The sequence below is a fragment of the Gorilla gorilla genome, chromosome X (assembly GCF_029281585.2).
Source record: "Gorilla gorilla gorilla isolate KB3781 chromosome X, NHGRI_mGorGor1-v2.1_pri, whole genome shotgun sequence".
NCBI lineage: Eukaryota > Metazoa > Chordata > Mammalia > Primates > Hominidae > Gorilla > Gorilla gorilla.
Window position 1 is genome coordinate 30,598,952 of NC_073247.2, and position 288,358 is coordinate 30,887,309.

General features: G+C 39.1%; 2 protein-coding genes and 2 non-coding genes across 11 annotated transcripts; all 4 read right to left on the reverse strand.

Annotated features, from left to right (window-relative positions):
• Positions 1 to 8,447: 8,447 nt before the first annotated feature.
• Positions 8,448 to 23,986, reverse strand: EIF1AX (eukaryotic translation initiation factor 1A X-linked). The gene is made up of 7 exons (XM_004063900.5): positions 23,648 to 23,986; positions 19,909 to 19,992; positions 17,102 to 17,205; positions 15,313 to 15,363; positions 13,543 to 13,624; positions 11,877 to 11,968; positions 8,448 to 9,700 (listed from the first exon to the last, which is right to left on the reverse strand). Exons 1-7 carry the CDS (start codon positions 23,661 to 23,663, stop codon positions 9,695 to 9,697), a joined length of 435 nt encoding a protein of 144 aa, XP_004063948.1. The 5' UTR covers positions 23,664 to 23,986; the 3' UTR covers positions 8,448 to 9,694.
• On the reverse strand, positions 17,430 to 17,499 carry LOC115932543 (small nucleolar RNA U2-30). The gene has a single exon (XR_004068810.1). It is a non-coding gene; the product is annotated as a small nucleolar RNA U2-30 (small nucleolar RNA).
• On the reverse strand, positions 17,670 to 17,749 carry LOC115932544 (small nucleolar RNA U2-19). The gene has a single exon (XR_004068811.1). It is a non-coding gene; the product is annotated as a small nucleolar RNA U2-19 (small nucleolar RNA).
• A 12,642-nt stretch (positions 23,987 to 36,628) lies between the features above and the next one.
• On the reverse strand, positions 36,629 to 149,322 carry RPS6KA3 (ribosomal protein S6 kinase A3). Of its 8 annotated transcripts, none has more exons than XM_055376749.2 (24): positions 148,803 to 148,889; positions 123,814 to 123,907; positions 122,791 to 122,827; positions 116,975 to 117,031; positions 91,569 to 91,685; positions 86,297 to 86,378; positions 77,344 to 77,424; positions 76,467 to 76,546; positions 75,765 to 75,871; positions 70,779 to 70,816; positions 70,111 to 70,253; positions 68,583 to 68,653; positions 59,288 to 59,376; positions 58,729 to 58,793; positions 58,545 to 58,647; positions 57,459 to 57,583; positions 55,042 to 55,167; positions 51,707 to 51,796; positions 49,890 to 50,048; positions 47,200 to 47,361; positions 45,255 to 45,331; positions 43,972 to 44,089; positions 38,434 to 38,574; positions 36,629 to 37,845 (listed from the first exon to the last, which is right to left on the reverse strand). In XM_055376749.2, the coding sequence occupies exons 4-24, from the start codon at positions 117,014 to 117,016 to the stop codon at positions 37,723 to 37,725; spliced, it is 2,139 nt and encodes a 712-aa protein (XP_055232724.1). In that variant the 5' UTR covers positions 117,017 to 117,031; positions 122,791 to 122,827; positions 123,814 to 123,907; positions 148,803 to 148,889; the 3' UTR covers positions 36,629 to 37,722. The 8 variants fall into 8 exon arrangements, with proteins under 8 accessions (XP_055232724.1, XP_055232725.1, XP_055232723.1 ...); XM_055376750.2 differs by having other exon boundaries at positions 122,791 to 122,891; XM_055376748.2 differs by lacking the exons at positions 122,791 to 122,827; positions 123,814 to 123,907; positions 148,803 to 148,889 and adding an exon at positions 149,263 to 149,322.
• Between the last annotated feature and the right edge of the window lie 139,036 nt (positions 149,323 to 288,358).

Consider the following 288,358-nt stretch of genomic DNA (forward strand, 5'->3'; position numbering starts at 1 on the left):
TCTCAGGAATGGGCACCTGTACTCTTGGCCAAAGCTGGGAAAGTCCCTTTGTGGCACAAAAAATGTTTGTGATGAACGTGTTCCTGACACGCCCAAAGGTGTGCCGGGAGTAGGGTTCGAGTGTGGTGAGAAAGCCAGGAAGTTTAAACATAAATGAGTAGGAAAGTGAGCAGGTTGGGGCTGGTACCCTGAGCTGTAATGAAAACTCGAACACATTGAGATTAAGCCAAATTAAGAGCGTGGGAGCTGTCACTTTCTCCTCCCTTATCTTAGGGACCTTTGGTGAGTTCAATTCATCCAACTCTTGAGCTCATGGACATGTGTGTGTAGCATCCGTCTCTACTTTTATTCTATTTTTGGGGTCCTTTTACTTTCCATTCCTCTCCCTAATTATAAACACCTCCTCTGATATCTTTGCAGCTGCAATTTTGAAATACTGTTTTGAAGATACGCATGTATTTTAATTGTATATAAATGACACTGCATAAAAGCTATCATTCTATTTGTTTTTCCTCTCTTGGCATTGTTCTCAATCTATACAAAATGATTAGCCATTCTATCTGGTTTACCCTTCTGTAAATTCCCTGTTCAATCCTTGCCCACCTTTCCACTGGGCTACTCTGGTTGATTTCCAGGAGTTTCTTGTATTCTAGATAATTTCTGGTTTAAATGTTGCAAATATTTCATCCTAGCCAACTAAGCTTTTTAAGATTGGTAAAAATTTTCCTTAATTTTTATGACAAAATCCTATTAACATGTTTACTCCATTTACAATATTGCCCTATTTTTTTATCAACTGTTTTTGAGAGTAAGTTACATTACAAATACTTCCATGTGTATTTCCTAAGATTATGAATGTTCTGTTACACATACTAGAGTTGATTACCAACTTAAGTTTCACATGGATACAGTAATTTTCTCTCCATTGGCTGTTCCTCCACCTTAGAGGTAGTTTTCCTCTTGCAAAATGCACTGTGGTGAGGCACCTTAAGGCTATGCAGGTACTTACTCTTCGTCAAAAATTCTCTCTAGATTTAGCATCCATTGATGGTTCTTGCTTGATCTGATCGCATGATGATTACGAAGTGATAAAATCCATAAATTTTTCACCTTATGGTTTGCATTTTAAGAAGTCTTAATACGAACTTCCCTAGTCCCAAGATACTCCCCATTGCCCTCATGCTTATAGTAAAAAATGTAAAAAAAAAAAAAAAAAAAAAAAAAAAAGTAAAAAATGCTTTACTCTTAAGCAATTTTTCTGTATAGGGTGAGGTAAAGAGCCAAATCCACTTTTCTCTCCGAAGTGTAGTTTGGTCAGCACTACCTGCTTACCTATCCTTTCCCCAGTAATTTTTGAAGCCACTTTTAAAAAAATCAAGTACCTAATTTCCATAGTAGGTGAGCTAGATTCTGAGCTATCTATTCTGATCTTCCTGTTACTGCATCTATTATTCACTACTATGGCTTAGGGTGCAACTTATTTGTTGAATTCCCTCTTAGCAGTGTTTCTAGAATTCTTTGAAATTCAGTATTTCCACACGAATATATTTTAGGATGTTTTTGCAATCTCCCACCAAGGCCTGCTGTAATACTAAATGTAATTATATTGAAGTCAGAGGTTAATTTGGAGAAAATTGACATTTTCAACATTATGACAGAATATCCAATAGTGTAATTTCTATTTAAGCTTTAAAAAAAAAAATGACTTTCGAGTTTTCCGTGCTTTTCCCACTACACTAACTTCCTATAAAAATCTATAGTGTGGCCGGGCGCAGTGGCTCACCCCTGTAGTCCCAGCACTTTGAGAGGCTGAGGCGGCCAGATCACCTGTGGTCGGGAGTTGAGACCAGCCTGACCAATATGGGGAAACCCCATCTCTACTAAAGATACAAAATTAGCCGGGTGTGCTGGCGCATGCCTATAATCACAGCTACTCAGGAGGCTGAGGCAGGAGAATCACTTGAATCCAGGAGGCCAAGGTTGCGGTGAGCCAAGATCGCGCCATTGCACTCCAGCCTGGGCAACAAGAGCAAAACCCTGTCTCAAAAAAGAGGTTTTTGGCCGGGCATAGTGTCTTACACCTGTAATATCAGCACTTTGGGAGGCCAAGGTGGGAGGAGCACTTGCATCCAGGTGTTAGAGACCAGCCTGGACAAAATTGTGAGACCCCCATCTCTAAAAAATAAAAACAAAACATTCGGGCTTGGTGGTGCACCTGTAGTCCCCACTACCTGGGAGGCTGAGGTGGGAGGATCACTTGAGCCAGGGAGGTTGATGCTGTAGTAAGCTGTGATATGGCGTCACTGCACTCACCCTGGGCAACAGAGCAAGATCCTGTCTCTAAATAAATAAATAAATGAATGAATAAATAAATGGCTGAGTGCAGTAGCTTACATCTGTAATCCCAACACTTTGGGAGGTGGAGGCGAGTAGATCACTTGAGGTCAGGAGTTCCAGACCGGCCTAGCCAACATGGTGAAACCATACTAAAAATATAAAAATTGGCCAGGTGTGGTGGCACATGCCTGTAATCCCAGCTACTTGGGAAGCTGAGACATGAGAATCGCTTGAACCCGGGAGGCAGAGGTCAGTGAGCTGAGATTGCACCATTGCACTCCAGCCTGGCCAACGGAGACTCCATCTCAAAAAAAAAGTTAGTGTCTCTGACAACGCAATAAAAATTTATTAACCTGAAGAGATTAATCTCATACACTGGTACATCCTAACCTTTGAGTACACATCTTTTCAATATTTCATGTGACAAAGTGGGGAATACTACACAAAGCTCTTCTGCATACCAATGTACGGCAGTTGTCTCAAGGAAAAGCATTTGTGATAATTTGTATTCCAAACAACTGGACACTTTCATGAAATTATCATTTTTACTTGAAAGAAAAGCTGATAAGCTGGTAATTCAAACTTGGATTTGTGTTCAACATTTTTGCAAAAATGAATAAAATTAGCCTGACACTTCAAGGGAAACAAGTGACCATATTTGTTGGTGGTGATAAAATTTGGGCTTTCTAGCATGAAAAAAGTTTTACAAAACTAGTATCTGCTACCATTAGCTTGACAACTTCACTAAAGAACTTTTCTGAAGAGATGGTGACATTAATGAAATGTGGCATCTTAATACTGTAGAATGAAAAGGGTCAACATATGGAAGATCATACCTCTGTCAGTTTTTTCCAAGTTTTCCAGGTGTGTGAAGTTACAAAGTCCATTCATAGTTCAAAATAGACCAATGAATTATAATGTAACAGTATGAAACGTTTGTTGATTTGGTGTTAGATTCCACAGTGCAACTTAAGAAATCACCTCTTGTCAAGATTGTGTGTAGTATCAAAGAACATACAAGTATCTGAAAAGACTATTAAAATCTTCCTTTTCCAACTACATACCTCTGAGGCCAGATTTTCTTCATATGCTTTAACCAAAACTTACTAGGACACATTGAATACAAAAGCAGATATGAGACTGTCTTCTATTAAGCTGGTCAAGATTTGCAAAAATGTGCAACAATGCCATCTCAAATTTTTGTTTCTGTTACTCCTTATTGTTTATGCTAGGCCGGGCGCGGTGGCTCATGCCTGTAGTCCCAGCACTTTGGGAGGCTGAGGCGGGCGGATCATGAGTTCAAGAGATCGAGACCATCCTGGCCAACATGGTGAAGCCCCGTCTCTACTAAAAATACAAAAATTAGCTAGGTGTGGTGGCGTGCATCTATAGTCCCAGCTACTTGGGAGGCTGAGGCAGGAGAATCACTTGAACCCGGGAGGCAGAGGTTGCAGTGAGCTGAGATCGCACCACTGCACTCCAGCCTGGTGAAAGAGTGAGACTTCGTCTTAAAAAAAAAAAAAAAGTTTATGCTAATGCATTGGGTTTATTCTTGAATTAACATTTTTACAAAATCTATTAATACAGTCAACATTGACAGACAACTCACAAGCAATGTTGCCATTTCAAGGAAAATTGACAGTATTTATTGCCAGTGCTACATTTATACTTTCAAGTAAAAATTAGAGTTTTAGAAATTTGATCTACCAACATTAGCCAGATAGAAGAGCTCTGTGATTCTTCATTTTTAAGTATAAAGTAGGAGTTGGCAAACCCCTTTCTACAAAGGACCAGATAGTAAATACCTTGGGTCTTTGCAGGCCATCTGATCTGTTAGAACTCAGTTCTGCAATCGTAGTGCAAAAATAGCCATAGACAACACACACAAATGAGTGTGGCTATATTCCAATAAAACCTTATTAACAGAAATAGGTAGTGGGACGTACTTGACCTATCTACTGTAGTTTGTTGCCCCTTGATGTAAAGGGCTTGAGACCAGATAATTTGAGACCTGCACTAGACTAACAACTAAGTGGTATAGTAGATTTTAAGGTACTATTCACCCATACTAGAGCTTTTTTTCTTTTTTTAGACGGAGTTTCGCTCTTGTTGTCCCGGCTGGAGTGCAATGGTGCAATCTCGGCTCACTGCAACCTCCGCCTCCCAAGTACAAGCTCTTCTCCCGTCTCAGCCTCCCAAGCAGCTCAGATTACAGGCATGTGCCACCACGCCTGGCTAATTTTTTTGTATTTAGTAGCAACGGGGTTTCACCATGTTAGTCAGGCTGATCTTGAACTCCTGACCCTCAGGTGATCCACCTGCCACCTGCCTTGGCCTCCCAAAGTGCTGGGATTACAGGAGTGTGCCACCGCGCCTGTCCAGTGTTTTTTTTTTTTGAGACAGAGTCTCGCTCTGTTGCCCAGGCTAGAGTGCACTGGCACGACGTCAACTCACTGCAACCTCCACCTCCCAGGTTCAAGTGATCTCCTGCTTCAGTCTCCCAAGTAGCTGGAATTACAGGCGCCCGCCACCACGCTTGGCTAATTTTTGTATTTTTAGTAGAGACAGGGTTTCACTATGTTGGCCAGGCTGGTCATGAACTCCCGACCTCAGGTGATCCGCCCACCTTGGCCTCCCAAAGTGATGGGATTACAGGTGTGAGCCACTGCACCCCGGCCCCAAAAACCTTTTTTTAATTGCAAGTTTATTTCTATGTTTGCCTTTGGTAGATAACCTAAGAAAATTCCCAACCGGGCATGGTAGCTCACGCCTGTAATCTCAGCACTTTGAAGGCTGAGGCGGGCGGATCATTTGAGGTCAGGAATTCGAGACCAGCCTGGCCAACATGGTGAAACCCCATCTCTACTAAAAATACAAAAATCAGCTGGGCGTGGTGAGGCGCGCCTGTAATCCCAGTTACTTGGGAGGCTGAGGCAGGAGGATTGCTTGAACCTGGTAGGCAGAGGCTGCAGTGAGTGAGCTGAGACTGCACCACTGCACTCCAGCCTGGGCGACAGAGTGAGACTCTGTCTCAAGAAAAAAACAAAAAAAAAATCCCATTGTTAGATTCCTAAGACAGGTTTAAAATTGTAAATATGTATTAAACATTATCAAATCTGCGAAGTCCAACTAATTTTGTATCTGACAGCACAGAAATCAGCAATGGGACTTGATTCAGACTTTGTCCCTACTTTCTGATCTACCAACATCAAGTTGTGAACTGAACAAAACAATGGATTGGAATGGCAGTACAGACTGGGCTTTTCAAAGGGGGCAAGTTGGCCAGAAGTGTAAGTATTTACTTCACCTATAGGTCTCTGCATCGTATAAAGTAAGGTCTGTTGAATGTGACTTTGCAATCTGAAGTCACTCTGCTGAAGTGACTTACCATTAGAAAATGCCTTCTTCAGCACAGATTTGTGACAAATTCACTTGCTGAGAAAATGCAACCCCATATCTGGAATATGGCTAAATGGATTCATTCAGATCAAACAACCAAAAACAGACAAAAATAAAAACAAGGTATACCTTTTCCTTATATATCACAATTAAGTTTTAAAAACAGCAAATTTTTGGAAAAGAATCATATGAATAAATAGTTTAAAATGTTATAAACAGAAAAGAATCAATTGTATACATTGTTGAAAGTTGTTCATATTTTATTTTCTAATTGCAGTAGTTTGTATCTGATTTCTTTACATCATTCCATATGATGGGAAAGGAAACCTCTAAATCAGTCAGTACTAATTAGCTGTCATGAATCTATAGTAAAAGGAATCACTGAAGATTTAAGAATAAAATATTATCAGAGGTATCAATATTAATAACTATAATCTTTTTCTAAAGAAATATAGAACAGTTGGTATTTTGTAAAATATCTTCAAGCAAATGAGAGACTTCATCTGTTAGTCTTATGCCAAATTAAATGAGTTTGGTAGCAATTTTAAATACTGTGTTGACATGAATGTACAAATATACATTCTACGTGTTCCTTCTATTGTACGAATCAAAGACTGCACACAAAAGAAATGGGAAATACAGAATACAGAAGACATGCATCTTCTATCTTACATAGTACTGGATATCAAATGAAAAGAGCAGACACTGATCTAAGTACATGTATAAACATCTAAATTATCAATCCTCCCAACAATTCTGCATGACAGGTACTCTTTTCATCATCCCCATCTTAGAGGTGAAGAACCTGAAGCTGAGACAAGCAGGAGAATGTGCCAGTGGTCACCTGCAGGTAGAGGGCCAAGTAAGGGTGGGGGCAAAGGCCCTTTAACCCCAGGATCCATGCTCTCCCCTCTCCAGTACATTGCCTCACAAGTACCTAGCAACTTGCAGGGCTAGGAGGGGGGAATAAGAGAGGACAAAGTCCAATACATTCTCCAGATTGCTCAGTTCATTCTATACCTGAGAGTCTTGTGTCTTTTCACATTTTGCTCTTTTCTGAATAGGAAGAAAAAAAGCAAAGATAAAAAGGATGGTAGTTTAGGGTAAACCAAAAACACAAAGCAGTGTGCAAAAGTTCATGGGAGTCCAAAGAGTATAAATAAAACTTACCCTAAGTAGAATAAAGATAAGCATTTCATACCAATACAAATCATTTTCATCTTTATGACAGTCAGGTAACATTAAAAAAACCTTGCTTTCATTCTGATACTTTAACTGTCAATCCAGTCAATACCGGTTGTTGTTAAGTCTGTATACAAGTAAAGTATAAATCTAGCTATTTTACTCAAAACATGCTTTTACCTATTTGATTACTCAGAGTTACTCTGAAATCAATAATGACAGCAGTTTATACCTATGAAAGATGTTACTGATCATAATCTAATATTTATATTAGATGAGATTAAGTTAAATTACAAGTCACAAAGAGTTTGTAAGCAAACATTTATAGCTATGATTCCACAGATGTGGTGAGTAAACCAACAGCCATTCCTAAATAAAATACAAGAATTTCCATCATGCATAGTTTACAGGCTTGGTAAGAAGCGGTCTCTTTAGGGGCTAGATGCTTAAGAAATATTCAACAAACAATGAAATCTTGGCTTTTTTTTTTTTTTTTACACAAATGTTTGGTTATTTAGCCACATTAGTGATAAAACATATTCATATTCTAACTGCAAGTGGAATAAACATTGCAACAAAAATGCAACCCAATCAAAATCATTAGTAATAACTATTACTCCCTCTTAGCAGTAAGAACCATTATTCTTGGATTTCAAACATTTTATTTTCTGTGCATAGCTTATAGCACTGTATTATAGGAATCAGAGTGTATAAGCAAAAAAATGAAAAATAAAACTTCTTGAAGACCATTTCCATTATTTATGATTAAATCAATGAAACTATACAATTTCCACATTAAATACTAGTAAAAGAATTCCTCCAAGTAGTATTGCATATAAGCTACAACTTTACCCCAACTATTTTAATCACTATGATACGAGATTTCCTAGGATTTAACAGCCCAAGATTGGGCTGTTACTACCTCAGCAAGAACAATCACCAGTAAATACATGAACTGGGGTTATAGCTGAATTTTTAGAAACTCTCCAGACAAACCACGTGTTAGAGGAGGTAAGCAGAAAAACTAATATTTGAGCTGTGCTATTCCTACCAGGAACTGTATCAAGTATGCAAAGTTCAAACATTCTTAGTAAAATAATATGAAAGGATCTATATATACTGTAAATTTAGCAAAAACACTTTTATGTACAGAAGCCTAAATATCTTAGGAGGTTTAGAATACCAATGAAGAGAATTGTTAATTCTTCAAGGCTGGTTTCTTATGAGGATTAAAAACCAGCCCTTAGTCTCAGATGCATTCCACCTAGATGTGTTCACGAACTCCATAGAATAAGAAATATAAACCATGAATATGTACTCTTAATTTCTATTCTTCAACTTAATGTTCTATAGTACCTCAGATTTTTAAATCCAGAGTTTGGTGTACACTTAGGAAATTATAGTAAGAGTAGATTAGAGAAGATTTGCTTGTTTTCCTTTTGAAGCCATGTGAAGGTTTATTACCCTGTGTATTTTCATTACTGAAAAGTTCCCCGGTGACTAATAAAACAAAAGTGTCACAAGCTACATGATGGATCTCTTCTTTTAATGTTGCATACAGTTTCAGTTTGGCTAGTGAGGGCTAACTAGCTCAGCCCTAGTTTCATTTTATTAGAGTTGACCACTAAAAACTAAAACAAAAAACAAAACCAAAACCATTCACATAATAAAATGTATCCTTAACACAAAATAAGGGTATAACATATTCTGCAGCATGACATTTTATTTTATTTCTCAGCTGTAGCTTTTTCATTCAGAAATTGGACACCATCTTTTCATTGAGTTGTTATTCCTTCCTCTTCCCTTAGCTTAGGGATATGTTGAAAAAGGCTTTTCAACAAGTATTTTATTTTTTACAAGTTGCTATGAAATTAAAATTTATATATATCTTAAGTGTTTATAAAGCACTCAAAATTGTAGCTTACATGTATATGACTTCTGAAAATAAAAATCACACTTCTAACATAATCTTTCTGCTCTGCAAAAATATTCTACATACATGCATATGATCAAAACAATCTTTTCATGTTTGGGGTATTTCTTACACATAGTAAAAGAAAAGTCAACAATTAAATCAGTACTTCCCCTGTTAAGATAACTGAGGGCCACCTAGTGTTCAATTTCTGCAACTACTAAGCTTACAAATTCAATACTGCTATTAAAACCCAGGTTCTGAAAACTGCATTTTGGAAATTTTTTTTTTTTATGTTTACGGTGGCAAAATACGACTATGAAAAGAACACGATATCAAAATCAGTATAAAAATAGCCACAGGCTACTTAAATATGACAAACAAACTTATTTTTTTTCTTCAAATGCAGATTTCTGCCTCCCTCAAATTGTATCAAAATCTCAAGGGAATATCTAGGTAACTGGAATATACACAATGACTCCATACAATCAAGAGGCCAAGGCTTAATCAGATTCCGTGAGGACAAGGCAAATGATTTCTTCAAAACACCCATTTTCTTACTGGAAGTGGTAGGAAAAGCAGCAATGCATTTTTTTTTTTTTTTTTTTTTTTGTAATTAGTAGACATGGTCTTCTACCCATAAGCTCCATTACATTAAAACAACAAAGTGGGCTTAACATCTCACTTAAGATAATTTAGCATTATTATCAGTTTTAAAAAAACCAAAAATATCTTAGAAACAAATCAGTCTGCTTTAACAAATTGCATTCATGCTAATGAAATTTTAATCTTCTTTGTCATGGTCAAAATCCAAATTGTAGGACAATCTTCAGAAAAGATGGAATGTAAAATGTTGAGTTCAATTTAGATCTGGAAGGGAAAAGAACATCAGATGAAAGGAAAAAGAATTCTTATATTCCAACAGCCTACTCCATATATAAGGGAGACTTTCACCTCCTTAGGCTATGTGAGAAACAAATCCAGTTTGAAGAAGAAATTCCTATAATTCTGGCCTGCTATAAGTAAATCGTGATGATCTCCTTTGTAATGTTACATGTTATGCAAAATATTCTTAATAAAATTTACTGTCTCCTTCCTTTAATGCTTGTAATTTGAGATTTTTGTATCTCATGGATGGGAGCAGACACGGGAAGCATGATATGATTGATCCCGTTCAGTGTGATACTGACCTAATTCTCCTGAGTCAATCTGGTTATAGTTAAAACATCTATAAACCACCTGGAGAAATGTCTCAAAGAGTAGGGTTCTCAGGTGACAGAGCCAACTTTTACAAAATGTTCAAGAGAACTCCTTTAATAATCACTGTCTTTACCATCCCTTTTCCAGCCAGCCAGCTGGGTCCAGTTCTGAGGAGGCGTGGGCCCAGATCCAGAAATTTTTACTGAGAAAATCTTGACCATGCCTAGATTCTCAACCCATTATCTTGGTGCATGCGGCTTCATATCCATGCATGTTCTCTGGTTAGGTTCCTTAATTTATTTTTTTTAAAGAGGCCTTCTACCCCGGCTCAGATGTCAAAACGTTTGGGTTGGCACTTAATCCATATGTCAGCTGCAAGCTCTTATTTACCAAAGAATAGAATTGTTAATTCTATTGTCAAAATATTAGTAACAGTTTAGTCATAAGACTCCTCTTGGCTCAGGGTCTCCAAAATTAAGAAAATAACAGAACAATATGTTTATTTCCCACTTCCTATTTTTGTGTACATGTTAAAATGTCTATAATATTAGTAATTTAACTCACAGTGTGAGTATTCTTGGTCAGGAACAACTGCTCTAGGTATTCCGAAATTCCATCTTTGCATCAAATTTAACGTTATTATGTTATTTATTTAGAGACAAAGTCTGGCTATGTTACCCAGGCTGGTCTTGAACTCCTGGGCTCAGGTGATCCTCCCCTATCAGTCTCCTGAGTAGCTGGGACTATGGGTGCATACCGCCACATCTGACTTATTATTGTTTTTGGGTTGAAATACACAGGTGGTTTCTGAACTACTTTTTAGTTAAAAGAGGTTTGAAAAGAAAAGCCCAAAACAGATTTAAGAGTAACACCCCAATCGCTAAATAAATTTATACTGCCAAAAGATTAAGTTTGAATTTCATTCAATTACAGTAACAGCAGAAGTGCAGTAAAGCATTTACACTTACGGGCATTACTACTTTATTATTAGGAAAGACAATCCATTTTCCTCAAAATAAACATACCAACTGCAAACCAAGAGTTTGCCGACAGTACACACCCAACAGCTAAAAATACCATAACTGGCAACAGGCTTCCATTTTGACAAGGCTTTCAGTGTATGTTGTAATTCCAATGCTTCATATCAAACTGGTTCAAACAAGATTCTTTCAACACACTAATATTTCAATTAAAAAGGCATGTTCCTTTGATAAGATCTATTTTTCAACTGTCCACTAAATTTCTTAATGGCTATCTCTTTAGAGACTCTTAATTAAACAAGTTATGATTAGAGTGGCTGGCGTTAATATTGCCAATGCAAACACTGACCTTTTCAGGAAGAGAAATTGAAGAGGGTTATAAGAATTCTCAAAATAGGGCCGGGCATGGTGGCTCACGCCTGTAACCCCAGCACTTCGGGAGGCCGAGGAGGGCAGATCACCTGAGGTCAGGAGTTCGAGACCAGCCTGGCCAACGTGGTGAAACCTCATCTCTACTAAAAATACAAAAATTAGCCAGGCGTGGTGGCACGCGCCTGTAGTCCCAGCTATTCGGGAGGCTGAGGCAAGAGAATCACTTAAACCCAGGAGGCAGAGATTGCAGTGAGCTGAGATTGTACCTGGGTGACAGAACAAAACTCCATCTCAAAAAAAAAAAAAAAAAGAATTCTCAAAATATAAACAGTTTGACCAGGTGTCTTCTAAATAATATTATTTAATTCAGACAATTCTCAAAATATAACCTTATTTAAGTGTCCCATGTTCTTAAAATTAATGGATGTTAGGGGAAAGTTGGTTTCTCCATGGATAATAACAAAAATTGGAAAACACAAGGTACATCTACTTACGTCATCAATATCTTCATCATCATCTCCAATGTCATCAAACTGAATTTCATCATCATCTCCAGGACCAAATGTATCAGTTTCATTGATTTTAGCTAAGGACACAGTAAGAAATACTCGTAAGTCAGCATTGTAATTTAATCAAAGTTTCATCATTAGAAGAGCATTCCTTTTATATAAGACAATTACTATAAAGAATATTTTATGAAAAAAAATTCCTGCAGTGTCACTGCTATGTCAAGATGGGAGTATTTGTGTTACCATTTTCTTTTGTTTGCAAAGGTATTTTTAGTAAGGAAGGCCCTAATTACACTAATTCTGAAGCTATCATAACTTTCAGGTATACTTCTCAACATACAAGGAAATATGGTAACAACATATTTCCTTAAGAATAGCTGGTTCACTAATCATCAGATAGACTCATCAATCAGAAAGATCTGGTCAAATCATGATTACCCCTAAGCAATGAAAATGAACCAGGAAGCGCTAGTCCTATTCCTATATACATTAACATTTCTTAGATCAGAAATGCTAAGTAATTTCAGCAGGACTTTCATGCTTAAGTAAAATATAACAAAATTATGTTTTTTCTTAAGATACAACAGAGCCAAAAATAGTAACTGCCAAGTGAAAATGCAGGCCTACAGAACAGTATGTCAAGTACATTTCCCCTTTGATGAGGTTATAAGGGACTTATTTTTAGGCTTTCTGTGTTAAGAATTCATTACTTTTGTATTTGGAAGGGTGAAAACCAAGAAATGTTGCTTTTAAAAAATCCTATGGGATACTATTATACAACGATAAAATGGAAATATAACTTTTTAATAAAAATCAGTAATGAGGCCGGGCATGGTGGTTCACCTGAAATCCCAGCACTTTGGTAGACAGAGGTGGGTGGATCATCTGAGGTCAGGAGTTTGAGACTAGCCTGACCAACGTGGTGAAACCCCGTCTCTACTAAAAATACAAAATTAGCCGGGCATGGTGGTGCATGCCTGTAATCTCAGCTGCTTTGGAGGCTGAGAATCGCTTGAACCTGGGAGGCAGAGGTTGCAGTGAGCCAAGACTGCACCACTGCACTCCAGCCTGGGCAAAAGAGTGAGACTCCATTTCAAAACAAACAAACAAAATCAGTAACGGTACCTAATTACTTGCCCTTGCTTCATGGTTTTTTTTTTTTTTTTTTTTAATTTTTTTTGAGACAAGGTCTCACTTTGTCACTCAGGCTCGAGTATAGTGGCATGATCATAGGTCACTGCATCCTTGAACTCTTGGACTCAAGCAATCCTCCCGTCTTGGCCTCCCAAGTAGCTGAGACTACAGGCGTGTGCCACCATGCCCGGCTGACTTGCACTTCGTGTTTAACCCATATGCGCACTGACAGTCTCTCGAGGAAGGAATTTTAATAGATACTATAACAAAATTATTCCTTTAGTTAGCATTATATGGAAGTCCAAAGCTTACAGAACTCCTCACCATATTTATTAGGAACAGAATTCCAGTAATTTCTTTCTTATAGTATCTAGTATTATGAAGCATAGGCAGGCATACTTAAAACTAAAAATGTAAGCACTAAAGTAAATAAGCAAAATCCATAGTTCCTTCACCTAAACAGCAACAGATAACCTAAATACCATATGACAAGTTAATATAGTAACTCAGACATTACCATGCTCTGGAAGCTCGCCATATGCCTTCAGACTTCTAGCTTCGTCTGCATTGTATTTTAAAATTACATCAGCTTTGTTATCCTTAAATAGAGACAAATAACTTTAAAAAACTGATCATAATAAAATATTATCAGTTATTTCATAAATTCTCATATTCAATAAACAATCAAATCTCACCGTTTTACTATAAATCTTTCTCCTTTTAAATTTTAAAGCTTTCTCATACCCTCTGAAAAAGATCCTTGGGTTTAACCCAAGAGGAAGCTTATGTACATGCCTGAATGATTAACAAGCTTGGGAAATATAAAGATCTCACTTTAATAAGAGCAGAACTGTGCATACCCCATATTTTAGATTATTTAATATTACCCTTTGATCAGAAGTCTTTTGAAGTACAAAAGTTCCCTGGGACAATAATTTGCAGGGTGATCAAACACTGCAATTCCAAAACTGAGACTGAACTGAGACTGGTATAATGACCTAAGGAAATTATACCTTTCTGTATTATCTGTGCTTCTTTGCCTAGGTATCAATCACAATCTCCTGTGGAGCTTTTATATCTTCTGAAGATAGATTAGTAGATGTGAAGAGAAGCCCAAGAATTAGTATTGTGAGAAGTTCTTTAGGTATTTCTGATGCAAAAGTCCCATTGAGAAATACTGCCTTAGAATGTTTCTACTTCCCTATTTGAAAATAATTTAACTCAGTTAAGGGAGAAAATTGATTGCTTCAACTTCAAGGACAGTGTGATTCAGACCAGTACTTCTTAAAATGTAAAGTGTATAGAAGCCTATGGAGATCTTATTAAAATGCATGTTCTGACTGAAGAGTCAAAGAACCTGTATTTCTAACAAGCTTCCAGAAGATGCTATTGAGCCACTGACCACCCTGTAAGTAGGAGGGGCACGGAAAGATCACGAATAATTTCAAATCAGAAGTTGGTCCTGGCTGTCACTTTACAGTCAAAATGTTACTCATTTCGGACCCTAGGTTTCCTTATCTATCGAACAGGAAATTACTTATTCTTCCTATTTCTGGGGTTATTGTTAGATCATAAGAAAAAAATGGACATTAAAATGGTATGAATTTAAAGCAAGCTTTCTCACCTCAGCGCTATGGATTATTGTGAGGCGGACCATTCTCTGTTATGGGATGCTGTCCTGTGTCCACCCCAGCCTCTATCTACTACATGCTAGCAGCACTGCACCCATCCCCCAGTTGTGACAACCAGAAAAGTCTCCAGACACTGCCAATGTCCCTTGGAGGGCAAAACTGCCCACAGTTGATAAACAATGGTTTAAAGTGAAGATTTAAATTATTTATTCTGGATTTTTTTTTTAAATCAAAGTATGATCGAGGCTATACAAATAGAGATAGTATCATAGAGGGATGATTTCCAATAGGTGGATGTCAAATGGATCTCACAGACCCACAATGAGTCTACAGAGTCAAGGGTTACGATCACGAAAGGCAACCACCACTTTCTTTCTTTCCCAAGTGCTCCTTTAGATTTATAGCACATACCTATGTCGTGATGTGTATTGTAATTACTTGTGTGCTTAACTCTCTCCACTACCAGGCTATGAGCCTTTTGTGGGATGGGCACTTAACTCATTCAGCTGTATCCCCTAGAATAATGGCTCCCAGATTTTGATTTAAACATAATCCCTGGGATACCTAGCACAATGCCTAAAACAAAACTGGCTCTTAAGAAATGGCTCATCAAATTCAAGCCAGTAAAATAGGAAAAATTTACATGTAAATTTTACCTGGTAGTCTCGGAGACCAACCAATATAATGTCCGAGGTATTTATCCAAACCTACAAAAGAAAAGTCACTGCCCGTCATATTTAAAATAACGAAGAATCAAGGAATTCCAGAGTAACAATCAATTAGTTTAGAAATTAAGAGATTTTAGGCCAGGAGCGGTGGCTCATGCCTGTAATCCCAGCACTCTGGGAGGCCAAGGTGGGCGGATCACCTGAGGTCAGGAGTTCGAGACCATCCTGGCCAACATGGCAAAAACCCGTCTCTACTAAAAAATACAAAAATTAGCTGGGCGTGGTGGCATGCCCTTGTAGTCCCAGCTACTCGGGAGGCTGAGGCTGGAGAATCACTTGAACCTGGGAGACAGAGGTTGCAGTGAGCCAAGACTGCGCTACTGCACTCCAGCCTGGGCAACAGAGTGAGACTCCGTCTCAAAAAAACAAATAAATAAACGTCTTTAAAAGAAAAAAAAAAGAAAAGAAATTAAGAGATTTTAGTTTGGGCTGGCATTGTGGCTCACGCCTATAATCCCAGCACTTTGGGAGGCCGAGGCCGGCGGATCACTTGAGGTCAGGAGTTCAAGACCAGCCTGGCCAAAATGGTAAAACCTTGTCTTTACTAAAAATACAAAAATTAGCAAGACGTGGTGGCGCATGCCTATAATCCCAGCTACTCAGGAGGCTGAGGCTGGAGAAACACTTGAATCTGGGAGGCGGAGATTGCACTGAGCCAAGATTGTGCCACTGCACTCCAGCCTGGATGACAGAGTGAGACTCTGTCTCAAAAAAAAAAAAAGAAAGAAAAAGAAAAAAAGATTTTAGTTTGGGAATAGAAGGATTAACATACCAAATTTAAAAAAATAAATACAAAATCAGAGTTGGGACTTTTAGTCAACCTGATTAATAAATCTGCCTGAATAACTACTGTGATGGTGAATTAATCATTACTTTCCAAGGCAGTCCATTCACGATGACATTCAAGAGATGCAACATTAATACAATGCTTATATAACTCATATTCAAATTTTCTGAATATACACTTTACAGCTACATGTCCAATTCCTAAATCAGAATCCAAACAAGGGCAACCTACTCCATTTAACTGTCAGGTCTCTTTAAGTTTCCTTGCAACTAAAATAGTACCCCAGCTTTTTTTTTTTTTTTTTTTTTTTTTTGAAACTTTCATGACAGTAACATTGCATTAAGAGCTCGGCCATCTGGCTGGGTACAGTGGCTCATGCCTATAATCCCAGCATTTTGAGAGGCCAAGGTGGGCTGACTGCTTGAGCTCAGGATTCGAAACCAGCCTAAGCAACACGAAGAAACCCCATCTCTACAAAAAATACAGAAATTAGCCAGGCATGGTGGCACAGGCCTGTAGTCCCTGCTACACGGGAGGCTGAAGTGGGAGGATCACTTGAACCAATGAGGGTGAGGTTACAGTGAGCCCAGATCATGCCACTACACTACAGGCTGGGTGATAAGAGTGAGACCTTGTATCAAAAAAAAGACAAGGAAAAAAAAAACCGGGCCGTTTGTTTTTGCAGAATGTCTCTCAATTTGGACTTTTTGGGCAGGAATACAATATAAGTGATACAAATGCTTCTTTAACATTAGAACCTGTATAAAATTACCATTACAGACCTTGCTATTTTACTTATAGGTAAATCACTGTTTACCAAGGTAAGTCTTTTGGGAATTTCCAAAAATGAAGTCCATGGACAGTTAAAAACTGTAGAGGGATTTTCCCCCTTAACCAATTTTATATTAAAGTAAAACAAATCACACCTACCTTTTTTCTCAATTTTCCTCTGATGTGACATAACCTCTTTACACCATCGAAACACATTGCTTCTAGCCGTCCGTTTCCCAACATTTTGATTACCTGAGCATACTCTAGCGGGGAGAAAGGAAAAGGGTATGGGATATTGTTCAACTTTTGATAACAGCAACTTAAAGTCCACATAAAACTGTCAAGAGAATAAAGGTGCACCAGTTGGGAATAAATACATACAGTAAAAATATAAACAAACATAAGGGAGTGATAAACATCAAGTTAGTTAATGGCAGAGCTAGAACTAAGACTCTATGATGCCATTTCTTTCTTTCTTTCTTTTTTCTGAGCTCAGGTCAAGTGTAGAAACCTTCATAGTTACAAAGGTCAGTCGTAAAACCTTTACATCATTGCCCAGAAATGATTAGGCTTTCATAGACATACATACGCACCCCCTCACCCCCAGTCTCATTCATTCCTACAACTGCTACCTTTATAAACACATGTGGGTGCACACACACACACACACCCCACACACACACCAGACATATCCCCTTATTGTTTTACATTGTTTTATAGTTTTGCTTCTCAGAACTGTAGAGATCATGCATCAGGTAGACTGGAAAGCCTTCTGATGCTCAGATTTGGCTAGTTTCATCATTGATCCACTTCAGTAAAAGCAGATCTCAGAGAATGTAATGCCATTTCTATAATATACTGTCTCTGCTATTAGACATGTTTAAATTATCGACTCATTCTGAATAAGTAGATTGACTACCCCACTTTTGGCTCTCCTTTACCTCAGTACCTTTAGGTGCAAATCTCATATAATTTTTAGTTCATTTAGCAAACAAAAACAAACTTCAAACAATGTCTTTGTTGAATTAGAATATGACTAATCCCCAGAGAGGATGTCCATTAATTTGTAAATACACTGAGACTTCATTTTGAAAGGCTCAACAGTGGGGATGACTTGTGGAAGTCAATTACTCAGACTACAGTGAGTTTAGCACCCACCTACCACCTCAACATGGTTGGTCAACTCAAAGGCAGCCTTTCTTCTGAAGTGAGGGAAAAAGTAATAATAAAACAGTGTCTGCCCAAGTCAAGTCAGCTGCTATTTTAGAGGCAAGGATGACCAAGGCTAAGAAACCAAAGGACTTTTAGCCAGAAAACGTATCTCATGTTTACTGGTTTATATGTATGGCATAATAAATCCACCCAAAGTTCTATTAAAAGCTAAAGTACTGGAATACCTGAGGAAATATGAATTTGGAGTATATACTAGATATTATATCAATATCAAATTACCTGAGTGTGATAATTCTCTTCTAGTTATATAAGAAAATATACTTGCACTTAGAAGATACATGATCAGGTAAGGGAAAAGTAACATGATGTCTCTAAATTTCAAATGGTCCTCAAGAAATCCTACATATGGGGCTGGGTGCGGTGGCTCACGCCTGTAATCCCAGCACTTTCGGAGGCCGAGACAGGCGGATCATGAGGTTAGGAGATCGAGACCCATCCTGGCTAACACAGTGAAACCCCATCTCTATTAAAAATACAAAAAAAATACCCAGGTATGGTGGCGGGCACCTGTAGTCCCAGCTACTTGGGAGGCTGAGGCAGGAGAATGGCGTGAACCCGGGAGGCGGAGCTTGTAGTGAGCCAAGATCACGCCACTGCACTCCAGCCTGGGCGACAGAGCAAGACTCCATCTCAAAAAAAAATTAAAAAATCCTACATATATATTTCTTTATATGTGTGTGTACAGATGAAGGATTTAAGGGAGTTTGTTGCACTAATACTGCAACTTTCTGTAGGTTTGAAATGACTCGAAATAAAAGTAACAGGAAAGGGCAAATGATCCAGTTAGGATTGACTAGTGCTATGTATCTTGGTCTGGCCCTTACAATATTCTTCAGTCTAATAAAATCAGTTAACTGTTCAGTTTCATTTTATTGTAGTTTACGAAGTTATATGCTAATGGCACTGGAGAATGGAGAGGTCTATAAGGGCCTCAGGCTCATCCTTCAAATGTCCATGGTCTACTCAACATATTATATGTACCATTCACTATCAGAAATGCTAATCATAGAACTGCCTACTAAATCATAGAACTGTCAACCATAGCTTTTGAGGCTCAATTCCCTCTGAACTATACGACACATTCTTAGTTCCCAGTACTTTGGGAGGTCATGGTGGGAGAATCACTTGAGCCCAGGAGTTCGAGAACAGCCGGGGCAACATATGAAGACCTCATCTCTATACAGTGTTTTTTTTTTGTTTTTTTTTTTTTGTTTTTTGAGACAGAGTCTCCCTCTGTCACCCAGGCTGGAATGCAGTAGTGTGATCTCAGCTCACTGCAACCTCCGCCTCCCAGGTTCAAACAATTCTCCTGCCTCAGCCTCCTGAGTAGCTGGGATTACAGGCACGTGCCACCACGCCCAGCTAATTTTTGTAATTTTAGTAGAGACAGGGTTTCATCATGTTGGTCAGGCTGGTCTCGAACTCCTGACCTCGTGATCCGCCCGCCTTGGCCTCCCAAAGTGCTGGGATTACAGACGTGAGCCACTGCGCCCAGCCTAAAAAATTTTTTAAAATTAGCCAGACGTGGTGGTGTGTGCCTGTAGTCCCAAATACTCGGGAGGCTGAAGTGGAAGGACTGCTTCAGCCCAGGAGGTCATGGCTGCAGTGGGCTGTAATCGTGCCACCACACTTCACCCTGGGCAACGGGCAAGACGCTGTCTCAAAAAAATAAAGTCCCCAGCTAAAAAAGAAAGGATGTTATTTTAAAAAGCGTAATTTATGAAAACACTTACCCTGACCATCCTCTTTGAATACCAGTTCTCTTTTTTCAGATTCATTCTCATTCTTACCTCTGCGTCTATTTTTACCTCCTTTACCTGATGGTTTAAAAAAAAGAAAAGGAGGTAAATGACATTAATTATCTGTAAAACAGTATGAAATAAAATGAAATTAAGGCTTATAAAACCATTTTTTAAAAGATGACTTAAATTAAAAAATTCATCTATTTTAGCTACTCAATCATATTACATTTACAATCTCCAATCCCAACATTAACACATTATCACCTCCCTACCCTTCTTGGAATTTCCTTTGGGGATTTTTCTGACATAAAATACACATAAATAGCAGATGTTATGTTAAAAAATATAGAAAAACATTTCACTTTAGCATCCATCCTTTTGAAATAAAAATGCAATTCTATACATATTCTTCTAAGCGGAAATCTTGGGTGTCTTCTAAAGCCAGGCCCTATGCAAGGAACTCGATACTTTCAAAATTAAGTGAAGACAGTGTCTGGACAGAGAACTGTGGTTTTCAAACTTTTGGTAGCAGAGTACCATAAATATTGAAATCTCACTGGGTGCAGTGGTGTGCACCTAGGGTCTCAGCTACTCAGGAGGCTCAGGTGGGAGGATCACTTGAGCAAGCCCAGGAGGTTCCAGGCTAGCCTGGGCAACATAGCGAGACGCTGTCTCTTAAAAAATAAAAAAGATCTGTTCGGTACCCAATTTACTTTCTTTTATAATGCTGGTCCCTACTCAACATCCCTGTTTCTATTATATGACCCCAGTGACGATGCTCTTAACCACTATGCAATAATTCTGCCCATTTACTTGTCACAATCACCCCATGAGGTCATAACATTCATTTATTCCCAGTTTACCCATGAGTTCCCTGAAGCTCAGAGAAGTTAAGTAAGTCGCTTAGCTTCAGTGAGTAAATCAGTTCACTGATTACAGTCAGTAAGCTGGGGTGACCAAAGTCACAATGTTTTTTTTGCCCCTAGCCCCCACATAAGCTTACCTCTCCACAGCATTTTGCTCCCATTCCAGAAAGGAAACCACATTGGCAGCCATTTCCAAAAGGCAGGAAAAAGGCTGTAAGTGGTAATGACCCTAAGAGACTCATGGGAAGAGCTTGGAAGCAGCAAAAAGTTCATAACCCAAATAGAATCATGAATGTGCACCTGATCAATGCAAAGACAGACATCTAACTTCTTGAATCAAGTCCACTTACTATCTCCTGGGGCAGTCTCACATTGCTCTGTGCTATTTTAGGGGGGCCTCTACAATTTCCTGACCCACCTAGAGTCCTTAGAATTCAGTATCTGAGGCATTCTTAGGGAACACTGAAACTAATTCCTAGAAAGAGAAAAGTATCAAGCCATTAATCATGCCAGATCTGCACAACAGAGTGCAAGCTCCTTTAGGGCAAGATCATACCTGCTCTGTTTATTGAGTTATATACCTGAGTTCACTAATTCTTCAAATGAATCTGTCAAGAATAGTCCATATATTGCTAACGGAGTGGTGAGTTAAAAATCATAGGCAGTAACTTCTTCAAAGTGTGGGAGCACTATACCCTAAATGCTTATGAGTGGGCCAAATGATACCCCTTTTCCTGATTTGAGGATGGGTTTCTAAGAATTTCTAGAATAAGCTGATATGAATCAATCCAAAGCAAAAGTCACTTAACACATAGTATGTGGCAAATTTTACCCTTACTTGTGTAACCACAGCTTATATTCACAGGGCTTCTGGAATTTTCCAATGAAGAAAAACAACAATAAACGACTTTATTTCTACATTAGTAAATCCCATCTCATAAAATTCAGGTGTCATGAAAAGTACCATTCCTCTAAGTAAGATAACTAAGAACTGATTGGTTTCAGACAGTACAGGAATGATAAACACCAAACTCAGCCTGGTGATTACCTCCAAAAAGAGAGTAAAAGGTGATTAGGGCTTTATCTCAATCTGCATTGTAACTCTTAAATTCAGAGTAATGGGTTCCCAGGTACATCATGTTAGCTGTATTTTTTGTATGCCTCAAATGTTATTTAAGAAAAGATTAATTACTTGTCAATTTACCAGAATTAACCATACCCTGATCATTCCCCTTTGTATTTCATTGCCATGTAATGGGATGTTCTTTAAATTCTCTGTTGAATGAATGAGACTAGGTCTGAGTGTACAACAATTAAAGTGACATCAACATTCTTTAAACCAGAGTTGTTTTGGAGAAATTCCCAGAGAGGCTTTCTTAAGACATGAGGCTAGGGAACTAGATGTGATTTAGTATAGAAGTCCTATCCCCTTGGAACCAAAGCAGAACCTATTATTCACCTAAGGGTGGAGTCGACAGGAGGTAGGTGACTTAAACCAACAAATATTTATTGAGCATCTACTAATTGTCAAGTGCTAGCAATCCAATGAGATTAAGACAGATACTATTCCTGCCTTGTAGAGCTTACAGCCTGGTGGAAGAATTGGAAATCTTATTACTAGAAATAAAGGTGAGAATAAGATGGAAGTGATCCCCTTACCACCTCAGAGAGAATAAAGGATTATACAGAAGAAAACCGTGAGACTTTAAAATTTTTTGTTTATAACTCCATCTTTTCCAAAATAATCAGCAGTGACTGCACCAACTTGTGCACAGAACACCTCGACCAAGTACCCTAAGGGATAAAGTAATAAGTGACAGCTACAAAGAGGAAATGTGGTAGAATCCCTGGAGCCAGCTGTCAAGTAGAAAAGAGAGCAGAAGTAGGCCTGTGTCAGGGGAGGGTTTCCTCTAGAATGAATAATCAAAGGAGACTACTTACGGATCTATGAAGTATGCTCCTCTCCTGTAGGAAAATACAGTATTTTCCCTATATTTACTTGCACAATTTTCTTCAAGTTATATGGCTATTAAAAATGACAGGAAAATTGTAAATCTATAAAAGTAATTTCTTTAGGAGTGTTCTGCTTTTTTTTTTTTTTTTTTTTAAGATTAGGCCTTCCTTTTTGGAAATCCCAAATAAAGTTATCCTCAAGTCTGATCATTTGTGAACGCTTAGCCTCAGAATGGAGGACACTTAAATTAGGTCTTTATTCTCACAACATATGCATCATCTGAAGCAAAAGTAGAAAACTTGGCTCAATATGGAATAAGTCTTCAGCAAACAAACATAAGCTATATCCTGTAAAGGGATGGAGAGAGTAAATCTCTAGAGGTGAGCCTTAGAAATGCATCAAGGTTTCACCCACTGTTCACAATGGACAGCGAGTAGCCTCAACAATACTGAACTGTCCATAAAGAAACCCATGCAGGAGTATCCGGTGCTCACGAATGCAGACAGCACTCTGAAAGTTCAGAACGGCTTCCAGGGATTAACCCCTCATGCCCGGGAAGGCCAAATGGGCCTATCTATTAAGCCTAGGCCGCCCCGGGGAAGGTTCCCGCCACCGTCCCCACCGAGCAGCGGTCAGTCTGGCGCGAATCAGGAGCAAAAGCCCACATTCTCCCGCAGGAGGCCCTACAAAAATGGCGCCGGCTCCACCCCAATGTGACCAAACTGGGCAACAGGAGTTAACTTCCCAGCTCCTCTCCCGAGCTCAGAGTCGCCTGTGGGGCGCCCAGCCGCGGGCAGGCAGGGCGGGAAGGAAAAAGGGTCACTGCGGCCTGGGTGACCTGCAATCTACGGGCAGGACCTGGGAGACCCGGCCGAGCAGAGCCGTGGTCCGGGGGTCCGGGCGGCATTACCTTTATTCTTGGGCATGGCGGTGGCGGCGACCTCGCGGCGTCTCTGACTTCTTTCCGGGTAGCGGCGACCGCGGCGGCTGCTGCTCCGAGGGACGACACGAGGGAGCGCGCGGGACCAAGTAGGTGCTGGAGGCCAGGCAACGTGCGCGGGAGAGGCTGGCGACCAAGCTCTTCAGAGATCCGCCTGCGTCCACGCTCGGCGGCAGCAAATGGCGTCGCGACTCTTTGCGTCGCTTTTCCCCGCCTCCCGTGGCCGGCTGGGCCCGCCCCCAGGCTTTACGGCGCAGGCGTGGCCGACTGACTCCTATTGTTAGAGCCGAGGGAGACGCGTTGTGGGAGGGTGCGCAGCAAGCCAGAGAGGACGCGAGGGGCAGGGCCTCAAGCAGAGAAAAGGCGGAGTCAGGGAGGGAGGGGGAGAGACTCTGCGTCATAGAAAAGGGCGGGTTGAGGTGGCGCTTGCTTCTGGTTAAGACCAGACCTCTGCTGCTTTGTAGCAAACGCGCGTCTCCCGGTTTGACAAGTGGCTGACTCGTTAACCTCGTGGTTAGCTCAGTTTTTAAAAAATATATATATTTTTATTTTTATTTTATTTTTTGAGACGGAGTCTTGCTCTAGAGTCGCCCAGGCTGGAGTGCAGTGGCGCGATCTCGGCTCACTGCAACCTCTGCCGCCCGGGTTCAAGCGATTCTCCTGCCTCGGCCTCCGGAGTAGCTGGGATTACAGGCACGTGCCACCACGCCCGTCTAATTTTTGTGTTTTTAGTAGAGACGGGGTTTCAGCATCTTGGCTAGGCTGGTCTTGAACTCCTGACCACGTGATCCACCCGTCTCGGCCTCCCAAAGTGCTGGGATTACAGGCGTGAGCCACCGCGCCCGGCCAATATTTTAATTTTTTTATTAAGACGGAGTCTCGCTCTATCGCCCAGGCTGGAGTGCAGTGGCGCGATCACGGCTCACTGCAACCTCCGCCTCCCGGGCTCAAGCGATTCTCCTGCCTCAGCCTACCGAGTAGCTGGGATTACAGGCATGTGCCACCATGCCCAGGTAATTTTAGTACTTTTAGTTGAGACGGGGTTTCACCATGTTGGCCAGGCTGGTCTCGAACTCGTGACCTCAACTCGCGCCCGCCTCGGCCTCCCAAAGTGCTGGGATTACAGGCGTGAGCCACCGTGCCCAGCCGGTTAGCTCATAACGCAGTCCTTTCACTTGCCCAGCCGGGTTGGGAGCCTGATGGGAAGGGCAAGGCTTTCCTGGCATCCATTACCAAAGCATAATATTTGCATGGCACTTGTTATTACTCTTTAAGTCTGTCTGTCCTACCTCACTGTAAACCTTACCGGGCAGAGACCATGTTTGTTGCTTACCATTACCCCCACTTAGCTGAATGTCTGGCACATAATAGGTGTTCAATACACACAGAAAGGAAGGGAGGGAGGGGAGAAAAGACTTAAGCTCAATGTTAATGGGCTGAATTGTGTCCCCCCCAAAATTCGTATGTTCACATTCTAATCCCCAGTAACTCAATGTGACTGTATTTGGACATAAGTTCTTCAAAGACGTGATTAAATTGAAATGAGGTCATTAGTGTGGACCCTTATCTGACTGGTGTCCTTACAAGAAGATATTATTAGGCCACAGGCATAGAGGGAGAACACCACGTGAACAAGAAGGTAGCCATCTATAAGCCCAGGAGAGAGGCCAACCCTGTTGACGCTTGATTTTAGACTTTTAGTCTCCAGAACAATGAGAAAATAAATTTCTGTTGTTTAAGCCACTCAGTACGTGGTACTTTGTTATGACAGTCCTAGCAAACTAATACAGCTGGCTAATGCTGGGCTGTACTCTACAAGATTTATTTCTAAGTAAACTTATTTTGACTAAACCAAGTAAACTTATTTTAAGTAAATCACCTTTTCACAAACACCAGGGGTTGCACATACTTAGAAGACAGAAATAAAGTATCATCATCTAATATAGTGGTTCTTTTCTGTGCACATTTGGCAGCGTCAACCAGAAATGTTTCTGGTTGTCATAACTTGAGGAGGGGGGCAGTGATGCTGGCATCTAGTGGGCAGAGGCCAGGGATGCGGCTAAACATCCTACAGTGCACAGTACAATCTCCCCTCCCCCATACAAGCAAACAATTATCCAGCCCAAAACATCAGCAGAGCTGATATTGAGAAACCCAATGACAGATGCACTTCTTAGAGTGAAATTGAAAGATAATGGGGGACTCAAAGTTCTGGGTTTCTCTTTCTATCTGCAATATTTTTCAATTTACATAATTGAGGATGAAAGGGTTTTTTATGAAATTTATTTAAATTTTGCTCCAAGGTCAAATAATTATGAACTTGAGCTTTGGAGTTAGAGAGACTTGGGTTCAAATTCAAGCTCTGCAGTAACTTATTACTCTATTTCTTGGGCAAGTTTTAATCTCTTTACAAGCCTCTATTTTCTCATCTGTAAATTGGATGTAGGAATAGTACTAACCGGCCAGGCGCAGTGGCTCACACCTATAATCCCAGCACTTTGGGAGGCCGAAGTGGGCGAATCACCTGAGGTCAGGAGTTCGAGACCAGCCTGGCCAAAATGGTGAAACCCCATCTCTACTCAAAAATTCAAAGATTAGCCGGATATGGTGGCAGGCGCCTATAGTCCCAGCCACTTGGGAGACTGAGGCAGGAGAATCACTTGAACCCAGGAGGCGGAGGTTGCAGTGAGCCAAGATCGTGCCACTGCACTCCAGCCTGGGCAACAAGAGTGAAACTCCATCTCCAACAAACAAACGAACAAACAAACAAAAAAAAACAGAATAGTACTTACATTAGGTTGTTGCAGGAATTAAATTGATATAATGCATTCAATTAGCAATTGTGCCTAGTACATGGTAAGTAGTTAGACTCTAAGAGTCTGGAACTCTAAATGTTTAAAAATAAAAAGTTTCTGTCAATTACCCAGTATAAAACCTCAAAGAGGAAAAAAATATCAGGCTTCATTTCTCTACTGTAGGATGGTTCCCCCATCTGACTGATCATCTTAATCACTTGGAAGGAAGTGAGTCAGGTGGACATCTGGGGGAAATGTGTTCTAGGCAGAGAGAACAGCAAGGGCAAAGGCCCTGAGTGGAAGCATGCTTGGTATATTCAGGAAACAGCAAGAAGCCAGGTGCAGTGGCTTCCACCTGTAATCCCAGTGACTCAGGAGGCTGAGATGGGAAGATCGAGCTTGAGGCCAGTAGTTCGAGACCAGCCCAGGCAACATAGCAACCCCCCATCTCTAAAATAATAAACACACGACAGTAAAAAAAGCCAGGCATGGTAGCTCACATCTGTAGTCCCAGCTACTTGGGAGGCTGAGGCAGGAGGATCCTTAGAGCCCAGGAGTTTGAGGATGCAATGAGCTGTGATCGTGCCACTGCATTTCAGCCTGGGCAACAGAGTGAGACCCCATGAAAGAAAGAAGGAAAGGAGGAAGGAGGGAAGGACATAAATGAAGGAAAGGAAAGAAGGAAGGAAGGAAGAAAAGAAAGAAGGTCAGTGTGGCTAGAATGCATTGAGCCAAGGGAAGAATTTGGAGAGATGAGATTGGAGAAGTAAGGAGGCCAGATCACTTGTAATCTTCAGTAGGTTTTTTTTTTTTTTTTTTTTTTGAGACGGAGTCTCGCTCTGTCGCCCAGGCTGGAGTGCAGTGGCGCGATCTTGGCTCACTGCAACCTCCGCCCCCTAGGTTCAAGTGATTCACCTGCCTCAGCCTCCCTAAGTAGCTGGGATTACAGGTGTGCGCTACCATGCCTGGCTAATTTTTGTATTTTCAGTAGAGACGGGGTTTCGCCATGTTGGCCAGGCTGTTCTCGAACTGCTGACCTCAAGTGATCCACCCGCTTTGGCCTCCCAAAGGGCTGGGATTACAGGCATGAGCCACTGCGCCCGGCCTTTCAGTAGGTTTTTAAATAGATCATTTTGGTTTCTGTGTTAAGAACAGACTGTAGGGGGCAAGGGTGGAAATGGAAACCACACAGGAGGCTACTGTAATAGTCCGAACGAAAGACAGTTGTGGCTTGGACTAGGGTATAAAGTTTCTTTTTAGGATGGTGAGAATGTTCTAAAATTACATTATAATAATGGTTGCACAACTCTGTAAATACTATACTAAAAGACATTAAATTGCTGGGTGCGGTGGCTCACACCTGTAATCCCAGCACTTTGGGAGGCCGAGGCGGGCGGATCACAAGGTCAGGAGTTCGAGACCAGCCTGGCCAATATGGTGAAACCCCGTCTCTACTAAAAAATACAAAAATTAGCCGGGCGTGGTGGCGGGCACCTGTAGTCCCAGCTACTTGGGAGGCTGAGGCAGGAGAATCACTGGAACCCATGAGCTGAGATCGTGCCACTGCATTCCAGGCTGGGCAAGAGTGAGACACTGTCTCAAAAAAAAAAAAACAAAACAAAACAGTAAATTGTACACTTTTTTTTTTGAGACAGAGTTTCAGTCTTGTCTCCTAGGCTAGAGTGCAATGGCGTAATCTCAGCTCACTGCAACCCCTGCCTCCCAGATTCAAGTGATTCTCCTGCATCAGCCTCATGAGTAGGTGGGATTATAGGCTCCTGCCACCATGCCCGGCTAATTTTTGTATTTTTAGTAGAGACGGGGTTTCGCCATGTTGGCCGGGCTGGTCTTGAACTCGTGACCTCAGGTGATCCACCTGCCTCGGCCTCCCAAAGTGCTGGGATTACAGGCATGAGCCACCATGCCCGGCCTAGATTGTACACTTTTTTTTTTTGAGGCGGAGTCTCGCTCTGTCGCCCAGGCTGGAGTGCAGTGGCGCGATCTCGGCTCACTGCAAGCTCCGCCTCCTGGGTTCATGCCATTCTCCTGCCTCAGCCTCCCGAGTAGCTGGGACTACAGGCGCCCGCCACCACGCCCGGCTAATTTTTAGTATTTTTAGTAGAGACGGGGTTTCACCGTGTTAGCCAGGATGGTCTCGATCTCCTGACCTCGTGATCCACCCGCCTCGGCCTCCCAAAGTGCTGGGATTACAGGCGTGAGCCACCGCGCCCGGCCGATTGTACACTTTAAATGGTGAACTGTATGGCGTGTAAACTATATCTCAATAAAACTGTTAAAGAAATAGGAGATGGATCAAATGACAAATGGTACTGAGGGTTTAGCTGAGGTTAGAAAATATAAATTTGCAGTGGTATCAGTTTGCATAATTATATGGTTTTCGAAACCACCATTGCAAAATTGTAACTGAGACAATGAGATCTGACCTAACCAACTCCAACTCCATCTTGTTTCTTTTTTTTTTTTTTTTTTGAGACGGAGTCTCACTCTGTCGCCCAGGCTGGAGCGCAGTGGTGAGATCTCGGCTCACTGCAAGCTCCGCCTCCCGGGTTCACGCCATTCTCCTGCCTCAGCCTCCTGAGTAGCTGGGACTACAGGTGCCCGCCACCATGCCCGGCTAATTTTTTGTATTTTTAGTAGAGACGAGGTTTCACCATGTTAGCCAGGATGGTCTGTGATTTCCTGACCTCGTGATCCGCCCACCTCGGCCTCCCAAAGTGCTGGGATTACAGGCGTGAGCCACCGTGCCTGGCCAACTCCATCTTGTTTCTAACCTCCAAGCTGTCCTTGTTCATTCCTGGGTGTAGGCTGGACTAACTTTAGGAGAAATTTAGTTTACAGTTTAAAACAAAAATGATAACAGCCCTTTCCCAAAATGAATCCCCTTCTTGCCTGGGGACTAGACTGCCTTTGTGGGACTAACAAATTAGCCAAAAGATTAGAAATTATGGTTTAGGAGTCATGCAGCTGGAGGCTACAAGATTCTGACTCTCCCCAAATTGCTCCTGGGGATAACATCGCTATCATAAAGCCTAAGATCAGTGCTTGATATATTTTGCAGACCCTGCACTTGATGGATCAGTTGGCACCACCCAGATCAATAAACTGGCTAATATGAGCTTGTGGCCCCCACCCAGGAACTGACTCATTGCAAGAGGACAGCTTCAATCCCCTATGATTTCATCTCTGACCTGGCCAATCAGCACTCTTGACTCACCGCCCCCCCCACCCCCCACCAAATTATCCTTTAAAACTCTGATTCCTGAATGCTTAGGGAGACTGATTTGAGTAATAATAAAACTCCAGTCTCCTATACAGCTGGCTCTGCATGAATTACTCTTTCTCTATCGCAATTCTCCTGTCTTGATAAATTGGCTCTGTCTACACAGAGCAAGGTGAATCCACTGGGTGGTTACATTTCTTCCATACAATAGCTGACTGCATACAATCATTAACCAAAATGATCCAGGATTGGAGTTTTTTTTTTTTTTTTTTTTTTTTTTTTTTTTTTTTTTTTGCTCAGTGGGTGCAGAATAAGGGAAAAATATAAGGAAGTTGCGGGTGCTTCTAAGAGAGAAGTTCAGATTATCAACTATGGGGCCATGAGGTTCAGTCTGGATAAAAAAGGAAACAAAGACTGGGGACTGTGGGGGAAAACCCCAAAGGTATAAAATTCAAATTCCTTAATATGATTTATTATGCCTTTGATGATCTGGCTCCTGCTTATCTCTTGAGCCTCACATATTTCTTCTTCTCTTACTTTTTAAGTTCTAGTCATACAGAACTTTTGAGTGCCTCTAATTCCGAATTTCTATACATTCTATTCTACCCTTCTCCCTTGCCCTTTTAGGTCTCAGATTAATAATTGTTTCCTTAGAAGGTCTGCTCTAATCCCTAGGCAACCGTGCTACATATTCCTACAGCATCCTGCACTTCCTTTACCTAGCTTTTTTTTAGTGTGTCAATTTTATGAATTCAGGGTACATTAATATAAAGCTGCAGAAGCCTGACCATGGCCAATACTGCTACTCTGTGTCAGTCTGTCTGAGAAGCCAGGTGTTTCTATAATCATGGTAGGCAGACTAATGAACTTCAAAGATGTCCATGTCCAAATCCCTGGAATCTGTGAATATGTTATCTCACATGGCAACAGGGAATAAAAGTTGCAGATGCAATTAATGTTGCTAATCTGTTGACCTTGAGATGGAGAGATTATCCTAGATTACGTGCGTAGGTGAAATCTAATCACATGAGTCCTTAAAAGTGGAAGAGGCAGAAGAGGAGGGGCAAAAAGATGCATATGGAGAGGACTTGACCCACTGTTGCTGGTTTTGAAGATGAAGGAATGGGCCATAAGTCAAGGAATGGAGGCAGCCTTTAGAAACTGGAAGAGGCAAGGAAAAAATTCTTCCCTAGGGCCTCTGGAAAGGAACGTAGCAGCCTTGCTGACACCTTGATTTTAGCTCAGTGAGACCTGTATTGGACTTCTGATCTCCAGAAGTGTAAGATAACAAATTTGTGTTGTTTTAAGCCACTAAATTGTAGTAATTTGTTACAAAAATGGTAGAAAGCAAATACAGTTAACATTCCTACCTTGCCTCAGCATAATGCCAAGTAGACCTTGAAGGTCGCCATCTTATCTCGAGTACCTAAATCCAAGTGGATAGCCCCTGAACCAGCTGTTATGGGCTGAATTGTTACCTTCCCCAAATCCTTATGTTGAAGTCCCAACCCCCAGTACCTGAGAATGTAACAGTATTTGAAGATAAAGTCTTTAAAGAGGTGATTGAATTAAAATGAGGCTGTTAGAGTGGGGCTCTAATGCAACGTGACTGGTGTCCTTATAAAAAAAGGAACACCAAGGCTGCACACGCACAGAGGATGAACCATGTGAAGAGGCAGCAAGAGGGCAGCCAACTGTAAGCCAAAGAGAGAGGTCTCTGAAGAACCCAACCCTACAAGCACCCTGGTCTTGGACTTCCAGCCTCCAGAACTGTGAGAAAATAAATTCTGATTAAGTCACTCAATGTGTGGTATTTCATAATATGGAACTACTAAGAAATGTCAGCTGGGCAAGAAAAGGCTAACTTCAGGCCTATATAACCCATTCCCTCTCTACTAGGAATCAATGAACTCAATCAAATTTCCTCTAAAATGTGCTGATATTACCAGAGAGAAAATGTAAAGTCCTAATCTCTAAAATGCTTTTAGCAAGATATACTTGGTCTTTATAGATGGTTTATTGTAAAACTTGGGATTTGTGGATTCATGAGGCATGACTGGCTGGAGAATGAGGGCTCATTTAAACTGCATAATGAAGTATAAAAAGGAGATGTTGCAAAATCAAATGACTCCCTTTGTTTGAACAAGGTCTCCACATACAACGCTCAGAAAGAAACTTGTCCTTTTTGAATCCAAAGTGCACCGAGAGAGAAAAGGGCCATTTTTGGAGCTGGACTCTCTAACATTTTGGACTTCTCTAAAAAAAGAATATTTCATCTGTGTCTGGTGATCATCCCATATCCTTTGATTCATTAAAAGTTTGGTATTGGGTAAGATCTATGATTTATGTGTTTGACTTGACAAACCCTTTGAATGAAACAAGATTATGCATGGAAAAATTATTTTGCACTTCTTAAATATTCCTGTTTTATGTTCTATCAATCTAGTTTCAAAAATATACTTTGGATAGAATTTTACATTATAAAGGATTACATGATCAAAATAATCTGATAAAAGGGACAAACATGCATTGATTTGAAACTTTATTATATAAATTTTCATTTCTTTTAAAGATTACAAAACCTGTTCTATGACAGGAATACAAGCAATATTGTTCCAGGATTATTCATGGATACATCTGAAGAGCTTAGATTACACATTAATAGTATGATTTGAAAACTTCCCAGATTAGACTCTTAAGTAAAACAATTTAAAGTATTTAGTGATATTTGATCCTTTACAAGCATTTTATAATTATGGCAGCAATGCCAAGCATCTGATGCGATTTAACCACCAACAAAAGGTACAATATGTAAGAATTCATGATATGGTATCTTGGGCTTCTGGCATGCCTTACTAGAGAGAAACTAGTATAAAGGAAGATCATATATAACAGTAGAAAAATATTTCTGATTTTTTTCTTTTTTAAAAACTATTTAAGTAGGCACCCACCCCATTCCCACCCATGACCAAAAATGCAAAATAAGTACATCCCTTAGGTGTATACCTTCCCTTTTGCTTAGGGCAACAGTTAAGATAAACTAATACACGTATATGATTTTAAGAGTTAAAAACTCATCACCCATAATCAATAAGGATGCTAAGGAATGGCAATACCTTGAAGCTTTTTTTAAAATTAAAAACCAAAGCTTTAGATGGTAAACTACACTTACAGAAACACAAACCAAAATCTTTATGCCCTTGCTTTGTACGTGAAAGTTCTATTTTAAATACTTGTTTGAAAAACTCATTATACAGTTCATTCAGTACTATGGTGATAATAGGAGTAAAGATGTTCACTTCCATTAGACAATGAACTAATCTACTTAGAGAGGACTATTATAGTGACTCTCTTCTCATATACGTTTACATATACTCTACTCATGGTATGTGCTCTAAGGAGGTTTTATTGAGGTTTGTACCTCTGAACTTAAATCTCTACATTTTCCTTTCCACTAATCTCTATTCAAAATGTCATATACTTTGCTAGTTGCTCTGGGAGAAGTCATGGACATTTAAACAGCTTATCATGCAGTTCAAGATTATATGGCAAAATAATGAGGAAAGTGCCTTAAGAGGTAGGAAGTAGGCTCTCATCCCAACCCTCGGTATGCCCTGTTATGAACAGTTAAAAAACTAGAATCAAAGTGGTAAATGTGAGGCCGATAGTAATACCAGGCTTAAGAAAATTAAGTTGACTTAGTTACTAGAATTCTTTGAGAACACTCAGTCACATTGGAACCAGCTGCAAATCACTTGATCACACAGAATACAGCAGTGTCAAAAACACATAAAGCACACTGTAGATACAAATTCTTCTTGGCCATCCATATTTGGGCATTATCATTCTGGAGATTCTTCATTGGAAAAAGTGGTTAAGTGTGGCTCTGTTGAATACCACAGTCCCAATAAAGTGAATTTCATTCCTTCATTAATTGGTCTCCACCAATGGTCACTTGGGGAGACCAGCAAAATGTAAGCAACCTGGGGTTGAAAAGAGGACTGTTTTCATTAATTGAAATAAAAATACTGAGTTAAGTCAACTTATCTGTGAATTAAGTAAGGCTCAAAGTATATATCCAGTTTAAAGTTAGTTACATGGCATTGGGCCTTTCAGAGGGACACAACTCTAGGACTAGATTGAAACCTCCTGGTTTAAGCACCAAGGTCAGCCATGGAATCCATCATATTTGTTAATCTGAGAAAACAGACCTTTTCTGAACCTTTACATTCCTGAGCTATCTATCCTAATGCCTTCATAAGTCTCAATGCTCAGTCAACCATAAGATAGAATTTTCTTTATAAAATATAGTAAAGCAAACTGAAAAATTATAGGTCATTTTTAAAGGCCAGGAAGTAGAGAATATCAAAGCCATGTTGAGATGGGTATTGCTGGCCTCCATGGTGACTAAGCGCATCCATAGCAAGGCCTGCAAATCTTGAATGCTTTTCTGCTCTCATCCCAGGCTGGGCTTACCTGAGTCCCTTTTCTGCCGAATACATTCCGCCCTCTCTTGAAGCCTTTGCTCTGTTCAAATCTTTCCTGGGCTGAAGGTGCAGGGCACAGCTAACTGGACAGCCCCACCTCCCATGATGTCCCCTGGCCCCAACAGCAGTCACTTCTTAAAAAGAGGTGGGAAATGGTTGACCCAAACCCGCTTTTTGGAGTACACTGCATGTGAAATGTGGAAACTCTACAGCATACACACCACAGCTTCTCTCCAGACAATCATAACTGACTTTTCACACACACAAGCTTCATAGCATCTCAACTTTGGGCCTTGTCAAAATTATTACATTTTTGGACTTTGGGGGTTGCTTGTGAATAAATGCATCCATATCAAATCTGTTAAAGTTGGGGGTCTGTTGCATTAGAAATAAGACACCTCTATAAACCAGAAAAAGCTGAAATGATTTATAAAAAACAAAAATTAAAAAAGGATGAAAAACTTACCTTCATTTAACATCATCACTTGAAAGGGAAGATACAAAACACATGGTAGTGTAATTCATACTTTCCAGTATGTGCTTGACAAGCTTAAATTCAATCTCTCATTTTGTAAAAGAGGCCTGATAGTTTAGTTTCTTCTTTCACAATGAAATATCTTTAAGATTTACTGATACCTTTTGGGAGAAGCCTCAGTAACTGGCAGCACTAATTGGTGAAAGGCAGAAGCCTTTAGGGGCCTCAATACCACAACTGTAGGGGCCTGAAGAATTGATGTTGAGAAATTAATGGAAAAGTTAACCCAACACAAGCACTATATTTAGAGCGCATTGTTGGCCAAGTTTTTCCACTGTATGTCAAAAGCAATGGAAGAGAATAAGAGGACCACAGATGAAATAAATTTAGGTAAAAAGCCTTCCATTTTGTGAACATATAACTTGCTTTTGGCCAATAAAATTGGCTGCTTGGCTAGGCAAAGAAGGCAATTATCTTCGAAAGAAATAAAAGTTGGCATCACATACCAGTAGAGGACTGCCCAAGAAATATGTGGTTTTTGAACTCAGCTACTGGTTGGTGATCATATGAGGGAAAGGCAGCATGGTGTTATGAGGGGGAAAAAAACAAAATGGGGAGAAGTTAAGGATTCTGGACTTTGATACATGTCTCAGGTTCTCTACATGCAATATGAGAAAGTTGGATCGGGTAATTTATAAGGATTTATGTGTTTACTTCTAGTTCTAAAATACTATGATGGACAATACTCCTAAGCAATTATGGAGTAGCATCAGTGTAAAAAATCTGAAAATATATCTATTTCTGCTCAGAATGACATTAACATTTTAAAAGTGACAATAATTTGAGATGACCATAGTTTGAAACACTGAATAGAGGAGGGAAAAAAGCTCTCTTTCCAGGCAATGGAAAGCAGCTTTTAATAGCATCCATATATTCAAGAATTTGAAAATACTTTCTCTATCTAGACATTCTGATATCCCTCCTATATATTATTTCATTTAGAAGCTAAACTTACATTTGATTTCTATGCAGTAATCATTTTTGTGTCACTTGGGCAAAAGAAATGTTATAGATTTCCCCTTTCTCTTTAATTGCATAGAGGAGAAATTAAGGAATGACAAGTGGATTTCAGGACATTTAGATAAACCACACTCTCTTGGCTTTGTACTCTTAGGGGAAAATTTAAAGCTTCTGTGGCAGGAAAAAAGGTTTCTGATATAAATGGCTTATTACATGATGACTAACAAAAATCTGTATGAGTACATTCTTTTTTTTTTTTTCCTTCTTGAGACAGAGTCTCACTCTGTCACCCAGGCTGGAGTGCAATGGTGTGATCTTGGCTCACTGCAACCACCACCTCCCAGGTTCAAGCGATTCTCCTGCCTCAGCCTCCTGAGTAGCTAGGATTACAGGCGCACGCCACCATGCCCAGCTAATTTTTGTATTTTTTAGTAGAGACGGGGTTTCACCATGTTGGCCAGGCTGGTCTCAAACTCCTGACCTCAGGTGATCCACCTGCCTCGGCCTCCCAAAATGCTGGGATTACAGGCGTGAGCCACTGCGCCCGGCCCGTATGGGCACATTCTTGATGAGGTAAGTTAAATCACTTTTTTCTTGCTCATATGTCTTTTACATTACATACTGATGTATGCTAGGCAGCTTGGCAAAGACACAGGTAATAATGGGGACTGAAGTTTCTTTCATCAAATACGATTGTGGAAACTACCAAATTAGATGCAGATAATGAATACTGCAATCTAAGCAGGCCAAGTGGCCATTATGAAAACTGATCATTCCTGAAGTCAAAGGAAGCAGTATGTGGCTATAAATTATCATGAGGGATTCAGAAAATACTCAATGCTGTTCACTTAGCCTGCCCTACCTATAATTTTAGGTTAGAACAGATACTGTTTGATCAATAATGTTTTATTCCCTAAAATAAGAAAGTTTAAATCCAATTTCATACAGAGGCCTTTGGCCTTTATTACATTTAAATTAGTGTTTAATATAGAATATCTATTTAAACATGAAATATCCAATGGGACTTCAATTACCTGTTGCTAAATTTTCCTTCACCAATCTCCTTACCATGACTCTTAAAGGGCTTTGACGTATATTGGCAAAATCCCAGATGATATGCCAAATTCTAAGTATGGATGCTATGTAAGATTAGAAGTGCAAGGACTACTTCCTTAATTAAGGAAAAAAGTACTCTAAGGAGTTGCAAAGTATATGGACTAACTTCATAGGTGTATTCTTGATTTCATGCCACACACATATGATAACTTTCCCTACCATAACAGCTCTCTAGGTTAGTCTGACAGAGCACCTGACTTTAAGAAACAAACAAATGAACGAACCAGTGAAACAAACATGGGGAAAGATATGTACATTTTGGAAGTATTACATTCAACAGCTGTTCCACAATCTGGCCATTTTTAGGGCTGTCCAACAATACTGTTAATCCAGGTGAACTATTTAACCAGATTTAATAGTCAATTGATTAATAATAATAGATTCCAAGTTAAACAAGGCATGTATACATTAAAGAAAGCAGTACAGAAATGTACTGTATATGAACTGTTTACAAAAACATACAAAATGTTGGATGGCACAAGGGAAACAGTGCTAATATAAACGGATTGTTTAAGCTAAGTGCTTAACATAAACTGTCCATCCCTATAACTAACAAAGAATATTTAAGGGACATGAAATATTTCCTATAAAAATAATGCTATATGGTGTACTTTATTCAGTGTATTTTTAGGTGGTATTCATATGTTCATTATTTTTCTCATTGATTCAGTGACTATATCTTCATCATGTTTCCATTTTCATTTCTTCCGAAGCTCCAGGAAAATCTAACTTGCTAACAATCATTTAAAGCGAGAAGAGACGAAAGCAGGAGCAGCAGCAGGAACAGCAGCATTATGGGTACCAGCTGGGACAGTGTGTGCTTGCAGGTGTCTCTCAGATACGTGCTACCTGTCGCCAGAACTTGTGCTATCAGCTTACACCATGGTACCAAATATCTCACTGAGGTCACTTCACAGGGCTGTTGAGGTGATTTTTTTAATACCTCTCCGCTGAGCAAGAGTAGAGCGGCCTACTGGTTCCAAAACTGGTGACTGATTACGGTTCAAAGCAGAATATGTAGCTGCCATGGCACCCTGAACAAAGGAAATAAAGGTAGTAACAAAAGTGACAATGGATAGTCACACGTACACAAATACAAAATGAAGAGTTTCTTCATATGCAAATGTATATAGATTTTATTTGGTTCATAATGAAAATAACCACACCGGTCAAATCCACTGACTTAACCAAAACTGTAGAGGCCAACATGGAGGTTAAAATTATGTATGAGAGAGAACAAAGATAGGCTCATAACAGGCAGTCCTCACTTTTCTCAGGACTATTCAACATTTTTTCCCTTTGCATTCCTTTAATGCATAAAGGCACTAAAGAGACAGGAAGGCATGCTCTTTAAGTTGGGAAATCCATAAGCTTAATCTGTCCTTATTGATAGTGAATACCTACTTATGTAGACTGAGAGGAATTCAAAAGTCGCTCTTAAACTAGTTTTATTACTAATATATTGATATGCCTTGAGCTTTACAAAGTCACCCACTGTAAGAGAATCCCACAACAGAACTGGATGCAGGATGAAAGAGAAAGGTGCTGGGGGCATGGACAGGGCTTCTTGAAGTCTCTCCTGGAGGACACGTGGAAAACAGTGACTGTATGGGGCTGCTCACCTTTACTAGATGTGGTGCATCCTGTCTGTTTAGTTGGTATTGCGGCAGTTGGTCCCAGTGGACGATCCAAGGATGTCTGAGCACAAGAGCAGCAGTCAGTCTCTGATGAGGGTCTACATGAAGCATCTTTGACACCAGGTCCTGTAATGGGAATAATAAAACAAGCTTAAACCTTTTGTTTTGCTTTTCTATGGCTCTTGATACTAATGAACATTCTTCCTTAGCTTCTATGATACTGCTTTTTCTGGTAGCAGCCCTTTGGTCAACATGGTAATTTGGGGGAAAAAAATCAGTCTCCGTTTTTTTCCCTGCTAAATAACAGTAATTTGGTGCATCACAAGGGGTCAATTTAGCACATTTTATATATCTTTAAGTACTCTGGCTCTTTTTTCCTTCAGATTTTCTGAGTTTCCTACATTTTTGTAGGTTTATTTATTTATTTATTGAAACAGGGTCTCATTCTGTCGCCCAGGCTGGAGTGCAGTGGCATGATCTTGGCTCACTGCAACCTCTGTCTCCTGGCCTCAAGTGATCCTCCCACCTCAGCCTCCCAAAGAGCTGGGACTACAGGTGTGCGCCACCATGCCTGGCTAACTTTTATGTTTTTAGTAGAGATGGGGTTTCATCATGTTGCCCAGGCTGGTCTCCAACTCCTGGATGCAAGTGTTACTCCCGCTTCAGCCTCTCAAGGTGCTAGGATTACAGATGTGAACCACTGTGCTTGGCCAGTTCATTTTTAAGTAATATTCAGTTACTTAAGACTTTTTTTGTGCTGCTGGTAACACTGAAAAAAAACATGAATGTCCAATCACAGGAATTTAATTGGGGGGCTCTAAATGCCCCCTGAAAAGATTATAGTATTTTTTTTCCTACTTCAAAAGCAACTCATGGGCATTAGAGAATAATCAGAAAATACTGGAAAGTGAAAGCACATGAGGAATAGTTCCATAATCCCACTCTTCCAGAGACAGTCACTGTTAGCACTGCATATCTATCTAAATGCCATTCCTATGCATGCAATGTAGATGCATATAATCGCTACACGGTTTTACACTCTTCAAAATAACACCACTGTCATTTATAAAAGCCAACATTTTTTAAATTTTTCATTCAAAATACATTTGTTAAGTATCCAGTAAAGGCCAGGCATTCTGCTAGGCACTGGGTAGTTAGCAATGAACACAGAAATGAAGTCTAGGCAACATTGTGAGGTCCTGTCTCTACAATTTTTTTTTTTAAAGCTGAGTGTGGTGGCATATGCCTGAGGTCCCAGCTATTTGGGAGGCTGAGGCAGAGGATCATTTGAGCCCAGGAGGTCAAGGCTGCAGTGAGCCGTGATTGAACCACTGTACTCTAGTCTGAGCAACAGAGCGAGACCCTGTCTCAAAAAAAAAAAAAAAAAAAAAAAAAGACAAAATGAACTCTGACTTCATGAAGTTTTCAGTTCAGTGAAGGAGAGATAAAGAATCAATAATCACAAAGCAAGTAAGTTCTTTGACAGGATGAACAAACACCAGGTGCAGCTAGAGGGACACAGAGATACCTGACTGTACTGTGCGAGGTGGCTTAAAAGGGACTTTTTAAGAGGAAGATAAGACCTGTAGGATAAGCAGGAGCTAGACTAGAGAAAGGAAGGGGGAAACACTGCCTCAGGTAGAGTAGAGAGAATGGAGAGTGAGTTTGGAGGAACGCTCTCAGGTGGGAGAGAAGACGTCACAGTTAAGGAACTGGCAGCAGTACAATGCGGCTACAGCATAAATTTACCGTGAAGGAGAATGTGGCAGTGGATAAAGTGGGAGAGATGAGAAGGGACCAGATCAGGAAAGTCCCTGTAAGCCATATTTGCAAATGTGGACTTATTTGATGGTAATATAAAGTGTTTAAAGTTAGGGAGTGATGTGGTTAAGTAAAAAGATCACATTCACTGAGTGTGGAGGAAAATGGACTGGTGAAAGATGACAGCTTCAGGGAGGTGTATGTAATGGAGAAAATTGGGCTGGGCGTGGTGGCTCATGCCTGTAATCCCAGCACTTTGGGAGGCCAAAGTGGGAGGATCACTTGACCCCAGGAGTTCGAGACCAGCCTGGGCAACGTAGTGGGACTCCATGTCTACAAAAAAATTTAAAAATTAGCTGGGAGTGGTGGTGCATGCCTGTAGTCCCGGCTGTTCAGGAGGCTGAGGTGGGAGGATAGCTAGAGTCCAGAAGTTGGAGGTTGCAGTGAGCTGTGATTGTACCACTGCAACTCTAGCCTGGGCAACACACTAAGACTCTATCTCAAAAAAAAAAAAAAAAAAAAGAGAGAGAGAGAGAAATGAAGGTATTTAGGATAAAGAACTGACAGAATCTGGTGGTTAACTAGATCTTGGGAATTAGGGTGATGTTGTCCCAGGTACTCCTCTGCTATGAGACATTTATGGTTTCTTACTTTTAGTTATTAACAGCTAAGAACAGGGATACGCAATTGAACAGAGCTGGAAATAAAAATAAAAAAAATTATTTTGCAATTCTGAAAGTAGGCAAAAGTGCTTAAAATTGCATAAAAGGTTGCAAAACTGTCCAGGGGTACAACAAAACTCAATTATAATTTTAATCAAATCTATACGTTAATGAGCTTTTGGTGAACTCACTTCAAACTACTTCTCTTACTACAGCCCCTTTAATGGCTACTCCTCCTAAGCTTTCTCTTTAAGTGGTGCTCTCCAGAATTCTTTCCTTGGCTCTCTTACACTCTGCTCAGATAATCTCATTCAAATTCATGGCTTTAGCTACTATGGATGATGACAACTCTTAACTTTTAAGTGTCACCCCAGACTTCTAAGACCTATAACCATATAGACAGTTGCCTGATGGACATACATCTCTTAATTTATAATGTCCAAATCTGCAACCACCACTCCTCTCAAAACTACTTCTTTTGTATTCTACAAATCAGTGAAGGATACCACCCCTCATCCATCTGCCCAAGGTAGAAATGGGGACAACATACATTATAACTGCTTTTCTCTCATTTCTTATGTATAATAAACCATCAAGTCTATTTTGCCTCCTCAATTTCTCTTCCATTTGGCTCAAATTCCATCACAACTGCTCTAATATAGGTCCTCATCATTCATGACCTGAAATATTGCAAAACCTTACAAGTACTGTCCCTAATATTAGGTCAGTGAGGACTGAATGAAACAACATAGGTAAAAGTGTTAGCACAGTCCTTGGTACATAAATGCTCAGTAAATGCCAGGTCTAGTCTTCCTGCTCTGAAAGCCACATATGGCCCACATGACTGACAACATTCACATATGCAACTTGCTCTTGAGGGGATACACCCAGATTGATAGAGCCCTCCCTTCTATCTTGTGGCTAATCATGGAATTATATCATGCTTGTAATCACAAGTCTTAACTGTACATATTAGCAACAGTTACTAGTAATAACATGGAATCTATAAGATAGGCTGTGAGTTGGATGTAATTTTTTATGCTCTGTGTCTCCATTCTTACCTGCCCTTCCTCTCTTACCAAAAAAGCATACCAGGATGTAAGTGAATGAAGAAAATCACAGTGATAACCTCAACTTGCTTTAACTTATTAAAAAATCAATTAATGTGTAAGCCCTGATATTTTATTATTGGTAACATATACTTAATATACCTCACAACCTATCATGACAAAGTTTGTGGTGGACTCCATAGCTAAGAATTACTGCTCCACAGAATGCACTTTAAAAAGGAAAATCTGATCACTGCACTCCTTAATATGTGTTTTAACAGCTCCACAATACCCAGAGTTAAGCCCACAATCCTCAGCACGAGCCACAAAGCCTTTCACAATCTGGGTTCATCAGCTATCCTCTCCCATGCAACCCTGCACTAGTCACATGGAATGACCAGCCTGGAGGCATTCTGCTATTCTCATGCTATCATCACCACCTATCTGCATGTGCTGATCCCTCAGCTTAGGACTACATCTTTCAGCTCCCCAAATCTGCCTGGCAAACTCCTTCACTGCTTCTGGAAAGCTTTCCTTAAAATCCTTCTGACTAAGCATCGTCTGTGTACTTCTTTAGCACAGAAACTGTACCACTGTTACAGCACATGTGACACTGTACCGTATATTTTTGGCTGTCTCCCAACTAGACTGTGAGCAACCTGGGATTGGGAATTCTATCTTTGTCACATCTTTTATCTCTAAGGCCTTCATTTATTAAGCACATTGTAGGCACTCAATAAGGGAACTACAAAGGAAACAAGTACCCAGAGAAATGAATTATCTGGTTTAAGACATTGTTAGAAAAAGGTAAAGGCTAACATTTCATTTTATTTATTTATTTTTATTTATTTTTTTGAGACAGTCTTGCTCTGTCACCCAGGCTGGAGTGCAGGGGTGCACTCTTGGGTCACTGCAACCTCCGCCTCCCTAGCTCAAGCAATTTTCCTGCCTCAGCCTCCCGAGTAGCTGGGATTACAGGCACCTGCTACCACACCTGGCTAATTTTTTTTGTATTTTCAGTAGAGTTGGGGTTTCACCATGTCAGCCAGGCTGGTTCTGAACTTCTGACCTCAAGTGATCCGCCCACCTTGGCCTCCCAAAGTGTTAGGATTACAGGTGTGAGCCACTGCGCCCGGCCAACATTTCATTTTAAATGCAGTTATAAAACCAAATATTATCTATACAGACATTAAATTGGTCAACTGAGGCTTCAGGCCCTATGCCAATAGAATCTATATACACTTTTGATGTGTTCTATTTACTTATATGACCACCTCAACTCAAGCTTTCACCCCTAAGAAAAAAGAATATGCACTTTCACCAATATGTATCCTCTTTATCTACTCTGTTTTTATTTTGAAGTAAAAAACTTCATTTTTTTTAAAGAATTCTCTATGAAAAAAGTGAAAATAGAACAGAGTTGGAAAGCAAGTCAGTGCTATTCAGGGGATGGCAGATCTTCCAGTGAGAAGGGCTCTTCAAACGATTTCATGCAGATGCTATGAAACTATATATCTGTTTATCGTGAAAAAACCGAAACCCCTTTCTTCATAATCTGAATTAAAAATAGAACATGGTATAATTATTCTAGGGAATGAGGGCTGTGGAATCATATTTAGTTTGAAGCACCCATGTTTACCTGGTATGTAACACAGACAAGTTCAAACTAACATTCTGGGCTCTGGTTTCCTTCTGTGAAATGGGGATACTGCCACCTATTTCACAGGGTGTTATGAGGATTACATGACATAATTTAGGTAAAGTGGCATGTGAGGCACACAATAGACAGACAAATCATGAAGACTACCACGGTTATTATTTATCACGTTCTTCAGTGAGAAACAGTTTTAAAAGTATAAATAATAAGGCCAAACCAATGTCAGCTGGGGAAGAAACAAAATAACGGGTCCATTTTCGAGTTCAAATTATTTGTTAACATCAGTTTAACATACTAATTTATAAACAAAGGTTTCTAACTGGTAGTATTTCTTCTCACTATGGATCATAAAAAGTTATTTTCTCAAAATCTTATAATAGGAAGTGATACTTACCTTTGCTGTGTCTGAAACAGAATTCCAGTAACCACCACTGAGTGAGAATTTTCCGCTACCTATTCGTGCCAATATTTCCTCTGGTGTATCATCAGGACCATTTGCAAATGGAGTGTAACTAATTTATAATAAAATTAAAATATTAATGAATAAAATTTATTACTTGGTTGGTAATCTCAAAAGTACTCTAATTCAGTTAATGTAATATTTTATTAAAATCTACCAAAGTGAAAAAAATCAACAAAATGAAGCTCCATAAGGCACCAGGTAAAGTATAGGTTATAAAATATTAATTGTATTTAATATACAATAATATAAATATTTTAAGACCTGACACATTATAGAATAAAACATTAAGAAATAGTGTAGGCCAGGCACGGTGGCTCATGCCTGTAATCCCAGCACTTTGGGAGGCCGAGGTGGGCGGATCACGAGGTCAGGAGTTTGAGACCAGCCTGGCCAACATGATGAAACATTGTCTCAACTAAAAATACAAAAATTAGCCGGGAGTGATAGTGCGTGCCTGTAGTCCCAGCTATTCGGGAGGCTGAGGCAGGAGAATTGCTTGAACCTGGGAGGTGGAGGTTGCAGTGAGCCGAGATCGTGCTACTGCACTCCAGCCTGGGTGATAGAGCAAGACTCCGTCTCAAAAAAAAAAAAAAAAAAAAAAAGTCTATGTTTCTGACATGACAAGAGTACAAAAAAGTATGGAAAAAATCAATTTAGGACCTCGAGACATTAATAAATAGCACATTATAAAAAATCAGTAATGATATAGCCATAAATGTGGAATTGTTACAGAATTGTATATATTAGATAACACGAGAAAACATGGAAAGATATGACAACATCTGAATTAAAAAAAAAAAAACCTACATAGGCCAGGTACAGTGGCTCATGCCTGTAATCTCAGCACTTTGGGAGGCCAAGACAGGAGGATCACTTGAGCCCAGGAGTTTGAAACCAGCCTGGGCAGCACAGCAAGACCCTGTTTCTACAAAAATATTAAGAAATTAGGCAGGTGTGGTGGTGCACTCCTGTAGTCCTAGCTACTCCTATTCGGGAGGCTGAGGTGACAGGATTCCTTGAGCCCAGGAGTTTGGGGCTGTAGTGAACTATGGCTGTGTCACTGTACTCCAGCCTGGGCAACAGAGTGAGACCCTGTCTCTAAAGAAAACAAACAAACAAACAAAAAACCCCAAACAAAACAAAAACCTAGATAACTTAAGCAAAACATTGATGAACAAATGCTTAGGTGCTTAGAACATATGGTATACACTCACCCGGTAAGCATTGTATAGAGTAGGACACCAAGACTCCATATATCACAAGCAGCATCATAGCCTTGTCTTTTTAAAACCTAGAAAAAGTGCAAAATTAGTATTACCATACCACCATTTTGTATATATATTTGTAAGGCTATGAGTTGAATTATATATTCCAAATCAACACCTATAAGGAAAATTTCAACAGAACATGGTTACCAAATAAGACAATACGTTAATCCGATTCTAGAACATTCTACTACTAATAATTCATATATAAATTTAATTTTGGTATTCAAATTAATATTTATTGAGTGCTGTAGGTACACAGGAATATAAAACAAACTGAAGATAACTTTCTTATTTTAATGAATTTATATTTCGTTTGGGGCTACAGAAATATTTACAAAAAACAATGCTTTTAAGAACACATACACACACGCACACAAAGAACACACATAACCTAGCACAAAAATCACCAACTTTTATCAGGTATGAACTATGAGAAATACAAAAAACCCCTGATTTCCCCCCTCAAAAAAATCTGATGGGAAATAAACATATAAATAGTTAACGACTCAACCTGATAAATATTATAATAAAATCAAGTCTGGGTAGGGTATGGTGGCTCATGCCTGCAGTCCAGCACTTTGGGAGGCCAAGGTGGGAGGATCACTTGAAGCCAGGAGTTTGAGACCAACCTGGGCAACATAGCAAGACCTCTTTATTATTATTATTATTATTATTATTGAGACAGGGTCTCACTCTGTCGCCCAGGCTGGAGTGCAGTGGCGCGATCTTGGCTCACTGCAGCCTCTGCCTCCCGGGTTCAAGCAATTCTCCTGCCTCAGGCTCCCGAGCAGCTGGGATTACAGGCATGTGCCATCACGCTTGGCTTATTTTTATATTTTTAGTAGAGACGGGGTTTCGCCATGTTGCCCAGGCTAATCTCAAACCCCTGAGTTCAAGCAATCTGCCTGCCTTGGCCTCCCAAAGTGCTGGGATTACAGGCGTGAACCATGGCATCTGGCCAAGATCTCATCTTTAAAAAATAAAAATAAAAAAGAAGCCAGGCACGGTGGTGTTCTCCTGTAGTCCCAGCTACCTGGAAGGCTGAGGCAGGAGGATTGCTTGAGCTGAGGAGTTCAAAGCTGCAGTGAGCTATGATTGCACCACTGTATTCTGGCCTAGGCAACAGAAGGAGACCCTGTCCCTAAACAAACAAACAAAAACCCCAAATTATGTCTTAAATGTTATAGGTATGAAGATGAGGAAGCAATTTATTCCTGACATGGGGAGAGGAGGAAGGCTAGTGGGTGGCCTGCTTATATTGGACCTATAAGTAAGAGAGCAGAGCAGGCTTAGTGATAGGCCAGAAGTCCAGTGTGTCTAGAACTTCAGGTAGGGAATACCGGAGCAGGTAGGGAATACCAGAGAGACTGAAGGGTTTTTTTTTTTTTTTTTTTTTTGAGAGGGGTTCTTGCTTTGTGACCCAGGCTGGAGTGCAGTGGTGTGATCTTGGGTCACTGCAACCTCAAACTCTTGGGGTCAAGTGATCCTCCTACCTCAGCCTCCTGAGTAGCTGAGACTACAGGCATGTCACCATGCCCAGCTAATTTTAAATTTTTTTGTAGAGATGGGGTCTCACTATGTTGCCCAGGCTGGTCTCAAACTCCTGGCGTCAAACAGTCCTCCTGCCTTGGCCTCCCAAAGTGCTCGGATTACAGGCATGAGCCACCATGCCCTGCCTCAAGGGCTTTTATAATATGTTAAGAAATTTAGATTCTTCTGTAGGCAATCAGATGTCATTGAAACATTAAACAGGGAAATGAAAAGCTGGCATTTTATCCTAATTATTTCTTCAGTAAGTCTTCAATTAAATTATTATTAATAATTCGGTATTAAACATAGTGAATGAGTTTTAAAATATACTAATACTGCAAGCAAACTCTCTCACAATTACCTCTGGTGCAACAAAATTTGCAGTGTAACAAGGAGTCATGAGAAGACCATTTTCCGCTCTCAGCTGTTTTGCAAAGCCAAAATCACAAATTCGAATAGATTCCGGATTACCAGATTCATCCACATAAAGAATGTTGCTAGGTTTCAAGTCTCTATGAACCACCTAATTGAAATACAAATTAAAGAGTTATGTTAACAATATATTTCCATTACTGAAAGTTCTTTATTCACAAACTGTCAAGCAATGCACTTAACAAGATGATGAGTGCTGACCTTTAAATTAGCCTAACATTATAAAATACTGATAATGTAAAGCATAACTCTCTAACATAGACCTGGGGCAAGGAGGAGGAGGAAGAAAGAATAGTACTTACCTCCCTCCTCTTTGTCCAACTGAGTAATTGGGTTAAGGAAAATTGCAAACAGCAATAATATATCTACCTCCAGGTTGATCACTCATTTAATATTGAGTGTCTATCATGTACCAGGGTATTATATAAGCTGCTGTAGATACCATGGTGAACAAGACCCATGAGATCCTGGCCTTTCCATGCTAGGAGCTTACACAGTTCTGGGGGAAGCAGAGAATAGGTTGAGAGATGGGACATAACTAGGGAGGTCACTTTAAATAGGGCAGTCAGGGAGGGTCTCTAGATTAGGCAACATCTGATCCAATAGCTGAAGAACAGAATGAATGAGCCATAAGAACAGTAAGGGAGAGTCATTCTAACTAGAAGGAACAGCACGTACAAGATACATACACAACAAATATATTCTGATAGACTATATGGAATAGACAGGGCATTGAGGAGTAAAAAGGAAAAAACCAAAACAAATCTGGACTTTATTTTTGGTATTGCCTATTTGATATACAAGGTGTTACACATGCAAGAAACCTCTCTTTAGAGTTCTGTATTATTTTCCTCTTTTAATGATCTACCTGAGTACAGTAGTCCCCCCTTATCCGTGGCGTACATGTTTCAAGACCCCCAGTGGATTCCTGAAATTGAGGATAATACCAAAGTCTCTCTATATTTTTTCCTAGATATATATATATACCTATGATATAGTTTAATTTATAAATTAGGCACAGTAAGAGATTAACAATGACTAATAATAAATTAGAACACTTGTAACAATATACTGTAATAAAAGTTATGTGAATGTGGTCTCTCAAAATACTGTAATATTTTTGACAATGGTTGACTGTGGATAACTGAAACCACAGAAAGCAAACTTGCAGATTAGTGGGGGACTACTGTACTTTTTTATCATAAGCTTCTCTGACATTCCTTTTTAGACTTAAGTGTGCCTTCTGTCACCAAATTCTGAGTCTGTGTTCCAATCAATCAAATTAGATTTAGTTCCTCACATCCAGGACATCACTTCTCCAGACTATTTTAATAACGAATTACTGATGAGGCATTGGGAAAAGAACACAGAAGACTTTGATGACTGCAAGGTCATAAGTTCCTCAGTGACTACTGAGTTCTACTAATTTCAAGTTACAATACTAGGCAAATCTTGATAAGTTAGAAGTCAGGAAGCTCCAGAATTAACACATTCTACTTGGCTTTCGGGGCAAAGACAAAACAAGAAGAATGTATTGAAACTGAACTCCTTAAGAAGTAATCTTTTATATATGCATGTATCAAAACATCATGTTGTATACCATGAATATATATAATTGTCAACTAAAAAATTTTTTAAAAATTGTTTATTCTCCCCTTGCTTTCTGTTCCTCTGCTTCACTCCTCTGCTGTTCTCCTTTCCTCCCTCCCTCCCCTCATTTTCTCCTTTCCTCCCAGACTTCCCTTCTTTTTTTTTTTTTTTTTTTTGAGATGGAGTCTCACTCTGTTGCCCAGGCTGGAGTGCAGTGGTGCAATTTCAACTCACTGCAACCTCCGCCTCCCGGGTTCAAGCAATTCTCCTGCCTCAGCCTTCTGAGTAGCTGGGATTACAGGCATGCGCCATGACGCCCGGCTAATTTTTGTACTTTGAACAGAGACAGGGTTTTGCCATGTTGGCCAGGCTGGTCTCAAACTCCTGACCTCAGGTGATCCACCCACCTTGGCCTCCCAAAGTGCTGGGATTACAGGCGTGAGTCACTGCACCCAGCCGCCTTGCTTTAAAAATACGATTTTCTCGAACTCCTGACCTCAAGTGATCTGCCTGCCTCGGCCTCCCAAAATGCTGGGATTACAGGCATAAGCCACCGTGCCCAGCCTAGAAATACAATTTTCTTTTGCTGTTTACTAAAAATCTGCATACAAGAAGAACGAAGAGCATATCCACCAGCCGAAGCATGTGACTCCTTGGCCTCATTGTTTTAAGGATTTCCTTTTATACATGAATACAAACCAGGATTCCTTGGTTCTGCTTCTAACCTGAAGTGGGCCTGGTTTTCATGAGTACAGAGTGACCTAGCAGAAACAATGCTATGTTTTCCAGGTCAGAAGAGATCACTTACTTTTTCTTGGAAGCACAAGAGTTTAACATAAACAAGCTAGGATATCAAAGGTACACTTCAATCTCAATAATAAAAGTTTATATAGAGGAAGATCAGTAGGATAATTCAGCTAATAGCAGTTATTTTCCATTTCAGGCATAAAGTAATTTCTATCTAATTCTAGCTCAAACATAAAGGAAAAAAGTGTGTGTATGTACATATAGAGTGTTAAAAAGACTTACCCCTTGTGCGTGAAGATATTCAACGGTTTTAGTTATAGTGAACAGGACAGCACTGGCCTCTCGTTCAGAGAAAAATTTTTGTCTAAGAATTTTATCCAGCAATTCACCTCCTTTCATAAGTTCTGTTACTACATACACATATTTTCCATCATCATATACCTATAAATTTCAACATCAAAATGTAAATATTATTTGGAACTATATGTGCCCAAAACAAAGTTTAAAATATAAAAGAAAAATTAAACTCACTTCATATTCAAGAAAAATTTTATTTATTTATTTATTTTGAGACAGACACTCGCTCTGTCGCCCAGGAGTGCACTAGCACAATCTTGGCTCACTGCAATATCCACTTCCTGGGCTCCAGCGATCCTCCCACTTCAGCCTCTCAAGTAGCTGGGACTATAGGCGCATGCCACCACACCTGGCTAATTTTTGCATTTTTTGTAGAGACGAGGTTTTGCTGTGTCTCCATGAGCAGTGATAATCTGAGGAAATTTGAGTTTTGACAACCCCCAGATAAGGCCTTTGGGCCTATTGAGCATCATTAGCAAGAGAAGACTTAACACTACCTGGGGAGTTCACACTGTTTGCCAACACTTTGTTATAATAAAAGTCAAGAGAGACATAGGCAACAGGGTTATCATGACAGTCCAGGGAAAGATACTTTACTTGTCCTGGGGGTGGCAATGGGCAGGGCAGGCTTCCTGGAAGAAGCAGTGCCTTAGCAAAATCTTATATGTGTGGTAGTTAGCCAGGTAAAGAAAATAGATGGTGTTAGCAACTGAGGGAACTATAAATTCAGACAGAGCAGCATGGAAAATGAGGCATGCGCAAGAAATTTACATACTAGAACACAGAGCATCAGGTGTATGAGAAAGGGTGTGTGAGAAGTCTGAAAACTACAGAGGAAGGCAGGGTCTTAAGCGGCTGGGGACTTTAGACTGTAGGCAGGGAAGTTAAATGGGTAGTTATGAGTGTTAGATCTCTTTTCTAGTAATGTGGAAGATACTTTGGGGTAGTCTGGAGAGTGAGACTAGTCAATATTGAATATGAACTAATAGTAATATTAACACTGAACATTTAGGTAAGTGTTCAAGTAAGTGCAGATATTAAAAACAATAATATCGTAAGTACTTTTCTTCTTAAAGCAAAAGTAGAAAAAAATAACTGTACAAACCTATCTTTATTGATAAATGAAATTATGCCATATACACATATAAATTGTTCTCAAATCTACTTTTTAAACTTACCATGTTGAATTTTGTTTTGTTTTGTTTTTGTTTTTGAGACAGGCTCTCGCTCTGCTGCGCTGGCTGGAGTGCAGTGGTGCGATAACTGCTCACTGAGGTCTTGACCTGCCGGGCTGAAGCAATCCTCCCACCTCAGCCTCCAGAGTAGCTGCGACTATAGGCATGAGCCACCATGTCAGGCTAATTTTTAAATATTCTTTAGAGACAGGGTCTCCTATGTTGCCCAGGCTGGTCTTGAACTCCTGGGCTCAAGCAATCCTCCTGCCTCAGCCTCCCAAAGTACTGGGATTACAGGTGTGAGCCACTGTGCTCGGCCCGGCTAATTAAAAAAAATTTTTTTTTGTAGAGATGGAGATCTCACTGTGTTGACCTGGCTGGTCTTGAACTCCTGGCCTCAAGTGATCCTCCTGCCTTGGCCTCCCAAACTGCTGGGATTATAGGCGTGGGCCACTGTGCCCAGCCTATGATGAGTTCTTTGTCTACCACATGATTTTCGAAAATATACTACTTTCAATGTGAGTTAGACAACTGATTCAAATGATCCATATTAAAGAATCTACTTACATCCTTTAGAGTGATGATGTTTGGATGCTGTCCATAACGAAGAAGAATTTCAATTTCTTCTGTTGGGTCTCTCTTGCTTTTATCAATAATCTAAAAGGCAAATGTTTATCACAAAACCTCATCAACTATACAGTTATAAACATTAATTGTTTATAGCTACAGACCTTGGGTATTACCTCATGTAAATAGTGTATAAATAAGCCATTTATCAATCAGTTTTATTCAACTACCTGGCCAGATTGTTTAATCAGAAAGCCAGTCTTGATATAGATGGCAAGGCTGTAAATTCTAACTCATGAGTCGCATCCCCACCATGCCTCTCCAATCTAAGTTTGTAAGTTTGTAGTAAGTTTAGGACTTAACCAAAAACTCAAAAAGCCTCGAGAAAAGGTACCAAGAACACAGTTAACATATCTTTTCTTCTATCCTTGAGGCCTTTAACATTTGGGAACTCAGTCAACTTCTAACCCCCCCATCAATACAGATAATTAAGAGCTAGATATATCTATAACACCACCACTAGCATCTGCTTATTGAATTAAGTTTACATCCTTTAATAAAATGCTTCAATTGAATATCCTATTAGCTGTAAGCTACTTATAAAAGCTAATTATCTGCTAAGTAGAACAATCTTGTTTTTGAAGTTAGGCAGAAAGCTACATAGAAAATCATACCTAGCATTTTATTTGGTTAGAATTTGGTTTAATTATTATAATAAAGCCCTTTAAAATAGTAATGTAGCTTTCTAACCCTTTTATATTGGCTGCTCCTTAAAAATATTTTTCTTAATGTTTTAATCTGCTCAACTAATATTATATAAAAAAGACAAATTTTGCTTTCTATTCATTCAAAGGGTAGTCTGAAACAAATTAGGTGGCCTTTGTATGTTCAATTTTAAACAGCTTAGTAATTAAGTATGCACTAAATACCCAGACATTCCAGCAACCTAGGAAAGAGGTTACAACTCTCAGCATGGGTCCAGTCTTCTATCTGAAATGGATTTATAGTTGACCCTTGAACAACACAGGTTTGAACTATGAGGGAGCAATTACACGTGGATTTTCTTCTGCTTCTGCCACCCCTGAGACACCAAGACCAACTCCTTCTCTTCTTCCTCCCTCCTCAGCCTACTTAAGGTGAAAATGATGAGGAAAAAGACCTTTATTATGATCCACTTCCATTTAATGAATAGTAAATGTATTTTCTCTTCCTTATATATATTTTTTCTTTTTTTGAGACAGGGTCTTGCTCTGTTGCCCAGGGTGGAGTGTACTGGCACAATCACGGCTCACTGCAACCTCAAACTCCTGGGCCCAAGTGATCCTCCCACCTCTACCTCCTGAGTAGCTGGGACCACAGGCACACACCACTACACTCAGATAATTTTAAAAATTATTTGTAGAGATGAGGTCTGGCTATGTTGCCAAGGCTAGAGTACAGTGGCACATAGCTCACTGCAGCCTGAACCTCCTGAGCTCAAGCAATCCTTCCGTCTCAGCCTCCTGAGTAGCTGGGACTACAGGCACATGTAGCCACACCTGGCTAATTTTTAAACAATTTTTCTGTAGAGATAGGGTCTTGCTATGTTGCCCAGGCTTGTCTCAAAACTCCTGGCCTCAAGCAATCCTCCCACCTCGGCCTCCCAAAGTGCTAGGATTACAAACGTGAGACACTATGCCTGGCATGATTTTCTTAATAACACTTTCTTTTCTCTAATACAGTACATAATACATATAACATACAACATAATCGACTATATATGCTATCAGTAAGGCTTCTGGTCAACAGTAGGCTATGAGTAGTTAAGTTTTGGGGAGTCAAGTTATACGTGGATTTTCAACTGCTTGGGGATCAGCACTCCCAAGTCCTGTGTTATTCAAGGGTAGACTGTACTTGTATAACAGTTCTGTATTTGGAGAACAGGGAAGATAAACATACAGGTACCCACTGTAATCAACTGCAAATGATAGTGTGGAATTAGGCAAATGGGTGATTAAGAGGAGAGGTATATGGAATAGACATGCTAATTTAAGAGATGACCTGGGACTAGTCTTTTGAAAACCAGAACACACTGGGAGGGGTTGTTTTTGGCATGGATCTGCTAATCTGAGCCCAGTTTGCATTAGATCTATACTTGTGCTTGTGGACCTCAAATATGTGGTAATTTCAGTAGAATCCAGTTGTGTTGGGATTGGTTTTATGAATCATTTAAGTTACAAAAATCCACAAATAGCTTGGAGATATTTTCAAGGTTTTAGGCATAGTCCTCAAGGTTTCTGTAATTCAAAGGGGCCTCAGGACATTTCTGCTTTTTATGATGTATTTATGGAGGCAAGACACATCCTTAAACTGCCTACCAAATACATTATTAGTCTTTTCTCCTTTCATGTAAGCAATTTGAAAACTTCTATGTATCTTAGATTTCAGTAAGAGCAATGAATAGGAAAATAGAAAATTAAATGTATTTCTTTTAAGAATTTCCTTCTTTAAAATTAGCTTTATTGTCCTTCCAATGAAGCAAATTAAATGTATTTTTATGGTTCATCCTTCTATCTGACAGAAAGCCCTATAAACACTGACGACTTTAAAGCAGTTACATCCAAGTTTAGAAGAGTGATAACAACTAATGTCACTATCTCTTTAAACATGAGCTATGTATATTTATAAACCAGTCCTAAGGTTCAAACAAGTTGAAAGCTTTAGACATTGTTTGAATTGCTTGAGACTGGAAAGCAGAGGTTACTATTCCAAGAAGTGAAAAGAGACTTGAACATAGTGTTTGTTCACTTACGACTAAAGGTTTGAAATTCAAACTTTATCGCAGAGCTAGGTTCCTTGGTTTTTGGCTTAGAAAATTCTGTCTTAGGATACTTGATGAAATTAAAACAGCCAATGATAACGAATTTTATGATAGTGGTTTTTATTCATTAGTTCCCAGATCCTTTTAGATGCAAAGAAAGGTATGAACTTTTTGCCAGAGAAGATGTAAACATACAAAATTTTGCACACAATTTTGAGGAATTTGCTGACACCCTGAGCATAAAATGGGGACTTCTCAGAGTAAAAAGATACTTTAAAAATCACTTGAGGTAAAAAAAGAAAAAAAAAATCACTTGAGGTGTAAACTGCTACTGCTCTGGGCAAACTAGATATATAACCACCTTACCTTTAGCTCACAGGGTTCTAGATTAAGATCTCTGAAGATCACTAGCCAGATATTTAACTTTTTTATAACAAAAGGCACTTTTAACAACAAGAGGAGTGTAATTTTTAACTGGTACTGACATGCATGAACAAGAACTGTATGAATTGCATTTTAAATAAAAAAAATTTACCTTCACTGCAAACTCCATGTTTGTAGCTTTATGTATACATCTCTTGCAAACAGAGTAGGAGCCAACTCCAATATCTTCTTTTACTTCATATCCATCAGTAAACTGAATACTGTTCCTGTGTAACTGCTACAAAAAATTATAAATTGGTGAAGAGTCCCATAATGCCTTTAGTGCATTTTATAATAGGGAAGTATGTTACTCAGCATGCATTGTTGATGCCCTACATATAAATGAATAAGAATAAAAATACATCTTTATAGTACTTATTATTCTACAAACAAGTGATTTTGAAAGTGTTTACAATGAAGTGTACAGCAAGAAATATGACTTAAAAAAGCTTATGTTACAAACAAAAATTGAATTTGCACAACAGAAAAAGCAGAGCTACTTGATATGGGGCCTATATCTTTGTCTGTGATTCAGCCTTATTCCAGTCCCCAATCGGCTATAGGTTTTCAAGTACCTTTGCAAATGAGAAGTTTGAAACCTATGGTATAGAAGGAAAGGATTTAGGAGGATTCAGAATTAGAATATCTGAATTCTTGTCTCAGGTACACCACTTACAGGCTATGTAACTTTGAGCCTGTATTTTCTCAGAGGGTAATGGTGAAGATTAAATAAAAATAATGTATTTGCGAGTAATACCTGTTATCGCCATTTTGGACTTTCAGTAGCCACTCCCTCCTTTCTTCACCCTGAAGTCATAGCCTTACACAACTTATGCTAAAGAAGCTCGTCATGGGTTAGGGACTAATAACACACAGTAGATGATGAACAGCAACTTACTGATTCCATAAACAGGCTGAGGAAAGTTGTGCTGCCCTTGGCTATACTGATATGAGACATCCATGCCTATGAGCTTTGTATATGTTAAAACTTGAATTTTGTAGGATATACAAGTTTGTGGTTTCTATGTTAGGTACAGAATTTATAATTTAAAAACTTGCCATACATTCATGTGCTTGCATAGTAAATGGCACAGACTATTTCAACATGAGCTCTGCTTAAAAACCAGTGTTTTAATTGTTTTTCTACAAAATGGAAAACAGGATAACTGACTCATGAAAAAACTTTAGAGCAAAAGCAACTTAATCATCAAGCAAATCCAAGTACAAATGATATCCTAAAAAGAATCCAATGCTTCAAAAGATATATCGAGTTCCCTTTGATTAGAAAGATGACTTAAGATTTGAGTTCATTTTTATTTCTTGTATCTTTTCTAAGGCAAAGGTTGACAAACTATGGCCAGTGAGCCAAATCTGATTCACTGCCTGTGTGTGTAAATAAAGTTTTATTGGCGCACAGCCATGCCCACTTGTTTATGTATTGTCTGTGGTTGTTTTGTGCTACATAGCAGAGTTGAGCAGTTGTGACACAGCCCATATAGCCCACAAAGCCTCAAGTATTATCTGACCCTTCACAGAGAAAGTCTGCCGACTCCTGTTCTAAGGCATCAAAGAACCAGAAGACCTCAATTCATCATAGCTGACCTGAAGGAGGCAGAGGGTGAAACAAACTCGGCATGAAAAACATTTTGAGGCACAGGAGAGGATATAGACAACATCGTCATGTTTATCTCAACTCTTTTAAAATTCTACTTTTTTTTTTTTTTTTTTTTTCCGAGACAGAGTCTAGCTCTGTCGCCCAGGCTGGAGTACAGTGGTGGATCTCGGCTCACTGCAAACTCTGCTTCCCGGGTTCAAGTGATTCTCTTGCCTCGGCCTCCTAAGTAGCTGGGATTACAGGCATGCGCCACCACGCCCAGCTAATTTTTGTATTTTTGGTAGAGACGGGGTTTCACTGTGTTGGACAGGCTGGTCTCGAACTCCTGACCTTGTGATCTGCCCGCCTCGGCCTCCCAAAGTGCTGGGATTACAAGCGTGAGCCACCGCACCTGGCCTAAAACTCTACTTTCAAGTCACATAGGTATCTAGGATTTTGGTTCTTGCAACCTTTTCGATGACATATGAAAAAAATTCCTAAGAGTAAAGTTAATGATATAAAATGTATTTTATTTTATTTTTTGAGACAGAGTTTCAACTCTGTCACACAGGCTGGAGTGCAGTGGTGCGATCTCCGCTCACTGCAACCTCTGCCTCAGAATCAAGTGATTCTTGTGCCTCAGCCTCCTGAGTACCTGGAATTACAGGCACGTGCCACTATGCCCAACTCATTTTTGTATTTTTAGTAGAGATAGGGGTTTCACCATGTTGGCCAGGCTGGTCTTGAACTTCTGACCTCAAGTGATCCAACTGCCTTGGCCTCCCAAAGTGCTGGGATTACGGGTGTGAGCCACTATGCCCAGTCTAAAATGTATTTTAAATTGCTCACTTGAAGTCAGTAGAAAAAGATCTATTCACAGAATGAACTATATCTTACAACATTCCAAATCTAAAATTATTTAGACATCCACTCACCTGAACAATTGAATGTACACCAACTGTCTGCATAGCTTGGCTTTCATCATCTGAGGTAATAGCGACAAAACTAAACCCCCGAAAAAGCTGATGTGCATTAGCACTAGGTGGAATGCCAGGTGAATCTGAAAAGAGTAAGAAGTGACAAAGAAGATTTATTTGAAAGGAAATTAAGGGAAAAACTGTTGACACTATGACCTTTTTCACTTATTCTGGAATTCTATTTCTCAGGTACACAGTATATACCTCTTGCTTTCCAGGATACCTGTGAGGCACTGTATCAGATCTGTTCTGACTGTGTATTGCCATTACAACACCAACATCCTAGTCCCTTGGAGCCTAGAAAATAGCTAATTCATTTGAAGACTATAATACATCGATGAATTATAGGGTTAATTGTATTCAAAATTAATGCTGTCCCATGGAATTTTCTGAAATGATGGAAATTTTCTTTAACTTTACAGTCTGATAGCCACTAGCTACATGCAGCTTTTCGACATTTGAAACGTGCCTAGCGTGACTGAGAAACTACACTTCAAATTTTAATTAATTTAAATTTAATTAGCCACATGTGGCTACTGGCTACCATATTAGAAACTGCAGCCCTCAATAATAACCTAGTTGGGGTGGAACGGGGGAGATACAAGGTTGATCTACAGCAAATTTAGGAGATTTGAAGATAGCTTAGGGAGTTATCCAGGAAAAGATTTTCTTTTTTTCTTTTTGAGACAGAGTGTCGCTCTGTCACCCAGGCTGGAGTGCAGTGGTGCAATTTTGATGCACTGCAACCTCCACCTCCCAGGTTCAAGCGATTCTCGTGCCTCAGCCACCCAAGTAGCTGGGATTACAGGCACATGCCACCAAACCTGGCTAATTTTGGTATTTTTAGTAGAGACAGGGTTTCACTATGTTGGCCAAGCTGGTCTCCAACTCCTGGCCTCAAGCGATCTGCTCGCCTCAGCCTCCCAAAGTGCTGGGATTACAAGTGTGAGCCACCGCGCCCAGAGTCTGGAAAAGATTTTCTGATGAAACAAGAAAAAAACATATTTGTTGTCTTATATTTGGGTTTTCACATTTTCTCCTTACCTTTGGGAGTTTTTGCAGTAAACTCAGGATCAAAATAGAATGTATCTTCAGGCCTGCCCGTTGCAGGTTTAAATGGCGGATGAATTTCTCTTCTATACAGTTTCTGGAGGGGAAAAAAAAAAGAGACTTAGACATATTTTAATTATAAAGAAATATTTCAAGCAAGTTTTCATTCTATACTTACATTCCAGTCTATCGTTGAGAAAAATGAATGTCTTTTAATTTCTTCAACTCCATCTGGTCCTGCACCTATCAAAAATGGATTCACTGGTAATTTTATTTCAAGGAGAAATATACATATTGTTCAGCCTTTGTTTTCAATACTTGTCTAATTAATTAATTAATTAATTAATTTTGAGACAACGGCTTGCTCTGTCACCCAGGCTGGAGTGCAGTGGTGTGATCTCAGTTCACTGCAGCCTCAACCTCTCAGGCTCAAGTGATCCTCCTAACCTCAACTTCCTGAGTAGCTGGGACTACAGGCACGCACCACCATGCCTGGCTAATTTTTGTATTTTTTGTAAAGATCAGGTTTTGCCATTTTTCCCAGGCTGGTCTTGAACTCCTGGACTCAAGTAATTCTCCCGCCTTGGTCTCCCAAAGTGCTGGGATTACAGGCGTGAGCCACCAGGCCTAGCCTTGTCTAAATAGTTAATAATTCCACCACAAAACAAATATCTACTCCCCGCTAAAAACAAACACCAACAAACATACAACATAAACAAATTAGTTAAAATTTTTACCTAATCTGTTTGCAGGATTTCGCTTGAAAAGCATTCGTAAAAGACTCTGGGCTTCAGGACTCAAAAACTGTGGCATTCCAAGTTTGGCTCTAAATAATAAATCCACATAATATTTTATTTTTTGGAGGCATCTGTATTTTTATTTTTAAAAATTCTTAAATTAAACTTTTTGAGATACTTGTAGATTCACACTCAGTTGTAAGAAATAATACAGAGAGATCCCCTGTGCCCTTTACCCAGTTTCCCCCAATGGTAACATCTTACAAAACTACAGTACAATATCACATCCAGGATATTGACATGGAGACAATCCAATGATCTCATTCACATGGCACTGGTTTTATTTGCACTTATTTGTGTGTGTGTTTAGTTCTATGCCATTTTATTACATGTATAGCTTCTGTATGAATATGTCACAGTTTGTTTATCCATTATCTGTTGAAGGACATTTGGGTTGTGCCCAGTTTGGGGCTAATATGAATAAAGCTACAGTGAACATTTATTTACAGGTTTTCATGTGAACACATAACTGAATTTTAGTTCATAATCTAATAAGCTTTTTCATTTTTCAAAATTTTGCAAAGAGCACTGTGAAAGTAAGATCATTTGAATCCTAGTTCTGGCTCTGTTACTAAGAACTTTGTGACAGTGGGAAAGCCAATTATTCTGGGCCTGTTATCATTTCTTCATAAGCAAAGCGATTGGTCTCCAGACCAATAGCTCCCAAAGTATAGCCTCGGAACTCCTCCTCAAAGGGAATTTAAGAAACCTAACATTTAAAGCTGCTAAGAGAACATGTGTTTCATATGCCACTTTTTCCTTTCTATTCCCTTTAACGGCCCCTGAAGGGAAGGGGAACTGTGGGAAAGAGGATTGTGAAATATTGAAGATACACAGTCTAAAAACTGCTGGCCTAGATGAACTTGAAGGTCTGTTTCAGCTCTAATTTTAATTCTTTTTCCAAACCTACAAATTAAAGAAACCAATGATCCTGTAAGTATGACAATAATAATTGAGCTGGGGAAAATTCCTATTTCAGAAACAGATCCATTTATTATTCAGTGGGTTGTTATTGAGCTATTACATGCCAGACACTGTTTAGTGCTGAGGATACAGAGACAAAGAGAGCCCATGAAACTCATGGTCCATGGTGAAGATGGATACAGATAATGCTAGTACATTAAGAGACAAATGCAGAAGAACATATGCAAAGAGTGACAAGGGAACAGTAGGGGATATTTAATTTAACATGGGAGATTATGAAAGGTCTTGAAGGCAATCTAAAGGCTAACAATTTATTCATTTGGCTAGTGTTTCCCCAAATTTTACTGAATAACATTAATCCCTCTAGATAGTTAGCAACAATAAAAAAATTCATGACCCAATGAGCTTGTAGAATGCTATCTATTATATCCCCCTATTAGACACACAGAATTAAAATACACTGCATATAAAAAGGCTGAGAAATCTAGAGCAAACAAATCTTTTTTTTTTTTTTTTTTTTTTAAGACAGAGTATCCAGGCTGGAGTGCAGTGGCACAATCTCAGCTCACTGCAATCTCTGCCTTCTGGGTTCAAGGGATTCTTGTGACTCAGCCTCCCAAGTAGTTGGGATTACAGGTGTGTGCTACCACACCTGGCTTTTTTTTTTTTTTGTAGAGATGGAGTTTTGCCATGTTGGCTAGGCTGGTTTTGAACTCCTAGCCTCAAGTGATCCTCCCACTTCAGCCTCTCAAAGTGCTGGGATTATGGGTGAAATCAGTATTTTCTAAGTATTTATTTCCAGCACCTCTTTTTCAAAGAATACCTATTAATATCTTGTGGAATTAATATTCTCTTGGACAAATCTGGGGAAACACTATTGTATTAGGTAACAGGGATGCAGCAGAGGTCCTGAAACTGGACTAACATGACTAGACTTATTTTCAAGAAGGTAACTCCAAGGGTAATAGAGAACAATTTGGAGTGGGAAGAGGTCATAAGTGGTAGGCAATCAACTTAGGAATGTGGTCAGATAGTGTGGGTAAGAGGTCACTGTTTTCTGAATACTTCAAGCAGTTTAATTCAGAGGAAAGGCTGGAACAGTGAAATAATTCTGAGATCGAATTTGGAGAATACCTAATTATGCAAAAGAGAGAAGGAATAAAAAATGATTTCCAGGTTTCTGGCTTGGAAGAGGGTACATGAAAATGCTGATAACTGGGAGTATAAGAAAAGAACAGCAAATAAAGATACATTTAGTTCAAAGATGTGAAGTCATGCATGTAATATGTTTTGGGAGGGCCAGGCAGGTGAGTAAATGGAAACACAGGTCTAATGCCTGGTAAATTCATGTAAGAAAGAGTGATTTGGGAGTAATTAAAATGTGGAGGGTAGTTATAGGAAAGACTGAAGTCAGTCAGGAAAGAGTGCAGAGGGGGAAGAAAAGCATATCATAGACGGATCCTGGGGGATAAGACCATTTAAAAGGTAGTCAGAAAAAGAACAATTAGGGCATTAAAAATAATGACTGCAATTGGCTGAATCACACTGATTATTAAATCCCATGAGTTTATTATGTAAAGTAAGAAAAAGCAAAGTCAAAATACAAAAACTCGACTCACTGGATACTACCCCCACTAGGAAGTAACTAGGGCTCTGACATTAGAAACAATTAAGAAAAGAATTAAGTATTTATTCTCTTTTTCTTGGATGAGCGTTATTTCAAGTAATTAAATCATCATAGTTGATGAGGGAAAGTTCGTTGAGAAAATACCAGCTAATAAATGAGGAAGGAATAATAATAATAGAAAATCATGGCTGGTGCATAGTGGCTCATGCCTGTAATCCCAACACTTTGGGAGGCGGAGGTGGGAGGATCACTTGAGCCCAGGAGTTTGAGACCAGCCTGGCAACATAGCAAGATACCATCTGTACAAAAGATTAAAGAACTTGGCTGGGCATGGTGGTGCACCTGTAGTCCTAGCTACTCGAGATGCTGAGGCAGGAGGATCGTTTGAGCCCAGGAGTTTGATGTTGCAGTGAGCTGTAATCATGCCACTGCATTCGAGTCTGGGCAACAGAGCAAGACCTCATCTCTAAAAAACCTTTTTTTTCTTTTTTTAAAAGAAAAGCAATTCATCCCTTTTGAATTCCTTATAAAATAACCGTTTCAAGTAATGATTATTAATGGATAGAACCATTAGTTAAAAGCATGACAGGGAACTTTACAACGGAAGAATCAGCTGCAACCACTGAAGCCCATCACTTAAAGTGGGGGCAACCAGGTATTGTAAGCCTCCTGATGTAATAGGGACCACACAGTATTAGCTGTGAAATAATCTTGCTAAAACAGTTTAACCAAAAACAGAATAGAGGATCAAGCTAATAACACTAAGGGAATAAAAAAAATTTCCATACTCCTAGGAAAAGACTAATTGTTATGTAACCATGGTAACAAGAGAACCACCAGAACTGGTTTTAAATCCTTTCAGTTGGTTTAAAATCCATTGAATTGATCAATGACAACTTGCCTGGTGAATACCTGCAAAGATGAGTAACTGCTCTTTGTCTCTGAAAATTAGCCAAACAGGAATGGACTCACTCCAATAAACACACCTGAGTGCCCACTGATCAACAACAGTCCCACCCAAATAATCACATTCTTACAGATAATGTCAACCCACTTATAGACATGAAACTCTGCCACTTCTTGAGCTCCACCCTTCCTCAAAACCCTATATAAGATTAGTGGTCTACTATGTTTGGGGAGACTCTAGCCTTACCATAGCAAAGAATAAAATAAACTTTATGCTTTTTGTTTCAGATATTGAGAGGGGGTCTCATTCTTTGACAAGATAAATCCAGAAAGCAGAGTTCTATAAAACAACTGACTAGGTTTCTACGAATAAACAGCAGGAGAAAAACAGGGATAGATAACAGAAGTTTAAGAAGTACAACCAAATGGAATGTGCAGACTTGATTTGGATCCAACTGTAAAGACACAGTTTTGAAGAAAATCTGAAAAACTTAGTTAAGGACTGATGATACCTAAGCATTATTGCTAGTTTTATGTGGATGTGTAAGAAAACATCCATATTTTTAGCAAGGCAAACTGAATTAAGTAGATATGTCTGGAATGCTTATAATACTTCAGTAAAGAAAAGAAAAAAAGAATAGATAAAGCGAAATGGCCAAATCTTGATAAATGTCGAATCTGGGTAACAGGTATATGTGTTCACTGAATTATTCTATTTTTGATAATTCATATGTGAAAATTTTTATAATTAAAAAAGGAAAAACAGGAAGAGAAGAAATCATGTAAAGGAGACCAAAAGGGGAATGGTTAGAGAGGTGGAAGAAGTAGATCAAAGTAGGAAAAACTATGGAGGGAGGGAGTGGCCACCAGTGTCAAATACTCAGAGATGCCTTTCTTGAGTGTCCCATCTAATATGGCTCCTGCTTTCTGCTCCTTCCCTCACACAGTAAGGAGTCACTATTATGAGTACAGAATTCCGATTTATTATCCTTATATCTCCTATTACTATCTGAAATTGTTTAGATATTCCTTGTCTCCCCCACTAAAATATAAGCTCTGAAGACCACCAAAGACCTTTTCAGTCTTGTTAACACTACATCTCAAGTATGAGTAGCAAGAACTGAAACATCTGTTAAATGAATTGTGTGAATGAATGGTAGAGTCATCCTTTTGACAACCTGCCACTGGTTTTAGCAACCAGAAGATCACTGATAGCCACAGTGAGAGCAGTTTCAGTAGAGTGGTGGGGATGAATGACAAATAGGCTGTGGAATAAAAGAAGCCAAAAAAGTAGTAACAGAAAGCACAGACTACTTTTTAAAGAGGCTTTGTGTTGAAAGGATGCAGGAAGATGGTACAGTAACTTGAAAGGAAGGCCAAGTCAAAGAAGGATTTAGTTTCTTCAACACGAGAGTGTTTGTTCGCTGAAAGGGAGGGATCAAAGTAGATGAAGTGATAAAGGTTCAGTGATGAAAGTTCAGTGAACATTCATTTATGTAGCACATCTTTTTAGACCTTTTATATTGTGTAGAATAATATAAAATGCCCCAAAAAACCCCGAACAAAAACACCCGAAGTACACAGCTCAATTATTTACCACAAACTGAATAGTTATCTGGCCAAGACACATAACATTGCCAGAACCCCTCATCCAGTGTAACCACTTCCCTTATTTTGCCTCAGGCTTTTAACCATCTAAATATGAACCCTAAAAACTATGCTTTAGTTTTGCCTGCTTTGTAAACTTTACAAATAGAATCATATAGTACTTTTTCTTTTGTGTCTGTACTTCCTTAGCTCCACATTCTTGTGAGATTTATCTAAGTTGTTGCATGTAACTGTGGTTTGTTCATTTTCTTTGTTGTATGGCATACTACACCCATGGGCCAAGGCTTCAGCCTGTTTTTGAATGGCTCTCAAGAATTGTTTTATATTTTTACAGGGTTGGAAAAAAAATACAAAGAATATGTGACAGAGACTGTGTGTGGCCCACAGAGCCTAAAATACATATAGTAAATACAACAACTTCTATTGTATTCAACTGTATGAATATACCATCATTTATTAATTGATTCTTCTGTTAATAATCAGGTTTCCACTTTTTGGCTATTACAAATAATGTTGCTATGAACGGCTTTGTACTTGTTTTTTGATGTGTGAGTAACTAGATTCTTTTAACATGGGTGCATGTCTAGGAGTGGGAATTACTGGATGAGGGTATACATATATTTGTCTTTAGAAGATAAGGACAAAAACTGCTTTCCAAAGTGGTTATATGAGTATTGATATTCCTTCCAGCTATGTATAAAAGTTGCCACTGCTTCACATCCCACCATTTTGTACTGTCAGTCTTTTTATTTTTATTTATTTTTATTTTTTAAAATTTTTGTATAGGGCAGCAGTCTGGGCCAAAAATGGTTCAGAATGCTCCTGTCAATCTTTTTAATTTTAGCCATTCTGGTGAGTATGCAGTGATATTTCCTTGTGATTTTTAATTTGCATTTTCTGATTAACGAGGTTGAGTATCTTTTCTTAAGTTTTTTGGCCATTGAATATCCTCTTCTGTCAGATCCCTAAGTCTCTTGCCCATGTTTTTATTGGGTTGGCTTTTTCTTATTGATTGGGGTTCTAGATAGATTGGTAATGATTTTTATGTATGGTGGAAGGTAGGAATTTTTTAAAAAATTTTTAATTCTTTTAAAGCAAATTTTTTTTGAGACACGATCTTGCTCTATTACCCAGGCTGGAGTGCAGTGGCATGATCATGGCTCACTGCATCCTTGACCTCCTGGGCTCAAGCGATTCTCCCACCTCAGCCTCCCAAGTAGCTAGGACTACAGGTGTGCACTAACACACCTGGATAATTTTTATATTCTTTAACTCATGGCCTCAAGTGACCCTCCCACCTCAGCCTCCCAAAGTGTTTGGATTACAGGTGTGAGCCACCACTCCCTGCCTATTTTTTATACGAATATTTAACTTTTCCAGCATGATTTATTAAGAAAAGGCTATTCTTTCCCTACTGCTCTGAAATTCCCAATGGTCGCAAATTAAGTGTCCACATATATAGATCTGTTTCTGGGTTCTTTATTCTTTTGCATAGATCTACTTTCCACACTTGTTTCAATGCTGTATTATCTTAGTTACTGTTATAATAAGACTTAATACCTGGTAAAGCAAGTCTTCCTATCTTGGTCTTCGAGAGTATTTTAGCTACTCTTTGTCCTTTGTATTATCATATTCGAATCAGTTTATCAAGATTCACATTAAAAAGTTGTTAGGATTTTAATTTTATTTGCATTGAAACTATAGTTTTGTCATCCATTATAGTAGCCACTAGCTACATATGGCTACTGAGCACCTGAAATGTGCCAATCTACATTGTAAGTGTAAAATACACATTGAATTTCAAATGAGTATGAAAAAATTAGTTTACAACAAATACCTCAATCAATTTTTAACATTGGTTACATGCTGAAATAACATCTTTGGTACACTGGGTTAAATAAAATATTACAATTAACTTTCCTTTTACTTTTTAATTTTTTTTATTTTTTGAGATGAGTTTCATTCATCACCCAGGCTGGAGTGCAGTGGCATGATCTTAGCTCACTGCAACCTCCACCTCCCGGGTTCAAGTGATTCTCCTGCCTCAGCTTCCCAAGTAGCTGGGATTACAGGTGTGTGCCACCACGCCCAGCTAATTTTTGTATTTTCAGTAGAGACAGGGTTTTGCCATGTTGGCCAGGCTGGTCTCGAACTCCTGACCTCAGGTGATCCACCCACTTTGGCCTCCCAAAGTGCTCGGATTACCTGCCTCTTTTTACTTTTTTAAATGTAGGTACTAGAAAACTTAAAATTACGTATGTGGTTCGCATTACTTTTCTTTTCTTTTTTTTTTTTTTTTTGAGACAGGGTCTCGCTCTTCACTCTGTTGCTCAGGTTGGAGTGTAGTGGTGTGATCAGGGCTCACCGCAGTCTTGACCTCCCAGGCTCAAGTGATCCTCTCACCTCCGCCTCCCAAGTGGCTGGGACTACTGGCACGTGCCACCACATCTGGCTAATTTTTTTATTTTTTATTTTTGTAGAGATGGGGTTTTGCCATGTTGCCCAAGCTGGTCTCAAACTCCTGGGCTCAAGCAATCTGCCCACTTCGGCCTCCCAAAGTGGTGGGATTATAGGCATGAGCCACCATGCCTGGCTGGTTCACATTATATTTCTAGTGGATAACAATGATCTATAGAAATGTTATCTTTACAACACTGGGTCTGTCATAACATGAACATGGTATATCCTTTCAAGTTATTTTGGTCTTTTAAAATTTCTTTAAATAAAATTTTCTGGTTTTTTTGCACAGAGGTCTTACACAACTTCTGCTAGATTTATCACTAGGTATCTGAGAATTTTTACATTGTTGTAAACACTGTCCTCTTTGAAAATTCCATTTTTTTTTTTTTGAGATGGAATTTCACTCTTATTGCCCAGGCTGGAGTGCAGTGGCATGATCTTGGCTCACTGCAATCTCCGCCTCCCGGGTTCAAGTGATTCTCCTGCCTCAGCCTCCCGAGTAGTTGGGATTACAGGCACCTGCTACCATGCCCGAATAATTTTTTCTATTTTTAGTAGAGACAGGGTTTCGCCATGTTGGCCAGGCTGGTCTCGAACTCTGGACCTCAGGTGATCTGCCTGCCTCAGCCTGCCAAAGTGCTGGGATTACAGGTGTGAGCCACTGTGCCTGGATAAAAATTCCATTTTCTATTCCTAGTATAGAGACATAGAATAGATTTTTGTTTATTGACCTTGTATCCAGTAACTTTGCTAAACTCTTATTAATTCTAAGAATTTATATGATCACTGGATTTTCTTTTCTTTTTTGAGACAGGGTTTTGCTCTGTCACCCAGGCTGGGGTGCAGTAGAACCATCTCAGCTCACTGTAGCCTCAAGCTCCTGGGCTCAAATGATTCTCCTGTCTTAGCCCCCATCCGCCACCCCACAAAGTAGCTGGGACTACAGGTGCTTACCAACATGCCTGGCTAATTTTTGCATTTTTTTGTAGAGATGGGGTTTTGCTATGTTGTGCAGGCTGATGACTGGGTCTTCTATGGATACAGTCATGTTATCTAAATAATGATAATTTTATTTCTTCTTTTTAAACCTTATACTTTACTTTTTTGCTTGACTTACCATATTGGCTAGGACTTCCAGGACAATGTGGACAGAAGTGAAATAATGGGCATCCTTGCCATATTACAAATCCCAAAAGTAAAGCTTTCAGTATTTCACTATTAACATGAAGATAATATGAGTACTCTAAATCTACGCAGTCTGTTCATATTCAAACCACGTAATATTGATGAATTTCTTAGTTATTTCTTATACTACAGCCAACACCCTAAAATCTCATTTTTTAGTGTGAAACATTTATTTTATTTTACTTTTTTGAGATAGAGTCTCACTCTGTTGCCCAGGATGGAGTGCAGTGGTGTGATATCAGCTCACTGCAACCTCCACCTCTCGGGTTCAAGGGATTCTCCCGCCTCAGCCTCCTGAGTAGCTGAGACTACAGGTGTGTACCACCATGCCCGGCTAAGTTTTGTATTTTTAGTAGAGATGGGGTTTCACCATGTTGGCCAGGCTGGTCTCAAACTCCTGACCTCAAGTGATCCGTCTGCCTTGCCCTCCCAAAGTGCTGGGATTACAGGCATGAGCCACAGTGCCCAGCCTGAAGCATTTATTTTAAAATCTCATCAAAACATCTACATTAAGGGAGTACTTACTTAAGAATCATAGTCATTGTTTCTTTTCGATCTTTTCCTTGGAAAGGTAGTGTACCAGTAAGCATTTCAAACTACAGAAAGGCAAAATAATCAGAAGTATTAGTCAATAAATATAAAATCTGAAGGCCAGAAGGTAAAAAAAAAAAAAAGCATCATTTTAATTATAACCAAATATTCTACAATTGCTACATAACAAGTGTTTTCTATTTCTACCATATTCGTTACTGAAGTTCTTGATAATTCCTAAAACAACTGAGCTATACAGTTTTTTTTTTTTTGTAGAAATCAATCACATTTTTATTTTATTTTTTTTTTGAGACACGGCCTGGCTCTGTTGCCCAGGCTGGAGCACAGTGGTGCAATCTCGGCTCACTGAAGCTTCCATCTCCTGGGCTCAAGCAATTCTCCCACCTCAGCCTCTCAAAGTGCTGGGATTAGAGGCATGGGCCACCATGCTCAGCTTCACCAATCACATTTCAAATGGCAATTTTAAAGTGTAGATATGTGAACAATTTGATAGATATGCCAATTTCATATGAACTTATTTTTTTTGAGATGGAGTCTTACTCTGTCACCCAGGCTGGAGTGCAGTGGCACGATCTTCACTCACTGCAATCTCCATCTCCTGGGTTCAAGTGATTCTCCTGCCTTTGCCTCCCAAGTAGCTGGGATTACAGGTGTGTGCCACCATGCCTGGCTAATTTTTTGTAGTTGTAGTAGAGACAGGGTTTCACCATGTTGTCCAGGCTGGTCTTACAGGCATGAGCCACCACGCCCAGCCTAATTTTTGTATTTTTAGTAGAAAGGGGTTTCACCATGTTGGCCAGGCTGGTTTCGAACTCCTGACTTTAAGTGATCCACCTGCCTCGGCCTCCCAAAGTGCTGGGATTACAGGCGTGAGCCACCGCGCCCGGCAGAACTTATTATATATTTTTTGAGACAGAGTCTCGCTCTGTTGCCCAGGCTGGAGTGCAATGGCATGATCTTGGCTCACTGCAACCTCTGCCTCCCAGGTTCTAGCGATTCTCCAGCCTCAGCCTCCTGAGGTGTGTGCCATCCTGCTCGGCTACTTTTTGTATTTTTAGTGGAGATGGGGTTTTTGCCATGTTGGCCATGCTGGTCTTGAACTCCTGACGTCAGGTGATCTACCCGCCTCAGCCACCCAAAGTGCTAGGATTACAGGTGTGAGCCACTGCACTCGGCCAAACGAACTTATTTTAAGGGTCACTTACTAACAGATTTCTGGACCAGTTTCTCCAAAAGACCAAACACCATTAATGCTTTAGATTGTTACTATTAGCAGGAAATCTATGGTAATATTTTTTTTTGCCTTTTCAAATTAGGATGAGACAGACGCAGCTAACAGATTTCATAGTCCTTCTATACTGCATGCAATAATGTTTCTTGGTTATTTATTACATATGGCATAAAATAAAGAAAATAAAAACAACAGTTTCTTTAACATTCACTGCTGATCCTCACTTAACAATCTCCTTCCCCCCTAAAAAATCCCAAATTCAAACCTTACCATTAACACACCAAAAGACCACCAGTCAGCACTCTGAGTATGACCTCGACGATTAACTACTTCTGGAGCCATATACTCCACAGTTCCACAAAAAGAATATGCCTTCTTTTCATGGTCAATAGACTCTTTACTTAGGCCGAAATCTGCCAAAACAAATATCATAAATATCCTACATAAATTTGCACATGTAAATTTTAAACTTTGAGTTCTGACATTAATCATTTAAAATTTCTAATACAAGTTTTTTTTTTTGTTTGTTTGTTTTTTGGGACGGAGTCTCGCTCTGTCACCCAGGCTGGAGTACAGTGATGCCATCTTGGCTCACTGTAACCTCTGCCTCCCGGGTTCAAGTGATTCTCCTGCCTCAGCCTCCCAAGTAACTGGGATTACAGGCGTGCACCACCATGCCCAGCTCATTTTTTTGTATTTTTAGTAGAAACAGGGTTTCACCATGTTAGCCAGGCTAGTCTTGAATTCCCGACCTCAAGTGATCCACCTGCCTCGGCCTCCCAGAATGCTGGGATTACAGGAGGGAGCCACTACGCCTGGCCCTAATACAAGTTTTTAATTTTAATACAGTGTATTACTCAATATTTGTACCACAACCTTAAAGGAAAGTATATATTGTAGGAGAAAATATTTTAATAAAACGAGGATTTTTTTTTTACCTGTTAACTTGATGTGACCTTCTTCATCAAGAAGTATACTGAAAAAAACAAAGAAAATCTTTTAAGAACACTAAATAGAGATTTATAGAAGCTAAGACTGAAATTACATCCTTAAGCATCAGATCACCACATTTACTCTAAAACATTGCTTTAGACTGTGAATAAGATGGCAAAGGCAAAGGAGGAACAAATTATTTTTTGGACACACATTTATAACAAAGCCCAAAGGCAATGCCATAAACTTGTATTAATATGCCAGGGGCACTTGAAAATTATTAGGAAAAGAATCAAATCACCTGTACTCTTCCCAGCTGCTCTTTCTAATGCCTTTCTGCAGACGTAGTTTGGACTAAACCCCCTAGTGCCTGCATTAATAGACAGAGGGTCCACACATTTAATTCAAAAACATCAGACATGTCATTCTCTTGGTTATTTTATTTTGCCTTTTTTCCCTTTTTGTGGAGAATAGGGTCTCACTATGTTGCCCAGGCAGGTCTTGAACTGCTGGGCTCAAGCTATCTTCTTGCTTCTGCCTCCCTAAGTGCTGGGATTACTCCCTAAGGTGTGAGCCACTGCGTGCCCAGCTCTCTTGGTCATTTTAAAGGTATCTGACTCAATCACTGTTTCCCTATTTTTTTTTTCCTGACACGACCTACACAATCCTCTTCTCCTTCCCCATACCCCTTGTTTTTCATTGACCCCTCCCTTCACTATACATATTCTCCAGGGTTTTCTCTCTTCCCCAATAAACTGTGAGCTCCTAGAAGGTATGACCTTATTCATCTTTATAGCTCAGTGTCTGGCAGTGTACAGTACAAACAAGAAATGTTGAATGAATAAGGCCTGTTTGCAAAGGGCCTACAGGGCACTCGAAATAGTTTGGGCTTCTTGTCAAGGACAAGGGAGACCATAAATGGTGTACATTCATGGAGGGTAGAGAAATTTACAGAGAAAATAAAGGGCATTTAGTGAGCTCACTGGGTCATGATAAAGAACAACTGGAGAATGACACTCAGGTTTCTGGCTTGAGCAGATACTTGAGTGGAGAGTAATGCTATTAATCAAGGAGCTACAGAAAGGAGAGAGTACTAAGCTGTAAGCCAGTAATTGTGTTAAGTTGGTGCGGAAGTAATTAAAAGTAATTGCAAAAACTGCAATTGCTTTTGCACCAACCTAATATTTCTGGATAGGTATGGGATCAAGCAATAAACTGTTTCACTTATATTTAAAGCTATCCCACAATATAGGCATTTCCTTACTTTTATTTTAACTAAAAATGTGCAAGTCAAACTTTGTTATAAAATTTTACTATAACAAAAATATTACCAATCTTTCTATTTCATAAATGCAAACATAATTACAACAAAGTTTACCACTGAAGGTAATTCAGTAGGGACATATTTTTCAAGTTTCTTTTATCACAAGCACCTGTTATGAAAAATATTAATATTGATTATGCTTGATTATGAAGAGATCAACACATTTAGAGAGTATAAAGGGCATTATTAGGTACTGTAGAAATCATCCTCCCTTCTAATGAATACACGAAAAACAGTTCTAAAAACAAAACTTCAAGTCATTCTCGGTAATTCTGAAAGAAAAAAGGATAATATGGCTGAAAGGGCATTAGTTACGCCTTCTGTAGTAAATGCATTCTTCTAAGATAACCATGCTTATACTGTATCTTTGAAAGAAAAAGTCAACTGTATCACTCTCAATAAACAACATTCCTTTTCAATGGTTACTAATTATTTTTAGTCGTATTTATTACAACAGAGTTCTAGTTTAAAAGAATCTGAAACACCCTTAACAGTTCATAAAATATTTGGCCTAAAAATTTAAATTTCTCCCAAGTTCTGTATGATGGTATTTACTTGTATAATTCACCAAGTAAGTGTTATTTCTAATTAACAGCATCATCTAGACATGTATGTTTAAGATCTTAATATAAGCAATCTTATTTACATCTGATCTTATTAAAGCCTTGAGACAGGGCTCATACTTTAATGTAACTTCATGACCAATGCCAATACAATGGTCTATGGTAAATATATTCAATTAAATAGTATAAAACACACATTTTTATGAATGTTTAATCTTATGTTTATAGTAATTTTTCTAAGGACTATATGCTTGAATATTCATTCTCACCAATAATTATATTTTGTGTCACAATAGTTATAAGTTGGGAAAATAATCAGGAAAACTCAGCAGTTATTTGGGGAATAAAAACAAAACCATATGAAACTGATCCAAAAACAATAAAAAAAAACGTAAAATATAAAAGCATAACAATTTCTAAATGATCACTTAGAAGAGTTCCAGATGAGCATTTCCTCTCTTCCTGTGTTAATATAGAATTTAAATTTTGTACTAACTTTTTTTTTTTTATTATGCTTTAGGTTCTAGGATACATGTGCAGAACGTGCAGGTTTGTTACATAGGTATACACATGCCATGGTGGTTTGCTGCACCCATTAACCCGTCATTTACATTAGGCATTTCTCCTAATGCTATCCCTCCCCTAGCCCCCTAACTCCTGACAGGCCCCGGTGTGTGATGTTCCCCTCCCTGTGTCCATGTGTTCTCATTGTTCAACTCCCACTTATGAGTGAGAACATGCAGTGTTTGATTTTCTGTTCCTGTGTTAGTTCGCTGAGAATGATGGTTTCCAGCTTCATCCATGTCCCTGCAAAGGACATGAACTCAGCCTTTTTTATGGCTGCACAGTATTCCATGGTGTATATGTGCCACATTTTCTTTATCCAGTCTATCATTGATGGGCATTTGGGTTGGTTCCAAGTCTTTGCTATTGTGAATAGTGCTGCAATAAACATAGATGTGCATGTGTCTTTATAGTAGAATGATTTATAATCGTTTGGGTATATACACGGTAATGGGATTGCTGGGTCAAACGGTATTTCTGGTTCTAGATCCTTGAGGAATCGCCACACTGTCTTCCACAATGGTTGAACTAATTAACACTCCCACCAACAGTGTAAAAGCGGTACTATTTCTCCACATCCTCTCCAGCATCTGTTGTTTCCTGACTTTTTAATGATCGCCATTCTAACTGGCGTGAGATGGTATCTCACTGTGGTTTTGATTTGCATTTCTCTAACGACCAGGGATGATGAGCTTTTCTTTCATATGTTTGTTTGCCACATAAATGTCTTCTTTTGAGAAGGGTCTGTTCATATCCGAGAGAAATATTCAAAATTCTTAATATGATGGTTGTACAACTCTGTGAATATACTAAAAATCAATGAATTATACACTTTTTTTTTTTTGAGACTGAGTTTCGCTCGTCACCCAGCCTGGAGTGCAATGGCGCGATCTCGGCTCACTGCAACCTCCACCTCCCGGATTCAAGCGATTCTCCTGCCTCAGTCTCTCAAGTAGCTGGGATTACAGGTGTGCGCCTCCACGCCTGGCCAAGTTTTGTATTTTTAATAGAGATGGGGTTTCACCATGTTGGCCGGGCTGGTCTCAAACTCCTGACCTCAAGTGATCTGCCTGCCTTGGCCTCCCGAAGTGCTGGGATTACAGGTGTGATCCACTGCACCCAGGCAATGACTTGTATAATATATGAATTACAACTCAATAAAGCTGTTTAAAAATATTCCTGGTAGAGCAAGGCTCGTGCTTATATGCTTATAAAAGGAAAAAAAAAACTTTCTTACTCAGTGGTAGATAAACATCAACAAATTAAAATGGAAGTGTGTACAATTTAAATAATATCCGCTTCTTGATGACTGTTACTATCAAACCTGTGGGAAATTTGCTCAATTCACACTTAAAATTTGAAATTACATGGAGAAGAAAATTTTCAATAAATGGTATTTGGGGGAAAGAAAGGATTAGCTTTATACCATCCCTCCTGCCAAAAAATTTCTAAACAATGGAGCTAAAAGAAAAAAAAAAAAGAAACTATAAAATTAGAAGGAAAATATCTGATCATAGAACTGGGGAAAGCCTAAAAATGAGAGTCAGAATAAATCACAAAAGAAGATTGGTAGATCTGCCTGAAGAAAAAAACGTGCATAAATTAAACAACATAAAGTTAAAATTGAAAGACTGGAAAAAATGTAAATTTTCTTTTTTTTTTTTTTTTTGAGACAGTGTCTCACTCTGTTGCCCAGGCTGGAGATGCAACGGAGCGATCTTGGCTCACTGCAGCCTCGATGCCCCAAGCTCAAGCAATCCTCCTGCCTCAGCCTCCTGAGTAGTCGGGACTACAGGCCGTGTGCCACCATGCCCAGCTAATTTTTTGTAGAGATGGGGTTTTGCCATGTTGCCCACACTGGTCTACAACTCCTGGGCTCATGCAATTCAGCCTCCCAAAGTGCTCGGGTTACAGGTGTGAGCCACCATGCCAGACCAAAAATAACAATTCTGAAAGAAAAATGAACAAAGGCCATGAGCAGAAAATTCACACAAAAATACAAATTGCCAATGAATGCAGATTTCAACCTCATTAAAAAATCAAAGAATGGGATGGCTGTGGTGGCTCACGCCTGTAATCCCAATACTTTGGGAGGCTGAGGCAGGTGGATCACCTGAGGTCAGGTGTTCGAGACCAGCCTGGCCAACATGGTGAAACCCTGTTTCTACTAAAAATACAAAAATTAGCTGGGTGTGTTGGCAGGCGCCCGTAATCCCAGCTACTCGGGAGGCTAAGGCAGGAGAATTGCTTGAATCTGGGAGGTGGAGATTGCAGTGAGCTAAGATTGCGCCACTGCACTCCAGCCTGGGCAACAAGAGCAAAACTCCATCTTTAAAAAAAAAAAATCAAAGAATGCACACAAAAACAGTATTTTTTGATTAACTGAGATTTTTAAAGTATGAAACTACAGTGTTAGCAGAGATGTGAAGCACAGGCACGCTAGTGCAATACTGTGGGAGTTTCATGAAGCCACTTGATTTTTTATAATCTCCTAAACAATCATATTACATTGTATTCAACTTAGTAGCATGATTCCTTACTTTTCTGGTTTTAAGTCTCTATAAATTATTCCCAGGCTATGTAGATGGTCTAAAGCAAGTGCAAGTTCAGCCAAGTAGAATTTGACATCTTCTTCTGTGAACATCACCTAAAATAAAACAATAATTTTTCTAAATTTATTTTCTTTTTGTGTCTGTAATTTTTAAAGTTCCACTCTAGAGTTTAAATATCCTAAAAATTTTATAAATATGATAATTATACATAGCTTTGTTTACAATTTACTCGTGAAAGGAATAGCAAAATTATCTAATCAGTCAACCAATCACTTACTAAATACTAACTATGCACTATGGGAGAAATAATTTTACATTTTATTGTTAAGTATATTCAGGGTGTGCCACTGTTGCCCCATGACAGTAACATTTTAGAAATGAAAAGTGATCTTTAAAATGCATGCTTAATTTCTAGTACTAATTGTTTAAGGATATCTTGTTGATACATTATTGCTTCTGGAAAAAACTATAAAAGAAGCAGGGTTAAGACAAAGACTGTTTATTTGTCAGTTTAAAGTCCTGCTTTCAGAATAAATTCAAAAGGTAGGAAAAGAACTCTTTTTGGGTCTGATTCTTCCAGAATCTTGTGCCACTAGAGAAAATACAGTAAGCATAATACTGAAACATAACAAAGCTTTAGTTCAAACAGGATGCATGTAAATAGACTAAAAATAGAGATTAATTATATACCTCTTTGGATAAACGTGTAAACAAATCTCCTCCCCTGAGAAAATCCAAAATAAGATACAACTTCCCTTCAGTTTGAAAAGCTGAATGAAGAAATGAAAATTTTCATTTAGTCCAACATAATTTTTTTAGGTTTACATTAGTTCATTCATAAATGAATATTTTAACAAATTAATTATATCAAATGTCCAAACTTACTTTTACTTAGAAGAAAACCACTGATTTATCTTAGTTTCCATGTGGAAATGTTAAATACAGTGTTTCTTATTATGGAATCACTAGATTTTCAACAGGCAAGTCACTCAGGAATACAATAGTTCTAAACCCATGATACATAAGAAAAACTCCTAAAAAAAAAAAGACTTACTTAACTACGAAATAACATACAAAAACCATGCCACTAGCTACAGAAAAAAATATGGGTTGGTTAGGTTTAATTACACATAGTAAGAATCACCACACCTTTACCCACTGAGAAAAAGCGTATGGCTTTGGGGAAAAGAACAGCAGTGACAATGGTTTTAGGATGTTGACATTAGGGATCTCTTTGGCCTTTAGGGTTGGCTAACACATATGGGCTATAAAAGGCTAGCATATTATTATTCATTATTATTATAATAAAAAAGCAATAATTATCATTACCTGTTCCTATGGCTACCACTCAGAAACTAACTTTATAATATTTAAAAAAACATAAACTAAACAATAAAAGCTTCTAAAGTTTGTCTAAGAAATAATGGCTTAATTTTCATGACTTATTACTATATAGATCTGCTAACCACATACAAATATATATTTATTTGTATTAGTTTATCTGAATGTCCTCAGGGATTTTGAGGGATGAGGTCAAGGGATGATGTGGGAGACGGCTCATACTTACCATAATGCAACTTGACAATAAAAGGATGATTAACCTCTACCAAGATATCACGTTCCATTTTTGTCCGAACTCGGTCTCGAACTATAAAAGATTGTATGTATGCTACATTGTAATATCTTTCACAGATAATCTTCAAAACAAATTCTTTTTGGTGCCCATGTTAAATAAAATTTTGCTTATGTGTATTAAAATGTGAATGCTTTATCATTCTTGAATTTATAAAATCAATAATGATGTCTTTTACTACATTACATAACCAAAGGAAGTTGCATATATTTATAAAATCCATGCTTTTAAGTTGGAAAAAATATAGAGAAAATATTAGATATTGGCTTTAACATCAAATGCACAAGTATTTTAATCACAGCTGTGGAAAATGGCAAAAAAGCATGCAACTTTTAAAAAACAAGGCTTCCTAATGAAATAGTAAAACATAAAAAATGAATAGGTTTCAACATTCCATCAGTCCTATCAATTAAACTCAACAAACATTCATTAAGCATACCTAAAATGAGGCAGACATGGGGTAAAGGACAGTTATATCCAAAGAGGTCTATTTTGAGGGAAGAAGAAAGGAAGCAAGAGGGAGAGAGAGAACATACTGTGGTATAGCTGAAAGAGCAAATGTTTTTTGGAGTTTAGACAGAAAGATATGAATTCAGATCTGTGTAATCTTTTTTTTGAAAAAAACTTAAGCATCACAAGATCTGTACAATCACGAGCCAAGATACTTATTTAAATTCTTTGAGACTCAGTTACCTTTCGGCTACACAATGGGGATAACACTACTGTAGCTTTGAGGAGCATATGACCATTTGAGATAAGGTATGTACCTAGAGCCTGGTATGTATGAGATATTCAATTAAATGGTAGCTATTGTTATTATATGCAAAGTAGCACCATGAATATGATTAAGGGATAAAACAATTTACTACCAGCAATGAGTACTGCAGGATTCAGTGAAGGGCAAGATCAGTCTTACTTGCATAGGAAGGCTAGAAGAAAGATGTAGGGTCAGCGAGCAAGCTTTAAGACTTTTGGAGTGGCATTTAGATGGGTAGGAAGGATAGGCCTTAGAAAACAAGAGTCCAAGCATGGAGTACCCAGTGCAAGCACAGATGTGAAGGCATGAATGACAAACAGGAAGGAACCAAATGAGATTTACTACTGCGCCAAGGCGAAATGGGGAGGATCCAGATTCTTGAGAAGTTGGAATGCCAAGATGAATTTATATTTGACCCTGTGAGCAAAGCTCTTTTTCAGCAACCAAATATTTCCTGAGCAAAGTGTATGTGCAATGCACTAGGGATATACATACAAATAAGATAATCTTAAAGAAGCTCATGATCTAGTGGGAAGGACAGACAGGTAGATAAATGATTATAATACATTCTAAGTACTCAGAATGGTTATATGAAACATGAAAATGGAAAGAATAGGATAATCTTTGGAGGAGGGAGAAAGTTGAGTTGGTTTTATTTTCAGTTTAGGGTGACTGCAGATACTTAAAATATAGAAATAAGACCTCTGGGGAAAATAAACAAAGCAGCTAAAAAATGCCCTATTTTTTCCATTCTACCAGTTTTCTATCCCCAACTGGGAGATTTTCATACCACTGACTGAAAATGGGCAAATCAGAAATAGGAATCAATTGCTCTTGATGTCTACGCAGCTCTTTTAACTGACCTGTCCAGTTAGTATATCAAATTCAATAGCAATCTCTGATTTCATTACCTTGCCCGATCGCTACAACTCTGGTATTTTCCTTGTTATATCTGATATGCCCCCTTTTTTTTGAGATGGGGTATCACTGTTGCCCTGGCTGGAGTGCAGTGGTGTGACCTCGGCTCACTGCAACCACCCCCCTCCAGGGTTCAAGTGATTCTTCTGCCTCAGCTTCCCGAGCAGCTGGGATTACAGGCTTGTGCTACCATACCTGGCTAATTTTTGTATTTGTAGTAGAGACGGGGTTTCACCATGTTGGCCAGGCTGGTCTCAAACTCCTGACCTCAGGTGATCCGCCTGCCTTGGCCTCCCCAAGTGCTGGGATTACAGGCATGGGCCACCACGCCCAGCCTGATATGCCCTTTGTACTTTTTATGTGAGTGAAGTTCATCACCAATACCTGCTGATATTTCTATTCTAGTCTAGCCTAAATCTGTCCTTTTCTCATTATTACCATACAATTTTGGATCAGTTCCTATCACCTTAAAGGTGGATTCCAAAGTCCTACCTCTTTCAATAAGTATACAAGGCTTATCACTTAAAAATACCTCCTCTGCTCAGTAAGCATCAAAAATATCCACCAATAAATGCACTGTATATCCCTCTTGTCTTATTTTACCACAATGAAAAGAACCATTATTTGGGAGTCAAGAACTACAGTTTAGTGGCTATACTAATAACTAGATGAACTCATAACTACCTTGGTCAAATCATTTCATTGCTCAGGGATTTCCTGTTTCCTCCTCTATAAAATGAAGGATTAGAACCAAGATGATTTTTTTGTGAGATAGTTTTCTCTTCAACATTTCCTTATATGTAACATTGATGAGACCTTGTTTAACTGAAAATGAGCAGTGAGAGTCCTTCTCTAAAGAATTCCTTCATTTTGTCTGAGGTAGGCCTGTGTCATAATTCTAATCTCGCTTCTTTTGCTTATGTAAAGACCTAGTGACAATTCTAAATCATCCTATCATGAGGAATTTTAATTAGTATATACTAATTCAGAAGAAGGCATGTTTTATATAGGCCAACTTCTAATCCCAACATAGAATTGGTTAATACTGACTCATGCTGGCAAAGCAACTAGATTCCTCTGAAATATTTTTTCTTCTAGAGTAGTTATTAGATTTAAGCCCTACTTGACTGAACCTGAGAATGAAGAAATGTTGTTTATGTTCCTAGGACTATGCATTAAGAAACCTTTTTAAGCAGTTTACAGAACCTTTTAGACAAACAGACCACTTTAATAGGACAGAAGTCCCCATTAACTTTATCTAATGTTATTGACTTCTATTTGACCCCATTTATCGTATTAATAGGAACTTTAAAATGGGAAGAGACTTCTGGTTAAACATGGATATTTTACTCTCTACATTCTTCCAAAACCCCATGGAAATGACAATAATGGAAAAACTGCATAAACTCACAAGGACAGGAAGCAATAGTAGAAGATGTGCAAGTGGTAACTAACAAAGCAGACCAGAGAAAGCTAAAAATCTAAGCCTAAGGAAAGGAAGCCAATGAAAAATAAGCAAATTCTTGTCATTGAAGTCTTTCCAATCAGCTTTCTAGCACCTGACTCTTAAAGAAAAGATAGCAAAAGACCCCCAGGCATTTGGAGAAAGGCTCTGAACATGAAAAACATCAAAATAAACAGAAAAATGGAATAAAGGGAAACAGAGACAATGTGAGGAACAGAAGATAACTTAAACACCACACAACACAACTCAATCTTGTAATTTATGTCCACTGAGGGAGCAAAGATAATATGGCACCTCACCCTTTTTAAAGCTTCTTGTTCTTGTTTAAAAAGGGTGGTGGGGTGGAGGAAGGAACAAGTATCCTCAACAAATAAACTACAAGGAAAAGATAAGAAATGAAGAAAGAGTTCATAGATGAAAAGACTTAAAAACATTATCAACCAATTGCAAAGTTGAGACCTTATATGTATGAATCCTAATTTAAACAGACTGCATAAAGAAACATAAATTTTAATAGTAGGGACAACTAGCAATTTGAACAAAGACTGGATATCTTTATGCTCATTTTTAAGGTATGATAATACAGTTGAATTATCTCTTTTAGGAGTCTATCTTTTTTTTCAGATGGAGTCTTGCCCCATCGCCCAGGCTGGAGTGCATTGATGTAATCTTGACTCACTGCAACCTCCGCCTCCTGGGTTCAAACGATTCTCCTGTCTCAGCCTCCTGAGTAGCTGAGATTACAGGTGCCCGCCACCACGCCCAGCTAATTTTTGTATTTTTAGTAGAGACGGGGTTTCACCATGTTGGCCAGGCTGGTCTCAAACTCCTGACCTCATGATCCACCCGCCTCGGCCTCCCAAAGTGCTGGGATTACAGGCGTGAGCCACTGTACCCAGCCAGGAGTCTATCTTTTAGAGATATATACTAAAATATTTATGAAAGAAATTCTATAGTGTCTGGGATTTCATTCAAAATATCAAGAGAAGAAGGAGAACACTGATGAAAAAAGGTTGGCCATGAGTTGATAAATGTTGAAGCAGGGAGAAGGGTACAGGGGGTTCACTATATTCTTCTGTCTCTTTCTTAAATGTTTGACACTTTCCATAATTGAAAAATGTTTTAACGAAATAATCAGAGAACAAGAAAATCTAGGAAATGAAAAGCGATGGCAGAAACAAAAAGGTCAATAGAAGAGTTGGAAGATGGTTGAAGAAATTTCACAGAAAATAGAAAAAATGGAAAATAAAAGATGGAAAAATAAAGAAAATTAAGGAACAATTCAGGAGGTTTAACTAACATATTCCAAAGAGTAGCACTTACAAATGTAGAATAAATGACAAAAACTTTCCCAAGACTGAAGAAAGGAGTTTTTAGGTTGAAAGAGACCACACCTCATATATGGTATGATATAGTTTTAGAAACCCACACTCAAGAATACCACTATATAAATTTCAGAACACCAGGAATAAAGAGTAGATTCTAAAGACTTCCAAAGAGGAAAAGCAGCTTACACACAAAGGACTGGGAGTGAGACCAGCAATTAACTTCATCACTGTAACACAGGAAACTAGAAGACAATGGAAGCAATACCTTCAAATATCTGGTGGAAAATTCTTTCTGACCTAGAATTTTATACTCAGCCAAATTATAAACTAAGTGACAGGCGGTAGAATAAAGCCATTTCCAGACATGGAGGGTCACAAAAAATTTAGTATCCATTTACTCATTCTGAGGTAGCTATGAGAAGATGAGTCCCATCAAAACTAAAAAGTAAACTGAGAAAAAGGTAGGCACAGAATTTATGAAAAGAGACTGAATACAGAAAAGAAGTGAAGGAAATGTGACTGTAGTACACTATTTCGTTCAGCTAGGAACAATTCTTATAAAGCTGTAACAATGAAAACATTATTGGGAAGATGTGAAAAGGGAAACTGTGAGTGGGTGGCAGCATGAGAGAACTGAATCTTAGTCTTCCATGTTAGAAAGGCAATAGATTATGTCTCCAAATGAAAACAAACAATTGCAATATAAAAGTGTTGAATATAAATGTAAATGGCAGCAGCTAAAGAGATGAAAGTCATTGTCTCTGGGGTTCAAGAATTAGGATAGGCAGAAGGGTAGGCAAAGCATAGCTATGTTATATGATAAGACTCTACAGATATTCTTTTGATAAACATAAAAATTTAAGAACACATTCACAATTATTCAGCAGTTTAAAATTCCAATAAGTCAAATATTTTCACTTTTCTATCATCTCTTTTATAGCTAATATCTATACAATTTTACATACTTGTAGCTCAATTTGTTCTAATTTTCACTACATTCATTTTTGTAATTTTATTTAAGATACTTTATTTTAATAATATCCTATTAAGTGGTAAACCATAATTTTATAACATTTCTGTATTTTTCCTTATTAAAAAAATTTTTTTTTAGGGACAGGATCTCCCTCTACCCAGGGTGGAGTACAGTGGTGCAATCAAAGCTCACTGTAACCTTGAAGACTCAAGCATTCCTCCCGCTTTAGCCCCCCCAGTCAGCTGGGACTACAGGCACACGCCACCAGGCCTGGCTAATTATTCTATTTTTTGTAGAGATGAGGTCTCACTATGCTGCCCAGGCTGGTCTTGAACTCCTGGGCTCAGGCAATCCTCCCACCTCAGCCTCCCAAAGTGCTGAAATTATAGGAATGAGCCACTATGCCTGGTCACAATTCCTCTAGTTTTCCAGTGTGTATGTGATTTCTAACTTCTTGCTATTATAAATAATGTTGCAACAAGAATTTTCAAGCCTATGAATCCTTTTTTTTGAAGCTATTTCCGCAGGTTAATGTAGCAGCAATAATGGCTTTCCAATTTATGCTGCCATCATATGAAATAACATGCATTCATCTCACTCTGTCACCCAGGCTGGAGTACAGTGGTGTGATCACAGCTCACTGCAACCTCAAACTCCTGGGCTCAAGAGATACTCTTGCCTCAGCCTCCAGAGTAGCTAGAATCACAGGCTTGCACCACTACAACCATCTGATTTTATTTTTATTTTTTGTAGAGACAGGGTCTTGCTATATTGCCCTAGCTAGTCTTGAACTCCTGTCCTTAAGCCATCCTCCCGCCTCAGCCTCCCAAAGTGCTAGGATTACAAGTGTGAGCCACTGTGCCCAGCAAACTTTATCATTTTAATATGCATCTTTGACTTTCACCAAAACTGAACATTTCCCCAAAGATTATTTATCTCCTTGTGTAAACTTTATTCAAAATCCTCCAGATGGAGGATACAATGGTATTTCTTATCAATTCCTAACTCCTTCATTCTTTTTACGTTTATTAGTTGGAATTATATTGCAAGAAAGAGTTTTCCCTTTTCCCCCATTAAGTAACTTATGAATTAACCTATGGCTTCTTATTTTATTCAACTGGGTTGTAATCTATCACTAACATTTATTATTGCAACGTTTAAGTTGCCCCAGATTTGGCCAGTAGAAGCCCCTTAGCCAACTCCTTATATTAATATATTTTCCTGTCTTCCTATTTATACTATTTTTCATTGTATGAAATGTTAACAATTTTTGTATTACTAATTTGTTTGTAATTTGCTCAATATTTCCTCACAAGTTTCCTAGATGTGTTAAGTTGTAAAATTCAGTTAGGGTGGAGTTTGTTATGGCGTTATTTTCCAGCTTGCTCAGGGGTATTTCTTTTTTCTTTTTTTTTTTTTTTTGAGACGGAGTTCTGCTCTTGTCGCCTAGGCTGGAGTACAGTGGTGCGATCCCGGCTCACTGCAACCTCCGCCCCCCATGTTTAAGCGATATTCCTGCCTTAGCCTCATGAGCAGCTGGGATTACAGACACCCACCACCATGCCCGGCTAATTTTTTTTGTATTTTTAGTAGAGACGGGGTTTTGCCATGTTGGGCATGCTGGTCTCGAACTCCTGACCTCAGGTGATCTGCCTGCCTCGGCCTCCCAAAGTGCTGGGATTACAGGTGCGAGCCACTGTGCCCGGCTGAGCTCAGGGGTATCATTACTTAATTTCCCATTGTTCTGTATGCCTGTTTTGTCACACAGCATGGCAGGTACTCAATATTTTTGTAACAAATACACTAAAATTTGATATATATATGTTGTACTATTTTGTTCCACTGATTCTATGCCTGTATTACTCCCCCCAATAACACACTAAGTTAGTGCTGCTTGAAGCATTAGGATCTGAGAGAGCTTGTTCCCTTATTCTTCTTCTTTTCCAAAATATTCTGGATTCGGAAATAAAGTTCTGAATTATTTTGTTAAGTTTTAAGGAAAATGCAGCTGGAATCTTAATGATATTGAGGTAACTCAATGGCTAGAGGAGTAGTGAGATTCTTAACAGTTGGCCTTCTCTAATAGGGATTGGACATTTATTTCCTTTCCTGGTAACTTTTAGGTTTCTTAGAGTTTTGTAGTTTCCTTTACATACGCTATGCACAATACAAATCCTGTTAAATACATAAAATCAAACTACTTTTGTTGCTTTTGTGAATGAACTCTCTGAGTCTCATCTATGCAGCTTTGTAACATGGGACTCATGAGTATAAAGTCACAAATGCAGTGACAGAAAGGCAGGGGATTGAGGATATAATTTAATTCCCTGGTCCTAGCAGGAATCAAGTAAGTGGTAATGCCATGGGGTAGGACTGAATAGGAAAGAAAATATGTTCAGGAAGGGAGTAACAGAATGGAAGCAAACGACAGTGTTTACAGAGAGAAGTGAAATTTCTTGGGATGTCCATGGTGGGTAGCTAATTGGGAATAACAGAAATAATAAATGATCATTGCAAATATTAGAGAATATTTTCAAAGCTTTATAAATTACATGTAAATTGAAGAGGAAAAAATGGACTTTTAGTAATCAATACACAAAACATCTAGAGGTTATGAGGTTAAAATAAGTGATACCACTAAATTAAAGGAAGAGTTAAGTATTTTTAAATCTATATTTCTTCTTAACTACTTTTTTTTTTTTTTTTTGAGACAGAGTTTCACTCTTGTTGCCCAGGCTGGAGTGCAATGCCACGATCTCGGCTCACCGCAACCTCCGCCTCCCGGGTTCAAGCGATTCTCTTGCCTCAGCCTCTGAGTAGCTGGAATTACAGGTATGTGCCACCATGCCCAGCTAATTTTTTGTATTTTTAGTAGAGATGGGGTTTCTCCATGTTGGTCAGGCTGATCTCAAACTTCTAACCTCAGGTGATCTGCCTGCCTCGGCCTCCCAAAGTGCTGGGATTACAGGTGTGAGCCACCACGGCCTCTTCTTAACTACTTTTTACCTATGAGAGCCAAATCCTGCATTAGGGTTTTCAAATCACAGGCTCAGAATAAAAACTTACTTGGAGACCAGAAGTCATAAAGTCCTTTAGAAGAAAAGCTATTTTGCATCCAGTAAATCAGTATGTTTTTAAAAAACATTAAAATAAATATATAAATTTGAAGATGAATCAAACTCAGTTTTAATCTTCTAAATGTTTACTTGTATAAAACTCAATATGAATTTATAATACTTCTTTTATAACGTGGCAACTCTGGTTCTCACTAGTTATATGATTCCTAGCCTAGCAGGAAAAATTCACTAAAAGTCAGCCTAAATTTAAAGCTGGTAACAGGAACCTATTCAGAATGTAAATAACATGCCAAGGAGTCCCATGAGCTCTGTTGAGACCTTTCAGTTTGTTTAGACTACATGAACATTACAAGTAGCAGCAACACTTACCTTTCAGTGTGGCCTTCTTCAATACCTTCATGGCATAAAGCTGCCTAGCATCAGAGCCTGAGATTTTTTTAACTAAGAAAACCTGCATTTAAGTAAGAGAAAATAAATATTACAAAGTAGTATAAACTATATCCTTGTTAAAATAAGACCCTGCTATAATACAGTTTATTATTATAATATAGATTCAGATATACTGTAGATTATTTCCCCTAAAATGTATCAATTATAAATACTAGTTATAAACATTTGTTATAACTTGGGGTGTCAATATAAGGGAATACATTTTTTTCATTTTGTTGTTTGCCAGTTCCCAAAGAGCATGTAACACATTAAGACAGAAAAAAAACCTTTAAACTACATATGTATGAATTAGATGGAAAAAATCCCAAAATGTTTAAAGTATAACACAGGTGGTATGATGTCCTGCTTTTAACAAAACAGAATTCTACTGAGCCCGTCAAAATTGTTATACAGCGGTTCCTTCTTGACCACAATTTCCTGTTGATACAAGTATTCACTGATGGAGGGTCTTTTCTGTATACAAAAGCTGCATATAAATCTCACTGCTCAGCGGAACAATTTAAAACACTTACATTGGGCTGGGAGCGGTGGCACACCCCTATAATCCCAGCACTTTGGGAGGCCAAGGTGGGTGGATCACCTCAGGTCAGGAGTTCGAGACCAGCCTGACCAACATGGTGAAACCCCATGTCTACTAAAAATATAAAATTAGCCAGATGTGGTAGCTGGCACCTGTAATCCCAGCTACTTGGGAGGCTGAGGCAGGAGAATCACTTGAACCCGGGAGGTGGAGGTTGCAGTGAGCCGAGATCGCACCATTGCACTCCAGCCTGGGCAACAAGAGCCAGACTCCATTTCAAAACAACAACAACAACAAAATGAAAAGCAAAAACAAAAACAAACAAACAAACAAAAAAAACTTACATTGAAGAATCCTGTGCACAAATATTTAATGTGACTTAAGTTAGAACCCACCTCCCCACCTTTTTATGGTCAAATTATCACATACACCTAAATATGAAGAACACAATTCTCAGGTATGTTATTGGGCATCCTGACTTTCCAAATATTTGCGCAAAATGAATAAAGCCTGTTCTAAATAACTCATGGTCATTCTATAACATGGCTAATACAAGACTACCAATACATCTCTTCTACTCATTTTGACCATTAGGTTCATGATCATTTCCATTGAACCTTTAAATAGATATGCCAAATAGATTTGAATTTCAACTCCACTTCCCTATCCATTCTTTTGTAGCAGCGTTCTTATGCTTCCACAGGTGGGAAGAAGAGAAGCAATCACAATCAAGAATTAAGTTTAGGATCAGCTTTCATTCATCTCAATTAGCACATCAGGCTATTAGCACAAAATTAAAAAATGATTCATTCAACTGATTCTAGGACAAGGCAGAGTTTCTCACTTTGAGAAATTGTGCCAAGTCAATGGGCAAGATCCCAAATCAAGTGAAGAGCACCACAACTCGCAGAGAAACCCTGATACTGGGTGTGTTGCTCTCCAATAATCACCACCCCCTTTCACCATGCCCCACGCTTTAGCTCCTTTCAGCCAGTTAGTGGGGAGCCAACCTAGGGAGAGAAAAGCATCCTTAATCAGGGTGGATGTAAGCTCTGGAATGATGTTTAAGTATTAAAGGTAATCAGAGATTATTAATATTTTTGATGGAAATAAAATCTGATTAGGTAGAGATAATTAGGATTTATTTGATATTTAATCTTCCTTAAGATTCCCTAACCATTCTGCAAGAAAAATTCTCCTGGTGAATTCCAAACTTTCAACTGTTCTTTGAATGCATCTTCTTAACACTCCAGCACTTCTTAGTTTGCAAAGTACTTTCACAACCATTTGTAATAAATCATCGTGTCAATTTTGGGAGGCAGACCTACTAGGCAATGCCTATTTTATAGCTGTCCAATCTAGGGCTTAGGGGGTTAAGTAATTTGCCCAGTGTCACAGTGGAGGTACTGGGACAGAGTCCGTGTCAGTCACCCAGTATTCTGCTTCTGCTCAGGGTGCTGTTTATCTGTTCCCTTTGGCCAGTAACCAGGCAAGCCCAGCAGGAGCAGCAGCGGTCCCAGCTGCCATCTCTTCCTCCACCAGAGCATTTCTGACCTTTTCTCACTCCCCCATGAAGCTATTCTAGTCTCTGACAGGTCATCCCTGTTTCCTTGGCTTACTGTGGCCTTTCAGAATGAGTAAGAAAGGAGACAACCTATTTTGAATGTTTGGTATTTATAGTATGATATTTAAATTACTTTTAAAGACGTAAAGGGAGAAGCATGCTAATTCCAACAACTTAAATATTGTGTTCCCTGAAAATCTAATGTATAAAAATTACCCATCTATTTGGGTTTGAGTGGTGTGATAATTTAATTTAATACCAGATATTATGTGCTTGGCCTTTTATCATTTAATTCTCACTACTCTCCTATGGAGTCAGAACTATTACACACTCATTAATTCTTTCCAGAATTATATGCCAGGCACTGTGCTACTGGTTCAATGCTGAGACTTGATACAAGGCATGACCCTTCCTTCACTCATGGAACATTTAGTCTAGTGGGGGAGACAGCCACTAAACAAATAATTAAACAAATGAAAAACTGCAATTGTGGCAAGTGCCATGAAGATGAGGTATGTAATGTTCTGAGAGGGTATAACCAGGGAACATAACCTAGGAAGGATGCAGGGAAAGCTTCCTTGACATCACAGGTGCAAGAGGAGCTAACCAGCTGAGGAAGAGGCAGGGGTAGAGCAGAGTGTTTCAGGCAGAAGGAATAAAATATGGAAAGGCTTTCTAGCAGGATGGAGCTTAAGGACTTGGTCCTGCTTAAGGACCAACAAAGGCAGCCAATGTGACCAGAACACAGAGAGTGAAAAGTATGTAAACTGATGCTGGAGAGGTAGCTAGAGACCAGACTGAGGGGCTCCTCAGCCATCTTAAGAATTCATCTTTATTGTAAAAGCAAAGAGAGGCCACTGAAAGGTTATGGAGGGGTAGAGTAAAAGATTAGTTCATGCTGGCTATCATGTAAATAATGGATCAAGGCAAGAATACATTTGGAAAGACCCAGTTAGGAGACTCCTTCAATAGACCAGGAAGAAAGGTGGTAGCATATTCTCAAGGGGTGGCAGGCAGGCTTTGAGAAATCTTTACTGAATCTACAGTACTTGGTGACAGATAAGATTGGCCAGGTCAGAGTGGGATAGGGGAGGTAGGGACTAGAAATATACATCAAGAATGCTTCCCAAGTTTCTAAATTGCTTAATGAGAGAAAAATGAAATAGAACAGTTTGAGGCTTAGGGAAAGATCATGAGTTTGGTCTCAGACATGTTGACATTAAAGTGCTTTTAAGACATAGAAAAAGAGTAAGCAGCTGTGCATAAGAATTCAGAGCTTGGAGGAGCAATCTAGATTGGAGATATAAATCTGTTATGTTAGCTGTATGTGAGTTACAATTAAGATAGCAGGCACAGAGAAAATCAATTAGGAGAGTATTAGTAACAGAGAAGAAGGCAGCCTAGAATGGAACCTTGAAGAACTTCAATATTTAATGACTGGCTAGAGGAAGGAAATGGGGATCCAAGAGGTTAAGTAACTTGCTCAAGCACACACAGTGAATAAATAGAAGAAAAAAAATTGAATCGAAGTCTGGCTGACCTAGAGCCCAAACTTACAACCATTACGCTCTGATGGCTACTTACTCTATATTTGGATTAAAAGCATCCTTTTGGGGTCAAAAGAGGTTAACAACTGTAACAAATTACCTATGTTAGCCAAGAATTGCTAAATACCCCCACTAAAATACACAAGAGAGCTAAACTGGTGCTGTTCTGAAACTTGCAAAGCATGATATATTCAAATATTTCCTTACAGAGAAGTGGTAAGGAATCACTGCATTGTGAAAGTTGAATACAATCTCCAAATTTTCCTCTTGCCAAGAAACAATCTAGACCAGTGATCCCCAACCTTTTTTAGCACCAGGGACTGGTTTCATGGAAGATAGTTTTTTCACAGACTGGCGCGGTGGGAGGGGGAGATGATTTTGGGATGAAACTGTTCCACCTCAGATCATCAGGCATTAGATTCTCATAAGGAGTGCACAACCTAGATCCCTCCCATGTGCAGTTCACATCAGGGTTCGTGCTCCTATGAGAATTGAATGCTGCCACTGATCTGACAGGAGGTGGTGCTCAAACGGCAATGCTCGCCCGGGGGTTGGGGACCCCTGGTCTAAACAGATCAAGCAGTAGTAATTATGATGCTGTACTTCTCAAAATGGAGTACAGAAGTGCCCCTGAGGTGTGCAGTGTGTATGTATGTGGTGGGAGACAAGCGCTACATGAAAAACACTGATAAAGATGTTGCATCTTCGGCCGGGCGTGGTTGCTCACGCCTGTAATCCCAGCATTTTGGGAGGCCGAGGCAAGTGGATCGCTTTGAGCTCAAGAGTTTGAGACCAGCCTGAGAAACATGGCGAAACCCCATCTCTACAAAAAAACCACAAAAATTAGCTGGGCGTGGTGGTGTGTGCCTTGGTCCCAGCTACTCAGGAGGCTGAGGCTGGAGAATTGCTTGAACCTGGGAGGCAGAGGTTGTAGTGAGCCGAGATCATGCCACTGTACTCCAGCCTGGGTGACAGAGGCAGACCCTGCCTTCTGGAGGAATTTTACTTGGTGGCTTTGGGAAACCTTTTTTGATATTAAAAACAAACACGATGTTACTGGATAAAATGCAAACTTTGCATTCATTTTAAAGACAAGCCAGGAGTCAAGAAAACTTCAAAATTGTAGCGGTAGCCCCCAACCCTACTTCTTTGGGAGCGTCACTCACTTTATGCTGGTATTAGAGTACGCTGGAAGGGAGGCTGAGATGCGCTGTATTGCAAGATCACCTTCCAACCTTACCCAAGGACTCAAAAAGAGGCCAGTGTATCAAGGGAGTATCTTGTGATTTTTAACCATTTAAGAATCACAACTGGAGAGGTCATGTGGTCTTGAAGATAAAGTAGGAAGCAAATACTACCAATTTACTGAAGTCTCCAACGTACTTTTGAACAACTTTATTCACTTTCCCACACTTACTGATAGTGAGAAATGTAAAAAAACAGAAAACATTGCTGGTAGGAAGACTGGTAGCATTTCATAAAATATTTGTTTCCTCATGTATATGAAATACATATGAATTGAAAAGACAACTCTTAAAAAAGCACACACTCATGACTTACCTTTCCAAATGATCCCTGCCCTAATACTTTTAAAAGTTCAAACTGGGAAGGATCTGCCTTTTCATGTCCTTCCTTTACATGATGTGTGATTGCAATTTCTTTGATACTGACTTCTTCCTGTTGAGATAAACGTAAGAGGAGCAAACAGGGTTAGCCAGAGCTATTTTCTCCCGCTAAAAATCAGACAATATTAATTTAATCTTACTAGAAATTAATTAGAAATCAATCTAATTTCTAAACATATTAGAAATCCCAAATTAACATACAAAAACCACATTTTACCAACCCATCAAGTGAATATGCCACACACATATACTTTCAGGTTAAATGTCAGAGATAGTTATTATACCAGCCTACTACATAGGCCAATTTAACCTCTACATGACATTTAGTACTAAGTATTTCCAAGTCTTCATTCTCTCTACTGGAGATAATTAGAATAGTTTTATTGGGTGGGGGCAGAGGGTGTAAAGAAGTCTGAAAATAACAGATTGGAATAATCTGCTGTGCTCTGGTGTATGGTTATGCTACGCAGAACTAATGCTATTTAAAAAAAGTGTTTATTGAGGAGAGGGGTTGAAAAATATTCCAGGGTAAACATGGAGATTTCTAACCTCAATGTGGCTGTTTAAGGACACTGAAGTTTTATTCCTTTGAAATGTCTAAGTTACTTTCTGTTTCTAGAATAATCTGGGATCTGAGAGGGGAGAAAGGAGTAACTCTAAAACACAAAAGGAGAAAAGATTTAACATTTGGATGGATAATCAGACACGGAAAAAAATGACTATTCAGCATGATGGAACAGTGAGAAGTATCTGGGTTAAGAGAAGGATTTTAAAAGACAGTGAACATTTTAATATATTTGAGGAAAAGTGTCAGAACAAAGAGAAAATGTATGAAATACACACAGGATTTCAATTACTTATGTGAGATCAGCAGATTAGGTTATCTTATTTAATCAAGACACATACTGTATGTTATAGTCAAAAATTACAACAAAACAAAACCTGACAAAATTAAAAACATAAGCCTGTCAAATAAAGACTAGCATTTCTATTTTGTTGACTATAATGTTATTTTTTTCTAGGTGCATAAGTACTGTTAGTAGAATCTCAATATGTTATGTAAACATAACTAATCCATTGTTTTTGTTATTATCATATCCCATACAAACATTTGCATTCAATTAACATTTTCTGAGATGTCCTTAGAATGCTGGCAATATAAGGAATTACAAAGATTTCTCAAAAGGACATACCAGAATACCCTAACATGGTAGCTTTTGAAAATGAGTAGTAAAAGGAAAAAAGCTCCCAGAAGAGGAGAAAAAGGAATCCAGGCCCACTACTTTATTTTGAAGACAGAGGCTGTAATTTGTAGGTTATCCTACTACTTAGGCAGTTCAATCATATTGGACTCTCCTGGGACTTCGGAAACAATAATCAAATCATTTCCTAACATCAGTTTAGCTCTTTATTTCACAATTTCCCATGCATTATCTCCTTTAATTCTCACAACGATCCTGTGCAGTAGATATTAGCGTAGAACCAAGCATTAGCTGACTCTTAAAACGCTACCTCTTTCCTCTAAATAAGACCAAGGTACAAGGGTTTCAGACACCCTTTTCTCCAAATGAGACCAAGGGCTTCAGAGTGATAGCTGTTAGTAGCCATTAGTACAACAGGGAAGGCAGGAAGCAAATTACCAAATTTAAAAAAAAAAAAAAACCTTTCAAAGAACAAAGTATATGTGGGATTAAGATTTAGATAGAAATCCAGCAAATACTATTATTGAGCACCTACTACATATCAACCCTGTGTTAGGTGTTTTTTCATGTTTTATATTCATGCTTCACAACAAATCTCTGACCACATATTTAATGTTAGAGAGGACTGATACAACATAAACGAATTACCTTAGAACAAGCATAAACATTTCAGAGTTTTCTATGTACTCTCCCATTTACCACTAGAAATTTGACACACACTCTAAAAACAAACTGGTTTGAATATTCTATAGTCTGAAATTTAAAGAGATTAATTGAAGGCTTAAGATCACAAGCCAGTAAGTGGTAGACTTAGGGCTCAATTCTAGGTCTCCTGACTTTGAAAACAAGGCCCTTACCATTACACCACACTGAGATCAATGACAGGAAACCTATAGGCTTATGACCCTGCTACTTTTTGGTAGCACATCCTTAGCAGGAAAAAAAACAAAAAAAAAAAAACCAAAACAACAAACAAAACAAAACAAAACAAAACCTACATACACAATATTTGTATGCTTAAAATTATATACACGTAAAGAAGTTCTCTTCTTTTCTTTTTCTATACCCCAAAGTGCTGTCACATCACACTCTGAAGACTAACCAAGTTAATGGGCTGGATTCCAGCATGTGTCAGTTAGCCTCGTATTAAAAAACAAAAAAAACCAAACCAAAACAACAACAACAACAACAAAACAAAAAAACTATCTGTTCAAGAGCCTAATTGGAATCTAGCAGCCATTTATGCCTTTAAATCAGGAGGTCATGAAGAACTCTATTTTGTAATGTTATATATTTTTTACATTTTTCTTTTTTAGGTAAGTGGGATGTGATTTATCAGGTTACAGTATTTTTTCACCTTACATTTCATAGCAAATCCTACAAAAACTGATGGTCACAAATAAAGATGCAACACAAGCAGGGAAGAATAATCACTGAATTATAAACACATTCCATTTTGTAGCAGGCACACAGGATCAACCCTTACCCTTAAATAGTGTGAGCTACAATCAGGCCATGAATTTCAAAATAAACAACAATTACTACTCTCATCTTTGATGACTACCCTTCCTTTCATCTCATGTCAAATAAGTTACTAAAAAATGCAGAGTCTGGCTGGACACGGTGGCTCATGCCTGTAATCCCAGCACTTTGGGAGGCTGAGGTGGGTGGATCACTTGAGGTCAGGAGTTCGAGACTAGCCTGGCCAACAGGGTGAAATGCTGTCTGTAGTAAAAATACAAAAATTAGCTGGGCGTGGTGGTGGGTGCCTGTAATCCCAGCTACTTGGGAGGTTGAGGCAGGAGAATCACTTGAACCCAGGAGGCAGAGGTTGCAGTGAGCCAAGATCATGTCACTGCACTCCAGCCTCCTGGGTGATGAGAGCAAGACACCATCTCAAAACAACAACAACAAAAAGTAGAGTCTAGCCTGGGCAATATAGTGAGACTTTGTCTCTACCAAAAAAATTTACAAAATTAGCCAAGTGTGGTGGTTGGTGCGAGCCTGTAGTCCCAGCTACTCAGGAAGCTGAGATGTGAGGATCGCTTGAGCCCAGGAGGTCGAGGCTACAGTGAGCCATGATCATGCCACTGTACTCCAGCCTGGGCAACAGAGCAAGACCCTGTCTCAAAAGAAAAAAAAAAGTAGTGTCTCCCTTTGGTCCCTTCAGTATAACAACCACATACCGAAATACTTACTATGTATCAAGCACAGTGTTGAGAACACTTTTCATTCTTTCTTTTTCTATTTCCAGTGGTATCATCAAGGTATAAGCCTTCATTACCTTTCAGCTAGAAAACTGAAACTAGATTGGTTACTCATAATATCCCTTTCTGCCTGCATCCACTCCAATTCATCTTTTTGACAAATTCATTTTCTGAAATTATACAGCTCCAGTCATATGACCAGGCTGTTCAAAAACTCCAAGTTTTCTCAAATTAAATGCACTGCTTCACCTTGGCATTCGAGGTCCTCTACAATATGGCCTCAACCTACTTTTGTGATATTATCTCCTAACATTCTCTTACACATAGCCTTTTGTCAACCCAGGTTACTTCTTATTCCCTAAACTTTTTGTTTTTAAAATCAAAGTAATACATGCACATTGGTAATAAACAGTGGCAGAATAGCTTATGGTGAAAAGCAAGTCTCTTCTCACCCTCACGCCTAGACTTGAAAAAAAATTAGTTCTGCATCTACTTTGATAATTTCTTAATTTATTAACCTTAAGACAATGTCTACTGACTTAAGAAAGGTGAGGGACTTACTTACACTATGCCCCTTCACTTCATCATCTTCCTCTCTATTGTTTGGTAATTATATTACCTTTACATACACTTCTTATCTTTTCTCTGCTTTGGACAGAATCCTAACTCTTCCCTTTGCAAAAGGAGGCTAATAGTGCCCATATATTCTTCCTCTTAAACTTCTTCCCATTTGCTGCTAGCTGTATGTAATTTTATTAATATTAAAGCTATGAATTTTAAGAAAATTAACATTTCCTGAGTTAATGGGCGCAGCACACCAACATGGCACATGTATACATATGTAACAAACCTGCACATTGTGCACATGTACCCTAAAACTTAAAGTATAATAATAATAGAATAAAATAAAATAAAGAAAAGAAAAAGAAAATTAACATTTCCTCCTGCAACCACAACCAAATCCTTCATGCTGTCTCTACAGCCTGATTCTAAAGTTGAAAGCCTATAGACAACAGCATCCACATTATCATGACAATATATGGTTCAAATGAAGGCTAGGTAATATATTAAATTTCCTTTTATATGGGCCCATAACAACGACTCCCAGGCCAATCTGAGGGGACTTAAAAAAAAAAAACTTCATTAAATGTTTAAATTCATGATAAATTTTACTTTGATTCCCATTTGGATCATGAATTTATCATGCACTTTTCTATTTTTTCCTATTTTTAACAGCCTTCCACCATTCTTGGGGAAAGGGAAAAGTAATTTGACCACTATTCTTAATGTTTTCTTAGCCCTTAGCAATATTTTCCTTTCTTCTGAGAGCTCCTTTCTATCCTGGAGACCTCTCTTACCCTCCTATCGGGATTGGTGGTTCTGTAGGCCCGCTGCACAGCTATCATCTTGGGATAGCTCTTCAGTGATTTTCTGGTTGAATTCACTGTTTTCAGTTTTCTATGTCTCTTTCTTAGATTACCCCCTTGTAACTTCCAAAGAAAGGTGATGTGGAAGAAAACTTTCTGAACCTCACACATCTGTAAATGTTGTTATTTTGTCTTCCCATTTGTATAGTTTGGCTTAGTACCAAATTCCAGAAGAAAAATAATCTTGCCTCAGAACTTTGACACCATAGATCCATTGCCTTCTAGCATCCAGTTCTGCTGATGAGATGGGTGATGCTAGTCTAGTCACACTTTTTGGTAGGTCTGGTTTTTCTTTCTGGAAGCTTTAAAGATTTTCTCTATCCTTGTGTTTCTGAAATTCCCCAATAGTGAGATAAATAGGGTCTTCTTTCCTTCAGAATGCCAGATGCTTGGTGAACCTTTATAATCTAAAGACCTGAATTCTTTAACTTTGTGGGAAATTCTAACATATCTTTGATAATTTCCTTCCACCCATTTTTCAGGGCTTCTCTTTTTGTGATTCTTCTACTAGTTGAATATTGTACGTCTGAAATGGAATCCTTTATGTCATTTTTTTCTCCTATTTTCTGTTTCCACATTTTTTTCTTTTTTTTTTTTTTAGACAGGGTCTCACTCTGTCACCCATGCTGGAGTGCAATGGTGCGATCTCAGCTCACTGCAGCCTCAACCTCCTGGGCTCCAGTGATCCTCCCACCTCAGCCTCCCCAGTAGCTGGAACTACAGGCATGTGCCACAACACCTGGCTAATTTTTTGATATGTTTGTAGAGACAGGGTCTCAACATGTTGGCCGGGCTGGTATGAAACTCCTGAGCTCAAGCAATCCGCCTGCCTTGGCCTCCCAAAGTGCTGGGATTACGGGAATGAGCCATCATGTCCAGCACTGTCTCTACTTTCTAAGAGACTTTCTTGACTTTATCTTCCCACTTTCATACTAAATTTTTTATCCTGGCAAATCTTAAAGTAAATTTTCAAGTGTTCCTTTTCTTAGTGTGTGTGTGTGTGTGTATGTGTGTTTTAAAAAGCATCTTCCTCCACTCCCTACTCTCTTCCCCCCAAAACAGATGCAATCATTTCAAACCTCTTTAGGGATACAAACAGGGATTTATAAAATATTTTTCTAAATCAGGACTCAGAGAGTACGGAAAATACTCTTGAGGGTAGAGAGAAAAGATCAATTCCTGTGGCAAGTTTGACATTGGCTCAAGTTTCAAAAACCTGCCACTGTTTTATCCTGAACACGCTTTTCTGTTCCTTCTAAGTTTAAATTTCATAAGACTTAAATTTTTACTAATCACACCAGCAAACTATTTTCTATCTACTTTATATATATGCAAAATTACAGTAGTATAATAGGCAAAATATCCTGGGTTGAGATCTCAATGCCCAGATTGTACTTAATGTCACCAGGTCATGGGACCATGACTATTTTAGAAATGAATCTAAGGTTCAACCAGGACATAATACTAATGCTTGGGCAATCTTGGACAACAGGTAGGAAAGCAACAATGTACTTTTCTAGCTCATACTTGGAATCTAATGAGATGGATGCAGAAAGGAATATCAGATTTCCAAGGGCAGTGATAAGCCAAGAACAGACTGACATGTGCATGTGACAAACATATCTTATGTCACTAAAGCACCTGTTACTGAAATAAATCTGTCACATGAAAACATAAAATTATAGTTTGACTTGACATTTTGTAAAACTGTATTTTTGCCTATAAGTACATGGTAAAGCAGCTATATTAATAGTTTTATGAAAAAATACTATGTTAACAAACTGGAACATAGATATAAATTATATACATTCTAATTATTCTGTGAGGCTCACATATTTTTACATTCTCTGGCACAACTGTTTTTTAAATGATAAATGGATATCTGTCCATTCATTACCACAAAAAACTTACTTTGTGCATTTAAGTACAGTAATAATAAATTCCATGCTATTATTTTTACAAAGACTGTTGATTTGATAAGCAAAAGTCTGACTGTGGGCAAAATTTTGAGGATGGCAGCAGATCTACATCACGTCCTCTTTCATTCTTCCTACATTTCCACCCCTTTCAGACATTTGCCACCTCCCTCAGCCTATGTGTTCAATACCCTTAAGCTACGTACGGGAATTCACTAATTCATTCATCCATCCATTTAAACATTTATTTTTGAGTACCTGATACATGCTAGGTACTCTTCTAGGCGCTGGGATATACAATAAGTCAAATGGACCAAAAACTTTGCCGTTTTGACAACAGACCAAATAATAATAATAGGTAAATAAAGGTTAAATACATGATAAATACTATGAAGAAAAGATATTGAGTTGAGTAAAGAGATGAGAATAGCAGATATGGAAAGGGGGGGATTGTAATTTTCAATAAAGAAGTCAGGGCAGGCTTTATTAAGAAGATGCTATTTGAGAAAGACCTGAGGGAGGTGAGAAAGTCAAGCACCTGGGGGAAAAGCATTCCTGGGAGAGGGACAAGCCAGTACAAAGGCCACAGCGGGAGCACACCTGGACACTAGAGTTTAAATCAGAGAGTATGAAAGAGAGGTAGAGAAGAATGAGGTCAAGAGAGAACTAAAATTCAGGTGGCTCTCCTGCTTTTGCTTTTTCCTGAATGCCTGGTCCCAGTGAAAATGTTTCTGATCTATGACATACTCTGTTAGGACCATTCCTTTTTGTTGGAAGGCCATTCAAATTATGGGCCAGGTATTGTACTAGGTGTTAGAGATACTAAGACTATTTACCTGGATCTCAAAGATTTATTATTAGATAAATATCTGTTGAGATATGACCCCTGATGGATAAAACAAAGTCAGTTCAGTTGAAACATATACTTTTAGAAATTCTGTAAAGAGTGTCATTTTGGACATCATGGAAAAATGAAGAGAAAATTTACGGGCAGGTGGATCTTTTGGTGTCCCTCAGTCACACAAAAAGCCACCCAGTTTATTTCCCAGGACCAACAAAACGTCTTTAGGTTTATACCTCAATGGTCTTTAAGGTCCACTCTTTAGTGGGGAAAAAATAATCTAACGTTTCCTTTTCAAGTTGTGAGAGAAAAATATCATTTTGATCTTAAAATGTAAAAAGGATTAAAGAAAAGAAACTGAAATTAATGTTGTCTATTTGAATTATCGAAAACCTAATATTGTAACATGCTAACTAAGAAAACAAACTGAGAGACATTAACTGATTTCAAAGAATGATTCAACATTTGGCATTATGCCCTGCCTTGTATACATAATTTCCTTTTTCCTCCCCTCCCCTGAGTCAGGAAGTGTGTTCTTGAGGCATTTGTATTTTCTAAATTGTTTTGAATGCCAGAAAATATTATTGAAGCTTGAAGTAAAATATTTAAATGTTCCTTGGTAAAAGTCAATAAGTACTTTCTAACTATGGATGTGTAACCATTTTTTGTTGTACCATAAAAAAGACCTTACAAATGAAAAATGCATACTTTATTTGCCCCTTAAATGTCATTCTAAATTAAACTATCACCCTTTATATAGATACCTATAGTTCTATAACATGTAGTTTTATTTTAAAAAGATATGTTAACCTCTTTGTAGATGATCAAGACACATAAAAATTATTTTGCTGTGACACAAAATTAGGCTGGTTATTCAAGCCATGGTGTGAAACTACGTATTAATATATTCTAGATTACAATCTGACTGAATTCAATTTACTTCATTTGCTGATGGAATGATAAATAAGCTCAACATTTTTCATTTAACCAAATTCTTTAAGAGAGCTTTAAGCTCTTATAAGTCAGCTCTTTTTATCTATGTTTGAGAAAACAGCAAGCTGGTTTTCCAGATTAACATTTCTAATCACCGCCACAAAGAGCAGAGTTTTCTCCCAATCTGGAATCCCGATCAGCAAATTTAATTCTCTTTAAAAAGCTGCTGGATAGCACAATTCTCATGGCAAAATATCAAGTTGATTTTGGCAGGATTGTAGATTAAATATATTGCAAATTAACATCCACTAAGCCCATTTTAACAGAATAATTCTTTGAAAATTGTTCCTACTCTAAGTCAGATAAAATTACTTGCTTAAAGTTACTTAAATATGGAGTTGCTTAAAAACTTCCAAGTTTTTACAGGAACCAATTTCCACCAAAATGTGATTTTAAGTTATTGACTGCTTAAAATAACATACTCTCCTACCCACTAAAGTTGTTTTCATTATAGTAATCTCATAAATATTAGCAATTTTGCAATTCTGTTTATGCCTGGTTTAATTTTGAGAGTTACAGTCATTTGTCTTACTATACAAAATTACAAACACTAGCAAGATAAAAATTACTCTAGCACTAAAAAAAAAACAAAAACAAAAAAACAACGTAAAAGTCAGTTGACAAAATATACAGAGTTGAAATGTATAATACACATAAGTAGCTTTTAGTAAACAGAGCTATTACCCTTTAAAAGTTCTATCAAAACTGGTTTTGAATTTTGAAAAGCTGCTTTAAAAAACATATAAAACGAAATAACTAATTACTATAATTATAGTTAGCTCCAACTAAAACATTTTATTCTATAAAAGAAGCTGAACAGAGCTTACCTGTATAGAGCGAACACGAAAAGACAAAAATTTAAACATGGCTACGAAACCATGATGGTGATAAAAGAATTTCTGACGGTAAAACTTAGAAAGGGAAGGCCAAGCCCCTGCAAAGTTTTCTCCTACCAGCTGTTCCGGCAATTAGAAAATTTCCTGTCAGGCGGGTCCTGAAAATGCTAGAAAAAGAGGCCGGACAATTTTCCTGCGGTAAAAGAAAGAAGAAACCTGCCGGCAGGGGCACTAATGTAGCTGGATAGGTAGGGAGGCCAGAATAGGAAACCAAAACAGATTTGCTGATAGCCAAATCCTGTTGAAATGTTCTTTTCTCCTAGTTCCCAGCAATCCGGACAATTTTCACAACCAGTGAAACAAACGTTATTATTTTAGAATCCTGAGAAATGCCAGAATTTCTTAACTATATGACCCTTTAAAACAACTGAAACTAGTTGCCACTACTAAAAGTTGCTAAACTGATGCACAAGTGGAATTTGACCCTTTGCAGTGTGTTTATACACACACTCAAGCCGTGGTCTCAAGATAATTTTAAGGTTATACACAGGCATGTCATGGGTGTTCCCTGCCAATGAGGAAGAGTTTCATAACTATAGGTAGAAAATGAAGACCACAGGCAAGAAACTTTTAAAATTGTGATGTAAGGACAAATGCTACCTGTCTTAAATGAAAGTAAATTACTTTTGAATTTATGTTAGTCATAAGCATTAATTATCAACCAGGTTAAAGACTTAAAGGCCCATAGTTAAAAACTCACATTCCTAGTTGATAAAATATAAGTTAAAAAAAAAGAAGTCCAATCCTTGGGTTATTAGCAAAATGGAACACTTAAGAAGCCATGTTGGAAAAGAAGGAGGGGTCAAGCTACCATATAATCCCTTACTCCATTTCATTTCATCCTCTAATACGTTACAGAAGTTTTTCTAAGGTATTTTTACTTTGGAAAATGACAAGTATGCCAATATTCAGAACATAATCGCTGTAATAGTGGCATTTAAAACAACCAAAGGACAACAGCTTCAAGAGTTGTGGGATAAGGCTCTGCTTAATGAACACTTAATCTATGTGGAACCAACAAAAACCTCAAGTGTTAATCTGCACAGCCTGTAAGAATTTAATAAAAGCATGGAATTTTCAAAATCTAAAGACACTCTAGAAAATACCAAGAATAATCAGCTCACTTTCTGGATGAAGAAACTGTGGTCAAGGTAGGCCCATATTTGGTGATAGAGCTATCTATAATGGGAGTTCAGTTTAGTACCCATTTATTGAGCAAACATTAGAGAGACCATTTTGTGCTACAGATTCTACATGAAAAGCCAGGGCTCTTCCTCCTCTATCAAATTTTTATGAAAATGTTCTATAAATGACCTAATGGAAGTTGAAGAGTAACTAAAAAAAAAACCTTGCTCAATTTAAAAAATTATCTTATACAATCAAATACATTAGCAGCAACAGGGACCCAAATAAATATCTAAGATAGAACTTTGAATTTCGCCCGGAAAACTGTGCACTCCTCTTGTTTAAAAACGCATGCTTCAGTTTTTCAGCAAGGCAGACACTTAGGAACTCTCCCATCTCCCAAAAGGAATTACTTAAGACTCCTTACAATGGAGCTCCAAAAGGGCAGCAAGGCTAGGACAACCGCCTAACACAGAATGGCAGTCTGAACATGAGGTGGCTCTTGAGACTAGGTCAGGAAAAAGCATCATCTTTACTGCACAACTCATGAAGTAGGATATCCCTGTTAAGTAGCAGTCATTGACTTTATTCAAGTAATATTTTTAAACATGAGCAACCAAATACCCTTTTTTAAACTTAAAGGATTAGTGAAAATTGGCTTTAATTACTACCAGTGCTCAGGTTAATAATTCACATTTTGCGTGTGTTACGGTTTTTACTAATTAGCACTAAAATGAAGCAATATTTCAGACACCAAAATCTGAAATAAGTCTCCAAGTTGAAATGATACCTTAATTAAAACAGTGTGGTACTGCTGTAAAACACAAATAGAGTGACAGAAAAGAATGTGGCACTATACATCAGAGGGAGATGTTAGGATATATGGCTACCTGTTTGGAGAATGCAGACACCATAAGGGAAAGTATTAATACAGATTTGATTATAAAATTTTAAAAGGTCTTTACATCAAAAGGCACCAAAGTTAAAAGACTAGCTCATGTGATTGGAATTCCTTATAATCGCATTACAACTCATCAATGAGCAATTGCTTTATTCAGGTGTTATCGATCTCCTAACCAGAATGTGAGCTCTTGAAGTCCTTTGGTACATCTCTTATGGTATTTATTACTGTTTAAGCACATCCCATTGCCAGATTAATCTTGAGATTAATACCAAATATCACACATAAGACCTCAAATAAATGGCCGCCTTAATAAATATATGCTGAAATCTGAAATGGATGCTACTTGTGTGGTTGTGCACATGAAACTAGATACTGTTCTTTTTTTCCATCTCTAAAATTTCTTAAAATTTATCTCACTACAGTTTTGTTTTAAACATTTTATTGATTTAATCATTTACCTTATTATTTAAAAAGTAACTACTATTATAAAAATAATGGATGCCCATTATAGAAAACTTAGATAATAAACAAAAAGGGAAAAAATTTTTAAAAATCACTATTTTGGTGATTTTCTTTCCAGTCTTTTCTATGCACATATATGGACCATACTACACATAGTATCACTTTTTCTGTAAAGGGACAGATAGTAAATATTTTCAGCTTTGCAGGACATACGGTTTCTGTCAACTCTGCCAGTGCAGTGAGAAAATGAATGGGTAAGGCTGCGTTCCAATAAAACATCTTTTACAGAAACAGGTGACAGGCCCATGAGTGCAGTTTGCTGACCCCTGTTCTCTAATCTTCAATGCATTATTAATAACTGTTGAAAATTCTATTATACAAATCTCCTATTGTTGGGTCTTTGCTCTACACGATGGTCTGTCCCATCCTTTGTACACATTCACATTTAGAAATAATTTCTAGAAGTAGAACTGTACATTCAAGAGTATGCAGCATTAAGGTTTTTGATCCTAACTTAATTTGGCACGTTGTCCTCCAGGAAGAACCTGAATAATAAGGAAGGAACCACATCAAGACCTTGGGCAGGGATAAACTACAGCCAGGCCTGGCCAGCCTAAGGGCCAAATCTGCCCATGTCCATCTCTGTTTAAATATTATCTTCAACTGTGTTTGCCCACAATGGCTACCGCTGAGTTGAGTATTTGCAAGAGAGATCATGGCCTACAAAGTCTAAGATATTTATTTACTATCTGGCCCGTTATAGACAAAGTTTGCTGACTCATGGGGTAGAGTCCTCAAACAGAATGAACAGCAAATGCCAAAGCACAGAGATAGGAATTAGCTTAATGAATTCAAGACACAAAGGAAAGGCCACAGTGGCTAAAATGCAATGAACATCAAGGAAAGAGGAAGGAAATGAAGAGGTAGCTTAGGGCCATATTAAGTGAGGCCTTAGACCCAAGAAATTTGGGTGTGGATTTTATTTCAAGTGTAATGGGAAACTAATCTTGCTCATTTTAGGCAATGACATTATTACCTATCTCAAAAACCTATGAGTCCTTTTTGGTCTTTCCTTTCTTATCTAATTTCCTTCCTTTCATATTTAACCCCTCAATAAATTCTACTAATTTTATCTCAAAAATAAACCTAAAATCTGTCTATTTCTATTTCCTCTGCCATTCCCAGTACAAACTATCATCTATTGCCATAAAACTGGTTTCTCTGCTTCTAAATTTTCCCTGTGCAATCCTTTATCTTCATAGCAGCCAGAATAATCTTTTTTTTGGTCAGAAATTTTTATTTATTTAAAGAAATAACATTGGTTATTGACTAGACATATATAATTATGGTTTAGGGTATGAGATATAGTGTCCAATGCGGTATCATTAGTTTAATAACAGCAGCCAGAATAATCTTAAAACAGAAATCAGACTAATTTATGCCCCTACCTCAAATTCTTCAATGGCTTCCCATCACAGAACAAACTCCAAACTTCCCATCGTCTACAGAGCTTAAAGTAAGCAGTAATAAATGCTATCTTGATCCTGACTTGGAGATATACTCACTAATTCATTCAGACATAATGTGAATATTTGGTTTTAGATATATAATGTTAAAGTCTATTTCCTCTTTACTAAAAGAGGAATGAGTGCTAAGTTTTGTGTAATGTCTTTTTATCTATTAATATTGTCACTTAATTTTTCTTCCTTTGATCTACTGATAACTTAGACAAATAAATTTCTTAATATTGACCTATGCTTGTATTTCTGGGAAAAATCCATTGTTTTAGTATAATTCTATACTTAATTTGTAAATATTTTATTTAGGATTTTTGCATTTATATTCATAAATTAAACTGGCACATGGTTTCCTTTTCTATGCTAACTCATTTTCAGGACTATGCTAATTCTATAAAACAAACTAGAAGGCAAGGCAGATTTTTTCCTATGTTTTGGGACAACTTAAAGACCACAGAGTGATCTATTTCTTGAAAGTTTAGAAGATTTTTCTCTTAAGAAATCACTGAACTTGGCATTATAATGGTGGACGGAAAGTGTGGTAGTGCTAATTTTTTAAGATTTCAACTTCTCCCAAGGCTATTGGTATACTGTTTCTCTCTCCCTTCCCAAATTTAGAATTTCCTAAAAAAGCATACATTTCACCAACTTTCATATTGGTATACTGTTACACTTAGTATTCTATTAAGTTTTTGAAATTAAACCTAAGGAAAATTTCAACCATATGCAAAAGTAGACAGAATAGTATAACCTTCATGTGCTCATCACCTAAGTTTAATAATCTTCAACTCACAGCCAATCTTGTTTCATATGCTCACTTCCCCAACTCCTGTAGTTAATTATTTTGAAGCAAATCTCAGACATTATATCATTTTATCTGTAAATATTTGGGTTGTTATGATGTTTTAATCTCCTTCCTATCTGTGCTTATATCCTGTTTTGCTTTCCTAATGTTGTGGACTTGCTTTTGTGTGTTTTCCCTTGTTTTCTAATTCGCTGATTTTTGAAATTATATTTAATTCCTTCCTCTTGCTTTTTATAGGTTTACTTTGTAGTTCTTTTTTTCTAGTTTCCTTCACTGAGTCCTTAGTTGCTTTGAGTTCTCTTATTTATTAATAAAGTTTTCTTTCAAGTATAACAATAACATTTAAGATACTACTATATTCTAGGCACTGTGCTTTACATGAAATTATCTCAGCTGATTCTCACCAATGAGGTAGGAACCATTATCCACACTGGATGAACAGACTAAGGCTTAAAGAGAAGTTAAATAATCTGCTGCCCAAGTTCTTATAGTTTGGATGTGGAAGTGGTCATGATGTTGGTGGACGCATAACCAGGTAATTTGGTTTGGGGAAGGAGAGTGCACATGAATGGTTGGTGACTGATTTAGCTAAAAAAACAGGAGGTGCTGAACCTTTTCATCAGACCCCAAAGGAAGAGGGCTGAGTATGGGGACTGTGACAGAGTTCCTGAAAACTTTTCTACACCATACATAACACCTGTCTGGCAAAACCCCAACCATGATAAAACCCAATTATTAACCATCCTCATGACCCCACGATGACTGAACCCTGTTGAAAAAAAAATCGACCCATATGACAAAAACTTAAAATTAACATGTTCTTAATTGATTCCACTGGATACTTTTTTGTGTGTGGATCATTCCTTTTTTCAGACACTAAAAGATTTAATTTATAAGGATTTCCATCTAAGTGCAGGACAGTTAATTTTTTTAAGCACACATCCATCAATAGACAGTGTTATAAAGTGGTAAAAGCCTAAGGTTTTAAACCAGAAATGGGAAATAAGTTTCATGAAGATGATCAACTTGAAACAAATGGTAGTGTCTTCCTAGAGCACTAAGCGGGATTTCCTAGAGCACTTTCAAAGTCCTGTCTAAATGGAAAGCATACTATGTTTCACTCACAGAATCTCCCGTGGGCATGAAGAGAGGGTGAGAGGCAGCAGCACCATAGCCCCAGGTCTGAATTTTGCAGTAAGTCACAATATACCCTAGGTGGTATCACTTCTCTTCCTGTCCACACATTTTTTTTCTTGCTTAGCCTGAAGTTCTTTTTACTTAGTCATGCTTGTCTAAAATAGTTAAATTAAAATACTCATTTAGGTAAAGGGGTTACAACTTTCCATATACCAGTATTTCAGGTTGACTCAACCAACCAACCATTCATACTTGAACATAATTAAGTCACTTTGCTTTCTTTCAAAATATGGATGAGATCACTGAAATTGAAGGAATGGGTATTGTGATGAATATACTAGAACAGAAGAGAAGCAATTTTGGGTCAGAGGCACCATAGGAGGGAGGTAAGCCATGATAAAAAGGGGAGGTTTTTTTTTTTTTTTTAAGCTCTTAGGGGTGGAGGAACAGGACACTAGGAAGTGAAAAAATAGCCCTGAAAGACAGCCAAAAATGTAGCAAAGGGAAACCTTTGCCTGTGCTTGGAAATTTTCCTGGTGTATACACCCTATTTAATTCCACCATGCAGTACTAATTATACTGCTATTTATCTCAGAAATATTTTCCTAAGTGGTATATACTTAAATCTACTAGTGTATTTTCCCCCAAGCTCTGAGTGCTCAAATACACTCTCAACCAATGAGAGTTAGAACGGCAGACAATAAACAGTCAATAAGTGTTATTAATATACCATGGTACAAATTTTCCCTGCCAATGAACACTCTATTGTGTTTTCCTGTGTTGAGTGAGTAATTCACTGCCTATTGTCTACTCTGCTAGGGCTTCTCTTTCCACAGTTTGTTGTTTGAACCATGATGGCTGTAATAGGTGTGCAATGGTATGCTGTTAACATGGCTGTTAAGGATCATTTTGGATGCTCAAATGCAAGTTTTAAGGCAACTTTGTGTGAAGTAAAAGTTTTTACTTCAGTTAAGTAAAGACAGGAAAAGGCTGAACCTTTAGAAAGCCAGAAGAAAGGATAACAGCATTAAAATGCCAGAAGATGGAAAAGAAGTGGGGCCGAGTATGGTGGCTCATGCTTGTAATCCCAGCACTTTGGGAGGCTGAGGCAGGTGGATTACTTGAGGTCAAGAGTTTGAGACCAGCCTGACCAACACAGTAAAACCCCATCTCTAAAATACAAAAATTAGCTGAGTGTGGTGGCATGTGCCTGTGATCCCAGCTACTCGGGAGGCTGAGGCAGGAGAACTGCTTGAACCTGGGAGGCGGAGGTTGCAGTGAGCCACTGCACTCCAGCCTGGGTGACAGAGTGAGACCCTGTTTCCAAAATAAATAAATAAATACATAAATAAGAAGTAGATCTAAGATACGGGAGACAGGCAGATAGCAGGGCAAAGAACAAAGGGCAAAAGAAGAGATTAAGTGTGTGAAGAACAGAAAAATCCAGCCAGAACAGAATAGCTCTATCACAAACAGAAACCAAGGGGATATGTTCAAGAGACATCACAGGATTAACTCCATACACTAAGAAGGTCTGAGTGACGGTATTTAATGTTCAGGAGAAATCAGGCTCTCCTTTATGACTATCCTTTTAGTCAAACTGATTTAGCTATCTCCAACACATCTCACTTTTCCTCCCTTTGACTTTTGTTTACACCATTTTCCCATAAAAGTGCATTTACCCAAATGTTGACATTTACTTCTCAAAAATCCTGTACCTATTTTTTAAGAATCAGGTTAAATTTCATGCCTTCTGTGAATTTTTGCCTGATCATACCAGTTACAACTACTTTTTAAATTTCACTTGAATTTTTATCAAAGGCTTTATAAAGGGTCAAAAAGCATTTCAAGGCTTGTAATGAGAAAGCAGCAATACTCTATGCTCTTGGTACCCTTTCAGTTCTTTTCATTGTTCCCTCTGGTATTTGCCTTTATGTGATAAATAATAACCTTATAATACTTTCTCTTGATTCATCAATTTCAGATATTACCTTTAGACACCCTATTACAGATGACTTGGCACTCATATCACAGATTTTGGTTAAATCAATATTTAGTCTTTACAATTATTATGACTACGTAAACACTGCTCACTGCCGAGGTAAAGAATATACTTTAGTTACATCTCTTGTGTACAATTTTTGTTTTTCCTTAAGTTTACAGTTGCTTTGTTTTTTAATTTGCTTTTATTTTCTTTGTACCTATTTCAAATTCTTCCTACTCTGCAACAGCCTCTCAAGTGAATTTTCAATACCCAAGTCTATTTAGGTTCATCACTTCTATTCCCCCACCTCTTCCCCCAATCCTATTCCTGGAGGCAGCATTCTTGAAATTATCTGTCTACTTCAATCTGGACTGAGTACTCTCTAAGCTTACTGAATGAACTAGTCTTCTGAAGCTTCCTTTAATCATCATAATGGGAAAAAACTTTCATCATGCTTGTAGTACTGGATCTTTTGTTGCCGAATCCCATGTCTCTCTTACTTAATTAATAACCCTCTAGTGATGGCAGAGCCCATTTTCCAGCAACTTCCTAAAATAGGTCCATATCTGAAAATATCTTGGCTGAAAATCATTTTCACTAAGCATTTTCAAGGCGTTGCTCCTAGTTTTCTAACTTTCGATGCTGAAAAGTCTAATATTCTTCTATCCAATCTTTTATATAGGATTAAAAAAGTCTCTAAAAGCTTTTAGGGTCTTCCCTTTATCACTAGTGTTTTGATATTTCAGAGATGAGCCTTCTTGAGAGTAGGGCTTTTTAAAATTTCTCTCATTAATAGGCTTTCAGAGGGATGTTGTAATCTGGAGACTCATGGTCCTCATTTTGGAAAATTGCTTTTTTTTTAAAATTTAGTATTTTAGTATTCCACTTAATCTAAAAGCATGATTATCACTATACCATTATGAAAGAAAAGATGCTGTCAATTAATATATGTCATAGTATGGATTATAATAACCATTCTGATTTCAGAGATATTACAACGTAAAAAAAAATGTTTCTTATGGTATTTCTTTCCTGCTTTCTTCCCCTTCATTTCCTCTATTGTCTCTTTCTGGAATTCCTATTAGTTAGATGTTAGATTGCTCTTCTTTCTTTTTCTCTCCTACTTTCTACCTCTTATTGTTCTACTTTTTGAGAGCTTTCCTCAATTTTAGTTTGTAAATGTTCTACTAAAATACAAAACATTCCTATTATATTTTTAACTTCTAAGAGTTTCTTCTTTTATGATTTCTTTTTTATGGCAAGTTACTTTTTCTTGGGGAATCAATTTTGTCTCAACACTCAGAGGACACTAATTAAACTTGCTTTTTCCCTGCACTGTTTGTTCCTCCAAGATCTCATTCTTTTATACTGGAAGACTTCCTCAAATAACTGGTGATATTTGGCTTTCCATAAATATTTGAGTGAGGCATTAAGAAGTGGCCTGGAAGTTATTGGCTTGTCAACTGGGAGGCTTTCTTATAGGTTAACTAGCCAACTAGGCAGCCTTTACACTAAAGGTCTCCCAAAGGACAGTATCTGACATATCTTCAGTCACAACGCTCATCCTCCTTCCTGGAGGATATGGTCCCTAGTGGCTGGAATGGGACCAGGTCACCATTCAGTAACCGGTTTTCACTTGACCTCCCTGTTTCCAGCCCAGTGCCTTACCCTACTTCTTCCTGTGTCCAAGGTGCCCAAGTATACAGCTTCTCTGGTTTTCTCTGTGAAATACCTTCTGTCTCCAGAGGAGAGAGGATCTAGAAACTCTTTATATCAATATTCAACCAATCTCTGTTTTCAGCCCCATGCCATACGTCCATGTTCCACAGTACCTGGCGACCCCATTTTTGAGCTCTTCTGAGGCTCTGGGGGCCTTGAATAAGACTTGCTCACCATTAGGATATTCCTCTAAAATCGCTTATGTTCTATTAATTTCATCTTGTTACCACTCTTCTATCTGCTTTTCATATTTATATCTTGTGGTTCAAGTTACAGATATCTTCTGATTTCAAAGACCAAAGTTCTGATTTCTTATTCTCCTTGTTGTTTTGGGTGGTAATTTCCCAGAGAAGAAGAGGACAAAAACAACTTTATTTTGCCATTTTTAAAGCTGCAAGTTTCCCTTATGTGCTTCTGTAACAACGAATGTAGCAGAGTACTTGGCACCTAATAGACATTCATTAACTACTTTGTTAGTGAATGACTAGATGTAGTTAGAATATGGACTAAGCTACTATAAGAAAAAGATCCCCAAATGCGACAACTCAAACAAAAAGTAAGTGCCTTTTTTTTTTTTCCCTTCACAGAGCAGTCCATAGGTTAAGAGCATACTTTTGGGTGAAGAGGTGTCACTAGACCATTAGGTCATTAAGGGACCCAGATTTCTTCTCTTATTATCCACCTTCTCTACTGTCTTGTCCTAGTCAAAAGTGGCTTATCATTACATTCTGCATTCTAGCCCACGGAAAAGGGGCCAATGAACTGGCAAGAAAGCCTACCAGCTGACGACCTCCATGCATAAATTTATTATCTCACAGTTTTGGTGGACCAGGAATCTGGGCCAGCAACCATGTGAGCTTAGAAGCAGATCCTTCCCTAGTCAAGTTTCAGATGAAACTCTACCCCTGGTCCACACCTTAATTTCAAGTCTGAGAGAGCCTCTGAACCAAAAGATGCAGCTAAGCTCTGCCCAAATTGCTGGTCCACAGAAACTGGGAGATAATAAATGTGTGTAGTTCTAAGCCACTAAGTTTGGAGTAATTTGTAACACATCAAATAGATAATACAACATCTCAACATTCCCTATGTAAATTATTAGTTGACAAAAGGAAAACTTTTAATTATATATAAAAGGCAAATACAATTTTAAATTATAAGGTTAATAAATATTTTGACAATCTTTTGTATTTAATATCATTAAATAAATATTAAATACCAGGCTTTTATCTGACACCTAAGCCTAATTTGTATAATCTGGAATGATCTGCTCAACAGTCTCATCCACATTGCTGGTAGTATCTTAGTCCTGCATCTTTCTGACCTGTCTCTAGAATGCAGGTTCTTGCAGATGTAAATGCTACTAAAGCCATGAGTAGGAGAAAGTACAAACCATTTAACATCACAATGGAAAATGCTTTTAGACTACAGAGAATAAAAAATTTGGAGGTTTCCCTTCTGATTGTTTTTACATTAGCTTACATGTAAATATATATACTACAGACTAATGAAGTAAACTGCCTCAAATGGTTTTGGAGAGGGTAGGAATCTGAAGGTAGCTCAGGGCACTAGGCCCCATGCCTGGGTCCCTATGCTAGCTAAAACTTAATCCATTCATTCATTTAATTAACAAATACTTATTGAACACCAACTGGGTACTGGGCACAGACATAAAACAAGGAATAAGTCAGACTTGGTCACTGCCTCATTCAACTCACAGTTTAGTAGGGAATACAGACCAAGTAAATAAGCAATGGAATCTGGTATGGTGTTGCCATTTAAGGTATGCATAGGCTCCTGTGGCAGCAAAAAGGAAAAACACTTAACTCAAGGTCAAAGTGGAAGTGGTAGTTGTAAAGGGAAGACATCTCAGTTGAAATGACATCTAAACAGATCTGAAAGATGACCAGGAATTAAGTAGTGGGGATGGCGGTAAGGGAAAAGAATTCTGGGAGAAGGAACATTGCCTTTGAAAGCCCATAAGCAAAAGAGAAGCTGATACATTTGAGTGACTGGACTTTCAGTAGAAGGTAGAGGTGTGCGGCTAGAGAGGATGTGGAGAGAAGTATGCAAAGCCTTATTATGCAGGGCCGGGTAGGTCATGTTATGGAGGTTGGGTTTTTATTTAAAGGAACCATAAAACTATGGAGGTGTTTTAAGCAGAAGGTTAAACTGATCTTATTCTTCCACAACTGACATAACGTTCATGACAATTTGTTTGATTTCTGAAAAGTTAACACTCCTAAGATGCTAAAAAACAGATAGAAACACCTAACATTTTAAATATATATATGCAATAACCAGATGGAAAACATAGCAGAAAAAAAATCCCACTTACGACATAACAAAGACTATAAAACTATAAAATACCCATAACTTGTCTTAACAAATGCACAAGAACTGTATGTAAAAAACTATAACTTTTTTTTTTTCAGACAGGGTCTCACTCTGTTGCCCAGGCTGGAGTGCAGTGGCATGATCATAGCTCACTGCAGCCTCAAACTTCTGGGTTCAAGTGATTCTCTGCCTCAGCCTCCCAAGTAGCTGGGACCACAGCATATGCCACCATGCTTGGCTTATTTTTAAACCTGTAGTAGAGACAGGGACTTACTATGCTGCCCAGGGTGGTCTCGAACTCCTGGGTTCAAGCGAACCTCTTGCCTCAGCCTCCCAAAGTGCTGGGATTACAGGCATAAGCCAACATGCCCAGCCAAGAAACCATAAAATTTTGATAAAGAACGTAAAAGAAAATCAGAAAGAATGAATGTTCCTGAATGTGAAGACTCAATATTGTTAAAATAATTTTTCATGTTAATCTGTAAATTTAAGGCAATTCTCATAAAAATCCCAATAAATTTTTCAGAAGTACTTGATGAACTGATTGTAAAGTTTATCTGGAAGATTAAATGTGTAGGACTACATTTATAAGACTACATATAAGACTTTTTACAAAAGTAAAAAGGTGGGAAGGCTTGCTTTACCACATTTAAAAAAAAATAATAAAATGACAGTAATTGAAAAAGTATGTAAAGTCAAAATATTCAGGGAGATTGTGGGTTGAATTGTGCCCTCCAAAAAGGTATGTTCAAGTAATCCCCGGTAACGGTGAATGTGACCTTATTTGAAACCAGTGTCTTTGCAGATGTAATTAAGATGAAGTCATATTGGAGTGGGATGGTCCCAATCCAATGACTAGTGCTCTCATGAGAAGAGGGAAATTTAGACACAGACACAAACAGAGAGATCATCTGATGCCCGAGGCAGAGAGTGGAATGATGTGTCTACAAGCCATGGAATGCCAAGGATTGCTGGCAAACACCAGAAGCTGGAATAGGCAACAAAGGAACCTCCCCGAGAGCCATCTGTTGTTTTAAACCACCCAGTTTGTGGTAATTTGTTACGGCAAGGCAGGAAACTGATACAAGGGGTATAAGGCAATTTTATATATGATAAAAGAGGTATCTCAAATGAGTAGGGAAATAATAGATTTTATTTATTCAATAAATAGAGGTTAGGATAACAGGCTATCTATTTGGAAAGAAAAGTTAGATTTCTACCTCATACCAGGTACTAAATTCCAAGTGGATCACAGATCTAAATGTAAAACAAAACAAAAAACACCAAAAAACTATAAAAGATCAAAATGTAAAAGGATTATTTTTATAACCTTAGTGTAGGGAAGGATTTTCTAACCAAAGCATGAAACCCAGAAGCCAGATGTGACCATTTAAAAATGAAAACTTCTGGCCAGGCGCAGTGGCTCACGCCTGTAATCCCAGCACTTTGGGAGGCCGAGGCGAGCAGATCACAAGATCAGGAGTTTGCGACCAGCCTGACCAATATGGTGAAACCCGGTCTCTACCACAAATACAAAAATTAGCCAGGCGTGGTGGCGCGTGCCTGTATCCCAGCTACTCAGGAGGCTGAGGCAGGAGAATCGCTTGAACCCGGGAGGCAGAGGCTGCAGTGAGCCGAGGTAGTGCCACTGTACTCCAGCCTGGATGACAGAGCAAGACTCCGTCTCAAAAAACAAACAAACAAACAAACAAACAAAAAACAAACAAAAAAAACTTCCGTACATACTACAATGAAAGGCACATAATTAATGTTTAAAAAAACATATTACAAGATACATAATAGACATGGAGTTAATATCCAGAATATATACAGAAATTGTACAGACCAATAAGGAGACAACAAGTAACCCCAAAGAAAACTGAGCAAAACATAAAATAACAAATGCCAATAATGATGGATACTCAACCTCACTAGTAAGCAAATGAGATGCAAATTAAAATGGGAAAGTCAGCCAGGCATGGTGGCTCACGCCTGTAATCCCAGCACTTTGGGAGGCGAAGATGGGTGGATCACTTGAGGTCAGGAGTTCGAGGCCAGCTTGGCCAACATTGTGCAACCCCATCTCTACTAAAATTGCAAAAATCAGTCAGGCGTGGTGACGGTTGCCTGTAATCCCAGCTACTCGGGAGGCTGAGGCAGGAGAATGGCTTGAACCTGGGAGTCGGAAGTTGCAGTGAGCTGAGATCACACCACTGCACTCCAGCCTGAGCAGCAGAGCGAGACTCTGTCTCAAAAAAGAAAAAAAGAAAAAGACAAAAAGGGAAAGTATTATTTATCTAGAGTCACTCAAATTAAAAATATTTTCTGATAATACCTAGTGTTGAGTAGGCAATACTCAAACAGGTATTCTCATATACTGAAATTTTGACGGGAAATTTGACAAATGTCTATTGATTTAAATGTTTATGCCCTTGGTTTCAGTACATCCTTTTCTAAGACTATATCCTACTGAAACACAAATTCACAAAAACGGGAAAATTACATTAAATATAGGATATTCATAAAATAGAATACTGTAACTGTGTAACCACTTAAAAAAGAGGTAGATCTGGCTGGGCATGGCGGCTAACACCTGTAATCCCAATGCTTTGGGAGGATGAGGCAGGAGGATTGCCTGAGGCCAGGAATTCAAGACCAGCCTGGGCAACATAGCAAGACCCCATCTGTACAAAAAACACAAACATTAAAAAAAAATTAGCTGGGTGTCGTGGTATGTGCCTGTAGTACTAGCTACTAAGAAGGCTGAGGTGGGAGGGTTGCTTGAGCCCAGGAGTTTGACGTTACAGTGAGTCATGACTCTACCACTGCACTCTAGCCTGGGTGACAGGGAGAGAGACCTTGTCTCAAAAACCCCCCAAAACAAAAAAACAAAACAAAGAAGAGGTAGTTCTATATGTACTGTCATACAAAGATGTTCAAGACATGTTAAGTAAAAAGAACAAGTTGCAGAATATGTATTTTGTAAACGTAAATAATAATTATCTTATGTACAAAATATCAAGATGACTATAACTTAGCTGCTGACAATGGTTATTCTGTGTGTGGTGGTAGGGAACAATTTATTAATTCATTTATGTAATATTTAATGAGTGTCCATTATGTGCCAGGCACATTGGTTTAGTTACTGGGGATTCAGGAGTGAACAACAACAAAAAAACCAGATGAGGAAATGGTGAATGTCCACTTTCTATGTCAAACGTATCTGTAAAGTATGACCTTTATATTTTTGTCTTTAACAAATTTACGTTCAATTTGGTTATTTAAAAACATAAGCTTCAGGCTAGGCGCAGTGGCTCACGCCTGCAATCACAGCACTTTGGGAGGCTGAGGTGGGCAGATCACCTGAGGTCAGGAGTTTGAGACCAGCCTGGCCAACTTGGTGAAACCCCGTCTCTACTAAAATTACAAAAATTCAAAAATTAGCCAGGTGTGGTGGTGAGCGCCTGTAATCCCAGCTACTCAGGAGGCTGAGGCAGGAGAATCCTGTGAACCCAGGAGGCTGAGGTTGCAGTGAGCCAAGATCGCGCCACTGCACTCCAGCCTGGGCGACAAGAACAAAACTCCATCTCAAAAAAATCCCCAAGAAACAAAAAAATATAAGCTTTAGACACTAATGAAAAACTTTCAACAATATAAAGCAATTTGTTTTATCATTCTCTTAAAATCACTTTTATCAAACAGTTTTTAGAAAGGTCCCTGGCATACTCAATAATGTAGTCTGGTAAAGTTAATGTGAAAGGATCGACAAGTTTCTAATACTGTAAAATGATTACTCTGCTCTGTTGAAAAATAATAATAACTTTACAGTATTTCATTTATCTATACCCTTTGTGATAAAATATTTTACTTACAGTTTGTGGGTTAATCTCCTCCTCTCCCATAGGTTCATCCATAATTTGCTGTCCATTCTGTGAAAAGCACAGCAAGCAGGAAGTTACCAAAACAGACCTCACATCAGTTAAAGTTAAATGAAGGCAGACAAAAAAAAAAAAAAATTGAGGAAGATTTTCACCCCTAAATGGCTCTAATGAAGTAGAACCACCATATGAGTATGCAGTTGCTAAATTTGCAACAGGATGTGCTTCAAAAGTTAATTATTTGAAACTATAAAAACATTTTTTCATGGAAATCATATAATAAATGATTATTACCTTTCCACGTGAACCCTTGAGTTTAATAGTTAAATGCATTACAAATGGTCTCATTTAAGCCTCACCAAACATCATTACAACAGCGTATGGCAAAACACACTCTAAATTCCAACTCCATTCATAATTAATCAAGGGAACTGATTAATTATTTCAGAGAAAATTAAGCCCAATCTCTACATCAAAATAAATTCCAGATGGATTAAACATTTAGATGTGAAAAAATAAAATTGTACAAGTATTAGAATACAGGTGAACAATACTCATGGGGTAAGGAGGGTTGAAATCATAAAGAAAAAAATGACATTTGAATCTATAAAAGTTTAAAACTTCTGCCAGACACAAAAAAAGATAAAAGACAAACTGATTACAAAAAAAAAAGGCAACATATAACAAAGGGTTGGTATCCTCAATACATAAAGAGCTTTGTTTTACAAACCTGTAAGAAAAAACGATGAACCTCAACAGAAATGAGCAATAAGGGAAAAAAGAGTTCAGCCTTAGTACTCATCAAAGAAATGCATTTAACCCAAAGACACCTTTTGCCTTTCAAATTGGTAATGATTTACAAAACAAAAACAAAAACAAAAACAAAAAACCATTCAGTATTAACGAGGGTACGGGGGAGAGAGCACTCTGGACATACTGCTGGAGAAAGTGTGAATCAGCACAAACTTTCAGGAAGGCAATCCGAGTCCATATTTTAAAAAAACCAAAATACCACACATAAAATTTTGAAATGTCTCATCGATTCTACTTCTTTTTTAAAAAAAGTAGACAAGTGTACAAAGATGTACATACAAGAATGCTCACCATAACTTTTATTCCAAAAAGAACTTCAAATTGGAAACCTAAATTCCTAACAATAGAGAACTAGTTAAATATATTATGGTACATCCTTATAATGGAATACTATGCAGTCATTAAAATGATGATAAAGGTGTAAATTCATTGACATAGAAAGACAGTCACATGTAAGAAGTGAAAAAGCAGTCTACAAAACAATATGGATTGTAATGATCCCATTCTAAATAAATATATACATATTCCAATGTATATATTTTTATGGGAAAAACTCTGGAAGGATTTACACCAAAATGTTAACAGTGGTTATCTCTGGGTGGTAGAATTTTAGACAATTTAAATTGTTTATTTTCGCTTATTTGAATATTCTAATGTGTCTACAATGTCTACAATGAATACGTATTATCTGTGTAATTTTTAAAAACCACAAAAACGGAAGTCAGGAACACATAGTTTCTTCTCTCATTCCCTTACTGGAAAAAGGAGTAGTCCCGACTATTAATTCAACAAGTATACAAGGATCTAAGCTAACCATCTTTGGAGCATTATCACCTGGGAAATAAAAGGCAGCCCACCTATCACCTCATACTTCACATGAGGCAGCCGCTCTAAATATGAACTCCCCTCTTTGTTTTTCTCATCCCTATTTACCATCCATCCATTCATTCATTTCATTTCATTCAAGCTATGTTCTAGGCACTGAGCTGGAGACAGAAGTTAATAAAACATAGCCCCCATCTTAGAAGGTCTACTGACCTTATACAAAGGGCACCTTTCATTTTCACCACTCATAGAAGATGTTCCTAGATTAGGGAATGCCTATATAATACTATGAAGCACAGAAACAGTGCCAAAATTCAGGAAAAGGTAGGGAGGCAAGTATAAAATCTTTATTTTCCTAAGGTATGTTCAAAGGCTATAACACTGCCCATTTCTTTGGTATAAAGATACTCATGTATCTCCAGAATATTTCTTTTTCCTCAAAGTGACAACCATTTATTCAACTGATTGACTACTGGTTGTTCTTATCCAAATGTCCCAAAGAACTAGCTCCTAACAACTGTGGCTCTGTTGTCAGACATAGAGATTCAAATTCCTATCTTACCCTATTAATTATGAAGTCTTGGACAGGTTCTTTCAACAATCTAAGCTTTTCAGTTTCTTCATATGGAAAATGAAGATTGAAAAGTCTTATCTTCAGAGGGTTGTAGTAAAGACTAAATGAGTTAAATGATATAAAACCCTAACCATAGTGTCTGGCACTTAGTAAACAATCAATGTCAGTTAGTTTTCTTACGTCCAAAATTCAATTACCTCACCTCTGGCCCACCAATCTGCTCCCTCTCCTATATTTGTCATCTTAATGAATGGCACCATCATTCATCTAGCAGCCCAAACCAGATTTTTTCATTAATTGTAAACAGTTATCTTTCTGTAACACAGACTTGCCCCCATGACTCCCCATTGTTTGGCGTTTAGAACCCTCAGTCTAACTTGAGCTACACGTACGTTTTTCATAGGAATAAAATTTAAGAACCATCTGTTCCTTGCAATTTTTAATGTATGCAAAGCAAGTGTCACAACTTATAACTTACTTTTAAAGAAAACTGGTACAGGAGAAACAGCACTAAACTTGGAATTCGCAGACCAAGGATAGAGCCCTAGGCTGCTGCTTATAAGCTTTATGATTTGAGGCAATTCAGACTTTCTCTTAGCCTATTACTTTACCTGTTCAAAATAAGGATACTTGTCCTATCTACCCAAAGGATTATTACCAGGCTCAAAAATGAGATAATTCAGAAGAAAGAACTTTATAAATGTTAAAGAGCTGTACCAATGCACATTATTTACTAAGGTGAGGTAGCTTCATGAGGATAAAATACTCTGTAAAGTCCTTTTGATCTTGGAATTTAAAAAATCTTTGAATTGATAAGGCATCTCAAAAGTCTTCTGTTCCTACTACACATAATATGTTTCAACTCTTTCTACTCCATTCTTACTTACGCTTAAATACTACCAGGACAAGAATGTACTACCTCACTAGGCACTATAATATCTCTGAGAAAGTACTGCCTGCTACATGAAATTTTTCATTATATAGCAACTTTCCTCAGCTGTGAATTCTCTTTAAGAGGATTACTAATAAATGATGACTAACTTGCCTGTACTCTATCTGCAAAGTCACAGGAAGTAAATCTACATCTATGACTCTAATCCACCCTGAATCTTATCTTTTCTAGATAACTTAAGTTCCTTCAAACATTTCTTTAAGACAGATAAGACTCATCACCATCTTCTTCTCTGAACACACTCCAAATCATCTTAAAGGGTGGTATATGGAATTGCATGTAATTAACATTTCAACCCTCAAATGACCAATGCAGAGTAAAGGTCATATTATCTCCCTTGTCCTAGAAAATAAACTTATGTTAATGCAGTTCACATATGCATTATTTTTGGAATGCCCTCAACACAATGCTGACATATCAAGTTTTCTGATTAAATCCTTGTCTTGCACTGCAACCACACCCTGCATCCTCTATCCATACCTGTTGTTACTCTTAGTTCCATGAATAAAACTTTACTTAAAATTTTTGATTCATCTTTTTCCAGCTCTCATCCATTGCTACAGTCTCTATATATTAGATTCCAAATCTGTCAATCAGCCTCTTCACTATTTTCAGCTTCACGTCATCTCAAATTTTACAATAAACTTTCTTTTCTCAAATACTCACCCAGCTAATAGTATAGTATATACTAACAAAGCAACCTAAGAAAAAAATTGAGTGAAACATAATCTGAAGGGTATTTTATGCTCTACTTTTTGTAAAAATAGCTTCCTCCTGAGTTTGGCAAAAATTTAAAATGTTGAACAATTTAATTTTTAAAGCAGCGAGCCAACATTATCCTACATACCAGTGAAGCTTTACAAAGCTTTTTCTACCAAAAAAAGCACATTTAAATGAAACTTTTCTATCACTTCATCAAAACAAGGATTCAAATGTTATCTATTAGAAATGAGCATAGAGTTACTTCTACAGTTAAGTTTCCCATTTGGAAAATGACGGTTGGTTTTATTAGAGATTAGGTTACATGGATTATGAGTCTTACTCAGTATTTTACTTTCTATTGTTTCCTAAGTTTAAGGAATAGTACTTGTTAAAAAAGAAAATATATTTCTCTAATTTTAAAAAACAAGTGGGAAAAAATGTGTTCTAAAGCTGGTCAGTACCACGTTTAAACCCCAATTCTGTCACTTACTGGTGTAGTTACCTGAACTTGGGTAAGTTATTTAACATTTTGAGCCTCAGTTTCTTCACTCACAAGATGCACATAATATCTACCTCACAGGGATGTTGTAATTAAAAAGATCCACCAAGAGACAGTCTATGTTCAGTAAATGTTACTTCTTTTCCTCTCTTTTGCCTCAATTGACTGTGTAACATTACATTTCTACAGGTAACTTCTAAAGATGTAATGCAATGAAGAAGTATAGGAGAGTGTTGAAACACCTGTTCCATCATTCACTACAGTCAATTTTCCACTAAGCAGGGTGGAAGAGATCATTTATGTATGTGCTATATTTTTATACAATGTAGCTAGAGAATGAGTATGGACAAAAAATAGTTTAAAAGTGAGGCAAATGTATTTATCCTCTCTCATCCCACCATAATGCCTTCCAGCCAAAAAATTTCAGAGCCTGGCAGATTGTATATATGCAAATGTGATGTGAAATACTGGAAAAGGTTAGGAAATGCTAATCATGCTTCACTTTTGTTAGCCTGAAATGTGTATAAAGTCACACATTAGATAACCTACAATATGGGTCTCATCAGAACAAATCAGATAAAGGAGACTGTTCCCTTGACTTTCAGCAGGAATTGTTTTCAATGTTGTAAAAAATTATCACCTAAGATCATCTTCCAGGCTTAAAGAGGAAGAACAATTCCAATCAGTATTTCTGAATCAAGGTTTCAGGAACTCTAGAGTATTCCTAACTATTTTATGGAAAATTCTGAGGTTAAAAATATTTTGTTAATTTAAAAACTTTCATTTTAAGCAACTTTATTAAGCAGATTGCTTTGTTGTAATGGCATGATACAACAATGTACTTTTCCAGGCTGCTGTTTGATACCTCTGAAAATATATAATTAGTTAAAAAATACTTTGATTTCAGCAGGAGATCATCATGTATAAGTATGCTAGGACCAAAAGATGATCTGTGACTGATAAAATGCTACCTTGAACTCAGCAGGGTATATCATCTACTGACATTCTCCTACCTAGAAATGAAATGGACGTACGGACATTAAGAGAAGAATCTTCAGAGAGAGTAACAGTCTGAAATAACAGGAAGGGAAGAGGAAAAGAAAAGATCCAGAGCCCTAGTATATTAATATGGAGACCCAGGCTGTAGGAATGAACAAGGACCATACTTTTTTTTTTTTTTTTTTTTTTTTACCACCCTCAGGTTTCCACAAGTATATCTACTTTCCAAACTCCCTGGTATCAGCAGTGGTTTTCCTGTCCAAAAGCTTACACAATAGGAATTCCATCATGAAGGTGCTGAGCATGAGGCATTAGAAACCTCTCTCAAACTTTGGTTAAGATACCACCAAATTGTTCAGAATCCAAAGAATCTTCTATGCAATCACAATGAAACAATAAGAAACAAGCACTTTATATTCTTAATAAGGAATGTATATAATCCTTACCAATGTGACAGGATTAAGAATCAGCTCCTCATTTATCCTAAGGAAATATCAGAGATGTGCATAAAGACTTATGTACAGTGATATTCATCATACTCATTATACTGAAAAATAGAAAACAATCTAAATGACCAACAAGGGACTGGTTAAATAAATCATAACACATCTATTCATATGTAGGAATACTATGCAATGGTTAAAATCAGGGCCTCAAAGAAAATTTAATGATGCAAAAAATATGCTTGCAATATATTACATTAAAAAGGATACAAAACTATATAGTATGACCCAATTTTGCATCCCCTCCTCCCAACATGTGTGCATGTAGCTGGCAAAACATATATAAAATCTTATCAGTCGTTACCTGGGTCATAGGATTTTCTTCTTTGTAATGTATTTTCAAAGTTATATGCACTTATTATGTATTAATTTTATAAAGAGAAAAACAATACATGTAATTAGAAAAATCAGTTTATTTCTAGTTAAGGTGCCCTTATGCCTGCTTTACTATTCCTCTAGCTACTTAAGGTCTGTTAGTACCCAACATTGTTCTATTTTCTAGATGAGGGTAGGAATGACCTCTGGTTATATTTACATTTTTATGTTTAAGAGGACCCTTTCAGAAACTTTTTTTTTTCCTGGTCCTGTGGTTGTGGCCAAGTTTCAGGCCGGGATCCACCTCATGTTTTTTGAAGTGTTACCGTCTAAGGGGGATTCTGCTTATGAAACAAGAGTATGTTGAGATAAGAATAAAGAAATGAAAACATAGTAGCCAAAATTAAATCTGCATTGTGAATAGCAAGTATTAGAATTGACACTACAGAAAACGGAATCCATGCCACAGAGGACAAACTTGAGTAAATGAAAAAAAAAAAAAAGAAAGAAAGAAAGAAAAGATTTAAAGAAACTATGGAAGACAGACATAGAAATAATCTATGAATAACAGATGTTCCTAAAGAAAAAAAAAACAGGCAGTTTAATCAATCAAAAGTATAAGAAAACTTTCCAGTTCTGAAAAAAAAATACCTGAGACTGGAGACTGAGAAGGTTCAACAGAGATCATCAACACCAAGACATGTCCTGGCAAATGTTTTTAAATTTCAAGGATAAAGATATAATCCTACAAGCATACAAGCAGAAAAAAATAGGTTATTTCAAAGGAACTGAAATCAGACTGACCTCAGATTTCTCCTCTGCAACAATAAAATGCCAGAAGACAATGAAGTAATCACTTACAGAGAATTGAAAAGGAAAAGTTATGATCTAAGAATGTTATACCTCATTCTAGTTTTTCGTGTTCAAAGGTCACAGGAAATTATTCTTAGATCTGCAAAGTCAAATTTTCACCATCCTGGTAGTTTTTTTAAAAAATAAATTGTTCAAAGGTACATCCTAGACCATCAAAAGAGAATAAGAGATAAAGAATATTGAGGTAGGAAAGAACTGGTGAAGTATACTGACACCAACCTAATATCTAGAAATAACTGAGTAAAACAGTTAATCCCACTAAAAGAAAAGGGTTCAATAGTGAAGAATAATTGATATAAGTATATAAACAATATAAAAGAAAAAACACTTCAGAAAGTTCAAAGTAGGATTTGTAACATCAGGTTAAATTAATGTGAACTCAAAATAAAAGAGGTAGTGGGAGAAGCCAAGATTCTAAATTCTCTTTCCTAGAAGGATATTTTAAAACCATTAGTTTTAGTAGTTATCCAGTAAATACAAATTTTGGAATGTTTTGAAAAACCATACAGTAACCAAGAATAGATATTACAGTTCGAATCACTAAAGATAATAACTGGCAGAGACTATTAATAATACTTTATGCAGGCATCACATTCAACCCTAAGAACATGAGTCAGGTATAATTATTCCTATTTTATAGTTGAGGAAACCAAGGCTCAGCAAAGTTAATTACTGAATGGCAGAAGCAGGATTCAAACCCAGATCTTTTTAGCTCCGTAATTCATTCTTCTATATTTCACAAGCTCCTCAAACAAAACAATTTATATGGAAGAAGAAAAAAACCTCACAAGAATAAAAAATGTAAAATAATATGACGGAAACCATTCCAAAAGTAATAATGTAAGAAATGTAAAGTTTAAAGTGTTTAATTATACAAGGAAGTGGCTTGCTGGATATTAGATGTCATTAAAGAATTACTGATGTTTTATGAGTGATGATAGTAAGGTCCTTATGAATTTTAAAAGTCTATCTTTTAAGAAGTATAAATGCAAATGTTTATCGGAGGGTGGTTAGGGGAATGAGAAGAGGAAACAGAAATGGAACAAGATTGGCCATGAGTTTGATAATCCTTGAGGCTGGGTTATGGGAATATGTTGGTTCATTACACTACTCTCTCCAGTCTGGTATGTGTTTGAAATGTTTGATAATCATAACTTCAATAATCAGGTTATATTTTTTAAAAAGTAAACCAACAACTATTTACTACTTTAAAGAGAAACCCAAACCAAACAGATAAGTATAAAAAAAAAATAAAACAAGCGTTTATAACATTAATACCAAAAATAAAATGTAAGGCAAAAACCTTAAGCTGAGTTAAAAAAGTCATTTTATTTGGATTAAAGATATAATCAATATTGAATACACACAGTAAAAATGATTGCTATCATTTACTGAGCTCCACATACCAGGCAAATGCTAAGGACTGTTATCTTTGATGCTTCTTAACCACTCTGTGAGGTATCATCACCAGTCTACAAATGAGGAAATTAAGCCAAGATAGGTATGTCAAACTTTCTAAGCACTGGATCCCTAGTCCCCTAGCAAAATGCCTGGCACACACAGTAGGTGTTCAATAAATATTTGTTGAATACATGAGAAAGTCTAATATACTGCCTAAGGCTAATAAGTAGAGCCGAAATTCAAACCCAAATCTAATTCTAAAACCCCTACTCTTTTGTTTTTTGTTTTGAGATGGAATCTGGATCTGTCACCCAGGTTGGAGTGCAGTGGCACAATCTTGGCTCACTGCAACCTCTGCCTCCTGGGTTCAAGGGATTCTCCTGTCTCAATCTCCTGAGTAACTGGGACTACTGGTGCGTACCACCACATCCAGCTAATTTTTGTATTTTTTTTTTTTTTTAGTAGAGACTGGGTTTCACCATGTTGGTCAGGCTGGTCTCGAACTCCTGACCTCAAGTGATCCACCCGTCTCAGCCTCCCAAAGCGTTGGGATTACAAGCGTGAGCCACCACGGCTGGCCCTAAAACCCCTACTCTTAATCACATAAAAATCTTTTAATAATATTCCATAGTAAGAGTGCAGAGGTTTATTTCCTTCTATGTATTTTCTACAATTAGCATGTATCACTTTTTAAGCAAAAAAGTCATTAAAAACAGTAAATGCATAACAGTATTGAACATTTAACCATGACTAAACCAACCACAAAACACAAGAACAGATGCCTTGGAGAATATAACATAAACTAAATGGAAAGAAAATGGATGGGAAAATTTTAGTGCACTAATATCAACTAGCATAATAAATAAGGACAAAGCATTTGAAATAATTTATATTAGAACAGGTAGATACTGAATTTTATAATGTAAAAAGAATATGGGTTGTTTTCAACTTTTAAGTTTCTATGAAAAGTTATAAAAACTGACCATGTCACCTAGGATGGAGTGCAGTGGTGCAATCTTGGCTCACCGCAGCTTCAAACTCCTGGCCTCACGTAATCCTCCCACCTCAGCCTCCGAAAGTGCTAGGATTACAGGCCAGTTTAAAATTCTTAAAGGCAGGAATTACACAGGTCACATTTTCTGATTGCAATAAAATATTGAATAAGGAAATAAAACACTCACTCAGAAATTAATATTCTTCTAAATAACTACTGGGTCAAGGAAATAAGTAACAGCTATCATTTATTCATTGCCTATTTTGTTCAAACTACAGTGCTACCTGTGTTACACATATTCTCTCACTGAATCCCAATTAATAATTAAAAATCATCCATGAGGTAAGTTATTACGTATAGTAGAGAAGAAAAAAAGTTAGGTTGAGATTTTAATAACTTGTCCAAGATCATAGAGCTATTAAATTTGCAGATCAGATAATTAAATTCAAGTTCAAATACAAAGCTCCTACTACTTACATAGAAATGCTGTTATACTGCTGTTAGAATTCACGTACAAGCATCTAGCTATGCTCATTTTTCTCCATTCATAAAATAGTTTTGTAATAAAAGTGGAGAAAACTAGAGTTCTTCAGCACATGTTCTGAAAGTATTTATTTGTTAAATACACTATTCTAGGAAGGTTATGGTTCATTTTTCTATCATTGATCAGATAAAATACTTCAAATTACATAATCTCCTAAAAGGGATTTCTTTAAATATATTCATTTTTATTAGGACAATGAAAAATGAAAGAAAACATAAAAATTAGGTAAACAAAATAGGGAATATAAGGAAAACATGACTTGCCACTACATTTATTTCTAAAAACTGGTGTATCCTTGGAAAAGTTGCATTTTTCTGGTATTTATCTGTAATCCATGAGTTCTATGGAATCTTGGCCAGCATGGATTTGAAAGTCTGCCACTAACTGTGGGCAAGCCCCCAAGCCTCTCTAAGTTGTGGTTGCTTCATCCATAAATATGTGACTATCCAGGAGCTCTCCCAGCTTGAAAGTTTTACGATCTTCTATAAAACTTTAAGGATTAAAGTTTTAGATTAAAGTTATTTAAAATTTTGGGGGGTTTTCATACCCAAGGAAGTTACTGATTCTATGTTTAAAGCTGTTTTTAACGTTACTTCTAAGTATAACTTTTTCTTCCACTTCTGCATTTAGAATAGTTTTATCTATACCTGTCAATGGTGCTTTTGTTCCCCAATGTAAACATAGATAATGCCAAAGAACTCAGTGTACGAATGTTGTCAAATAAAAGAAAAAAATACAATATTGGTTTTTGTGCAGATTAAGGGAACTTAAAGCAATTTTATAATTTCCACAATCTGATCTATTATTTTACTAGAGAAAATTAGTAAAGTATCAATTAAAAAAATTGGGATCTACTCCTAATTCTATTCCTGCTTCTCCAATACCTTCAAACCCTCTTAGTACACAATGGCATTGGTAATATTTTCCAATCTGCCTGATGATCAAAATTACCTATGGTTCCTGTTAAAGATATATTACCTGGACCTATCTCAGCCCAACACTGAATCAGAATTCCCAGAAGCCCCATTGTTAAGTATATTATTTTTTAAACAGGCACCTTAGAGGATGCCTGTGATTACACAAGACTGGGAGGCCAGGCGCGGTGGCTCACACCTGTAATCCCAGCACCTTGGGAGGCCGAGGCAGGAGGATCATGAGGTCAGGAGTTCAAGACCAGCCTGGCCAACATGGTGAAACCCCGTCTCTACTAAAAACACAAAAATTAGCCAGGCGTGCTGGTGCATGCTTGTAATCCCAGCTACTCAGGAGGCTGAGGCAGAAGAATCACTTTAACCTGGGAGGCGGAGGCTGCAGTGAGCCGAGATCGCGTCATTGCAATCCAGCATGGGCAACGGCATGACTCCATCTTGGAAAAAAAAAAAAAAAAAAAAAAAAAAAAAAGGGAAATCCCAGTGTAAAGATCATGAGCTCTGGAGCCTGATACATCAAGTTTCAAAGCCTGGCTTTGTTCTTTATTATAGGTGTGACTTTGGGTAAGTGACTTAACATGAATCTCAGTTTTCTAATCCATAAAACTTGGATCCTAATTATGCTGGAGGTTGTGGTACAGTTCAGTATGCCCAGCCACACTGGGTGTTTAGGAGGTGTCAGCTTCTCTTTCCTCCTGCTCATCTTGTCAGGGGAAACGACAATTACTGTTATTTGAGGGGATTTTGAAGAGCCCTTTGCCCTAATGGGTCCACTTCCATTTCTAGGGCTAAAAATCTGAGTTCTGGATAACCCTTTAATATATTACTTGGGTTGGCTAATTCAGGGGTCCTACAAACAAGTTAAATGATTTATTCTGGTTTCCAGAGGTTTAATGAAGCCCTCCTACCCAAAATAGATACACCATTATGCTGGGCTTCAAAGTCCAAGCTTTTATTTGCTGTGACCGTGGCAAAAATCATTTAAACCTCTGTTTCCCCATCTGTAAGACAAGTGATGCTAAATGTCTACTGAACTAATAAACATTATTGATAACATAACTATTAATTAACACTTAAACATATATATTCTTACAAACATCTTTATGTACAAAAAGATAGCATTAATAAGTTACAAGGAAAACGATACAATGGTACTTGCTCAAATACACAATAAATCAGAACCTGTTTAACAGAATTCTTGTTTGTGTAACATCAACTGTATCTCAATACAAAGTGTTTTAGGCATGTTTTTAGGTGAACTGACTTAGGAAGAAACAATCCAAATGATCCACTCTAATTAAAATATGTATATATATATAAAACTCACCCTAGGTTTAAACATAACCTAGTAACAAAGCCATCAAAACTAATTTCTGAAAAGATAACCACAAATGTAGTTTCTAATTAGAGTTCCATGATTAATTCTACATGCATATTTATTAAGCATAAATAAAGAGTATTAATAGGAATGCTTTACTAGGCTGGGCGCAGTGGCTCACGCCTGAAATCCCAGCACTTTGGATAGGTGGATTGCTTGAGGCCAGGAGTTCAAGACCAGCCTGGCCAACATGGTGAAACTCTGTCTCTACCAAAAAATACAAAAATGAGCTGGGCGTGGTGGCACATGTACTCGAGTAGTCCCAGGTACTCAAAGGATTAGGCAGGAAAATCACTTGAGCCCGGGAGGCAGAGGTTGCAGTGAGCTGAGATCGTGCCTCTATCTCAAAAAAAACAAAAAAGAACACTTTACTAAACATTGTTAAGTTTTAACTGCTCACATAAGCTATAACTTAGAGAAACCTAAGGAAATTTTTAAAAACGAAAAATCTGAGGCCGGGCGCGGTGGCTCACGCCTGTAATCCCAGCACTTTGGGAGGCCGAGGCGGGTGGATCACGAGGTCAGGAGATCGAGACCATCCTGGCTAACACAGTGAAACCCCGTCTCTACTAAAAACACAAAAAAATTAGCCAGGCATGGCAGTGGGTGCCTGTAGTCCCAGCTACTTGGGAGGCTGAGGTAGGAGAATGGCATGAACCCGGGAGGTGGAGCTTGCAGTGAGCCGAGATTGCGCCACTGCACTCCAGCCTGGGCAACAGAGCGAGACTCCGTCTCAAAAGAAAAAAAAAAAAAAAGAAAAATCTGAGAATATTTATTCAAAACAAAGGAAGTTCCCCTCAAATCTTAAAAAAATAAAAAAAAAACCTTCAAATCCTATTGAAAGTAATTTAAATTACATTAAAGAACCATAGCTTTTTTTCTCATTTTTTCAAATTGTTCTTTAATGCAATTCAGTGATTTTCTTCATTTAGGTCTTGTCCTTTGCTTGTTATATTTCTAGGCATTCAACATTTTTGTCGCTATTATGAATGAGATCTTTTTTCCATTACAGTTTCTGTTTATGGCTCCTAAACAGGAAAGCTGTTTGTTGATTTCTGAATACACTTTGTGTAATATCACCTTAGTAGACTATCATTTAATAAACCTTTTTAGTGGATTTCCTTAGGTTATCTAAGAGGATAATTATATCATATATGAATAATCTTTTATCTTTTTGAATACTCTTTGATTTTCTTATTTAATTGCATTAGCAAGCTCTTCTAGAGGGTAAAATAGAAGTGAAAATAGCAGGCATAGTTTTAATGAGAATGCCTACAATATGTCCCTATGAAGCATGATGCTGGTTATTGGTTTGAGATGATTTTTTTAAGTATTAAGGACATACCCTTTTATTCCTATTAGTAAAATTACTGGGAATAAGTTTTTAATTGAGAATAGACACTTTAATGCTTTTTAATTTTTTTTTATTTTTTGAGACAGAGTCTCGCTCTGTTGCCCAGGCTGGAGTGCAGTGGCGTGATCTCTGCTCACTGCAAGCTCCGCCTCCCGGGTTCATGCCATTCTCCTGCCTCAGCCTCCTTCCAAGTAGCTGGGACTACAGGCGCCCTCCACCATGCCCAGCTAATTTTTTGTATAAACTTTTTTTCTTACATTTTATTTAGACATGATCAAATGATCATAAAGTCACAGGAAGTTGCAAAAATAATACAGAGAGGTCCCATACACTTTTAACCTACTTCACCCCAGTGGTAACATCTTATATCACTTCCTGTCAAAGCCAGGATATTGCAACTGGTACAATGCACAGATCCTACTCAGATTTCACTGGCTTTACAGGTATGTAGCTGTGTTTTCCCGGCCATTTGATCACATGTGTGGGTCTCTATATCCACCACTACAGTAAAGATACCGAACAGTTTATTGCCACCAGGATCCCTCATGTGGCCCCTTTATGACCACACTTCCCTCCCCTTTTCCTAATTCCTGACAATCAGTAATCTTTTCTCCATTGCGATAATCCTGTCATTTTAAGAATGTCATATAAATCATATAGCATGTAACCTTTTTTTCACTCAGCATAAATGCCTTGAGATTCATCCAAGCTGTTGTGTGTATCGACAATTCATTCCTTTTTAGTTAGCGAGTAGTATTATTCCATGATGTGGATGTGCTAGATTATTTGACCGTTTACCCATTCAAGGACATTTGGTTTCTAATTTTTGGATAGTACAAATAAAGCTGCTAGGAACATCTGTGCACAGACTTTTATGTGGACGTAAGTTTTCATTTCTCTGCGGTGAATGTCCAGGAGTACAACTGCTGGATCATATAGCAAGTATATGTTTATTAATAAATGGCCAAACTATTTTCCTGAGGGGCTGTATCATTTTATGCCCTCACCAGCAATATATGAGTGATCTAGTTTGTTTGCATCCTCGCCATTTATTATTGTCACTATTTTTTATGTTGGCTGTTCTAAAAGGTATGTAGTGACATCTCATCATGTTTTTTCACTTCCCTGACAGTTAACCATGCTGAACATCTTTTCATATGCTTATCTGCTATTCATCTTTGGTGAAGTGTCTGTTCACTTCTTTTGTCTATTTTTTGCCTGGATTGCTTGTCTTTGTTATTGCTGAGTTTTGAGAGTTCTTTGAATATTGTAGATACAAGTCCGGTCTCAGTTACAGGTTCATACCCTTCACAGAGTCTTTTTCATAGATAAAAGGTCTTGAATTTTTCAGAAGTTCATTTATTGTTTTCTTCTTTTATAGAATTTGCTTTTGGTCTCAGGTTTAAATGCTTCATTTAGCCCACAGTCCTGAAGATCTTCTCCTATGTCTAAATTCTAAAAGTTTTCTAGTTTTACATTCAAATCCACAATCCATTTTAAATTAACTTTTACACAGTACGAGATTTGGGTTGAGACTTATTGTTTTACCTATAGATGTGCAATAGCTCCATGCACCATTGTTGAAAAGGCTATTTATCCTTCCTCTATCAAACTGCTTTTGTAACTTTGACAAAAATCAGTTGGCTGTACTTACATGGGTCTGTTTCTTGTTCTCCATCTTATTCCACTGATCTATGTGTGTACCCCCTTGCCAATACTACAGTATTTTGAGTACTGGATATAGTAAGTCTTAAAATCATTTGGAAGGGTTCCTCCCATTTTATTTTTAGAGACAGGGTCTTGCTCTGTCACCCAGGCTGGAGTGCAGTGGTGTGATCATAGCTAACTGCAGCCTTGAACTCCTGGGCTCAAGGGCTCCTCCTGCCTCAGTCTCCCAAGTACCTAGGACTATAAGTGCGTGCCACTATTCCTTGCTAATTTTTTAAAAAATTGTTTTTCTAGACATAGGGCCTTGCTATATTGCCCAGGCTGGACTTGAACTCCTGGCCTCAAGTGATCCTCCCACCTCAGCCTCCCAAGGCGCTGGGACTACACCATTAAGTTTTATGTTAGCTGTAGGTTCATTATCAAGTTGAGCAAGCCCTCCTCTATTAGGTGGCTGAGTTTTTATTATGAATGAATGTTTAACTTAGCTAAATTTTTCTCTTTCCTATAAGCCATTTTATGATCAAGAAAAAATATGTTTTCTCCATTAGTATCATGTGACTTGTCTTCTTTAACCTTTTAATATGGTAGGCTACCTTGAATGATTTTTGAATACTGTGTCTGATGTGGAATAAAACCCACTTGGTCATGGCATACAATTCTTATATGTTGTTAGATTTGTTTTGCTAGTTTTTGTTGAGGATTCTGTGTCTATGTGCTTCAGGGGTATTGACCTGCAGTTTTCTATACTATCTTTAGGTTTTGCTATCAGGATAATACTGGCCTCATAAAATGAGTTGTAAACTGTTCTCTATTTTCTAGAAGAGACTATGTAGAATTTATGTTATTTCTTTATTCCTGACAGTCCAAGTTTCCTTCTTTTATCATTCTCTTTCAGGGTCTGCTACTCACAAATTCTCTTAGTTTTCCTGCATCCAAGACCACTCTGATGAAGGATATTTTCACTTGGTATAGAAATCTGGGTTGACAGTATCTTCTTTCAGCACTTGAAAAATGGTGTGCCATATCCTTCTGGCATCCATAGATGTTTTGAGATGAGGTCTCACTGTGTTGCCCAGGCTGGAGTGCAGTGGTGTGAAGATGGCTCACTAGGGCCTTGACTGTCTGGGCTCAAGTGATCCTCCAGCTTCAGCCTCCCCAGTAGCTGGAATTACAGGCACGTGCCACCATGCCTGGCTATTTATTTTTATTATTATTTGTAGAAATGGGGTCTTGCCATGTTGCCCAAACCGATCTCGAACTCCTGGGCTCGAGCAATCCTCTTGCCTTGGCCTTCCAAAGTGCTGGGATTATAGGCGTAAGCCCCCCAAAGTGCTGGGATTACATGCATAAGTCTCCCAAAGTGCTGGGATTATAGGCGTAAGCCACTGTGCCTGGCAGACGTCCATAGATTCTGATGGAAAATCTGCTGTCGCGTGAATTGTTCCCTATAGGTAACAGTTCATTTCTCTCTAACTGCTTTAAAGATTCTTTAATTTTCAAAAGTTTGATATTTTACTTTTTCAACTGTCATAAAACATAACATAAAATTCACTATCTCAACTATTTTAAGTGTATGGTTTAGTAGTATTAAGTATATTCACATTATGCAACTAATCTTCAGAACTATCTTGCAAAATTGAAACTCTGTATCTATTAGACAATAACTACTCATCTTCAAGTTTGATTTTGATTTTGTCTAGGAGTGGATTACTTTGGGTTTATCTTATTTGGGATTCAGTCAGCTTCCTGAATCTGTCAGATTATGTCTTTTGCAAAATTTGGGGAAATTTCAGCCATTATTTCTTCAGGTCCAGTTTCTTTTTTCCCTTTCTGGGACTCTGATGACATAAATGTTAAATCTTTTGTTAATGTTCACCAGGCTCTTGAGGCTCTGTTCATTTTCCAGTTTATTTTTTCTCTATTGTTCATTTCTATTGCTTTATCTCCAATGTTATTCTTTCCTGTCATCTCCATTCTTCTATCTAGCCCATGTAGTAAGTTTATTTGTTACTGTATTTTTCAGTTCTAAAATTTCTATTTGGTTCTTCCTTATGGCTTCCATTTCTTTTCTGAGACTAATTTTTCATTTGTTTCAAGAGTGTTTGTGATTGCTCACTGAGGCATTTTTGTGATGGCTGCTTTAAAATTCTGGTCTGATAATTACAACATCTGAATTATCACAGTGATGATGTGTGTTGACTGTCTTTTCTCACTCATGTTGTGATTTTCCTGGTTTTTGGTATAAGTGATTTTTTACTGTCTAATGGATATTTGGAGATTATAGGACTCTTTCCTATTTAATCTTTTTTTTTTTTTTCCCGAAGCAGGCAGTCCTCCTGTTGAGGTGGAGTGTGTATGTTCAACTTCCCTCTGGGCCGCACCAACATCACCCAGGCAAAAGTGGAGCAATGACTCACACTGTTTTGTTGCAGATGGGTGGGACGGAAGTTCAGCTCCACTCTTAGTCCCAATGAAAGTAGGGCACCAACCTGTATCACCTCACTGCCTCTGAGTAGGGGTGTAAGCTCACCTCCCTGCTGGGCCCCACTGATGACAGGGAGGAGGAAAGCAGAGGGCTGACTCATACTTCTTTGTTGCTGCACTATAAAGCCAAAAGCTCAGCTCCCCAAAGGACCCAGCTAACAACAGGGGAGGGTAGAGAAGGAAGCAGAATGCCAACTAGCCCTGCCACCCATCACTTGCCAGATGGGAGTGAAGGCTCAGTTCTCCACTGGGCCCCACTGACATTAGTGGAAGTAAGATGTGTTGAGAATCCTACCCCCAACCATCTTGTTCTGCCTCGTTGATGTAAGGTGAGGGTAGAGTATGGATTAGCCCTGGCTCACGTCACCTTGTTAAGTGTCATTGCTTCTGGGTTGGGGTGGAGGCTCAATCTGCTACTAGACCCCACTGCTGCTAGACACCACCCTGGCAAGAGCATAACTTCCTTCAGCTTGAAGTGGAATGAGGGAAAACGCTTCCTGCCTGGTCTGCCAAAACCACCCAGCAGGGGGAACCAAAGTGCTGTCTGCTTTTGCTGGGCAAAGAAATGGGTGCTTAGGTCTCTGATCTCCCCAGCCCACACCACTGGGTTGGGGAGTGAGAGCACTGTTATTTGCTTCTTTGGGGTGGGGTGGGGTGGGGTGGGGTTTTTATGATGGTATTTGGCCAGGGTAGGGTGAGTATTGTCAAAAAGGTTTAGACTTATTTGGCTACCTTTCCCCCAGTTGTTTGTCTAAAGGAAACAGGCTTTTTCTCAGAGCTCTTTTTGTCTGTGACTGTTGGCAGTTCTAGTTTGGAGGCTTTCATAGCACCCTGTCTAGGATATATGAGAGGTGACAGGAAGAACACAAATAGTGAATTCCCTGGGTTTTCTTGAGTCCCAAGGTCTGCAGGCTGTTTGCCTTCTTTTTCCACCTTCAGAGTGTTCCTGTGCTTGTTTGTTATGTCTAAAGTGTTTTCGCTGTAAGGGAGATCAAGGAGGAATAGGGGTCCTCTATCTTGGCAGAACCAGATGTATCCTCCAAGTGATTAATTTTTATGTTGAAAATAATATTTATTTTCTAATTTTCCACATTATGGTTGAAAATGTACTACAGAAAACTGCTGTAACATTATAGGTCATAATTTCCTCCTAAAGATCCAATTACATCTGCTTATATTATTCTTTACTAATTTACCTTGTTTCATGCTATTAAAATTCCTGCCCACCCCAGTACTTCTAGACTTTAATGTTCCAAAAGAAAATAATTCCATTTAATTCATTTTCACCTAGTAGTATACTATACATACTCAGAAGAGCTGGCGGGGGAGGGGAGGTGGTGGGCAGGAGATAGCTTTAAAACTCATTTATGAGCTCTTCTTTTTATTAATCCAAGGCAAAACTTATTTTTAATTTGCCCATGACATTTCTCTAAGGATTACTTAATATGAACATCCATTTTGATAGCTATTACTCTTGAATTATACCAACAGCCAGCAGGAACTTTAAGGAAAAGAGGCAAATAAGGTTTTGTTTTATTTGCATTTTTACTTCTTCAAATAACATACCTGCATACGTTACTTCACTTGAGATGGATTCCTGAATTCATTTATCTGTTGACTTATATTTAATTTCAGAGATTCTAGGCGTATTGTCTTCCTATTAAGATTAATAATTAATCTTCAATTAACTCTTGCACTTTTGCTTTAAATAAGAAACTATAGACTAGTTTAGGCCGAGGAGACTCTAAGGAAAAATATCACTGCCCCAATCTTTGTTTTCTTTCTGTAACTTTCTTTTTTAAGTTCTATAACCAATATTTAATTCTTTGTTGTGTTCCTCTAGGAATTCCACTCTGGCTGAGAGAAAGGGTGCCCTAGGTGAGAGGTATCCTAAGGCACTTTCATAGAACCTAGAGCTCTATTAACCCATTTGGAAAACCACTATTTTAGGAAAAGCCTTGTATTTATCAAATCTAAAAAGAAAGAAAATATCTTAAAAGCACGTATTGAAACTAACTTTTCTGAGAAGAAATACATATACAAGGAACTTCCCTATCAGCATTAGAACAAAAGCCAACTTAAGTCCCTAAAAGAGTAACAAAATAAGCACGTGAATTATGTATACGAATGGACAAGAAGCACATGAAAAGATCCTTTACATCATTAGTCATTAGAGAAATGCAAATCAAAACCACAATGAGATACCATTTCACACCCAGTAGGATGGTTATAGTAAAAAAGACAATAATAAGTGATGACAAGGATATGGAAAAGCTGGAACTCTCATACACTGCTGATGGGAATGTAAAATGGTACAGGCCAGCTGGAAAAGTTTGGCAGTACCTCAAAAAGCTAAACATAGATTTACCATATGACTCAGCAATTCTACTCCTAGGTATATATCCAAGAAAACTGGAAACATATGTTCACATAAAAACTTAATACGAATGTTCACAGCAGCATTATTCATAATAGCCAAAAGGTAGAAACAATTTCCAACGTTCATCAACTGATAAATGGATAAACAAACTGTGGTATATCCATACAATAGATTATTCAGCCACATAAAAGAATGAAGTCTTGCTACATGCTACAACATGTATGAACCTTGAAACATGTAAGAACCTTGAAAACAGACACAAAGGCCACATACTGTAGGATTCCATTAATATGAAATGTCCAGAATAGGTGAATCTAGAGACAGAAAATAGATTAGTGATTGCCAGGGACTGGGGGAATGGAGGAAATGGGGAGTGACTGCTAACACGTATGAAATTTCTTTTTGGGGTGATGAAAATGTTCTAGGAAATAGATAGTGGTGATGGCTGCACAACCTTGGGAATATAGTAAAAGCCATGAATTATATACAAGGGTGAATTTTATAGTATGTAAATATCTCAATTAAAAAAAGAATTAGGCTGGGTACGGTGGCTCATGCCTGTAATCCCAGCATTTTGGGAGGCCAAGGCGGGTGGATCACCTGAGGCCAGAAGTTCGAGACCAACCTGGCCAACATGGCAAAACCCTGTCTCTACTAAAAACACAAAAAATTAGCCGGGCGTGGTGGTGGGCACCTGTAATCCCAGGTACCTGGGAGGCAGAGGCAGGAGAATCACTTGAACCCGGGAGGCAGAGGCTGCAGTGAGCTGAGACTGCACCATTGCATACTCCAGCCTGGGCAATAGAGCAAAATTTCGTCTCAAAAAAAAAAAAAAAAAAAAAAAAAGGAATTAGGCCGGATGCGGTGGCTCATGCCTGTCATCTCATCACTTTGGGAGGCAAAGGCGGATGGATCACCCTGAGGTCAGGAGTTCGAGACCAGCCTGGCCAACATGGAGAAACCCCATTTCTACCAAACATACAAAAATTAGCCAGGCGTGGTGATGGGCACCTGTAGTTCCAGCTACTCGGGAGGCTGAGGCAGGAGAATAACTTGAACCCAGGAGGCAGAGGTTGCAGTGAGCCAAGATTGAGCCACTGAACTCCAGCCTGGGTGACAGAGAAGAAATACATATACAAGGAACTTCCATATCAGCATTAGAGCAAAAAGCTCTGGGTGACAGAGTGAGACACCGTCTCAAAAACAAAAAAAAGAAAAAAAAAAAGAAAAAAAAAGGAATTAATTAGGGCTATTTGACCTGACAGTCTAAGAAAAAGAAATGATTGCATAACTTTCCTTTTAAATTTCCTTTTCTTATACGATAGCAAGATAATTGTTATCATTTTTGGGTTGAGCCAAACTCTGTTTTCTGGCACTTTGAGGGAACATCAAGTAGATTTTTCTGAAAAGAGGATGCAAAGATAGAGAGGTAACGATTTAATAAGCTGCAATCAAAGAACAGAGCACATTTACTCAGGCATACACCTAGAGGCTTCTGTAAAGAGAGCTGTTAAGTAATGTCTAGGCAGGCCCCCCTTTCTCCAAGTACTGTAATTTTTGTTTCAAACATTAGACATTTTGTTTTATTTGTAAGACAGCTGGTTAGAAATCTCAAATAATCTTCCCATACAATGCCATAAATGCTGTTTTTCAGGCCAACTCACAAAAGCCTATTTAACCCACTGTATTTGGAAACTAACATCAACTTTACTCAGTTTTACTAACTTTTTAAACTTTACCTATTGACTGCTTAAGCACTGTCTCTATTGTGAACAGCATTCCTAGTTCATGCCAGGATCACATCATCTCTACAGGCCTCCCTGGTGAGAAGAGGGCTTCATGCTACATACATACATGTATTTATATATGTGAGAAGTCACCTATCTCTCTAGGTTATTCTCTACATCTCCACAATAGCTACCCATGTAAACTACCTGGAACCTTTTTCCCCTGTAGCAGATTTCATTTAGACTGAGTCACTCACCTGGATGTTCTCAACTCAAACAGGGCTGTGTAGTGAAAAGTCATTAGAATTTGCAATCTGTGAGACTTGGGTTTGAATTCTGGCTCCTTCAGTTACTAGCTGGGCAACCATGAGCACGTTATTTAACCCTTCTAGGCTTCAGTTTCCTCATCTGTAAGTTGAGCATAATTCTGTATACTTCATTCAAGTTGATATACACAAAGTGACTTGTCAAGGGGGGCACTCAATAGACATGAGCTTCCTTCCATCTTCACTTGGGAAAGAAAGAGCAGTGATCTCAACGTACCCCTCACCCTTCGTCTGTAGGTAGGAACATTCTGAAGTTGTTTTTGTAAACTAAGGACTGTATTTTCCAGACTTATAAATTAAGGCTAAGGCAAGACTGTATATTATCTTGGATTTGAGTACTCTGACACAGCAAACGAGTTAAAATTAGCAGAGAGTAGAGAAAAAGTAATATTTGAACTTTTGTGCATTGTGGCTCTTTCAGAATTTGTATTTAAGATAGTTTAGATAAAATTAAAGAGTTGTACTGATATGATGTGGATGACAAAATGAATTTTAGTGAAATGAATGTGCTGCACACCCCAACTCTGACTTTGTTAACATATCACCTGCAGCAGGTCTGCCTGAACAGGTCTCAGTTTTCTTACATAAATAGGGTAGGGCTAAATTGTTCTCTAAAATTATATGCTAAAAAAATTTAAATGCTTTCATATTTCAAAATGCACCAATCCACTTTTTCCGTTTTAACTAGCACAGTACAGTGAATGCAACACAATATTTAAACAAATTACCATACAGTAATTTATTCATCCAATAATATAGAAGATAATTGTATATTTTTCTACCCAGAGACATTAGTCTTACTGTTTATGTCTCGGTCTGTAAGCTCAGTGCACAAGAGGAAACTTGTAATTACAACATTTTTTGATATTTAAATTTCCCCCAATGCTTTAGTGTTATCACTTGAATGAGATGCCACAGTAAAACTATTAAAGCTGTAGGAAGAGTAGAATGGTGATTTGTGGGGTATGTACCACCCTAGAGGGTTTATCAGAATCTTCAGGGTAGAAAAGGACAAAACTAACCTGATCAAACATAATTTGAAAAAGCATGTTAAATATTTGTTTTTAGAAAAGGTTTAGCCTATTAATTTCAAGATACAAATTATACAAGGTAGAAATGAAAAAACACTGGTGTAAAAAATGCATTCAATTTGTACTAATCCTGTAATCTGGAATTGTACTGTTCAACATGGTAGCCAATAGCCACTGGTGACTTAGATAAAATTTAAAAATTCACTTCCACACTAGCCACATTTCAAGTGCTCAACAGCCACATATGGGTAGCAGCTACTGTACTAAACAGTGCTGATCCAGAAATTTTTTGTGATTTTAAGTAAATCTTTATTATTTTATATTATTTTCAGATAGATGCCTCTGTTCCTAAATGTGAAGAAATGAAGTAACATTCTAGGTAGCTGAGATTTTTGCCACAGGTTTTACAAGATTTCTGGAGTGAAGATTTATCCCAAACCACTGCACTTGAGATGCATTTCAATCTATTAATGTCAAAATGATCTTTTGCTTCAGGCTATCATTTGACATCTGCTTCTAACACATATCAAATGACTGAACCAAGTTTCCTAGGACAAGCTTTGTGGCCCAAAGAATTAGAGACAAGCTCACAGAAATCTAAATGACCAGGTCAGATTTGAAGATGAGATTATCACCATACATAAGATTATAAAAATCAATTTATATGGTGGACAAAACAAGTTTTTAAGTTATATAAGAGACCATGGATATATTAGTTAAGATGGGAAAATTCGATTTAACTTATGTTATGGTTGTAATTCTATTATGACAAGAAATCTAAAAGTGCTTTTAGATTTACACCTACGTGTAGAGTAACAAATATTTAGGAAACTAGCACTATTTTATGAGAACAACAGAAAAGGACTCACAATGTGGAGACATGACTCCAGGCAGGGCAGTAGGCTAGCTTTCAATTTAAAGCTGCCTGTTTTTTAGTTCATTCATGTTCTACTTTCTAGCTGACATCTTCAAGAGAGGAAGGTAAATATGCAGGGCAGGTAATGCCAGCAATTGAGCCATTCTGTTATGGTATGTAAAACATAAAATCACGATTCATTATTTGGTAATATGCCCAGCAAATACCCCTGACCCCAGAGGTATTTGTACATGATGAGCAGAGACCAGAAAAAGAGTGAGGATGCTATTTTACATTATTTGGAAACTATAACTTTTTTATATTACTAATCCTGGCTATCTACTCTCTAGTAAGTGAAAACAAGAAGCAATTAATTTAAACAGGAAAATGGGAAAGAAAAGCAGATTAACAGTGGCATAAAGTGGCATATAAGAGAATTTTTAAACTACAAATATTAGACATAAGTTACAGAAACAGTCAAGGTACAGGCCATTTAGTAGGGGCAATTAGCTTGATATTAAGTAGAATATGACCATTAATTTTCAGAACATTGAATCAAAAGTGTAAATTATTTTTAACTTTTATTTAAATTATTATTAAATTTATATTCACTAAGATGGAACATTTTTATACAATTTAATTTAGAAAGATTTCAATTCAAAATGAAACAAAACTCTTGACAGTTAAAGAAAACACTTCAATATAGTCAATTAAACATAACAGCTCATTTCCAGGCAATACTGGATCGCGTTACTGTAGTTATCAGACTTTCCAAAACTGTGTTCTGCAAAGCACTTTGTGTCCACTGAGACTTCAATAGATGGTTCACAAAAAAGGGGTTCTGACATCAAGTCTCAAATGCTGTGGGCCATATCCATTTTGCAGATTCACTGTATACAACATCTTAAAAGTTCTAAATTATACAGTAAAGACAGGCTAAATCTTATTTAATGCCACATTTCCCCAACTTACTTGATTATGCCACACTACCTTGTTTTTTGGAGGGGGGTGATTCTTGAGGCATGGATACACCTTTTAACATCATATCTCCAGAGACTTTTCAGCTTGAAAAATACTACATATACTATTTAGAGTTCTGTAAGAACCAACACTACATTACAGACAAAATCTAAAGGATTACATTTCTAGACAGGAAAACCCAGTTACCCTATGGCATTTCGAAATAACTAAAACAAATGTATTTATAGTAATGGGGAAGGAGGTGTGACATATTAATTTCCTTCCCTAAAAATTAACAGAACGGATTCATCCTAAAATATAAAAAGGTGTGCACATTTTGTGTTGGTATGTTTTAGAAAGAAAGTTATTCTACCTATTGATGCTATAAACTGACTTTAACCATTTCTTCAGGGACACATTACCTTCAAGAGGTAGACATACAGAATACACTATATTTCATTGATTAAAAGATACAATCAAGTGTAAGATACACTATTATTTTATATATTGTTAAGGAAAAACATGCTGCTAATTAAACTATGACATCCCATGGATTGTGAGACATCTTCCAACTTGAGCAATGTTAAAAATGTGAACAAACTTTCCTTTCTTCCTTCTTCCACATATATTCTTCACAATGTTGTTTTTTCCCTTTAAAGACAATATTGAGGAAGGGATCAATGCAAAAAGGGTAAGATTCAAGAGATTTCTGTTCCCCTTGCCCTTTCAATTACGTTCAGATATTACCATGACTATTTAAACTGATCAAATAAATCACTTTTAATTGCTTTGCTGGATTCTAAAAAATTACCCCAGAGGAAAAACAAAGAACTGAGACAGTTCTTTAAGAGGGATGATTCATTGTAACTATTGTTTATTAAAAACTTAAACCATGTACTGAACCAAGTACTTTACATATATTATCATTTCATTTAATTCTCACCAAAACTCTATGAGGTAGACATTATTTTCATCCCTATTTTACAAATTAGGATGTTGAAGTATAGAGATATTAAATATAACTTGCATAGGGTTACAAAGTTATTAAGTGGCAGAGCCAGGACTCAAACACAGGTCTTTATGGCTCCAGAGCTTATGTTCTTTAACACTTCGCTATTAATCCAAATAACCCCACAAAGTCCCTTCTAAGTTTTAAGAATGAGCAAAAACCAAAATACTTAATTACTAGTAACTAATGTATTTGCTTAAAACAGGTCACATGACAAAAAGACAAATACCGCATGTTCTTACACGTGGGGCTCATAGGTAGGGAGTTTCTACTCAGAATGAGAGTTACTAGAGGATAGGACGAGTGTGGGGGTTACAGAGCGGGTGGGGGTGAAGAAAGGTTGGTTAATGGGCACAGTACATACAATTGGATAGAAGGAATAAGTTCTAACAATGGATAGCAGAGTAGAGTAGGGTGACTATAGTTAATATCAATGTTTTATATATTTCAGAATAGTTAGAAGAGAGGATTTGAAATGTTCCCAACACACAGAAATGATTAATGGATATCCCAAATACCCTGATGTGATCATTACACATTCTATGCATGGAACAAAATATCACATGACCCCATAAAAATGTACAAATATTATTTATCAATTGAAAAGTAAAAATTTTGGTGTGCCAAAGTTTATCTTTCAACAGTTTGTTTAACCAAAGAGACAACTTCCTCCTATGTTTCTGTACATTAGGGATTAATAAATATTGGCTTTTAAATTGTACAACTTGATAAACTGTCAAAAAATAAATAGGCCAAATGTATTAAAATAATCATAATGTGCTATATGGATACATTTTATCCTGAACCTGTTTTATAAAACACATACACACACAGACACACACACATTTGCATTTGTTTTGCTAAATCATGACAAAACTTAATGATTAAATATGGTAGTTTTTACTGAATGATTAAATAGGGTAGTTTTTCTTTGTTTTAATGCTTTTTGGTGTTAAACTGATAAACTAGAATATCTGAGATCTGATATCTCCAGGTTAATGATACAGGTCACTGTATTAATTCCAAAAGAACACACTGATGGGAGTGGGGTGGAAGGAAGACATTGAATGCTAGGTATTACAATTTAGATACTTGTTTTTTTCTATTTATGTGAATTGGGGAACAGGATGTATAATATATGTATTTGCACAGCTGCATTCCAATGCTTCAAAATATGTTATCCACCAAAGCACATAAACAACTGAGCACTATCACACGCAGGCATTACCAGTGAGACCACCAACATGTCAGTGTGTCATTCATTATAATCTGAACCGTTGGGTCTAAAGCACCCATTCTGCACTGGGTCAACCAGGCAACTGTGACCTTACCCATCATTCACAGCCTGGCAGATCACATGTCCCTGAGCATTGAACTGTAGAGCAAATCTTGTTAATTATCACAATGGTATGAATTTCTTAGTAATAAAAAGTTTTAAAAACTTTAGGACAATTGTTCTGCAACTCAGACTTCTAGATAAGTGATCTGTATTTTTGGTCAGTCTACAATTTAGCAAATGTCAAGTCCTTGGTCAGGAGTACACAGTCCAATTATGCCACCTGTCTTATTAAAAATAAGATATACTTATTGTGGTTTCCAGAAATGTATACTAAAGAGAATACAAAGTCTGCCTATATTTGCTCCTGTAATTAGATAAAAGTTTTATTAATAAAATTTAAATGCATCCAGCAAGTTTCACATTTTGAATCTACCCCATTACTACAGGATCAAGTTGCCAAAATAAAGCAAAGTTTTCTAGATTTTACAAAACTGACATCCTCTATCATAATCACTGAAAACAATGAAGTGTTCAGTAATGTGTCACAGTTACTTGACAGTTGACATGTAACAATACCTGTCCTCTCCTCAGATCTTCACTTAGGGGAAAGAAAAAAACCTGAAAGGTGGTAAAAATAAAACAGGAAAAGGAAAAGAAACAATAAAACATTTTTTTTTCAAAATCAATGATTATACTTTAATAGAGCATTTTCCCTATAGATAAAATAAGAAACCTATACAATATTGATATAGTAGAAATACTATAAAATCTATGTACTATACTATAGAATACTACATAATCTTTGAGGTTAAAAATGGCTGCACATTCACTAAACATGATCTCCCACACAAAGGCCTCATTTTCTATAATAAAATACTTATATAGTTGATTTTTAAAATATTTTTCAGTGCATCATGGGTACCTGTTATTTAAAGGAAGTCGAGGTAGCTATTTTCATACAACACACTGTATAATACACATTGTATACAACACATTATATTGTGGCTATTTTATATAACACATTTCTATAAAACAAAAATAACCTCCATAATTTTATTATTTTGAAAACTTCATATTTAGATTTACTATCATTTATACCTACTCTATTGCAACGGAGAAAAAAGTATCACTCTAGGCCAGGCTTATGATCCAGTAAATGCTGTCTCTGACAGCACTGGCAAAGAATTTGTAGAACAGAAGAGCCATAATTCCTACCTATCCATCCTCTAAACAGTCAAATATTCAAAAGCATATTAGCATCTTTAAGTAACTCACTAAAGAGTTCACCTAGACCAGTTAGGAAGCTAGTTTGTTTTTTATCTTGTACCAACCCTTACTTTGCTTACATAGTACTTCCTTTATTATCCTAAATTTGCTTCTTTAAACATTTGGCCTAGTTCTAGCCTATCATGTTCTGACCCACGTTTGAGTTTAACCACAAGGGTTTTTTTGTTTTGAACACCATGAGATTCGTGTGAGGTCTTAAAGCAGGAAGGCCAGTGTAAAGGAACTGAAGAAACTGCCTATGTTTTTACTGAGGCACTGAGGTCTTTGTAAATTGTTCATATTTTAATGAGATTAAAATGATAAAAAACAGATAAGATTCATAATCATCCTATTCCTGACTTTCATGATTCATTCAGCAGATATTTATTAAGTCCACAATATGTAAGGGCCAGGCATTGTGCTGAATGCTGAGGATTCAGAGAGGGGGGGAAAAATGTCTGCTTTCAAGAATTCACAGTGTACTAGGGATGAGACCATAAATGTAAACTCCTACACAGACCAATCCTGAAATCTTTTAACCTGGAGAGAAATATTTTGATGTATTTACTCAAGTAAATGACTCTAAAAAAAACTATGTTACTCTGGTAAAATACAATTATCTGATAGGAACCTACTGGGGGAGGAAACGGTATAATAGTGAAAATATTAGACCTCTGAGTGGAACTTTTCAACCTTTCCCTCACTGTCTTCAATATTTCCAAATTGTATCAGAAGTAATTTACTTGAAATAGCTGAACAAGCAAAGGAAATTAAATATCTAAAGGCAATTTGTTAGAATTTAGTTTTAATAAATCTTGGCAACACTGGCTCTGTTTGACATACCTTATGCCAGAATAGCAAGAAAATTCTTTGAAAATAGCAAATTGTGGAATCCTATCTGTCAAGTTCTGGAAAACATAATAGTAACTGAAATAACAAGACTTTACCAAATGAGACCTCTTATAATACTCTATTTGTTTCTGGAAAATAGATGACCTCTAACTACTGGCTTATTTATACCCCGAATTTTTCCACAGATGTGGAACAGCTACCCTGATATAAAACGAAGCACATGAATTGTATCCACCTGGCTTTGAATTATGGCTCTGCCATTTACTATTTATAATCTTTGTACCTTTTAAATTCTGAGATTTGGTTTCCTAATCTATAACAATGGGGACCATAATCCTACCTTGCTGGGTCACAGGAAGGATAAAATGAAATAGTAATGTAGCACAGTACCTGGCATATAGTTGGTGCTAAATAAATATGTTTTGTGCTTCCTTATCCAAATGCATTCTAGATAGAAAAAGGATAAGGTGGAATTTTAAACGATATTGTTTTCCTATCACACTGATACATGCCAAGCAGAAATGTGGACTGATCTTGAGTTGCAATTGTTAATGTTTGTATGTAAAAGTCAGGCTCAAAGCAAATTTAATTTCCTTCCACAAGTTCAGTACTTTGCGAACATTTTATTAACCTTTTAGCTATGTTATTTAATGCAAAAAATTTTCTGGGGAAAAATATGACAAGAGCTCTTGCATACTGTTTTTCACACTACCCATCTAAAGGATTATTAAACATCATAAATTTGGCTTTTTAATAAAATATTTATAGTATTAGTCTGGTTAACAATTTTAAAGAAAGTTCTTGTGATTCTGCCAGTCTTAAAAACATGATTTCCTTTCTTTCTTTCCTTTTCTTTCAACATATATCAATGTCTTTTCCATTGAAGAGCAGCATTTAGTTCAGGTTTTACAAGTATGATCCAAGTCGCAAAATACTAAGCACCAATCATAAGCACTATTACAACTCTGCGTGCGTTAAGGAGAACAAGCAAAATTGTTATACAGCAGCGGAGGTGACTGGGGGAAAAAGTGAAAAGCGATTTGAACTGATCCCCCGCCCTCTCCATTATACCGGAGAATGCAAGTGTCCCGCATCTCAGATTAAACTGAGCCTCGGTTTTACTGACGTAACCAGTAACCCTATCTACTTCTCACACTGCGGAGGCCGGCAGGGCAGCGGCTGCCGCCAAGCACACCACTCATCAGAGCCTGCCCCGTTCCACCCCCGCGTTTCAGTCATGCTTTCCAGAAATGGGGTCACTCACTCAGTAACTATTACACACACGCAGCCTATCATCCTGTAATCCCCTAAAGTCCGCTGCGGGGAGAGAAGGCAGCAAAAAGTCAAGAAGGAAGAATCACAGACGCGCCACCATCAGGAATTGATTTTCCACTCCGGAGAGGAGCGGTGATACCTTGGAACGGGTCTTGTCTGGATTATTTTCGCAGACCCCGAGTTGTTCTGGGACAGGGGCGGTTCAGGAAAGCTCGGTGTAGTGATGCGCCCGGGGAAATTCTGTTTTGCCCTGTTTGGGTATATTGTTTGGGTTTTGGGCACTAGGATGGGTGTCTCAGGGACGGTCACCAGATCCCGGGCGAGGAAAACCAGAAAGCCTTTTACGGCGGCCGCTGATCTCCTTGAATATCACCCTCTCACCTCCATGGACAGGAAACTCAAGTTAAACTCACAGGGACGGGGGTCTAGCTCTGCGACCTCAGAAACGGAGGGGGTAGAGGACCTTAGGCTTCCACTTTCTTCTTTGCAGCAGCAGAAACCGCTGCGGCAGACAAGGGGGAGGCAAAACCCTGCACCCCCTACCCGAAACCCCCACAGGTCGCCGCCGCCCGTGCCCCGCGCGCCGGTCTCCCCGCAGCAGCCCCTCCCTCGGCCGGACTCGAGAGTCCCTGCTCCCCGGTGAACCCGATCCCTACCCCTCCCTCATCTCCCAAAGTCGCCAAGGTCCGGGAAAGCCCCCGACCCGGCTGGGCCAAACTTCCCAACTCCCCGCCGGCCCCCGCTCCGCCTCCCGCTTCCCCCACGCAAAGTTGATTAAAATTGGCTTCTTGCAAAGCCCCAGCGCCCACTCCAAACCCCACGCGCCACCACACTGGCAGCCCCCCGAGCGAGGGAAGGAGGTGAGGGTGAGGGTGGAAGGAACAGACAGACCGGCAAACAGACCCACCCCAACAACCCAAACCAAAACCCTGAGCCCGGGGGGAAGACGCGAGCGGGATCAGAACGGGCCGAGTGGCCAGCTCCGGGGAGCGAAGCGAGCCGGCGGGGGCGCGAGGAGGAGATGCGCCGGCCCCGGCCGCCCTGCTGCACTCACCTCAGCGCTGTCGGACGGGCTCTCCACAGCCATCTTCTGCCACGGGTCCGCCAGCTGCGCCAGCGGCATCTTCCCCCCCGGCCCGCCGCCTTCACCGCCTCCTCCCTCCCCGCCCGCCCCACGGCCGGCCCCGCTCCGTCGCCGCCCGAGCCCCACGGCAGCGGCGGCGGCGGCGGCGGCAGCAGCAGCAGCAGCAGCGGCGGCGGCGGCGGCCCCAAAGAGGGCTCGACGCCGACGCCGACCGCCCGAAAGCCGCGCGCCTGGCCAGAGACGCCCGCGCGCTGAGCGAGAGCCTCGCGCCTCCGCTGGGCACCGGGTCTCGCCCCTTTCTTCCTCTCCTCCTTCCGCCGCCGGGACTACGGCTCCGCCCCCCCCGCCGGTTCCCGCGCCCGCTCCCAGCAGAACAGCGACCGCCGCGCGCTCCCCCACTTCCGCTCACAACATGGCGCCTAAGCGATACCTGTCTCTCAAAGCGAGGCTCGGCCGCCGCCACCACCGCCGCGCGCACCCAGGGGCTGGGCTAGTAGAAGACACGCCCCCGTCCGCTGCGCTCCGCTCCTCCCTCTTCCCACCCCCCTCCTTCTGCGCCCCAACCTCAGCTTCTGGGCCTCGCCTACTTTCAGGAAGGGCGAGCCCAACAGATCTGGGGGCGTCGGCGGGAGGCGGGGGAAAGAAATGGGAAAGGCAGGAGGGGCGAAGGCTGGGAGCCTTTCACCGCCAAGGGTCCAAGCAGGTCGGAGGCTCCTCGGGAATGAGGGAGAACAGTGGTCCCCGCCCAGCTGCGGAGGGAGGTGGGCAAAGTACCGGGGGCGCAGTCCCGAGCCAAGGACCCGGGGAGGGGTGCGGAGTGTCTTTTCGGCCTGTCTCCTCCCGGGGTGCGTGCGTGCGGACGCGCCTAGTCTCTGGGCGCATCCCGTAATGGCCCAAGACCCTCCCTCTTCAGGGTCACATGCTGGGAAATCACCTGCCCCCCATCTCCCCCGACGGAGGCAAGGGAGGCTTCGTGCCTAGGAGCCTCCTGGGGGCTCGGCTCCCGGTTTGATTCAAGTCTTTTCAAGTTGACGCTCTTTTGTTAAATTGTGGCTATTTGGGATTAATTCCTCTTGTATTAGTCGCTTCCCCCGCACCGCCCCCAGCCCAAATTCTCCTCCCCAAGTGCGCAGAGCTCTCGGTCTTCAGCTGCGACCCTCGAACCGCTGCCCCCCGCCCCACGTCTGCTACCTAAATCTTCAAGAGGGGAAAACAGGGAGGTTCCTTAAGGCTGTCCCTCTCGGCAGAGGTTGGAGAATTATTTAAAAATATCTTGTAGGCAGGAGCGCGGGGTTCCTGCTCCTCTGTTGACTTTAAATAAGAGATTAGATTTAAAAATCAGGCTGGCCGTGGGCGGAGGAGGAGGAGGAGGGGGACACGGGGAGGGGAGGGGTTCTGACTCCTCCTCCTGCCCAAGATGGGGAAGCCCTGGATTAAGGAAACCCAATGCCCCGACGGCGACGGAGACCCACAGGACGGCGAGAGTTTGAGGGGGAAGGCCTGGGCGTCCGGGGTGCGTCCCAAGAGGACTCGACCCTGTGTTCACTGCGTCAGGAGCCGCTGCGCGCTAAGTGCGCCCGGGCAGAAATGTGTAAAAGTCGCAGGGCTGAGTGGAAAGCTACTGCAGCCCCTGGCTAGTCGCCCAGCGAGGGGAAGAGAAAAAGCAAAGGGAAATCTCCGAGCCGGCCTGTCCCTTCAAACCCTGAGGCCGTGGCCCAGGCATCCCGGTCTTCCCACGCCCAGCGACCACGGCGCGTCCGCTGCTGCGCTCCCAGCGCACGCCTATTAACAGCTTCCTTTCATCCTCCCGGGACCCAGACACACACCTGGAGAACCCTCGCCTGCCTCCCTAAGCAGGTGTGAGGATGAGATTAGAGCCCCAAACCCAGCCGGCCAGGTCTGCGCGGGCGGTGCGAGGTTTCTCGCTGGGCCTGCGAGAGGCAGGTGTTGGGCTCTTTCTGCTGCCTTCGCCAGCGCGCCCCTTGGCCCAGGCTCGAGGCCGGGGAACCTCGTGGCCATTTAGGGAGGCTCCAACTGTTTAGGGAGACTGAGAAGGCGGCAGGAAGTCCTCGTTGCGCGCCTTCTCCCGAAGCTTTGGACTCAGGGGGACCGCTCAGGTTGGACAACATCTGGGCAGACTCAACGTGGTCTGGGGAAGAAGGCGAATGGGGCCACTTGGCTCTTGCCTTTGTCACTTCCCTTCACATGCTATATTCAGGTGTTGCAAATCCAACCTGGGCCCAAACTCAGCTAATTTGGCAGCACCTTCTCTGTGTAATTCCCGACGATAAAACGTGCTTGCAGAAGTTTGGAGGATAAGGAGTTGTGTACTATTTTGCATTTATGTACAAAATGCTTAATTTATTCATTTACATTGCAGAGTCACATGACCACTCCTTATAGCGAAAAGAAGTTCGTTAATTCGGTTGGCTTAAAGTAAATTAGCTCCCCCTACCCTTTGATCAATTATTTCAGTTAACATTCTTGCATTAGTAAAAACATACATAGTTGAAGAGAGACCGTTATGTGGCTAACACTGTTCAGTGCTAATTACCCCCACGCAAAGAATGAATATTTTAAAATAAAGCAAATTGTATGCCATTTTCAGTATCAACTTTTATTCATCTCTGTTAACCTTGAGAACCAGAGGAATAACTTTTAAAACAGAGTTACCTGATCTGTAAAAGTAATGTGAGGGGTGGTCACGTTTCAGTGAATTAAGCATTACATGAACTGTTAATAATGGGTTAAAGTGGCCGGGTGCGGTGGCTCACCCCTGTAATCCCAGCACTTTGGGAGGCCCAGGTGGGCGGATTACCCGAGCTCAGGAGTTCCAGACTAGCCTGGCCGACATGGTGAAACCCGGTCTCTACTAAAAATACAAAATTAGCCGGGCGTGCACACCCGTAATGCCAGCTACTCGGAAGACTGAGGCAGGAGAATCGCTTGAACCTGGGAGACGGAGGTTGCAGTGAGCCGAGATCGTGCCATTGCACTCCAGCCTGGGCGACAAGATCAAAATTCTGTCTCAAAAACAAACAAACAAACAAACAAACCAGTTAAAGTACCACTACCACAGATGTCTTGCACAGAGGATCAATTTGATAAGTATTTATGAATTGATTGAATTTATTTAGAAGAACATTATTCTTCCTTTTGCCCCAAAAGCAAAGAAAATGATTTTTTTGTTGTTAACAATAAACTTTTTCTCTTTTATTTCTTCTATTAAATCCAAGAGCAGTGCAACCACTCTCTTTGGTTAGGAGAATTTGGAAAAATCAAATGAGGCTGGAGGATTTTTCTTGCAGGTGGTAGCAAAAAGAGTTATTTGAACATAGAAGCTGATATTGCCCTAAGCAGGATTACTTTTCCCCTCTGTTTAACAAAGGAGAACTCTAAGTGTAGCTGTTCAAAGAATAGCTGCCTCAGATCGCCAGACCTGCATGGGTTAATACGGTGGTTAGTAGCCACACATGGCTACTGAGCACTTCAAATGAGGTTGGCTGGTCAAAGTTGAGATGTGCTGTAAATGTAAAGTTCATTCTAGATTTCAGACTTAGTAAAAAAAAAAAAAAAAGAATATAAAGTATCTCATTAATAATTTTTTATATTCACAACATGTTGAAATGATATTTTTGATATATTGGGTTAAATAAAATATTTCATTAAAATTAATTTCACCTTTTAAAAACTTTTTAATGTGGCTACTATAAATGTATACTTACATATGTGGCTTTCGAGACTTTTATGTATTCCTGCAAGTCATATAATGTTAAGTGATATCTTCAGATTCCAATGTCTTTTTGGCTTCCTCAGTGCAGAATCAGCAGAAAGGGCTGATTCAGTTACCTACTGATCCCCACCCTCCCCAACAAATCTCCCAGTCAGAACCAAAATATTGGAAAGTTATTACTTGAAACTACAGTAGAGCAAAACAGCAAACCTCAGTAGAAAATCTGAAGGAGGTTTCCAAGAAATCATTCCTAATGTATGACGGGACAACTAGATTTAACCTCCTCTGCCCCCAACAATTTCCTGCTATAATTATAACCTTTGTATACAAGTTTAAATGGGCATTTATTTAACAAAATAACATTTGTTCAAAAAATAGAGTTACATCAGTCTGGAAAAGTTGCAAGATGACTAACCATGGCTCATGGCGCAATCTCTACCTCATATACATCCAAAGTTCACAGCTCTGTACATATAGATTTGTCACTACTGTAGAAAATCCCAAAAGTGTAATCATCATCACCTCTAGGAAAAAGTTTTTTCCTTTCATCTGGATTATCCAAATTATATTATCCAAAGCATATTTATTTCGATCCATATTTATCCAAAGCCTATTTATTTTTTCACAAAAAAGGGAAAGGTAATAGCCAGAGACTATTTAACTTTCTTTTCAGAGAGAAAGAAAGGTAAGATTTAGGCTCAAATCTTATCTCATATAAGACAATAGTTTAACAAAATACATGGTTACATATGTTTCATGTATGTGAATTTTGTTTTTTCCTTGAAATGTCTCAAATAAAAATTATTAAGGCTATTTTCCTGATTGACACAGATCTTAAAGAACAGGCATTTCTACATCAATTTGAACATTTTATTTGAGAAAATTCAAATTTTGGAAAATGTAAAGTTCTAGGTTCCCTTCCAGATACAAAGTTCAAAGATTTTAGAGTTGCATATGATGAAAGACAGTAAAATCTATAAAGGTGAAGACAATCTATAATACAAATACATGAAATGTTTAACATTCTTTCCAGTTAGGCAGGATGGGGTCATGATAAGAGCAGAGACAGGCCTGTGTCCAAACTTCAGGATTCTTTATCTTAGCTTCAACTTTGCTTAGACCGGCATGTAGTTGCTGTTCAACAAATATTTGCAGAATAAACTTTGTTTTTCTCATCTGAAAATAGGAATAATAATACTTGCCTTGTATGATTGGTGGGAAGATTAAATGGAGGTAACGTCTGTAAAGCATTAAGCATGGTGCCTGCCACATAGGAAACATTCAATAAATGGAGGTATTGTTATCAGCTTCAGAAAGGGAGTACTCCTGCATACATAATGTAATTCAAATATCTCACTCTTGAAAGTTACCTCGTTCCATTTGCTGTGTGAGCATTTTATTGTAGTGTGATCTATTTCTTTAGGGCACTCTTGTATCACAAAAAATGATACTGTAAGTAACCTGTGAAATGCAAATAAAAGAATGTAGAGCAACTTACTCTTCTGTTTTTTGAGCTACATATGTTGAAATGCAAATGATTACAGGTCAATTGCCTCATAGGCTATGATCAAAATCTAGTTTATGTAATGCTCAAAATAAACTAACAAATATATGATTCAAAGTGAACATTACCTGACTCATACTTATGTAGGGAGAATGAGAGGAACAGGGAACTATGAAGGAGAGGCCTGTGTCAGACATGCTTTAATGTCTTCTTCTTTTATTGGTTTCCGAAATGTTTAATCCTTAGAGGTGTCATTTTCTTCCAAGAGTCATTTGAAGGGAAAGAATTATGGGGCTTTGATACTTGACAAGGAACTGAGAAGCCATTCTGGAAGCTTTAATAAGCTACTGTTTTACTTTAGTTTTCATTTTGCTAGAACTGAAAAGACCCTCTGAATTTTCTTGTTTATAAACACTAATTCATAAGAGGGAGATAATACATTAAAATTTCATTTCAAACTGATGTTGAAAACGGCTGCTTTGACATTAAGCAAAAATCTCAGTATAAAGTATTCCTTCAGAGAATAAATGTTCCCATTTTGTAACTATCAATTTACTTTGGTTGGTTAGAACAGTGGTTCTCACATTTTTTTTTTTTCAGTCCACAAACCATTTTGAAGCAAAAACCCAAGGACCACCAATTCCTACTCATCGCCATGAAAAAAAAATTTCAAACTTTATTGAACTCTTGCTTTAAAACATGGCTGTTATTGTGGTTATGTTTTTTAAAACTTTATATTTGTGCTTTTGAATGCAAATTTGAGTCTGCAACTGGAAAAGATACTTTTTTTAAAAAATTCTTTTTTAGTGACTTGTATTTAAGACCAGCCCATAGCCAGACCTCAACTGGAAGTGTCTTTGCAGAACACTATGGAATTAAATGGAACTCTATTCTTTGACCACCAGCTGAATCCCAAATCTCTATGTTTGGAAGCTCTGCAGCTTTAATCACAAAAATTGTGTGAGTGAGGCACTATCAAATCAGGTCCATTGCTGGAAAAACTGCTCATGGATTAATAATGCCATATTTGTAAGTAAAGTACATTTTCATTAAGCAACAGATCAATTATATTTCAGTAGCTTATTTTCAAGTCATGTTCTTGGTAACTAATAAAATAAGAATAAAAACCTGGGAAGGGGTTAAACATTAAGGAATTCCTTTTTTAAATAAGAAAACTGAATTGAAATAACTTATAACTGCCTAGAAAATAAGAGATGAATTCTATAGATTAAATGGCTTTATTAAAAATTTTAAGACTAATAAGACTGTATGCAAATAGCGAGTTCACGTTTAAGCAAGAATAAGCCAATTCGAAGTAGTATTGGCAGTTGTGGACACTTTACCAAAAGTTTTGAACACTTTTTATGATGATGGTGATGATGATAATAATAGCTAGACACTTACTGAGTACTCACTATGGGTCAGGCATTGATGTAAGTGTTTCACATGTAATTTAATCATCATTGCAATGCTAAGAGTACTAAATATATATTAATAGCAGCTAACAGGGCTGGGTGCAGTGGCTCACTCCTGTAATTCTAGCACTTAGGGAGGCCGAGGCGGCAGGATCACCTGAGGTCAGGAGTTCGAGACCAGCCTGGCCAACGTGGAGAAACCCTGTCTCTACTAAAAATACAAAAATTAGCCAGGTGTGGTGGCATGCGCCTGTAGTCCCAGCTACTCGGGAGGCTGAGGCAGGAGAATCAGTTGAACCCAGGAGGTGAATGTTGCAGTGAGCTGAGATTGTGCCACTGCACTCCAGTGTGGGCAACAGAGTGAGACTGTGTCTCAAAAACAAAAAACAAAACAAAACAAAACAAAAAACAAACAAAAAGTAGCTAACAGCTGTTGAGTACTTGCAAACTGTTAAATGATTTACATATATTATCTCATTTTATTTAAACAATAGGTACTGTTAGCAAAGGTTAGTGTTTCATTCTGATAAAGAATGAGTATTTCTTACTATAATGAGTTCTCCCAAAGATTTCAGGAAAATGCTTAGGAAAATGTACCACAAAATACAATTAAATAAGTATTTAAACGACTATGTTTATTAAATATATTCATATGCCGTATTGCTCTCTTAGTCTTTATTTTATTTTGCCTTGGTGGACACTGTAAGATTCTATGAAATTTCATTTTGAAAAAAAAAGAAAATAAGTTTCAGCTTCTCCAAAGAGCAATATAAAGCTTTTGAAAGGGTGTTAAAATAGATAATTTTCAAATGAAAATTTTTGTTTTCATAGTTTACCATGGGTCTTTAGACCACTGTTATGGGTTGAATTATGATTCCCCCAAAAAAGACACGTTGAAGGTCTAATCCCCAGTACTTCAGAATGTGACCTTATTTGGAAATAGGAGTGTTGCAGATGTAATTAGTTAAAATGAGGTCATACTTGAGTAGGGTGGGCCCCTAATCCATTAGGACTGGTCTCCTTATAAGAAGATAGCCATGTGAAGACAGAGACACAGGGAGAATGCCAGGTAATGACAGAAGATTGGAATGATGCATCTACAAGCCAATGAATGCCACAGATTGCTGACAAACCACCAGAAGCTAGGAAGTGGCAAGGAGCTAGGAAGAGGCAAGGAAGGATTCCACACAGAGTCTCTGAGAGAACATGGCCCTGACAACATCTTGATTTTAGACTTCTAGCCTCTAGAACTCTGAGACAATAAATTTCTGTTGTTTTCAGCCACCCAGTTTATGGTACTTTGTTATGGCAGCCCTTGGAAACTAATACAACGACTGGGAAGATTTTTGCTTATACACTTGCAAAGCATTTTTCACTTCTGAAAACACTACAGCCACTATTAAGGATTTCCTAAAATAGTAGGCATATCTCTGTAAGCAATAGGGAAAAAAATAACAACAGAGAGGAATTTGGAATGTGTTTACAAATGGATTAGGAATAGAGCCTAGAATTTAATTTCTTCAGGTTAAACATTTAATGCTAACAAAATAATCCCTGATTCTTCTTTATAGATCTCCAGAATCCAGACAACTCTATATATGAGTAATTTCCCCCTAATATGTACTCACTATTATTTATTAGACTGAAGTGAAAAAAATTATACTGTAGCTTCTTAAATCTTTCCTTCTGTCTGGGAAGTCCATGTTTGGGCAGACTTCGTTTTTCATTTAGGAGCTAACTCCTCTATACTTCTCTTCCTGTATTTCTCAAGGAGTTTTGTGGCATCAACATTTATTTAATTGACCATATCAGAAATATAGGGTTCATTATGTCATCCTACCCTCCTCCATCTCCCCTTCTTCTCGCACCTCCCACATTATTTTACTAGATTTTTGGATTCTCCTTTCTAATCTGGATTCTGTCAAACTCTCTCTCGCTCCACTACCCCCACCTCAGTTTGGGCCCTCCCCATCTTTGGCCTGAATTATGACAGCTCCCTTCAGAGCCTTCCTGACTTTCACCCATTCTCTACACAAGGGATAAAGGGTGCATCCTAAAATGAAAATGTTATCTTGTTCATCCTATGTGCTTAAAACCCACAATGGCTTTCCATAGCTCAGTATAAAATCCTGGCACCTTTGCCTAGATGCAAGATGCCTACCTTTCTTTCTTTTTTGCCAGCCATTAATGGCAATATAAAAAAAATTAAGAATTTATCATGCTTTTTCTTATACAAACTATATTTCAGGTGAACCGCATAGCATTAGTTGATGAAAGAATGGTCTTTACAGAAGAATTCTGGCTTATAAATGTAGAAGGAATGCTGGACTTAGAAAAGCACCACTTTGAGACCATTGACACTATGAAGAAACTGCATCAAGTAATGGGCAAAATAACCAGCTAGCATCATAATGTCAGGATCAAATTCACACATAACAATATTAACCTTAAATGTAAATGGGCCGAATGCCCCAATTAAAAGGCACAGACTGGCAAATTAGATAGAGTCAAGACCCACTGGTGTGCTGCATTCAGGAGACCCATCTCACGTGCAAAGACACACATAGGCTCAAAATAAAGGGATGGAGGAAGATTTACCAAGCAAATGGAAAGCAAAAAAAAAAAAAAAAAAAAAAAAAAAAAAAAAAAAAAAAGCAGGGGTTGCAATCCTAGTCTGTGATAAAATAGACTTCAAACCAACAAAGATCAAAAAAGACAAAGAAGGGCATTACATAATGGTAAAGGGATCAATTCAACAAGAAGAGCTAACTATCTTAAATATATATGCACTCAATATAGGAGAACCCAGATTCATAAAGCAAGTTCTTAGAGATGTACAAAGAGACTTAGACTCCCACACAATAATAGTGCAAGATTTTATCACCCCACTCTCAATATTAGATAGATCAATGAGACAGAAAATTAACAAGGATGTTCAGGACTTGAACTCAGCTCTGAACCAAGCAGACCTAACAGACGTCTGCAGAACTCTCCACCCCAAATCAACAGAATAGACATTCTTCTGAGCACCACATAGAACTTATTCTAAAATCGACCACATAATTGGAAGTAAAACAGTCCTCAGCAAATGCAAAATAACGGAAGTCATGACAAACAGCCTCTCAGACCACAGTGCAATCAAATTAGAACTCAGGATTAAGAAACTCACTCAAAACTGCACAACTACATGGAAACTGAACAACCTGCTCCTGAATGACTACTGGGTACATAACAAAATTAAGGCAGAAATAAATAAGTTCTTTGAAACCAATGAGAACAAAGACACAATGTACCAGAATCTCTGGGACACAGCTAAAGCAGTATTTAGAGGGAAATTTGTAACACTAAATGCCCACAGGAGAAAGCAGGAAAGATCTAAAATTGACACCCTTACATCACAATTAAAAGAACTAGAGAAGCAAGAGCAAACAAATTCAAAAGCTAGCAGAAGATAAGAAATAACTAAGATCAGAGCAGAACTGAAGGAGATAGACACATGAAAAACCCTTCAAAAAATCCATGAATCCAAGAGCTGGTGTTTTGAAAAGATTAACAAAACTGATAGACCACTAGCCAGATTAATAAAGAAGAAACAAGAGAAGATTCAAATAGACACAATAAAAAATGATAAATGGGAGATTATCACTGATCCCACAGAAATACAAACTACCATCAGAGAATACTATAAACACCTCTATGCAAATAAACTAGAAAATCTAGAAGAAATGGATAAATTCCTGGACACATACACCCTCCCAAGACTAAACCAGGAATAAGTCAAATCCCTGAATAGACCAATAACAAGTTCTGAAATTGAGGCAGTAATTAATAGCCTACCAACCAAAGAAAGTCCAGGACCAGACGGATTCACAGCCGAATGCTACCAGAGGTACAAAGAGGAGCTGGTACCATTCCTTCTGAAACTATTCCAAACAACACAAAAAGAGGGACTCCTCCCTTTTATGAAGCCAGCATCATCCTGATACCAAAACTTGGCAGAGACACAACAAAAAAAGAAAATTTCAGGGCAATAACCCTGATGAACGTTGATGTGAAAATCCTCAATAATATACTTGCAAACCAAATCCAGCAGCACATTAAAAAGCTTATCCACCATGATCAAGTCAGCTTTATCCCTGGGATGCAAGGCTGGCTCAACATACGCAAGCCAATAAACATAATCCATCACATAAACAGAACCAATGACAGAAAACACATGATTATCTCAATAGATGCAGAAAAGGCCTTTGACAAAATTCAACACTGCTTCATGCTAAAAACACTCAAGAAATTAGGTATTGATTGAACATATCTCAAAATAATGAGAGCTATTTATGACAAACCCACAGCAAATATCATACTGAATGGGCAAAAGCTGTAAGCATTCCCTTTGAAAACTGGCACAAGACAAGGATGCCCTCTCTCACCACTCCTATTCAACACAGTATTGGAAGTTCTGGCCAGGGCAATGAGGCAAGAGACAGAAATAAAGCATATTCAAATAGGAAGAGAGGAAGTCAAATTATCTCTGTTTGCATGTATATTTAGAAAACCCCATCGTCTCAGCCCCAAAACTCCTTAAGCTGATAAGCAACTTCAGCAAAGTCTCAGGATACAAAATCAATGTGCAAAAATCACAAGCATTCCTATACACCAATAATAGACAAACAGAGAGCCAAATCATGAGCAAACTCCCATTCACAATTGCTACAAAGAGAATCAAATACCTAGGAATACAACTTACAATGGATGTGAAGGACCTCTTCAAGGAGAACTACAAACCACTGCTCAAGGAAATAAGAGAAGACACAAACAAATTAAAAAACATTCCATGCTCATGGATAGGAAGAATCAATATCATGAAAATAGCCATACTGCCCACAGTAATTTATAGATTCAATGCTATTCCCATCAAGCTACCATTGACTTTCTTCACAGAACTAGAAAAAACTACTTTAAATTTCATATGGAACCAAAAAAGAGTCCATATAACCAAGACAATCCTAAGCAAAAAGAACAAACATGGAGGCATCACACTGCTTGACTTCAGACTATACTACAAGGCTACAGTAACCAAAACAGCATGGTACTGGTACCAAAACAGCATGGTACTGGTACCAAAACAGATATATAGACCAATGGAACAGAATAGAGGCCTCAGAAATAACACCACACATCTACAACCATCTCATCTTTGACAAACCTGACACAAACAAGCAACGGGGAAAAGGATTCCCTATTTAATAAATGGTACTGGGAAAACCGGCTAGCCATATGCAGAAAACTGAAACTGGACCCCTTACTTACACCTTATACAAAAATTAACTCAAGATGTTTTAAAGATTTAAATGTAAGACCTAAATCCATGAAAAACCCTAGAAGAAAACCTAGGCAATATCATTCAGAACATAGGCATGGACAAAGACTTCATGGCTAAAACACCAAAAGCCATGGCAACAAAAGCCAAAATTGAACAATGTGATCTAATTAAACTAAAGAACTTCTGCACAGCAAAAGAAACTATCATCAGAGTGAACAGGCAATCTACAGAATGGGAGAAAATTTTTGCAATCTATCCATGTGAGAAAGGGCTAATATCCAGAATCTACAAGGAACTTAAACAAATTTACAAGAAAAAAACAACTCCATCAAAAAGTGGGCAAAGGATATGAACAGACACTTTTCAAAAGAAGACATTTATGTGACCAACAAACATGAAAAAAAGCTTATCATCACTGGTCATTAGAGAAATGCAAATCAAAACCACAATGCGATGCCATCTCACACCAGTTAGAATGGCGATCATTTAAAAAGTCAGGAAACAACACATACTGGAGAGGATGTGGAGAAATAGGAATGCTTTTACACTATTGGTTGGAGTGTAAATTAGAACCAACCCAAATGCCCATCAGTGATAGACTGGATAAAGAAAATATGGCACATATACACCGTGGAATACTATGCAGCCACAAAAAGGATTAGTTCATGTCCTTTGCAGGGACATGGATGAAGCTGGAAACCATCATTCTCCGCAAACTAACACAGGAACAGAAAGCTAAACACCACATGTTCTCACTCATAAGTGGAAGTTGAACAATGAGAACATATTGGCACAGGGAGGGGAGCATCACACACTGGGGCCCGTCGGGGAGTGGGGGCAAGGGGAGGGATAGCATTAGGAGAAATACCTAATGAAGATTATGGGTTGATGAGTGCAGCAAACCTCCATGGCACATGTATACCTATGTAACAAACCTGCATGTTCTGCACATGTATCTCAGAACTTAAAGTATAATAATAAAAAAAGAAAAGCACCACTTTGAAAACTATAATGGAATAATTGATTCAGGCAACAATCATAAATGAATAAAGCCATTAGATGAAAGGTGGATGGGGAACTTGAAATGGGAAGGATCAGGCTATCACCACCTGAACCCACTGATTAATTTCAGCATTGGTAAAGGTGAACAACCAGTCACTATAAGCCTCTTATATCATGCAATAAGAAATACTTAGTACTACCTATGAAGTATTGTTTTCAAAAACCTGAAGCTGAATTCAGTTAAGCCTCTATAGCTTCACTGTCCAATACGGTAGCTGTGACGTGGATATTTAAATTCAAATTAATTAAAATAAAATAAATTTTAAAAATTCAGTTCCTTATTCACACCAACCACATTTCACGTGTCAGTCTTCACCTGTGGCTATGGTATCAGACGGCGCACATTATAGAACATTCCCACCACGGCAGCGAGTTCTATTGGAAGGTACTGCTCTAGAGCTTTCATTTTTGCGGGGAGACAAAAGGACTAGAGAAATAAATTAAATGACACACAAGGAAGCAAATAGACAAATACAGAATGTGATTTATTCTCTAGGTTTGGTTAACTTACTTTCTGCAGCAAGTCAATGGAATGAACGAAAAAGAGGAGGGGTAATTCTTTGCATTGAGAGAGGCAACCAGAGGTAATGTGTGGACCTTGTTTGGATCTTGATTTGAACAAACCAATTGTAACTACATTTTTGAGACCATCATGAAAATATGATTATGGACAGAATTTTGGTTGTTTTTAAATGTCGCTGCAAATTGGTATCCCATTCGGCTCTTGGAATCTGTCCATTTCCCCAACTTTAACATCTGTGGTAGCTTCAGGTGAGTTTTTCAGGTCTGATCACAAAACATCCTGGATATAATGAATGAGCAAGCAGGGAGCAAGGCTGAACCAGGCAAATGTGGGCATCTGGGATGGCAGAAGGGCTGTCCTTTCCCTGGCAGCAAAAGAACAGCCCACGGTAAACAAATCCCTGAGTGTGGCAGAACTTTAGAACCACTCTAGGCATGTATCACTCTTCTAGAGATGTCTGCTCTCTGGGAGCAAGACGGGGCTGTGGTTCTGTGAAGGCTTGGAGGCCGACCGTATTATTAATGGTGGATAGTCATTCTGATGTGAAGCCAAGGCTAGATAGAACTGAGGTCCAGGATCAGGAGATGGGACTGGCAAAAATAAGAAAAGAAGGTAGGTCCAGGGCTGGAATTTCCACAAGGATATTATCAGCCTGGAAAATAGGATAAATCATGTGAACTCTAGAATCCTGGAGAGATGAGGGCCAGATAAGCAGATGGCTCTCTTCCTTCCTCCAGTGAGGAAAGGCTAAATTCTGGAGCCCCTTATCTGAAAGTGATAGAGAACAAAGATAAGAAAACCATTTTCAAACTCCATTTGGTAGATTGGTTTCCATTAGTTCCAGATTGGGCAATATTTGTTTCCTTTTGTTCCCTTTTTCCTGTTCACCCCTAAATATGGATCATGTCTAAAGTTCTATTTTTATATTTTATTTTTAATTGTGGTAACAAATACATAACATAAAATTTGCCATCTTACCAATTTTGAAACGTATAGTTCAGTAGTGCTCAGTACATTCATATTATTGTGCAACCAATCTCCAGAACATTTTCATCTTACAAAACTGAAACTCTGCACCCACTAAACAGCAACTCCCATTTTTTCCTCTATCCTCAGCCCCTGGCAACCACCATACTACTTTCCGTCTCTGTGAGTTTGACTATTCGAGATATATAAGTGAAATCATACAGTATTTGTCTTTTTGCGACTGGCTTATTTCACTTAGCATAATGTCCTCAAACTTCATTCATGTTGTAGCATGTGACAGGATTTCCTTCTTTTTGTTTTTTGTGACGAAGTCTTGCTCTGTTGCCTGGACTGGAGACTGGAGTGCAGCGGTGCAGTCATAGCTCACTGCAGCCTCAAACTCCTGGTCTCAAGCCATCCTCCCACCTCAACCTCTTGAGTAGCTGGGACTACAGGTGCATGCCACCACTCTTAGCTTATTTTTTATGTTTAGTAGAGGTGGGGGGGTTTCATTATGTTGCCTGGGCTGGTCTCGAACTCCTGGGCTCAAGCAATCCTTCTGCCTCAACCTCCCAAAGTGCTGGGCTTACAGGCATGAGCCACCGTGCCCGCACCCTTTTTAAGGCTGAAAAATATTAAATTGCATGTTATGACATAATAAGAAATATGCATTAGGTCTCTTTCCCCAGTTCCTGACACAGAGCATCTAAAGCCATTATAATTTCCTGAGTGATAGGAGTGCCTTTTGTTCTAATGAGGTGACTCTTGCTGGGCTTCTGGATGAGGGCTACTCACTAGAAAGACTGAGCATGATTAGAAACTTGGAACTTTCAAGCCCCCTACTCCACATCCTCCTGGGAAAAGAGAGAGACTTGACATTGAGTTAATAATTGATCATGCCCAGGTGATGAAGCCTCCATAAAAAATCCCTAAACTATGGGGTTTGGAGAGCTTCCAGGCTGGCGAACACATACATATGTTAGGAAAGTGGTGCATCCCAGCTCCATGAGGACAGAAGCACCTTTGCTTAGGACCCTTCTGGACTTCACTCTATATACCTGTTCCTCTGGCTGTTCATCCGTATCCTTTGTAATATCCTTTATAATAAACAGAATGTTTATGCCACATTTTGTTTATCCATTCATGGTCAATGGACACCTGGGTTGCTTCCACCTCTTGGATATTGTAAATAATTCTACTATGAATATGGGTGTGCAAATCCAAAGTTCTATCCTTGGCTATGTGGTAGATTGCAAAATGACCACAAAGTATTCCCCTTCCTGTATCCATGCTCCTTTGCAATGTGACTTTGCAGTCTCCCATCAAACTATAAAGTTTATTTTCCTACTATTTGAATCTAGGACAGCCTGATGACTAGCTTTGGCCAACAGAATGTAATGGAAGCAATGTGGTACTGGGTCCAAGTCTGAGCCTCAAGAAGCCTTGCACACTTCGGTTTTCTCTCTTGGAATTTGTGTGAACAAACCCAGGTTAGACTATTAAAGGATGAGAGGGCACATAGAGCAGAGATGAGCCATCTTAGATAAGGCTTGAAAGATGGGAGGGTTCCTGACCCAGATCAGCAAAGCTGACCTGGCAGCTGACTGCAAATGTATGAGTGAACCCACAAGAGACAAGTACAAATGTCCAGCTGAACCCAGCCCAAATTGCCAGCCTGTGGAATTATAAACCAATCAATGGTTGTTGCCTTAAGCATTTGTGATTTGCTACGTGGCAATAGGTAACTAATACATATTATTTCTCTTTTAACTATGTACATTTTTCTTTGGAAATCTAATATAATTTCATACTTCAATGATCACTTGAAAGACTCGAAATTATTCTCCCCAGCCTTGACCCTGCCTTTCTTACAGTTCCATCTTGAATTTGCAACTCCCTGTTGAATACTACAACTGGATATCATGTTAACATTTCAAACTCAATATTTCCAAAATGGAATTTGTCATCCTATATCCAAGCCTTACGTTCTCCATTGATGTTTCTGTTTCTGCTGGTGGTACTGCCATTGTTTCAACCACACTTGAAACCTCAGTGTCATCTGATTCCTCTTTCTTCTTCCCATAATTAAATGGCATCTTTCAAAGTATCTTTTTGTCAACTTTACTCTCTTTGTGTCTATAGAACTACTGGCCTATCAATAGCTTCCCTACCTTTTTCCCACCTCTGGCCTCTGCATCCTCAATTTTTTCTTTTTTTTTTTTTGAGACAGAGTCTGGCTCTGTCGCCCAGGCTGGAGTGCAGTGGCGCCATCTCGGCTCACTGCAAGCCCTGCCTCCCGGGTTCACGCCGTTCTCCTGCCTCAGCCTCCCAAGTAGCTGGGACTATAGGCGCCTGCCACCACGCCTGGCTAATTTATTTATTTTTTTGTATTTTTAGTAGAGACGGGGTTTCACCGTGTTAGTCAGGATGGTCTCGATCTCCTGACCTCGTGATCCACCTGCCTCGGCCTCCCAAAGTGCTGGGATTACAGGCGTGAGCCACCGCGCCCGCCCAAATTAATCTTATTTACCAGTTAAAGATTCTTCTGAGATACAGAATAATAAAATTACTCCTCAACTTTATTCACTACGGGCATATTTTCCTTTTGTCTGCTAATTCTAACATCTGGGTCATCTCCATTGATCCTCTCCATTGATTACCTTTTCTTCTGAGTATGGGTCTTGTTTTTCTATTTCTTCATATGTCTAACAATTTTGAATTATATCCTGGATATTGTAAATGACACATTTTAGGGATTCGGGATTCTGTTCTGTACCTTCAAAGGTCTTTTTGTTCGTTTTTGCAGGCAGCGAACTTGGTTGAACTCAAATTCCAAACTCTCTCTCCCTTGTGGTAGGCAGCAGCTGAAATCTGAGTCCAATTTTTTTTAGCCTTAGCTAGGCTTCTTGGAGTCTACCCTATACATGTGTACTTCCAGGATCAGCCAGAGATTTAGACAAAGTTTAAACTTAAGTACCCCCTTTCAAGCTCTCTCCTTTCAGAAATTTCCACCCCCTTTCCAAACTCTGTCCTCTGGTTCTTCAAGCCAATAAGACTGCTGGTTTTAGCTACCAGGCTCAGTGAAAACTGGGACGTGCTCTTCGGGCAAAAAGCTGTAAAATCAATATGGGAAACTCACAAAGATCTGGTGCTTTTCTTCAAGTATTGACCCCCTCTAGTATCTGCCTGCTTTTGTTTTTTCTCTGTGCCTTTAGGTAGGGTTTAAAAAAAATTATTGTCCAATGTTTGTAGTTGTTATCTACAGAAGGGTGATCACATATAGGAACTACTCATATATTATCAGAAGCAGAACCACTTTGTTAAGTTTAAAACCTTCCATGATTCTCCATTGAAGTCTGTGGACCAAATCTAGGCCTTGGTATCTGTTATGAGCTCTCCCTAAATGGATTACCCATGCTTCCCCACTTATGCTAAGTACTTTCCTGTCTTTGAGTTTTTCCTTCCTGTTCAATGTCCTTTCCATCTCTGGCTATTAAAATAGTATCCATCTTTCAAGTGCCCCAGGGCTGGGTCCCGGGTCCCTGTCCTACTCTATTAACACTTTATCCCTATTGATCTTGTCCAGGTCCATGGCTTTAAATACTGTCTATTTGCCAATGACTCACAATATATCTTCAGCCCTTATTCCTCTACTGAGTTCCAATTTTGTATATGTAATTGTCAACTTGATATCCCCACTTGGATGTCCAATAGGCATCTCAACTTAACATGTTCAAATTAGAATTCTTGTTTATCTCTCCCCTCAAATTCACTCTCTCTGTAGGCCTTCTCAATTCCAGTAAATGCCACCACCATTCACAAGCCAAAAGTCTGAGAGTCATCTACATTCTTGTACTTCCCTTGCACTCCACATACAGTCTGTCAGGAAGTCCTTTTGGCTCTGACTTCACAATAGATCCACTTTTCTCTAGCCCCTTGGCTACCATTAGAATTTAAGTCACCATGATCTTTCACTGGGACTCTTTCAGTAGCCTCCTGAGAGATGTTCCTTCTCCCGCTCTTACCTCCCTATAATGCATTCTTCACCCAGCAGCTACAGTGATCTTTAATGAAAACCAGATCATGTTATCCTCCTGCTCAACTTGTCAGTGGTTTTCCAAAGCATTTAGACTAAAATCCAAATTCCTTTCTATGGCTTACATGGTCTTACATGATCTGAACCCTTTGACCTCATCTCTGATCACTCTCCCTTTTTCTCACTACACTCTGCCCACATTGGCCCTATTTCTGTTTCTTGATTTTACCAAGCTCTTTACATTTCCCTACAACACTCCACTCCTAAATCTTTATCTGCCCGTTGTCTGTCTTCCCTATCAGGTTGCACTTTCTGTGAAAGTAGGGGCATTTCCAGTAAATTTTTCTTGAAAGAAGGAATGAATTCAACATCAATACACTTTCTCCATAAAGCCTTTCTTATACCTCTCTGATGGCAATATACTCTATGCTCCTTAAATTTTATGTCTGTGTCTCTTTTAGCATTTACTACCTCTTATATAATGTTATGGTGTTTTTTGTATGTGTTTTATCTTCCTTAAGTCATTAACTATGACATCAGAATGGGCAGAGTCCCTGCCTGATTCATCTGAGCATTCCCCATGTGGCATACTACAGGCCTTTGCACAGAGCAATGCTGATGAATGTTGAGTAAATGAATGAATAACAAAGTCAATATTCATTTCTATTGAAAGGGAGTATTATTAATATTAAAAACAGTGCCAACAACGGTCTTAGGTTATTGCTAAATTTCTTTGGAATTAATGAAACATAATTTTTAGGTTATTGCTAAATTGCTTTGGAATTAATGAAACATAATTTACTCAATCAAGTCTATGTTATGAAGTTTTTTTAATATCATTAATGGTTTCATATCATTAATGGTTCTTAATATTTTAGTGCTTCATTAGAAATAGTAGAGACTACTGAAGTATTCTGACTGAGGCACATTTGAACAACGCTCCCTGAAATGTTCATGCAACTAATATATCTAAATGTTATAAAAACATGCCAATGAGTCATGACTAATTTGGCCAGCAGAATTCCGTGGGTATGTTCAATATAATGGATAGGTAGCAATTATAGAGTTTTACTCAAAAAGTTTGAATAGCGAGTTTTATCAAAATCCATGTAAACATAATTCCAGTCCCTGAAATGGAAAAGTTTTCACTTTAATTACACAAATATCAGACTTGAACCTTAAGTAGACTGCTTTTTATGATCTCATCTTCCTCCTTGGCTTCATTTTACTTATTCTTTCTAGTTTTCCAGCCCTTGCTGCCGAACTATGCTTTTATTCTAGTCCTATTTCAAGCTTCTACTCAGCATCTAAACTCATTCACCAGACCCATTAATGTCATAAGAGCTTCACCTCAGAGAGACATACCTTTTTTTTTTTTTGAGACAGAGTCTTGCTGTGTCGCCAGGCTGGAGTGCAATGGACCGATCTTGGCTCACTGCAACCTCCGCCTCCCAGGTTCAAGCGATTCTTCTGCCTCAGCCTCCCGAGTAGCTGGGATTACAGGCACCCACCACCAGGCCCAGCTAATTTTTGTATTTTCAGTAGAGACGGGGTTTCACCATGTTGGACAGGATGGTCTCGATCTCTTGACCTCTTGATCTGCCCACCTTGGCCTCCCAAAGTGCTGGCATTACAGGCGTGAGCCACCATGCCCAGCCAAGACATACTTTTTAATATTTTTTTAATCCAATAGAACTATTCACAAGTTTTATTGCCATAGTTTGCTGGTTATTTATAGTTCTTTTTACTTGCTGTGTTAACCATTTGTATAACAAGATCAATGTTTTAGATTGTGAATTGTTTATTTGGGGTGATTGTTTACTTATTCCCATTTTCCCTGTTTTTGTACTTTGCACATATTCTGTTGTATTTTGCACATATTCTGTTGTATTTTGCACAGGTTCAACCCAGAAGATTTCAATAAATTGAAAAGAGAAATTGAAGCATAGCCAATATGGAAAAATATATGATCGAAGACTATGTGACCAAGGTAAATTAAATGCAAAGTTAAGATGCTTCTAATCTTGAACTGCAAAAGACATTGCTCATAAGTGACAGTGTGGAACAAGGTATTAAATAATTCAAGACCATTGATGTCATTGTTATCTGTACAAACATATTTGACTGAAGATGAAAAATCTTTTCTCCTTCAAGTTATTTTGTAGAAGAGATATTCCCCTTTTCACACAAAATTTTTATTCTATTCATCTTTTTATCTCGGCGGTTAAGCTTTTAGAGTGGTGCACAAAAGCAAATGTAAAATGAAGTTGAAGTGTTGTACTTTGTATTTACACCAAGGAAGGTTTCTCATTTGAAATGTTTTTGACTGCAAAGAACTGAATACTTAAAGTAACTTAAGGAATAAGGGTATTCATTTCCTTATATAACAAGAGGACTAGTCGTTGGGTGATTGTGAGGTTAGTTAATTCAGTGGCTTGAAAATGCAGTTGGGGCCCAGGCTCTTTCCATATTTTTGGTCCTAGAATTCTCAGATAATTTGTTTGGTCCTCTGGCTTGTCCCATCATGGTTGCCAGATGTGCCCAACTGTTCTAGTTGTCATATGTAGACAATATAGTAGCCTAAGGAACAGTAGGTTCTCCTCATAGCTCTCTCTCTCTCTTTCTCTTTATTCAGAAGAAGATACCTTTTATAAACCCGACAACCTGCATATCTCCCCTCATGTCCCAGTGGCCAGGATTTGTTACATGCCCATACACTAGCTGCAAGGGAGGCTGGGAAAGCAGATATCTGTCAGTTGCAGCCTTCAATGCCTAGAGCTCCTTCAAGGCCCAATATAGTCCTCCTTCTATGTAGCTTTATCTCATACCACTCTCTCCCTTGCTGTCTCTGCTTCAGCCACACTTTCAGGCTTGTTGTTCTCTTAGCAGGGCACGCATACATGAAGGCTTTGCACATACTATTCTCAGTGTTTAGACAGCTCTTCCTCCAGGTATCTGCATGACTTAATCCCTCATTTCCTTCAGGCAACATAAGAACAGAGACCACTCTACCTAAAATAGCAGCGTTCGCCTCCATTGTTCTCTATCCTTCTTCCCTGTTTTAATTTTTGATAGCTCTTAATGAGAGAGAGAGAGTCTGAGTAAGCGAGAGAGAGAGGTAGAAAGAATGTTTTTCTGGCTAGATTATAAGTTCTACTGGAACAAGGTGGTATGTTTTGTTCACCACTGTGCCTCCAGAGCGTACAACAGTGCCAGCTACATGGCAGGTACATCAAGAAATATTTGTTGATGAATGAATTAATGAAGTTGTATTCTCTGAGCAAGGAAGAAGGTAGGGACAGGCAATTCCTTGCTGGTGGACAATCAATAGTGTTAACCACAGGAGGAGATGCCAATAAAAGCACCTATGCTGAACACAGATCAGCTAGTAAGAGAAGGAAAATGGAGTGTTTGTGGGGTGAGTGGGGAAAACATAAAGCTACAGGGCCATGACCCAGCTCTACCAGGTGGCAACTTCCTGCAGGGGTTGGCAACCTCCCACAGTGTCTAGCACAATCTCAGGCACTAAGCAGATCATCATTGCACAGAATCAGTTATTGTATTTGGCTTTGTGAATGGTCCCCTCAGAAGCTCTAGAAAATGGCGACATCAGAATATACTTCCTATTGACTACCCTATCTTGGAGACTATTCCATCCTTCAGATATATAGACTCAGCAATTCCTGATAATCCTTTCTACTTGCATGATGGTTGTATTAGTTTCCTAGGGTTGGCATAACAAAGTACCACAAACTGAGTGGCTTAAAACAATGGAAATGTATTCTCTTATGGTTCTGTTAACTAGAAGTCCAAAATCAGGTGTCAGCAGGGTGGTTTCTTCTGGAAGTTCTAAGGGAGAATTCCTTCCATACCCCTCTCCTAGCTTCTGGTGGTTGCTGGCAATCTGCGGCATTCCTTTGCTTATACCAAATAAGGTCACATTCTGAGGGTCTGGGTAGACATGAATTTTGGGGGACACTATTTAACCAAATGTGGTAGTTAAATGCTTTCTAGGGCTCTTTGACCTTTGGCAACTTAACGGGAAAGAAAGAATTGTCTTAAAGGAAAGTCAATTGCCTGTTTGAAGGCAAGTGAAGAACATTGTAATGAACTTCCTTCATTATTAAAAAAATTATACTCCTATACATAAGTGTTTAACACATTCCTCTACATACAATTCTGTTAAACCTGTTTTATTTCTGAAGGGCTCCTTTTAAAATCTCTGAATACATTATAGGTATCGAGCAATTCTCTGTTTAATGCTCATGCACTATATGTATACATGTATGAAACTCTACATGAATACTGTAGATGGAAGACAACTTGCTTCACAGTGAATGATTAATGGCAAATAAGCATTTGAAAAGTTTCAAGAAAATTATATTAAAAGAAAGAAAAACAGCAACAGCAAATCCTTATTGAACAGTAATTAACAAAGAAGGATTCTTAATACAATTTCCCCAAGCGTGTCCAGTCAGTTATAAAGTTCTTCATTCAATCTCTCTCAGGGATTCTTCCTCCCATGAATATAAACTCAAGGAAACCCATTCATAAATTTCTCTGGTGCTTTTCTCCTACTACTTCTTAGATGTTCAGATGAACACAGATTTTAACATGCTGGACTCTCAGGGTAAAAACTGACCAGTAGTTTATCAGAGTTCTGTGGAAAATTGGTGAACTCACACCACTTCCTAGCATTGACAGAAAGAGGAAGAAAGGAAATAGGGGAGCAAGGAGCTAGTTAAAGTCCTAGAAAATTCCTTTTTGATCCTTGTGACAAAAGATGGGGAATGGATATCATGTTCTTTCCACATCTATAGAATATAGAGGAATTGGTAGATAAATTGATACGGCTATAAAAGCACCATGTTCTTTCTCTTTTGTAATAATCATCACACTTATAATTACTTATTTATGATCTTACCCATTCTAATGTAAGTCCCATGAGAAATGGGAGTAAACATGTCTTACTTATTTTTTGTATCCCCAGAGCCTGGTCCACTGACTGGCAAAGGGAAATGATCAAATATTTGTTGAAGTGAATTGAAATAGAAAGGGTCTTAATTTCTTATGGATGTGAGTAACTCCACTGATAAATATTGAATGAGATTTCCTGGCACCCTATTAGAAGCATCAATTCTTTTAGATCATGTATGTGTCTGACACTTCAAGGTGCTCCTAGTAACCATTCTCCCCACCTTTAGTTGGGAACATGGCCACCCAAAATGAACACTACATTTCCCAATTTCCCTGGCAACTCGGTGTGGCCAGTGGGATAGTGGCAGAAATGATGCTTGGCAGTTTCCAGATGTGTCCCTTAAAAGACAGGTGGTGTGGCCGGGCGCCGTGGCTCACACCTGTAATCCCAGCACTTTGGGAGGCCGAGGCAGGTGGATCACAAGGTCAGGAGATCGAGACCATCCTGGTTAACACGGTGAAACCCCATCTCTACTAAAAATACAAAAAATTAGCCGGGTGTGGTGGTGGGCGCCTGTAGTCCCAGGTACTCGGGAGGCTGAGGCAGGAGAATGGCATGAACCCGGGAGGCGGAGCTTGCAGTGAGCCAAGAGCGCACCTCTGCACTCCAGCGTGCCTTTTGCTTCTCATCTTATTTTCCTTTTCTCCATCTAGCTGTTTAAAGCATGGATGTGATGGTAAGCTTTAGCCACCATTTTAGACAATGAGGATGAGGGCCACACCACAGGGTTGTAAAGAGCTTGGGTTCTTGAGGAATTGTGAAGCAGGGTTGCTATACTGGGTCCGAATTGAGTACTTTTCAATTTCTATGTGTGAGAGGAATAAATCTTTATCTCGTTTTAAACCACAGTTATTTTAGGTCTTTGTTATTTGCTACCAAATCTAATCCTACTGATAGAAATAAGATTTTAGGGTGTTACAGCTGGAAGATCGCTCAATCAGAGCTTATGTAGTTCACTGCTCTCATTTGACTGCTGATGACCAGGGACGTTAAATCATATACCAAGATCACAAAAGTAGAATGGGAATAAATCCAGGTCTAAAATCCAGTTCACTTCAGATCTTTCTTTCTTATTCCACGTTGCCTATTTAATGATATACATCTATCAAAGCAGTTTGTAACCTGATTCCTATTTTTTCCGTCAACTTAAGTTACATTACAGGTATCACCAGTCACAAGTAAATAACCTTTTAGTGAGTTGACTTGAATATTTGATGGAAAAAGAGGTGCTCCTGCCATATCTGTTAATCCCTTAGCTGCGTGCTTGAAAATACCATAATTTTGTCTCTGTTTATGAGGGCATCGTATTGGGCTAATACAGCTGGATTATAAAATAATGCTTAACTAATTGGTATAGCCATATACAATATAATCTACTCTAACTTGAATGTTCTTTAGGCATAAGTTTAGGTTGATGCAAAAAATAGCTCCTTATTTTATTAAGTCTGTATGCCAAACTTATTAATAACTCATACTATTTAGTGGCTTACATAATAAAGGCTTAATAAAGAGGTCATGAGAGTTGATGCAGTTTCCAGAAGTTATTACCTTACAAAGAAGCTCAGGAGAAGGTATTGAGAGAAATCCTTAACTATGAAATACATTAATAGCATTCAAGGACAGAGGCAGGGACTTCTTTAGTGAGTTCTGGTTCTCATTCTGAAATTGCTTATGCTCCATTTCTTACTAGCATAAATCTTGGAACTATGATTGCTAGACATTAACCAAAGATCACACACATAATGATGATCCTTTTCCAATCGTAGACATGATTGGTGCCTACCATCGCAGAAACTGAATAGTAATGTATAGCAAGAAAAAACAATTAAACACTGTCAAGAGGTTGACTATGGAATCTGTATGTCTGGGATGATAAAGTTGTTAGTTTGGATTCTATTAATTTGGAATTTGTGGCAATTTTATTTGTATTAACCTTGTGCAAACCTTAAGAAAATTTAAGCAATAATTTAGTATAGAAATATTGAGGGGAATATATATTTATCTGATCTGGGGTGGCAGAATGTTTAAGAACATAAGCTGCACTCAGACAGCAGTTCATAAACATTTTGAGGTCAGGAGCCTATGAGAATTTGATGGAATTTATGGGTTTATCTCTCCACAAAACCTACATACAATGGCAGACACATATTGGGATTATCTGCTTAGTACCTCCCTTCTGGGAACTGCTTTTCCATCTGCTTGATTGTCTATGAGCCCCAATCCCGGTACAACATGAACCCGTCCATGTCTGCATTTGATTGGTTAGCAGATGACTACCTGACCCAAGGCAAGCCAATCAGAGTTTGAACCTAATACTTTAGAACTGGAAAGGAGAAAGACAGCCAGTCTCTCTTCAAGATGCTTGAAAAAGTAAGACATAATGCTCAGAAGCACTTGTTAGTGTAGGGGATAAAAAAATATCTTTTCCTCACACATCGCCAAGTTCATGGCTGAGGCCTCTAACAAAAGACAGATAAACAAGAAAAAAAGCATATAAATTTGTAAAATATAAGCTTTATGTGACATAGGAGCCTTCATAAAGAAATTAAAACACAAAGAAACAGGTAAAATTGTACACGTTTTCTGTTAGGTTTGATGGTGAAGTGGATAGTCTTAGAGAAGTATGATTGGATTAAAAAGTATGATCTAATGGTAATAAACTGGAGGGGAATTTAGCAATACCTGTTTGTTCAGATTCTTTATCTTCAGAAATAATGATTTTGGCTATGGTTTGAATGTGTCCCCCAAAGTTCCTGTGTTGGAAACTTAATCCCCAATGCAATCGTGTTGAGAGGTGGGGCCTTTAAGAGGTGATTAGGTCTGAGGGCTCTGCCACTATGAATGGATTAATGTTGCTATCATGAGAGCGGGTTTGTTATTTTGAGAGTGAGTTTGTTATAAAAACAAGTTTGGCCCTTTTTGCTTTCTTTCTCTTGTGCTCTCTTGCCCTTCCACCTTCTGCCATGGGATGACACAGTAAGAAGACCCTTGTCAGATGCTGGCACCATGCTCTTGGACGTCGCAGCCACCAGAACTGTGAGAAATAAATTTATTTTCTTTATACATTACCCAGTATGTGGCATTCTGTTATAGCAACACAAAACAGACTAAGACAACGTTCCTTTTTTTTTTTTATGTTTTTGAGATGGAGTTTCACTCTGTCACCCAGGCTGGAGTGCAGTGGCCCAATCTTGGCTCGCTGCAACCTCTGCCCCCCCAGGATCAAGCGACTCTCCTGCCTCAGCCTCCTGGAGTAGCTGGGATTACAGGCGCCCGCCACCATGCCTGGCTAATTTTTGTGTTTTTAGTGGAGACGGGGTTTCACCATGTTGGCCTGGCTGGTCTCAAACTCCTGACCTCAAGTGGCCCACCCCCACCTTGGCCTCTCAAAGTGCTGGGATTACAGGCATGAGCCACCGCACCCAGCCCGACAATGTTCCTTATAGATACAAGGAGGGCACCTCTTGAATGAGGATCTTATGACTTGCTTCAGGGGAAGGTTAGAGAATCCTTCCTAGGTTTTATGACCTGATTTAGGGGATAGGGGTGAGGGGAAGGTCAGAGAGTAAACTTCCTGCTTCTGTGGTTTTCTCAAATGCTAAGGTCCCATGTTTTGGGATAGTGTGTCCTGAACCCCATCATTAGCCATGTTTCCCATCACATGGAGGAAGTCAGTTTGCAAGGAAGAAGAATAAAGCCAAGGAGTAAAAAGAAGTATGACAGAATCCACTTCATAAGAGAATCTCGATGTATCTCTTATTCTAGTAGTTTCTAAGGCTCAGCAAATCACATATCTGATTTTAGATTTTATGAGAAATCTTTATCCTAACTTTCCTTTTTCTGCTCTAACAAGTTTGAGTATTTCTCACTTGCAACAGAAAGAGTACTCCTAATACACACAAGTGTACATGAAACTGTCCTTGCAATATCAGGGGATTCACTAGGAGCTAAGAAGTCCTCTGTGCATTAGTGTAATTACTCATGATCAAATGGATTTTGCTAATTAGACATGAATCTCCTATTAAATGAAGTAAGTTCTACATGTCTCCCATTTACAAAAAGTCTGTTAGCAGGTTAGATTATTGTATATGTGTATGTAACAAACTCTGTTTCATTAGCAGGGTCCTACAATTCAGACTTTCCCCTATTTCAGACTTCTCCATCTGTATTTACTAAGATTGTTTTAAAAAGTTTTAAGTGCTTTTAACATTAGTGTATTGATTTTCCTTTTGAATATAAAATAAGAAAGAAAAGAAACAATAGCACACCACTTTATTTCCTCCTGCTCTGGAAAGCAATCAGGTCCCAGCAAACCATAAAATAAAATTTATAGGTGTTCAGTTTGTGAACCAGAATGAAACTTTTATTAATTTACAGAAGGGTGTAGACTTTTCTAGTGACTTGAACCACAGAGTCTTTCCTCCAAGGTACTACCTTGCTGGTATACCTAGAAGCCATCTTATTTATCAGAAGGTCATGCTGCTGAGGATGGAATTACAGAGAGAGGAAATCAGATGATGATAAGCAATATAGTATCCAGGTTTTGCTAGATGCTAATGAACTACTCTTCTCAAAAACAAAATTGTAGTCGGTGGGAAAGTCATAAATATACTTTTCATTGCACTGACAATTTTTTCTTGGCAGCTGTTCTGCTGGATGGGTGCTGTATATCTTCTTGAATTTTATTAGTTTCCATCGGAGACATTGCCTTCTTTCTGACTTTTGCCTGATTGACCCAGTTCTTGGCTTCTGCCTTTACCTCCTGGGCCTGTAGTTCTTTATTACTTCTCAGGTTCAGCAAGTTTGATCAGGAGAAGGTCCACAGAAAGTTGGCTACTGAGAGCAACTCCACTTCCCATAATAAGAATAAATTTAATAAAATAACCAAAAAGATGGAACAATAACTTATGCAAAGTGTAGGGTCACAGCCTGAGAATAAGCTTGTAACCTAACTCTGAAAGAAGACACTTGGCTACTGGCAGATGGAGTAATTTTCTCCAGCCCAGTCTGCTCCCATTTCATTTATATGGGTCCTCCCCTTTTATAAATAGGTGGCTGTAATAGAGCCTCTGTACTGAGAGATACTATGTTTGCAATAGAATAGGAGCTACATACAGTATTTTGTCAAATAAATTATCTTAAAATCTGTAGGCTCCCCATATTTCCTGCTTTAAAATATTCATGCTTCCTTTCTTACTGTCCTCTTGATCTCATAAATTCTATTATGTTTCCAAAAGAGATTACTTATAGGCTTTAGAAATATACATGGGTCATGACATTTGTAGCCAGGATTTGACATTTAGATTAATTCTTATTCAAAACATGTCTTTCAAAATTAGCATAGAAGCCAAGGAAATATAGTCAAAGAAATGTGGTTCTGCACACATTTCAGGGTTTTACTTCAGGCATTAAGTAGGAATTGGCTTTGGATGTGTAAAATCACAAATAACCACAGCAGAGTTCTTACAAGTAAGCCATCTTAGAATTGGATCCTCCAGCCCCAGTCAAACCTTCAGATGACGGCAGCTGTGGCTGACATTTTGACGATAACCTTAAGAGAGACCAAGGGCCAGAAACTCCTAACTAAACTACTAAAAAGTTTCTGATCTGCAGCTACTATGAGATAGTAAATGTTTATTGTTGCTTTAAATTGCTAAATGTGAGGTAGTTTGTTATGCAGTAATAGATAACTGATGAAGCCTGTAAGGTACTATGTAATCTTGTTCAAGGATATTTCTCTGATTCCACCTTCTACTACTGTTCCCACTGCCCCCTAACACCAGCCATGGTGATAGCTTTAATATTTAAAAAAAATCCCATGAGATACATAACAGAAGGATATCAAGAAAGATTCAGAACTGCCATGAAAGGACTATAAATTTGAATTGAAGGTCATAAAACAAGACCTGACCAAATGGAAAGACACTTCAAATATTAGAGAAAGAGACAACATAAAAAACTTGATTCTCAGCTGGGCACAGTGGCTTATGCCTGTAATCTCAGCACTTTGGGAGGCCAAGGTAGGAGGATGGCTTGAGGCCAGGAGTTTAAGACCAGCTTGGGCAACATAGTAAGACCCTATCTGTAGAAAACTAAAAAAGTTAGCTAGGTGTGGTGGTGCACACCTGTAGTCTCAGGTACTCAGGAGGCTGAAGCAGGAGGATCGCTTCAGTCCAGGAGGTTGAGGCTGCAGTGAGCTATGATCACACCTTTGTACTCCAGCCTGGGTGACAGAGTGAGACTCTGTCTCTAAAAAAACCAAAAACCTTGATTCTCTTCAAATTAATATACAAATTCAATTAATTCAAGCTAGAACCCTAATAGGTGATTTTTTTGTATGTCTTTTAAAAAACTGAATAAAATATTCTTTTTTCTTGAGTAGAAGAATGTCTGAGAAAAGTCAACGTTTTAGAAAATATCAGAATATAAAGGGCAATATGTTTTGCCAAATAAGTGAACATATTATAAGACCCAGTCAATATGGTAATTAAATAAGAATAGACAAATAGTTCAATGGAACAATATAGAGAGTCCAGAAAAAGATTTCAATACATACAAGAATTTAATACATGACAAGTAATCATGGGAAGGACAGGGCATTGTGGGAAAGAATGGAGAATTGTTGGAGAGAGCAGAGAATTGGAGGAGCAACAAGGAATTACGTGAAAGACAGGGAATTTTAAGAAAGCAGAAGAGGGAGGGAATTCTGGGGGAAATAGGGAATTGAGGGAGACAACACAGAAATGTGGGAGAGACAAGAAATTGTAGGAGAAAACAAAAAATTGTGGAAGAGCATAGAGAATTGTGTGAGATAATGAGAACTGGGTGAAAGATATGGAATTGTGTAAGACTGGGAATTGTATGAGACACAGTTAATGAGAGAGAGAGAATTGTGTGAGACACAGGAAATTGTGATAGAAACAGAATTGTAATAGAGACCGCGAATTGTAGGAGGGAATGGAGAATTTGGCCACAACAGGAAATTGTGAGAGAGACAGAATTGTGTGAGACAAGGAGTCAAGAAAGAAATCAGAGAATAGTAGGAGAGACAAGGAACTGTGGGAGAAAACAGAATCGTGGCAGAGGATGGACAATTGTGGGGGAAATTGGATGATTGTGGGAGAGATAGTGAATTGTGGGATAACTGTGGGAGAGACAAGGAATTGCATGAGTGACAAGAATTTGCGTGAATGACTGGGAATTGAACGAGAGTGGAGAATTGTGGGAGACAAATAATTGTGGGACAAAATGGAGAATTATAGAAGAAATAGGGAATTGTGGGAGAGAATGGAGAATTGTGGCAGAGAATAGGGAATTGTGAGAAAGATGGAATTGTGGGAGAAACAGGAATGGGGAAGAAAATGGAGAATTGTGGGAGAGATGGGGAACTGTGGGAGAGAATGGAAGAATTATAAAACAGAAGGGAGAAATGTGGGCGAAAGATGGACTTAATATTAAATACCTAGGGCATGCACAAGTGTCCTGTGCATCTGGAAGAAAATAAAATTGGACCTTATACATTGTAGTCAAAAATAAATAAATTTAAGCTGGATTAAATAAATAAAAAACAGAACATCCCATCAAAAAGTCTAGGAAACTACATGTAGAAGCTGGAGTGAGTTGGACCTTCTTAATCAGAACTGGGCTGCGGTATATTTGACTTTATAGAAATGTAAAAATGCCCACAAAGTTAATGGACAAACAATATATTTGGAAAAACATTGGCAATAGCAGACAAACACAATAATATCTTTAATAAAAGGAACTTTTTAACTCAATATAAAAATGGGCAAAGGATTTAAAGAGGCAGTTATTTCAAAAATCACTTTTGAAAGTAATTTATTAACTTAATTTTTTGAAGGGACACATGTTTTACTAAACAATTGAAAAGCATCAAAAATCTAGATCAGCTTACTCTTTATAGGTTTCAACAATATCCTTTGTAGAATAGGCAATTTGAAGATAAATATAAAAATCATTGCTGTTACATGTCCTAAGCTTTCAACATTTCTATTTTATACATATAATTTCTCTGCAAATAGAAAAATGGGACAAAGAGCAAATCCAGATGGTCAACAATACAAGAAAAGATACTCTTAGCAAAGGGAAACACAAATTGAAGTAACAATAATATTTTGCCCATGAAACAGGTACAAAATTTGAAAGGATCTATAACAATTATTGTTGGTTGAATGCAGGGAAAAGGGCACTCTCATTTATTGCTAGAGGAAATTTGATCTGCTACAGCAAATTTGATCTGCTACAGCTTTTTGCAAGACAATCTGGCAACATCTATTAAAACTAAAAATACACATACCAGTGGACAGAGTCATCCCTTTTCAGGGTATCCAACTCTTAGAAATTAAAAACAACAATTGTGAACACACACACATACACACACACACACACACAACTTATAGTGGTAGAAGATGGTTACCAAAGTCAATGCCCATCAATAGGAAATGGTTGAATAAATTATGGTATATCCATCCAATGGAGTATTGTTCAGTCAGCTAAAAAATGAATGAGGGGTATACTAGCGTACTTGAAAACTTCCAAATGGTATTTTTGAGTGAGAAAAGCAAGATGCAGAAAACATGTATAATATAATCTTATCTTTCTAATGCAATGACCAAAATAACCCGTTATTTGTGTATGAGCATACAAGCATATGTGTGTGTTATGAATAAAATTATATGAGCTTCGAGAATATATGTATGGATAGACTAAATTGCTATCATGGATTATTTGGAAGGGAGATATGTGCAGGAGGTGGGGCAAGCTTCAGAAGGGGAGAGGGAAGCCAAGCTGAACAGGAAAAAGAAGGAAAAAAGACTGCACCGAAAATCCAAATGTGTATAATATGATTACATTTATGCATTTTTGTAAAATCATATTTGTGGGTAGAAATGTAAAAAGAAAAAAGTTTTAAATGTAAAGATTCACTTTTTAAAAATAGGAAATTAAGTGTTCTGATCTCAAGGCATAATTTGAAAATTTTTATACGGTGAATTCCTGCCATGAAATTCTTTTCCTTTTTTCTTCTTTCCTTTTTCTTCTTTTACTAAAAGCCAAAGAACCACAAAAAGTGGTAATGCAGAAGTTCTGATTGAGCTCTGTTTACCATACATTTTCCCTAAGGAAAGAGAATGACATTTGCCAATGCGCCCTGAAATTTTCCACGGAGATGCCCTTTATCGGAGAACAATAAATTCATATTTTGCATTCTACTCTTTTATATATCCATGTTTGTGTTTTAAATAACATAAAAATATTATATGTTTGTGATATTATAAAATATAACATATTTTATAATATATTTTTATATTGAAATATAAATATATTTTATATCTATATATTATATAAAATATAAATATATTTCATATTAAAATATAAATATATTTCATATTAAAATATAAATATATTTCATATTAAAATATAAATATATTTCATATTAAAATATAAATATATTTCATATTAAAATATAAATATATTTCATATTAAAATATAAATATATTTTATATTAAAATATAAATATATTTTATATTAAAATATAAATATATTTTTATATTAAAATATAAATATATTTTTATATTAAAATATAAATATATTTTTATATTAAAATATAAATATATTTTTATATTAAAATATAAATATATTTTTATATTAAAATATAAATATATTTTTATATTAAAATATAAATATATTTTTATATTAAAATATAAATATATTTTTATATTAAAATATAAATATATTTTTATATTAAAATATAAATATATTTTTATATTAAAATATAAATATATTTAAATTACTTAGTCAAATTATTTAATGTCCTATTTGACTCTATATTGGTTAGGGTCTTGCCTGGAAACAGATGGCCCATTCAAACTGGGTAACCGAGGAGGGTTTAATAGAGGGACTATTTACAAAAGTATCCTCAGGGATTAGGGAAACCAGGAAGGGCTAGTGCAGTACCCTGGGATAAGTAATGTTGAGGAGCTATTACCACCTCTAGGCCTGGAGGAGCAAAAGGAGAGTTTGGCTATTGTGACTCAGCTATCTGTAGAGGGCTGTCTGACAGTAGCTGTGGCCTTCCACGGTGGGAGATGCAGCCAACCTGTAGAGATCCTGTGGAGACAGAACTGGAAGAATCAATGCTTCTTGCACCCTCTGATCTCCCATTGGTGTCCCTCGTTCTTCAAACCCAACTGGGAGCCAGAAGACAAGGGAGCCCATTGATGCATTGCATACAGGTCAGCCTCCAGGAGCACAGAATCAGGTAGAGAGGGGTAGAGAGTGGATCTGGAGTGGGGCAAAGATGTTCATCATTCTCTTCCACAATCAATTTCTTCAGAAAGTTTGATGGCTGATGAAGACGGACCATAATATTTTATCCATGGCTTAACTTAACCCACAGAAGTTGGTCTTATACTGATGGTAATCTATATTTGAAAAGCTTAGCATGAAGCCACATGACACTCAGTATTATATGACTTAATTACCTAAGTAATTAGATGCTACCCGAAACACAGAAGAAAAGGTCCTGAGTTTAGGAGAAGTAAACTCTGCTAGGGGTTGGGAATGACAACAGGGAAAGAAAAGCTGAAGTTTTCTTGAGGAGGAAGGAAAAGCTCAGGGCATAGGGGATGAGATTCAGGATACAAATCTAATGTAACAATTTTGCCTAAAGTTGGTAGGTTCATGTGTATGTACTGTACACGTAGGCCAAAGACCATTTGTCCAGGAGTTAGAACACCAGGGTTCTGTAGGTATATACATAAGAACGGAAGAATGAAATTATTAAAAACACATTAAAAAAGAAAAAAAAAGAACACCTGGGTTCTAGATCCCTGTTACTTCTTAGTTCTGAGACTTTGGTAAATTATTTTTTCTCCCTGGGCTTGTTTCATCCTCCGTATAAGAAGAGGTTAGGTTTCCATTCAGTTATGCATTATGTGATGTTATTATTTCACCCAATCAGAAATCTTAAAAATGACTTAATGAAAACCTTAAAGCTAAGTTAGAAAACAGTTCAGAATATTCTGAACAATAGTCAAATTAAAATGATCATTTCAAACAACTTCTAATTTTCCCTTTAGGGTACCTTCACCATGCAATTCAGCAGGCCACCACAGACAATAAATATCCCTGTTCAATAAACACCAAGTTGAAAGTATAATATCCTTAAAGAACACTATCATTGGGTAATGACAATGGAGCATTTTAGGAAGAGGCAATTAAAAGCAGAGGATAATCTGGTTTCAGTATATTGTATTAAAGCTGAAAACCACTGACTAATCTACATCTTCTTGTAGTTTCACAGAGAAATCTCAGAAGAAAAAAACTGGTAAAAATGTAAAAGGAGTGGAAAAAATTCCGTCTCTCTCATGCTGTCACTCATTCATTCTCTCTCATTCTCATGATTGGAGAAAAAATATTGATACCTATATTTTGGTGACTGTACTTGCTATCCATAGTATCTGTTATTTTTAGAGTTAGATTGATTTACGTCTACTTGATTAATTCACATCAACAATAAAAAGTAGGAGAGGGTCCCTCAAAACAGGAAGAGGTGGAAGAAACTTATAATTTGTCAAGATATGAGTATCTTTATTTTAGATATATAAAGCTTGGAATACAGAATAATATCTAGAATCCAAGAAAGCCAATATTCCATGATAGTCCATGTTGTATGGAGGAAGGCATTCTATGATAGAATATGGCATGGCCCATTACTCAGTCTTTCTTCTTCGCTAACTTGTCTCTCATCTGTGAGGTTCCACACACTCTTTTCAATAATCCAGTTAAACTCTGAAAAAGCACTTTAGCCTATTCTGCTTTTACGACTCCCCTCCCAACACAGAAACCTAAAAGTATCAAGAACCCAAAAGCAACCTATTGGCTTGCATTGAATGCATGTGCCCCTGGGAACACACCACAGATAGTTGAGGAATCACCATCATTATTCCCCAGGACTAGTTTCCCTCCCTTGAGTACGATTTACATTTTATTTGGAAGTTATGTATATAAAAAAGTCCTAGTGGATTCCCATATTGTTAGAAATGATTCTTTTTCTTTGGCTCTTATTTAAAAATGAGAATTACAAGAGAATCTCTCAGGACTCTTTATTGTTGCTTAATAAAACACATTAGTGGTATAGCTGTCCCTTGACTGGAGCTCAACCGGAGCTCAAACAGCACTATGTGGGAAGCGTGAATTATTACATCATCCTTCACTCTGTTTGTGCTTTTTCACTTAATAATGCTCTTTTACATAAAGTGTAAGTGGGCCACCTAAGAAATGACTACAGTCTCATGCTTAACAGGTGGCACATTCACTTGCTGCTGCCTCTGCAAAAGTTGTTCCATGATCAATGCATTTAATTTTTATTTCAATCCTCTTTCATTATTTCTGTTAACAAATTTTGGCACCAAATAAAGGAACACATACATAAATGAAATAATAAACAGCTTGTTCTTGGAGAAAATTGAGTGTTAGTAGAGACATGTTACTATTGATAACTCAACTAAAGTGTTTATATCTTATCATTCCTTATTAGAAAGTACTGTGACATTTCACTGTACCAGTTTAGTCCTCCTACCCCCAAAGGATTCCTTAAGATAAACAAGCATATGTGTTTGAAAAATAAAATAAAATAAAAAAAAGAACAGTAGTAGATTTGCTGAGAAAAATACATCCAAAGTCAATCTATGGGGATGCTGGAATGTTCTCTATTTAGTTTTGTTTATTTTCTACTCATATTTCTATGCAAGAATGTGGAGTAATAATTAAGGCATTTCTAAGGAAATGAGCATAATTATTGATTTGCAGTGTTATTTATGGAGAAGCCACTAGCAAGATGCATTTATGCCTAGGGTTTATTTTTGTCTTGATTAGGAAGTAACCACATGAATTGAGCGCTATCACAAATGGATTATGTACCTCATTTGTTTACTGAAACTCTGGGTTCTTTGTGGGCATGGACCTGAAGGGGATGGTAAGGCCCCTCCTCATATTTTCTCTAAGTTCAGAGATTTAATACCAGTTTTAAGGAGTTTGTTTTCTCGTCTGCAAGAATTGAGCCTCTGGGCTCTTATGCTTTCATGTTTATCCTTGGAAAAGCAATACGTCTATATTATGAGGTAATTTTAGTAAGACATTTATTACTTATAATCTTTAAAATATTGTTGTATTTTCATTAAAGTTTATACTGATTTTCTCTTGCAACTTGATCCAGACCCTGGAATTCATGCGAAATGGCTTAAATTTTCTGTATTTTTGAGATTAAAAACAAACGCACATACTAGTAAGACATTTGTAATAGGTGGAGTATGTGCGACATTAAAACTACAGGATTATAATGGCTCTACCGTGACCACTTTGACTTATTTAGGACATTTATCAAAGGTCAGAGAAATGCTGCTTTTAGGTGTCAATGGAACCAATGGTAATTTGAAATTCAAAAGGTTATCATACCCTCTCTGCAGCAAATTTGGCTTTCTCTCCCTCCTCCCTACCCTGTCCTCACTCTCAATTGTAAAAACAATATTATAACATCTAAGAGTGCTCAGAGAAAAAACTTCAAATTCCTAATATCACTACTATCATTTCTGTTTGTTGGTTTTACTCTTTGCCCATACACATTTATGTTTTTAAACATAGTAGCAATCATACAACATTGTATTCTTAAACATATTCAACCTGTATATTGTATTTAATACATGATATTGTATTCTTTTTAAATGTTTATTTTACTTTTTAAATCGACAAATAAAATTGTACCTATTTGTCATGTACAACATGACATTTTGAAATCCATGTATTTGTGGAATGGTTAAATTGAGCTAATCAACATATGCATTATCTCACATAATTATCGTTTTTGTGGTGAGAATACTTAAAGTGTAAATTCGTAACATTTTTCAAGACTACAATATGTTGTTATTAACCACCGTCACCATGTTATACAATAGATCTCTTGAACTTATTCCTCCTATGTAACTGAAATTTGTATTTTGCTTGTTATTCTCAACTCTCTTTTGAAAAGAGACCTGAAATTTTCTTTCTTTCTTTCTTTTTTTTTTTATTTTTTGAGATGGAGTCTCGCTCTGTTGCCTAGGCTGGAGTGCAGTGGCGTGATCACTGCAACCTCCGCCTCCGCGGTTCATGCCATTCTCCTGCCTCAGCCTCCCGAGTAGCTGGGATTACAGGCACGTGCCATAACGCCCAGCCAATTTTTCGTATTTTCAGTAGAGACGGGGTTTCACCGTGTTAGCCAGGCTGGTCTCGATCTCCTGATCTCGTGATCCACCTGCCTCGGTCTCCCAAAGTGCTGGGATTACAAGCGTGAGCTACCGCGCCCGGCCGAGATCTGACATTTTCTGTAGGGATATTCTAGCTGGAAGAAGTCAGAGAGAAAGAGAGAGAGAGAGAGAGAGAGAGAGAGAGAGAGAGAGAGAGAGAGAGAGAGAGAAAATGTGTTGATTGTGTGAGTTTCAGGCTTTTCAAAAGTGATGTAACATTTACCTTAGATTTTCTTAACCAGAAATTTGAACCCAACCATCTTGGCTTGGAAAAGGGTACGGAATGTAATTAAACTAAAATTTGTGAATGAAAGTAGAGCAGCATTTTCTTTCTGCCAGATTGCTAATTAAATGCCACGGAAGACTTGCATATTTAATTTTAGCCATGTAAAGAATGTGCAATAGTTGGTAGGCAAGAGTTTTGGCCAGGAAAGAAATGATTATATTTTTAGATCATTTTGCTACCCCTGTTAATTTATTATTCTGTGATGTAGCTCAAGTGTAGAAATGGAAACGTTCCTTGATTTGATCCAGAGTTAGGGTTTTGCCAGGCGAAAGGGCAAAGTACTTGAGAATATCAGCAGAAGAATGATCGAAGTGATGGGCTGTGAGTTCTAGGCAGAAAGGGCAGGAGATGGAGGCAGATGAAGGTTGATAGATGAAGACAAAGTAGGGGATGTCAAGGGGCCGGAGTTCTCTGTAATAAGAACAGACGGTAGTGGTAAAAATAGAGCAAGAGAGCTGGAAGACTGGGGGTTGTGTTCAGCAGGTTTATTAAATTTGAAATAAAATCTGAAATGCAAGTGAGTTGGCCTATTTAAAAAGTTTTTTTTTTGGCTTTTATGTTGTGAAACATTGGGACAAGAACAGAGAATAAGGCATGGGAATAGAAATCCATTCATTAAGTTATTCATGCATTAATGCAATAGTTACCTTGCTTAGCCCCTCCTATGTGCCAGATACTATGTTGAGTGAGGGAAATACAGTAGTGAACAAGGCAGAAAATTTTCAGTTGGTCTGACATTTATACTCTAATGGAGGAGTCAGGCACTTAACAAATAAAATATCAAGTTGTAATACGAAAAAGAAATTATAGGAAGGGCATAGAGGTATGAGGGCTGGGGAGCAAATATGATGGTCAGACAAGTGAAAGGGGGATAGAGGAAGGGGAACATGAAGGAAATGAGGGAGGAGGCTAAGTAGAGATCTGAAGAGAGGGCAAAAGAACCGCAAGTGCAAAGGTCCTGAGAGGGGAATATGCTGGGCAGGTCTATCCCTACCATTTGGCAAGCCCAGAGCAAGAGTACACACGGAAACCCACGTACTCTATGCCTGACTGTGAAAAGTTATAAAATATTATAAAATGTATTCTATCATCTTCTTGACATATCAATATTGGCCTGGAAGGCCAGGTCCAGATTTAGAGTTCTTGGCCTCCTCAGAGTTCTGCACCAGAACCTGATGGTACAGGGTGAGCCAGCCCCTGGCTCCTGAGCCCAGCCAGAGGTCAAGCTCCCTTTCTCTTCCCACCCCAGAATCCTCCAAACACCACGAGGGGTCTTGCACAATGTGGATGGACACACTGCCTACGTGTCCAAGCTCTGTTTACACAGCCCCAAACAACTGCCCTTTGATGGTTCCTTGGGACTAGAGATGTGCTCATTTGTAACACGGTCTGCTGTTGGGAAGATGGACCAGGGAAGGGGACCATGGTGGCTGTGGAAGCCAGCTCTTGGTCCCCTGGGCAGTGTATTCTGGGGTCCTGGTACCTGGATTGTGGTCTAGGTGGGGCACAGGCTCTGGATGGGCATAGCCTTTTGACCCTACTGACTCCTGCCCTATGGGGAAGAATGTGGCTATGGGGGGTATCAGAGCAGAACCCATTAAATCATGGGGCTCAGGGAAGTAGCCCCTTTTGCTGCTTGCTACCTTTGAGTGTGGCATTTTTGCTTGCTACCTTTGAGGAGGAACAAGGAAGCTATTCCTATATCCTCAGGATTTGAACTGTGATGATGGAGGAGATATGAAGCTTTCGTTCTGTAGAGGGTCTATAAAAAGTAAAGGAAGGAAGAAAAGGAAACCAGAATGTATGGAGCATCTGTGCTGAGCCTGGCTGTGTGAAATACACTTTTGCTTGTGTGATCTAATTTAATCTCCCGAATAACCCCGGGAAGTAGACTTTGTGCGCTCCTGCATAAGGTTAAGAAAATAAACTTAAGGAGGTCACTTCCGTGCCCAGAGTCACATAGCCAATGAGCCAGGGAGCACAGGCTCAAACCCAGGGCTCTGGCTATTTCTAAAGCCCATATTCTTTCCACTACAACACATTGCTTTGAAAGACCTCCTCAAAGAAAGACTTCATTTGTAATGAGAGTAAAGAGCAATATAGAAAGTAAAATCTCACACTGTTCAGACATGAAAATCACGGCAGGAATCCTCATTCCAGGACTGATTCCTGTCTTGAGGTCCCCAGCTCTCCTGGGAGTCCTTGAAAACAGTATGTGAGTTTATGAGCTTTAGGTATTTTTAAAAATTGAGGTAAAATTTATCTAGGGTGAAATGCACAGATCTCAAATATACAATTTGAAGAGGTGTTTTTATTTTTTTGCAAATGCAAACACTCATGTAACCACTACCCCAATCAAGACAACAGGGGGACTCTAGCCAATAATAATTTAATTGTACATTTAAAAAGAACTAAAAGAGTATAATTGGATTGTTTGTAACACAAAGGATAAATGCTTGAGGGTATGGATACTCAATTTTCATGAAGTGATTATTATGCATTGCATGCCTGTACCAAAATATCTCATGTACCCCATAAATATATACACCTACTATGTACCCACAGAAACTAAAAATACAGAAAAAATTTAAAAAGATATTTATTTCCTCAAGACACGTCCCTCGCTCCAGAAATTTCCCTGTGCCTCTTTCTAGGTAATCTCCCCACACAATAGGCGAACACTGCTCTGATTTCTATTACTATGGATTTGTTTGACCTGGTTTAGAACTTCATGTAAATAGAATCACACAGTATGTATTCTTTCTTCTGTGTGTGACTTTTTGCTCAGCATGTTTTTCAAGATTTATCCATATTATTGGATAAAAGGTGTTCTCTCCTTTTTATAGCTAAGTAGTATTTCAGTGTATGAATATATCACAATTTGTTTATTTTTTCACCTATTGATAGGCACTTGGGCTCTTTTCTATTTTTGGCTTATAAATAAGGCTGGCATAAACATTCTTGTACATGTCTTTTTATGAATATGTGTATTCATTTATTTTGGGCATATATCTATGAAGGGAATTGCCTTGCTGTATGGTAGGGGTAGGTTTAATTTTTTAAGTAACTGCTAAAGTTTTCCAAAGTTGTTGCAGCATTTTACACTCCTACCAGCAATGTATAAGAGTTTCAGTTGATAAGCTTCTCTAAATTTAAAATATTTAATTTTGAAATATTTTAATCATAAAAAGAAAGGATAATATTAATAACTGATAACCATGTATCTATCACTAAGATTTAACTTGTTAATGATTTCCTGTATTTGTGTCAGGTCTTAATAAGCGAAATATTACAGATATACTCGAAGGCTGTCTCCCCCATCTTCATCCTTTTCCTCCTCCCTGGAAGTTACAATGATCCTGAAGTTGCTGTGTATCCTTACCATGTCTATTTTTATTTTTATTTTTATTTGAGATGGGGGTCTTGCTCTGTTGCCCAGGCTGGAGTGCAGTGGTACAATTATAGCTCACTGCAGCCTCAACCTACTGGGCTCAAGTGATCCTGCTGCCTCAGCCTCTCGAGTAGCTAGGACTACAGGTTTGCACCAATGTACCTGGCTAATTTTTTTATTATTTTTAATTTTTTTTTGCGGCGATCAGGGTCTTCTTTGTTGCCCAGGCTGGTCTTGAACTCCTGCCCTCAAGTGGTTCTCCTGCCTCAGCCTCCCAAAGTGCTGGGATTACAGGCGTGAGCCACTGTGCCCACCTATTTTTAGATATAGGACATAGTATATGAACTATTTTCAATATTTCAACAATTCTAAAAAAGATGATGTATTTTTCTATGACACATCTGGGCATAGTATTTGAAATAGCAGCCATCTTAATAAAAAAGTCAATTTAATACTTTAAACATTTTTATTTCCTGCTTATTGTTATTTATTGATTCTAATGTATATTAATTAGGTTGTTTACTCAAAATTTATAGAAAATGGGGAATATTAATTTTTATTTTAAAAGGTAGATTATGTGGCAGATGAAAATCTTTCAAAGCTTGGAATCCTTCAAGGGAAAGCAATGAAGAAGTTCTTGGCGGTTGTACTGGTGGGAACTGTAGAGCTAATACAACCCTCCTGTATTATGGATAAGAAAAAACCGAGTCACATACCAGTTGTGACTTGCTAGGTTTTTGCAGTTAAAGCATACCAGCTCAGGACCAGAACCAGGCCTTCTGATGTCCATTCTAGAATTCTCTTGATCACCCCATGCAGCTTCCATGCCACTGAAGGCGATCAAAGATGGAGAAGGAAGAAAGGAGAGAAGAAAATGTGATGTGGAGGCGGGAGGAAGGAAAAACTTCATAAAAACACGACGGCAGAAATGTGGTATTTTAAGCAAGACGTTTGCCCTTCATATGAATGATTCTTGGATTTTTGGTGTATATTTTTGGTAGCAGTATGCGGTGAGTCACTAACAAAGAGCTTGAGACAGATGAGTTAACATAAATGGACCAAAATAAGCTGTGGTCTCTAGGCTGAGCAGCTGTTGGACAGACCTGCCAATATTTTATTTCCCAGAGACACTTGCAGTGGATTAAAGTGAGCACACGGCAAATGCCTCATTAGAAAATTCCATACCTTTCAGAGTTTCCTGTGCCTGAGATGTGGCTTTCCAGGGGAAAGGCAAAAACTCCTAGCTATTTATTGAAGTTTCACTGTGTGGAAGAGGGTAGGCAAGAGGGGCTTGTTGGTGGAGGGATAACACAGAGAGGCAGAGGAATCAGAAAGTCTTAGGTTTTCAGCCCCAGTTGTGCCACTAAGCTGTGTAACTGAGGTGGGACTCCTTTAGCCTTCTCTGTGGTTGTTTTTCATCTTCTGAATGATGAGCTTTTGTACAAAGATCTCCTAGGTCCCTTCCAGTTTAAAAATTTATAGTTCTCAGGCCAGGCGTGATGGCTCATGCCTGTAATCCCAGCGCTTTGGGAGGCCAAGGCGGGTAGATCGCTTGAGCTCAGGAGTTCGAGACCAGCCTGGGCAACATAGTGAGATCCTGTCTCTACAAAAAATACAAAAATTAGCTGGGTGTGGTGGCTCACACCTGTAGTCCCATCTACTCGAGAGGCTGAGGTGGGAGGATCACTTGAACCCAGGAGGTGGAGGTTGCAGGGAGCCAAGATTGAGTCACTGCACTCCAGCCTGGGCAATAGAGCGAGACCCTGTCTCCAAAACAAAAATTATAGTTCTCATTAATTAAGTGCTAACTTTGTGCCAGGCACCTTGCAAAATGCTTTACATACTGATATTTCTCCTCCATGAAACCTTTGAGGTTGTTTCAACAGTTGTCTCATTTTCAGATAAAGAAACCGAGGCTTAAAGATAGTAAGAAACCTACCTGAAGTCACGTAGCGAGCAGTGGCAGAGCCTGGACTCAAACCTGAGACTGTCACAGATATTTGGCTTCTTAATCACCGTTCTGCATTGCCTTTTCTTTCTAAGCAGGACATTAGGAACTCGTTGCCTTCACATCCCTCTTCCTCTCCACCATTTTATATGTTTCAAATCGTTATGCTTCAACTGGACTGTAGTGGATTTCCAGGTCCTAATTGGAGCACCTTGCTGCATCCACATATATATACTATGGACTGTGGATGAATGACATTAAAGATAGTAAATCAAATTCAGGACACACACCTCATGCAAGACAGAAATAGTGTTGAGTGGAGCACAGCAAGGCCATTTGATTCACTGGATCTTCGTCGGCTTGGGTATTTTCTACGTTCTCTCCACTGGACACTCTGTACCCAATGTTCCAACTGATTTCACTGGCAGAGACGTCTTATGAGAAGATACCTTATTTGAAGAGCCGTTTCAATAACCTCCTCTATCCTGATTTAATATGATATGGCCATGGCAACGGCAGTAATAGTGGCAGCTCCTTTGTTCCCTTTTGTGAATGACATACAATTTAGGCACCTTTTTGCACAGCCTCTCTTCCAGTGAAGACATCAGATGTAGGGAGAACATCCTTATCTTTAATATAAAATAAAATAAATAAACTCTAAGATTGCGGGTGATGTTATCTAACTTCTGTTCAAGATGGGTCTTTAGTTGGTTACTTAAAATATTGTCTTTAAGTTCTACTGGGATATTTATGAGTGAAATCACACTTTCCATACTTCTTTCTTTGATGTCTGCCTCTATAGAAATGGAGAACTGAAACAATATCTAATAATTCAAACCAAAAAGCCAGCGCTGCTTATATTGTACTATTTGGATGTTTTAAAGTATAGAAACTTTGAGCTGAAAGGGAAGGAAATAAACATTCAATCTTCTTGTTTTAAAAACCGTTTTACTGAGGTGTGATTGACATACAAAATACACTCAACCTTCTAAGTCAAAAAGCAAGTGTTACAGTATGAAAGATTACATTAATGACCTTACTTCTTCACCTCTTCCTTTACCAGGTGACCTTGGAATTTCATCCACTGAAGAGGCAGAGTCTATTTTCCTTTCCCTTGAACCTGGGCTGGCCCTGTAACTTGTTTTGGGCAATAGAATGTGGTGGAAGAGATGGTGGGCCAGTTCCAGGTCTAGGTCTCAAAAGGCCTTGAGTGTTTTCACTTACTTCTTCTGTGTTTGCCACGAGAACATACCCAGGTTATCCTGTTGGAAGATGGGATATGAGGAGCAGAGTTGAGTCATTCTAGTCATTGCAGCTGAGGTTATCCTAGATTAGCTGAGCTGCAGATGACTGTAAGATCCATGAGTGAGTCCAGTTGAAATCAGAAGCACTGTCCATCTGAGCCCAGCCTAAATTGCCAACCCACAGACCTGTGAACACAATAAATGGTTATTGTTTAAAGACACTGAGTCTTAGGGTGTTTTATTACACAGAATTATGTGGTCACTGATAACTGATACAGAAAGTGAGGCTTTAGTTGTCAGGAAAACATCCAGGAAGTACCTAAGGATTGGAAGGATTGCAGGAAGTAGCAAGAATCAAACTGCGATTTAACAGTAATTTGAAGTCTTTGCAAATCAGCATGGTTATGGATCCCCTGCCAATAGTTATGCTGCATGCATGTACTGAGTCTATTATTAGCAAGACTCTGTGCTAGGTAGAATACCTAGTGAATGGGAGTCCAGGAGAAGTAAAAGTAAATGGTAGACCTGATTAAGAGAGGCTGACCATGGGAACGAAAGTGGGCCAAATGGCTGATGACATTTATAGTGGTAGAGAATAGTGAATTCAAGGAGCTGGGTGTGGGGCCAAGGGTCAAGGAAAGACCAATGAAAACAAGATGAAGTTAAAGGCCCAGATAAAGAGAAAGATACTGAATCTCAGTCATGGAAGAAAATGCGTATATTAGATACAGATGTGCTGGGAAATTAACATCTCCAGCCCCAACCTGCCAGCAGCAATCCTCAACCAATGACCCCTGGTCTCTCGGCTCTTGGGTAGGATAATTCTTTTTTAAAAAAAACACAATTTCTTTTTAAATATTTTTTAAATTCTTTTATTTTCCTTTCTTTAGAGGTAAAGTCTGAGATTTTAGTGCACCCATCACCCAAGTAGTGTATATTGTACCCAATATGCAGTTTTTTTATCCCTCACACTCCTCCCACCCTCCCCTCTTCTGAGTTTCCAATGTCCATTATACCACTCTGCATCCCTTTGTATACCCATAGCTTAGCTTCCACTTCTAAGTGAGAACATGCGGTATTTGGTTTTCCATTCCTGAGTTACTTCACTTCTAATAATGGCCTCCAGCTCCATCCAAGTTGCTGCAAAAGACATTATTTCACTCTTTTTCTGTGGCTGAGTAGTGTTCCATGGTGTATGTATATGACATTTTAAAAATCCATGCATTGGTTGATAGGCACTCAGGCTGGTTCCATATCTTTGCAATTGTGAATTGTGCTGCAATAAACATACATGTGCAGGTGTCTTTCTGATGCAATGACTTGTTTTACTTTGAGTAAATACCCAGTAGTGGAATTGCTGGATCAAATGGAAGATCTACTTTTAGCTCTTTAAGAAATCTCGAGGGAGGAGCCAAGATGGCCGAATAGGAACAGCTCCGGTCTACAGCTCCCAGCGTGAGCGACGCAGAAGACGGGTGATTTCTGCATTTCCATCTGAGGTACCGGGTTCATCTCACTAGGGAGTGCCAGACAGTGGGCGCAGGCCAGTGGGTGCGCGCACCGTGCGCGAGCCGAAGCAGGGCGAGGCACTGCCTCACCTGGGAAGCGCAAGGGGTCAGGGAGTTCCCTTTCCGAGTCAAAGAAAGGGGTGATGGACGCACCTGGAAAATCGGGTCACTCCCACCCGAATATTGCGCTTTTCAGACCGGCTTAAAAAACGGCGCACCACGAGACTATATCCCACACCTGGCTCGGAGGGTCCTACGCCCACGGAATCTCGCTGATTGCTAGCGCAGCAGTCTGAGATCAAACTGCAAGGCGGCAGCGAGGCTGGGGGAGGGGCGCCCGCCATTGCCCAGGCTTGCTTAGGTAAACAAAGCAGCCGGGAAGCTCGAACTGGGTGGAGCCCACCACAGCTCCAGGAGGCCTGCCTGCCACTGTAGGCTCCACCTCTGGGGGCAGGGCACAGACAAACAAAAAGACAGCAGTAACCTCTGCAGACTTAAATGTCCCTGCCTGACAGCTTTGAAGAGAGCAGTGGTTCTCCCAGCACGCAGCTGGAGATCTGAGAACGGGCAGACTGCCTCCTCAAGTGGGTCCCTGACCCCTGACCCCCGAGCAGCCTAACTGGGAGGCATCCCCCAGCAGGGGCACAATGACACCTCACACGGCAGGGTATTCCAACAGACCTGCAGCTGAGGGTCCTGTCTGTTAGAAGGAAAACTAACAAACAGAAAGGACATCCACACTGAAAACCCATCTGTACATCACCATCATCAAAGACCAAAAGTAGATAAAACCACAAAGATGGGGAAAAAACAGAACAGAAAAACTGGAAACTCTAAAACGCAGAGCATCTCTCCTCCTCCAAAGGAACGCAGTTCCTCACCAGCAACGGAACAAAGCTGGATGGAGAATGATTCTGACGAGCTGAGAGAAGAAGGCTTCAGACGATCAAATTACTCTGAGCTACGGGAGGACATTCAAACCAAAGGCAAAGAAGTTGAAAACTTTGAAAAAAATTTAGAAGAATGTATAACTAGAATAACCAATACAGAGAAGTGCTTAAAGGAGCTGATGGAGCTGAAAACCAAGGCTCGAGAACTACATGAAGAATGCAGAAGCCTCAGGAGCCGATGCGATCAACTGGAAGAAAGGGTATCAGCAATGGAAGATGAAATGAATGAAATGAAGCGAGAAGGGAAGTTTAGAGAAAAAAGAATAAAAAGAAATGAGCAAAGCCTCCACGAAATATGGGACTATGTGAAAAGACCAAATCTACGTCTGATTGGTGTACCTGAAAGTGATGGGGAGAATGGAACCAAGTTGGAAAACACTCTGCAGGATATTATCCAGGAGAACTTCCCCAATCTAGCAAGGCAGGCCAACGTTCAGATTCAGGAAATACAGAGAACGCCATAAAGATACTCCTCGAGAAGAGCGACTCCAAGACACATAATTGTCAGATTCACCAAAGTTGAAATGAAGGAAAAAATGTTAAGGGCAGCCAGAGAGAAAGGTCGGGTTACCCTCAAAGGGAAGCCCATCAGACTAACAGCGGATTTCTCGGCAGAAACCCTACAAGCCAGAAGAGAGTGGGGGCCAATATTCAACATTCTTAAAGAGAAGAATTTTCAACCCAGAATTTCATATCCAGCCAAACTAAGCTTCATAAGTGAAGGAGAAATAAAATCCTTTACAGACAAGCAAATGCTGAGAGATTTTGTCACCACCAGGCCTGCCCTAAAAGAGCTCCTGAAGGAAGCGCTAAACATGGAAAGGAACAACCGGTACCAGCCGCTGCAAAATCATGCCAAAATGTAAAGACCATCGAGACTAGGAAGAAACTGCATCAACTAACGAGCAAAATCACCAGCTAACATCATAATGACAGGATCAAATTCACACATAACAATATTAACTTTAAATGTAAATGGACTAAATTCTCCAATTAAAAGACACAGACTGGCAAGTTGGATAAAGAGTCAAGACCCATCAGTGTGCTGTATTCAGGAAACCCATCTCACGTGCAGAGACACACATAGGCTCAAAATAAAAGGATGGAGGAAGAAAACAAAAAAAGGCAGGGGTTGCAATCCTAGTCTCTGATAAAACAGACTTTAAACCAACAAAGATCAAAAGAGACAAAGAAGGCCATTACATAATGGTAAAGGGATCAATTCAACAAGAGGAGCTAACTATCCTAAATATATATGCACCCAATACAGGAGCACCCAGATTCATAAAGCAAGTCCTGAGTGACCTACAAAGAGACTTAGACTCCCACACATTAATAATGGGAGACTTTGACACCCCACTGTCAGCATTAGACAGATCAACGAGACAGAAAGTCAACAAGGATACCCAGGAATTGAACTCAGCTCTGCACCAAGCGGACCTAATAGACATCTACAGAACTCTCCACCCCAAATCAACAGAATATACATTTTTTTCAGCACCACACCACACCTATTCCAAAACTGACCACATACTTGGAAGTAAAGCTCTCCTCAGCAAATGTAAAAGAACAGAAATTATAACAAACTATCTCTCAGACCACAGTGCAATCAAACTAGAACTCAGGATTAAAAATCTCACTCAAAGCCGCTCAACTACATGGAAACTGAACAACCTGCTCCTGAATGACTACTGGGTACATAACGAAATGAAGGCAGAAATAAAGATGTTCTTTGAAACCAACGAGAACAAAGACACAACATACCAGAATCTCTGGGATGCATTCAAAGCAGTGTGTAGAGGGAAATTTATAGCACTAAATGCCCACAAGAGAAAGCAGGAAAGATCCAAAATTGACACCCTAACAGCACAATTAAAAGAACTAGAAAAGCAAGAGCAAACACATTCAAAAGCTAGCAGAAGGCAAGAAATAACTAAAATCAGAGCAGAACTGAAGGAAATAGAGACACAAAAAACCCTTCAAAAAATCAATGAATCCAGGAGCTGGTTTTTTGAAAGGATCAACAAAATTGATAGACCGCTAGCAAGACTAATAAAGAAAAAAAGAGAGAAGAATCAAATAGACACAATAAAAAATGATAAAGGGGATATCACCACCGATCCCACAGAAATACAAACTACCATCAGAGAATACTACAAACACCTCTACGCAAATAAACTAGAAAATCTAGAAGAAATGGATACATTCCTCGACACATACACTCTCCCAAGACTAAACCAGGAAGAAGTTGAATCTCTGAATAGACCAATAACAGGAGCTGAAATTGTGGCAATAATCAATAGTTTACCAACCAAAAAGAGTCCAGGACCAGATGGATTCACAGCCGAATTCTACCAGAGGTACAAGGAGGAACTGGTACCATTCCTTCTGAAACTATTCCAATCAATAGAAAAAGAGGGAATCCTCCCCAACTCATTTTATGAGGCCAGCATCATTCTGATACCAAAGCCGGGCAGAGACACAACCAAAAAAGAGAATTTTAGACCAATATCCTTGATGAATATTGATGCAAAAATCCTCAATAAAATACTGGCAAACCGAATCCAGCAGCACATCAAAAAGCTTATCCACCATGATCAAGTGGGCTTCATCCCTGGGATGCAATGCTGGTTCAATATACACAAATCAATAAATGTAATCCAGCATATAAACAGAGCCAAAGACAAAAACCACATGATTATCTCAATAGATGCAGAAAAAGCCTTTGACAAAATTCAACAACCCTTCATGCTAAAAACTCTCAATAAATTAGCTATTGATGGGATGTATCTCAAAATAATAAGAGCTATCTATGACAAACCCACAGCCAATATCATACTGAATGGGCAAAAACTGGAAGCATTCCCTTTGAAAACTGGCACAAGACAGGGATGCCCTCTCTCACCGCTCCTATTCAACATAGTGTTGGAAGTTCTGGCCAGGGCAATCAGGCAGGAGAAGGAAATAAAGGGTATTCAATTAGGAAAAGAGGAAGTCAAACTGTCCCTGTTTGCAGACGACATGATTGTTTATCTAGAAAACCCCATTGTCTCAGCCCAAAATCTCCTTAAGCTGATAAGCAACTTCAGCAAAGTCTCAGGATACAAAATCAATGTACAAAAATCACAAGCATTCTTATACACCAGCAACAGACAAACAGAGAGCCAAATCATGAGTGAACTCCCATTCACAATTGCTTCAAAGAGAATAAAATACCTAGGAATCCAACTTACAAGGGATGTGAAGGACCTCTTCAAGGAGAACTACAAACCACTGCTCAAGGAAATAAAAGAGGATACAAACAAATGGAAGAACATTCCATGCTCATGGGTAGGAAGAATCAATATCGTGAAAATGGCCATACTTCCCAAGGTCATTTACAGATTCAATGCCATCCCCATCAAGCTACCAATGACTTTCTTCACAGAATTGGAAAAAACTACTTTAAAGTTCATATGGAACCAAAAAAGAGCCCGCATCGCCAAGTCAATCCTAAGCCAAAAGAACAAAGCTGGAGGCATCACACTACCTGACTTCAAACTATACTACAAGGCTACAGTAACCAAAACAGCATGGTACCGGTACCAAAACAGAGATATAGATCAATGGAACAGAACAGAGCCCTCAGAAATAACGCCGCATACCTACAACTATCTGATCTTTGACAAACCTGAGAAAAACAAGCAATGGGGAAAGGATTCCCTATTTAATAAATGGTGCTGGGAAAACTGGCTAGCCATATGTAGAAAGCTGAAACTGGATCCCTTCCTTACACCTTATACAAAACTCAATTCAAGATGGATTAAAGATTTAAACGTTAGACCTAAAACCATAAAAACCCTAGAAGAAAACCTAGGCATTACCATTCAGGACATAGGCATGGGCAAGGACTTCATGTCCAAAACACCAAAAGCAATGGCAACAAAAGACAAAATTGACAAATGGGATCTAATTAAACTAAAGAGCTTCTGCACAGCAAAAGAAACTACCATCAGAGTGAACAGGCAACCTACAAAATTGGAGAAAATTTTCGCAACCTACTCATCTGACAAAAGGCTAATATCCAGAATCTACAATGAACTCAAACAAATTTACAAGAAAAAAACAAACAACCCCATCAAAAAGTGGGCGAAGGACATGAACAGACACTTCTCAAAAGAAGACATTTATGCAGCCAAAAAACACATGAAAAAATGCTCATCATCACTGGCCATCAGAGAAATGTAAATCAAAACCACTATGAGATATCATCTCACACCAGTTAGAATGGCAATCATTAAAAAGTCAGGAAACAACAGGTGCTGGAGAGGATGTGGAGAAATAGGAACACTTTTACACTGTTGGTGGGACTGTAAACTAGTTCAACCATTGTGGAAGTCAGTGTGGCGATTCCTCAGGGATCTAGAACTAGAAATACCATTTGACCCAGCCATCCCATTACTGGGTATATACCCAAAGGACTATAAATCATGCTGCTATAAAGACACATGCACATGTATGTTTATTGCGGCATTATTCACAATAGCAAAGACTTGGAACCAACCCAAATGTCCAACAATGATAGACTGGATTAAGAAAATGTGGCACATATACACCATGGAATACTATGCAGCCATAAAAAATGATGAGTTCATGTCCTTTGTAGGGACATGGATGAAATTGGAAACCATCATTCTCAGTAAACTATCGCAAGAACAAAAAACCAAACACCGCATATTCTCACTCATAGGTGGGAATTGAACAATGAGATCACATGGACACAGGAAGGGGAATATCACACTCTGGGGACTGTTGTGGGGTGGGGGGAGGGGGGAGGGATAGCATTGGGAGATATACCTAATGCTAGATGACGAGTTAGTGGGTGCAGCGCACCAGCATGGCACATGTATACATATGTAACTAACCTGCACAATGTGCACATGTACCCTAAAACTTAAAGTATAATAATAAAAAAAAAAGTAGAAGCAAAATAACTTGGTCAAATAACAAAATCAAGACAAAAGAGAAATCAAGAATGTATGGAGTAACATTTGTGTGGCAGGCATTAAGTGATTTATGGATATTATTTCATTTACTTTCACAACATAGATTCTCTTTCTTTCACTTTATGGACAATGCAACTTTATTTTAAAGGTGAAATAAAGATCTCCTGAATCATTAAACCAGTAGATGATAAAGTCAATGGAAACTAAGTCTGGGTTTAAACACAGAGCTACTGCTACCTCTTCATATCACATCCCATCAACGGGCTAGAAAGATTGATATTGCTTTTAGTAAGACACAAGTATTTTCGCTACTAATTCAAGTCTACATTGGCATTTATTTAACTTTTAATGTGTATTTTGTGGCCTACCTGCAGCAGAATGACTGGCAGAATCAGCTTATTTTTTTTTTTTTGAGATGGGGTCTTGCTCTGTTGCCAGGCTGGAGTGCAGTGGTGCCATCTTGGCTCACTGCAAACTCCACCTCCCAGGTTCAAGCGATTCTCCTGCCTCAGCCTCCTGTAGCTGGGACTACAGGCACACACCACCACATCCAGCTAATTTTTGTATTTTTAGTAGAGACGGTGTTTCACCACGTTGGCCAGGATGGTCTCGATCTCTTGACCTCGTGATCTGCCCACCTCGGCCTTCCAAAGTGCTGTAATTACAGGTGTGAGCCACTGCACTGGCTGAGAATCAGCATTTTAAACTAGCTCTCTGGGTGATTAATGTTTAGCTTTTAGTTTAAGAATTGCTGATTTAGACATTTTCTCAATCATCAGGGTGAACGCAGAATTTTGGTTAGGGGAAGGAGCCAATTTTACTGCAACGAATATATAAGGATATACTAAAATACAGAATTATATAAAGTTTCTGCAAAATACAGAATTAGAGGTAGTTCAAATTTTTGCCTTCTTTGTCAATATCAATTGCTTTACATGATTGCCTCCTCGAATTAAATAACATGTTGTGATTATTTCCAAATAAACAGGAATCTCAAATAAAAAAAAAAAAAGAAATCTCACGCCTGCAATCCCAGCACTTTTAGGAGGCTGAGGCCTGTGGATCACCTGAGGTCAGGAGTTCAAGACCAGCCTGGCCAACATGGTGAAACCCCATCTCTACTATAAATAGAAAAAATTAGCCGGGCGTGGTGGCAGGCGCCTGTAATCCCAGCTACTCGGGAGGCTGAGGCAGGAGAATCACTTGAACTTGGGAGGCGGAGGTTGCAGTGAGCTGAGATCACGCCATTACACTCCAGCCTGGGCAACAAGAGCAAAACTCCGTCTCCAAAAAAAAAAAAAAAAAAAAAAAAAAAAAAAAAAGAAAGAAAGAAGAAAGAAAAAGAAATCTCCCTACTGTTTTCCACAGTTGTTCCTACTGTTTTCCAGAGTTGTTCCTACTGTTTTCCAGGTTGTGCTAATTTACATTCCCACCAACAGCATATAAGCATTCCCTTTTCTTGGGTAATTCTGGAGCATGTATTTTATCCCTTCCTCATAATTTCCCCCACTGAATTAAGCTCCAGTCACCTACTGTGGCAGCTGGCTTAATAACACACCCTTTATCTGCTGTCTTCACTTCCCCACTTACTCCAAGGCCCCTAGATTCCTCTCTGTTCCATAAACAAGCTCAGTTACTTCCTGCGCTAGGGCCTTTGTGGTTTTACCCTCTGCCTGAAATGCTCCTCTTCTGACATGTGCATGGCTGCCATCTTCCTGTTATTCAGGCTTAAAGTTCACCTTGTTAAAGAAGCCTTGCCTGGTCACCAAATCTAAAGTACCTTCATCATCTGATCTTAATTTTCCACATTGCTTTTTTCACTATCAGATGTTTTACTTATTTGTTTGCTTGTTTTCATATGTTGTTGGTAAGAGTGTAAATTAGCACAAAACCTCTGGGAAGGTTGTTGGGCAGTATCTACCAAAGCCACCTATGATCCAGCAATTTCATTCCTAAGTATATATTTAGGAGGAATGTATATTTATGTCCATCAAAAGCCATATTCAAGAATGTTTACTGCAGCTTTATTCATAACTGGGACCAAACCAAATGTTCATCAATAGGAAAATAGATAAATAAATTGTGAAATATTCAATGGAATATCCTCAATGGAATACAATACAGCAATGAAAAGAATGAGCTACTGCTATACACAACCACATGGATGAATATCACAGAAATGATGAAGAACAAAAGAAGCCTGGAACAAAAGAGAACATATTATGTGATTCCACTTATATGGCATTCGAGAACAGGGAAAACTATAGAGGTAGGATTTGAAATAGTGGTTACCTCTGGACAGGAGGATATTGACTGGGAGGGAGCATGGGGTGTATATATTACATGGGTATATACATATTTAATAAGTCATTGAGGTATATACTTAAGATTTGTGCATAGTGTATGTATGTCATACATGAATAAAAATAAAAATTAAAAAATAGGTTCCATGAGAATGAGAACATTTTCAGACTTGGGGACTATTACCTGACACAGAGTATGCCACCACTAAGAACCCGTTGACTGAGCAAATGTATAAATATAGATTTGCTTTTTTTTTCCAAAGAATTTAAACTAAAAATTAAGTTTTATTGAATATCTACTCCATGTACTGTATATTGTAGAGGAATCAAATGTGAATCAGCCTAACAAGAAATACACGGCTGATTATATAAAATGGCAGCATGTAATAAATGCTGTCAAAGCAGATGCTAAACAAACTGTTAGCAGAGCTAGAGAGAGAGAGTCGTTTCAATTGCAGCTTTGGGGAAGTGAGAGTTGTTCTGAACCAGGAAATATTTCTGCAGGTAGGGCTGGATCAGAGTGGAGACAAAGAAAGGGGTGGCTGTGAGTGGCAGGGAAGAAAGCCTCAGAGGCAAGGAAGCCCAGGGCATGTTCAGGAAATGAAGAAATCTGAAGTAGCTGAAGTCAGGGGAGGAGAGTCACAGGAGAGTGAAAGATGAGTGTCTGTCAAAGCAGGTTGGGGCCTGCTCAGAAAAGGCCTGGACAACTTTGCAAGTAGTGTGGCCTTCACTCCATGCATAGGGATGAGGTTTTAAAGCAGAAAAGTGATTTTGAAGGGTGAATTTTTTTCCTTCCTAAATTAATATTAAAAAATACATTATAAAAGTCTGAAAAGCCAGGGTACATAAAGGATAATAACCTGATATTCACCACTATCACTTTCATATATCAACTCTGAGATACTTTTTTTAAAAAAAATTGAGATATAACTCAAATGCCATCAAATTAACCATTTCAGAGTATACAATTCAGTGGGTTTTAGTATATTCACAAGGTTATGGAACCATCACCATTAATTCCAGAATATTTACATCACCTCAAAAAGAAACCTCATACCCATTAGCAGTCACTCCTCATTCTCCCTCCCCTGGCAACCACGAATCTACTTTATGTCCCATGGGTTTTTCCAGAAATACTTTCCTATGTGTATATTTATAAACACACACACACGTTTCTCTCCCCCTTCCCACATGCAAGTTGAATTTTCACATACTGCTTAATAAGCTGTGTTGACTCTGATACCGGGAATATATCAGATCCATTTGTGAAAAATTAGTCTGGGTGTCAGGGCCAAGGACGGATTGGAAAAAAAGAGGTTGGAGGCAGTGAGACTGTTTAGCAATGCCTGCAGTAGGGGAGGTTACGTGGGCCTGAGCTAGGATGCCAGCAGGGTAGTGGATGCTGTGTTGTGCTTCTAAGATCCCCACTCCAGGAATGAGACACTCATTACCCCAGTGGCAGGAAATGTTGGTGACTGATGGCTTTCAGTGGAATTTCTTTCTGGGACTTGCTCTCAGCTGAAGAGACCTTACTAGCTCCAAATCACAGACTTTCTCTGGAGCAGCCCACGTCTAATAATTCGTCAGTGGTGCGAGGGGGTGTTACAAAGGCCCAGGCACCGTTCCCAATTTGGAAAATCAGCAAAGGTCCATCCTGGCTCCAGAGCTCCCCTTAGGGTCAACTGATACTTTTATTATGACTGTGTTGTAGCCCAACTCCTCCCTCTGCCTACTCCTGCTGCCCTTACTGCCGCATAGGTGCTGTTCCTGAGAGCATTCCTCATAAAATTCCTGTATTTAAATCTCTATCTCAGAGTCTGTTTTCCAGGGCACACAACCTGTGACAAGCAATGAGGATGGAAAAGAAGCTGGCGTATGTGGATGTCTTTCTGAAGCAATTGACTAGATGGAGCTTGGTGACCGATTAGCTATATAGGGTGGAAGGGGTGGAAGAGCTAAAGAGAAGAAACAAAACACACACACACACACATAATTTACATATGTACTTATATATATGTAATATACACACACATATACATCATATACATGTAAATATATCCTTAGGCACTTGCTCAGTGTCTACTTTGTGCCTGAAACAGTTCTGGCAGCTGAAGATGCAAGATGGATGAGATCCGGTTCTTTTATTTAGAGAATCCACAGTGTTTTAGGGCAGAGAGTAAACAAGTAATTCCAATACAATTCGTTCAGCATTATGTTAAACTATAGGGAAAGGTGATGAGAAAATATTAAGGGAGTGAAGGCATTGCCAAGGGTTTAATCTGGGGTGTTTTTGAAAGATGGTAAATCCATCATGTGACATGGAGAATGCAGATGAGAGAGAATGTAATTAGAAAATAAAAATCGAGGTTAATATGTTCCCTGAAAAGTTAGAAATATGGGTTTGGAACTCCTGAGAGAGGTCATGAATAGAAATATATATTTAGGTGGTGTCTATATAGAAATGATAGCTAGTGCCTCAGGAGTGGATGAGATTGTCCAGGGAGATCAAAGAAGATGAAAACTTGAGAAAGATCTACAGCAGAGCTGATGTCTGAAATCTGCCCACCCTATGCCAACACCCATGGCAGACATAGCTAAATTACCACACAGCCTCAGAATCCTTCTCAATGCATGACTTCAGGCAGCTGTTAGCAATAGATCCACTTACCGTTTCTGGTTTCTTCTCAAAGTCTAGGTGTAGTGACCAAGAACAATGGCGGGCCTCCAAGGAAAAGTGAGCTGCTTGGTTATTAGGAGCGGAGGGAGCACCCAGGAAGGTAGGAGAAGTACTAGGAGAGCAGAGGATCCCAGAAGGAAGAAAAGTGTTTCAAGAAGAAGGAAATAATAACATTCGTCAAATGACTAAGTTGAGGACTGGAGGAGACAATGGAATTTGAAGTGGAGGGCAGTAGTGACCTTACAGAGAACAGGTCCACTAAAGTGGTTTTGAGAGAAGTGAAATGACAAAAGTTTGAGAATGGGAAGTATTTCCAAGTGCTCATCTATAAATGGACTGCTTGAGCCCGTGTTGGCAAGCTTGTTGAAAATGCATTTCCAGGACTCACCCCAGAGCCATGACCTCAGGCTGTTCTCTGCCCCCCAAGGAACACTTTGATCAGGGTTATCTGCTACCGGTGGGTGCTCACTGTAGCAGATGCTCTTAGTGTCCCTTTTACATGCATTCAGCACTCACTATTCAGTATATACTGCTTGCTTCACAAGGAAGCACATGTGACGTCTCTGCCCGAGGACTTTCCCTGGCCACTGGAGCATGCTTGACCTGCTGCCAGAAATGCCAGAGTTGATTTCCCAGGGATTAGCCCACAACCACCGAAGGACATGAGTTGATGGAGAAATCAATCAGCTTTTTCACGTCTCAGGTGGAACAACTTGGGGCTTGTTTTATACAGAAGTTTTATCCCAGAAGTCTCCAGTAGGATTGAGCCTGTGGCGCCCAGAGTAGGCTCATGAACACACTGTATTGGCTTCCTTCTTTTTTTTGTCTTACTTCCCTATTCTCTTTGCATTTCCTGAGGTCACCTCTCACCTAAGCTATTAGTACCCATATCCCTGTCTCAGAGCTGGCTTTTGGGGGAACCCAAAACTATGATACTTACCATCTTATTTCTTCTTCCTGGGCACATGGAACAACTACATATTCCAGTGGTAGTACATATTGCTGTCGGTTGAGCCTATGTGACTGAAGTCATGGGCAGAGTGATCGATGTCACCTTCAGGCCTGGCCACAAAACTCCTGGTGTGATAATCCGTCTCAATTTTTCTTTCCTATGGTGATTTCAGAGGCCATGGGTTTAAGATGGCAGCCTCACAAGATAGAAGCTGATTTCTGAGTCACTAATTGGAAGAGACCTACTAAGGAGAGCTGCCCCACCTGTACCAGATTTTGACATTAATGAATGAGAAATAAACCTTTACTATGTTAAATTGCTGAGACTTTTTTTTGTTACAGCAGCTACCATTAATTACCCTCATTAATACACCTGCCCTGTCAGCCCAGTTCTCCAAAATTACTGCTCTTTATCCTCCTTTAAACGTTTCCATTCCCTCAGTGTGACTGACACAGTCATGGGTTTAACTGATTAAAGTGCACTTAATTGTAAACAATAACTACCAGATTTGCTTCTGAAAGATAGCGGTGTTTTCAAATGGATTCCTGATTGGTAGGATCTATGAAGGAGATGTTTCCAAATATTGGATCCTTCTTGGTGTCCTTCCACCATCATTGACACAGCACACTCCCAGCTTGAACTGTGTTGTCTAGAAGCAGAAGAAAGAGGGGTCAGCACTTCTAAGCTGTTGCTGACCTCTGGCCTCTGCAATCAACTCCAGACTCCTTAACCTGGTATTTCCATGTGTCTGCAGTTGGCCCTAACTAACATTCCTACCCTGATCCTCCCCACCCCCCTGCCAGTGAAACCTCTTAAATCATACTGCTCGCAACAAGGTGTGCTTTCCTACCTTGCCACTTTGGGTCTCACTGTGCTCTCCACTTGGAGTGCTCTTTCTGCTCTTCTGCTCCTTTCCAAACCCAGTCCCTGCTCAAAGGCCTCACTCAACTTCCACCTCCTCCCTAAAGCCCTGAAATTCCATTTCGTCTTCCCTTTGCCGCTACTACTGATTTGGTCTTCAGCATTTGCTGCTTATCATGATTTCTATTTATGTGTTTGTGTCCTCTCTTCTAAAGTAGAAATGAACTACTTAAAGAAAAAATTATGCCTATTTCTCTCTTCAATCTCTACAGCATTTTAGCATAGTGCTGGAGACATGATTACTGAAGATAGATGGATGAATATGGATATAACAATTGAACTTGTTAAATATCACAAATGCAAAGTCTTGTGCAGACATCCTTTTTTTTTTTTTTTTTTTTTTTTTCCTGAGACAGGGTCTCACTCTGTCACCCAGTCTGGGGTGCTGTGGTGTGATCATAGCTCACTGCAACCTCGAACTCCCGGGCTCAAGCAATCCTCCCACCTCAGTCTCCCAAGTAGCTGGGAATTCAGGTGCTCACTGTTACACCTGGCTAATTAAAAAAATTTTTAGTAGTGATGTGGTCTCTCTGTGTTGCCCAGGATGGTCTCGAACTCCTGGACTCAAGTGATACTCCTGCCTCAGCCTCTCAAAGCATTGGGATTACTTTCAGTGGGTATAAGCCACCACACTTGGCCCAGACATGATTAAAAAAAACACTTTCATTCAGAAATAATTTTAAACTTACAGAAAAGTTGCAAGAATAAAAATGGTACGAATATCATCTACATATGTTTTACCTAGATTCACTTACTGTACACATTTTACCTCATTTACTTTAGATCTGCCTGTATATCTTCTCTACACACACACAAACACACACACACACACACACACATGCACACACACACAATGCTTTTCTGATGCATTTGAGAGTAAGTTACATACATTATGGGTCTTTAATACTTCAGTGAGTATTTCCTAAGAATAATCTGTTACCTAATCACAATAGAGTTACCAACTTCCATTTGATTAATATTGATACAACACATTTATTTAATCTTTTGTTCTCATTCCAATTTTGTCAATTGACCCAATAATGTCCTTTATGGCATCTTTTCCCTCCAATATAGGATCCGGTAGGGTCAGGTGTTACATTTGGTTGTCATGTCTCTTTAGCCTCCTTTAATCTGGAACATTTCGACAGCCTTTCTTTGTCTTTTATGATATTATTTTTCCAAGTTAACTGTCATCCTCCTGCTTTTTAAAAGAATGTCAGAATTTTAAAAATCTCCTAGGTTTGGCAGCCCATTTTATTTACGTATGTACATACGGATGGATGTGGAGTCTCTGAGTAGTGTCATTCTCAGTGCAAGACTCCAAACATGAACCTCCTTTTATTCTCATCCTGAACTTGTAATCAACAGCAATATTTTGTATGCAGTTGTACACGAACCTTTGTTTCATTTTATTTACAGTACCTTTCTTCTTCGTTAAGTAGAGTTGGGGTAAGAGGAAATCACAAATCTCTTTCTCTTCCAGCTTCTGCTGGGTTGCAGGCTGCATGAGAGGAAAAGTCAATAGAGGAAGTGAGAGAGTAAACTGAGAAGTTGAAATCAAAGTGGTGGGCTGCCGAGCCGCGGCTGTGGTGTATCTCTCTCTGAAGTCAAAGCATTTTTACAGACAGCATTCAACCGTAGTTAAATAAAATCCCTATGCTGTAGAAAGGGAAGGCATTAGTAATTTCCGTTGACTATGAGTGAAAACAGAGACGCTGAAAGGCTCAATGGCTTTTCTGCTTTGAGTTTGAGAGGCAATGAGGAATCACGGAAAAAGAACTAATAAAGGAGTGAATCCATTCTGGAGATTTGAATCTATTTATTACCATTGCTGCCAAGGCATTATGTAGCTCAGCAAGTCACATCATCCCTGAACCTTGGTATCATTATCTGTAAAATTAGGCTTTGGAGTGGACTCAATTCACTTTAAGTTTCCTTCATATTCTAAAATGCAGTGGTGATCAATTCCAGCATACATTTCATGAACATTTATGGAGTGCCTACTAAGTGTTGACCACTGGGCTAGGTGCTGCACCTATAAAGATAGGTAGGACCTGGTCTTTGTTCTCAAGGATCTCCCAGTATGGTAGGCAGGAGGAGCAGGCATGTAAGCGAAGATTTGTGGTTCAAGGTGATAAGGGGCAAGTTCAAGGTACAATGTTGTTGCAAAGGAGACAGCAAGGAACTTTCCCTGGGGGATGGAATAAAAGAAGTGACAGTAGTTGTTGAACAGAGCCCTGAAATGGGGACAGGACATTCTAGGCAGAAGGTACATGGCTGTTGGTGGACTGCATATACTTTGGGTTTGCTGGAACACAATGTGCCAGAGGTAAAGTGAGGGTAATGAGGCTGGCACAGTAGCTAGGCAGGGGCCAAATCTAAGAGGGTCACTTGGTCAGGCAGAGAGGAATTTGAGCCTGGGAGGGAGGGATGGGGCTGAGACTCATGGCAAGGAAATCAATGGGGACTCTATTGCCAATGATAAAGGACTGAGAGACACTGGGAGCGGAAGCAGAAGAACGATTGGAGACATGTTTAGGAGAAAGGCTTGAGAAGGCTCACTGATTGGCTGTGGGGGCGAAGAGGAAATGTCACAGGACTTCCATGTTTCTGATTTGCCCAGTGGACTAGATTATGGTGCTACTAACTAGGTAGGCCCTAGGTAGATGTCAGCAATTGGAAGACCTCAAGGAGGAGCTGGCTTGGGGGATGTATAATGAATTCAGGTTAGGATATGTTGGCCTTGAGATGTGTATGGGACACTTAAGAGGAGATTTCCACTAGGCAGTTGTACAAATAGATCTGGGACTCAGGAAAGAAGTCTAGGTTGGAGACAGATTTAATGGTTAACATGTTAGGTGTGAGCAGTGTCACCCAGGGAGATTGTAACTTTAGGAAAAGACTGTGACAGAGGGAAGAACATGAGCTCTCTTGTCTTATTAGAGCTGGCTTCTTTGCTGAGATCTTTTGAGCCGTATGATATTGGGCAAGTAACTCTGAATCTGTTTCTTTATTTTTAACAATGACCCCAATTTATAGACTTGTGAGAGTTTGAGATTTAAAAAAATAAGTCCAATCAATGGAAATTATCAGGGGAGCAGGAAGGGCACCCTGGGAGACACCATTAAGCTAGAGTTTTATTCATCTGCTTCCTAAAGGTGTCAAGAGGAGCTGTCTGCTATGTTCCCTGCCCCCTTACTGTCTTTCTTGCCGTACTAATTTATTACCAGTTGCTTCATTTCTCCAAGCCATGGCTTCTTCCTCTGTAAAACGAAGATGATAACAACTCTCTGATTATCTCAGAGAGTTCTTTGGAAAATCAGTGAGACAAGGTTTGTGTGAACACTGCAAACTGCAAAGTACGATGTGAATACTAGTTATTATCAATATGAGTAAACAAACAGTTGTGCCCAGTTTGTCAGCATTTTCTATGCTGTTACCACTCTGGAGTGTCTGTCAGCATGAACGCTAAAGAATGTTGTAACAAGTCAGTGGCGGAACTGAAATAAAACCAATGGTCTCTCACTCTAGGCCGTAGTTATGCTGATCACTGTATGAGGCTTGAACAGACGCAGGATTTACCTTCCGACAGGTTAGTTCATTGTGGGCCAGGGGTAAGAATAGGTGAGCAGGAAGAAGTAGAGCTGTGGATTGGAGAACGTGTGAAATCACCAGGGGCTTGGGGTCTCCTGTGATCACTACTTGTCGACTCTGCTGTCCTCACAATGGGGAAGTGTAAAGACAGCTCTGCCCTTAATGGTGTGATCTCAACTTCTCATAGAACTTCAAATTCTCATCTCCAGGTGGGGAAAGATAACCCCCACATAACACATAAAACCTGCTGGCACCCAGTAGGCCCTAGGTAGATGTCAGTTCCAGATTTTCAGAATGGAAGAAGATAGCAGAATTCACTGGGTGAGGCAGCCCCAGTGCCAAACTAGTCCGTGATTACAGAGAGATTAGGCTAGATTCTGGCTTGAGGGCAAAGATGAGCCAGATTGACGACTTGAGCTCAAGTTTAGGTTGCTTTTACTTCTGTTTTCTCCCAAAGCAGCGAACAAGGCATGCAGATGTATAGAAAAGAACACAGGGATGTAGAGGCTACTCCTCATCACTCTTCTGGCTTTTCTTGGTGATCTTGGCAGTCTGAAAAGAGTGAGATGTCCCCTAGGCTAGAGGAGCCCAGAGTCCATGGGCCCATTGCCTTTTCTTGCCCCCTTTTTTCTTTTTATTTCTTTCTTTTTTTTTTTTTTGAGATAGGTTCTCACTCTGTTGTTCAGGCTGGAGTGAAGTGGCACAATTATAGCTCACTATAACCTCAAACTTCTGGACTCAAGTGATCCTCCCATTTTAGCCTCCTGAGTAGCTGAGACTACAGGCGTGTGTCACCATACCTGGCTAACTTTTAAAAGTCTTGTAAAGATAGGGTCTCCTAATTTGCCCAGGCTGGTCTTGAACTCCTGGCTTCAAGCATTGCTCCCACCTCAGCCTCCCAAGTAATTGTGATTACAGGTGTGAGCCACCACACCCACCTCCCATTGCCTTTTAAACTCCAGCACGTCACCATCCAGAAACAACTCGTACAGCCGAACAAGGCAGTGGTCTGGTACTCAACACACCTCCTCACTCAGGCCTAAAGCTTACATTTGATCCTTGGAATTCTTGCTGCGGCACCACGGGGCAATTGCCTCTGATCTGTGTTTGCCTGGTGGGCCCTAGGAGTTTTCCGTTTATATTTACTTACAGGTTTTCCAAAGCAGGTCTGGCCATAACCTACAGCACATGACCCGCACACATGTCCTTCTTTCTCCCCCTTCCTCCCCCCCTCCTTCTCTTCTCTCTCTCTTTTTAAATAGACTTTATCTTTTAGAACAGTTTCATATTTACTGAAAAATTGAGCCGATAGTACAGATAGTTCCCATATACTTCCTGCCCCCCATCCAGCACATAGGTTCCCCTATTATTAATACTAATATTTTTTATTAGTGTAAAATTAGTATTAGTATATTTTTCACAATTAATAAACCAATTATGATACATATTATTAACTAAAGCCCATATAGATCATTCAGCTCTTCTTAGTTTCTCTAAAGTCCTTTTTCTGTTTCTGGATCCCATCCCGGATGCCACGTTACATTTAGTTGTCACATCTCCTTAGGCTCGTCTTAGCTGTGACCGTTTTTCAGATTTTTCTTGGTTCTGATGACCTTGTCAGGTTTGAGGAGCACCAGTCAGGTATTTGGTAGGCGGCCGTTCTGTTGGAATTTGTCAGGTGTTTTTCTCATGATTGGGCTGGGGTTTGTGAGTTTTTGGAAGGAAGGCCACAGAGGTAAAGTGTCATTTTCATCACATCATATCAAGGGTCCATACCATCAAGATGATTTATGACTTGATGTTTTTCTTCATCATTTTTCTGAAATACTGTTTGTCCGTTTTTTTTCCACTGTAAAGTTACTCTTTTATTCCTCCTTTCCATTCTGTACACTTTGCTGGGAAGTCATTATGTGGAGCCCATGTTTAAGGAACGGGGAATTTTGCTTTACTTCGTTTAGGGTGGAGTAACTACAAAATTTATTTGAAATTCTTCTACATGGGAGATTTGTTTCTTCTCCCCCATGTATTAATTTGTTCAATCATTTGCTTATATCAGTATGGACTCATGAATATTTTATACTTTGGATTATAATCTAATATTACTTTATTTTTTTTGTTCAAACTGTTCCAGCTTTGGCCATTGAAAGCTCTTTTAGTTGGCACATGTTTCACTCTGACATATCCCCATTAATGTGTGCATGTGTGTGTGTGTGTGTGTTGGGTGTGTTGGGCACTTCTCTACTTTCTGGCACTACAGGTCTGTTTTAAAAAATTGTTATTTATTTACTCAACCAAAATGCAGTATGAATTCACTGTATATCAGGCAGAGAGGATTCAAGAATGAACAGCACCTGGCATCTGCCTTCAAGGAACTCTCAGCGGGTGTAGCAGAAGAGAGGAGAAACAAGCAAGAAAAGAGATCAGGACAAGATAGCATATGGTGAGAACTTTGGCAGAGGGCAGAAGCTCAGGATGCCTGATTCAGTTCCACGTACTCTTCTTCCCTTCCTCTCCTGAGCATTTCTTACTGGTTCTCTTAGGAGAAGCTTCAGCTTCATACCCTGGGCTAGTTTCTCTTCCTTCCCTTGGTGTCTGTTATCAATCGTTGTGCTTTTCAAGCAGGGCAGTATTGTAGAAAGGGCATGGCACTCAGAACAGATAAGCAAGCATTCCTGAGAATCTACATTGATACTGAACATACGCAAGATGGCTCCTGACTGTAGCAAAGGATGATGGCAGCCTTTTATTAGCCCTTTGCAGCTCCTGTGGGTATGGGGTAGGTGCCGGTTACGGAGAACAGGAAGGGAGAAGGAGTGAGGATGGCAATGGCAGGAATTTGATTTTATTTCCTCCCAAATTTCAGCCTCATTGAAGCTTGGGGTCCTAGGAACCTGCACTCTCAGCCCCTTGCCTCACGTTTCCAAAGCCCAGCTCATGGCCAACCCTTGGTTAATCGACATCTGAGCAGTAATTATTTTTAGATTGCCCACTATATGTTCTGCTACTCAGTGTTATGCGATCATGTAATGAAATCCATGCCCCAGTGCATTAACTAACCTTTTGAAAAACCCTTTCAATAGCATCTCCCTCTTCCTCCCCCTTCACAAAGAGCTGGCAAAAAGCTCCTGGACTTGAGTGCTAAATGTCGAACCATTAAGAACCCTGGTGAAAGCTATGAAGTCATCAAGTATTGACCTGAGAGAACATTTAGCACCATCTGATTTCTCCATCCTGACATCAACATGAAACGAACCTTACATGCCAGTGAATCACTTTCCCTATTTAAGTTCACAGAGTTTGTCTAAAATAGCTCCCCAGGTACAAAATGAAAATTCAGCCCAGGGATCATAATGGTGAGTGGTAGACTCAAGTTATATGCTTTCATCATAAGAAAAAGAGGGTTTACTAAAATTAGGGATTTTTTTTTGGTCGGGGAGGGATGATAGAGTGAAGGTGCCTTCTTATTCACAGAAGCCTTAGGAAATTAGGAATCCAATCCCACTTGTACTACATATTCTTAACACCCTATGTTCTCCAGCTGTAGTGTGAAGAGTTTGTTCAAAATGCAGATTCCAGCCCCATGTTCAGGCATGGTGATTTGGTTGGTGTAGCAGACGACGTTGCCCGCCCCCCATATTTCTTCAGCCCTTACTATTTCAGTGTACCCCAGCCTGATCCCCAACTCCCAGCACCTGCATCTTTTTCCAGAGGGCTGTGATTTTGCAGGCCAGAAGTGTCAGGGAATTAATGCGACCAAAGTGCAGCCTTGACCAATTATTGAAGGACTTGGTGTCCAATCACCTCAACTCCCCCTCCTCTTCATAATTTTGAGATGCATGTACTATATTGTTTCCAAAGTTCCCAGTGGAATTAAGCTCCAGTTGCCCACAGTAGTAGCTGGCTTGAGAGTGCACCATTAATTGGCTGCCTTCTTTTCCCCGTCTCATTTCCCCACTCCCCTACCAATGTTTTCTGGGACCACCTCCCAAATCAACTTTCTGCAATAGAATCCTTGTCTTCTTCTCAGAGAACCCAAACTAAAAGAGTAGGTCTGGGGTCGAGTAATAATCTGCATTTTTTTTTTTTTTGCAAGCAGCCCACAGTGATTCAATGCACATGGCATGACATAGAACATTTTGGGAAGCTCTGCTCTGAGACTTTTATGATAGTTAAATGTAAGGTTATTAGCATTCTTTTTATTGGTCTATTTTCTACAGCCTTGGCATTTCCCTCAAGTCTTATGACTATTTCCTCCAGGGTCCAAACTGAGGTGGGGTGGAAAGCTGGATCGTGCTCAGTTAAGTTTCCCCAGAAAGTCAGAGTGTACAAAGAGGACTTAGAGATGAATTGAAATGAACCATCCCTGAAAGAGCTGTTCCAAGGGAGCACCATGGTGGAGAAAGACAAGTGCAGGAATGAAACAGGACTGAAAAATGTTGGAGCAGTAGGGTCATTGGGTCATAAACTGGAAGTGCTGAGCTAAAATAAAGTCAAAGAGGTAAAGGAACAGGCTGAGAGAGTAAGGAGAGGGGGTAATGAGACTGAAGACCCATTCGGGATTAATTGCATGGATGCCAGTGGTTCACTCTGTATGTCCTTGACGTTCTTTGCTGGGCTGGGGACAGACCAGTATAGATGACTCCTAAAACAACAGACTAAGCATGAGATCATGGTACACACAGACACTATAGAGTATATACATGCATGTGTGCATGCACACACACTCACACAAACATACACACACATACAGTTAAAGGATGTGTGTTAAAGGATGGGATATTGAGAGACAACTTTGAAGAAGACATTATGGGAAAAAGGAGAGAGACTTTGGACTTCCTTATACTTATTTTCTGGTTTAGTGTTGTTTGTATTCTATATTACATGTCTTTTCAGGGTCCAGAGCTGCCTCTAATGGTCTTAAACTGGCCCTGGAGCACACCCGCACACGCCAGCAGGCAGCAGTCACATATCCAAATGACCCTTTGTCCTGAATCCAATCTGGAGTGTCTATTCTAGCCTATGTATTGATTTTTGTTTCTGCTACTAAAGTTCCCAAATGAGCACCAACTCATTTGACTAAGATCCTACCCCTGCTAAGCCTTCACTTGGAAGGAGTTGGACTCTGATCCTTGTACCCCCAGCTATTGCCTGGGATTGGATGCCTCCTAGATCCCACTGTAATCAAGTTGCTGCCATTCTTACTGATCTTGCCCACTAGATTATCAGATAACCTTGACTGTTGGGGCCAGCTGGACATGCCCCAGAACATTGCCATATAGATTGCTGGTCATGTTCCTTGGGACCAGCCTTATGGGCCACTCATAATATTTAGTTAAGCCCCACTGAACCCTGCTATGTTGCTCCAACACCCCAGCATGCTTTGCAGCTGAGGCTGCGTGGTTAATTGAAAACAAAAAAAAAAGCTTTAGAGAGTAACAGTTACAAATGTAAACTCCACCAATGGATCTCTGTTTTTTCACTAGTGTTTCACAAGCCCTTTGAAGAGTGCCTGGCACAGTAGGCATTCAATCAAACTTTGTTGCATAGATGAATGATACGGTGTTGACAAGGAAGAAAAGGAATATGGCATGTCACATAGGGAGCTTTTCAATTAACTCAGATATCTATGTATTGTAAATGGAAGGGTGACTAGAAATAATTTTTTAGTGAAGAGTCTCAACTCAGTGGGGATAGAAACATGAAAGTGTTTTATTTAAACTGTGCTCTGTCTTATTGCCCTTCCCATTTCCTTAATAACATCTTGGGCAAATTCTATAACTTTCTGGTCATTTTTTATATTAGAAGTCCAGTCCCATTTTAAAATCTCAATCTCAACTTTGATCTCAATCTCATTTCCTCTCCTTGCCTGAGCCCAAATTGAGCTGGGTTGGAGTGGCCTCGTTTAGCTCTAAAATATCCCCAACCCCACTTCCAAGGCCTAGCTCGCCAAGCAAGTTGGCTGTGGCCAGGTGAGAGAAGAAAAGGGACAAAGGTCTTTTTACTTAATGGGCTACTGTCATTCTCTCTGTTGCTTGGTGTGTCTTCTTTGGTGCACACTGCCAGGCCTCTGTGCCCTCTGGTGGCAGGCTTCCAAATGCTGGCTTTCTTGGGGGGCACACGGTGAATTCCTTAGGGCTGTGGTTCTCAGAGACCTTTTCTTTGGTCTGTTAGATCATAACTGTTTTCATGTTGATACTAAGATGTCATTTGTCTTTTTAACTGTGTTGGCATTGACAATGATGGTGCAAAAGCAGTGATGGATAAGACCGCCAGTGCCTTAGCAGGAATTAAGGCAGCAGCACCAAACTGTACCAGTAATTGTGGTATTCTTCATTGTTGTGTACTCCTGGTGACAAACCAAACCAAACCAAAACAGACTCCAGTTGCAATTAAGAATGTCCTTGATTAAACAGTAAAAATTACTAATTGTATCGAAGTTTGATGTTTGAGTACATGCCTTTTTACTATTCCATGTAAGAAAATGCATAAAGAAGTAATGCATACAGCACTTATGTCTCATACTGAAGTATAATGGTTGTCTCGAGAAAGATTATGTGTATGATTGAGTTGTGAGCTGAACCGGCCACTTATTTTCATGGAACATCATTTTCACTGGAAGAAATGCCTGACTGGTAAATTGGTTATTTAGACTTGTGCATTTGCAGTCATTTTCTTGCAAGTGATTTAACTGAGGCCTGTCTCTTCAAGGAAAACAACTGACAGTATTTGTCTTCAATGATAAAATTTGAGCTTTCAAGCAAAAATGAAAATTTCAGAAGACCTGTCTTCACCACTGTGAGCTTGAAAGCTTCTTAGTAATTAAAAATGTTTCTGGTGAGATGACTGGTGAGATCAGTGGTGATATTAACAAATACAACTTTTTGACATTGTCTAATGAAATGTACCAACATTTGGGACAACTGCATAACTCAGTGAACCGATATTTTCAAATTACCAATGCATGATGTTACAAAACCATGTAAAAGATCCATTCAAAGTGCAAGACGGACCAATGGATTTTAATGTAGCACAGTATGAAAAATTTACTGTTATGGTTTAAGGTTCCACGTCGCAATTAACCTTTAAGAAACTATCTGTTATTAGGTTTTTGGTGTAGTATCAAATAATATTTATAATTACCTGAAAAGGTTATTAAAATGCTCCTTTTCGAACTACATATTTGTGTGAGGTTTGATATTCATATTTTTCTGCAAAGCCAATATGTTGCAAAAGATTGAATATAGAAGCAGATATGATAATCCAGTTGTCTTCTGTTAAATCAGAGATTTGCAAAAATGTAAAACAATGCCACTCACTCGTTGGTTTGTTCTGGAAAATACAATTATTTTTCCTAAAAATACGTTATTTATGTTAAGATGTAATGAGTTTTATTGTTATTTTTAAATGAATCAATCAATAAATAAATATAAAAATTATCAGTTTTGCTTTCAAATACAGTAAATATTAGTAGCTATAACCCACATAAACAAAAAGTCTTTAGGATCCTTAATAATTCTTAAGAGTATGAAAGGATTCTGAGACCAGAGTTTTAGAACTACTGATTTAGAGCTCTGTTGTTCCAAATTGTTTGGACCAGCAGAACCCAAATCATTTGGGATCTTGTTAGAAATGCAGAGCCCCCTCCCAGACCCACTGAATCAGACCTGCGTTTTAATAAGATCCCCAGGTGATCCATAGGCATAAGAAAGATTGAGATGTACTATCTTAGAGGGACCTGCAGGCCTCTAAGTGCACCTCTAGGTGTCTGATGGGGGAGATCGGGTTCAGCCTCTTTTCCTCCCTCTCCCTCAGCTACTACCATTGGGGTATGCTCCAAGCCTCTTGCTGCTGTGGGGAGCCCTTTGTCTAGTGGGTAGCCCTTTTGAGCAGAATGCCAGCACAGATGCTTAAGCATAGATACCTTCTTCCTCAATGTCTCCTTGGCCTGTAGGAAATGTACTCATTTTTGCCTTGCCAAACTTTGGCGCACAGGTATGTCCACTGCCACCCCTCTTCACTGTCATTTCGGGGTGGGCTGTTCCAGCATCCACCTTGTCCTACCTTGTTCTATATTTCCAGGCTGGAAGTAGGCACTAGTTTCTATGTTCGCATAAGCCTCCACACTGCCCAGCACTCCCTCGTCATGCTCTGATGTTTGCACTAGGGTGAGCCTGCAGGTTCTGCCCCTCAACAAGCATCCAGCTGGAGAAGGGGGGCCAGTCCATGCTGCTGCTTTTTTTCACCTCCTTTCCCCTCTTCTCTTTCTCTTCTTTTGCAACAGCTATTGAGATATAATTAACATACCATACAGTTCACCCATTTAAAGTGTACAACTGAATGCCTTTGAATATATTCATGGATTTTTTGCAACATCACCACAATCAATTTTAGAACAATTTCATCACCCTAAAAAGAAACCCTGTACCACTCAGCCATTATCCCCGACCTTCCCCTCTACCCAGCCTTAGGAAACCACTAATCTACTTCCTATATTAATGGATTTGCCTATTCTAAACATTTCATATAAATGGAATCATATACTATGTGGTCATTCGTGCCTGGCTTCTGTCATTTAGCATAGTGCTTTCAAGGTTCATCCATGTTGTAGCATGTATCAGGACTTCATTCCTTTCTGCGGCTGAATAATACTCCATTACACGGATGGACCACATATTGTTCACCCATTCCTCAGGTGGTGGATGATTTGAGTTGTTTCCACTTTTGACTATTATGACTAGTGCTGCTGTTAACATTTGTGAACAAGTTTTTGTGTGGACATATGTTTTCAATTATCTTGAGTATATACCTAGGAATGGAATTGCTGGGTCATGTATTAACTCTTTAACTTTTTGATAAACTGCCAGACTCTTTTCCAAAGCAGCTGCCCCATTTTTCCATTCCCACCAGCAGCATATGAGGGTTCCAGTTTTTCCACATCCTCACCAACCCTTGTTATTGTCTGTCTTTTTGATTAAAGCCAGACCATGTGAAGTGATATCTCATTGTAGTTTTGCGGTCCACACTTTTTGTGGGCACCACTTGACCTTGCCTAAGGATGTGGAAGAGAAGGCACCCTCATTCCTTTTCCATGGGGAGGGGATGAAGTGTCCCACTTATCACACTGTGCTCCCATATGAGGATTGATTACCCCATGACTCCAGCAACTTCTTCCCCACTGTTCAACTTATAGAGATTGGAGGAAATCGTGCCTCCCCTCCTCTCCTCTGCAAGGTGTGATGACTGACAGGAAGAGGGCCCACTCTGTGAAGTGCCTGGTCCTAACAGTTTGTGCCTGTCTTTAGAATGTGGAGCTACTCACTCCTTCTCTGTCCTCAGCGTTAGGCCCAAAGTCCCACTCAACATTCTTTCCCATAAAAGAACAAATACAAACCTGTAAAACTATTATCACAACTACTTTAACCCCAAACAAACTGTGCTTTGACCAAAAAGGCTAACTCTTTTTGGAGTAGGTTTTTCAATTTATCCTCTGCTCCCACCAAATATGGATGGGATTAGCCTGACTGCTTGGGTCTGATGGTGTCACATCAGTGGGCAGGAGAGAAAATGCAGAAAGGTCAGAACATGCTTGGCTAAGAGGAATTGAAGCCAGAGACAAGTGAGGTGATCATAAGAGAGCCGCAAGCTGCTATAAATGGATTTTCATCTTCTGACATAGAAAAAATGATAATCTGAGGGAATTTAGACAAATGCAGTTGAAATTGCTGAGCCACTGCTGGTAATTCTGAGGGACCGTGGGGAAAAGAAGAGCTCAAAGATTGGAAAGGGAAAGTGTCCCAATTTCCCAAAAACTCTAACCTCAAACTGGAAATGGAATTCACTCAAAATTCTAAAATGAATTATTAAATTGAGTGGTTTATGGGTACTTAGAAAGGGAAGAGGGGTTGGCTAGGAAATGGCTTGGAGCCACTGTGTCATGCTGGGTGAGTCCCATTTCCATGTGAATAGAGTTAGTGCCCTGGCAGACTAGGGGCGTGCTCTGGCATCGAGACTCCACAACTAGATTTTAGATAGGTTTGTCACAGTGTTTTTACAAAAATCCATTTCCTGCTAAGATGGAGAATTACAAATAGGATGAAAAACAGCGGGGGATGGTGTGTGTCTGGAGCTGGTTGAACAACCCTACCCAGAGAGTGCTGATTTAATGGTAACCCAGAAGAGCTCCGGTAGTAATAGTAATAATAATGACAATAGCAATGGCAATGATGACAGTAATAGTTGCAGTTACTTATTGAGCTCTTACTATCTTCCAGACATTGCCAGAAATGCTTTCCATGTATTAAGCTACTTCACCCTCACATGAGGTAGGAAAGATCCCGAAATATGCTCATTTGCAGCCAAGTACCTCACAATTATGTACTTCATGATGTAGGAACTGTGATTATGGCTGCGTCTGTAGCCTTGGAAAGTGAGCAATTAAGTTATTTGTCTAAGGCCACACAGCCTTAGACAAGAGGTTCTGAAGAGAAAAAAATCTGAAAAATCATACTTAGACCTCATATTGCAAAGATTTTTAGCTGAAAAGAAAGAGTGACAAAGAATCTTTGTCCAGAGCAGATGACTGTCTTGCTAAAATATTCTTTTTTTTTAACTTTCCAAAAATGAAGCATTCTAAATAATGGAGCTGGGATTTGAACCCAGTCCTGCAGAGGACATGTGTATATGTTGGAGCATACATTCAAGATCTGGCTATAGAAACCCAGGCTCCAGGAAGTAGTATTATGTTTCTTCCATAGTAGCTTGCCTTTTTGGGGTTTTTGATTCAATAGGGGTTGGGGTGTGGGTGGGTAGGTAGATGAGGCAGCCACTTCTGGCTGAGGCACCACAGTTTTTTTCCCATTTGCCCAGCATAGGTCGTTCTTGCCTTCAGTGGGAAGCCAAGCTGAGGTGGTGGGAAAAACCCAGGCTGTGGAGTCAGAGCAAGCAGGTTGATGTGTGAACTTTCAGTGTTCTTCCTCTTCCAGGAGCCTCTTTTCTTAAAACTTACTCTGATTGTGGAGTGAATGAAATGCTATGACCCCTATTTAAGGGATGTGAGGTGTTTGCCTGCAAATAGGCATATTTTGGGGTCTTTCTCTGAGTCCCCGAATTTCCTCCAGAAAGGTCCCATCACATTGGTGCCTGTGTGGGCACAGTTTTTCCTCAGTCCTTTGTATTGGTGCTTCTCAGACTTTAAAGTGCATTGGAATACCCTGGGGATCTTGTTAAAATGCAGATTCTAATCCAGTAGGTCTGGGAAGGGGCCTGAAAAATCTGCATTTCTAACAAGCTCCTAGGGGATGTTGACACCTTTGGTCCACGGACCCACTCCAAGTAGTGAGATTCCACATCACCCTTCAGAGTGCTGAACCTATCAGTAGCTCAAAAATGCTTAGTAACCTGTAAATTGATCCCGACATGTCTCTTCTTTAGGAACATCAGTTGTTACTTACGAGGCTATAGAAAGCACTGTAAAATATAAGGTGGACATGAATGGGTTTGGGGGAAAGGATACTTTATTTGCAATTCAAACCAAGATTTGATTGACCTTCTGACTTTAGTTATTTGAGGGTTCAAAGATGACTGAGCTCATTTGAAGAATCAAAACATCACTATTACCTAGATGGTCAGTATAGGGCTTAATTCTCATGATAAAAATGGAAAGATAAGCATGGCTGAAATTCACTACTTATATGATGAGTCAGTGGTAAGGAAAACCCACACAAATGATGGCATCAACTATTCTCAGTCTATATTTACTAAAAAATCTACAGCTCCCTTCTCCCCAATACCATCTTAATCAGCTTCATCTTGGGAAAGTTAAAAAAGAAAGAATCTTTTGTTAATCTTTTATCAAGACAGTCCTTTGCTCTGGACAAAGATTCTTTGTCATTCTTTCTTTTTAGCTAAAAATCTTTGGAATATGAGTTCTAAGTGTGGTTTTTCAGATTTTTTTCTTTGGAAAAGTTGTAATACTATCATTTTCTTCATTTTATACGACAGTCTTCTTATCCCTTCTAAAATGAGCCAGTCTACCTCTCTGCCTCCCAAGAGCAAGAAAAACGGAATGGGCCCTGTAAACATTCTAAAGCCGGAGAAAACACACCGGAAATGAAGGTTTGCAAAGATTGATGGAGGAGAAAAGTGCACAGAGACAACACGAAGCACAAATTCATTCTCCATTTTGAGATTTTTTTTAAAGCAAAAGCATTTTATAGTGAGGGTAGGAGGGGGATTCACAGTGTATAGCCAAAGATGAAGTTTGAAGCTCTCTCGCTGAGTTTTACTTTTTAAATTTGTGAGTCGTGTGTCAAGATGCTTATTGACATATGTCTCGGTTTTCATCCATCTCACTGACTTATGTTTACTATCAATGGCTTTGATGAGTTCACATTTGAATATTAACTATAACTGTAGGAAGTTAGCAACATACAAAAGCAGCAAAATGCTAGACCTGGATGCAATAGTACATCTCTGACAAGCTCTGTTATTTAATATCCCTTTTGCCTTATGAGACCAATTTCTGTTCTGGTGTCTCTACACCAGACCTTTCTGTAAAAGGTCAGTTCTGATGCTGGAAGGGAACATTTAATCAAAAATAGTATGTAAAAAGATAATGTAGCGATTACATCAAATAATAACCTTTATTCTCTCTGACATAAACCAACCATTACCAAGAATATTGAAATGCTAAGCTATTGTGTGTTGAGTCGTATTTAGAGAATTAATGTTAGCTATAAAGCAGCTATTATGCAGAATATTACAATGCAAAAACATTATATTTAGAGAATTAGTATCATTCATAGAAAAACTTATTTTTATATTATTAAAGTTAGCAAATGCTCTTGCTTCATTCAAGGCAATGCATCATTTAGTTATTATTCATACGGTTGGTAAAACTGTCAGTGAATTTTTGAATATATCCCATTTAGATTCAGTGGCATTATGTTTTATTATAGAAGAAAAAGAGAAACATCAGTGCTGTAAAAGTTTGTTTGTAATGATGAAAACCTCTGCTGTTGTTAATATAAAACCATGCAAAATTATTTGTATAGTCTACTTTTCAACAATTCATTAGGGAATATAGGATTAATATTCTAGAAGGTACACTAAAATTAAAGGAATAATCATGATTTTAGTAAGAACTAATAGGCACCAGTGTTGTGTGTTGTCTTAGGAATTTTGGCATTTTGCAGGATGACAGTTGAGTAATTCATACTTTAATATGTTGTCAATTTCATGTAAAAGATAATCTGTGGCAATACATCACCTCATGCTTCCTCCCTGGAGGTGATTGCTCCAAGACCCCTCCTGTCTCATCTTTTCCAGTCAGCCATTCTTCCTTCATACATTCACATCTGATTCTTCCCCATCCAGCTCCAGTGGTCTGCTTGAATCTCTCGTTAGCTGTAGTGGTTACCAGCATGCCCTTTCGAGGTGGACTATTCTGGGTTCAAATCTCAGCTCTGCTACTTCTCTGATGTGTGCTTTATACCTGAGATAATAGTATCACAGGTATGTTGAGTGCTTGTGGGTGTGCAATATGCCTACATTCGGCCATACTATTTCCTCTCTTTTTCTTTACTTCATTTCTTCTCACTTGTCAGAGTCAAGAATATTTTCTCCCCATCTTGTACTGGCCCCATCTTCCAATTCCTCTTGGTCTCACACCAGAGTTTCCATCAGTGGGTACAGTGTAATCAGAGCATTGGAATGCCTAGTTACAAACTCTTGTAATTAGGCCTATGGTAGGACATGTGTGTGGTTCCAGGGGCAGGGAGTTCCGGAAGCTGAATAGCAAGTTCTGCCAGGGAAGGGACTGATATTATTTATCCCCAACACAATCCTAGTGCCTGGAACATAGCAGGTACTGAGTAAATGGTGGAATAAATCTACTGCTGCCTCCTGCCATCAGGGGTCCCAGCCTGGGTTGGAGGAGGAACAAGGCAGGGCATTACATTGTATAAACAAAGACTTCGAGGGGAATTTACCCCAGAACTCAAAATATGTTACTTGTGAATCATCTTGTGCTTTCATACCCATTATTTGATTTAATACGAGATTTTACTCCGGTCTACCTGCCACAGAGACTTCAGTGTAATTGTTCTTAATATGAATCTTATTTTGGAACTTTCCTGTTCGAAATCTTGTAGAGCTGCCCACTGACTTCAGGATAAAATTTAAACTTCACAGGGCATGCCTGGCCCTTCAAGATGTAATCTCTGCTCCCCTCTTTGCCATCACCTGCCCTCTCTTCTTAGATATATCCAGACACAGAGAAACCCCTGCTAGTCTTACATTCACAAATGCATCCCTGCCTCTGTTCATGCTGCTGTCTCTGGCTAGAATACACCCTCATCTATCTACTTTATGGTTCCTATCCATCCTTAGGAATTCACTCAAGGATTACTTTCTCGTGAAACCAGTTGCTGGCTCTCTTAGACTGGATTTTCTCAGAAGCAAGCTCTCTGTGGGTAGATCATTAATAGTGGCCTCTGACAAATCACATCTCCCTGTGACCATGCCCCTTTGTAATGTGACTTTAGCACTCTTCCCACCAAGAGGTGAAGTCTATTTCCCCAATCTTTGACTCTGGGCTGGCTGGCCTTGGGACTTCTTTGACCAGTGGAATGTGGTGCAAATGACATTCTGGCCCTCCCAAACCTAATCATTAAGAGTTCTTGTAGCTTCTGTTATTGCTCTCAGAATCCAAATGCCATGTAAAAAATCCAGGCTGTCTTGCTGGAGGGAGACGCCATGTAGAGAAAAGAGGATGTAGAAGAGCACAGAGGTTGTCCAGTCAACAGCTTAGAGCCAAGGCCTCAGACCATGAGTGAGTCTATCCTGAATCCTCCAGCCCCAGTTAGGACAACCCAGATGACACCACTTGGAGCAGTGACAATTATCTGTTCTGGATTAAATATCTGTGTCCTCCTAAAATTCATATGTTAAAGTCCTAATTTGGAGGTGGCATGCCTTTTGGAGGGAATTAGGTTATGAGGGTGGAGCCCTCATGAATGAGATTAGTGCCCTTATAAGAAGGGGTCAGAGAGCTGGTTAGCTCTCTTTCCACCATGTGAGGACACTGCAAGAATATGGCTGTCTGTAAACCAGAAAGAAGGCCCTCACCAGGAACCCGGCCCTGCCAGCATCCTTACCTCAGACTTTCAACTTCCAGAACTGCAAGAAATAAACGTTTGTTGTTTAAGCCATCCAGTCTGTGGTAATTTTTTATAGCAGTCTGAACTCGCCAAGATACCATCCTTGCTGAGACCTACCCAAATTCCTGACCCCTAGAACCATGAGCAATAAATTACTGTTTTGATTGAAAATATTTTTAATTCTGAAGAATTTCAAACATATGCAAAAGTAAAGTAGAATGAACCTCCATGTACCCCTCATCCAGCTTAACACTGACTAATTCATGGCCATTCTTATTTCATATATACCTCCACTCACTTCTGCCTCTCCTATAATATTTTGAATGGCTATTGTTTTGAGCCACTAGATTTGGGGTGATTTTTTACTCAGCAATAGATAACTACAACATGCTGAGACAGAGATTTGAGTGCGAGTGGCTTATTTAGGAGGGGATCCCAGGCAGTACTGGCTGGGGAGGGGGGAAATGAGACAATACAGGGTGTGTTTAATAAGCAGGCTGTTACTGTGGACAACTGGGGTTCAATCCTGCTGGGGACCTGTGGGAGATTACATATACCTGGTCTCAGAATTGTCCCTCCCATGGGATGAGGAAGCTGGGTTATAAATCCACCAACTCCTACTTGCCTTGGTTGCAGGCTGTGGCTAGGGGCGTTAGCTCCCTGGCTTCTCTGGTGCATGTGCAGGCTCAGATAATGAATGAGGTGCTTGCAGTAAGAAATGGCCAAGAAGGTTGAAATCCGAGGGGATATGGGCAGATAATTAAATTTTCTGAAGGGATGGTGTCTACACTGGTTAACACCCAGTAAGGTGCCCTTCTTCTGGACTCCTCCTTTGTTTGCTAATTATGACACCCCTGCTGACCTCTGTTATAGTATTTGTTATACCAACTGTATTCACTCATCTTCCCTACTGTGTTCTCCAGACTGTGAGATCTTCTGCAACAGGGGCTGTGTTTTATTAATTTCCGATCCATTAGAGCTCAGCATAATACATGGCACAAATCACATGGCAACCAATATTACTGAATGTATATCTATTTTTCCTCATAGCAACCTTGTGATATATGCAGGTAAAGCCAGCTGCAGGCCCATGATGCCTTATCCATAATTCCAAAACTAAAAATATTCCAAACAACAAGATATTTTTCGTGAAATGTGTGCCCAAAGTCATTTGGTGACAAAACCTACCCCGGGCTGTTGTTAGGTTTATTTTTGGCTCACATAGTGTGAATATTCATGTTTGTGACAGAAACATTGGGGTGTTTGATTATTGGGTGCTGCCCAGACCCCATTGGGAGTATGGGAAGAACATGGCATTTATGCCATATTACCTTTCTAAAATCTAAGAAATTAAAAATTCTGAAGCAGGCCTTGTTGCAAGGCCCTCTTGCTATTTCCATTTTACAAGGGCAGAAACTTGTTCAAGATAATGGTTAGAACTACTTTAAGAACTCAGGTTTTTCTGACTCCTGGGACAATGCTCATTTCATTCTACTATCCTGGAAGTGGTAGGAAAATGGATGGATGGAGTAAGGTTTCCTCTCTATTAGCCATCAAATCAATAGCAGAGGCCTAACTCTGAGTAGTTGGAAATGATACTTTAACATGGTAGCTAGCAAGAAGTCCAGGCTATAGCCCTGTCTCTGAGAACCATCCATTCTCTCCAACATCAATCCCTGCTGATGGGTGGTTCTAGCCTTCATGTTAGTACTATGTGACCACCTCCTTGGTCACAGAAACAGGAACAGGTCAATCCAAGTATCTCTTGGGGATCTGAATTCAGACACAGAGACTTTAGCTGGTCGGTGTTGGGCCTTGAAGCTGGGAGGTCATGTAAGCTGTATCTGGAGTGACCATTCTTATCACATGCTCCATAAGGCAGAGACAGCCAGCCCCTAGAGTGGGATTGGGAGCAGCATTAGCACAGAAAAAAGCAAAGTAAGAGCCCATGTGACCTCAGAGAGCAGCCCTGGAGAGAGCAGCCTTCAGACCTCTCAATTTCCTGTTTTAGGCCTCTCTGAGGCCTGGCTGTTCTTATTGCCATTCAGTTCTAACTCAAAGAGACATAACCTTGTGTCTCTTTTTCCTTGAGCTAATTTGAGTGTATTTCTGTTTTCTTACAACTAGAAATGCTAGAGCATTCTGGGCAGGCTAGAGGGAATTTGTTGGTAGTATGTCTTTTCCACCACAGGCTGATTCCCCTACTCTACTCCCAGTGGGTTGGGCCTAGACTTGGGGCATAGAAAAAGGCACGTGAACTCTAGTATGTTTCAGAGCGGGGAGGTTTGTGCAGTTGGAGCTCCTGTGTTTCCCTCTAAATTGTCTTTAAGATAGGAAGAGAGGAGAAAACTATCTTCCTAAAAAGATACCCGGACAGTAATTGATAGTCTAGTACTTGAACAAACAATAAGAGGTTTGTTTTAGGGCATTCTTTTTTTAATTTTTAATTTTTGTGGGCACATAGTAGGTGTATATATTTATGAGGTACATGAGATACTTTGATACAGGCATGCGATAAGCAATAATCACATCATGAAAAATGGGTTATCCATCCCTTCAAGCATTCATCCCTTGTATTACAAACAATCCAATTATACTCTTTTAGTTATTTAAAAGTGTACAGTTAAATTATTATTGACTTTAGTCACCCTGTTATGTTATCAAATGCTAGGTCTTATTCATTCTTTCTATTTTTTTTGTACCCATTAACCATCCCCACTTCCCCCCCCAACCCCCCACTACCCTTTAGGGGCATTCTTAAAATCCATTGCTCTAACAAAAACAGTCATACCCACATGTAAATAATGTAACAGGAAGGAGGATGCTTCTCTGGAATGTGGTTGTTTCTATACAATCGGCAGTCTAAGTTATTAAATTTTGCAAAATGAGCTCAAAAAGTTTACAATCTACAAAATGACCTAGAAAGTTACTGAATATATATTAGGTTATTTCTCTCTGAGAAAATCCTGTGTTCTGATCCAAATGTAGAAGTTCATTCACAATTGATGTGAATGATAGACAAGAAATTAATTTAAAAAATATGCCCACAACATTCATCTATACATTCAAATTCCAAGTAATTTATGGTGCTATGGTATTGGGGATGGAAGTGTGAGGCACTGTTGGCTGAGAGTGCAGGGAAAAGAGATGTGCTTAGAGCACCTGCATGCAGGATATTAGGAAGGCATGGGAATGGCTGGAATTAGGATCATTCTGGAAGTTAGCAGCCAAGGTGGAAGCAGTTGTTTGAGGCCAAGGGAATACTTTTGAGTAGAACTGTTTCTTCATAGGAAGTCAAGTTGGGACAAGGGCATAACACACGTGTGTTGTCTTTATTTGGTTTTCCTCAGAAGCAGACCCAGAGATGAGGATTTGAGTGTAAACAGTTTATGTGGGAGGTGACCAGGAAGCATTGGTAAGGAAGTAGGAAGTGAGACAGGGAAGGAAAGGATGACAATTGATATGGTTTGGCTGTGTCCCCACCCAAATCTCAATTTGAATTTTATCTCCCAGAATTCCCAAATGTTGTGGGAGGGACCCAGTGGGAAGTAATTGAATCATGGGGGCCAGTCTTTCCTGTGCCATTCTTGTGATAGTGAATAAGTCTCATGAGATCTGATGTGTTTATCATGGGTTTCTGCTTTTGCTTCTTCCTCATTTTCTCTTGCTGCCACCATGTAAGAAGTGCCTTTCACCTCTCGCTATGATTCTGAGGCCTCCCTAGTCAAGTGGAACTTTAAGTCTGATTAAACCTCTTTTTCTTCCCAGTCTCAGGTATGTCTTTATCAGCAGCATGAAAACAGACTAACACAATAAATTGGTACCAGTAGAGTGGGGTGTTGCTGAAAGATACCCGAAAATGTGGAAGTGACTTAGGAACTGGGTAACAGGCAGTGGTTGGAACAGTTTGGAGGGCTCAGAAAAAGACAGGAAAATGTGGGAAAGTTTGGAACTTCGTAGAGACTTGTTGAGTGGCTTTGACCAAAATGCTGATAGTGACATGGACAATAAGGTCCAGGCTGAGGTGGTCTCAGATGGAGATGAAGAACTTGTTGGGAATTGGAGTAAAGATGACTCTTGCTATGTTTTAGCAAAGAGACTGGTGGCATTTTGCCCCTGCCCTAGAGATTTGCGGAACTTTGAATTTGAGAAAGATGATTTAGGGTATCTGGCAGGAGAAAGCTTTAAGGAGCAAAGCATTCAAGAGATGACTTGGGTACTGTTAAAGACATTCAGTTTTATAAGGAAAGCAGAGCATAAAAGTTTGGAAAATTTGTAGCATGACTATGCAATAAAAAAGAAAAACCCATTTTCTGGGGAGAAATTCAAGCCAGCTGCAGAAATTTGCATAAGTAGCAAGGAGCCTAATGTTAATCCCCAAGACCATGAGGAAAATGTCTCCAGGCCATGTCAGAGACCTTAATCCCCAAGACCATAGGGGAAATATCTCCAGGCCATGTCAGCTCCTCCCAACACAGGCCCGGAAGCCCAGGAGAAAAAGGTGGTTTTGTGAGCTGGGCCCAGGGTCCCTGTGCTGTGTGCAGCCTAGGGACTTGGTGCCCTGGTTCCAGCTGTTCCAGCCATGGCTGAAAAGGGGCCAACATACAGCTCGAGCTGTGGCTTCAGAGGATGGAAACCCCAAGTCTTGGCAGCTTCCATATGGTGTTGAGTCTGCGGGTGCACAGAAGTCAAGAATTGAGGTTCACAACCCTCCACCTATATTTCAGAAGATGTATGGAAATGCCTGGATGCCCAGGCAAAAGTTTGCTGTAGGGGTGGGCCCTCATGGAGAACCTCTGCTAGGGCAGTGTGGAAGATAAATGTGGTGTTGGAGCCCCCACACAGAGTCCCTACTGGGGCACTGCCTAGTGGAGCTGTGAGAAGAGGGCCACCATCTTCCAGACCCCAGAATGGTAGATCTACTGATAGTTTGCACCGTTCACCTGGAAAAGCCGCAGACAGTCAACACCAGTCCCTGCAAGCAGCTGGGAGGGAGGCTGCACCCTGCAAAGCCACAGGAGTGGAGGTGCCCAAGACCATGGGAACCCACATCTTGCATCAGTGTGACCTGGATGTGAGATATGGAGTCAAAGGAGATCATTTTGGAGTTTTAAAATTTGACTGCCCTGTTGGATTTTGGACCTGCATGGGTCCTGTAACCTCTTTGTTTTGGCCAATTTCTCTCATTTGGAATGGCTGTATGTACCCAATACCTGTACCTCCATTGTATCTAGGAAATACCTAGCTTGCTTTTGATTTTTACAGGCTCATTGGCAGAAAGGACTTGCCTTGTCTTGGATGAGGCTTTGGACTTTGGACTTTTGGGTTAATGCTGAAATGAGTTAAGGCTTTCGGGACTGTTGGGAAGGCATGGTTGGTTTTGAAATGTGAAGGTATGAGATTTGGGAGGGGCCGGGGCAGAATGATATGATTTGGCTGTGTCCCCACACAAATCTCAATTTAAATTGTATCTCCCAGAATTCCCATGTGTTGTGGGAGGGACCCAGTGGGAAGTAATTGAATCATGGGGGCCGATCTTTCCCATGCTATTCTTGTGATAGTGAATAAGTCTCACGAGATCTGATGGGTTTATCAGGGGTTTCTGCTTTTGCTTCTTCCTTATTTTCTCTTGCTGCCACCATGTAAGAAATGCTTTTCACCTCCTGCCATGATTCTGAGGCCTTCCCAGTCATGTGGAACTGTAAGTCAAATTAAACCTCTTTTTCTTCCCAGTCTCAGATATGTCTTTATCAGCAGCAGGAAAACAGACTAACACACCAATATAGTGGGGATTATTGAGTATTAAACTGCTGTGAGCAAATGGGGCTCCTGGAGAACAGTAGGAGACAACGTAGAATATGCTTCATAGTCTACCAAAGAGGTAAGGGAGTTGGAGAATTTATCTACCTACTTCCATCAGCAATTGGTTGAGGGCCGTTTCTGGCTGTGTTAAGGGGAGGAGGTGTTAGTTACCTACACACAAGCTGAGAGGGCTCCAGTAGTCAGAGAAAGCCCCAGGCAGACAGTCACAGGTGCTTGTAGTTGAAAATTATTGAATCAGGATGTATATGAATGGCATATTCCAAGGAGGTATAGGCAAGGCTCTGATAGCCTCTGCTGTATACTTATACATAATGGTCAGAAATGAGACAAGTAGAACTGAGAGAATATCAATCTCAAAGACAGCAGAGACAAGACAGTTCAGGCAAATAATCAGGAACCACAAGGATGGTTCCTTATAGAAGATCATGGCCAAGCAAGCAGGGGAATAATTGTCAGAGCACTGGGTTAGGTGACAGGAGTTCTGGGCCTGAATCCCTTCTCTGTCACCTTCTATTTGCATGCCCCTGGCCAAATTACTGGGCCTCTCTATATCTCAGGTTCCTCACAAGTAAAGTGGAAATAACATCTGCTTTCCCTTCTTACAGATTGTAGAGAAGAACCGATGAAATAATTTATAGGAAGTTCTTGGCTCTTGTGTAACACCATAGAACTGTCAAAAAGAATGACATGATGAGGAACAAATTAGGAAGAAGTTTAACTCTAAAATAATTTTTCTGTGTCCAGCTTCAGATTACTCATGTGAAGGCAAATACCAATGTTAGGTGACCAACTGAGTTTGAACATTGCACATCTGACTAAGATAGAGAGTTTAGTTAGTAGACAAGATCTAGGAGCTGCTTCTGGCAGCAAAGTACTGATCTCTAGCACCAGCACTGAGACCAGCAAATCTCACTGCATACAACACCATTTGACAGGTGACAGTAGTCACCTGGAAGAAAGATGCTGGGCTGAAGTGAAAAATGAGGATTTTTGGGTTTTAAAAAATGAGGACTTGAACTTTAAAAGGAGTGAATGTAATTCAAACACTAATTTTTTTTCACTTAAATTCTCCAAATTAATTACCCTGATTATATTTGTTAAACAAGCTGTTAGCTAGATATGCACTTTTCCATGAAGCATAGGTCAGACTTTTTGTTGTCAGAGGAGAGATGAAGGTAGGGCTAATCAGTCATGCTTCCACATAAAATAATCCTTGAAATGGCTCTTGCTGAGTGTACTTGCTCCTGGTGTGAGTGTGAACTCTCACAAAGGGAAAATAATAGACTTGTCTCCGCATCTTGAGGATGGCAGCCATTTTCACCAGGACATCTAATGTTCTTTGCCTTGTGGGATCTTGATAATGGTATAATTTTCAGCAAATACTATTTAATAGAAGGCCTTTTGTGAGAGTTTTGTAAAATGTAAAGGCTTGACTTGCTGGTTCAGCCCATACACTGAAATTTTCCAAATGTAGTGCACTGTAGTACTATTAAGAAAACCAGTGAATGAACTAATAAAGGAGAATGTTGCCGGCGATAACAGAGGGAATGCAATAACACAGTTTTATTAGAGTTAAGTAAGATAAAAATATCATACTGGGTCCTTCTGGGAAGCCCCTAATTCTGGGAACAAGAGGGACATAGCTAGTATTTTGCAAATAATCTCTTTAAACAGAATTTTCCCCACTTCAGCATATTTTTCTCTCACCTTATGCAAGTCTTTCATACCTCACTTTCTATTTGTCCGTTATTATTTTTTCCATTACTTGCTAATTTCCCCCATTAAATTGCTGATTGTCGAATAATCATTGACATTTGGCGTACTTTCAAAGAGACAAGAAGAAGGTGCTGGAGTTTGCCAAATGATGATGCATGAACTCATTGTAATCAAAAGCCGGCATTCCAGGCATCTATGCTGAGTTTATGAGAGATATGGGCTTCCAAACAACATGATTTTATTTGGCTGAAAACCAGCCTTGTCTGTTCTTTAGCACTGCCTATACTCCCAGAGAACAGAGAAACAAACCTGTGTTGATTTATACAGATTTCCCAAGTTCCTGTCAACCAAATCCAGCTTATTTTAAGCCCCTTCCTCCTCTACTTTCACAGGTGGGTAGCTATAGGAATGCTCGGGTTTAGCAAGCCCACTTAGAGCCTCTCCTTATGGCCCTTCTATAAGTATGTGGAAGGACCTCTATGACACCCCTTCATTTCTGCTAGCTTAGTCTTTGCCTCCCGTCACCAGAGTAGTTTTCTTGGAGTTTTTCCCCCCTCTTCACATTAAATAACTTATCCTTCCTCCAAAGATCTTAGTTACCTGCTCCTTTTTATTTCTGGGGGGTCTCTCTGAAGATGCATCAACTTCTTCAGAACCCACTTATTAATTTATTTGGCTAGAAAATATAATCAGTAGTTTAGGAGAAAACAATGACTGTGGATACAATGAGAATATTGTGTGCCTCTCTGACTGCACTCTCTAGAGGTTTGACATTGTTGGAGTTTGCAGTTACTAAAACAAACTCCGCGAGGCCTTGTTCCTTCATCTGTCCTCTGCCTTTGTCTCTAGTCTGATCTATTGCTACAGTCCCCTTTGCTCTCTATTTGCCAGCTTACTGAACTATCTTTAGTGTCCTGAATTTGCCATAGTCTTTGTTTTAGTTCTGTTGTGAACAGTAGAATCCACTTGTACCAGTTAGGGTAACGTTAGCTGCCGTAACAGATAAATCCCAACATCTGCATGGCTTTAACACAATAGAAACCCTTATATCACTCCCATGAAGCCTGTCTTAGTTCATTTGTGCTGCTATAGCAGAATACCTGAGACTGGGTAGTTGATAAACAACACGAATTATTTTCTCACAGATCTGGAGGCTGAGATGTCCAAGATCAAGTTGCCAGCATCTGACGAGGACCTCCTCGCTGTGTCTTCACATGGCAGAAAGCAGAAGGACAAAAGGGGATTAATGTTGTGTCCTCACATGGCAGAAGAGCAGAAGAGAGTGAACCCACTCCCGATATCCCTTTTTTTAATGGCATTAATCTATTTACGAGGAAGACAGAGCCCTCGTGATTTAAACACCTCCCAAAAGGCCCCGCCTCCTAACAGTGTTGCATTGGGGATTAAGTTTCCAATACATGAATTTTTGGGGACACATTCAGACCATAGCAAAGCTCAAAATGGGTGTTCTTGATTCATAGGTGGCCTTCCAAGTGGTCATTTAGGACTCAGGTTCCTTCTCTCTTATGGCTTTGTGCCTCAGCATTCTTTGCATTCAGCTGGAAAAGGTGAAAGAGGCTGTAGGATAATGCCTGAGAGGCTTTGATGGGCTGGACCTGGAAGTAGTGCATCACTTCCACTCATGTTCATTGCCCAAAATCAAATACGTGGCAACAGCCAACTGCAAGGGAGGCTGGGAAATGTAATTCTGCTTTCTGCCAGGAAGAAGAGATTTGGTGAGTCACTAGTCAGGCTCTGTCCTACCACTCTAGCTAGTTTAGGCCCATAATAATTTATTACAAAGCATTCGGGCTGGGTGTGGTGGCTCACACCTATAATCCCAGCACTTTGGGAGGCCGAGGCGGGCAGATCACCTGAGGTCAGGAATTCAAGACAAATCTAGCCAATGTGACGAAACCCCATCTCTACTAAAAATACAAAAATTAGCTGGTCGTGGTGGCACACGCCTGTAGTCTCAGCTACTCAGGAGGCAGAAGCAGGAGAATCCGCTTGAACCCAGGAGGCGGAGGTTGCAGTGAGCCAAGATTGTGCCTCTGCACTCCAGCCTGGGTGACAGAGCAAGACTCAAACAACAACAACAACAACCAAATAATTTACTGTTTCAGGAAACACTGGGAGGGTCAGAGAATCTGACTTGGAGGCTATACAGTCAGGAACAACACCTTAGTTATGCCACTTGTATGCTCCAATCGAGGTCTTTCTGGGTACTATCACCATATAGCCTCATATCATGGCCGAACTGCATGGAATGCTATGGCCAGCACTGCTCGATGCCTTTTTGTCACATCTGCCACACTCACCTGAACAATGATTCTATGTAATGCCTACTTTCTTACCCAGCTGTCTCCTGAATCAAAGTTGCAGGTGGGTGCATCTGATTGGCTGAGCTTAGGAAAAACACTTGTGCCCAAGCTGTGAGGGAGGCTGGGAAAGTATGTGGATTTCCACCTCTGGGATCTGGGAACCTAACGTGGGAATTCCTCAAATATAAGAGAGTTGTTCAAAAGATGCTGGACAGAGCAAATGTCCACTATGGTCTTAGTTTGGGTTCCCTTGAAAACAGTCCCTGAAACAAGGGCTTGGTAGCTTATTTGAGAGATGATCCCAGGAAGTAGGGATGAGGGAGTTGTGTGAGTGAGATAGGGAAGCAGGAATAAGCAATCAAATGTACTTTATTGAGCTAGTTGTCCCGGTGGTCAACTGGGGTCAATGTGTAGAATACATCTTAGAAATGTCTCCCCATTGTTGGGGGACACAGGAGCATTTATATACTCTCATTATCCATTTGTTGAGAGTTTTATGTGGGACAATAACTTCATCCCCCACCCCAAGTGTGCTTCTGGACTGCTGTGTATGAGAAAACAACCTTGAAAAAGCTTTAGCAAAAGTCCTGAGGCAAAAAAAGAAAAGCTGAGAGACATGGAAGATCATGAGGTGGGACACTAGGATGATTCTAGTCTGCAGTGAAAATCAGAGGTGGTGGAGGGGACCCATCTCCTTTCAGTTAATTCTATATATCATTAGCTGATGAAAGTGCTGCTGTAGTCATACTATCCTTCTGTTCATAAACTTGCAAAACTCATGCCTGACATTCAAAGTCCTCTTAGGCGTGGCCCCACAGACCTTTCTAGCTTTCTCTCCTGTGGCCAGTATATGAAAATATAGCATGGTGCTCCTAGAATTTGGTGATATTTCTGAAGCAACTCAGAAAAGCAGAAGTGTTGCTGAAATCTGATCAAAAGGCTGGTGTCAAATAAGGGTATCTGGCTTTTGGAGGGTGACAACCGAGTCTGCAGATGCTGCCCCAGGAAAGGGAACTTTACTATTCCCTCTTCTTCTACTTCCTGTTGCAACCAATAATGGCTCTTCCTACCATTAAAAAAAAGGGTATCTTCCATGGATACATGAGTTTAGTACACTTCAATGAGACCACCCAGAGGAGACCATCCCACACACTCTCTTTCTCTGTAAGAATAAACTGAACTCTGGATGACTTAAGTGGGAAAAGATTTCACAAAAAGATTTTGGGTGGCTCATAGTGTTGCCAGGATGGCTGGAACCTAGCTCAGATATTAGCTGATATGGCCAAAACTTTGCTAAAAATCACATCTCAATGTGACACTCCTGCTTTCAGTGAACACTGGAGGCCACAGCTTGTGTCACCACACCAGTGGAGGTGGACAATGGATGCTATCCCCTCTGCCCTGGAATCCTGATGTGGCTCCCATTGCTGTCAATGCTGTTGCCACCATCACCAAGATGGATTCTCCATTGTCCCTGCTTTTATATTTTGTTCAGCTCCCAACTTTAGTCTGGGAAGAGTGTGTGCAATTGTTGGAGTAATATCAGACTGGCAAGGAACGTGAAATAGTAAGTGTAGTAAGACATTATCCACCTTGAGGCATCTTTCTCCCATGACCAAACTTCTTGCTTTCAAAAAAATAAATTGCACAACTTGGTCTGCATATTACCAGATGATCTCTAAGGTCCTTTTTGCCTCTGAGAGTCTGTGATTTGCTCATTTTCTATTGCCAACTACATTTTCAGTGTGGGATTTATTCTGCAGGGGCAAGGCTATTACAAAAAATATGGATATGTTTCTTGGCTCATTTACTTCTCAATTTTATGCTACCAATTTTTGTTTCAAACTAGAATGGAAGGGCAGAATCCACATTTCTTGAGAGCAGCAGACTGCATTAACCTAATGTCTTTGTATTTTGAGACAGCCAAAGGGCTGTGTCAAAGCTATTTAGTTGTTTTTACTCCCATAATTATGCTGGTCTTAGAAAGGTGGGTGTGATGTCTCAGGCATTCTATTACAGTTGGGAATACGAAGCTGCCTTTCAAAATTGCTAAAAGCACCTCAGTGCATCTGCAGTACGATAATACTAATCCTAGCCTGGCATAAATGCTAGTTTTATGGCTGCACGCGCAGTAAAAAGTATATTTTAGACTGAAGAAAATGCCAGTGTTCAGATAGTTTTGACTTTATTTTGTCTGTTGGTCTGTAATAATCATGTTTAATTTTGACACATTTAGTTAGACATATGAAACCTAAATGCTTTGTTACGGTAAAAGAACTTGGAGCTGAACTAAAATTTCAGTAATTTGTTGAAGAATTGTGTAATCTACTGGGGAAAATGTACTCCTGTACACATTGTCACCTAATTATATGAAAATGTAAAAATCATTGGTCATATTTCTATTAGGTCTTAAATGGAAGATAAAGTAATAGAATTGTGAAATCTTGGATTTGGTAAGAATCATTAATATTCATTTTTTCCTGTGTTTTATTGAATTATTTGTAGGTATTCTGTGAAAAAAAGGGTGGTTCTGAGGTCAAAGAAGTATAAGGAATGCTGCATTCTATGCCTCTTGTGTGGAGATTCCTAACATATGTTAATACTTTAACAGCACCTAGAAGTCCCACAGAAAAGAAACCTGTTTACTTTTGTAGCATGCTTCTTAAATTTGACCACAAAACTTGTCTTTTGTTTATTTATTTATTTTTTACAAAAACCTGTTGACATATGAGATAATCAAAGGTTCCATTCAGTTTGGAAAACACATCTCTCATAACCTCCTATCCCATTCATAACATCCTTGCCAGACATTTGGTCATCCAGACTTTGTTTGATGGTTACCTCGGCAAATTCAAAAACAGCATTAAAAAAATAGACCGTGGTACCGAGATGAGCAACACACCGACTGTCATTATTTCATTGGGACCTTCAAAGAGCGAACTCACCTAAACTATTAAGTTACAAAAGAATAACTTGAAGAGTTAAAACAAAGTTAGCAGTTAATCGATGTAACTTTCATCAAACTATCTTACAGTCAAACCCTAGACTGTCTAGAGGAATTCTTAATTATTGAGTGCTGTCCTCAAAATGTCATCTCATATTCTTTGGTTTTCATTTTACTTTCTTTTGGTATTACTACTGCATTGTACTTAGTTACAGTTGCTACATATCACCGATGTGCTATAATTTTGTGGTTCCAGTGCCAAAATAGAAACTTTCTATATGAATTGAAAGGTATTTTCACAGATGTGTAGCCATAGCATGATGTTTGCCGTCCCTTGTCAAATTCGAGAATGGAAGGTATGGGTGCTATTGTATTGTTTTTGCTTTGGAGCCAATTCCTCTCCCCAGTTCTGGGATATGGCTCTGGCCTGGCCAGTCAACGCAATCCTTTCCCTTGACCGCAATGATTGATTCAGGGGTGAGCATATGACCCAAGGTAAACCAATGAAACTCATTTCTGGAACTCTGCATTAGGAGCCAATTCTTCATTGGTCTCCAGCATTACTGCACGCCTTACAACTGAGGTATCAAATGCTCTTTTTTGAAGATTATCTTTTCGAGGAGGTTCATGTATCAACAACCTTGAAAGACTGTGATATTATCTCCCTCCAGGCCAAAAAGACAGGTATGCTTACTGTCCAGTGTAATGAAGATAATTTCTCTCTCTAGATCAAGGAGCAGGCATGCTTTCTGCCCACTATTAAAGTGTCAGGTTCATTGAACTTAAGGCTCCTCTCCTGTAATGCAATCTGTTGCGTGTAGAGGTGTCACCTGGCTCTCTGTATATTGCCCTGTGGGAATTGGATCTTGGGGAACCAGCACAACACTGGTTAGCAGATAATCTAGCTACTGCTATTGTTGTAAGAAACTGTCCTTCATTTCTGACCTAGGAGTCTCATATCTTCATGTAGCATTGACGAAACATGGACAAATGTAAAATCCCAGATCCTTCACAGTTCTTGACACTTTGGTTGTAACGCTTAGTTGTTTTTCTGCTGAAGTTTCCGAGGAGATAGGGGTGTAAACTTGAACCTGCTCACAGCCATCTTGTCACCACAAGAGAAGAGCTTTTCTGCCTTGGAATGAAACCAATACCGAGGAAGGAAAAGGATAGACACAGGGAGAGGGAATGAGGTGGGGGTGGGAGAACCGCTGTCACAGCTGCCTCTTGTTAATTACCTAGTATGTACCAGGCAGTGTTAGGCACTGTTTGTACTTTTATCATCCAATTCTTCTGCAACTTTAACAAGTTGGTATTTTATCCCCATTTTACAGAAAAGGCAGCTGAGTATCAACAGTTAGGCTCTTCTTAAATGTGGGCAGTAAAGAGAAAGAAATACAAATACCATTCTCTTTCCCTTTTATTTAGCTCTTTCCTATTAAGGCCTAAATAGAAAATATTAAACAATATAAACATAAAATAATTTTACAGTATTAAAATTTATGAAGGCATAATTTATATACAATACAAAGCACAGATCTCTAGTGTAGTTTGATGAGTTTTGACAAGTGTGTGCACCGTTAACCACCCCATCAACATCTGGAAGTTGTTAAAATACTAAAATATTAAACAGTGTCAACATGAAATAATTTTCCAATAATTATTTTTAAATACACTGAAGAGTAACTTCAAAAGAAAAAATGTAGGCTCAAATGGTACATTTTTTTCTTATAGTAAACTGCAAGTATCATACACCCCACTTAAACCTATGCTTTCCCCATCCCTTAGGCTTAGAAGTGCAAAGACCTTAGACAATTTCTTTACCTTTGTGGGCCTCACTTGCCTTGTCTATAAAATGAAGATTCATAAGAGTACCCACATCATAGGCTTGTGGTGATTAAATGAGTCGCTACATCTAAAGTGTTTAGAACAGTACTTTGCACAGAGCAAGGCTTTGATACGTGACAGGTATTAATGCTAACGCTGCTGCTGTTTTTATTTGAGGGTATGAGAGTGGGTGAAGTGAGGAAGGAGGGAAAAAGAAGCATAGCGAAGCCTTCAGAGACTATCTCCCCCTTTCCAGCTTCCTTTTGTCCCTTTTAAAATTCTCGTTCCAAAGAGAAAAATGGACAGAAAAGAATATAATTTTTTCCAAACTTTTGATAATTTCCCTCAGATCAGCAGCCTAGGTTCCAGGTTCTAGATTTCACTTTATTGATATTCATAACTTTGGTATGCTCTTCAATTTTATTATCCTTTCAGATACCAACATTTTTTTTTAAAAAAGGAGGCCTTACCTCTTCTCTATTCCTGATTTCTGTACCATTCGAACTCTTTAGCAAAAAAGTACATCTCACTAAGCTTAAACAACTTGAAACAGATACTTCTTCAGACCTGCTTTAAAAAAAACAAAAAACAATTGACCTCTAAAATATACAAGTGCATATTTTCTCACTTAATTGATTTTTAAATAGTTTGTTTTGATACCAATCTTATTAGCAGCCACGGATTCGAATGTGACCCTTGCTCACCCTCGTCTTGTCTTGGCATCACACCCCTTGGGCTTGGCTTCTTTCCCTCCCTCGGCTTTGGACTTTTTTCAGTTCTCTAAGGTACAGAGGGCAGGGGCAGGTCTGGGGAGAGCTGGTAGAGGGACATTTCTGCTGTTCACTCTCATTGCCTGCTGTTCTGTTTCCTGAAAAGATGCTCATTTTTGCTTGTTTATAAGTGGGACAACAGAGCTCTTATTCTCCTATTGATGCCAGTTTCGTTCTACAAGGGATTTGAGATGACCGCTTCCTTAATGCTGCTGCAGACAAGCTGAGAACAATGGAACTCTGGGCTGGGACTAGTCTTTCTCATCTAGTGATGGGTATATGTCAAAAATAAGAATAAAACCAAAAATGGCCAATGGTATCATTAACACTAATAACATAGCTTGGCAGTGCTGACAGTTTTTCATCTCAAGCTCCCTTTTATACTCTAAAAAATAATTGAGGGTCCCAAAGAGCTATTGTTTTGTGTGTTATATAACTATGAAAATAGTTTTGACCTTGTGGACCCCCTGAAAGGGTTTTGGGGAGACTCATGGATCCCTGAACTCCACTTTGAGAACAGTGGACATAGATGAACTTATTTTTAAAATGAATTCAGGCAGTTAAAAGTCATGGAGGAACTAAGGGATGATAAAGACAAAGCCAGATTCTGCATAATTAAGGAGGAAATGAGTTTTTTTCTTTCTAGGTGACTCTGAGAAATAAGATTTTAAGTAAGTCAAGTATAGGGAAAACTAGGCCAGTCCTGTCCATTGCAGAACTTTCTGCAATGGTGGAGATGTTTATATTTGCTCTGTCCAATACTGTAGCCACTAGCCACATGTGGCTATTAAGCACTTGAAATGTGGAAAATGAGATTAAGGAATAAAATTTTTAATGTTATTATTTAACTGATTTAAATTTAAACTGAAATAGACACATGTGGCCAGTGGCTACCATATTGGGTGACAGAGTTCTAGACATGAGAACTGCCTGAAGGAAGCCACTCTATCAAAGGAGCAAGAAATCTTCCCATTGGTAGCAGGGCGCGGTGGCTCACGTCTGTAATCCCAGCACTTTGAGAGGCCGAGGCGGGTGGATCACAAGGTCAGGAGATCGAGACCTTCCTCGCTAACATGGTGAAACCCCGTCTCTACTAAAAAATAGAAAAAATTAGCCAGGCGTGGTGGTGGGCGCCTGTAGTCCCAGCTACTCGGGAGGCTGAGGCAGGAGAATGGCGTGAACCTGGGAGGCGGGGCTTGCAGTGAGCCGAGATCACGCCACTGCACTCCAGCCTGGGCAACAGAGTGAGACTCCGTTTCAAAAAAAAAAAAAAGAAATCTTCCCATTGGAGACACCCCACCCTATGTAGAACGAAGCCTCCATTCCCACATGACCCCAAGGACAGAGTCTAGGAGATAAAATTGAGGTTACAGATGGCTTTTCTGGGTGGCTGCCACCAGTCTCTATTTTATAAAGGTGTTGGTAATTGTTGGAACCAAAAGGTCATTTCTTATTGACGATTGTTACACAGTACTGTAATTTCTCAAGGTGTGTAGTACTGCCATAATTGCATGCACAATGTCATTTATGATGATTTGGCTTTGTCAGGGATACCAGGATTAGGGCATCCAGAATGTGGTTGTTCCCATTCTCAAGGTAGTGGCCCTGGTCCGTATTGGGATGAGGCATGTCTCCTGCCTCACCCTACTCCCAACATTGGTCTTGGTGAGATGTGTAAGGGAGAAAAAGAGGTAGTATATATGATAGACCTGGTACAATTTCTTGAACAAACTAGGGGCTCAATAAATGTTAGTTTCATTGTTTCTTGGGGACAAGGAGCCTGGAAAGCAGGAGGTGGAGATGAAGTTGGTGAACTGACTGCTGCGGAAGTTATTGGGCTGTGAAAGGCCCAAACCTGAGGTCCTCATTCTGGATACCAAGCTGGGGTGCTCCCAGGACAAGGAGTTATGCATTACTCCAGGGCATGTGCCTGTGATTGGGGCCTCAGCTTCCTCATCTATAAAGTAGAAGGCTTGCAGGAGATCAGCGACCCATCCTCACCCAGTTCTGAGAGCAGCTTCTCTGTACCACAGTGCTACTATGCCATGAGAACTATTGAACTAGGTGATCTGTATAACTTATTCTAGAAAAGAACAAAGGTAGTACGTGGATTGTTGGCTAGGAACTTCAGCAGTTCCTTCACTGTTTGAACACATGTCAAGCCCTCCATGTGGTCTTACAATTAAAATGAGTTGGACAATTACCCTATGGTTTTAATTGGTATAGTCAGCCAATAAGGGTAATTCATAAAAAGTCTTGCTTTTTCTTTGTCTATGTAATAATTGCCTCTAATCTAGGTCTGACAGAATAAGGACCTGCACTGGAGTGTCAGCAACAGGAACAGAGAGGAAGCAGTACATTGAGAAAGGAATTCGAAGGAAATTAAGGAGGTACTAAGATTGGCTACAGAGGTAAAGGAGAAGCAAGAGGCAAAGACGATGTAGGACGGTGGTTCTCAAAGTATGGTCGATCCCAGGACCAGCAGCATAGCATCATCTGGGAACTTGCTAGAAATGCAAATTATCAAGCCCCTCCATTTCTCTTCCCCTCCCCTCTTCCACTTACTGAATCAGAAACTCTGGGGCAGGTGCCCAGTGAATTGTCTTAAGAAGCTCTCCATGTGATTATGATATGCACTGAAGGTTGAGGACCCCTGGTGCAGTGGATGCTGCTGGTACCCTACCCAAATACCCCAGGCTGTGCATCCATCCCCCAGCTGCTGTGAATACTGGTTGGCTGTTAATATGGTTAGGCTGCATCCCTACCCAAATCTTATCTTGAATTGTGGCTCCCATAATTCCCACGTGTTATGGGAGGAAACTCGTGGGAGATAATTGAATCATGGGGGCAGTTTCCCCCATACTATTCTCGTGGTAGTGAATACGCCTCATGAGATCTGATCGTTTTATAAGGGGAAACCCCTTCCTCTTGGCTCTCATTCTCTCTAGTCTGCTGCCATGTAAGATGTGCCTTTGGCCTTCCACCATGATTGTGAAGCCTCCCTAGCCACGTGGAACTGTGTGTCCATTAAACTTCTTTTTCCTTATAAATTACCCAGTCTTGAGTATGTCTTTATCAGCAGCATGAAAATGAACTGATACAGCTATATTAGTCAAGGTTCTTTAGAGAAATAGAAATTTATTATAAGGAATTGGCTCATACAATTATGGGGGCTGAGAGGTCCCATGATCTGCCTTTTGTAGAGACCCAGGAAAGTCAGTGAGGTTTGAAGCCTTGACAGCCAGAGAGCCAATGGTGTAGACTTCAGTCTGAGTCTAACGGCCTAAGAACTGGGAGTGCTGAGGGCAGGAGAAGATTGATGTTTCAGTGCAAGCCAACAGGCAAAGAGTGAAATTAACCTTCCTCCACCCTTTTGTTCTATTCAGGCCCTCAGTGGATTGGGTGATGGCCACCCACATTGGGTAGGGCCATCTGCTTTACTCACTTTACCAGTCAAATACTAATTTCTTCTGGAAACACCCCCACAGACACACCCAGAAATAATGCTTAACCAGATATCTGGGCATCCCTGGCCCCATCAAGTTGACACATAAACTTAACCATTACGGTTGCTAACCGTTCATAGCTGCCCCCCGTCTCAGGAGACTTCCCCCTAGCTGAACAGGAGCTACAGAATCTGAGAAGTTAAAGCCCACGTCCCCCTATTCTGGGGCCTAGAGTCTGACATTGGGGTATGTAAAGCTGGCCTTTTAGTCTTGAGGAGAGAGTTTGTGGTGATCCTAAGCCCCTGTGTGGTTCCGCCCAAGGCTGGACTTTATCTAAGACCGTATCCTTGCTTGACGCTTTCCCTGCTCTATTCTGCTTCCTCCACTCCATAACTCCAGAACAGGTTTCTCCTGAGCGCATTCGTTCAGTCAGTTACAAGCATCCAAATCCCAGTCTCAGGCTCTGCTTCTAGGCAAAGCGGATGGCTCTAACGTCGGGGAAGCTAAACATAGGCTCCCAAGGATGGAATGAGTATCTAGAAAATATATGACTCATGATGGCTTGATCTGACCTGGAGTTTTTATAAAATTATCATTTTTTTCAAATAGTAATACATTTACATGGTTCAAAAATCAAAAAGTAGAAAATAAGATGTGGTGGAAAATCCCTCTCCTAACCCATTCCTCTATCATCTCCCCATTTACTTCCCTGCATGGGTCACTGCAGTTGTTAATTGCTAATATATCATTCCAGGGATTTCAAAAATGCATAGACAAATAGATATAGATTTATATTATTTTCCCCATCCCCTTTACACAAATGATAGATTTTTATACCCCGTGTTCTGCACCTTGCTTCCCCTTCCCCTTACATTATATTTTGGAGGACTTTCCACATATATACATAGAGAGCACCCTCATGTATTTTTTTTTTTTTTTTTTTTTTTTTTTTTTACAGCTGCACAAGATTCCAGTGTAGGGAAACACCATAGATTTTGTAACCGGTTCCCCCATTCGTGGCCATTTAGGTTATTGTCAATCTTTTGTTTCAATCCTACTTTTGAAAACTACTGGACCACATAAAGTTGCCTATATAAGTGTGATTCTCCACAGTGTGGATGTTTGACATCATTACTAGTCAGGTGTTCAAGGGGGACATGAACTCTTTCATAGGGGGCCATGTTAAAGTCTAAAGGTTGTATTATTTGGGAATCTCCCATTTAGGAAAGCCTGATGTCTGAAATGATGTGTGAGAAAAAGCACATAAGTTAGGAGGTGATGATTTTATTTTTAAAATGCTTTATTTAATAAGCTTACCACAGTGTTCTTTTAGATGGAGAATTTCTTGGTCTTAAAAATATGATTTAATGGTACAAAAATCTAAATTACCTTCATCTTTGCAGGAATACATTATTGTATTTAAGCAAGCTGCTTCTGTATTGTTTTATATTTATCACCTACTGTATATGGACTTTGCGAGGCCTGTTTAAGCAGTACTATTATTGTTATTTTGAGACAGGGTCTCACTCTGTCACCTAGGCTGAAGTGCAGTGGTGTGATCATAGCTCACTGAAAGCATTAATATATTGTGTTAAAATTTTGTTATAGTGAATGGTCATTGGTTAGGGTTTGGCAATATTATTGTTGAATAAACTTTCTTGGTCAAAATTGTACTTATTTTTATGAAATCCAATCTGGAATGATCCTTTGGGGTCTTGAAAGATGTAATTCACGTCTTAGAACCTGGCTTTGGAAAAATATTTTGGCTTGGCATAGTAGATATTTTGTTTCTAATCTGACAAAGCTTTTCAACTCTCTTTACTAGTTTTCTTTTCAATTTGTTAGAATCCTTTAACTAAAAGAATAATGAATTTTTTTTTCCAAGAAGGCAGGAGGTACTCTGAATATTTTAAAAATCCATTTCCTAGAAACGAAAATTTTTGTTTTTCCTATTGCTGAGGATAGCGCAATTAAATTAGAGACACTCTTGTGGCATTACGAGTGGTTTTCTGAATTTTTCCTTCCCTTTTTGATATGTCAGACCTGTAAAGCATAAATTATAATTTCAGATTCAAATTTTGTTGTTTTAGTTCACTTCAAGTAACACCTTGCTGTTAATTTCTACCGATTTCTACTCAAACAGATTGCAAATTGTTTAGAATTGTTACCAGTACAAATTGTTTAGAATTGTTTCCACAGCGTAGGGAAGTTGTAAAATGTTAATTGAGCGGAAGAATTTGATCTTTGCAGATTAGTGGGTCTGTGTTATCTCGGAAAGCGGGATTTAAAAAAATCCTCAACCTTACATATTATCCCCTGAAAATGCCAAACAAAAATAGTAGTTGTAGCTGCTTTAGTATATGCAAGTAAACATTTGTTCAGGTGAGAAAGGAATGTGTTATCTAAGGCAAGGGGGAGACCGCTATCACTTGACAGGGGAGGAATTTTAACTGAAAGGGCACTTTCTAAATTTCCAGATGAGCCCACAGAAATGACAGACATTGAAGACTCACAGACTTTTGTGAACAGAATTTTTGTGGCAAAACATGGAAAACAGAGAAAGCATGTCATGTTTTATCCATGTGCTCGGTTGTGCCAATATTGGCTGAATGTTGCACAACAGCCCGGTAGCTGCACTTACCGCAGCTGTCGTTTAAGGAATGTGGCAGATTTGCTAGACTTAAAAATTGTTCCAGCAAAAATTCCATTTTTACTTTAGGAATTTTACTTAGGAATTGGGGAGAAAGCTCAGAAAAATGCAGAGTTGGATGCTTGCTGCCATTTACTTGTCCAGTCTCATCTGTCTTCCCTGATATTTGGGCTAGGGGCAGGCACAGCTTGGGGCAGAGTCTCAATGGGCTGGACAGGGTTGGGGAGACGGAGAAACTGTCTTTTATCCAGGGTGGCAGTGTGTGAAGCTGCTGGGCAAATAACAAGAATCAACTTGGTTGGAGTTGGGGAGGAAGCTGCTCACCCCAAAACAAGGTAAAGTCCAGAAACAAGTGCCTTGAAAGGACTTCTGAACCCAGGGGCAAAAAAAAAAAACAAAAAACAAAAACAAAACAAAACAAAAACCCTGCAAGGATTTTGAAGCCTGGTGCTTTCTCTATGCAGTTTCTCTGCAAGCTCTCATGGGCACTGCTGCATCTGAGTCTCCTTTCTCTCCCGTTCTTCCCAGCTCCCTTTCACCAGTTGACCCGGTGTGGAACTCTGAAAATCTAAGAGCTCACCCATCTGGAATGTTAAGAGGCAGCATCTAGATAAAAGGGACTTGGATTACACAAGAGAAACAGGGCTGCTTTTTCCTTGTCATTTTTTCTTTCTATCTATTTGGGTTTTAAAAAATTGTTATAAAATATGCATAACATAAAATTTACCATTTACATGTTTGAGTGTTCAGTCCAGCGCACACTCAAATACAGTTAAATACATTCCCACTCATGTGCACCCACCACTGTGCATCCATCTCCAGAGAGAGCTTTGTCACCTTCCCAAACAGAAACTCTGTACCCATTAAACACCAACTCCCACTTCCCCGCTTCCCTGCTTCCCCCAGGTTCTGGCAACCACTCTTCTACTTTCTTCCCTTATGAACCTGATTGTCCTAGGTGCCTCATATACGCAGTTTCATCATTGTTGTGTGGGCATAAAAATCCCTCCTAGCGCCGTTTGCTGTGCACTTGTTGACTGAGGGCTTGCCTCTAAATGCAGACAGCACCGATGGAGGCAGATACGAGGGTGAGGGTGTCTGTATAGCTGAGCAAATGCTGAGCAGGAACACACAGCACGTTAACAATATGTACACCCACACGCATGCTGCTGGGAATGAGTGAAGAGGAAGCTGCCATGTTAGAATGGAGTTTGGGCCGGAGAGTCTCTGTATTTCTTACTCACTGGTAGACGGAGAAAGCTGAATTCTAAAAGCCGTTTAATGAAGGAATGGTGAGGGCTGGGCAAACATGATTAGTCACAGAGCTCCAGGCCTAGGTTATTTATTCTCTGGAGAAGCCCAGGGCTTGTGAGTGGGATGAATTGCTGACTGGCAAGCTGAGTAAATTTGACCAAGAGGCCTAAACTGAGGGGGAAACTGGTCTCTTTATGAGCTCTATTGACACTGAATAGAAATATGGGCTCCATTCCAATTTGTTTCCTAGCAAAATAAATACATAAATATCAAGAGAACTTCCTTGTTTTCAGAAAGAGGAAAGAGTTGAAGTTATTGTAAGCATAAAAGGCAAATGAAAAGGAGATGAGTGGTTTTGAGGATACGATAAAAATATCTCGGTAGGCAGTTACACGTAAGTGTAAGAGGATACTCTGAAATCTTTCCTGGCTGCGAGAGCGAGAGGAGTGGATTACAGCACCCAGCAAGGTTGTGGGTGTGATTATATTCGCGGGTGTGCTGGACTTGGACACCGGACCAAGTAACAGCATAAACCTTTGAAATAATGTGTTTGTTTTTGCCAAAATAACAACACGCTCATCTCCCTTAAAATGTCAACATTGCGTTAAAGTCTAGATCCAAATATGCATGGAAATATTTATTGAGTGAAAGAGCGAACAATATATGTAATTTAGAACTATGAAGAGTTGCCAGTTTAAAGAAATCCTATGCATTTTAAGATACCTAGACAAACGCCCTGTTCCTGACACCGTTTAGCTCTCACATCTTACCACTGCATTTGCTTTAATCAGGGATCTTAAGACTATCTTGTGGGCTCCTTCTTGGTACGAGCTAAATTGTTACAACCAACATTTCACACTTTTCAAGCAGATAATAGCCTGCCCACAGGCAGTGTGTATCTGTTATTACATATAATAAACCAAACATTGAAAAGTTAACTGATAGATCCTTTCACACTTTTAGTTTCTTATAGCAGTTTTGATCATTTATCTATTAAATATTTTCATGTCCTGATAATACACGGTTATTGTAAAAAATTTATGAAATATAACCATAATGAAAATATGGAAATTACTGGTAGTCCACTGTCAGAGATGAATATGATTATATTATGATGTATTTTCTCTAATCTAATTATGTATGCCTATAGATCCTTCTCATTTGATGTTTCTTCCTGCACATTTTCTCAGCCATTCAAAAATTTTCAGACATGTTTATCATGATGGTTACATCATTTCATCACATGGCCTGTACCACACTTTCTTTAAGTGTTCGCCTGGTGTCAGACATTTAGATTCTGTCAAGTTTTTGTTATCAGAAATGACTCTTGGATGAACATTCACTATGACAATCTTACATTTTTTTCCTCAGGCTGGAATCCCTAGGATTGGGCATAAACAGTTTTTAAAGTTCTTAGAACATTTTCTTACATTCCTTTTTCTCGAAGTTATACCAATTACACTCTTGCCAAGTGGATATTAAGATGCCTGCTACTATTATCCTTAAAACGAAGTCAGCACAAGAATTTAAAAACAGGCTAGACATGGTGGTGTGTGCCTGTAGTCCCAGCTACTCAGGAGGCTGAGGTGAGAGGATCTCTTGAGCCCAGGAAGTCGAGGCTACAGTGAGCCATGATCACATCACTGCATTCCAGATGGGGCAACAGAGTGAGACGCCCGTCTCAAAAATAAATAAATTAATAAATATTAAAAGAATTTAAAAACAAACTTTTTTACTTTGGCAGGTGTAAAATGATTATCTCAGAGCTGTTTGCATTTCTTTGATTGTTAATTAAGCTAAAAAATTCAATATGTTAATTGGTTATTTTTGTTTCTCCTGAAAATTGTTTGTTCATGTCCTTTGACCACTATTTTTCTATTTGTTTGCCTTTTTTATACTTGATAAGGATTTTTTGATACTAAAAATATAGTTCTTTGTCATTAGTAGTAACCAATAAGAAACCCAATAGGAAAAAAGATGTTTTTAATAACAATATAAACTATAAAGTTCCTGAAAAGATTATAAGGAGAAAAGTTTCAAACTTTATTGAAGAACATGATCAATGGAAAGCTGGTTCCGTCTACACTTGGGACACTTAATACTTTCTAGATGTCAGTTCCCCCTAGGGTAAGTTATAAATTAAGTGTAGTTAAAACACAATACATCTACAGGATTTTGGGGAAACTCAAAAGCAAATTGACTCTAAAGTTAATATGAAACAATGAAGTACACAAAAATCTTTAACCATTTTGAAAAAGAGGAGCAAAACGTGGTGGGATAGGGGAGTGAGACCCCTTCTACTCGATATCAAGACATAGTGCAAGATTACAGCAATTTGAAAAGATGGCATTCACACAGAAATAGAAAAACTATTCTATGAACCAGAATAGAGAGTCCCCTTAAAAGAGAGCCACTGATATATAACATGACTTGTTTCACAAATCGATTGGGAAAAGAACGACTATATTCAAAAAGTGGTGTTGGGACAACCGGCTCTTCATATGGAAAAAAGTTAAAATGACATCATATCTCAAAATAAATTCTGCTAAAGTTCTAAAAGTTAAAACAACAACAACAACAACAACAGCAACAACAACAACAGCAGCAGCAGCAGCAGCAGCAATAACAAAACAAACGATGTTCTAAAAGAGAAGAATATATAGACCTTGATGACCTAGTATATGCAGCTATTATGTCTTGCCTGGACACTGCAGTACCCTTCCAATGAATCTCCCTGCCTTCTTTCATGCTTCCCTTCATCTCTTCTCTGCCCTGCAGAACACAGTGACTCTTCTACCTTGCAAGTAAGATAAGGTCTCTTTTCTGCCTCTTTACAGTGGCCCACAGATGTCCCTTGCCCTGCATACCTCTCTCACTTCGTTTCCTACCACTTGGCCCTGCTCACTGACTGCCAGCCCCAGTGGCCTTCTTGTTGACTGCTCCTCAAACACTTCAGACATCTTTGCCATCTCAGAGCTTCTTCTTTGGCTTTTCCCTCTGCCTGTAATGCTCTTGTCCCTGATATGGGCATGGCTTATTCTCTTACTCCATCCAGGTCTCTGCTCCGAGTGGCATCCCCTGACCGCCCTAAGTAAAGTTCCTCTCTATCCACTTACTTGTTTACTTTTCTTCATAGCCTCTTCACTCCTAGACAGTCAATTATATATTTATGTAAGCTCCACAAGAGCAGGGGCTTTGTCTGTCTTCCATATTATTGTAAGTAATAGCGTGTCCCAAATTGGTAGGTTCTTGGTCTCACTGACTTCAAGAATGAAGCCGCCGACCCTCGCGGTGAGTGTTACAGCTCTTAAGGTGGCGCGTCTGGAGTCTGTCCCTTCTGATGTTCAGATGTGTTCGGAGTTTCTTCCTTCTGGTGAGTTCGTGGTCTCGCTGGCTCAGGAGTGAAGCTGCAGACCCTCGCGGTGAGTGTTACAGCTCTTAAGGTAGCGCGTCTGGAGTTGTTCGTTCCTCCTGGTGGGCTCGTGGTCTTGCTGGGCTCAGGAGTGAAGCTGCAGATCTTCGAGGTGAGTGTTACAGCTCATAAAATCAGCGTGGACCCAAAGAGTGAGCAGTTGCAAGATTTATTGCAAAGAACAAAAGAACAAAGCTTCCACAGTGTGGAAGGGGACCGGAGCTGGTTGCCAATGCTGGCTCGGGCAGCCTGCTTTTATTCTCTTATGTGGCCCCACCCACATCCTGCTGATTGGTAGAGCCGAGTGGCCTGTTTTGTCAGGGCGCTGATTGGTGCATTTACAATCCCTGAGCTAGATACAAAGGTTTTCCACGTCCCCATCAGATTAGTTAGATACAGAGTTTCGATTGGTGCACTCACAAACCTTGAGCTAAACACAGGGTGCTGATTGGTGTATTTACAATCCCTGAGCTAGACATAAAGGTTCTCCAAGGCCCCACCAGAGCAGCTAGATACGGAGTGTCGATTGGTGCACTCACAAACCTTGAGCTAAACACAGGGTGCTGATTGGTGTATTTACAATCCCTGAGCTAGATATAAAGACTCTCCATGTCCCCACCAGCCTCAGGAGCCCAGGTGGCTTCACCTAGTGGATCCCGCACGGGGGCTGCAGGTGGAGCTGCCTGCCAGTCCTGCACCGTGCGCTCGCATTCCTCAGCCCTTGGGCGGTCGATGGGACTGGGCGCCGTGGAGTAGGGGGTGGTGCTCGTCGGGGAGGCTCGGGCCGCACAGGAGCCCATGGAGGCGGTGGGAGGCTCAGGCATGGCGGGCTGCAGGTCCCGAGCCCTGCCCCGCGGGAAGGCAGCTAAAGCTCCGTGAGAAATCGAGAGCAGCGCCGGTGGGCTGGCGCTGCTGGGGGACTCAGCACACCCTCCGCAGCCACTGGCCTGGGTGCTAAGTCCCCCATTGCCCGGGGCCAGCAGGGCTGGCTGGCTGCTCCCAGTGCGGGGCCCACCAAGCCCACGCCCACCCGGAATTCCAGCTGGCCCGCAAGTGCCGCACACAGCCCCGGTTCCCGCTCGTGTCTCTCCCTCCACACCTCCCTGCAAGCTGAGGGAGTGGGCTCCGGCCTTGGCCAGCCCAGAAAGGGGCTCCCACAGTGCAGTGGGGGACTGAAGGGCTCCTCAAATGCCACCAAAGTGGGAGCCCAGGCAGGGGAGGTGCCGAGAGCAAGCGAGGGCTCTGAGGACTGCCAGCACGCTGTCACCTCTCAATAGTAGAACAAATAACAAAGTAGACACTCAGTAAACATTTTTTCAATGAATTAATGAGTGATCTTGGGTTAGCTTCCTTCCTTTCTTTATTCCTTCCTTTCCTCCCTCTCTCTCTTCCTGTCTCTCTCTCTCTACTCCTCTTCCCTTCTTTCTTTCAAGAAGACATAGAAAGTGCAAACATAAAAGAAAAAATGGTAAATTTGTGTATTAAAATATAAATTGTTTGGCACATGATATCACAAACACGTTAAAAGCCATATGATGAGCAGGAGAAGTATTCAAAATATATATAACTGACAAAGATTAGCATCTAGAACAGGGGTTCCCAACCCCTGGGCTATGGACTGCTATCAGTCCATGACCTGTTGGGAACTGGGCTGCAAAGCAGGAGGTGAGTGGTGGGTGAGCAAAGCTTCATCTGTATCTACAGCTGTTCCGCGTCGCTCGCATTACTGCCTGAGCTCTGCCTCCTGTCAGATAAGCTGCATTAGATTCTCATAGGAGCTTGAACCCTATTGTGAACTGCGCATGCAAGGGATCTAGCTTGTGTGCTCCTTATGAGAATCTAATGCCTGATGACCTGTCACTGTCTCCCATCACCCTCACATGGGACCATCTGGTTGCAGCAAAACTGCAAGTTTTCCAGGAGTTCAGGGCTCCCACTGATTCTACATTATGATGAGTTGTATAATTATTTCATTAGGTATTTCAATGTAATAATAATAGAAATAAAGTGCACAATAAATGTAATGCACTTGAATAATCCTGAAACCATCCTCGCTGCCCCCTCCCTTCCACCCCCGGTCTGTGGAAACATTGTCCTCCATAAAACCAGTCCCTGGTGCCAAAAAGGTTGGGGACCATTGATCAAGAATATGCCAAGAACTCTTATAAATCAATAAGCAAGAGACAAATAGTGCAATAGTAATGAATAAAATATATGGCTAGGCGATTCAACAGAGGAGGAATCTGAATGGCAGACAGACATGTGAAAAGATGTTTAACCTCATTATCAGGAAAGTACAACTTAAAACAACAATGAGATACTGTTTTCCATCTTTGTGAATGGCAAGAAAGAAGTTGAAACATATCAGGTGTTTGCAAGGACAAGGGGAAATGAAACTTCCATACATTGCTTTTGGAAGTATATGTGGTGTTTTGGTTACTTGGAGGCAAGTAACAGAGGATTCAGTCAAACTAGCTCACACAATAAGAAAATGTATTGTCTTACATTAGTCCTGAGGCAGGACAGGTTCCAGGACTGATTCATTTGGTGACTTGATAATAGCTAAAAAGAACTCAAGTTCTTTTTATCTTTCCTTTTTGCCATCTTTAATGTTGGTTTCAGTCTCAGCTGGTGTATTAGTTTGCTAGGGTTGCCATAACAAAGCACCATAGATCTGGTGGCTTAAACAACAGAAGTCTATTTTCTCACACCTCTGGAGGCTGGAAGTCTGAGATCAAGGCGTGGGCATGGGGGTTGGTTTCCTCTGAGGCCTCTCTCCTTGTCTTGTGGATGGCCGCACTCTTTCTGCTGCTTCACATGGTGGCCCCTCTATGCAAGCACATCCCTGATGTCTCTCTTTGCATACTATCCTTCTTTTCTTATAAAGATACCAATGATATTGGATTAGAGCCCACCCTAAAAGCCTCATTTTTTTTTTAAGAGACTGAGTCTCACTCTGTTGCCCAGGCTGGAATGCAGTGGCACAATCACAGCTTACTGCAGCCTTGAACTCCTGGGTTCAAACGATTCTCTCACCTCAGCTTCCCAAGTAGCTGGAACTATGGGCATGCACCACCACACCCAGCTAACTGTTAGTATTTTTTGTAGAGACAGGGTCTCACCATCTTGCCCAGGCTGGTCTCAAACTCCTGGGCTTAAGGGATCCTCCCACCTTGGCCTCCCAAAGTGCAGGGATTACAGACGTGAGCCACCACATCCAGCCAATGTTTGAACTTAATCACCTCTTTAAAGGTTCTATCTCCAAGGACTCTACAAGTTGAAGAATTGAGGGTTAGGGCTTCAATATATAAATTTTGAGGGGACATAATTCCACTCATAATGATGAGTAACAGGGCCATGGAAGTTCTAGATGTGACATCTAGGCAGTTCAACATTCAGACTAATTTGCAATTTACATTCAGAAGCTAGGTCTCGCCCTTAGGATCTAAGAAACATTCTCCAAAAGGCCCCTAATCAATTTTCATGTCTTAATGGCCAGAAATGAGTCAGACACCCATTCCTGAAATAAGCACTGGCAAGGAGGATGGAATTTCCATGATGGGCTCAGGGCTCAGACTAATAATATGGGGAGGCACAGATGCTGGGTAATCAGACAAAATGTCCACTTTGGAGAACAATTTATAGCATGTACAAAATAGAAAATGCACATATCATATGAACCTTAAGTTAAATATCCTGTGGTTATTTTTTTCACAGGCATGGGAGGTGGGGAGACATGTACACCAATGTTCATTACAGTATTTTTGAGGGATCTTTTGAACTATAATTTATAAACAATAAAATTCACCCATTTTAGCTGGATCTTTTGATAAGTTTTGACAAATTTGTATACTCACATAACTACCACTTCAATCAAGTCATAGAATGTTTCTATCACCCCAAAAGTTCCCTTCTGCCCCATCCCAGTCAATCATCCTCTCTCCCAGCCCCCAACCTTACCCTCAGGGAACCACTGGTCTGCCCCGTCACTATAGATTAGGTTTGTCTTTTTTTAGAGTTTCACAGAAATTGAATCATACATTATGCATCTGGTTTCTTTTGCTCAGCATAATGTGATTGAAATTCTTCATGTCTTTGCATGTATCAGTAAGTGATTCTTTTTTATTGATGAGTAGCATTCCACTGAATGGACATATCACAATTTATTTATTCATTCACCTGTTGATGGGCATTTAAGTTGTTTCCAAATTTTGGCTGTTATGAATAAAGTTGCTGTGAACATTGATGTACAAGTCTTTGTACGGACATCTGTATTTACTTTTCTTGGGAAATAGAAATACGCAGGAGTGAAATTGCTGGGTTGTGCCCTAACTGTATGTTCAACTTTTTTAAAAACTGCAAAACTGTTCTCCAAAGTGGTTGTACCATTTTTAATTCTCACCAGTAATATATAAAGGTTCCAGTTGTTCTGCACCGTTGTCAACACTTGTTATAGTCTTTTTAATTTTGAATCTGTTCTAATGGATGTGTAATGGTATCTCCACGTGATTTTGATTTGCATCTTCCTAGTGACTAATGATGTGAAGCATCTTTTTGTGTGCTTATTGACCATTTGCATATATTCTTTTATAAAGTGTTCAACTCTTTTGGTGCATTTTAAATTTAGATTGTTCGTCTTATTTTTATTGAATTCTAAGAGTTCTCTATACAACCTGTATACAAGTCTTTTGATATGTATAAAATTTTCTACTAGCTATGGCTTATCTTTTCATTTTCTTCATAGGCTCTTTTGAATAGTAGAAGTTTTAAATTTTGATGAAGTTCAACTTATCAATTTTTTTTCTTTTATGGTTCATGTTTTTGTGCCCTAAGGAATCTTTGCCATCAAGGTCATGAAGATATTCTTCTATGTTTTCTTTTAGAAATTTTATAATTTTATCTTTTGCATTTAGGTCTATGATCCATGTTGAGTTAAGTTTTTTGAGTGATGTGAGGTAAGAGCTGAGGTTAATCATTTTCCAAGTGGATATCTTGTTCCAGCACTGTTGCTGGAGAAAAGATTATTTCTCCATGTGATTACCTTGGTACTTTTATGGAAAATCAATTGGTCATATATGTGTAGATCTATTCCTGGACACTCTACTCTGTTCCATTGATCTATATGTATATCACTTCACCAATACCGTTCCGTAGTACTGTTCTTGATTACTGTAGCTTTATAGTAAGTCTTGAAATCAGGTAGTATAAGTCTTCTAATTTTGTTCATCTTTAAGTCTAATTTTGTTCATCATAAGTCCTTTGTATTTCCATATAAATTTTAGAATTGGTTTGTCAGTTTCTTAAAAAAAAAGCTTTCTGGGATTTTGATTGTGATTGCATTGAATGTATAGATCAATGTGGAGAGAATTGCATCTTAACAAGATTGAGTCTTCCAATCCACGAGTACGGTATATTTTCCCATTTATTTAGTTCATCTTTAATTTCAGGCATAAATGTTTTACAGTTTTCAGTGTGCATCTAAATTGCAAGTTTGTTAAATTTATACTTAAGAATTCCATATTTTTGATGCTATTGTAAATGGTAATGTTTTTTAATTTAAATTGCTAATTGTTTATTGCTAGCATATAGAAATACCATTAAATTTTGTATATAGACCTTGTATCCTATGACCTTACTAAATTCATTTATCAGCTCTAATAGGTTTTTCTATAGATTCCTTAGGATTTTCTATACATGTCACCATGTCATCTGCAAATAAATATAGTTTTACTTTTTCCTTGTCGATCTGTTCTTTTATTCATTTTTCTTGCTTTATTTCACTGGCCAAGACCCTTAGTACGATGTTGAATACAAGCGGCAAGTAGATATTCTTGCTTTGGTCTGGACCTTGGGGGGAAGCATTCAGTCTTTCCCCATTAAGTATGATGAAAACCACAGGTTTTTCTTAGATATTCCTTATCAGGTTAAGGAAGTTCCCTTCTATTCCTAGATTGCTGAGAGATTTTATCATAAGTTGGTGTTGAATTTTGTCAAATGCATTTTTCTGCAGTCGTTTGAGATAAACATAGGTTTCCTCTTTTGTCTTAATTACAGCATTGGTTTTAATAGTGAAAAATTAGAAACAACATAAATGTACCTCAATAAATCATGTTCATGCCATGAAATAGTATATAATTGCTAAAAATGATAAACATTTCTGTCTATATCAACATGGATAGGACTTAAATACTCAATATATATAGTGAAGAAACAGGATAATACCTGTGGCAGACATTTGTGGTTATTTTTGGTGGGGAGTATTCAGCCTCTAAACACTCTTCCTCTTTTAGGGGAATCCCTTTTTTCAACCAGAGAAAGAAAGCACACCAGAAATTTTAACAGAGAGAATTTAATTTAAAGAATTGTCAATTAGGTATTGGACAACTGAAAGCAAAAAGGAGCCACTAAGGACTACCACCCCTAAGGATGGATGAACCAAGGGAAAAGGTTGGAATCTTCAAAACGTAGAGGCTTGGAGGAGGAGCCCCACGGGGCATAAACTTGGACCTCTGAGGAGGATGAGGGCTGAATGCCTGGTACTGGTGTCTTTGAGCTCAGAGTGGGCATGATGAGCTGGTTCTGGGAGTGTTGGAGATATTGCAGTCAGGAATTTACTGCTACTACAGGCATGAATCACCACTGCTGGGGTGAAAAAGCATTACTAAAGTAATGCTGACAGGCATAGGAAGTAAATAGGATGGAACATTGACCTTTCTTTCTTCCCCAGACTTTTAGGGTCCTCTATTGGTAGAGTCAATATAGGGAGCAAGTGATGAAGGAGAAACGAAGTTTACAGAAAAAGAGAGCCTCAGCCCTAACATCACAAAGGGATATACAGGAGTCTGCGCTTGAAGCAGCGATAAAATAGCTTCATAACTAGCACTCTCCTATTTTGTGAGTATTTTTGGGAGACAGTGTCTTGCTTCTGTGAGGGGCTCAGATACGCCCTCTCCCCGGCCTTTGCAGCTAGAGTGCAACCTAGGCCACCTGAGTGGACTTTGAATCTTGAGAGAGTGATGCTAAAATTCAGGAAGAGTTGAAAAATTACTCGTGGTTGAAACAGCACATTGAGAGGCCAGAAGCGGGGGTGTCTAATGTTCAGGGAAGGTAGGAGCGATGGTGACACCTAAAACTGTTCCTGTGCTGTAACCTGGCTGTGCTTCCTGTTGTCCAGGTGTCTTTGCACTTGCTCATCTTATGAAACCATCTCCAGACTTTCCTTCTATCTGCTACTGACTCAATAACCAGTAAATCCTTTTTCTGCTCTCTTGCATCCAAGCACTCAAACTGAGAAAATATCATGCATGCAAATGTTAACAGATAAGCACAAGCAAATATTATAAAACCTTAATTTTGTTAATAATAAACTTGTTAATTCTGGGTGATGGGGCTAGAGGAGTTTATGTTTTTCTTTGTACTTTTATAACTTTCTAAGTTTCAAAAACAAATTAAAATTTTAACACCTGTGTGAAAATTACTTTTAAAATCTCATAAAAGGCAAAAACTGGCTAAATACCCACCTCTATTTTCTTTTCCTTTTCTTATATTTTAAAAAGATGCATCTAACTCTCAAATGTATCTGAAAATTAATTGGTAGATATAGAAAGTGAGGCCTCTATCTATGGTTTTTTTTTCTAAATAATCAATTTTCCCAGCATCAAATTTCCCAGTCCCATTTACCAAGTAGTACTAACCTGAGTAATTTTTTAAAGTTGCGCTGCATTTCTGGTGCTGCATAGGTCTTGTGGTAATAGGTTTGGACAAGTTTAGTAATACCAGCCAGAGCTACACACCATTTCAAACCCTAAATTCCAACTATTTATTTGTTTCCATATTCTCCTACTACAGGTTGAGTTCTCCAAGAAGCAGGCTCTGAGACAGAGTTTAGTGGGAAGGATGTTTATTAAGTGTGCCCTTGGGGCCAACACCTGTGGAAGGGAGGAGAGGAAAGGGGAGAGAGAAGTCGGCCTGTGAAGTGGGCCCAGCTCCCACGAGAGTGGGCTACTAAAACGGCCCATCAAAGTTGCCCTGTGTCAAGCCTAAATGGTCGGGCCTTCATACTCCTGCCTTTCCAGGGTCAAGGCTGCCCTGGGAAGGGTGTGCCTTAGGGCCCAGGAGTCTCTCTGCAGCTGAGGCAACTCCAGAGGAGCCCACAGCTGGAGGCTGCCTGCTGACAGCATTTTCAGCAGCAGGTATGAGGAGCCCTCCACTGAAGGGGGCTCCAGCGATGAAGCTCCCATATTCACTGCATGCCTTAACATTCCAGAAATGTGCTCTGTGTGTCAGGCCTATGCTGGGGCATGTTCACATTTGTTATATCATACAATTCTCACAACACTCTGAGGTACGTATTGTGTTTTGCGTTTTACGCGAGGAAACTTGGCTTGCGTTTGTTTTTCCCAGTGAAAACCTAGCATGGGGCAATATTTCACAGGTGGCCAACTACTTGGAGCAGTCTTCCTGCTTATGTAGAGGAAGAGAGCCAACTCTTTATCAGGGAGTGTAGGAAATTTGGACTCGATGTTCCGCTTTTAACTTCCTCTTGTATCTTAGGGCCATCACTCTTCTCTCCTTACTGTCATTCCTGCTTTCATTTTAGTTTATAATTTTAAAAAGACGTATAAGTTGAAACAAGACGAGTGAGAGCTATAAGGAATTCTCATTTCTCTTTTCCTGTTAAGATTTTGGCAGTGAGGTAGGTTATCTTGCCCTGATAAATATAAGTAGGATTGTACCAAGAGAATTGATATCTTACTTCTCTGCTTCCATGCCCCAGAATTGCTTCCCTGCCTTTCATTGAATTTCTCATTAGTCAGCAACTGATGTCCCAGCCACATGGCACATAGAGGTGACTCAATTCATTATCTGATGATCTGGAAAGTCAACACCAGCAGGGCAGTGCTTAAGTATCATTAAGAAAAGCAAATGGGTACCTATTAGAACTTTGGAAGACATTTCTGCTAGGGAAGTGGTGAACACAGCTTTCTCTTTGAGCAGTTTGACAGGGAGACTGAAGAAAGCCAGATATCAAGAGAAAACAAGTGGGAATGAGGCCAGCCCAAGGTCGCATGAAACAGGAGGAAGATGACAGGAGCAAACTTCAGGACTGGCTCTCACATCAATTTGTGAGACCGAAGCCAGCATTTTGGGCCACGGTTTCTTTCTCTGTAAAACTTCCTCAAAGCTCTGTGTTTCTACAGCTTCACTTGAAAAGAGAGGCAGAGCCAAATTTTTTTTTTAAAAACTACGTGCAATCATAAAAAGAGGAAGTAGAGGGATTGATGAAGTGTTCCTATTACTTCGGTTCTTCAAATCACGTGAATCTGCTACGACAGTCAAATTTGTTTCATATTAAGATTTGATGATCATTTCTACTGATGAGGGGAGGGAGGATTGTTCAGTATTTCAGAAAATGAAGACCTCAAGTCAGTTTTCTTTTGGTGAGTTTTATAAAGCTTAGCCTTGTGGTGGCCATCTTTATACTTGGAAAGGGTGAAACTGACGTTTTCACAATGAAAGGAAGATTCTGAAGAAGTTGGCCCATTATTGGGAGAATTCTAAATTCCTGGATATAGCAGATTATGGCTCACATTTAATAAAAATACTTTGTTGGCACAAATAAAAAGACGACAGTATAGTAATTCAGATGAGCAAAGGCACAAGAGGTGGAATTAATTTTTTAAAAATACAAAGATGTGGACTTCACCGAGACTCTCTGCTATGATGATTGAAAGGAAATGGAGGCTTCTACTTTTTATTTAGTAAAAGTAATGTCAATGAGCTTATGGACGTTAGTGTGGTGCCCTAGCTTCAGATTCACTAGCTCCCAATTTGCTAGCTTTGTGTCTTTGGGAAATCTACTGAAACCTCTTTGAGCCTTGGTTTCTGCAGCTTCAAAATGAAGATAATATTAGTACCTAGCCTTCTGAGGATTAAAAGGGCCTGAACAGTGCCTGACACAAAATAGCAGTTCAAAAATAGAAGAATATAAATCTGAAATGAATGCCTTCATTCTTACAAAGCCATTCTGAAAATGATAGCAATTACAGGGCAGATAGAGATGCAAAATGAGGATGTCTGACGAATGTAACTAATGTCATCCACAAATTGAACTGTGCAGATTTTAGCACAGAGAAGAGAAGCCAAGACTTGAAATTCCACATTCTACTCATGATGCCATTTTATGCCGGAACTCCAAAGCTTCATTACTACTTCCTGTCATTTTAAATATTGCACTAATTACGATGGCCTCTAGGAATGAATTAACAAAATTTCCTAGATTTGTGAGTGTAGAAATCACCTTATTTTTACAAAGATTTTAAATGGTTACATTGTTGGCACATACACAGACAACAGGATATTCACGTAATTGCCTCTTTTATCTTAGAAAAAAAGGTTAATCAAATGCCCTGTTTGATGAAGAGATAAAAAAAAACAGCCCTTACTGTTTGTGTTTCTTTTAAAAATGCTTTCCTGGCATTATCAGTTGGTTGACTCAAATGAGACCTTATCCTGTGGGCAATGAACCATATTCTTTCTGTCTAATTGAAGAAATAAAAATATATTCTTTTTTACCCCTTAGGGCCATTTTTGCTATTAAACTGTAGTATTCTATGCTCTACCTATTCTGAATTATCCAGAATGGAAAGTTTCTTTTGGCGCTTTCCTTTCTGCTTGTTGCTTAAGCAGTGTTTTTTTTGTTGTTGTTGTTTTGTTTTGTTTTTTGACGTATAAATATGTATGTGTGACTGTGTGTATGAATAAAATAGTATAATAACACTTTTCCTCAAATGAGTGCAGTGATACAGCAAACTGACCTTTCAAGAACTTAGTCAAGAACTAACAAATAAGTAAAACAGACCTCTTAGTAGCTAAACCAGATAACACTCAACCCTTGCACAAAAGCTGATTCACTTTATTATAGACGCTTTCTAGACCTTTTTTTTTTTTTTTTTTTTTGACAGAGTTTTGCTTTGTCGCCCAGGCTGGAGTGCAGTGGTGCAATCTCGGCTCACTTTAGCCTCTGCCTCCTGGGCTCAAGGGATTCTCCTGCCTCAGCCTCCCAAATAGTTGGGATTATAGGCACCCGCCACCATGCCCAGCTAATTTTTGTATTTTTAGTAGAGACGAGGTTTCACCATATTGGCCAGGCTGGTCTCGAACCCCTGACCTCAAGTAATCCGCCCACCTTGGCCTCCCAAAGTGCTGGGATTACAGGCGTGAGCCACCACACCTGGCCCTAGACTCCTATTCAGAGCTTATTTATTTGTACTCAACACACATACAGTTCTTATCAACATTGTTATCTGCTTTCACTCCTATCCCCAACAGTTCACAACAGATTAGAAGCAGCAGTTTAGAAAGGTTGTTTTGGGAGAGTATATCCACGGGGGGAGTCACTGCTGAGAGCTTATAGGAGGAGGGAGAAAGAAAAATTATAAAGCAGTCATAGAGATTCCAAAAGCACAGTCATCTAGGACCATTTGGTGTAGGGGCAAATAAACTCTGAGGGTATCAGTTTTCTACAGAAGAGAATAATCATTAGAATTCATAATTCTGTTCAAATCCCAGATCAATAAAGGTAAGATTATGCTTAGCTACAGAAAATTCAAGATGGCGTGTAATAAAATTTCAAAAGATTTCAATCCAAACTGATGAAAATAAATAGAAACAGGTTTATTGAGGCATAATTTACCAGGTGTGTATTTGTAGGACTTTTGTACACTTTTTGCTCTGTAACCATAGTATGTAGTCCTTTGTCTGGCTTCTTTCATTAAGCATAATGCTTGAGATTCATCCATGTGAACTGATTAAAATTAAAAGAAGAAGTTTTGTGCTTAAACCTGGAAGACACATCACCTAAGATTTTCTGATAACTGAGATTTGCTCTACAGGTAATATAAAAATAGTGAGTTCTCTTAAAATAAATCCATACCATGGCAAAACAGGCAGCAGCGTTCACCTTTCTTATAGTAGCCTAAGTTTTTCCTTCTCCCCTGTTCTCCTTGTCAAACAAACACAACAGAAAACATATAAGCTCCCAGCATATTGTCTGGCATTCAGTAGGTGTTCAATACATAGTCATTCCTTTCCTTTTCCTTTTTCTTCTGTTTATATCTCGCTTTCCCTTTTTTCCACACCCTTTGATACTCTCCCTTCAGGCTGCTTCATAGGTCAGCTAATATGAGTAATTATGATAAGAGTTGCTCATTATTGCCCCAGTTTCCTTGACTTCTAAGAAGTGCTGGGCAAATGTTAGTTTTTTACCAAGCCTCAGCGACTTAGTCACCTGTTGATGAGTTATCCAAAGAGGAACAGAGCTGACAGTCTTGGCCTTTCATACTATATTTATTTACACTTATGTGTCACACCCATTTTGGGGTGCCAACCGAATTTCCTCTCCTTTGCAATTGCCCTTGCTGAAGGGAAGGGCACAGACAGCCATGTTTGTACTGTGTAACCCTGGGCCTCAGCTGATTGGGCTATAGACACCTGATTCAGGGCAGCCAATCATAAGGTGGGCTGGCTTAATCTCTCTTGATCATCTCTTTTGAGAACTGAAACAGAATAACCCAGATAGAGACTCCATGGAGGACTCTTGAATTGAAAATTCATCTAGAGCTGGCTTTCAAAAGTGAAAGCTGAAAGAAACTGGGGTCTGAATCACTCTTGCTGAGAGACATTTGGGACCCATGAGAGACTCCAGAATTAGTCTTTTTCTGACTTGCTGGTGGCTGCCTCCTCATGGCCTGATAAGACTATGCTTCCTCCTTGGATGTCTGCCTGCACTATTGCCTGTTATGTCCCTACTGTAATCCTTTCCCTTTTACTCATGCAAATGTGAATTGGTTCCAGTTTACTGCAACCAAGCAATGTCTATTAGGACAATGGCCTTGCAGTTCAGACTCTTCTTTGCCTTTTTTTTTTTTTTTTTGAGACAAACTCTGTCTCTGTCGCCCAGGCAGGAGTGTAGTGGTGCAATCTCTGCTCACTGTAACCTCTGCCTCCTGGGTTCAAGTGATTCTCCTGCCTCGGCCTCCTGAGTAGCTGGGACTACAGGTGTGCACCACCATGCCCAGCTAATTTTTGTAGAGACGGGGCCTACAAAATGTTGGCCAGGCTGGTCTCGAACTCCTGACCCCAAGTGATCCACCTGCCTCGGCTTCCCAAGGTGCTGGGATTACAGGCATGAGCCACTGCCAAGCCTCTTTTTTTTTTTTTATCTCTGATAGAAATGTATTTATATATAAAAGTCTTTATGAAACGCATACCTATTTCAAAGTTGCAATTTAATGAGTGTATTAGTTTCTTATTGCTGCTGTAACAAATTACCACAAATCTCGTAGCTTAAAACAACATTAATTTATTGTCCTACAGTTTCAGAGGTCAGAAATCAAGTATCAGTGTCACTGAGCTAAAGTCAAGGTGTTGGCAGGGTAGAATTCCTTCCGGAGGCTTCAGGGGTGAATTCGTTTCCTCACCTCTAGGTCGCCAGAAATCATCTGCTTTCCTTGACTCATGATCCTTTACTCACATCACTCTTAATTTCTTCCCTTCATTCAAACCTCTTGCCTCTATTTTCACAGATTCTACTGTCTGCTTTAACCTTCTTGCCTTCCTTTTATAAGGACCCTTGTGACTGCATTTAGGGCCCACTCAGGTAGTCCAGGATAATCTCTCCATTTCAAGATGCTTTGTTTAATGACATCTGCAAAATTCCTTTTGCTATACTGTGTAGGGTAACATTCACAGGTCCTGGGGACTAATTTGTGGATATTTTTAGGGGTTATTATTCAGCCTATTCCAGTAAGTTTTTTTTATTAAGTGTTACAGGGTCAAACTATATCAGGAGGAAAGATGTATTACTGGGGTAAGTGGAGCTGAGTGAAAAATGGAGGAGGAATTAAGGGACAAGCAGCCAGAGGGCAGATGTGGAGTCTTAAAGATTCTGAGTGCCAAAGGCTAGCAGGGGGGAAATAGAAGTATACTGAAAAGTTCTTATGTGTAAAGTAGTCTATTACTTGAAGATAGACTGTGGTAAGTTAAAGAGGTGTACTATTAACCCTAAAGCAAACAATAGAATAACAAATAACTTCAGCTAATAAGCAAACAAAAAAGATAGAACAGCATCATAAAAAACCTCAATCCCAAAGAAGGCAGAAAGAGAGGAAAAAGGGAACAGAGAACAGATGAGACAAATAGAGGACAAATAGCAAGATGGTAGATTTATATCTACCAATTGAACGGCAGAAATTGTTTTAAATTTTTAAAAACTCAGCTATATCAGAAATATGAAGATGGTATGTCACTTGCATTTATCTGATTTTTTATTATTATTTGTTTATTTTCAAATATGGTTAAGCATTCTAGATATACCTTGAAGTACATTTTGTACTGAAAATTTACTCATCAGGTGTAGTGTAGGTGTATATTTATTATTACAAGTTTGTAAAATCCGTTAATTTTAAATAAAATAATTATTAAGAATTCTAAATAGTTTGCTGAGAACGATGGTTTCTGCACATGTACCCTCAAACTTAAAGTATAATAAAAAATAGAAAAAAAGAATTCTAAGATGGATGAAGAAATAAGTGCACAGATGATAGGATATTAAGAAAATGTGTTAGCTCAAAACTTCAGGGACTTCGTGATATTCTTTTTTAGTCAACAAATGTTTATGAAAATATAAATAATAGTATAAGGAGAAAGTCTAAACTTATATATAACAGCATTTATGATATGTTGCCCTCAATCCCTACATAATGAAAAATACAAGGAGCATAAAATATGAGGAAATTGTGCTAGAAAAAAATGAATGACACAAAAATATCTTGCTCTTCTATCAGCTTCAAGCTGAAGGTGAGCGTTTATTGAATATCCCAAATTATTGTTCCTATATTATAATGGTGACTTTAAAACTTCGACTGCTAAAACTTTTAATTATAAAATTATAATTATCATTAAATTTTGGATAAAAGTTGATTTATTCTTCTATCCCTGAAGTTTATTCTGTGATGGTGAGATTCAGTTTCAGACAAGTATCAATTTTAATACTCAGCCATTTAACATTCATCTAAAACATGTATTCAGTGTGACTTTATGTGTGTCTATGTCCATATTCTGTTTATAAAACTAAACATTATCATAAAAATATGAAGTTCCCTAAGTCTCTAATTTTTTTTATAATGTGATTCTAAGTAAAATCAAATCATTAGACTATATCATAGTTTAAATTATTTTATTGTTGGCCAGTTAGTTGCTTTCCAGATTTCTGAGTATTTATAAATGTGCTGAATATCTTGTTCATATATCTTTGACCTTATCTCTGAATTTTTTCCTCTCCAGAAACCTTGGGCTACTTTCCATGCCTCTGTCTAATGCATAAGAGTGAAATTCTTATTTCAGGCCATTTTTTCTAAACCCTTGCCAACGCTGACTATTATTAGTTTTATAATTTCTGACAATTTGATAGGCAAAACTGGCATCTCATTATTAATTTAGTTTACAGTCTCTTTGGTTACTTGGTCCAATTTCTTCTTTTGTGAAGTTTCTATTTGTGGCCTCTTCCTATTGTCCAATTGGTGTTAGTGTTTTTCATGTTTATTTATAAGGGTTCTCTGTTTATATAGTAAGGATATTAACATTTATTCATTAAAAATGAAAAATATCAGCTTAGAAAAGCCTTCTGTATTCTCATGTGCTAGCTACTTTGATAGGCTTGGATGGAGTGGGTGGAGAGAGAATGCGAGGGTGTTTACTGGGAACATTATTAGTGGGGAGCACGTTACAGTGAGCGGAAATTCAGTTCACCCTCTATACACCTCCAGACTGATTTTCCTAAAAATAATACTGTCAACATGCCTTCTGCTCAAAATCTCCCCATTGTCTTCATCAGCCATCTACCAAAGCATAATTTTATCAGCCAGGCACCAACATTTCTCCATATTTGGGCCTCAAGTATTTGTTTTCAAATTGTGTCCGACCCAACCCAATCCAACCCAGCTCTGTCTAGACTAGTCTAATGTGTTAGGTGTTGAGGATACAGAGATGACAAGGTCTCTATCTTCAAAGTGCTTGCAGACAAGGAGGGAGGGACAAATAAATAGATTTGTGACATAAACCTCCTGTTAGGAATACATAAAAAGCATTATTGGGAAAGAGGGGACAGACAGCCTGGCTGGAAGAGAGGGGTCAGGAAATCTTACCAGAAAAGAGGATGGCTAACATGCATCTTGATGAATGGACAGTTTGTCAATCAGTCAAAGACAGGTCATGGTGGAGGGGGAATAGTTTAAGAAGAGGGAAGATCAGGTGAGACTCAGTTCAGGTCAAGTGGAGGGATATGGGAGAAGTGGTCAAAGATGAGGTGGTGGGCAGGGTTCAGAGAGCCTACTGCATCAAGGGGGTTGCGTTTTAACCTCAGAGTAGTGGAGAGTAATTGAAGAGTTAAGAACAGAAGACTGTCTGATCAGGGTTATGCTTTAGACAAATCACCCTGGCTGCACTCTGGAGAATGAATCAGAGGGGAAATACTTAGAGTGACTATAGGTCTGGGTTGGCCTGAGGCAGTTTTGATTTACACCTGTTGTCCTGGGATTCTGCCCAGTTTAGCATTTGTTGTAGGTTTTTCATTTTTAAATCAAGCATTTTTATTAATAAGCATTAAAACAAGTTGGGGCAAATTTGGTAAACCTCCATTTAGTACTTTCATTTTCTGTCATGGTCTTATCTAGTATTGAGATGAATATTCACTGAGCAGACGTCTTTATCATGCAGTTAAATCTGGAATAAAACCAATGAGCCTGCCTCTCTTCTCCCTGCCCTTTCCAGATGCAAGGTGGTTAATATCTGCCTCTCAATGAAGGGGAACATGCAGGTTGTTCCCTGATAAGACCAAGTGGTTCTGACATTAGCAGTAGGGGTGATCAAAGTCCTTCTGGTCTCTGGTGGTGATGGGAGAAATATTTGAAGCCACTGTCCCTGCCAGCCTCTTTGTCTACCAGCCAGTTGCTGTGACTCATGCTGCAGCCTGAGACATATGTGAAGCTGCCTAGGCTACCTCTTGGCAGTGTCAGTGAGAAACATGGAACAACATAGGTTAGATGTATGTGAAGTATATGCAGGAAAGAAAGGCTGAGCAATTATGCTATGGAGGATAGAAAGAGTCATCTCAATGCTTTTCCCACAGGGGTTTTATCATTTATTGTACAACACGAACCTATATCTATTTACTTATTTATTGTATTGTTAGCTAATGCTTATTTTTTTGTTTTTGCAATAAATCCTTTTGGCAGCAATGAACTCAAGGCAATGTTAAGCAAAAAATGAAATACTGAATTCTCACCTCTCAAGAACGTTGATGTTGAGTGTGTAATCTGCACAAAGTGTTTGTGGACATTTATCACCTGCCATGGAGGCCATAGAAATGTCACTGACCACATGGAAAACAGAAGGCACAAAGCTGCTGAAGAAGCATTGTTATCTGCTTCAAAAGTAGTTGTCACCATGAGAAGACTGCCTGGAGATGGTGATTTACCACATGCAGCTGCAGATAGTGTGTTCTGGCTGCCCCTGGCATTTGTGGGCCTGGGGCAAGAGGACAAATGAAAGCCTACATTCCATTAGGTTTAAATATTTACAAGTTATAAATCAAGCAAGCAAGCTGTTAAATAAAATATGCTGTATACTCCTATCTTAACAAAAACACCTTCATTATGACAAAAATTTTTAAAAATGTGTAAAGCTATGGTTTTTATATGGAGTTGGCAAAAACTGAAAGATGACAACTTAAATATTGAACACATCTGAATGTTGTCTTGATGGCTTCGCAAAGTTTAGAAGAGTAATACAAGTAAACTAATATGTAATTCATAAATTAATATATATTTATCCCATAAAATTTAGTGTTATTTCCTTCATTTCAGCAAAATCATTAATATTTTTATATTCAAGATTTTCATATAATTTGCATTCTATTGATAGTAAAAATCTAAAGGATTAAAAACTAAAATCTAATTACATTCAAAATGTATAAAATTTGAATTCATGTTCATCCAGATGTGTAAATTAAAGTTAATTTAAAATATAAAAAAAGTGACTTTTCATGTTCTTAAAAATATTTTTCTTAGAAAATATTACAAATTATCAATTAAAATAAAAGGTAACATGCAAGTTATAATGCATATCATGAAATTTTCAAATCAAAATTAAATAAAGGTGAAATTTTTTATTCAATCTTTGAAATTGAAATTAAAATCCAACTATATTAAGGAATTTTATAAAAATAAAACCATTCAAAATTCTGAGGTTCAGTGTCTATTTAGTTGTCAGTTTAAAGAACCTGAAGCATGCTTCATCCATGTTACAGCTGGATTTATATATACTTGTACGTAAATATATAAAACTAAATAAATGTATGTATATGTGGACACATACATTTAAGAATAATATGAACTGTTTAATATTGGAAAATATTACAAAGAGGAACTAAATCATTAGTATCTCTGGAATCAAGAAGTGCAACAAAAAGAAAAGCAAGGTGCTCAGCAATAATGGAAAATGATACTTGGTCGTGCGTAAATCCATGGCATTCTCTCTATCTGTGGGGAAACACATTTGACAAGTTAATTAATTTCCTTTTTCTCTTATATAAGTGTCTCCACTGCTCACCTCCTCCTTGCACTCTAAAACTGTTTCTGTCTCTGATTTCAGTAACAGCATTTGGACGCAGTTGCTTTTTCTTTCTAGAACACTGGGAAGGAGTTGTGGAAAAAAGATTTCCGAGCTTTGAAAAGTATGTCTTGAGTGTGGACGTTTAGGGTGTTAGTTCGCAGTCTACCAGCACTGAATTTTGGATCTTCAGTGACAGAACTGCCCATCAGTTTTTAAATGTACTTATTTTTTGATGTGTGTCTGTGATATGCAAGGCTCCCTAGAGTTTGGGACCCAGCAGGGGTCCTCCTTGTCCTTGTCTAAGGGTATGTACAAATCACTTCATGCAGCATATATTTTCATTGAGCTCTACTGGCTGAACTTTATTTCAGATTTTTCTTGTGCACAAGAAAAAGCTCATCATCACTGGTCATTAGAGAAATGCAAATCAAAACCACAGTGAGCTACCATCTCACGCCAATTAGAAAGGCAATCATTAAAAAGTCAGGAAACAGATGCTGGAGAGGTTGTAGAGAAATAGGAATGGTTTTACACTGTTGGTGGGAGTGTAAATTAGTTCAACCACTGTGGAATACAGTGTGGTGATTCCTCAAGGATCTAGAACTAGAAATACCATTTGACCCAGCAATCCTATTACTGGGTATATACCCAAAGGATTATAAATCATTCTATTATAAAGACACATGCACGCGTATGTTTATTGCAGCACTGTTTACAATAGCAAAGACTTGGAACCAACCCAAATGCCCATCAATGATAGACTGGATAAAGAAAATGTGGCACATATACACCATGGAATACTATGCAGCCATAAAAAAGGATGAGTTCATGTCCTTTGCAGGGACATGGATGAAGCTGGAAACCATCATTCTCAGCAAACTAACACAGGAACAGAAAACCAAACACCACATGTTCTCACTCATAAGTGGGAGTTGAACAATGAGAACACATGGACACAGAAAGGGGAGCATCACACACTGGGGCCTGTCGGGGGGTAGGGGGAAAGGGGAGGGATAGCATTAGGAGAAATACCTAATGTAGATTATGGGTTGGTAGGTGCAGCAAACCACCATGGCACATGTATACCTATGTAACAAACCTGCACGTTCTGCACATGTATCCCAGAACTTAAAGTATACAAAGACAAAAAAAAAAAAAAAAAAAAAAAAGCCAAGCAATAGCTGTCAATGTGTTAGCTCCATCTGAAGATGAAGTTCACAGATAAATGACACCAGTTTTCTATTAGTGTCTTCAGGTGCTCCGAAGAAAAAAGAATCAGTTCATTCCAATTATAATTTGATATTTTCATCCAACTCATGGATCTAAAACAAGCTTTTGGAGGTTCATTCTATCAAAGGTGAAACATCTGTTATTATTGTAAACGCTATAGTAAATTCATATTAAAAGTTCAACATTTGGGCCAGGCGTGGTGGCTCACACTTGTAATCCCAACACTCTGGGAGGCCAAGGTGGGCAGATCACCTGAGGTCAGGAGTTCAAGACCAGCCTGGCCAACATGGTGAAACCCTGTCTCTACTAAAAATACAAAATTAGCTGGGTGTGGTGGCACGCACCTGTAATCCCAGCTACTCTGGAGGCTGAGGCAGGAGAATCGCTGGAACCTGGGAGGCAGAGGTTGCAGTGAGCTGAGTTTGTGCCATTGTACTCCAGCCTGGGCAAAAAGAGTGAAACTCTGTCTCCAAAAAAAAAAAAAAAAAAAAAAAAAAAAGAAATAAAAAAAAAAACAAAACAAAAAGTTCAACATTTGAAGATAAAATTATTTGTTTTGGGGATGATGGTTAAAACACAAATTTTGGTGCAGCACAACATCATGACGAAAACAATGTTCTTACTAAAATTTAAAAATCTATGGAAGTGAACTATACTTGGAATTAGTCATGGTGCATACATAATTCATAATTACGTACAAACAAGCTGCAATATTATACCAATCAAAATAGAAGCTGTAGTTGTCAAAATTTACAAATATTTCTATTTATACAATGTTAGAGTAACTGAAATACAAAAATTTTATGACAAAACTGATGTTGAATTAAAAATACTTAGCATGACAGTACGTGCGTCATCAAGTGGATTTTACAAATGTTTTGCCTTTGAAGAACTACTTTGCAAATCAATCTAAGTGTCCTACATTGGCATTGAACAGTTTTACGAGTCCTCTAAATCTTATTTCATTGTTGTCTCAAAGCCATTTGGAAATGTTTAATCAAAGTATTCAAAGAAAGCTCACATTTGAAGATTTTAGAAAAGTAAAATCATTGAGAACAAAGCTTTCAAACAGAAAGACATTGAGATTTATCCCTTCAAAACAAGAGGGCAACTAAATAAATAACGAGAGTTCAAATGATTTATAAGATTTAGTTTCACAATTCTGTAATTGAATGTTAGAATATCTTAACTCTGAAGTGGCTTTTGATGAAGCTGCTATTTTTAATTGGAAAAATTTATAGTTTGTACCAAAACAAATTGAAATTGAGCAGCCTCTGAGTTGGGCAAAGCTGTAAAAAGATCATAGGGATAATTTATTTAATCAGTTTTGTCTCATAAAAATACTTGTCAAAGAAAGGTATTCCAAATGGAGTAAAAAAGACACTACCTAAGAAAATATTTGGGCTTATATATTTACATATCAATAAAAAATAACTTGAGAATATCTTCCAGATATTCCACTTTATACCTACTAGGATGGCTATAATAAAAAACAAACGAGCAAACGAAAACTGAAAAGTAAGCGTTGGCAGGGATGTGTAGAAATTGGAACCCTCATACACTGGTGGTGGGAATGTAAAATGGTGCAGCCCCTATGAAAAGTAGTTTGGCAGCTCCTCAAAAAGTTAAACATAGAGTTACCATTTGACCTATCAGTTGCACTCCTAGGTATATACCCAAGAGAATTGAAAACATGTGTTCACGTAAAAACTTGTACATGAATGCTCATAGCAGCATTATTCATAATAGCCAAAATGTGAAACAACCCTTATGTCCATCAACTGATGAATGGATAACCAAATGTGGTCTTTCCATAGAATGAAATATTATTCAGAGATGTATATGGTGAAGAAACCAATTAAAGTATGTCAGTATGTATATGTCAATATGTACCGAGAACGATTTCTGCTTGTGTGTGTTTAATGGTCACAGAATAAATATAGCTTAAGAGTTTTTGGTTTAATATGCATAGATATACATAACTTTTATTATTAGAAACAATTTCACTTAAAAATAGTTTCTGAATAGAACTATTTTATAGTTTTATTCTATTGCAATATAATAATGCCAATTTATTGATCAAGTAAACATTTCTAAAATTACATAATTTTAATTCTTTTTGGTTATCCTTTTTACTGAACTGTCCCAATAAATTATCACACTATGGATGTTGGAAGTACTAAGACCAGTTAGGAGGTTACTGCCTCCAGGTAAGAAATGAGGATGGCTTGAACTAAGGCAGAAGCTGTGGGGATAGATAGAATTGGATAGGTCTGGAGATATTTAGGAGGTAGAAGTGACAGGATTTGGTGGCTGGTTGGAAACTGAAGTTGAAGGAAAGGAAAGAGTGTAGAATGATCCTCCAATTTTTGGTTTGGGTAGATGGTGGTATTATTTACTTTGAGAATACAAAAGGAGGAGCAGGTTTAGTGGGAGAATTCAGTTTTGGAGACGTGGAATTTACGATACTTGCTTAAAACTCTTCAATGATTTCCTAATGACTTTCCATTATCCTTAGAATTAAGATAGAAATCCTTCAAATCCGAAAAAACTGGCATATAAACAGACTTGGAAGCAACTCGTTCTCAAGATGGTGAAAAGAGCTGGGAACAAGGCAGTATTTAGTGGTTAGGAGATAATAACACAAGGCTGAGATGTGGTCACAGAGGAGGCAAAAGATAAGAATGTGGTGCTGGGATTGGCTAGGAATGTAGGACCGGCAGAAAGGGTTCATTCAAGGTTGGCAAGCAAGTGACTTAGTGTTACTTTAGGATGGTTTGTAGAGCAACCTTCGGAGCTAAGTGGAACAGGGAATCAGGCTGAGTAGGGATTCCTGATACACGTGCACTCCCCCCACCCACCCCATGCTGAAAACCAGGGCTGGTACTAGGGTGAGGCAAGAGAGCTGCCAAGGCACAAAATTTAAGGTGGCACTCACTTTCAGGTGTGGACAAGTACACCCGAGACCCTGAGAGTGAGTGTCTCCTTAAATTTTGTACCCTAGGTGCTTATCTTGCCTCACTCTAGTCCAGGTTCTACTGAAAACACTTTTTCTATACCTTAACATGAATTATCAAATCTAGCCGAACGTCATGGTCCCCTAGGGAATTATTCTTAGTGTTGCTTTTTTTAAATGCAGATTTCTATATCCCCACTTCAAATATACTGAATTAGAATCTCTGAGGGTAGAATTCATCAATCTGTATTTTTAAAAATGACTTAGGTGATTATTATACACGAGGTCTATAGGATCCACTGGTCTTTAGCACTTCCTTCATGCATCTGACCTCACATATTAACAGTAAGATCCTGGTGGGTAATTGGGTTGGGGATACTAATAGTACACACTCCTTGGTCATATGCATTGTGAACCAACTGAGAAATAGATGCAGGATCCATGTAGCAATTAAATAATAGCATCATTGGCCAAAGAAGAAACTGCAAGGGAAATTAGAAAGTACTTGGAATTGAATGTATCAAAAATTGTGGGATGCTTGTAACACAGTGCCTAGAGGAAAATCTATAGCATTGAATGCTTACATTAGAAATTTTAAAAAGATTGTCAAATCAGTGGGTCAAATTTCTACCTTAAGAAACTAGTAAAAGAAGAGCAAATTAAATCCAAAGCAAGGAGGATGAAGGAAATAATAAAAATAAGAGTGATTTCAGCATTTTGGGAGGCCAAAGTGGGAGGATTGCTTGAGGCCAGGAGTTTGAGACCAGCCTAGGCAGACCCCATCTCTACAAAAAAAAAAAAAAAAAAAAAAAATTAGCTGGGCATGGTGGCACACACCATGCTACTCAAGAGGCTGAGGAGGGAGAATCACTTGAGCTCAGGAGGTCGAGGCTATAGTGAGCTATGATCACACCACTGCACTCTAGCCTGGGCAACAGAGTGAGATCCTGTCTCAAAATAATAATAGCAGAAATCAATGAAATAGAAAACAGAAAAAAATAGAGAAAATCAATGAAACTAAAAGTTGGCTTGAAAAGATCAATAAAATTTATAAACTTCTAGCCAGACTGATCAAGAAAAACAGAGAAGATACAAATTACTAACATCAGGAATTAAAGAAAGGACATCACTAAAGATCACATAGATATTAAAGGGATAATAAAAGAATACAGTTGGCCCTCTGTATCCATGAATTCTGCATCCACAGACTCAACCAACTGTGGGTATAAAATATAGTAATCACCGAATGCAGAATTCGTGGACGCCAAAGTCAGACTTTTCATATGTAAGAGTTCCACAGGGCCAACTGGGGGACTTGAGCATCTGAGTATTTTGATATTGGGGGTGGGGGTCCTGGAACCAATCCAATTACAAGTGAGAATATGCAGTGTTTGGTTTTCTTTTCCTGTGTTGCTAAGGATAATGGCCTCCAGCTCCATCCATGTTCCCACAAAAGACATGATCTCATTCTTTTTAAATGACTGCATAGTATTCCATGGTGTGTAGGTGCCACAAGACTGTTTTGTGGACAGCCTTAGGCCAATACATTTTATAAACTAGATAAAAAATTTTTGAAAGGTACAAATTATCAAAAGCTCACTCAAGAAGAAATGAATATTAGGATCACCTTAAAGCTATTAAAAAAATTGCTTTCACAGTGTAAAACCTCCCTCTCCCCCACCCAAAAAAACTTTATTGGTGACCTCTACTAAACACTTAAGGAAACAATAATACCATTGCTATACAAACTCTTCCATCAAATAGGAGTAAAATTTTCTCAATTTACTTTATGAGGTCAGCATTACCCTGTTACTGAAACCACACAAAGACATAACAAGAAAAGAAATCTGTAGCCTAATATCCCTCATGAACACAGTTGCAAAAATTCTGAACAAAATGTTAGCATATCAGGCTGGGCATGGTGGCTCACACCTGTAATCTCAGCACTTTGGGAGGCCAAGGCAGGCAGATCACCTGAGGTCAAGAGTTTGAGACCAGCCTGGCTAACACGGTGAAACCCTGTCTCTACTAAAAATACAAAAAATTAGCCGGGCGTGGTGGCAGGCGCCTGTAGTCCCAGCTACTCGGGAGGCTGAGGCAGGAGAATGGCGTGAACCCGGGAGGCTGAGCTTGCAGTGAGCCGAGATCGCGCCACTGCACTCCAGCCTGGGCGACAGAACGAGACTCTGTCTCAAAACAAACAAACAAACAAAAAAGTAGCCGGGTGTGGCAGCAGGTACCTGTAATCCAAGCTACTCAGGAGGCTGAGGCAGGAGAATTGCTTGACCCGGGAGGCAGAGGTTGCAGTGAGCCAAGATAGTGCCACTGCACTCCAGCCTGGGCAATAGAGCGAGGGTCCGTCTCAAAACAAACAAACAAACAAACAAATAAACAAAATGTTAGCATATCAAATCCAGCAACCTATGAAAATACTACACCTCAAAGAAGTGGGGTTTATTTCAGGAATGCAAGGTTGTTTCAATCAACAAAATTTGCCATATTAACAGATTAAGAAGAAAAATATTATTTTGATTGTTGCAAATTTTTTTTGACAAAATTCAACACTCATTTTTTATAAAAACTCTCAGAGCACTAGGACTAGAAGGGAATTTCCTCAACCTGGTAAGGGGCATCTCTGACAAATCTACAGTTAAATTTAATGGCGAAAGGCTATGCTTCCTCCCTTGGATCAAGAACGATACAAGTATATTCGGCCATTTCTATTCAACATTGTACTGAAGGTCCTAGCTAGTATAAGAAGGCAAGAAAAAAGAAATAAAGGCATACAGATTGGAAAGGAAGAAATAAAACTGTTTTTGTGAACAGACAAAATGATTGTCTAGGTAGAAAATTTAAAAGAATCTACCAAAAAGCTACTAAAACTCATAAGTGAGTTTAGCAAGATTGCATGATACAATATCAAAATACACTATCCTAGCAATGAATATATATCTATATATCTATATATCTATCTCTCTCTCTCTATATATATATATATATATTTTTTTTTTGAGACAGAGTTTCACTCTTGTTGCCCAGGCTGGAGTGCAATGGCGCAATCTCGGCTCACTGCAACCTCTGCCTCCTGGATTCAAGTGATTCTCCTGCCTCAGCCTCCCGAGTAGCTGGGATTACAGGCATGCGCCACCATGCCTGGCTAATTTTGTATTTTCAGTAGAGACGGGGTTTCTTCATGTTGGTCAGGCTGGTCTCGAACTCCCAACCTCAGGTGATCCACCTGCCTCGGCCTCCTGAAGTGCTGGGATTACAAGCATGAGCCACTGCACCTGGCCAAATATTTTTTTAAAAAACGTTTATTTTAGGTTCAGGGCTACATGTGCAGGTTTGTTATATAGGTAAACTTGTGTCATGGGGGTTTGTTGCACAGAATATTTCATCAACCAGGTACTAAGCCTAGTACCCATTCATTATTTTTTCTGCTCCTCTCCCTCCTCTTACCCTCTACCCTTCTTCGCCAAGTAGGCCCCAGTGTGCGTTCTTCTCCTCTATGTGTCCATGTGTTCTCACAATTTAGCTCCCACTTACAAGTGAGAACGTGTGGTATTCGGTTTTTTGTTCCTGTGTTAGTTTGCTAAGGATGATGGCCTCCAGCTCCATCCATGTTCCCACAGAAGACATGATCTCATTCTTTTTTAATGACTGTATAGTATTCCATGGTGTATAGGTACCACATTTTCTTTATCCAGTCTATTATTGATGGGCATTTAGGTTGATTCCACGTCTTTGCTATTGTGAATAGTGCCACAGTGAACATATGTGTGCATGTGTCTTTATGTAGAACAATTTATATTATTTTGGGTATACACCCGGTAATGGGGTTGCTGGGTCAAATGGTAGTTCTGTTTTTAGCCCTTTGAGGAATTGCTACACTGCTTTCCAGAATGGTTGAGCTAATTTACACTCCCACCAGCAGTGTATAAGTGATCCCTTTTCTCTGCAGCCTCACCAGCATCTGTTATCTTTTGACTTTTTAATAATAGTCTTTCTGACTGGTGTGAGATGGTATTTCATTGTGGTTTTGATTTGCATTTTTCTTTTTTTTTTCTTTTTTTTTTGAGACGAAGTCTCGCTCTGTCACCCTGGCTGGAGTGCAGTGGCGCGATCTCAGCTCACTGCAAACTCCGCCTCCCGGGTTCACGCCATTCTCCTGCCTCAGCCTCCAGAGTAGCTGGGACTACAGGCGCCCGCCACCGCGCCCGGCTAATTTTTTGTATTTTTTTTTTTTTTTTTTTAGTAGAGACGTGGTTTCACAGTGGTCTCGATCTCCTGACCTCGTGATCTGCCCGCCTCGGTCTCCCAAAGTGCTGGGATTACAGGCGTGAGCCACCGTGCACAGCCTGATTTGCATTTTTCTAACGATCAGTGATGTTGAGCTTTTTTTTCATGTTTGTCGGCTGCATGTATGTCTTCTTTTGAGAAGTGTCTGTTTATGTCCTTTGCCTGCTTTTTAACGAGGTTGTGTGCTTTTTTCTTGTAAATTTGTTTAAGTTCCTTATAGATGCTGGATATTAGACTTTTGTCAGATGCATAATTTGCAAAAATTTTCTCCCATTCTGTAGGTTGTCTGTTTATTCTGTTGATAGTTTCCCTTGCCATGCAGAAGCTCTTTAGTTTAATTAGGTCTTAACAATAAAAAATTGGAAATTGAAATAAACAATATCATTTACAATATTGTCAAAAACGTGAAATATTTAGGTATAAATGTAACAAAATATATGCAAGATTTTAATGCTGAACATTAGAAAACATTGCTGAGAAAAGCTAAAGACCTAAATAAATGGAGTGATATAGCACATTTATGGATTGGAAGACTCAATATTAAGATGCCAATTCCCTCTGATCTATAGATTTAATGCAATCCCAATAAAAATCCCTGCAGAGTGGTGGAAGTTTGGAAGTTTGGAAGTTGATTCAAAAATTTGTATTCATGTGCAGAAATACAACATCAGCTTTGTTAGATAAAATAATGCCGGAAAACATTTATTGAATGTTTACTGTGTGCCAGGTATTGCTTCACATACTTTGAGTGTATTGAGAAATCTAGTTTTCACAACAATCCTCTGAGGAAAGAAAACAGTCTTATCCCAGTTTATTGATATACAAACAGAGCACACAGAGTGAGAGTAACTTGTTTGAGTTTATCAGCTTTTGGTTTGGAGAGTTTGGCGTTGAACCCAGGCAATTGGAATCCAGAGTTCAGCCTTTTAATTACCTGTAATCACCAGTTTCTGTATCAACTAGCTATTGTTGCAACCAACCACAAAAATCTCAGTGGCAAATGATAATAAGCTTTAAGTTTCCACATGTCTGCAGGTTGGTGGGGGCAGCTTTACTGATTTCAGCTAGACTCAGCTGGGTAGCTCCAACTGTAGGGTGAGTTGAGGGTTTCTTCATATGTCTCTCATCCTTCTTGAATTATTGGCTTAATCATGGTCTGTTCTTCTCATGGCGATAAAAGAAGCTAGAAAGAGGGCCTCCCATCAGAACTAAGGCCCACATCAATCTGTCTCCTATTTTGGGCTTTAATTGCCCAAGTCAAGGGAGGGAAAAGTAGAAAACGGAAGGTCTCTTTTGCAAGGCAAGGAAGTCCCGCCCTGGTGTGCTCATAATGGGGAAAAGAATGCAAGGCCTAGGAGCTCCTTCCATAGGCCGGCTGGATCAAGAAAGTCAGATGAAGGGGAGGGGCATTTCTGCTCACTGACATTTTTGCCGCCTGAGGAAAGATGAATGGATGTCAGACTTCTGTCTGTATTCATGAAATGTCTCATGGAGGAGGGGAGTGTGGGGTGAAAGCTTCTGTCTACCCCTTCTACCGCTTCTGAGGAAGTGTTAGGAGAACTTACTATGTAAGGGCCAAGGAGGCACAGAAAGAGAATAACCTTTTCTCGTATAGAAGGCAAGGACTGGGTTCTTTACATCTTGGTATCCCTCTTCTGGTAGTTAACCCAGAACTACCGACACAGAAGTTTCCTAAGAAGTGTAGTCCAACAATAAGTGAAATTCGCATTTTCCATTCTTGAAGAAGAACCTCCAAAATTTCCCTCTCTGAAACCTTACTTCCTGGGGGTTCCACTTGGCCTGGCAACAGAAACCATGTTTGCATTCTGAAGAGTATTTTGGCCATCTGTTTTGGTTGCCCTGAGTTACTCCAATATAGCCGCGAAGAAGCTTGTCCTGCTGAGGTTTATCACTGATTGCAAAACTAACCCTGGCTAGCAAAACTGGCAAATTCTGCTTAGTGAGTGTGTGTTTTTGTTGTGTGTATGATGTGTGTGTGTGTGTGTGTGTGTGTGTTTTGAGCAGAGTTTCCATAGAAAAAAAGAAAGGCAAGATGTTGCCCAGCTGTATTGTCCTGGCAGGACTTCTTCACAGAATTCTCCTGGAAGTTTCTGCAATGTTTCTTTCCCTTCCTGTCTCCCTGTTTCTATAGAACTGTGAAGATTTACTGAGTCTTTCCAGCTGTAGCCTAAATTCCTCATTGAGACAGTTTCAGACTGCCTATTCTGAGGTGGGAAGGTGTAGGATGGGAGGTGGGGAGGCTTGTGCCCTTATTATATAAACTGATCATTATTGGAAGAAAAAAAGCTGAATCCCTCAGAAATGTTAAGACGTCTGCTTTGACCACACCCTCAGAAGCTAGCACTATTGCTCTGGGTTAAGGGCAATAGCATTTCTTGTAAGCCAGTTTTTAACCTCTTTTGAACCCTCAGCGGCACAGAATTTCAGGGCTTGACTACGGTGGATTCTATCTGAAATGGCCTTCAAGAATTGTTCCAGAGAAATACATGGACAGAAATAGGTGTTCTTTGGTCAAATTCAGTGTGGGGAATTTTCAGTCTATATGACTCTTACAAAAAATAGTCCAGAGATATGTAAAATGATTTGAATTGTTCCCATTTAGTTCAAATTCTACTACTCTGTGAGCTCCTTAAGATCAAGAAATGTGCCTTGTGGTAATTCAGCACTTAACAGATACCTGGCAGAGATAATAAATGTGAGTGAATGAATGCATGAAATAATGAAATATCACATCCTCAATATTTTCCTCCCTTAAATAACTAGCATTTCTGGGAATTTTGTCATTAAAAAAGTTCCGCTTCAATTGCCAACTACTATATCATTTATAAAATTATTGCTGCACAGAAATTATCTATTTCTGTGTAACAAACTACCCCCAAATTTAGTAGCTTCAAAATAATAACCATTTATTTTTTCTCATGATTTTCAGGGTTGACTGGACTCAGCTGAGTAATTCTTCTGTTTCATGTGATATTGACTGGGCTGTAATCAACTAGGGGCTTGACTGGGCTGGCATCACAATGGCTCACTAACATGGCAGATGGCTTCCAAAAGGGAGTGTCTTAAGTGTGACTATTTGAAGAGAGAGGAAACAAAAGTGGAAGCTGCCCAGTCCTCTTACAGGGTAGGCAAAGAATTGGCTCAGTACTATTTCTGCTGCCTTCTGTTGGTAAGCAGCCACGGAGCCATCCCTGATTCAAGGGGAGGGGAAATAAACTCCACCTTTTGAGGGGAGAGTGACAAATAATTTCTAGCCATCTTTAATTCACCCTATTGTCTATGTAATAATTGACATGAAGAATAAAACAATGGTAAGAGGCGAGAGTAAAGTAGGATGAGTGAAAAGATTGCATCAGGGGAGCGAACTGGTTATTTAGATTGGATGTTGGTAAACAATTAATCTGAATTAATTGAAAGTCGAGCCTGACATGAATATTGTAAAAGAGATTGCTGAGAAATCAATAAACATCTTCGAAGAATTATGGAAAGCAGGGATGTCCCAGAAATCTGGAGACAGGTAAATGTCATTGCCATTTTCAAAAATGTGAAGAAAGTGGAATCACTGCAAAATTTGATTTTGATTCCAAGCAAGATGCTAAAAGATATTATTAGAATGACTAGGTTCAGCTGGATGTGTTAGAAATCAAAATAACAAAAACATAAAATATGGAAGATTGTTTTTCTCTCTGTGTAAATAAAACATAGATCACAAGGCTGATATGGTGGCTTCACGAAGTCATTGAGGACTTATGTTCTTTTTAGCTCATTATTCCACCAGCCCTATTTCTCACGGTCCAAAGTGATGGCTAGAGTTCCAATGAATGCATCTACATTCCAGAATTTTTTTTAAAAGTGGAGAAGGGGAAATCATCCATCTAATCTTTTAAAGAGGTTTTCTGGATGCTGCCGTACAACCTCTGCTTATATCTCATTGACTAAACCTTAATTTTGGGTGGCCATGTGCTACCCTAAGAGTTGGAAGTTTTATTACAGAGAAGGGCAGGATGGATTTTAGGGTAGGCAACTAATAGTATCTGCTCCAGATGCTTTGTCCCTTCTGGTAGAATCCAGCATGCATTTTCTAAGAAATCATGGCAGAAATGCTAAGCTTTTAAGGATGGAAATGTAGTTCCCCCTCCTCTCTGGGTTTTAGTAAATGGCATATGAAAGTGCATTGTGTATCAGACCATCCTATCCTCCTCTTCAGATTCTCTCAGCCTCATTTGTCTCCTGGACCCTCTGTTATTTGTGTTGCCATGGCAATCATCTCTGTATAGGCCTAAGTGGTCTTTTTCTTGAGCCTGGAGCCCAGACTCTTGGCTCCTCTCACCATATCCCAACTCAAATACAACCTCAGGGTGTGGGATCTGGTATTCCCAGTGACTGTCAGAGAACTCAGGTGATGCAACAGGAAAGTGCAGGTGAGTTAAGTCCACATGGGGTGAACTTTGACCTATGGGAAACAGCAGACAGGGGTTAATCAGCAGATACATTCCCTCTCCCTACCTCCCTTCCATGGACTATTCTGAGACACCAAGGTTGTGTTGTTTTGTTTCCTTCCTTCTTCCTTTCCTTTCCTTACCTTTCCTTTCTTTTTTTTTGCAGGTCGCCTGTCCAGAGGTATCTTGCATGGCTAAGTGACTGGCTGTGTCTCTTTGAGAAGCAGTGTTAGCTCAGGAATGCATCATCTTTACATTTGCTTTTCATCTTTCTCTGCCTCACTTCCCTGTTCCTTCACTGTCCTTGTCCTAGGATTGCACATCTTGATAGTCTTAGCACTTAAGCCTTGACTCAGGCTCTATTTTATTATATTTATTTATTTATTTATTTATTTTGAGACAGAGTTTCGCACTTGTTGCCGAGGCAGGAATGCAATGGTGTGATCTTTTCTCACTGCAACCTCTGCCTCCTGGGTTCAAGCGATTCTCCTGCATTAGCCTCCCAACTAGCTGGGATTGCAGGCGTGAGTCACCACGTCTGGCTAATTTTATATTTTTATAGAGATAGGGTTTCACTATGTTGGTCAGGCTGGTCTCGAACTCCTGACCTTAGGTGATCCACCCACCTGGGCCTCCCAAAGTGCTGGGATTACAGGCGTGAGCCACTGCACCTGGCCTCAGACTCTATTTTATAAGGCAGATAGTCTAAGATAGTACAGTCCGAAGTTTCTTTTCTTTTCCCCAACTTTTTAAAGTTCAGAGGTACATGTGTAGGTTTGTTACATAGGTAAACGTCTGTCATGGTGGTTTGCTGCACAGATCATCCCACCACCCAGGTATTAAGCCCAGCATCCATTAGCTATTCTTCCTGATGCTTTTGCTCCTCCCACCCACCACCCTTCAACAGGCCCTAGTGTGTGTTGTTGCCCCCCATGTGTCCTCATCACTAGCTCCCACTTATAAGTAAGAACATGCGGTATTTGGTTTTCTGTTCCTGTGTTAGTTTGCTGAGGATAATGTCCTCCGGCTCCATCCATGTCCCTGCAAAGGACATGATCTTGTTCCTCTTTATGGCTGCATAGTATTCCATGGTGTATAGGTACCACATTTTCTTTATCCAGTCTATTATTGATGGGCATTTAGGTTGATTCCATGTCTTTGCTATTGTGAATAATGCCACAGTGAACATATGTGTGCATGTGTCTTTATGATAGAATGGTTTATTTTCCTTTGGGTATATACTCAGTAATGGGATTGCTGGGTCAAATGGTAGTTCTGTTTTTAGCCCTTTGAGGAATTGCCACACTGCTTTCCACAATAGTTGAACTCATTTACACTGCCACCAGCAGTGTACGTGTTCTCTTTTCTCCACAACCTCACCAGCATCTTTTATTTTTTGACTTTTTAGTAATAGCCTTTCTGACTGGTGCGAGATGGTATCTCATTTGTGGTTTTGATTTGCATTTCTCTAATGATCAGTGATGTTGAGCTTTTTTTCATATGACTGTTGGCCACATGTATGTCTTCTTTTGAGAAGTGTCTGTTCATGTCCTTTGCCCGCTTTTTAATGGGGTTGTTTTTTTCTTGTAAATTTGTTTAAGTTTCTTATGGGTGCTGGATATTAGACCTTTGTCAGATGCATAGTTTGCAAAATTTTTCTCCCATTCTGTAGGTTGTCTGTTTATTCTGTTGATAGTTTCTTTTGCTGTGCAGAAACTCTTTAGTTTAATTAGATCCCATTTGTCAATTTTTGCTTTTGCTGCAATTGCTTTTGGTGTCTTTGTCATGAAATCTTTGCCTGCGCCTATGTCCTGAATGGTATTACCTAGGTTTTCTTCTAGGGTTTTTATAGTTTTGAGTTTTACATTTGAGTCTTCAATCCATCTTGAGTTGATTTTTGTATAAGGTGTAAGGAAGGGGTCCAGTTTCTGCATATTCAGGTCCTGAATATGTTTGTTAATTTTCTGTCTCAATGATCTGTCTAATATTGTCAGTGGGATGTCAAAGTCTCCCATTATTATTGTGTGGGAGTCTAAGTCTCTTTGAAGTTCTCTAAAAACTTGCTTTATGAATCTGGGTGCTCCTGTATTGGGTGCATATGTATTTAGGGTAGTTAGTTCTTCTTGTTGAATTGAACCCTTTACCATTATGTAATGTCCTTCTTTGTCTTTTTTGATCTTTGTTGGATTAAAGTGTGTTTTGTCAGAAACTAGCATTGCAACCCTACTTTTTTCTGTTTTCCATCTGCTTGGTAAATTTTCCTCCATCCCTTTATTTTGAGCCTTTGTGTGTCTTTGCACGTGAGATGGGTCTCTTGAAGACAGCATACTGTGAGTGTTGGTTCTTACCCAGCTTGCCACTCTGTGTCTTTTAATTGGGGCATTTGGCCCATTTACATTTAAGGTTAGTATTGTTATGTATGGATTTGTTTCTGTCATCATGATGCTAGCTGCTTATTTTGCAGACTTGTTTATATGCTTGCTTCATAATGTCACTGGTCTGTGTACTTCAGTGTGTTTTTATAGTGGCTGGTAACGGTTTTTCCTTTCCATAGTTAATGCTTCCTTCAGGAGCTCTTGTAATGCAGGTCTGGTGGTAATGAATTCCCTCAGCATTTGCTTGTCTGAAAAGGATCTTATTTCTCCTTTGGTTATAAAGCTTAGTTTGCCCAAATATGAAATTCTGGGTTGGAATTTTTTTCTTCAAGAATGTTGAATATTGGCCACCAGTCTCTTCTGGCTTGTAGGGTTTCTGCTGAGAGGGCTGCAGTTAGTCTGTGGGCTTCCTTTTGTAGGTGACCTGGCCTTTCTCTCTGGCTGCCCTTAACATTTTTACTTTCATTTTGACCTTGGAGAATCTGATGATTATGTATCTTGGGATGGTCTTCTTGTGGAGTATCTTACTGGGGTTCTCTGCATTTCCTAAATTTGAATGTTGGCCTGTCTAGCTAGGTTGGGAAGTTCTCCTGGACGATATGCTGAAATATGTTTTCCAAATTAGTTCCATTCTCCCTGTCTCTTTCAGATACCCCAATCAGTCATAGATTCAATCATTTTACATAATCCCATATTTCTCAGAGGTTTCGTTCATTCCTTTTCATTCTTTTTTTTATCTCTTCTTGTTTGCCTATCTTATTTCAGAAAGACAGTGTTCAAGCTCTGAGATTCTTTCCTCCACTTGGTCTATTCTGCTATTAATACTTGTGATTGCATTGTGAAGTTCTTGTAGTGTGTTTTTCAGATCTATCAGGTCGGTTATGTTCCTCTCTATACTGGCTATTTTGGCCGTCAGTTCCTGCATTGTTTATCATGATTCTTAGCTTCCTTGCATTGGGTTACAACGTGCTATTATACTTCAGCTCAGTGAAGTTCATTGTTATCCACATTCTGAAGCGTACTTCTGTCATTTCAGCCATTTCAGCCTCAGCCCAGTTCTGAACCCTTGCTGGAGAGGTGTTGCGGTCATTTGGAGGAAAGGGGGTACTCTGGCTTTTTGAGTTTTTAGTGTTTTTGTGTTGATTCTTTCTCTTCTCTGTGGGCTTATCTACCTTTGATCTTTGAGGTTGCTGACCTTTGGATTGGGGTTTTGTGTGGTTTTTGTTTGTTTTTCTTTCAACAATCTGGCCTCTCTTCCCTAAGGCTGCTGAGTCCTCTCCAGACTAGTCACCTTGGTTTTTCCAGTACCTGAAAGTATCACCAGTGAAGGCTATGAAACATTGAAGATGGCAGCCTGCCTCTTCCTCTGGAAGCTTCATTCCAAGGGGGTACTGACAAGTTGCCAGCCTGAACGCATCTGTAGGAGGTGGCTGGAGACCCCAGTTGGGAGGTCTCACCCAGTCAGGAGGAATGGGATCAGGAGCCCGCTTAAAGAAGCTGTGTGGCTGGGTTTTGGTAGAGCAGCTGTGCTGTGTTGGGGATCCCTTCAGCCCCCAGTCAGTTTGGGCTCTCCAAGGCCTGCAGGCTGGGCCAGCTGAGAAGCCCTAACAG

What these genes read in the sequence shown, in the direction of transcription:
- EIF1AX (XM_004063900.5), bottom strand. An exon ending in ATTCAAAGAGGATGGTCAGG is followed by an intron (nt 17,206 to 19,908) that starts GTAAGTGTTTTC and finishes TCTCCCCGCTAG; the next exon opens with AGTATGCTCAGGTAATCAAA. An exon ending in TGGCGAGCTTCCAGAGCATG is followed by an intron (nt 11,969 to 13,542) that starts GTAATGTCTGAG and finishes CTGTGTCCTTAG; the next exon opens with CTAAAATCAATGAAACTGAT.
- RPS6KA3 (XM_019019359.4), bottom strand. Translation starts at nt 148,871, where the DNA reads ATGCCGCTGGCGCAGCTGGCGGACCCGTGGCAGAAGATGGCTGTGGAG. An exon ending in TATTGTCAAGTTGCATTATG is followed by an intron (nt 76,547 to 77,343) that starts GTAAGTATGAGC and finishes TTCTTCATTCAG; the next exon opens with CTTTTCAAACTGAAGGGAAG. An exon ending in AATATCTTCACGCACAAGGG is followed by an intron (nt 47,362 to 49,889) that starts GTAAGTCTTTTT and finishes TATTTCAATTAG; the next exon opens with GTGGTTCATAGAGACTTGAA.